The sequence below is a fragment of the Desmodus rotundus genome, chromosome 6 (assembly GCF_022682495.2).
Source record: "Desmodus rotundus isolate HL8 chromosome 6, HLdesRot8A.1, whole genome shotgun sequence".
Lineage (NCBI taxonomy): Eukaryota > Metazoa > Chordata > Mammalia > Chiroptera > Phyllostomidae > Desmodus > Desmodus rotundus.
Genome location: NC_071392.1, coordinates 104,172,925 through 104,390,890, shown reverse-complemented (window position 1 = coordinate 104,390,890; position 217,966 = coordinate 104,172,925). Strand labels below are relative to the sequence as shown.

The window sequence follows — 217,966 nt, the reverse complement described above, 5'->3', positions numbered from 1 at the left end:
TAGATATATTTTATGTGTCCATTCACAATTTGCTTTTATCTTTTTTTTCTAAAATTTTATTTATTTAGAGAGAGGGGAAGGGAGGGAGAAAGACAGGGAGAGAAACATCAATGTGTGGTTGCCTCTCATGCACCCCCCCCCCCCCCCGGGACCTGGCCTGCAACCCAGGCATGTGCCCCGACTGGGAATCGAACCAGGACCCCTTGGTTCACAGGCCCTCACTCAATCCACGGAGCTACACCAACCAGGGCGTGCTTTTATCTTTTTAACGGTACTGGGTTTTCAAGATTTAACTGTGTTAAAACACAGAACTAGCTTTACTGGCTCTCGACGTGTGGCCTCTGGACCAGTAAACAACATCAGTAACACCCTAGAACTTGTTAGAAATGCAAAATTTCAGGCCCATCCAAGACCCACTGAATCAGAAACTCTAGGGGCAGGACCCAGCATTTTCTTTTTTCTTTCTTACCAAGTCCTTCTGGTGATTCCGATGTGCCATAAAGTTTGAGAACCACTGCTCTAATTTATTAATTTTATTTGCTGTATAATATTTTATTATATAAATGAGCCACAATTTATGTGTCTGAACTAGGGAATAGTTAGATTTTTTTTTTTTTAAACAGAGTGTGCTGTATCGAACACATTGGTACATATCTCCTTGGGTATGGGAGTAGAATTGCTGACTTTGTAGTATATACATTTTGAACTGAAGGAGATTTAGTCAGATTGTTCTTCAAAGATATATTAACGTATACTCTGCCAACAATGTTTAAGTACCATTTCTACATACCCTTGCCAGCTTCGGATATTTCCAGACTATTCATTTATGTATTTTTGCTGATGACTATGCATGCAATGTCTTTGTTGTTTTAGTTTTACTTTTCCTGAATTAGTGATGTTGAACATCCTTTCCCCATGCTATTCAGGTTTTTTCCTTTCTGCAGTGCCTGTTGATATTTCTGTACCATTTTCCCATTGGGCTTGTTTATGTTTTTCTTATTGATCCATAGAAATTGTTTACATATTTGGGATACTGGACCCTCGAGTTAGGTCTTCTCTCTGTGGTTTGTCGTTTTGCTTTGTTAATGGTGTCTTGTCTTTCAAAAATGTAAAATTGTAATGTAGTCACGTTTCACTCTTTCCCTTTATGGTTTGTAGTGTTCTGTGTCTTGTTTACGAATTCCTTCCCTTTCCTAATGTCATATATTTTCCTTGGTAAATACTATTACTACATCCATTTTATAGGTGAGTCCGTTAAGGTACAGAGAGCTCACATGACTTGCCCAAGGTCACAGAGCACTGGGGGTGAGTGACTTGGGCTCTTGACCCTTGGGTTGCATTGCACTCCACAGTTTGGGAATTTCTTGCTCTTCTCTTTTTGCTAATTGTTTCGTGAGAACACATCTCAGCCTTTTTTTGGAGGGGCAAAGGATGTCCAGAGCTCGGATGGGTCACAGGTTACGTGCAATTCTTGTTTACTACATACCAAAGCACTCTGGATTCTTAAAACTTTCTTCAAATTTTTCAAATAATTTCAGACTTAAAGAAATTGCAAAAAATAGGACAAAGGATTCTGGAATGTTCTTCATCCATTTCCCCCTAACGTTGAGCAGTTTACCTTCTTTGCTTTATAACTCTCTCTGTGTCTCTTTCTTTTTCTGAATTATCATCTACAGGCCTTATTTGAGTTTTACCAAATGTTTTACTAATGTTCCTTAGAGCAAAAGAAACACTTTTTTTTTTTCTGGTCCAGGATCTAGTGTAGGGTTACACGTTGCCTTTAGTTTTCAAATCTCTCTGGTCTCCTTTAACCTGCAATAGTTTTTCAATCTTCTTTGTTTTTGTGACCTTGACATTTCTGAAGAGTATAGGCCTTTTATTTTATTCTATTCTATTTTTAGGCCATGTATTTGGAGATCATCCCTTATTGGGCTTTTCTGATGTCTCTTCACTGCTAGATTCAAGTTACACATTTTTGACAGGAACACATAGGAGTGATGCTGTGTCCTTCTCAGCCAGTAATTTTCGTTTGACTAGAATCCTGTACAATATGATATGCATAAATGCATCTTCCAGGCAAAGGGATTGATATCTCTTATTTCCAATTCCCAAAGGTTCACATGATCTAATAAAGGCCAAGAAATTCTTCATTTATCTACGCTGGTCTTGGTGGTGGTCCTTGGCCAATAGGACTGTCTGAGAGAGGAGAGCAGAGAGGCATTGAGAGTGTGGGATAGGTCTATTTGTGTGGAGACCGAGAAAGAGTTAGAGATAGAGATAGAGGGAGGGGGGAGGGGGAGGGAGAGAAGAGAGGTTAGAAGACGTTACTCCACCAGCGGTTTTGAAGATGGAGGATGGGGGCATAAACCAAGGAAGGCTGGAGGCCTCTAGATGCTGGAAAAGACAAGAAGACAGAATTTCCCCTAGAGCCTCCAGAATGAACACGGCCTTGCTGATCCATTTTTGACTTTCCTTCCTCTGAAAAACTTAATAAAAACTTATATATTCCTTTTCTAATGTTACCATGGTTTGTTCCCCCTCTTCAATAACTAAATATTTAATCCAGTTAAAGTCTATTTTGACGTATGACATCACAGGTAGGTGTAATAGATTCCCTCTCTCTCCAGGCTATCTCGACAACAAGTAATACCCCCCAAACACTTTTGTATCTCTTCTTTGTATGTAACATTCTTTCTCATAGAAAGATTCATTTCAGGGCTCTTCATTGTTTTCATAATAACTTTCTTTTTTTGGCAAGTCACACTGTTTCAATTATTTTTATTTTAGATGGAACATATTTAGTCATATTATTTCCAGAACCATGTAAAAGATCCTTGTGGAAACACTGGAAGATAATTATTTTGAGGTAGGTAAGTGAATCTTGTTTGTGCCACGCAGATGACCAGGACGATCTGAATGATGCCCCCTTTCAGTCGGAATTCTCAAAGGATACATCTCCTGACTTGCCTGTGTATGTTGGGGTATAGAAATAGAGTGTAAATGTAATAATCATGAAAATGGCAAAGAATCACGTCAAACAGTAGGACGACAGGTAGCTGAATCCACGTTTCCCGGAGATTCTAATGCACTGAGTCCAGGGTAGAACTTAAGAATTTGTATGTGTTTTTTTAAAAAGCTCTTCCAGGTTTACAAGCCCCTGGACTAGGTAGTTGAAACCACAGAGATGACATACCTAAAAGCCATTTACCCTGCTTTGGGATCCCTCATAAATAACCTAAACTGAGAACGTTAAATCTGTTTTATGAGGGTTATACCGAGAAACTGGCTGAGTCCTCAGAGACAGAATCTGAAAGATGAGTGTTCCAGATTCAAAAGTTAGGTGACGCAAAATGACCATGTTATTCTTGCTCACAGTTTCTGGGAATCAGTAATTCGGGAAGGGCTTGGTTGGACAGCTCTGGCTCAGGGATAGTCAGACAGTGGCTGCAGCTGGAACAGCAGGGGCCGGAGCAGCTGGAGGCCAGTTGGACATCTCTTTTTCTTCGCAAAGGCGCAGGGCCTCCCCATGGTCTCCCTGCATGGGCGAGTTTGGGCTTTCTCACAGCATGGCAGCCTCAGAGCAGCCGTGCGCTTGCATGGAGCTCTGGGCTCTGAGACTGTGGCTCACAAAGTCGGAACTGTGTTATTGCCTTTCATGGCATAGCCTCGGAAATCACAAACCCTGATAAGGCCAGCCAGATTCAAGGGGAGGGAATACAGGTCCCACCTTTTGAGGAAAGGAATAGCATAGTCCCATTGTAAGAAGAGTGGGTGGATGAAAGATACAGCTGTGGCCATCTTCGAGAAAATCCGCCTGCCACAGAGTTATCCCTCACCCCCACACGTAGTCCACCAGATCCTTTCCCCCAGGTCGTTCTCGAATCCATGCCCTTCTCTGCCCCACCTACTTCAAGCAATCCTCCAAACTAGGCTACTGCCTTCTACTTTTTCTTCCCTCTGATTCTTTCTTTTTACAGCTAGAGCGGTATTTGTATGTAACAAATCTGATTGTCACTCCCGCTGTACTTAAGATAACGATAAAGCTGCCTTCCAGACCCTGAAATATCTCGATGCTTTCTGCTGTCCAGCTTTATTTTATGCCACCGTCCCCCTTGCTTCCCGACCTGCGACCCCATTGGTAATCTTTCGGGCCCTACATCTGCCACAGTCTTGCCACTTCAGGGCCTTGTACCTCCCATTTCCTCTGCTTAAAATACTCTTCCAGCTACCTTTCCTCATCTCCACATTTCCTCTTCCCTTCTCTGCCAACTCGTTAATTAAATCCTAACCACCCTGACGATGTTAGTTAAAAATCTCACTCTGGCCCTGGCTGGTGTGGCTCAGTGGTTGAGTGCTGGCCTGAGAAGCAAAAGGTTGCTGTTTCAATTCCCAGTGAGGGCACATGCCTGGGTTGCAGGCCAGGGGGCGAGTGAGACAAAACCACACATTGATGTTTCTCTCCCTCTCTTTCTCCCTCCCTTCCCCTCTCTAAAAAATAAATAAAATCTTTAAAAAAATATCTTTGGAGAACCAAGATGGTGGCGTAGGTAGACACACTGCGCCTCCTCGCACAACCAGAACTGACAGAAAATCCAACGGCAAGAAAGTCCAACACCAAGTAGATAAAAAAGAAACACACATCCAGACCGGTAGGAGGGGCGGAGACGGGCACCGGCGGAGAGGACTCTCGTTGCTGTAGTGGGACTGAGACTGGCAGAGGGTGGGACCAACAGAGCAGGCAGTCTGACCACTAGCAGACCCTGCGGCCCCACATTCCCGCAGATAAACCGAGAGGGCCGGACTCAGAGTGGCGGAGAACAGGGCAGGCAAAGTGGCGGGTAGCACCCCGCGGCCCCGCCTTCGCACACAGATAAACCGGGACGAACGGCGGGGAGCGAAGCAGACCGCATAACCCAGGGCTCCAGCGCGGGGAAATAAAGCCTCAAACCTCTGATTGAAAACGCCCGTGGGGGGTGGGGCGGCAGCAGGAAAGACTCCCAGCCTCACGGGAGAGGTCGTTGGAGAGACCCACAGGGGCCTAGAGTGTGCACAGGCCCGCCCACTCGGGAACCAGTACCAGAGGGGCCCAGTTTGATTGTGGGTAGTGGAGGGAGTGGCTAAAATCTGGTGGAGAGTGGAGCGGGCGCCATTGCTCCCTCTGGGCCCCTCCCCCACGTACAGCATCACAGCGCAGCGACCAGCGTTACCCCGCCCCGGGAACACCTAAGGCTCCACCCCTTTAAGTAACAGATGCGCCAAGGCAAAAAAAAAAAAAAAAAAAAAAAAAAAAAAGGCCCAAATGACAGAACACTTCAAAGCTCCAGAAAAAATACAACTAAGCGAGGAAGAGATAGCCAACCTATCGGATGCACAGTTCAAAACACTGGTTATTAAGATGCTCACAGAATTGGTTGAATTTGTTTGAAAACTAGATGAAAAAATGAAGGCTATGCCAAGAGAAACACAAAGGAAAATGTACAGGGAACCAATAGTGATGCGAAGGAAACTGGGACTCAAATCAACGGTGTGGACCAGAAGGAAGAAAGAAATATCCAACCAGAAAAGAATGAAGAAACAAGAACTCAGAAAAATGAGGAGAGGCTTAGGAACCTCCAGGACATCTTTAAATGTTCCAGCATCTGAATTATAGGGGTGCCAGAAGGAGAAGAGGAAGAACAAAAAATTGAAAACTTATTTGAACGAATAATGAAGGAGAACTTCCCCAGTCTGGCAAAGGAAATAGACTTCCAGGAAGTCCAGGAAGCTCAGAGAGTCCCAAAGAAGCTGGACCCAAGGAGGAACACACCAAGGCACATCATAATTACATTACCCAAGATTAAAGAGAAGGAGAGAATCTTAGAAGCAGCAAGAGAAAAGGAGACAGTTACCTACAAAGGGGTTCCCATAAGACTGTCTGCTGATTTCTCAAAAGAGACCTTACAGGCAAGAAGGGACTGGCAAGAAGTATTCCAAGTCATGAAAGGCAAGGGCCTACATCCAAGATTACTGTATCCAGCAAAGCTATCATTTAGAACGAAAGGGCAGATAAAGTGCTTCTCAGATAAGGTCAAGTTAAAGGAGTTCATCATCACCAAGCCATTATTATATGAAATGTTAAAGGGACTTATCTAAGAAAAAGAAGATAAAAAATATGAACAGTAAAAATGACAGCAAACTCACAGTTATTAACAACCACACCTAAAACCAAAACAAAAGAAAACTAAGCAAACAACTAGAACAGAAACAGAACCACAGAAATGGAGATCACATGGAGGGTTATCAATAGGGGATTGGGAGGGGGAGAGAGGGGGGAAAGGTACAGAGAATAAATAGCATGAATGATAGGTGGAAAATAGACAGGGGGAGGGTAAGAATAGTGTAGGAAATGTAGAAGCCAAAGAACTTAAAAGTATGACCCATGGACATGAGCTATAGGAGGGGAATGTGGGAGGGAGGGGGTGGGCAGGATGGAGTTGAGTGAAGGGGCGGAAATGGGACAACTGTAATAGCATAATCAATAAATAGATATAAAAAAATCTTACTCTGCCTGCACACTCAGAGTAGAGAAATGGTATAGTATGGTAGCTGGGAGCATAGACTACGGAATCAGACTAAGGTCCAAATCTTGGCTCTACCATTTACTAGACTGCGTTGGCCTTGGGCACATTACCTAACCGTTCTATGCCTCATTTGCCCCTGTTGTAAAGCAGGAATAGTAATAGGACCTGTCTTAAAGGACTATTGTGAATGGTGCTGGGTTAACATATGCAAAACACCTAGAGCAGTGCCTGTCACGCACTCCCCTGTGGCACTCTTGTAGACCCGCAGGCTTCTGTTTTGAAATTCCTTTTCCAATCAGAGGCCACGTAATGGATTGTAAGGAGAATTTTCAGGTTACCTCTTAATCTGTGACAGCTGAGGATAAAGGGATGCTAACTCTGTTATGCACCTGGGGTTCATGAACTTGGATGGGAAAAATCTACTTCCTTATTTCCATCTACTTCTCATTGAAATTAAGCCTTTCTCTTAATTATGAACATAGGCAGCCGACAGTAGTATTAGCAGAGCCTGCTACATTGTCTCCTATGGAAAGCATGAGATATTTCGAATGACATTACAGCCACTGCAGATGTCTTGAGTTATTGTCTGTATTCATCGTTACTTTGGAATTAGGGAAATTTTAGACTTGCCACTAGATCTTATTATTTAATCCATTAATAAGGAAGCACATACACTGCTATCTCACACATTTGTCTTTTTAATATTTTGAGGACTATATTTCAATATAATTGGTTTTCTTTGTAACTCTATTTATCCTATTTTATGCATTTGCAAGCATTTTTCTGAGCTGGATTCATAGGCTGCTCCAGGTGCTCAGAGGATTTCACAATATTAAAAAACAAGAATTCTGCTCTAAGGAAAGTAGCCAAAAACTGGAATGAGAAGATCTCCTGAGGGTGTACTAACAGGTGAATGCGTTCTCTGAGTCAGCCATGATCCGAGGACTTTGTATATATTTTTATTTAATCCTCCCGACATCCTATGAGGTAGGTATTAATACTATACCCATTTTATAGATGAGAAAAGTGAGGCCCAGAGAGATGGGCAAATTACCCCTGGTCACAGAGCAGTATTCTGGTGGTGGCATCCGTGCTTTCTATTGGCTTCAATATCTTGCTTCCCATATGAATCCTTGTAGTCCTTCCACTAACCTGCAAAGAAAATATTGGTATCCCATTTCCCCATTTCACAGATGAGGAAGCAGACTCAAAGAGGATGTTATTTTGTTTTTCACAGTTAAGCAACATAGTCATGATTCAAACCCATATCTGTCAGGCTCCGAAGCCTGTGTGTCCCTATGGTGCCCTGCGGAGTTAATTAAAGTTACCATGGAGATGTAGCTTGGGAGAGCCGATGGTTGATCAGATGTATGACTCAGGCGGACCTTTCCATGCCATCCATCAGGATTAGACGGTTTGGAAAGAAATGACTACTTTTACAGCTTTACTGTGGAGTTACAGAGCAGAGTGGGGAGCATCTTCATGGATGTGAAATACACACCGGCATTTGGAAAAACTCCATTAGCCACTCTTGTCTAGACAGAGAGTTAAAAGTAGGAAGCAGGATATAAAAGAATAGAGAGGTAGGAAGTGCTGAATGGGGCTCATGCTGAAACAGAAAGAACCGTTATTTTGAAACCATTAATGATGAACTTGGTAAGGATCAAAGTAGTCTTATGACCTGTAATTCTGATGAAATGAAAATGAGGTAATGGTATGTTTTGTAACTACTGAGGATCTGGGAAGCTGGAAATTATCTCAGCACGAATACTATAAAGGAGCAAGGAACAATGGAAGCCATCTAGAAAAGAGTCTTTATTCAGCTCTATCTACAGCAGATATTCGTCTTGTCTTTCAACACGGGGGTCACGAAGGAGTTTGTTTCACCTTGCTGGGGGTATGAAAATACAGTGGTTGTCACCTTCCCTGACGCTTCCTTCCATAGAATGAGCTACTACAAAGGAGAAATGGGAGTGCTGTGAAGAGAGGACTGAACAGCTGGGGCTGGGGGAGGCAACAGGCAGAAGGAGAGAATAGGGGGAGAAGACAAGAACTGAGAGATTCTTCCCACCATTGTTCAACTCCTTTCTCTAGATCCGAGCTGTCTAATATGGTAGCCACTAGCCATAAATGATTATTTACATGTATTATGAGTAAATAAAATAAAAAATCTACTTCCTCCATTGCACTGACCGCATTTCAAGCGTGTAATGGGCACATAGAGTTAGTGGCTACCATGCTGGGCTGTCTTCCTCACAGAAAGCTCTATTGGACAGCGCTGACAGTCGCCCGACCCCACCTCTCCGAGTCCAGGAGTATTCAAAGCCCAGGACAAGTGGAACCCTATGGCTGTAATATCCGTGGCCCATGGGACGGCAGAAGAGTCGAGTCTCCGAAGTGGGACGTGAGTCCCAGGTTCCCGTATGACCTTACGTGAGCAACTTGTGCTCTCCAGGACCCGGTTTTCTAATATTAATGATTAATATCAATTTTACTGGATATTATAGAACACCGCACAATTAATTTAATCCCTATAATAACCATGTGAGCTCTTAGGCCTATGTTACCTTTGCTTCTGTGTGTTTTTTTTAAAGGAATACATTGTAGTTATGGCTAGAGCTTTACTCCCTGTTTCTTCCCCTCCCTTCTCACAGGTGATCGCTCTCCTGCAATCGTACGTATTATTTGCACACATTCTTTTGCTTTTATTACAAATGCCTGCATCCCCATACAGTATGTTTAATTAATTTTTGTCTCTTTTAAATTGTATAGGAATATTACATTGCAGTTAAATTAAAATGCCTGTGGACTTATTTCTTTTGCAGTCTGTTGCTTCCTCTCATAAACCACTCCAGGTTGGGTTTTTTTTAATAGATGTTATTTAGATATAATTCATATTCCATACGGTTCATCCATTTAAAGCACACAATGCAGTATTTTGCTATATTACGTTATTAATATTTTATTTTAAAAAACATTTTATTTATTTATTTTTAGATAGAGGGGAAGGGAGAGAGAAAGAGAGGGAGAGAAACATCAATGTGTGGTGACCTCTTGCACACCCCCTCCTGGGGACCTGGTCCACAACCCAGGCATGTGCCCTGACCGGGAATCCAACCAGCGACCCTTTGGTTCCCAGGCCGGCACTCAATCCACTAAGCCACACCAGCCAGGGCTTAATAATTTTTTTAACTTGTGAAATTTGCTATTATAACCATTAAAAACAAAAGGAATGTATGTGCTCAAGGTCACACAGGAGCAGAACCCAGCGTTAGACCCAGACCCCTGACTGCAGAGCCCCTACTTCTACCCACCAAGCTACACTGCCTCCTGCTCCTGGTTCATTACCCGTAAATCAGTGTGTCTTAGCTGGAGTCTCCCAGAAACAGAAACTGAGACAGGATTTGAGTGTAACTAGTTTATTTTGGAGGTGATCCCAGGAAGCACTAAAAGGGGAGTGGGGAAGTGAAACAGGGAGGGGAAGGAACCCACTACAGGGTAGATTAATGAGCAGGTTACGCTGCAGACAACCAGGGCTTCCTCTTGACTGAGGAGACAGTGTAGAACACACACCTCTGCCCACCCAGTCCATCCAGGGCTGTCCAACCTGCGGCCAGCAGGCCACTTGCGGCCCAGGATGGCTATGAATGCAGCCCAACACAAAATTGTAAATTTACTTAAAAACTCTTTTCGTTCATCAGTTTTAGTTAGTGTTTGTGTATTTAATGTGTGGCCCAAGACAACTCTTCTTTTTCCAGTGTGGCCCAGAGATGCTGGAAGGTTGGACACCCCTGAAAGGGATGAGGGAACTGGGTTTTCCACAACTCCTTGTCTGTCGTTGGTAGCGGGGTGCTACATTAACTCTGGCACTTCTGTCCTGCCCCCCTCAAGAGCTAAGCATGCTCTTGTGGCCATAAAAGCCCCACTCTTCTCCCCCAGGAGAAGGTCACAGGTACTTGAAGCAGAGACAGGAACGGTGAATTATGAAAGGCATGAGAGTGGAGTCCCGACAAGGAGCTACACAGGAGATTGGACTAAGTTCTCTTCTAACAAACTAATGGCTGGTGGCACTTAGCACTAGGCCTTTTTATGTCATAAAATCTGAAACCATAATTATTAACAATCTGCCAGAAAATGTGGACAGGAGAGCCTGGAGATACAATTAGGCATTTGGATGGATTTTCAACATGGATGACAAAGGGTTAATGTCATTATCATACAAAGAGCTCTTCATTAAGGCCAGGACTTTGTCTAATCAATGGTATATTACCAACATGCAACACATAGTAAGTACTCAACACATGTTTGTTGAATAAATACATGAATAAGTGAAATTGATAAGAAAAAGACAATTCAGTAGAAAAGTGGGCAAATTTAGCTCATGAAAGAGGAAGTCTAAACGGCTAATAAACATTTGACAGGATATTCAATTTAGAGAGGGGGAGGTGGGGGGGAGAGAGAGAGAGAGAGAAACATTGATTGATGTGCCCTGGCCGGGAATCCAACCAGCATACTTTCAGTTTGCAGGACGACGCCCAACGCACTGAGCCACACTGGTCAGGGCAGGATCCATTTCTAAGGGCCTCAAGCTTTGGTTCCGCACCATGTGGGCTTCTCTAAAGACTGACTGAGTGTCCACATAACATGGTAGCTGGCTTCTCCAGAGGGCTTGATGAGGGGCAGGGTGGTGGGTGGAGAGAGTGAGAGAAAAGGAGGGAGAAAGAAGAGGGTGGGTGGGAGGGGGAGAGAGAGAACATGCAACAGAGCTCATCAGACAGGAGCCTCAGCAGTTTACAACCTAATCTTGAACGTGACACACTATCATTTCACTGGGTTTCTATCGGTCACACAGACCAACCCTGGTACAATGATGGGGGGACTACACAGGGCTGCCAAGGCCAGGAGGCAGACTCACTGGGGACCCTCTTGGAGGCTGGCTAGCACAGAGGTGGTTTGTAAGACTTGTTCTGCAGCAGGGTCTTGTCTGTGTCCCAAATCCTGTGGTTCCTGGTTGAACTTGAGTTCTTCAGCCTTCCTTTCAATTGTACGAGCCGCCTAGTCCTTTCCAACAATGTCCTCTTCTATGTACTTAAATTTACTATGTCTTTTCTTGCTTGCAATGACAACCCTGACTAGAACAGAAGCTATGCGAGAGGACAGCCATGGGGAAGGTGAGTTGGTGGAGGAACTCATGTTAGATAAGGTGATCCAGGAGGGCCTCTCTGAGGAGGTGTCATTGGCCAGGAGACCTGAATGGGGAAGTAGAGTCAGTGGATGAAGAGTGGGAGGAAGGACATTTCAGGCAGAGGGAGCAGCACAGACAAAGTCTCTGAGGTGGAAACCAAGAGGTCTGGATGGCAAGGGTGTAGCAAGCAAGTAGGTGAGTGGAGGGAGAAGTCAGTAGAAGCCAGAGATCATGCAGGATCTTGAGGCCATGGTGAAAGATTTGGATTACTCTCTCCCAACCAAAGGCCTCTCTTATTCTAGACATCAGAGCCCAAGAAGGCTGAGGACCAGGCCTAAGGTCTCCTTCTCTGCGAATCAGGATCAACCAAATCACGATTAGTTCAGGAGCAAGATAAAGACCAATACTTTGTTAACTCACCCTTCTGTTTTTTTTCTTTTTACCCATCAGTTTTGCTGCCTCTTGAGCTTCCTTACTTTCTGGTTGGGTTATTTCCTGAGGTTTTTAGTTCTCTCTGATAAAACCCAACCCAACTCTGATGAGCTGAAGGGAAAGATTTTTGTCCATAGTTGGTCTGGGAATGCCAGCTAGAAAGCCTGGTCATCTGGTGGAGATTGACAGCTACGCAGGACAGTGTGGAATGAGTGGGTGGATCCTGATGGGTCACTTCAGTCGCGTATGGTCCCACCTTCACTCAACAAACAGTTGTTCAACATTCAGCATGTTTCTGGGCTCTTTGTGGGCACCAGACTACGAAGATCCTTCTTTCCAGAGATTGTTAGATATGAGGAATGGCCCAGTTCAAAGGTTATTGAGTGGGAGCTCCTATAACTTAGGAGTTGGCACTGTGTCCCATGGCCAAAGCCAACAGGCACTATGTACGTATCGTCCATTGCAAATGGGAGCCAGATACTTTCCCACCAAGGTTTGCTAAAGGGGCAGAACTGGCCAAAAAGGGGGCAATTCCTTAGCCAAAACATCACTTTGTTTTTCCTTGCCCATTTAATAATCTCGGGGAAGGAGGAATTCTCTGGCTTTATTGAGGATTATGTGTTATGGTGGAAGACAACACTCCCCAGTTTAAGTGTGAGTCTCTCATGGAGATTGAAGGGTGACTGCAAGAAAGGATGCTGGGATGCTGTTCCCCAGTGGGGGGGCCTACTTGGTAGTGGACTTGCTGATGTCCCCCTATGCCTACCTGAGCAAGGGATAAGAGAGGTGGAGAGAGGGGTCACTGTGGAGCAGCTGGCCAGTATGCATGAGTTTCTCTGGGTCCAGTGGACCCTGCTGTAGTTAGCCAGGCTTTTTGGTATCATACCAAGCAGTCTGACTGCTGAGCAAGAGGGTCTCTCGGTGGCAGGAGCCTAGGTGATGGGGCAAGGAAGGAGCGCTCCAGCCTGAGCTGGGTGTCCCCTGTCAGACACCTGTGTGGTGGGGAAGCCCCCAGGAAACTTATTCGCACGCTCCTTGACAAACCATATATGGGCACTTGCCGCTCTGGGTTGGTTGGGGGAGCAGGGCTGACCAAGAGGGAGAGGGCTCTTGCAGAGGGCTATTCCCACTCCATCCTCTCAATATCAATAAGGGGGCATGTTCCTTCCCCCCTTTTATCCAAGCAAGCAGAGGGACCTGGCTCAAGCCAACCCTTGGAGGAGTAAGGGAGTAGATAAAATGAGATTTAAATGGAGTTTGAGAATAAAGCTTTCAAGGATGGGGGTTTAACAACAGAAAGTGATCCAAAAGTAATGCAATCTGCCCAAGATGTCATTAAGGGGTGGAAGAGGGAGATTCAACACAGCAGGGCTGGAGGCCGAGATTAGGGGGAGGAAGCGCCATTATCATGCCCCACCGAGCTGAGTCGCCTCAGTACACTGGTTTCGCGAGTAAACAGAATAATTGAAACATCATGTGGTAGGGCTGGAGTCTTGCGTAGGTAAGCAGCCGCAGGGTTCTGAGAGAGCATGGGGAGGAAAGCGCACATCCCAGGATGGCTGTTGGAGAGGACTTTCCAAAGAAGGGGCACCTGAGCTGAACCCTGAAGGGTGAGAAGGAGTTTGTCCAATAAAAGGAGAGTGGAGAAGAGCTTTCCGGGCAGAGGTGACAGCACCATCTGGAGCGGCAAGATGAAGGCAGGAAGGACAGTTAGACATGCAGGCCAGGAGTCCATGACCTTGGGTCCTGTGAACTTAAGGGGTGAGGGCTCTGGGGAGTTGTTCAAACCTGAGAGCAATACAGTGGGGTTTGCATATTACAACCATTTGCTTGCCAGGTTCTGGCAGTGCTATGGACTTGACCTTCACGCATACTTCTTACCCATTCACCTGGCCCTATGACCCCCAATGCCCCTATGAAGGCCATGTTCTCTGTGATTCCAAAATCCTGGGCCCCCGCTCTTTTACTGCCCTTTGCCCTACTCCCATCACTGAATCCTCCATAGTTCTCCTCTTTGATGGGACTATGCGATATTGCCACCCTCCCCACAAATCATCTTCTCTCTTTCCTCCTCCAACAGACGCTTCCTAGCCCAAGAAGATTCTCTGGGCCGGTTCCTGCCAGCACACATTTCCTCGAGATATGTGTGTACTAAAATATCTTCCCTTTATCCTATCTGGTCTTCACCGCATGGGGCAACCCGAAGGCTACTATTTATTCTTTTACACATTAATTTAAGCTGCTTTAATTGCTGCTCTGATATGTTTTATATAACATAATTAATGTTTTAATTCTGTGTACTTGCTTCCCAAGGCAGTTTTATGAAGGGCCCAATTTTGAAATCAAGCAAATAAAGAATAAGTATCGGCTGAAGTTATTACTCTGACGCCCCCGCCTCGCATCTCCCTAAAGGAATGAAAACTGTGCTTGTTTTTCTGAAGTGGCTTAAAAAGGGAAACACTATTTTAATGTTCTCTTCATCCTGGGCCAGTTTGGGTGGCTTTTGTGAAGTCCTCTGGACGCTGATTTCAAGTGCTCCTCGACTGTTGGCATCTGACTACCAGCTTGAGGTCTGTGTGGCAATGACCAATCCTTTGCAGCTTCTGTCTTCACTTCCTTCCTCAAGGATGCAGCGATTAGAATGATCAGTTACTGAGCCCACCCCCTCCCTCATTGACTCAGCAACTGTATACTGGTATTCTATTACCCATAGAATTGTGCCTAGGACCAGGACAGATCCAGTCCTGTCTTCAAGGAGCTCACAGTCAAAAGTGGCGGGGCAGATACAGTTATAGCCCAGCACGCTAATGCTGTGGGAACACAGGGAAGGGGTAAGGTGGGGTGGAGTGTGTGTTTGCGTCTTGGAGAGTGAAGAGGAGACTTAAGAGGAGGTAAAAATTTAAATTGGCTCCAGAAAGGAGAAGGGAAGGAAGAATACGGCAAGACACAGTCAGAAAAAACAGTAAGACAAAACAATTGTGTGTTTGGAAAATTGAGAGGTGAGCGTGGATGAAGCCAATATGTGTGGGAGGACATGCAGGGAGCGAGTGGGGAGACAGGCTGGGGCTGAGTGAAGAAGGGTTGGCTCCCTCTTCAAGGATGAGTGGGAGCTATCCCGAAGGCATAGGGGAGCCCAAAGAGGTTTTGATGGTTTTTAAGCAGTGGGGTGTCCCGATCAGATTTATAAAGGTAACTGCAGTATGAATGAATGAGAGAGAGAGAGAGAGAGAGAGAGAGAGAGAGAGAATGTTAGAAGTTGCCTGGCATATAGTAGAGGCACAATAACGCTTACTGAATAAGTGAGATTGTTGGGACAGCCCAAGTGAACGATGATGAGCCTCTGAATTGGGGTAGTGGCAGAGGTGATGAAAAAGAGGGGATGGATTTCAGAGGTGGCCCTTTGCATCAGAAGCCAGGAGGGTGGGATGAGCAGCACCCTCTTCTTCCACCCTCCCAGCTCTGCATACCTTGGCCTTTTGGCCTAGCCCAGAAATTCAGTGCTTGGAGGGTAATCAACCCAACCATGGCATAGCTCAAATTCTTCAAGTTTCATTGGGGGAAAATTGCACTCAAGGGATTCCCGCCCATCGGAGGCAGAGCCTAGACAGGACCCCAGGAGCCCAGGTGCTGATTGTGTGCTGCAGAGCAGAGAGTGTTAACACTGGTTCAAGAAAGGCTTGGAGGACCAGGACCTGGGAAAGGCAGGTACGAGTGTGTGTGTGTTCCTGCAGTTCTCAAGAGGGCCCGAGTCTCCTACGATTCTCAACGGGTCCTACCATCTAAACACTTCGAGCAAAAGGCTGTGTGCTCTAAGTGCTTAGTGACGGATGGAAACTGGTATGGAAGAGGATCTGGGGGCGGGGGCATGGCGCATGGATGCAGGGGTGCATGGATGGATGGACGGATGGATGGATGGATGGATGGATGGATGGAAGCGAGGCTGGGACGCTGTGCCCTCAGGAGGGAATTTCCTTTGAAAGAGAAACTCTAAGTTGGGAAATTGCCCTCTTCCCCACAGCCCAGCTGTGGCCTTCCCGCTTTCTGGGATGCGGGGAACTTTCTCAGGCCTCTCCCATTTTCGACGAAGACGCTTTCGGTTCTGCTGGGATTCCCGCAGGCGGAGGGGGAGAACCGTGGGCATCCCTGTGGTGTCTTCCCAGCATCCGTGGGGATCTTTCTTCCTTGCCTCCGCCACCCACCCCCTTCCCCGGGAAGCCGGCTGGCTCCTTCCTCTCTTCAGACTGGCCTTTGTAGTCGCAGAGGCTAAGGAGAAAAAGCTCTTCCTGGGAAACTCACCCCTCTTTTGCCAGCGCGTCCTTAAACTCCGAGGAGAATTAAGACTCCAGGGAACGTCCCGGGGGAATCCCTGGCAGCTGGTGGCCCGGAACTCCGCCCTCCCCAGCGAGGCTGGCCGCGATTGGCCACCGAAGACCACACCCCCTTCATGGGCGTGGCCAGGGGCTGGTGCCTGGGAGTTACAAGTGACCCGTCCCGGCGCAGCTTCCCTCCTCCTGCTTCTTACCTCGCCATGGTTCTTCTCCCTCGGCAGTGTCTCCTCGTGGGCTTCTTGTTGACCGCCGTGAGTTGAGTTTCTGCTCCGACCCGACGGGGGAATTTGGGATTTGAGAGAGGGGACTGGAAAGGGAAGCACTGTACTTCGGGGAAGGGACCTTTCTAGCTTGATTTTGCTGGGGACAGAAGCGGTGGGTAGAAGCTGGCTGAATGAGGTGGGCTACCTCTCTCTCTTCCCAGGTTGGGGTTCCAGGTAGCCCACAGAAGGTGGGAAGTGGGGACACTGTGGGAAAAGTGCCTAGACAGCGGGGATGGGGTTGGGGTTGGGGAGCCTCGAGGCTTCATCTGGCCAAAAGGCTGGCGTCTGGGTTTGCCTCCGAGGCTGGCCTAGGAGAAGTGGGAAGGGAGGCGGGACAAGGGAAGCAGCGGGTCTGGCTTATTTCCTGTCCCTTACTCCTGTGGACAGATGCCAGCCTCTGAGAGTGGTTATCTCCTTGCCAGCAGAGGCTGCCTTCTTCCAGGGCATCTTGTGGGAACAAGGGGTGATGCAAACTAGGAGGACTACTCAAGGCTGTCTGTCTCTGCATTCTGAATTTAAGACAACCTGGGGAACCTCTGGGGAAGATGAACAGTTCATGGGGCCCAAGAAAGGGTTTCTCCCAGCATCATCAGGGCTCGGATATGCCCAGTCAAGCATATCTCCGGGATTTTCAGAAGCCCACACTCGTCTCACTTTTTGTTTAAAAGTATTTTTGTAGTTCCTCATTCTGGAGGCTGGGAATCCCCCCAAGTACCTTACCCTCTCATTCCAAACCCTCTGGTGACCCCCTGCTTTCAAGGGCTGTAGTTTCTGGTATGAAGTCTGAGCCAGAATCACCCATGGAGTAGGTAGCAAGGGAAGAGACTCCGTGGGGAAGCTACTTTTGTCCCAGAACTTTCGGTTTCACTCTAAGCAATGACTCTTAGGGAGACAGGAGGCAGGAGAGGGGTGGAGCTGGAAAGAGGAGCATTCTGTAAGAGGGGGTGGAGGAAGAACTAGGGACAGAGGGTGAAGGGTGGTCTGGGCTTCTTAGGAGCATGCTCACATTTTTGGCTCCAGGTAGGGCTGGGCTGTGGCAACAAGAGCAGAAGCTCTTTATTGAGGGCTTCCTGTTTTTCAGGCTCTGAGGAAATGCTTTCCATGGATTCTCCATCTGATTTCCTTTAACTCCCCATTATACAGATGAGCAAACTGAGGCCCAGAGAGAGAATATGTCTTGCCAAAATTCTCATAGCTAGGTGGAACCTGGATATAAATGTACAGCTGCCTAGTTCCTGAGCCTGCCTCTCAGCTGGGGAGAGTCTCCAAGCCTTGGTCTTCGACTCCTTTGTGTCAGAAGGACCAGCACTATGGCGTGGGAACTGGGGAGTGACAAACCTTCAGAGGAGGAGCTACATTTCTCGTGTGTTTGAAAATGGCCGAAAGGGCTTTCACTGCCCTGGGAGTGTGGCAGGATGGTCCCCAGGGCGGCAGGGATGACAGTCACAGGATGAATGCTGTGATGTGATGAAGGGGCAGCAGCCTTTTCCACTTCCTTCCCTATTTGGGGTCAGATCATTTCTGTAAGTCACGGCTGAATGAGGGCCCCCAATGAGCTAGTTAACCAGGGCGCAGGGCATCCAAGCAGACACTCGCATATGTATCAACATTAAAACTGCTATTTAATGTTCTAGACACCGTGCCAGGCTACAGACGCCCATTCTTTCTCACCTTCCCCACCTGATCTGCGGGGCAGGTATTATTGCTCCTGTTTGAGAGACGTGGAAACTGAAACTAAGAGAAACAACATAACTAGTAAGAGTTACAAAGTCAAGGTTGGAGCCTTACGCTGTTTGTCTCTCAAATCTGTGCTCCTTTCACTGGCTGTTCCCCAAATGTGGGACGATTGTGGGGAGCTCACACATACAGAACTAACCAACAGAGATTCACTTTACAGTTCTGTTTAAAATCCTTCTTTTCAAGGTTTTTTTCAAGGAAGAAGTCTCTGGAGCTAGGATGTGAATTTATTTTATACCTCTCAGGTGCTGACTACTTCTTTTACAGCACAAATTAAGAGCAGGCCCAGGATGGAGGGCTATCGTCAGGCAAAGCAACCAGTTGGGGTTTCCTAATACTGTTTTATTTCTGTTGAATTTATTTTTAGGGTTACCTTTTATTTATGGGAAGTGAGACTGGTTCTCCTCTTATGGCAGTGATACAAGTGTTACATTTACACGGAAAGGAAATGTATTTAATTTAATGAGAAGGAATGAGTAGCATGGGTGGTACCTGGATGTAGTACAAATGCGGGTGAGACCCAAGTTGATGGAGAGAGGGAGAGTGCTGAGACCTGAATTCTCACTTGGCTCCTCTCACGGTGAAACCCCGGTCAAGTGACTCAGCCTCCCCCGTCCGGGAGTCTCCCCATTTGTAAAGTGAAAGAGTTGGATTTTAGCTTCCTAGCTTCACCGTTTCCTGGCATCTCATGAGGGAGGGTCGGAGGGAGAAAACATGATGAGGCTTGGAGAGGGGAAGGCGTGGGGGGGCAGAAGAATAGAAGGAAGAGGCCAGGTGCTATAAATACAGCCCCAACCAGGACTAGGACCAGCTGAAGTCAGCCAGCCTCAGGACTCGGGGGTGAGGGGCGGGTACTGGGGTCCTCGTGTGCTTTTGAATCTTTGTGAAGAGGAAGGACTCAGGAATCCAGCCACAAGGAAGATCTGTTTAGTTCAGAGACTATTGTGGGGTTCCAGTACAGTCGCTTTCTAAAATACCAGAATGATTCTCTGGGTGCTTTTCCAATCATATCAGCTGGCAGCTTTGTTAAAAATAAACACACCAAGTAATAGGCAGGCTGCATTTTTTTCTGCCTTAGACTTCCACTTCCATTCTAACCCCTGTCCTGGCTGATTTTCACCTTCCTGCCAAGGAGGCTGCAGCAGAGATTTCAAGATCCCTTCAAATTGCCCTTCAAATTCTGTTTTTAGGTCCACCCAGAACCACTCAATGTATGCAGAGAAAACCAATACCTAGTAAACACTCAGTGCTGTACTTTGTGTCTGCCAGGTGAGATGCCGACCCTCTGACCCCACCGCGGAGCCCCTCTGCTTTGCTGGCCGATGCACGCCCACGTGTCATCTGTAAACTCTTGTCCTAAATGACCCCTGGGGATTTCCCACCCATGCCCTGCTGTCAGAATGTTCTGGGTTCCCTCTCTGCCTACCCAGGACTAGGGTTCTTATATCTGCCGCACCCCCCCAACCCCCACTTGACTATGAAGCCTGGAAGGGTCTGAGACTGCCATCTTTGAATCCTCTGCCCTAAAGCCCCGCTGATCAGTTTTTGGGACTTGTCTGACTCACTGGGTCGGTTGGAGCTGCCTCATTTCCTGATGCTTTTTCCAGGAGAGAAACTGGTCCAGGACTGCACGGACACCACCCCCACACTATGCCACCCTTGCGGGAGAGGCGAGTTCCTGGACACCCCGAACAACGAGAAATACTGCCACCCGCATAAATACTGTGACCCCAGTGCGTGGGCTGCTGGGGAAGGGGGGCTTGGGAGCCGCCAGGCTGATATTCCAGCACATTCTTGACAGTGCAGCCATTCTGCTGTGTGTGTGTGTGTGCGCGCGCACGCGCGTGTGTGTTTAATAGCCAGGGCCTGTTCTGATTGGTTAGAGTCTAGGTTGTGTTGGTCGTTAAGTAAGTTGATAGTGATCCCTGCTTGGAAGAGGGCCTAAGAAAAAAGTAGAGCAGGAAGGGTGAGGAGTGGGGCCCTGAGAGGGGCCAGCAGGGGGTTCCCATCCTTCCTGCCCATCTCCGCACAGACCTAGGACTCCAGGTGCGGATGGAGGGCACTACGAAAACAGACACGATTTGCGTGTGTAATGAAGGCCAACACTGTGTCAATGACCACTGCGACAGCTGTGCCCCGCACAGCTCCTGCCCGCCCGGCGATGGGGTCAAGCAGATGGGTAAGTGGCCTGTCTGAGAATCAGCTTTAGAGGCCGGAGAGAGGGGCCGAGGGCCGAAGGCAAGGGGCTGGGCCATGGGCACCCTTGAGAAGTAGTTCCCTCCAGCCCCAGAGGCGGAGGGAATGCAGACTCCAGCCTACATAGTTCAGTATGTCCCCTAGAGTGAGCAGGAAACGAACCTTTCTCGTTCTGCCTCCTGCCATGGTATCTGCCTCGGGAGGGCCAGGGGAGAACCCTTCCTAGGGGCTGGAGCAGCCGGGGGAGGCTGCACACTGCGGGAAGAAGGCTTACAGCAGGAAGATCTTCCTGGCCCGTCTGTCCGTGGGTTCTCTGGAGAGCCAGACCGGTGGTCCTCAGTGATGATTAATGCTTCCTTCTCCCTCCCAGCTACAGAAGTTTCTGATACCGTCTGCGAACCCTGCCCAGTGGGTTTCTTCTCCAGTGTGTCATCTGCTTCTGAGAAATGTCATCCTTGGACGAGGTATGAGAACTCATCCCTTGTGTCGCCTGCCCCCAGAGGGCGATGGGGTCTGCTTCCATTGTACGCGGCCGCCCACCCTCCAGCCCCAGCTCCCCATGTCCACACACACTCATGCACTTGTAAAACATCTGCCTTCATGGACAACCGACCACATGGGCACTTCTCAGCATTTTCTTGTCTGCTCTCTCTTGGTGGTAATAGATACTGCCGATCTCTCTGTCTTTCCTGAAACTCTCTTGTCTTGGGCACATTGTGACACCTCTCCTACTTTCCTTCTGCCCTCCCGTGCTCCTCCCTTCTCCTCCATGACTGTTTTTCCTAGGTCTTTGTTCTGCTCTACTGTTCCATCACTTTGCTGCCTCCCCTGGACCATCTCATCCACATCCATGGCTTCAAGCTACCACCCCTCTCAGGTGATTCTCAACCAACATCCCTTGTTTAGATTTGTCTTCTGGGTCCAAGACTGTCATATCCAACTGCCAAGGGGACGACACTTCCATGCAGGTGACCCGCAGACACCAAATGGGCTCACCTTCCTGCTCCTCTCGCCCTCCATGAAAGCCACCACCGTGCCTTCGGGCACTTGTCCTCTGGTCCCCCACTTCGCCTCCAACCCCAAATCAGTCACCAGATCCTGTCCGCCTTGCCTTCCACATGTCTGGGGACTCCTCCTTCCCACCATCTCAGGGTTGCCACTTTAGCTTGGGCCTCAGCAGCTCGGTCTGGGTGATGCCTCAGCCTCCTCGCTGATGTCCCCGCCTTTACATTTTCCCTGTCATCCGGGTCTCCATTACCTGCCAAAGTGAGTTTTCTGCAGTTCATTTTGGATCACAGCACTCGTTGCTTAACAGCCTTCACGGCTCTCCGGGCCTGTGGGGCAAAACCCACACTCTTTTGCATGGCTCCGACCTTTCAGCTTCATTTCCTGACCTCTTCCCACGCCCTGCTACTCAGCAATCCCCTCAGCGCACCAGCAGTCTCCTTCATCACACTCTTTGCCTGGGATGCCCTTTAACGCACGCCCCATTGACTGTTTACATTTAATTTTAAAGAATGGGTAAGACAGGCACACAAGACAGAAGGCATACAAGGACCTAGAGTAATCAGTCTCCTCTTCACCCCTGTCCCTCAGCCACCCATTGCCCCCTGGAGGCAGCCACACGGTTCCTTGCACACTCTCCCAGAGATACACAGACACACACACGTGTGTGTGCAAACACACATATTGTCATAGCATGTCACATATACTTTGTTGTTTACCTCAAACTCCTTCAGTTTAGAGACTTGGCTTTTTTCCTCCTTCTGTTGAGGCACCCCTATGCCTAGAACAGTGCCCAGAACATAGTAGGTGCTCAATAAATTGTTACTGGGAAATGCTGACTGATGCCTGGTGTCAGGTTGGGGCAGCAGGATCAGAACCTCACTGCAGCCCAGCAGGGGGATGGCCCTGTGCAGGTGTGTGGCCCTCATCCCTCTGAGCCCCATCTGGAAAACGGAATGGCCTTTGTCTCATGAGGCTTGACGAGAAGGCGGGTGGACGTGGTTTGTAAGCTTGTAAGCACTCTTCTCGTGTAGGACTCTGCTCATGTAGGTGTTGTCTTTGAAGCTTCTCTCTCCTTCCCCCATTTAAGATGTTTTTCTCTGCGGTGTCCTTCTCTGACCGTTCCTCACCAGTCCCCCGGAACCACGTTGGACTGGGTCTTCTTCTCGTGTCTGGACTCTTGCAAAGGCCTCTGGCCAGCCGCTGTCTTATAGTTTCTCCTTCTCTGAGGTCTTTGGCCAACAGAGTCCTCGCTCTCGTTGGACATCTGATTGGGTACAGATGCGACTCACCAGCCGAATCCAGTCAAAAGCTTCATGGCTGATTATCAGTGATCTGCTTCTAAAAACCCAACTTTCCACGGTTCCCTGATGCCACCTGGCATGTCACCCCCCTGGTCTCTGTGTCACCCTGTCCTGCTTCGCAGGCATGTGCCCCTGCTCTGAAGTTTACATTCTTCGGGGCCCACTCAGACCTAACTTCCCCAGGGAGGTCTTTCTGGATGTCCCTCACGCCAGAGGTTCTCCACTGAGCAATTTTGTCCCCCAGGGGACATATGACAATATCTGGAGACCGCACTGGGAACAGGGGTGCCACTGATATCTAGTGGGTGGAGGCCAGGGATGCTGCTAAGCATCCTACAGTGCACAGGACGGCCCCTATAACAGAGAGTTATGTGGCCCAAAGCGTCAGTGGCGCCGAGGTTGAGAAGCCCTGCCTTAAACCGAATGGATCATTCCTCCATTCCAGCTATCGTGCATTTCATCTCTTCTCGGAACAACTCCCAGTTCACCTGAGCCTATATCGCAACGCTTGGCACTCATTAGAGACTCTCCTATTATCACCCCTTCAAGATGTGTAATAAGCTTTTCTCTGCACTCACGAGTTGCATAAGCACCAAGTTGGCATCATAACGAGCATGGGAGGGTGCATATGATACGTGCTCAGTGAACCGGGACTTGGTGGTGGTTGATGGCCTCTCCCGCTGGAGTTGGAAATCTTGTGGTTGTGGAGACTTAATGTCTCGCTCTCTCTCTGTATGTGCACATAGCTGTGAGGTCAAAGGCCTGGTGGAGCGGCGAGCAGGGACTAACAAGACCGATGTCTTCTGCGGTGAGTCCTGGGGAATGAGTCCTGGCAACAGGCTGGGAAGGTAGGGAACTAAAGGGGGAGACTGAGGCACACAGACACAATGGGTGGGAGATGAAGCGAGAGAAGGAGGCAGTTTGGAGTTGTGGCATCTCAGCTCTGTCACTTAGAGGCGTAGCCTGGGCAAATCATCTCCTCTCTGCAGCCTTAGCTTCTTCATCTGTAAAATGGGATGATCACAGCACCTCCCTTAGTAGGTTGGTGTAAGCGCGCAGCATGGGCTCTTGCAAGTGGTCCATCAAAGATTGTCCGTCCCCCTCCCCTTCAAGTACGAGCACAGTATGACATGGTGTCCTTTTAGGGCCTCAGTTTTGATTTCACAGTGAGGAGGTTGCCCTCCAGCACAGGTCGCAGACTCGAATAACTACAGGGCCTATGCAGGTCATGTTAATGAGCAAAAAAATGTCAGAGGTAAGAAAAACACACTCTCTTTGCCTTTTTTTAAACATTCATTTCCCTTTTGGTGTGGCTGGGGCTGAAGCGAGGTGAGCTAGGCCCTTGCCTTGGGTGCATATTTAAAGGGGTGCCAGAAAAAAGCAGAATCAAGACAACATCTTGATGCAACATTTTCAAAAGAATCCAAGTCAATGCAAAAATAACCCATCACGAACAAAACACAACATTGTAACTGAAGACATGACCCAGCCCTGCCCTCGCACCGCCCCGCCTAACCCGCTTCAGCCTAACCCTGGCCCTGGGTCCGAGAAAACTTTATTTAAAAACCAGACAGCCAGCCTGCAGGCCATAATTGGATGATTTCCTTTCTCAAAACATGACATTCAAATATATGACTTATCTAGATTACTGAGATTTTTGGTGTCCCCTTAAGTTTTGTCCTGGGTGTGTGCCTTACCCCAGCCCCTGCCCTGTCTCTCGGTCTTTCTTTTGTCTTCCCCTTTGGAACGGAGACTCGGGCACAAGACATACTTTCATTCCCCTCCCTTCTCCTACAACAAAGGTGACAGTGCAGACAGTGCAGATGATGCTGGACCTCGGGACTGGGAAGAGGGTAGGGAGGCCTGGGGAGTGTGGTGAGTGGTGGAGACGGCCGGTACCTCTCAGTTCCGGCCTGTGAAGGGCAGGGCTGCTGGCCCACTGGGGCTATACCCTCCACATTTCTCAGACAAACCAGACATCTACATTTTCAATATGCAATCTCCCCAGATTAAAATGTTTAAAGATTTTTTTTAAATGTGCTGGTTGCACTAAAGACACCTGCTGGCCACATTTTACCAGGGTCCCCCGTTTGAAACTTCTGATGTCGATGAGCTCAGACATGGAAGGATTTTAGAGGCTGGTTAAGGTTCAGTGTCTTTGGGCAGGGGGGAGCGAGCCATCGCTGAAGTCTCGACTTCTTCAGATTCGCAGGATCGAATGAGAGCCCTGGTGGCGGTCCCTGTCGTCATGGCGGTCCTGTTAACTGCCCTGTTGGTGTATGCCTGCATCAGTGAGTCCCCAGGTGGGAGGCGGTGAGGGAGGAGGCAGGGAGGAGAAGGTAAAGTAGACCTGGCTACCTGTTTCCTGATCTGGTCTCACTGACTCCCCATCCCTTTACTTTCTCTCTCTAGAAAAGGTGGCTGAGCAGGCAAACTATAAGGTAGGTCACCCCTGGAAACCACCTGAGTTTTGGCCAACTGGATACAAGATAGACTCATTTCCTATATGGCAGTAAAATTGATTCGGGGCCTGCCCTGTGGTCAGTGTGGCAGCCACAGAACTGGCCCTGCTCCCACCCCCAGCCCTGTGCTCCAGGGCTCCTCCCACTAACTCCCTCAGTGCCCACCTTTGGCATCCTCAGAGCTCACCCCTCCACAGAGCTGTCCAGGTGCCACTGTGAACGTTAGTGGTGTCATTTGCTGTTCTTTCCCAGCATTCAATATGTGGGGTGCCACTTTGGGGTCTTGGCGCAGGAGCCATGGGCTGGACTGGAGGGGCAGCTCCTTGAACCCACTGGAAGCTTCTGAACACCCTCAGTGTGGCCAGCAGGGGGCAGGAGGCACCCATGGAATCCGCCCTGAGCTGGGAAAGAGGAAGGGGCTTGGGAAAGATCCCCTTGGAGGGAAGGGCTCCTCGGAGGTGTTGCTGGGGGTAACCTCACCCTGTGACTCACCAGGCCTTCCATCCTAAGGGCAAAAGGCAAGATCCTGTGGAGATAGATATGGATGATTTTCCTGGCCCCCTCCCCAATCACCCGGTGCAGGAGACCTTACACGGGTGCCAGCCGGTCACGCAGGAGGATGGCAAAGAGAGCCGCATCTCGGTGCAGGAAAGACTGTGAGGCTGTGTGCGCGCAGGAGTGTGGCAGCCTGGACAAACGTGCACGTGGCCGGGGAGCCTGGCGCTGCAGCTGCTACGATGTGAGGGCGCAAGGCTGGCGCGAGGCACAGCCCCCCACCGCCTGCACCGCTGTGGCTCAGAAACGTTCACCTCGGGGGAGGACCCTCCCACTTCGGCCTGGAGCCTATTCCATCTCCCAGCTTGCTTTTAAAGATGGAGCCAAAACTTTTGGGGGGAGGGGGGCAGCCAAATAGTGATATCCTCAAACCCTCCAAGCCAGCAGTTTGGTGCCCCTGGTGGTTTCTCCGAGCCCAAGGGACATCTACATGCACATCATTTACAGTGCTGTTTGTGACAGCGAACAAATGGAAGCCACTTAGCTGTCCGTCAACAGGGGACTGGTTAAATAAAACTAATATATTTATGCGACAGGATCTCAAAAACACTGTCATGGGGAAGAAAAAAGCAAGCCGCAGAATGATGGGCACAAAAACATTTTTTTAAAGCACATGCCCACAAATAATATATCACCTATGGGTACGTGTAGAAACATAATATACACATGTAAGTATAACCAGGTTTCTGCAAGGATACACGGAAAATGCACAGCTGGAAGAGCCGTCACGTCTGGGCCTGGGAGAAGGCTCTGGGGGAGGGCTGGCAAAAGTTGACTTTCCCATAAGGCTTCATGTCATTCCCCCCAAAAGGAGAGTGAATTCACATAACTGCTTATGTAATTAAAAAGTCATCCAACATGTACAAAGAAGAGCGGGGGTGGACATGCCGGGTGACATGAGCTGCTTGCTTTGCTGTCGGCTCACAGAAGTAGGGCGCTTTTAGAGGGTAAATAACAGTGCCCCCTGGCTGTCACCCTCTGTGTGTGTTCACACGTGGTGCCGTGTTTGCAAAGGGTTCTCTTCATTTCATTCATGTTCATGAAAACAGCCTCGGGGGCAGGCAGGGTCCGCACCCCTCCCTCTTTAACGGAGGTGGCAACAGGCCCAGAGAGGTGCAGTGACCTGCCTATGGTCACATAGCAGTTCTTCGTCACAGTGCCACTCAGAGCTCCCCGCTCCTGGTCCTGTGCTGCTTCTCCCAGACCTCCTGATCTCTGGACCCCAAATCTGTAGCTCCTTCCCGAGGAGATCTTGGGCCTCCTACCTCCTCCTGACCTCCCAACTGCTACAGGAGCTGCTGCTTCTCGGTCAGATGGCACCCCCTTCCCCCCAGCAGTATCTTAGGATAAAAATAACCATCCTGTTCTCTTTTCTTGCTGTGCCAACTGAGGGGGCGCCTAGCCAGGAGGAGCAGCAGATGGAGTAGGAGCAGAGGGGAAGGGAGGGGAGGAGAGGGGAGGAAGGCTTTAGGACAAGGGGAGAAGGAAGAGTCATGGGAAGACCTGGCATGAAGATTAAGATTCCTCGTGTGGGTGAAGCCAGGCTGGTTTAACCCAGGGATCTCAACCCCTCCCCCGACTCTCCACAAGAAGCTGCTTTGGATTTCCCCAATGTGTCCTATTGCCCGGGAGTGGGGAGGGCCAGAGGGCTTGTCCCGGATGGAGGCTGTGAGGACAGTTGGGAGTCAAGAGAGGTGCACCTGGCTTGGCAGGCTTCCCAGAAGAGCTTTGAGAACCATTTGGATGCACCAGGTGGAGATATTTAGTTTAGAAAGCGGAGCAAAGTGGTGGTGAGGTGGGGTGGGGAGGGGCACTGGAGGACCTCACCCTCATCCCCTACCAAGAGTCCAAATGCTGGGGTTACTCACCTCTGTGTGTGGCAGTATGGTGGAAAGGGACAAAAGACCCACCCCTCTGCTACCTATCATCTGTGGGTCACTTTTCATCTTTTACCGGCTCCATTTCCTCATCTGGTGAATGGAGACAGTGCCCGTGGCAGCTGCTGTGGGGGCCTCCTTGGTCTTCTCCTGGGTCAGAGGCTCTCAGTCTTGAGCATGGATCAGAACCACCAGAAAAACATTGCTGGGCCCCCCGGCCAGTGTTTCTGACTGCATGGGTCTGGGACAGTGCTGAAGAATTTCCATTTCTCACTAGTTTCCCAGGTGACGCTGCTGCTGGTGCAGGGACCACACTTTGAGAACTATCACCCTTGACAATTAGATTTCTAGATAAACAGTTGGTTTCCTATTGCAAGCACTTTCCTCCGGCCTCTCCCTGGTCTTGAAGATATGCTTGGTTCAGGTGTGGGGCAGATAAGCTATACCTGGGGGAGTTAATAACCCGAACATTCACCCTACTGGGACTGGAAGTTGGAGGGTGAGTGGCCCAGCCTCCTTGCCCGTGAGAGTGACGTATCTGAAGACCAGCCTGTACTGTCTCCTTGGTTCCCTAGAGGGATCAAGCCCAGGCTGCCCCTCTGCATTGGCTCCCTCCTCTTCCCTGTCTCTCTCCCCTGCACACCCCAGGGGTGCTTTTGAAGTTCAACTCCCAAATAAACTGCCTGCATTCCTTCCTTGTCACAGAGTCTGCTCCTGGGAGAAGTTCCCCTAAGAGCCAGCAGAGCTCAGGAATAAGAGTATGCTTTTGGCCCTGGCTGGTGTGGCTCAATGGATTGAGTGCCTGCCTGCAAACCAAAGGGTCACTGGTTCGATTCCCAGTCAGGGTACATGCCTCGGTTGTAGGCTAGGTCCCCAGTAGAGGACACGCAAGAAGCAACCACACATTGATGTTTCTCTCTCTCTCTCTTTCTCCCACCCTTCCCCACTGTCTAAAAATAAATAAATAAAGTCTTAAAAAAAAAAGTACGCTTTTGTATGGTAGTCCCCTTTATCCACATTTTTGCTTTCTGTGGTTTCAGTTACCTGCAGTTACCAGCTGTCTGGAAATTTTAAGCAGAAAATTACAGAAATAAACAATTCATAAGTTTTAAATTGCATGCTGTTCTGGGTATCACGATGAAATCTTGTGCTGTCTGCTTTATGCCGCCTGGGACGCAACTCATCCCTTTGTCCAGCGTATTCAGCTGTGGGTCACCTAACAGCTGTCTCCGTTATCAGATCGGCTGTCAGAGAAAGACAGACCACACTCACATAACCTGGATTACAGTGGACTGCAATAGTTGTTCTATTTTATTACTAGTGTTGTTAATCTTCTACTGTGCCTACTTTATAAATGAAACTTCATCATAGCTATGCATATGCCTAATATAAGAAAAAAACATAGTATAAATTTGGTTGGGTACTACCTATAGTTCCAGGCTTTCTCTGGGGGTCTTGGAAGGTATCCCCAGTAGATAAGGTGGTCTGCTGTGTGTCTTCGGGCCCCAGATGAAGGGAAGGGGTTGTTCTTCATGACAGCAGCAGCAGCCGGTTCCGTGTTCTAAGTGGAGCTCAGCCAGGAGCTTGCAGCCTTGGGAAATTGCTCTCTGGCACTGGGCTTTTTTAGCCCCAGCTGTGAGATGAAGGGCAGGGCCTAGGAGTTCTAAGGGTCTTGCCCACTCTACAAGCAAGTGAAGAGGACCAACCCACGAGCAGGGCTCCAATCTTTTGGCGCCCCTGGGCCACACTGGAGGAAGAAGGGTTGTCTTGGGCCACATATTAAGTACACAAACACTAATGAAAACTGATGAACACACAAAAAAAGCTTTCAAGTAAACTCATGATTTTGTGTTGGGCCGCATTCACAGACATCCTGGGCTGCAGGCGGCTGGACACCCCTGAGAGTCCTCCTTGCCTGTGAGCGCAGGGATGGGTGTGAGGCACATATCGTCCAGAGGGTGGCGCCAAGGTAACGTCCGAAGACCCTGGTGGCCGGATTTTAGCGACTCTCGCACTACATCCTGCCCTTACTTTGGAGATGAGGCCTTTCCTCTCACCGCCCACGGTGGGAGCCTCCTGCAACCTCTATTCTGCAACTGCATCCGGTCTGTGGGTCAGGTCTCCACTCTCAACCGCTCCCTCCATTTAACGGCATCGACCGTGTAGCTGCTGTGGCCTCACCCTGAGCTAGGGTTGTGTACAGCAACACGAGAAGAGATCGAGGGCTCACTTTGTGCTGGGCGAGGTGCTCAGGACTGTCTTTGCATTGTCTTAGTCCCTGGGACAACCTGGCACCAGGCACAGCCTCTTACATCGCCTGTTTCACGGACGGGGCACAGAGGCGAAATGACCAGCTATGAGTAAGGCCTGAGGAATGAGAGCTGGGATTTGCACCTAACTGGGTGGACCTCAGTGCCTGTGGTTTTTACCCATTTAGGGAGAATAGAAACAAGTACATGGTAACAGGCCTGTAAAGGACAGTGTGGCTGCCCAGGACAGAGGGGAAGCCCAGAGCCTGAGCAGCTGCCCTTTAAGGCAGGGGTGCCCTAAAACTCACACACACTCACAGGCTGGGGAGTGAGGCAGGCCGGCTCAGGACAAGTCAGGACAGCAGGGACAATGTGCGGCCAAATGGAGGGGCTCTGCCCACCTCTGGGGGGTAGCACCTGCCAGTTCTTTCCAATAGTTGCCCTGCAGGAATGAGCACGACATATTGCTGGGAATCCAGATTGCTGTGAAATTGCCCAATATTTAAATGCCACCAATCACAAAAATTAAAAAACTCGGCGAGAGCCCAAGAAAGCATGTCACAGAGGCTTGGAATGAAAAGAGATTGGGAATGTCATCGTGCCCAACCCTGTTGTTTTATGTATGGGGAAACTGAGGACCTGGGAGGGTTCAGAGCCCAGACAGGTAACAGGGTTTGGGAGGTAGTCTCCTTGGTCTGCACCCCTCCAGGAGGCTGGAGAGAGCCCATGGGGGCTACCTGTGCCAGCCTGGTTAGCAGGGGCTAAGGCACTGGAGTTCTGGGCACGAGGGAATTGCCTTGGGAAAAGGCTCAGCTGGGTGTAGCTTCGTTCTCTGACACCCCCTCCCATCCCAGAGCTCCCCAGGCACGCAGGCACATACCCTCCCCTTAAGCCTTCAGGGGCCTGCAGCCGATTCCTTGGGCAGCAGAAGTTATTAAAGACTCTTCCCAGAAGGGTTTCTCTCCCCTGGAGTGATTCTGGCACAGAAAATTACAAACCCACCTGCGGGGTGGGGAGATACAGTTTTAATTTGTAAAAAAAAAAAAAACCCAAAAAACGAAAGAAACCCATCCTGAGGTACTGGAGTCTGGGGGAAGGAGGAAGCTCATGAGGGGGCCTCCCCTTGGACAGGCAGCACTGCTACTGGGGGGCTGGCTCTGGGAGGGGCTCCACAGGGTGAGCAAGCAGCTTTTGCCCAGACAGATGGGGCCAATGGGTAGGGGATTCGGCGGGGGGTGCATCACTCTTTTACTTTGCTCCCCTCTCCCTGTGCACTGGCACATGCAGCTGGGCCTCCGTGCCCAGCTCGTTCCCTGCCCCCTCCTCCCTCCAGGACTGCTCCCCTGCAGTCTGTGTCCCCCCCTCTACCCCCACCCACCCTGCTTTCTGCTCTGCTCCTGGACCAGCTACCTCTTTCTCTTCTCCCAGCAATTCGTCTCACCTTTGCTCTCTTTCAACCAAGTGTCATAGTTTTGGCTAATCCTGAAAGTCAGACCAGGCATTGCCCGCCCCACCCGAGCAATCAGCAGGAAAACGTGACAACCCCTACGCCTCTCACCACCCTCGCTAACCACCAGTTACATACAGGCCCTTCCAGACTTGGTGTCTGTGCCATAAATACTCTTTGAATTTGGGCTATTAGTGCATACACTGTTTTGTAAGCAGCCTTCTTGGCTTAGCAGTCTATGGCAGACGTCTCCCCATGCCAATAAATATAGATCGACAACATGCTTTTTAATTGCTGCATAGGAATCCGTCGTACGGCTGGAGCCCGATTCACGTCAGGGCTCCATATTGATGGACTTTTAGGTGGCTTCTCTTCTCTCCTTTCCTCCTAAGTCCCTTCCCGCTTCCTTCCCTCTCCTCTGATGCTTCTGTTTCCCTCCACACCTCCTCTTGCATCTCCCACTTCCTCTCCACCCCTTTCAACCTCCCCTCCTCTCCAGCCTTCACGCTGCGTCCCACCGTCAGTTTTCCCTCTCCTGCCCCAACCCTCTCCCTCCAAGCCCTCGCCCCCCGTGGAGGGGTGGGGGCTGTTTGTGTCGAACCCCCCCCCCCCCGCCCCCGTGTCAGACGTGTGCCATTTCATTAGTGCGCCTGTCCCCCCAAGTGAGGCAGCCAGAGGCCTAATTGAATGTAACTAATTATTCACGCCCTTAAATGGGCCTGGGAGGGACAAAATTACTCACTCTGAACTGGGAGACAGGGAGCTGGCCGCCTGGCAAACAAATCCTGGGGCCTGTGGAGCCAGCCGTCCTTGGAATACTAATTAGGCAGGAGCGAGGACGGCTGGATAAAATCAGGAACAGAGTTGCCAATCGGTCCCCCTCTGATCTTGGAAACCTGGGCTGGGAGGAGAAATGAATCCTTGTGTGAATCTAATTGGAGGCCCGATCCCACCCTGGGACCCCAGGGAAGTGGGCATGTGGGAGGTGGGGGGGGCAGGGGGCCGGGGAAATGAAATGCTGGGCCTGTGGCAGAAGGAAGGCAGGGGGCTAATGTTTAATATGGAGAGAAGCAGCGGGGCACAGCGACCCTGGAGGGAATGTGTCAGGTTGGGGGTGGATGGCAAGAAACCTCAGTCCCACTAGAGTCCAGGGGGCTCAGCAGGCTTCCAGGAAGGACCCCTCTGCCCTGGAGCACTAGCAGGAGCAGACCCTGTGCTAGAGACCCATGCCCCCTGTCCTCACTAAGATGAGGAAAACCGGGCTCAGGGAGGGGAAGTGATTCATCCAAGACCAGGCTGCCAGGCTGCGGCCCAGGCCCATCTAGGTATAAAGTTTGAATTCCTTTCCCCTAGAATGCCGCAGGTCCCACCCCTGACCAGGTGAAGGAGCTGTCTGTCGGTGGGGGTGTGATGGCAGCGGCCCAGGCATCAGCATTTTTTTAGAGCTTCCCTGGTGAGTCCAGCATAGAAGCAGGACTGGAAAATACTGGTTTAGACCTTAGTTCCCTATTTGAGTCTCCGTTCCTACTTCACGTCGTTTGTGACATCCTTTTCTCCACTCGCTCCTGTCCTCTCGTCCACGCCACCCCCGATGACCTCCAAGCTCCAGCCTTACCTGCGACCCAAATCAGGATAGAGAGGCAGGAAGGAGTGTGTGTGCGCATGCGCGCGCATGTGTCTGGGCCTAGCCATCGTGACGGTGCCTTCCATTCATGGGCCAGGTGTTCCTCACGCGTTAGCTCATTTGACCCTCACAACAACCCTTTGAGGGAATATGAGTTATTCCTGCAGCCGAACAAGGTCAGGAGCGGAAAGGCCGATCAAGTGGCCCAAGGCAACACAGGACAGTTTCTGGTTCCCCTGGATTCCGCGTCCTCTGCTCCTACCTCCGACGCTGCTTTGATTCTGCTATTGCACTTGTGATCTCCTCTCCAGCAGGTGTTAGTGTGGGCGTGCTACTATGCTGCATGTGTCTGTGCACGCTTGTTAGATGTGTGTGCACGTGTGCGCTCTCCCTCGTGCTGGAGCTGGCCGTGGCCAAGCCTCTGTCTCCTGCCCAGCACAGCACACCTGATGGCCAGTGAAGGGAGGGAGGAAAGGACACCCACCCCTGCTTCTTGTCCCTTCTTCCCTCAGCCAGCTCCAGTGCCCACCTCAGGGTGGGGGGAAGACGAGTCACCCTGCCAGCCATGCAACAAATAGCCTTCTTTGTGACAAAGGTGGAGAAGGAGCCCTAGGAGTTCGAAGGTTGGGAAGTTCCCCCTTTCCCATGCTTTCCTGCTGTCCCTCTCCTGTCCCCAGTGGAGGCGGCAGGGAGAGGGAATGGTGGTCACAGTCACCCCCCTCCAAGAGCAGGGACTTCATGGGAGCTTCATAGAGGGGCAGCAAATTTACGAGCCCAACCCAGAATCTCCAATCACCTCGCCAGCCAATCCATCTTTCTGGCGCTAGGGATGAAATGAAATTATGGTGAAATAAACCTGTACAGATGATGGAGGTACTTATGGGTTGGGGCTGCAAGGGTGTGAGTGGCAGAGGAAGCTGGGACTCAGGGGAAGGGCCATTGCCACTGACTTTCCTCCCTTCGAGGTCTCTGGTTGGGGGGCTGTGTTCCATCTCCGCCTCTGCCTCTTCCTTGAAGCCACTTATCTAGAGAGCTGGATGCAGGACCCTCCAACCTGTGGTTGGGTCCTGAGTCACCCATGCTTCCAGACTCTCAGAGTCAGAGAGAGAGGGACAGGGCAAAGGGAGAAGGGCAGCTGGACCAGGGGGAGCTAAGAATGGGGTTGGGTCTAGGGTTGGGGGTCAGCAGAGTCAGGGTCAGGATACCCGCCCATCTTTAGTTACTCTCCAGTAATCATGGCCAGGAACCAATCAGAAGGGCCCTCAGAGGGGCAGGGTCCCTGGAGGTACTCTGCTGGGCCAGGTGTAGATTATTTAATTCTTGGAACAGAGGAGACAATCAGTGAAGGGACCAGTGCATTGGGGCTACTTGGAGAACTTGGGGGAAAATACCACGTTATCAACATGTTGGGAAGTAGTTTGGCATTTTAACATCATCTAGGGTAGGAATGGTGTGTTTCAGCTGAACCACAATCCTGGAGCAGGGCAAGGGGTTGGGGCAGCAGGTCTTAAAAGCCCTGGCGTCCTTCTTCATTCCTTTTGGCCAGCAGTGTCTGGGTCCCCTCCCCCAAAACATTGCCTGACTAATGGCCTTTCAGCTGGTGAGTCAGGGCATAGGCCAAGTGCTGAGGGGCCCACAGGAGCTCACGGAGCACAGAGTGGCACAGTCTTCCTGCCTCCCCCTCACCACCTCAGCCAGCTTTCAGGGGACCCCCGTCCGCCCTGAGCACTGAGCTGGAAGTAGATGCAGCCAGCCGGTTGCGATGCAATTACTCAGCCTCCTGAGCAAGGCCAGCCCCAGCCACAGGGAAGCAGAGCTGGAGCTCTCCCAGGGTCACTGGGCAGGATGAGCCTCTCCGGCTCGCTCTGGTCTTGTCCTGGGCTCTCCCTTGGCCTCCTCTTCCCACGAAGGGGCACAGTGACTTTGGGGGAATGATAAGGGCCACACAGCCAGACCATCAGGTTGGGGGGTGCTGGTGTGTGAGGTCAGCCCCAGGCTCACCCAGCGGGGTTGGGTGGGAGCCAGATGCAGATTCACTCTGGAAAGGAGATTTGCCTTGTTATCTGTGTTCTCTCAGGCCAAGGTCTTGGGCATTAACCAACCCATCCAAGGAGTTAAGCAGTGGGGAGGGCCTGGAAGCAGGGGGCGGGGGCGGGGGAGCTGAAACAGTCTGGAATGGATAAGCACCTGCTGGAACATGCTTTTGTGTATGTGTGTGCGCACGTGTGTGTCCCTGGGTGGATTGTATTTGTGCCTTTTTGCCCCCAAAAGCACGTGTGCATTTCCCTGGTTAATGTGGATATCCTTTAGAAGAATGTGTACGTGCTTCGCGTCCTGCTTCGATGTTGATATTTCTCTTTAGAGTGAGTGTGCTCACACTCACACACTCCCGATGGTTTTGTTTGACACACCTCAGTCACACCCCAGTCCCCTCAGATGCCTGGGGCAGAGCCAGGTGGGCAGGGCACACAGGGGCAGTCGGGGCAAGCTGGGCCCTGGAGGTGGCATCGGCCTGGCAGGGAACAAAGGGGCAATCAGTTGAGAGACCACAAGTGCACTGGCTGATTGAGGAAGAGAAATTAGCAAGGAGCCTCCTGGGGCCCTGCAGGGGGTGGGGGGCAGTGGGGGGCCCCAGGCATCCTGATTAGGAAGCAGGTGCAGCTGGGCTCACCTGAGCTGCAGGGGGGCTGGCAGGGGAGGGGCGGAGGGTGAAGCCCAGGGATAGGTGGGGGAACTAACTGCAGCAGTGTCCTGGGCTGAGGACCTGCAGTGATGACCTTGAAGGGAGGAGCTAGGGGTCCCAGGGAAGAAGGGGCAGCCTGTACTGGGCAGAGAGCACCACCTCCCGAGCAGCAGAGCTCACGGTGGGCCTGGAGACACACTAAGCACCCACCTCCCTCTCCTCACAGCGTGGAGACCATTCTACCAGCACCCGTCTTTTAACCCGTGTGCCATGGTGCCCCTGCCCAGCCCTCCGCCGCGTTGCCAGCCGGGAGCAGTTACGGGGAGATAGGTTGCAGGGACAGAAAAAGAGGGATTTATGAATCAACCGGACCAGCAAAGCAGACTGACCCGGGAAGTGGTGAAGTGCCCACCACTAGAGGTGTGCAAGGAATGCTCCCTGACGAAGGGCTTTCTTGCAGGATGGAAGGTTGGGTTCCGTTTTCTCCATCACTGTAATACGAACTTGAGTCGGAGCCCCTGGGCTGAAATCCTAGCTATACCATTTATTCACCGTGTGATGTTGGGCAACTTGCTAGCCCTCTCTGTGCTTCAGTTTTCTCATCTGTAAAATGGAAGGGGGTGAGAATTGAACGGGTGATACATGTGAAGTGCTTAGAACATTGCCGGGCACATAGCAAGCACTCAGTGAGTTCTAACACTGTGTTTGTTAGATGGGGCAGAGAGAAAATAGATGCAGGTGTGTGGGGGGTCCGAGAGACCACGAAGAAGTAGAACTCAGGAGGAAGAGAGAGCAGATGGAAATGCAGGGGCCGGCTCTGAGGCTTGAAGGGTTGAGCAGCGGCCCAGTCTCCTAAGCTTCGGTGCAGACCTCACATCTGTCACCGGGGTGGGGACTCCCCCCTCCCCTGCTGTTCCTGTCTAATCTCTCCTCCACCAGCCCATTTTACACCCCCCCAGTTTGACCAGGTCACCCCCTCTGTCCTTAGCCTTTGATGACTCGCCTTTGTCCATGGCAGTGGCTCTCCAAGTGTGCCAGGAGAACCCAGAGGGTCCAGGATATCCCCAGGTGGTATGTGGTCTGGCACCCCTTGGGGTCTTCCCAGTTCTTTCAATGCCACGGAAGACATCTCGGTTTGGTGGTGGTCTGTCTTTCACAGCTCTGGCCAAAGGGAGATCAGGCTCCGACTCAGCCGTCAGCACACCACTGCATGTGGTTAGAACGCAGTAACACGGATGTGTTTTAACACCGGGTCTCTCCAACCTCTTCCCTCTTCTCAAACACCATCTCCTCTCAGCTCAACGCCACGCTTTCTTGTTTGCGTCCTTGTCACTGGCTGCTTCTCCCCAGGCTCCTGTTTGGGTTTTGCTCTGCATTTGGCCCTCTGCACAGCAGGTGGGCCACCAGGTTCTGCAGGCAGAGGGGGGGCGGGGGGGGGGCGGCGGGGGGGTGTCAGGGGGAGCTCCTTGTCTGGGACTCCATCCAGTCCCGTGGCCTTCAACACCACCAGTGATTGCCAAATGCATCCCTCTGGACTCAGAGAAATTTCCAGCTGCCTTCTTGACATTTCCGCTTGGATGTCCAACAGTGCTCCCTACTTAAAAGTCCAAAATGGAGCTTGAGTTACCCCACACCTCCACCTCCACTCTTGTCTGCCATTTCAGAAGATGGTTAAACATCTAGGAATTACCCCTGATTCCTCTCTCCTCCTTGACTGACCCATCCAAAGCCTCAGCCATGCCCGTCAAACGTTACCTGCAAAATGTATTCTGAAATAGTCACTTCTCTCCACTGCTTCCTGCCCTGGCCCAAGCCAGCACCGCCCCTCACCTGCGTGTTGCAGACACCACAGCACTGGCCTCCCTGCTTCCCCTTTGCACCCTCACAATCCACTCCACAGCAGCGGGAGGGGCTTTTAAAAACATTAATCAGATAGGTCACTGCACTGCTTAAGCATCTCAGAGCGCAGTACCTTGTGCTTATCCAAGCCCTTTGCTCTGGCTTACAAGGTTCCGGGCGCCTGGTTCTTTTTTTGTCTGTTTCCGTACTTCACCCCATATGACTATTCCCCTTGACTATTCTGTTCCAGTCACACGCGGCTCAGTTCCACCTCAGTCTCTCTGTTCAGAATCCTCTCCCCCTTGATCTTTGCATGTCCGGTCTTTCTCTTTCTTTAGCTGTTCACTTGGGTGTCACCTCCTGAGGGAAATCTTGCCTGACCATTCAATAGTAAAGTCACCCCCAGACATGACCGCACCTGCCTCTTCTATTAGCTTTACAGTATTCGTGGACTTAATAAATTATATTTATTTTTATAACCACCTATGATTTATGACAGTTTTTTTCCATTTTAGATGGTGATATAAAGTTTCCTTTTAAGAATAAAGCAAAAATCTGATTAGAGACTTGTATCCAGAATATGTAAAGAACTCTTATAACTCAACAATGAAAAGACAACACAATTAAAGAATGGGTAAAGGATTGGAATACACATTTCTCTGAAGAAGATATACAAAGAGCACATGAAAAGATGCTCAGCATCGTTAGTCATTAGGGAAATGCAAATGAAAACCACATTGAAATACCATTTCACACCCATTTGCAGTAGAATGGCTAAAACGAAAAAGGCAGACAATAACAAGTGTTGACAAGGGTGTGGAGAAATCGGAATGCTCATACATTGCTGGTGGGATTGTAAAACAGTGCAGACACTTTGGAAATAGTTTGACAATTCCTCAAAAAGTTAAACACGGGGATACCAAGCAATCCCACTCCTAGGTATATATCAAGAGAGGAATATACATCCACACAAAAACTTGTACATGAGTGTTGATGGCAACATTATTCAAAATAGCCAAAAAGTAGAAACTTAATGTCCATTAATTGATGAATAGATGAACAAAGTGGGGTATAGCTATACAATGGAATATTACTCAGCAATGAAAAGGAATGGAGTACCAATATACCCTACAACATGGCTGAATCTTAAGACCAGTAGGCTAACTGAAAAAAAAAATACAGTCACAAAAGGCCATGTATTGTGCGATTCCACTCATATGAAATGTCCAGAATTGAGGAATCCAGAGAAACAGAAAACAGTGATTGCCAGGGGCTGGGCGGGGCACAGGGAGGTGATAAGTGACTGGTAATGGGTGCAGGATTTCTTTAGGGGTGACGAAAATGTGCTAAAATTAGGTATTGGTGCTGGTTGCACAACTCTGAAGATGTTAAAAACCACTGACCTGTACACTTTAAAAGGGTGGATTTTACGCTATGTGAATTATATCTCAATAAAGCTATTATTTAAAAATAAAGTAAAAAAAGCAATAACCTAAGGAAAAAAGCTAAAGTGGTGCAGAGAAACATGAATCTCTGGAAAAATCATGGAAGAAGAATCTGAATGGTTGAAGTTGGCTTATAGGCTTATAGGGACAAAGTCTAGCCATCCTGGTTTAACATTCAAGGCTTAACTCTGGCTTTGTGCCTGCTCTTTTCCTTAATTCGGCCACACTGGGCTCTGCTACCCTATCTCTGGCCTATTCTGGCTTATTCGGCCACCGTATCTCTGAAACACTTAGGAATCTTTCAGGTTCCCTTGTCTTGGCAAAACTGGGACCCAGAATGGGATGCCCTCTCTCCTCTTCTGTACCCAGTTTAATTCAGTCTGGCCACTACTGGTGGGATGGATAGGTGGTGAGGCACGTGCCAGGCACTGTGCCTGATGCTGGTAGTGTGGTGCAGAGGAGCAAGACAGACCTGGCCTGGGCCCTGGCCTGGCTCCCAGACAGGCTGAGGGAGACACGTGAGTACCTGGCAACTGCCAAGCTAGAAGAAGATTCTGGAATGCAGGGAGAGCTGGGACTGTAAGAATGCAGCAGAAAAATGTAACACAGCTGGCGAGACCCAGAGGGGACATAAGGGGACATTTCAGCTGAGGAGTTCACCAGGCAAAGACTAAGGGGAAGAGTATGGCAGGCAGAGGGGACGGTGTGGGAGAAAGCCTCAGGCCAGTGCCCAAAAGGTAGAGGAATCATGCAAAGGTGGATGTGGCTGGAACGTAGCCTGGAAGTGGGGAGTGGGGAGAGATGATCTAGGAGAGCAACGCCGGGCTTGATGATATGGCCCTTGCAGGCCATGCCAAAGGACTCTGGATTTTCCCAGAGCTCTGTTAGGCCTCATACTATCCACAATGTCATGGTTATTTTTCTTCAAATTGCTGATTACCCCTGTCATTATACATCCATCTGTTTACAGTCTCTCCCCTACTAGAAAGGACACAGACCCTGTGCTGTTCACTGCTGTGTCCCCAACAACCCAAACAGTGCCCAGCTCACTAGACGCTCAATAAATACTTATGGAGTGCGTGAATTTACGTGCCTGTCTCCTTGGCTTAACTGAGTCATTTAAAGCCAGGTCTCATTAGTCATTGTGTTGTCAGGGCCTAGCAGAGAGCTTGGCATACACATGCTGTTTAATAAATATTTAAAGAATAAGTGAATGGATAAATGAGTATCTCCCCCAATGGACTATACATTTCTGAAGGGCAGGGACTGCCTGATGCATGCCCCCAGGACCCAGCACATCACCCAGCTGACAGCAGACAGTCAGTAAAGGTTTTCTGAACTAAACAAGAGTCTTCTCCAGACAGGGGCTCGTGGCAGGTCTGCAGTGGAAGCTACAACAAGCACCTCTTCCACGATACTGGCTCCTAGGAAGGCAAGATACCCTGCTGGCAAAGGGTCTCAGGACCTGGAGTACCCTCAGGACCAGCCTGCTGCAATGGCCAGCAAGACAGGAGCACCAAGAAAGGCTTTCTGGGCGTCAGAGACCCTGTTCCTGCTTATCAGTCCCCTAGCCCCATCCTCCTCTGGCGACTAGCAGCAGCTCCACCAATGAGGTGTAGGCGCAGCTGGGGGTAGTGGTGGGGTAGGACAGATGGTGGGAGACAAGGAAACCCCCATGTTCTCCTCCATCTGTTACATTTAATTGACTTCCCGCAGAAAGAAAAAAAATAAACCAGTTGCATGGATGAAATTGCTAATTAAAAGGCCCTCTGATTAGATAGACAAATATTTACCAATTATGCCTGACCCTGTCTGTCCCTCTTATGTCTGCAAACTCCCCCATCAGCACTGTGGCTGCATGACACCCAGCTGGTGGCTCTTCCACCAATCACTGTCCTGGGGCTCAGACTGGCTATGAGCGAAAAGGGTAGGAGACAGGCAAATACTGGCAAATAGTCATTCAACAAACAGTCGCAATGCTGTTCATGCTCGGTGCTGGGCCCCAGGGAGTTGGAGCAGGATTCCCATGGAGAGTTCTTCAGGTTGTGTGCTGAAGGAAGGCACATCCCTGGAAGAGTGGCACTCCACTTGCTAACCTGGGACCCCCAGAGCCAGGGGAAGCAGATTTTTCTTTGCACAACGGGCCATTAGCTTGCCAAGCCATATTTATGGGACCATACGCACCCACAACAGGCTAACGACAGCTCTACAGAGATGAATGCAATTCAGTTCCTCATCCAAAGGCTCTTCGCATAGTGGGGGGAGAAAAATGTGCCTGCAAGGAGCAAACAGTCATTTAGCAAACATTTATTGAGCACCTAATGTTTGCCACGCTCTGTGCTGGGGGAGGGAGAGCAATGAGTCATACACATTTCCTGCTCTCCAGGAGCGTGGACTGCCTGGAAGAGATGAATACACACTGGGTCCGCTCCTCCTGTTTTCCTTTCCTTCCTTCGTCCCAGATGATCTTTAGGAATGCCGAGGAGTAAGAGCTCTGGACGCACGGTGCTTGCATTCGCCTCCTGACTGCACCCTGTCCTGGCTGCGTGACCTTGGGCAAGTTATGTCCCCTCTCTATAGACTGGAGATGATCATGGCAACAGCATCTCAGGGTTATTACAATGATTCCATGCGTCAATGCATGTAACTCGTGTCTGACTCATAGTGAGTGCTCAGGAAAGGTTAGCTATTGTTATTTTTTTAGGACATATTATATGCCTGGCCCCGTCCTTTGGGAATACAGAGATGTGCCAGTCCAGTTTCCTCTCCGTCTAGTGCTCACAGTATGGAAAACACACAGAGATCCACGAACACACGTAGGCTCACACGCACTCGGGCTGTGCTGAAAGACAGTGGCAGTGGTGGGTGTGGTTCTGGAATGAATGAATCTTAGCTTAGGAGTCGGATTAGTTGGGGTCCTCTTCAGCTCAGGCTGGAGAAATGAAACAATTGCCTGGTAAGGTAGTGAGCTCTCTGTGATTAGAGGTATGCCAAAGTGTGAGGTTGGTATGGATGGGATCCCAGCAGTGGGAGGAAGGCAGGGCAAGTCCCTCAGGCAGGCATTGGTTTGGGGTGTGACACCCCCCTCCTGGGACAGTGGACCTGTGTCCCAGAATCTCCTGGGCAGACCTGTGTAAACCTGGCCTCAGTCAATGTCCTGGAAGCCCATTCCTCTGGCAAAGGGACAACCAGGCTTCCTGCAGCATCTGTCCATTCCTGGGGACAAGGCACTGAATGGCAGGACCACAGGCAGAGGCAGAAAAGTGGCAGCCTCCAGCCTTGCTAGGAGGCCCAGGTTGCAGGGGGAGATAGTTGGGATGGCTCAGTCCTGGAAGGTTGACTTGGGCACCTACTCTTCTTGTGTAACTACTAACCACTTACTCTCCCTCTCAGTCCCCCCACCTGTAAAGTGGGAAGAGAATGGACCAGACGATAGCAGCGCCCAGCCCTTGTTTCCTGTTTCCAAGTTGTGGACAACATGTATTTGCGTGCTCAGCACACGCCAAGCACCAGGCTATACTGGTGCACGTAGCAAATCACTGAACTCTTGCAGTCACCCAGGAGGCAGGCACTACTATTGTCATGCCTGCTTCACAGATGAGGAAACTGAGACTCTTGGAAGTGAAATAAGTTGTTCAAGTTCACCCAGCATGGAAACAACAGCACAAGGTCTCAAATCCAGACCCTGAAACCGAGGATGCCAGTAACTGCCCCGCTGTGGGTCAGTCCCGCCAGGCTCTCTTGGACAGCCCAAAGCCTGTGTGCATCCCTAAGACTGCTCCCCATCAGCCCCCGCTCCCCATCAGCCCCCACTCCCCATCCCCCTCCTGGGCTCATACTATGAAGGCCCCACGCAGAGACTTCTCCTCTAGAGGGATATATATTATCTAAATTTGATAAGACAATTTAATTTCACTTCGTGTCTGTTACTGGTGATAAAACTAGGAGACTTTTATGACCCAGCATCCTCGGCAAGACTGTCAGGAACTTATTATACAAGGTCTAACTGGATTTCTCTCTGCAGATGGCTGGAAGCCACGGGCTGGAACGCAATTCAGCAACACATTTGGGGGAGTAAATGCAAAACGCTTGTTCCGGAGGCTTAGATAAGGCAGCAGGCTTCCCCAAGAATCGGATCTGCTTTTCCTGGGCCCTGAAGGGTGATTCGGAAGGATTTGCTCTGCTAGGGGAGGAGGCAAAGCTGGAATCGAGCTCCCACATCCCTTGATCCCCTCCACCTCGGGGAAGGCCTGTGGAGGTGCCTGAGACTTGGGGTTCAGAGAAACAGCTCCTGGAGACTCAGCAATTCAGGGCAGAGGTGGGGGTGAGGAAGGGGGCTGATGGGTGGCAAAGAGTGAGACCAAAGATATGAGGATTGTGTGCATGAAAAGAGGGGTGAGGAATGTACAAAAGGGTGGGGGACTGGGTGGGTCTTTGCCAGCTGCCTAGGGATCGCCCTGCCAAGACTTATTCCTCACCGCTCTGGGATGCTGGGCTCCTTCTGAAACACACCTCCAGGGCTGGTGCAGACCCTCACACACAGGCCTAAACAGACCCAGTGCCCACATACTTGGACTCATGGATACCTTGGGATTTGCTGTTAGCACACCCAAAATTCAGAGCTTACCTCAAATTCTGATATCTCCCAGGCTTGGGCTTACAGACAGACATGGGGTTCAGCTCAGTCTTGATCATACCAAGTGTGAATCTGCAGACTCCCAAACCTAGAGCTTCACAACCAGAGTCAGCCGCAATGTCAGAGGTCACCGTCTAGTCCCGACAGCCCCCAAACCTGGGCTTCCACACAAATTTGGCACAGCCCCAGATTCAGACATCTCCCCAAACTAGACTCTAACCCCTAGCTTTGCGACCCTCAGCCTTGAGCTACCACCCAGGATCTGAGGGGCCACCCTCTGATTCGGGCATCCCACCGAACAAGCTCGTGCAAGCCTTGGAGGTCCCTGGGGGCTTGGCTCTCCCAGCGCCCAGCCTGGTGTAGGGATGCTGCTTTACTGGCAATGGCCTGGGAGGTTTCGGCTGGCCCTTTCTACCAGGCCAGGGAGGCAGCCAGGTGATTTCCATCTGCCGCTGGCCCTTCTGATGCCTCATTTATCTCCCTTTCAGTGGACTCAGGACCCCATCAAGTGACGTCTTGTCTCACCTTTGCAGCCCCCCTGCCTCTTCTTCCTTCCAGGACACTCGTCCTGCCCGGGGCCTTTACTTCGCACATGACCGTGGTCTCATCGAACCTCCACCACAATCTCTCGAGCTCAATTTTTATTATACCCATGCTGCAACGGGGAGGTGGAAGCACAGAGAGGTGAAGTCACTCTTCCAAAGGCACACAGCCCCGAAGGCTGGGAGCTTCGTCTCTGCCAGGATCCTGCCCCAGGACCTGGAGTAGAGTTTGGGAGTGTCCTCAGGCTTTGGGTCTGGGCAGGGGCCTGCCGCCTCCGTGGGAGACTAGTGGTGGGGGTGGGGAGGGCTGTTGTCACAGCGCCTGTGCTTATATGGTTTCCACACTGGCAAAACAGTATTTCTAGTTGGCAGGAGAATGGGGGGTGGGGTGTCATGGGAGTAGAGGGCACTGGGGTGAGATCAAGGGCACCTGTTACCAGGGCCAGTCACTGTTGCGGGGAGGGGCAGGAGCTGGCCTTTGCCAGGAGACAGTGATGGATGGGCTGGGTCCCAGCTGCGGGATGTCAAAGGGCAAACTGAGACCCACTTCCTGTGTGTGGGTCAGGAATCACTGCCACCCTGGACAAACCAGGAGGGCAGACTACCCCACCTTGAGTCAAGGCCCGGAAATGCATTGGGCCTCTGGAACACTAATGACCTCAAGCACACTGGGGGGATGCAGCAGGAGGGCTAGAGTCCATATGTGTCCCCATCCTCAGCTCCGCAGGTTCCTATGGGGCCAGGGTCTGGGGTTAAACGGGAGCCTGGCTGCAGCTGGGAGCCCATGACGATTGGTATGGGCCCTGCCACTTCCCAGCTGTGTGACCCCAGGCAAATCACGTCAGCTCTCTGAGCCTCAGTTACATGTGACCAGGAGCCGTGATGCGGACCTTCGGGACGGTGAGAGTGGAAGCTACCCAGGACGAACTCTTCAGGAAATGGAGCTTTATACTACAAAGGGGTTACCGTGTACATACTCGGAAAAGCGCCTCCCAGGGGGTTAGAGATCCCTCAGCTGAGAGTAATTTATTTCATTTTTTTAAAAAAAGAAACAAGTCATATAATCCTCAAAGGACTTTTCCCTCTTGGCTTAAAAAAAAAAATCTAATATCTTCATTTCCATTTCCCCTTTAAGGCTAATTTGTGGAAAATTAAAAAGGGGAACTCACAGAGGCTGGCATTTAATTGGATCTCCCTAGGATTCCCTGATTAGCATCCTCTATTAAATCTTTAGCGCTCTGGGCTCCGTTTAGCCACGTTCCTGCTCTGGGCAGAGCCTGGGATTGTCAGGGCCGCCGCCGAGGGCCCAGGGGACTCCCCATACAGAGAAGGGGGCTTCAGGCTGGTGCCTCAGCTGCCCCGGAGACTTTGGGGTCAGAGTAGCCCAGGTTGGGATTTCAGTTCTGCTCCATGGGTGGGTCATCTGTGCACAGCACCCTGCTGGCTGCACCCAGTCCTCATCTGGTGATGGGGTTCACCTGAATGACGTCACTGGGTCCCTACAGACCACCAATCATATACATGGTGCTTTCTTCTTCAGACCAGCTCCAAGATGTGGTCTGAAGCACCAAGCTTCACAGAGTGGGAAGAAGGCCCCAAGGGCAGAGCTTTCTCCTGCATCCATCAACCACCCAGCCAGCCTCTGGTTAAAAAGACAGTTCACTGCTCTTGGGGTAATAATGACGACAGTGACATTTTCTTGAGTGCTTACTTGCTGTAAGATGTGTTACCTGTAGAATCTTTTTTTGCCCTCTTGACAGCCCAGGGAGGAAGGGACTGATATTATCTTCCCATTTTGTGGATGAAGAAACCAAGGCCGGGCAAGGTGAAGTTGCCACACAGCTCTTTTAAATGGCAGAGCCAGAATTAGAATTGAGGAGGTCTGGACCTCATGTCCCCTCAACTCGGTCCCAGTTTCCCAGTTTTGGATTAAAGTGTGTTCCTTCCAGCCCTGGCTTCCCTCTGGGGCTCAGATCCTGGCCCCCTGGCAACCAGCCTCCTCCAGTGGAGGAGGGGGAGAATTGTGCCCCCCCATCCTGTAGCCCCAGCCCTGAGAGGGGGCTCCCTTCTCCGCTCTGTGGTGAGGGGCTGCAATCAGTGCTCATTGGCCCGGGCTAATTATTCAGCTCTGGGGAGGTGAGCTCGGCTGGGCTAGGCAGGTTCAGGCCAGCTTGCTCAGTGGGATACCGGCACAACACGCTTCCTTTTCCTTTCTGGGTCTGGGTTTCCCTGGCTACACAGAGGCGTGGGTGAAGGCATTGGGTCTGTAACTCTGAGATGCAAGGGAAAGAGCCTGGCGGTGGATCTCAAAGAAAGCCAGGATGGTTGCAGAGCCCCTGACCAGAGGGGCGGGCTCAGCCCAGCTGTCTAGCTGAACACCTGGCCCTGCTCCAAGCCGCTAGGGACAACTCTCATGTTTCCGTCCACTAAGTGGGGATAGGGTCCAGGTACTGACGTCCCCTTAAAATGATGGCTTCGAGGATTCAGTATGGTACTTGGCGTAGCAGCTTCTGACATATTGTACATGCTCAGTAAGTGGCCTCAGTGGTTAGGGAGTGGTTTGCTTGTATTATCTCTTAATTCTCAGAACATCTCGGTGAGGGAGGCACTGTGACAGATGAGGGAACTGAGGCTCGGAGATGAGGAGGAGCCCCTGGCTTTGTGGAGCTGGCATGCATTCATTCTTGGCATTTCCTGACTCACTGTGTTCTGACCCCACTGCTGAGACAGACAGACAGACAGCTCTCATCCTTGGGGCTCGTGTTCCGGCAATAGGAATTCCCACCCCTCTGGCTCTTTCTGGGAGGGGCCCCTCCCTACCCACTTCTAGTAGCAAGGAGGAAATAAGAAGTCTCCCAAATAATGGATATCCTTGGGGTTTGGGTGCCTAATGATCCCCCTTCTCCTCATAAACATCGCATGTAAATTTCTTTCATAATTACACCGAAAGCTATTTAACTATCTAATTTAATTTCTCTGCGAAAATAAATAGCTAACGGGGCCCTAGGTACTGGCATAAACACTTCAGGCAGAACTGTCGGAATCGCCGCTTGCATAGGCCTGACTGGCCGCAATATACACTTAGTAAGTGTACATTTATGGAATGTGTAGGCATCCCCCCCTCGGAAGAGGCAAGGATTCTGCTGACTCAGCGGGGGGAGCGGCAAGCGTCGGGGGCCACAGTGGCAGTGGTATGAGGAGGAGGGGGGAGCCCAGGGAAAATATGCTGGGTGGTTAATTATCCTTCTTTGTACATCCATAACTTTTTATTAAACAAATATGTAAATGCTGCCTAACCCACTGCCTTCGCCTGGGTCTACCTTGGGGACATTAATCTTTGGCCAGGCCCGTTGGGAGGACACCTGTTGGCAAGAGGGGCCAGGGCTGGGCCGGCCTCTCCTCTCTTACCCCCTCATTTTCTGCGGCTCCCTAGTCCCCAGGGCCTTGCATCAAGCCTCTGATTTGCTTACCCGAGGGCAGCGGGCTGTGTCTTCTTCATGCCCAGTGACTGATTGCTCTTCCCCTCTGCCAGGGCCTAGCATCAGGCACCGCCCTGTCTTGTTCTGGCTTCTGTGTCCTCCTTCAGCCTCATTTCCTGTCCTTCTCCCTCTCAGCTACTATGCCTCTGCTGTCCTGACCTCCAACCAAACCTGCTCCACCTCAGGACCTTTGCACTAGATGTTTCTCGGCTTGGAATGTTCCCTTGGCCAGCTCTTGTCATTCAGGTTTAAGGTCGATGTGGCTACTGTGGTCACTTCTGCTTTTATGCTACCCTGCTTAATTATATTTTTTCATAGCACCAATCACTTTGATAGTTTCCTTTTACATTTATTAGTTTTATAAGTTTATTTTCCCCCAACTAGAATGTGACTTCCAAGAGAGAACGGCCTTGTGCTGTTTATCACTCTGTCTCCAGTCCCTAGAACAGCACATGTAGTTGGCCTTTGCTGGATGTACATGACCTGAATGAATTTAAAAAAAAAAAAAAAAAAAGGAAGGGCCTCCTCACTCCTCCCCTGGCCCCCAGCCACCCGCTTCTATTTTCCACACCCTTCAGGAGAGCCTTTTAAAAACACAAATCTTACTGGGGACAACCTTCCCTGGCTCCGTAGTTCTTGGGAATAATATGCAAGTTCCTTTACCTGCCCTTTTAAGACATGACCTCTGTTTACCTCTCCATTTCCTGCTCCATCCACCCAGCTCTCTTCCTCCCAGACACATATTGGCCTTCACACAAAGCACTAGTCTTCCACATGAGCCTTGGCACAGATTGTTCCAGCTACCGAGTTCTCTTCCACACCCCTCGTTGCTTGGCCCACTCCACCTTGTCACTTCCTGGAGGAGGTGATGCTTCCTCCAGGAAGGCTTCCTGCTTACTCTGCTGATCCTCCCTGTGTTGATGCACCTTTCACCTCCCTCTTTTACTTTTCTGCTTTCTCTTTGGATGGAGAGCTTCAGAAGGGCAGGGATGGTATTTAATGTCTCACCATTCAGGCTACAATCGTGGAGCTGGGATATTAACCAGATTCCAGATTCAGAACATGGATTCTGGAGCCAGGCTTTCTGGCTTAATACTCCACTGTCTACTAGCTGAGCTAGATTCCCACTATGATGGTCGCTGTGCAGTGATGGTGTCTGGTATTCCTGCCTTTGTGTAGCGCTTTCCTCTTGAGTATGGGCTGGACCTAGTGGCTTGCTTCTCACATTGGGTTGGCCAAAAGGTTTGTTTAGTTTTTTCCATAAAATAAAAGACACATTTTTCATTTTTACCAAAATTTCATTGATCTGGATAGTTTGAGTATGTCGGCTATCTCCCGTGTGGTATAACGTTGATTGTTCTCAATGAACACCACCATTTGATTGCTATCAACTTCACTGGTCTACCTGACTATGGAGCCTCAGCCAGCGAGAAATCTCCAGCACGAAACTTTGCAAACCACTTTTGACATGTTCCATCAGTCACAGCACCTTCTCTATATACTGCACAAGTATTTTCTGTGTTTCAGTTGCATTTTACCGTTCTTGAAATAATAAAGCATAATATGCAGATCATGTGGCTTATTTTCTCCATCTTCATTAGTGAAATGGCTGTACCAATTTTGATAAGTTATCAGCAATTGATAAGAAATTCACCAATTTTGATAAGTTTCTTTTTTAGTTTTCTAAATGCACACCCATATGACAGCTATCACAATACTATCTAACAAAATTGTTTCGAATGACGTTAAAGACAACTAAGTGTTACTAGAGCCGTCTTACAGGGAAAAAACTGAACTTTTTGGCCAACCCAATAAATACAATATGGCAGGAGCGACAGGATGCCATTTCTGAGAGCAGTTATGCCAAGACAGAGGCTGCCATCACGGGCACCCCCTCTTGCTTGCTGTCTCAGAGGGAAGCTGGCTGCCAGGCTGTGGCCTGCCCTGTGAGGGGTCCACATGGAAGGAACTGTGACTTCCAGCCCCGAGCAGGGGGGACCTGGGACACCCAGCTAAGCTGCGCCTGGCTTCCTGGCTTAAGGAAACGGGAGCTAATAAGACTTTATTGTTTTAAGCAGCTAAACTTGGGACTAATTTGTTACACAGCGGTAGAAAACCAAACACTGACTGGGTGATCATGGGCAAGCGATTTGCCCTTTCTCTGCCTCAGTTTCTATATCTGAAAAGGGGATAATTATTACATCTATCTTGCCCTGGCCAGTGTGGCTCAGTTGGTTGAAGTGTCGTCCCGTAAACTAAAAAGTTGTAGGTTTGATTCCTGGTCAGGGCATGTGCCTTGGTTGTGGGTTCAGTCCCTGGCTGGGGCTCTTAGGAGAGGCAACTGATCGATGTTTCTTTCCCTCTCTCTCCCACCCTTCCCCTCTCTCTAAAACCAATAAGCGGGTCCTCAGGTGAGGATGAAAAAAAATAATCACACCTGTCTTGTAGGGCTGTTTGGGGGATAAATGAGTTAGTGTGTAGAAAAGTGCCTGGCGTACGGCAAGTGCTGTGTAACTGTATCATCATATTCTCAGCACAGTGGGGATGCTTACCAAGTGTCGAAGCTCAGTGAACATGGTAAGAATAATAGTTACTATTTACTGCTCTCTGGGTATGAAGTTCAGCTTCTCAAGATGGCGCTCAAGGCCTTAGGATCCCTCCAAATCCTGCCAGCCTCAGGGCTGTGGTGAAGCCCCCCTACGATCAGCCCTCCCCCCATCTCGTCTCATTCTCCTAACATACCTGTGAGGTAGGGACTGTTTTTTCACAAATGTGAAGACCTGGGTTCAGAGAGGTTAAGTAACTTGCCCAAGAGCACACAGCCAGAACTAGATTAAACTGGGGTTTGAATCCAGGAGTGTCCGGCTCCTGGTTTAGCTTATTTGGAGTCCTCAGTGCCTCCATGGACCCGGCATGAAGTAGGAAGTGGGTACGTGGTCCCCGAACAACTGCCTGCCTGCCCGGATGAATGTGGCCTCTGCCCTCACTCCCACTTTTCAGGTGGAAAGCAACAACAACAACGACAACAAAACTCACCCCTGCCAAGGGACTTTGGAGAGCAATGCCTAACCCGGCGGACTGACTCACATGTGGGAGCCGGGGCATCAGCCCAGCCACCCTGCTCCCTGGCTTGCTTTAGTAGAGGAGGAGGAGGCAGCAGGAGCCAGCAGGGAGAGCTGCCCATTAGCCCTAATTAGCAGCCAGTCTGGAAAAGAGCTTGGGCTGAAATTAAGATGCTGTCAGTGGGTCCCAGCTGGGTCGTAGCAGAATGGCAGCTGCAACATTTCCAGAGCCTGAATTTGAAACACACATCTGGGAACCCCTCTCTGCCTGACTCCACCTGGAACCGGTGGTCCCTGGGAGGCAAACAGACCATCTCGCAGCCAGGCAATGATCACGGAGACCCCCGCATACATCAGGGCTCTCGCAAAGTCCCTGCACCTTGGCGAATTCATGGGCCCTTCCTCCCTCCCTCAGTCCTGGGAGATGACCCTCTACATCCATTTTGCAGAGAAAGAAGCAGGCTCCTTGGGAGCCAAGGACGCACAGTTAGGAAGCGGCAGAGTCCAGCGGGGCACTCTTGAGCCAGTGGCCTGGGTTCAAGCCTGGAGGGTTTGAGAAGTCCAGAAAGATCCTGATTAAGACTCGGGTTAGGGGAGACACCAGGAGGACAGGGGACAGTGCCTGGGCTCCAAGTCACCATCTCCACCCTTTCCTCCCACCCCCTGGGATAAACAGGTCCCAGTGCCCCACCTTCGGGGGAAGAGACAAATCATGCAAAATAGTAGAGGTGGGCTGGGTTTGCAGGGAAGAGCAGAAAATCAAGAGTCAGGGAGGATCCAACCTGCCTCCAAATCTCCACTTCCTATTTTAAAGCACTAAAAATAAATCAAGATTTAAAGCCAAACTTAAAAAAAAATCACAAAAACCCTAAAGCTGCCTTCCAAGAAATCAATGGCTGTGATTTGTGCAGCAGCTGTGCTGTGGGGGAAGCCCCGGCAGATGTCCGGCTGGGCTGCGTGGCGGGAGGTGGGCCCGGAGGTGCCTGGGACCAGGGGCGCCTGGCCCTGAGTTGTCAGTGTTGTTCTTTATAGTAGTAAGTACTGTGCTGAGGGCTTATTCTGTAATAAGTATTGAGTGATTTGCAGAGATCGACTCTGTAATCCTGGCGATTAACTTCACAGGGATGGGCATAGATCAGTCCTTGTTTTTTTTTTTAAGATTTTGTTTATTTATTTTAGAGAGGGGAAGGGAGGGAGAAAGAGAGGGAGAGAAACATCGATTGTGGTGTGATTAAGAGAGGTGTGATTGCCTCTCACGTGCCCCCTACCTTGGACCTGGCCCATGACCCAGGCATGTGCCCTGACTGGGAATCGAACCGGCGACCCTTTGGTTTGGAGGCCGGCGTTCAATCCACTGAGACACACCAGCCAGGGCTGGTGCCAGTGAGTCTTAATAAATATCTCTCTTATACTTAGTAATCTTCCTTTGAAAATGGTACAAGACTCAGGCTGAAACCTTCAGCAGGCAAGGTTATTAGAACATGTATTAATACATTTTTTCTTTTCTTTTTAAAAAGATTTTATTTATTTATTTTTAGAGAGAGGGAAAGGGAGGGAGAAAGAGAAACATTGATGTGCGAGAGATGGATCAATCTCCCTAACCGGGGATCTGGCCCCTGACCTGGCCTGAAGCCCAGGCATGTGCCCTGACTGGGAATCGAACCAGTGACCTTTTGGTTTGCATGAGATGCTCGATTCACTGAGCCACACCAGTTAGGGCTGCATTTTCTTTTTCCTGAGTGTGTTTCTACTCATGTCAACATCTATGTCCTGTGTTACTGTTTTTCCACTTAACGTGCTGGCATAAGTTTTGCTTTCAAAATAAAACTAAGTATAAAGATGGGATTATTAGAAGAAAACATTCAGTAAATAATAGTCCAGGTGGTACTTGGGCACAGCAGAAGTCACGAATATGGTATTTAAATGGCTGACACTGGGAAAACATGGGTTGATTCAATAATATTTCTAGCTCCAAAGTCCCAAGGTTGTGTGATTGAAGAGCAGAATCATTTCAAAACGAGGGTAGGGCTGCCATGCGTGGTGGTGCGGGCTGGCCACGGCACACGGTCGTCTGGCTCTCACTTGGATGAAAGCATCAGGTTTTTTGAGTCCTCACCTGAGGACAGTTTTTCATTACTTTTAGAGAGAGAGGCAGGGAGAGAGAGAAACATCGGTGAGAGACAGAAGCATTGATAGGTTGCTTCCTGTCTGCGCCCAGGTCAGGGATCAAACCCGCAATCCCGCTCTGTGTCCTGACGGAGAATGGAACCCGCAACCTTTCTGTTACGGGATGACGCTCCAACCAACTGAGACACACTGGCCAGGGCGAAGGCCTCACTCTTTCTAATTCATATGAAGTTGTGCTATGGGCTGGCAGGCTCCCCAGACAGGTCCCAGAGCCTTTTTCTTCTGACTTGAGATATAAATTGCATGGGGCTGGGACATCTTGGAGACAGCCAGGTGACTGGCAGAGGTCAGAGGTTAGACACTGTCGAGAGGGAGGTTACTCCAGTTGCCGTGTCATCATTCCCGCCTGCAGTGAAGCTCTTCCCATCCCAAGCTGCTGCGTGGCAATGCTGACCTTGGTGGCTTTGGGTGACCTGGGTTTGGAGGTGGCCAACTGCCATCCATGGGAGCCAGGCCCTGGAGTCAGATCGGCCTGGGTTTGGGTGCTGACTCTGCCTCATCCTCGCAAAGTGACATCAGCCAACTTCCCTCACCTCTCTGAGCCTCTGTTTTCCCGACCTTAAAATGGGGCTCTTCCAGGATTGGACCTGGCTCCCAGGGTTGTGCTGAGCGCGAAGACTAGGTGGTTCTGGGGAGTGAGTAGCACACAGCTGGTGTGGAATAAATGGCAGGTGGACTGAGTACTGCCTGTGTCCTGGGAGGCCCTCTGGGAGGTGGGGGTGGTGGTCCGCTCTGCCGGAGGTCACGGCAGGGTCTACAGAAAGCCGACTCCCACAGCCCATGCCCTCTTACCTTGGCCTACCTCCCAGCCCACCCTGCTGCTGGGCTGAGTTGATGGCAGCTGGCTCCCCAAACGGCAGGCAGCTACTGACAGTTTTATGGGCAGATCACAGGGAATGAGCTTTCCCTCCAGGACCTGGGGACATTCTAGAAAATTGTATTTGGGTTGGAGAGTGGGAGGGGGAAAGCAGGGCCAGGAGGAGACAGGCTCTTGCTGACTCTGCCCACCTCCAGCCCCGGCCCCGTCTCCACTTCCCAGGAGAAAATCAGGTGGAGCCATTAGACCCACGGGGGGCCCAGAGCTGCAGGGGTGGAGCAGCAGACAGGCTCCTCTTCTTTCTCGGGATGATTACATTGTGCTGGACTCTGGTCTTTGCGGCTGATTGCCTGGAATTACAAATGGCACAAACTGTGCTTCCAAAGTCATCCTTTCTTCCTTCCATATATTCATCATGCATGTATGCATCCACCCACCCATCCATCCATCCACCCATCCATCCATCCACCCATCCATCCATCCACCCATCCATCCATCCACCCATCCATCCATCCATCCACCTATCCATCCATCCATCCATCCATCCATCCATCCATCCATCCATCCATCCACCAATCCACCCACTTTCTCATCTGCCCAACAGATAGTTATGGGTGCTCTCCTCGGCCAGGCACTGGGGAAGGACCTGGCAATAGGGTGGTGGGCTGGCATATCCTTCTCATGAACGTTGGCCCAATTATTCATCTAGGCACAAGATGTTTCCTGAGCTCCTTTGAGGTACCAGGCCCCAAGGCTAGTGGGGATACCGTGATGACTGAGAAGGACACAGTCCTTGGGCTCAAGGGGCATCAATAGGGTGCCAGCCGGGGTTGCTGGGGGAGGACCTTGAGGGTATCCTGAGAATACGGGTGACGGACCTGCAAGGGCACTGGTGATGAGAGCGGACTGTAGCCCCCAACTTGTCACTGATGAGCACGGCTGCTGTCCTCAGGGTGCTGGTACTAAGCATCGACGTGCTCCCAGGGACTCGGTAATGGGCGGTGTTGGTGCTCCCAGGGAGTGCAGGGTGGGCATGGGCACCGAGCAGTGGTGTTGCTCTCGATGACATCAGTGACGGGCACTGGGAGGGGCCATTCTTCGCTTTTGCGGAAGATCTCACTTCACCCTCCCCACTCAGCCTCCCTCTTCCCGATCAATTCAAGCTCTTGCAGGTAGGCAGATCTCAGGACACCCCTGCAGCCCAGAACATGATGTGATGGTGGCTGTCCCACCCATGCCCCCCAACAGGGCTGGCTCCCCAGATGGAGGCCAGTTGATCTCCTTGTCCAGGATTCTCTCTGTGGCTAGAATGTCATTTTCCACCAAAAACCCCGTTCTTTTCTTTTTTTTCTTTTTCTTTACAATTACTGAGAACTGAGAGAGAGAGAGAGAGAGAGAGAGAGAGAGAGAGTTGATTGCCACCCTGAGAAACTCAGGAAGCATTTAGAGTAGAATAACCAAGTCAGAATAACCTAACTTTCTTTTGCCTTTTGGGAAGTTGGACTCCGAGGTATTCAAGGAGATTAATTAGCTCATCAGAGAACCACACAGTCTTCCTACCTCTCCTATCATTTTTTGGATGAGCTGGGACCATGTCATACCCATACTGCCTTCAAAATATCTGTTTCCCTGTTTTTTCCACCCTACTGCCTAGTTCAGATAAGCAGGGGCCTCTGAGGGGCCCCTCTCTGGAGAATGGGTGGGCACATCTCTGCTGCCATTAGTTTGCCTGGTTGGCTGTGTTGCTGAGATCCCAGTCTGGGCACAGCCTCAGAGAGGGCCCAGTCACCCCGAGCAAGTCTCCCCCATCCAAGCCCTGGCTCTCTGCAGCTGTCATATAGGAAGGGTCCAACCACTCCATTCGTTAAAAGGCAGGGGCTCCCAGAGGCTTTTCTGCAAGGCTTGCACGTTGATTCTGCAGATGTCATCTTACCCATCCACTCTGAGCAACCAGGTGCAGCTCAGGCCTCCTCCTCCCTTCCAGGAAGCCATCCCAGACTGTGCCATCATTCTGGGAACATTGGTTCTGCTCAGAGAGGCAGAGAGAAGGGGAGGGAAGAAGAGAGAAAGGACGCCAGAAAGAGAAAGGGGAGGGGTAAGGGAAAGAAGAAAAAGGCAAAGCCAGTGGGAGGCCTGGGGAGGGTTCAGCATCTACCTGACTCCACGACACACCTTATAAGTTTACCACGCACTGGTGGGAAAAGGGCAGGTTCTAGAGCCAGACAGACTTGCGTTCAAATCTCAGCTCCAGCCTGCCCTGGCTGTGTGACCTTGGGCAAGTCACTTCACCTCTCTGAGCTTCATGTCCCTCATCTTTCAAATGGACATGATAACCATTCCTACCTCATAAAGTTGTTACCATTGCAAATGAGGTCACATATGCAACATGCTTAAGACAGGGCCTGGTGCTTGGTAGGTGATCAGGTAGCAGGTAGCTATTGCCTGGGCCCGGACTTGATGAGCGGACTCCCAGCGGGTCCTCTGTGAAGACTTGCTGTGAGGTCTGGAACTTTGTGCCTTGGAAACTTCCATTCCTCCTCCCCGTCTCCTGCCCCCAGGTAGAAGCCATGCGGCAGCCAGTGCCCCCGGGTCTCTGGGAGGAGAAGCCGGAGAGCTCAGCTCTGGCGGGACTGGGCTGGGAAACAGCTCCTTTTCAGAACATTGCAGGCCCTCACCGCCTTCTCTCTGCCATTTCTCTCCTCTTCCAGGAAAAAGTTTGAAGTTGAATGGGTCCCGAGGTGGAATATTTTCCAAATGTCAGTGCAATCTGTGGTACATTACAGCTAAATGCGATCATCTCGGTGCCAGGCTCTGAATGTCAACGCACCGGCCGTGATAGAGCTACAAGCAGGAGGTTGGCAGGTGGGGCCTCGGCACCCCCTCTCCTGGGAAATCACCCTAGCTGGGGAGGGAACGGGGCCATCTCTGGGTCCAGTGGGCGGGGTCCATGGACCTCTGTGGGGGCACACGGTGGGCCAGCGAGGGGTCCTGTGTGTTCCATGTGCATGCACGCAAGGGTACACCTGCTGTCACGTTTTTGTGCCTGTAACCTCTTCAGTGTCACGGTGTGCAGATGTGCACGGCTCAGACACCCTGGAAGGGCACCCACTGAGCACAGGATGAGACCTGGGTGGCAGTGCATGTGTCCTCCATCTCCATGTGTCACCGCACGCCTGTGTGTTCACACACTTGGGTAGAACTCGTGGAATGATGTGCCTACATTCGTAGTAACTGACTGTGAGACCATGCCTTGTACACTGTGTTCCTGTGCCTGTGTGAGTGGTTGTGTGTGTGTGCAATTGTGTGGGTTCTGTGTATATGTGATTGTGTGTGCGTGTGCAGCCTCAGGACTTGAGCACGTGTGTATGTGTGTGTCTGTGGGTCTAGGTTTGTACATCCCATCTCAACTACAAAAGTGGAAGAGGACACCAGAGTGGGAAGGGGGGCTCTGCCTCGCTGCCCTCCTGGTGGGGAGGTTTTGATGGCTGCCTGTTCCGTGGAGCCTGTGATTGGCTGGGCGTGATGGGGATTAAATTGCCTCTAATTACCAGGGAGGGAATGGTGAGCTGTGAGGCCAGGGGGATGGTGTGTGCCTGCCAGGATCTGCCAACCACAACAGGATTGAAAAGCCCTGGGTCTGCAGATGGCCCCTGGGCGTCTATCCGCATGTGTGTGCGCACGTGAGTGCTTGTGTCCCTGAGTTCTGTGTCTTTGCGTGGAGGGATATGGGCCTATGGCAATGCACAGGAGCAGACCTGTCCTTGTGTAACGGCGGGATTACAGATGTGTCTCTGTGTGCCCACTGACGTGGGTGTCCTTGTGCCTGTGTGGGCCTGCCAGCATGTGTCTGTACGTCTGGGCAATGTGTGTGAGTTGTGGTCTGTGTCCGTGCGTGTCTCCATGGCTGTGAGCATGTGTATGTATGTGTCTGTATGTGTCTTTGTGCACGTGCCTTCATGTATATGGCTGGGTCGCTCGGTTTTTCTCTGAATAGAGAGTGTGTGTGCATGATTGTGTGTGTGATTGTGTGTGTGTGTGTGTGTGTGTGAGGTTAATGGTGAGGGTCTGAGTGAATCAATGGGCATGGAGGAAAAGGAAGGGAGGAAACTATGCCCATCCTCACCCCATCCCAGCTGGGGACCAGGGTCCCAAGGCCTTCTCCCTCACACTGTATAAGCTCCCACCCAAGGGCGGGAGGACTTATACCACCCCTGTAAGGGAGCCTGGCGAGGGGTCTGTGGTGACAGCTGGTGCCAGGATGGAAATAGGGGATGTTACGGGCCGAACTGTGTCTTCCTAAACTTTATGCTGAAGTCCTAACCCGCAAGACTTCAGAACGAGACCTTATTTGGAGATAGGGTTGTCGCGGAAGCCAGCAGTTAGGACAAGGGCCTACTGGAGTTGGGTGGGCCCCTAATCTACTGTGACTGGTGTCCTAGACTGGGGAAGTTTGGACAGAGAGACCGACACACAGAGGGAAGACAGCATCTAAAGACACAGGGAGTAGGCGGCCATCGACAAGGGAAAAGAGAGGCCTGGAATGGGTCCTTCCCTCGAAGCCCTGGGAAGGAGCCAGCCCCGCGGATGCCTGACTTTCAGGAGTCTACCCTCCCGGACTCTGAGATAATAAATGTCCGTTGCTCAAACCACCCCACTCCTGGGGCTTTGTTGCGGCAGCCCAAACACACTGGTGCAAGGAGTGTGGAGTGTCAGAGCGCTTCCAGCTCCTCCTGCTCCCAGAAGGCCCATTTCACAGATGCCTGAGCCGTGACCAGCGGGCCGCCACATCTTCGCTGCGCTGGGGGGCAGCCGCTCCGGCCCCTCTCCTGTCTCTGAATCGTAACTTCCTCCAAACTCTCCTGGCAAGCCTGGGCTTTATCACCTTTTCAAGAATAAGCACATTTTCTCCTGTTTTTTTCCTCTCCCCATCTGACTGTGTTCTGCATACAGCAGGTGCTCACTAAAGGTCTCTGTGAGGGACCCCAGGCTTGCAGCCTCTTTCTGGGCTTGGAGTGGGGAAGAGGACTCACCCCCACCCCTCCTTCACCACTGCCAAGTCCCCGCCTCACGACCTGACAGCTGTCGCTTATTTTGTTCTTACTCTGTGCAGGCTCTGAGCGAAAGCTAGTCTGGGTCGCTTTGCCCTGCAAACAACCCCATTGAGGTGGGTACTATTTTTAGCCTCATTTTTCAGGGAAACTGAATCAAAGGGAGGAGAAATAAGTGGTCTACGATCACACCTCAAAACTCTTGAAAGTTAGATCAGGAAGAAACTTCAAGGATCAGTGAGGTCGACCCCCCCACCTGCCCCCATTGTACAGCTGCAGAAACGGAGGTCCCAGGGTCTCTTTCCCTCCACCTGCTCCTGAAGCTTCCTCAGCGTCTATCCTTGACTCTCTGATCCCATCACTCTACCCTCTTCTCGGGCCTCCCTTGTCCTTATGACTTTAGCTACCCTGTAGATGAGGGTGACCTGCAGACTTTTCGACCTCCAGTCCCTAATTTTCACGTCTTGGGCACGTGGCTGGCAGGCCTCTCCAACTCACTGTGGCCCAAATCAAACTGATTTCCCATGATCCCAGATTTGAGGTATCTCCTAGATTCCCTGGCTCATTACCAGCTTCACCGTCCTTGTCACTCAAGTCTGAAAGCCTTTGACATTCTCTACCTGCCATCCCCATATCCAGTCACTTGCTGACTCTTGCTAGGGCTTCCCCTTAAATATTTCTCAAATCCACTGTTGCTGGCCCGGGTTAAGCCTAACATCCCTCTCTCTCTGAGATTCCTGTGACAGTTTCTTGTATCGGTTTAGAATTAAGCATGGCTGCTTGGGATAGAAAACCAAAATAACAGTAATTTTAACTGTTGGAAGTTTATTTAACTCCCCTATAAACCAAGTGTGAATGTGGGCAGTTCAGGGCTGATAAGGTGGCTCCCTGAGATTGAAAGGAACCAAGTCTCTTTCTAGTTCACTGTTTGACCACCCATATGGGTACAGCCTTTTTCCTCATGGTCCAAGGTGGCTGCTTGAGCTCCAGTCATCTCAGCTGTGTTCAACCAGCTGAAAGGAGAAAGGAGCAGGAAAAGAGGCAAAAGACATGGGTCAATGGTCTTTTAAGGAAGTGTCCAAGAGGCTGCCACCTGACAATTCTGCTTCAATTGTATTGGATGGGACTCCATTCAGGTAGTACACAGTTGTGGTAGAGGTTGGGAGTGCGGTCTTTGTAATAGATGGCCATGTGCCCTGCTAAAATTTGGGGGTTCTCTGATTACAAAAGAGGGTGAGAATACGAATTACTTATCTCTTTGCTGGTGTCTCTCCCTCCTCTCACGCTCTAATCTACCCTGGGCACAACCGCTAGCATGATCTTTCTGAAATGCAAATCCATACACAAAGTTGCCAGATGTGACAAATAAAAATACAGGATTCCCAGTTAAATGTGCATTTCAGATAAATAATGACTATGTGTTTCCGTATAAGTATGTCTGAGCAATATTTAGGAGATACTAATGCTAAAAAAATCATTTGTTATTTATCTGAAGTTCAAATTTAACTGGGCACGCTGTATTTTGTCTGTCAGCCCTACTCACATACCTTCCATAGTTCCTCATTTCCGTGGGAAAAGGTCCAAGTGCCTTGGAAGGGCTTACTGGGCCCTTGACAACCTGTCTCCCAACTGACCCATCCAGGCCCGTGTTTCCCGGACAGGCCCTGCACTGCTACTGTGTCTCTGAGCCTTCAAGCCTTTGCTTAAGTTGTTCCAGCAGCCTGGAGTGCCCTCGTCCATCTGAAAATCCCCACGTATCCAGGAGGGCCCGTGGCTTCTGTATTCCTGTGACATGGTGTGGGCGAGAGATCATCTGATGAATGATATGACAAGTCCAAGGCTGCACAGCAAACAAGAGGCAAGGTTGGAGTGGCCACCTGGATTCCTGACTCCCTCCCCAGTGCTCCCTATACCTGCGCAAGCTCACGTGCCCAGTGCTGGGATTTATCTCCCTGGGCTTCCCTCTCCACAGCCCGCATCTGAGCGCGGCGCACCCAGCACACAGAGGGTTAAGCCAGTCTTGGAGGGGGGAGCTGGAGCCCATGGAGTCCTTCCTAACAATAAAGCTAATGAATCTTCCTTGCCATTTTCTCTTGCACAATAACATTTAATCATCATTTGCACAGCAAATGAGAAGTTTGCAGCAGATGCAATTCTGCGCGAGTGGCGATTTCTGCGTGTGGGCACCATTCCTGCTGTCCCCAGCACACCTGACAATCTGGGGCCAGGGCAGGCTGCACCCTGGGGACCGTGTGTGCACCCCTGTGCTGGAGCTCTGACTGTGCACACGTGTGGGAGATGAGCTTCGGGGACATGTGTCTGTTGGAGTACACACTTGTGTGTGGAGTAAGGCATGTGTGACACAGCTGTGGGCAAAGCATGGGGGGCCCGCCCGAAGGTGCGTGTGGACGGAGGTGGTTAGGTGGGGAAGTGGACGCACACACACAGACGGGACATACGTCACTCATGTGTGTGCCAGATCTGAGTGCTTGCTGGAGATGCTTGTTTAGATCCTTCTAAGTCATCATGTCTATTAGGTACAGGCGGACCTCGCACGTGCTCACATGTCAAACACATCTGTGGCATCACGGACCTGAAATCAGGGTTTGTAACTGACTCTTCCTGAGGCTACACATGCTTTCCTGTGCACGCACGAGTGTGAGTGTATATCAGGAATGTGTGCATGGAGCTGTGAGTTCATGTCCACAAGCATACCTGAGTGGACACACACACATGTACTGTGTGCCTCTTTGGGAGTGTCTGGAACACACATGTTCATAAGTGTGTGCCTGGATGGAAAATGTGTTGGCTCGTGGAAACGTATCAGTGGACCACATGCACATGCATGTAAGAGAGCACAGCTGTGGAAGGCATGTGTATGCTTTGTGCACGAGTGCACATGCGAGAGCCTGCCTCTGGTACAGGCGTGGTGTGCAGGCATGTGGGCACATGTGCAGGCCTGCAGGGATATGCCTGGGTGCACGGCTGCCAGCATGCCTGTGTCTGCGCTGTGCATGAAATGGGAACGTGTCTGAGGGAACACATGTGCACGCACTGGAGCGTGGCCCCTCTTGCCTCCCAGCGAGGGCTGACAGGGTTACATTTTCCAAAGGCTCAGCGGCCAGTGCCAGAGCCGGCCCGAGAGTGCTGGCTGGCAGGAGGTGAGTGGTACTGCTGATTCCTGACCTGGGGGTGGGCCGCAGTGACGGCTGGCTGATGGATACAGGCGCTTGGCCGCCTCCTGTGACCGCAGCGGCTCTCTCAGCTGCATGCAGCAGGAAGTAGGGGTTAGCTCTTGACCTGTGTGCTCCACACTGGCTGCCCACCTCCCTGCTGCATGCTCACAGCCACGTACAGGCACATGCACGTGGGGACACAGCAGACACGCAGACCGGGGCTCGGACATCGGCCTGGGCCCCACCTCCACCTTGCTCCTCAGCTCTGCCACCTGTCTGAAGAGCCTCCCCGTCTCGCCAACTGCTTCTCTCTCCTCCCCACACTCGCACAGAAACTCCACCCAGGGGCCGAGTCGTCCTGGTCCCGTGCAGACTTGTGAGGGCTGTCCTGGCCCTTACAAACGTGATGCCTGTGAGCGAGTCCTCCTCATCTGTGAGCACTGCGTCCCTCACTGACAAAATACGGCTAGTGGTCTGCCTGCTTAAATCAAACAAGGCAGCTTCTGTAAAGCGCTAACCACCATAAACACCAAGCCCGCTCTCCACGGTGTTACCTGCACAGTGACAGCTACGCGCCCTGCTTCCAGTGGTGCCCGGCACACAGCAAGCCCCGTGCCAGTGTGCTGCCCCCACCATCACCTTCATTACCTTCACGTCATTGTCATCAGCATTGCTGGTTCTGAACTTTTGGCCAATTTTACATTAATTCTTGCTCATGACCCTGAGGACTCTTTTATCCCGTGATGATTGATGGTGGTGATGGAAGTTTTTTTCTTGTCATCTTCCCAGACGCCTTGTAAGGAGGGCAGACATGGTTCAGCGGGAGGATCTGTGTGCTCAGAGCTCCTTGGTAGAGTTCAGTGAGTCCAGTTAGAGCCAGGAGCGGGGGTGGCCGTGCTCTCTGCAGAGCACTGGGGGAGGATTTGGCGCTTGTGTGGGAATTTGATGGGAACCAACCAGACAGATGGCCAAAGGCTCTGTCCTCCACAAGACTCTCCTCTGGGACCCCGAACCATCAGAAAAGTAGACAGAACTCACAAAATGCTTGGCTTCAGTGGACAAGTCGTGGAACCCAGCGAAGGGGCTAGTCTCACTGGATTTCACTGCCGGGTTGGTGAGGGCGCGGCAGAGACGGCCCATGCAGGAGCTGGAAGCGAAGGGGCCAGAGGCAGCGATATCTTTCCCTCCGTGCCCTACCCTGGAGTTAGCAGAAGACACGGAGAGCCTTGAGGACTCCCTCAAGCTGTGGGATGTGGCAGTGAGTGGAGGAACAAGCTCTCACAGGACACAGACACAGTGACACCAAACATGCCCAGGCCACGTGTTCAGTGCTTACCGTGGGCCAGACACTGTGTGCGCTGCTGACGGTGTAGGTTTCAGGGGCGGAGAGCCCTGGTTAAATCTTGGCATCTCCCCTTATTAGCTATTCGATCTTGGGCAAGGTACTTAATCTCTTTGTGCCCCAGTTTCTGTACCTTTAAAATGAGGGTCCCCTCATTGGATCGGTGAAGGATTAAACGAGTTTCTCATGTGAAGTGCTTAGAGTAATGCTTGGCACATGGGAAATGCCCAGGAAATGTCAGCGGTTATTACTGCGTTTTATCCTCGCCACAACCCTGCGGAGGTGTTCTGAACGTGTGCATTTCCTGGATAAGGAAACAAAGACAGAGAGAGGGTCCAAAGCCACTTGTCTAAAGCCCACAGCTAGTAAATGGTAGAGCCAGAGGCTCAGATGATGAATCTGGATGAATAATGTTCTCTATTTCTGGCAAGATCTTTGATCCAGTGTGGCCTTGAGAAGGTCATTGCCCATGTGTGGGATTTGGACAAGGTGTTCAAGTACTCTGTGTCTCCATGTTTATATGTCCTTCTGGACATGTAACTTGCCTTTTTGGCAGGGTCAGAAGCTGTCAAGGAACGTGTGGAAGGAACAGACTTGGAATCAGGGGTCCTCTGTTGTCCCAGCTTTGTCCCATGGGTGCCAGTCGCTTTACTCCTGTAGGTCTTGATTTCACACCTACAATGGCCATAACCAATCTACATTGTGGCTGGGATTCTGTATGTGAGGGCTGGGCACACACAGGTGGGAGAGGGGTCCCGTATCGCCCCACCGGTCCCCGAGTCACCATACCCATTTGTAGAGTGAGTTACGGGAACCACAAGTTAAGGGTCTTATGTGGGATGGGGTCCTAGTATCCCCTGACTTGGGCCTACCACACAAACCTCGTACCCCTACCATTAGCCCTCTGAGGACTTTAGGAGACATATTCAACTTGAACGAAGCACCGATTTTTTCTTGGCATGGCCTTCTGTCCCCCACCCCACTCCAACCGGCCTTCCCTGACTCCCATCCCACCATTCCCCCACCCAGCGATCCAGCCCCTGGAACTGCACACCGTTCCTGAAGCCAACACGTGCCTCTTGCCTGTCAGCCACCCTCAGCCTATGTGGACACTCTTCTCTCTGCTTGGCATGCTTTTGCTTGCTTGGCCATCTCATACATCTCATACTCATTCTTCGAGATCCAGTTGGAGTCACCTCCTCTGGGAAGCACTCCAGGAATTATTTACTCTTTCTTCAGTGCTTCTAGGACCTTGTTCTGTTAATTCTGCTACAACTCTTACCAGATGCACTATTATTGGCTACTTCTGCCCCCTGCCTCCTCACCCCGCCCAGTTGGGCTTTGAGTTACTGGAAGGCGGGAATGACTTCTGATCTGTGTAACTCAGGTGGGTCACTACTCTCTGAGCCTCAGTTTCCTCACCTGGGAGAATTTAATTTAGATGAAATAATACAGGCAAGGTACTGAGGACATAACGACCATCTCTGGATCTGTCACAGTGGACCTGGGCAAATGTGGAGGGAATGAATGAATGTTGCCTGGAAGGATAAAAAATAAGGCTAATAAGTACTTATTGATCACTTTCAATGTGTCAAGAGGGCACTGAGATTAGAGCTTAACATTCATTATCTCCTTTAAGCCTCTCACAATCTCTTAGGGGAGAACTGTCCTCGGCCTCGTCCTACAGATGAGGAAACTGGGGCTTCAGTAGTTGAGGACCTTGACGAAGGATGCCCAGCCAGCAGGAGCTAGAACTCACTGCAGATCAACGTGGAAAGAATGAATCATTCGGGCGTGGGGAGGGGAGACAAATAATCTATAGTTTATAATACAATGGTTTTAGGGTTAGAGGCTTAGAGATGATTTAGCCCCCGGGGATCTTAACTTGGGGTCCCTGAGTGGGGAGGCTGGTGGGTTCCAGGACCATACAGATAAGGTCCCCACTGCGCTCAGTGGCTTCCCATCTCTCCATTTGCTGCCAGCCCTCCCACCTCATCCAAGTCCTGGAGTGTCTAACTTGTCTCTCTTGGTGCTCCTGCCATGTGTCCTACCCCAATGTTGCCTGAGACTCCGGAAGGCTCCGCGGTCCCTGGGAATGTCCCTAGTCCCCTGTCAGGCCAGGAGCAGCACCGGCAGTTGAGACCATTTCTTCCTCCCTTGGAGACGTTGGGAAAAAGGGCGAGGGCAATGGGGTCAAGGCAGAGAGCTCAGATTTTGGAGGTAGACATGCAAGCCTTCTAATGACGACAAAGAAAGTAATAGTATCAAAGGCTAACATTTATTGAACACCTACTATGTGCCAGGCACTGTCTTAACCTCTTGACCTGTGAACCCTTTTTATCCTCACAACTCTTCCAGGTAGGTTCTGTTCTTAGCCTCATTTGACAGCTGAGGACACTGAGGTCCAGAGAAGTGAGGTCACTGACTGGGTGTCCTTGGACAGGTCTCAGCAACCTCTCTGGGTGGCTTTCTCCATCTGTTCCCTGCAGGGCCCCATCCCATGGTTTCTGTGATTACTAAGATTGTCTCTCTACAGTATCCCAGCACACAGTAGGTGCTTAGTAAATGAACAGCCCTTCTTTCCTCTTAACTTTGCTGGGGGAACTCTGGGGTGGTACCTCACAGCGTCCTTCCCCCAGGGTTTTCCCCTTCTCCTCGCAGCAAGGACACCCAATTTCCCTTTCTAACCCCAGATCCACGCAGTGCCTGGTCTCACCGCTGTTTTAATGACATTGGTCATCATTCCTGCACCTCTGGGCCAAAAGCTGCAACCCCCCCCCTTGGGGGGGGCGCTTTGGGGAGTCTTCCCCCAACAAGTCCCCCTCCCTTCTGGCTGCCCTGGGAGGGTAGGAGGGTTGGGGAAGAGGGTGAGCAGGGGAGATACTTTGTCCTCGGGCCCAGTAGGGTCCTGGAAGGGGTGAGTGGCTGTGCCCGCAGGCAGGGCGTGGGGCTAGGAGGCCTGTGCCTCGTCGTCTGCGCGGTGGCCGGCATAGAGCGCGGCCAGTGGCCGGAAGCGTGGGCCCCAGCTGTTGAGATAGGCAAAATCCTGCTCGGAGCCCGAGGAGCCGCTGTGCAGGGAGCTGAGTGAGGCAGCTGGCGAGTCCGAGCCCTCGAAGGCGTAGGTCTGGAAGGCGTCGTAGGGCGGCACTGACAGGTCCCCGTCTGCCAACGCCACCTTGCGGCTGATGAAGTCCCTGAACACCGAGAAGTCCGGCTCGGGGCTCGGTGGTCCCTGGGGGAGCGAGTGGCGCTCGGAGGGCAGGCGGGACGGCGGGGGGCTGCCCACACCCCCACCTGGGCCTCCGCCACCCCCTTCGCCACCCTTGAGCTCGCCAAAGTCGTAGAGACTCCGCAGCGCCGACATGTCGTAGGCCTCGGTGTCCTGCTCCCCGCCACCTTCGTCGTTGTATTTGATGACATTGTCCCGCATGTCCTCGTCCTCATCGGAGCTCAGGTGGCTCTTGTGGTGGCGCCTGAGGGTGAGGATCAGCAGCACCAGCACTGCGTGGGAGGGAGAATGGGGAGATTGAGGGCCAAGCATACCCTGTCCCCCCACTCCATGCCCAGTGGAGCCAGCCCAGTCTAAGATGGCTATCTGGAGAGGTAGTGAGCTCTCCATCTTGGAAGGTGTGCAAATTAGGGCCAGATCATCACCGTCAGTGGGGGCACAGAGGGCAGGGTTCAGAGATTTCATGGGTGTTGGGGCCTGAACCCAACCTCTGAGGTCTTCATCCTTAACTTGATAAAGAGATACACCCCTGAGGTCGGTAGGTATTGGGAGCTTGAAGGGAGCAGCTGAGGGCTGGAGGAGTGAGGTATGACCCTGATGTTCTTGTCACCCTCGCCCTCCTCTGTCCACTCCAGCAGCCTTGAGCACCCTCTTAGTCCTTGGAGTCTCAGGTAAAGACGTCTCCTGCAGGAACCCTTCAGGAGAGTTCCAGGCCGGGTTTAGCGCCATCACCTCCAGGCTCCCTTGGTGAGGGGCTCCTCTCTCTACCACCCTGGTTCTCAAACCCCCATCCCTGGACCAGCTGCATCAAGCATCTCCTGGGCACTTGTTAGAAATGTGAATTCTCAGGTCCCATCCTATAGGTTTGAGAGCCACTGCTCCATCATACCTCAGGCCCTGCCGTGTTAACATTTGGTCCCCTCCACCCCAAAATACACACTCTCCACTACCCTCAAGGACCTGGGGAATGGTCCCCAGCTTGGCGCCTGGCGTGCAGTAAGCATGGGAAGCATGCTTGTTGAGTAAATGACTGAATGAAGAGTTGGATGGAAGCCTGCAGGGGCGAAAGGATGAGTGAATGAATGAATCATCCCTTCTTGGCGTTCTTCACTTGACTTCCAGCACTCCGCATTCTCTGCCTCCTCCCACCTCTCTGATCACTCGGTAATCTAGGTAGGCTTCTTCTCTCCTCTCCAACTCCTTAACATCAGATGTCCCAGGTCTCGGCCCTTGGACCTTCATCCACAATCCCTCGCCTGGCGCTCTCTTTCACTCCTGTAGTTCTGAGCTCCATATAGAGGAGGACAGCTCCCCTATAGCAACCTCCAGCCTGGACTTCTCCCCTGAAATCTGGACTGCACATCCACTTTCCTACTCAACAAGTCCTCTGGGTTGACCAAGAGGGTCTCATGTTCATCACGTCCAAATTGGATCTACTAATCTTTCCCCCTTACCACCCCCAATCTGCCCCATCTCAGTTACCGTAACCCCAACTTTCCAAGTACTCAGGGCTTTCAATCTCTTTCGTTTACTGATGAGTCCAGGGCCTAGAACAGTTTAGCAAAAAGGGGGAACTCACTGGATGGATAAATAGGGAACTGATGAATGAAGCGGAGAAATAAGTGGATAGGTGGGTGGAGGCATGGACAGATGTGCTGGGTACTATGCCAGGCCCTGGATTCTTCTGGCTGGTCCAAACAGCTCCAGCAGGGCCGGTGGCCAAAGCCAGCTGCTTAATGGCCATGGGGTAGGATTCTGGCTCACGGCCTAACAAGGCGTCTCATGACAAGGAAGGGGTGGGGACCAAGGTTAGGTCCAGAGGGAGGGGAGGTGTCAGGAGAGAAGTGGGGAAGATGGATGAATGGCTTTGGGAGCTGGAGGCGGGGAGCTGCGGAGGGGATGCCCGTGAGAGCAGATGGTAGGGAGCACAGGCGGTAGGCGACAGATGTGCCAGGCCTGATCAGCGATTCCGCCCGTCACCTTTAGAGCACTGATGTGCACTTTTTTCGTTTGTGGGCAATTAGGCAGAAATTTGTTTGCACTGCCTTGGAAAATGAAACTGCTGTAAAGTGCACCCTCTGGAAAAAGGGTTTCTGAGCTGCGGGCTGGGGGGAGGGGAGAAGGGGGGCGCCCAGGGCCTCTGCAGGGACCTGAGGAGGTACACCTTGGCCACAAGCAGGTCCCCAGGGGGTTGGGAAGTGGTAGGTAACAAGGAGTGGGGGGGCAGCTGACATCTCCCAGGGAACTGAGTGAAGCTGGTATGGCGACATGGCCCTCCCTCGAGTTCCTCCAGTTCTGGCTGTTCTGTGAAGTCTAGCGGTCCAGACTGAGATGAAGCCTGTGTGCTACCAGGGTGAGAGGTGGCATTACGGCCACTTGAATTCCGTTTTGCTCCTGGAACTTGACCTCTTCCTTGGGAACACGTTGGGCATTTAATTGGCTGCTGGTGGACCCCAAATTCTTAAGATTTTGCCCCAGCTGCTCCAAGGTTCTGCTCCCAGTGTGGACTCACAGCAGGCGAGGTAAAGGAGCAGGGAACACAGGGTGTGAGGACCTGATTTCAGGCCCTCATGCAAGCCACGTCCCCTCTGTCTGAAGAATGGGGACGACACACCTGGCTGAGGTTGTGAGGTTTACAAGAGCCCTTTACTACAAGTCCAAGGTGGGAATGAGCTAGGACAATAGGCATGGGAGAATTTTTAAAAATATGCTTGGTCTTAAAAAGTTAGGGAGAGTCTGGGCTCTGTGGGGCTGGGGCAGCATGACTTCATCTCAGGTGGCGGTTGGCGCTGTCTGGAGCTGGTGGGGGCGCTGCTCTGTACCTAGGAGACTTTGCATGGGAGCTGCGGGTTAGGGCTGGGAGATCATTCAGGCCAGCCCTTCCTTGTACAGAGAGGGACGCTGAGGCCCCATGGGGACTACTAGGGAAGGAAAGCCAGGGCCCCCGGATGGGGACAAATCAAGTAGGGCATGGCTCTCGGCAGACTCACCGACCAGAATGAGGACACAGACCAAGAGGGCGATGAGGGCGCCGGGGCTGAGGGAGGCGGCCATGACGAAGGCCGTGGTGTTGCAGGACTGGATGGCGCCGGAGCTGTCGCAGCCGCAGATACGGATGGTGAGGGTGCCCGTGCTGCTCAGCGTGGGCGGCCCGCTGTCCACCACCAGGATGGGCAGGAAGAACACGTCCTGCTCCTGCCGGTTGAAGCCCAGGTGCTGTGTGTGCACCGCGGCTGTGTTGTCTGCTCCAGAAAAAGGGAGGGGCATGTGATTTGGGATCCAGGGCCCCCTTCTTCTGTTCCAGCCACCTCCTGCTTCCATCTTGGGATTTGCCTCCCTGTGCCCCAAGCTATGACCTCCCAGCTGACCTACGGGGCTATTCCCCAATCTCCCAAAGTTCCCTTACCAGCTGTCTCCAACTTCTGCTACCAGCTGCCTGATTCCAGCCACACAGCCCACAGTTCTGTCCTTAGCTTTCCCAGGATACTCCCTGCTGTCTCAAGATTCTATTTTCTTATTCAAGCTATTCCGAGGTTCCATCCCCAGCTGGCCAGGATCCTGTCCCTGGCTATGTCCTTTTTTTTTTTTTTTTTTCCATTTGTCTCAACAGCCTCTTTGTATTCCAGATTCCACCCCAGCTGCCCAGTGCATCTGATCCTGGGGGCCGGTGGCCCTTGGGTCACAGCTTGCTGAGCCCTGACAAGTCCTGGGTCACCAAGACTGGGGATGCTGGCCGGCACCTGCCTTTGGCCAAAGAAGCTTTTTGTAAGGAGTCTAAAAGACTAAGCCTGGAGAGCTGGGGCATGGCCTCTGGGGCCTGACGAGGGGACCCCATCATGCCAAGGTTTCCTCACCCACCTCTTTCCTTTTTTAAAATATACGCGGCCAGGGAGGACGGTGAACTAACACCCATATGCATTGTGCTGCTGTAGCCTGTGGTTTGGAATGTCAGGCAGGACTTGGGGTTGGGTGTCTGGTCTTAGAACAAGGGCTTATGTGGCAAGTGGTGCCCACTTGCCCTGGCCTTGCTGACTCCTCTACACCTCTCTTGTATGGGTCGGGCCACCCCTGAGCCTTGATCATTTTGATGGCTGCCAACATGGTAGTAAAGGACTCAGAGCCCAGCCGGCCCCTGTCCCTACCTTTCACAGCCAACTGCACAAGAGGGGGCCCTGCCTTCCTGAGTCCTCCTCCCTGCCCTCAAGGTCTTACAGCTGGTCTCGCTGACCTCTGAGTTGGGCAGCTGGGGGCCCTTTCCCAGCTTTGTGGCACTAGTTAACCCAGGTTCTTCTATGCAGCCCCCCATTCAGGGCCCCAGTCTTGGCCTTCCCCAAAAAGGGCACACTGCAGGAAAAGGAGCCCTTGGAGGGCTGTCGGTGACCTTGAGCACATCTAGGAAGTGGATCAGAGGCCCAGCTAAAACAAGATCAGTCATGGGTGGAAGTCACGTGATAAACGCATGCGGGTTTGTAATGTCATTCTATCCACTTTGACACCCATTTGCAAATTTCCATAAAAATGTTAAAAATAATGCCAAGTTGACAATTTACTAGTTTGGGAAACTCAGCTTCTCTGGACATCAGTTTCCTAATCTGTAACCGAGGAAAATAGAATCACGTAGGTGTGAGGATTAAATGGTAAAATTCATGCATACCCCTCAGAATAGTTCCCGGCACGTAAAAATTCACAGTAAGTGCTGGCTGTTCTTTTTGCACGCCCCAGCCCGGTGTCCTGGCGCCGCACCACACGCCCGCTCTCTGGCTAGGCTGCTCTGTCCTTTACTTGCAGAGTCCCTGCTATCGGGAACACCTTCTCCACTTCCTTGCCTGGGCAAATTCCTCATCCGTCACACTCCAGCTAAATGTCACCTCCTTTCTGCGGCCTCCTTTCTCCGCTTCCCTGGGAAGGGAGGATTTATGGCTCCCCTCTCCCTGCTCTGTGCCGGTGCCACGCACACTTCTGTTACAGCTCTTGGCACATTGCGTTACGTTAGCGTGAGCCCGTCTCTTCCCTGGCACAGAGCCAGACCTGAAGAATGATGCTTGAGTGAACCACAACTTTTGGGGCAAGTTGTGTGGTCCTTGGTTAAGCTCCTTGAGCTCTGGCTTGAACTCTAGCCCTCCTGTCAAAGGCTGAGTCAACTCCAGCTGTGAAAACATCTGCCTTCCCCTGGGGAAGAGGAGGCTCAAGAGTACGACGGGGAAAAGGAGGAATGGTGTGGGACTCCTTTTCATGTACCGCATGCTTCCTATGCATCAAGGACTGTGTGGACACCTTAAATACATACTCATGTCTCATCCTTACAACCAAGAGTTGTGACGTTATCCCCACTTTATATATGTGGAAGTTGGTGACTTATGTGAATTTATTCAGTGAATTGTTGACATAGCTACCTTTTCCATCCACCCCAAATCATCCATTCATCTATCCATCCATCCACCCCTCATCCATCCATCCATCCATCCATCCACCCCTCATCCATCCATCCATCCATCCACCCATCATCTATCTTTCATCTGTCCATCATATAAATCTTTATTGAGTAACTACTATATGGGGGACCCCAAAACCCCAGAATTTATTTATAAAAAATTATGTATTTATTCTTACGTTGTTTAAACTTCAGTCACCTCCAAAGTGCTCTCCATTTGAGGTAATACATCTACAGGGAGTTTTTCCACTGCTCAAAACAGTTTTGAACTCATTGGTTTTGATGCCTTTTAGTGCTTCTGCCATTTTTGTTTCACCTCTTCCACATGGGCAAAAACATTTCCCTTTGAGGACTTCTTTTGTCCAAAGAAACAAAAAAATGTTGCTTGGGGTGAGGTTGGGTGAATAGGGAGGGTGGTACATGGAGGTCATGCTGTTTTTGGTTAAAAACTGCTGAACACTCAGCGTGGCGTGGGCAGGTGCGCTGGTAAATCGCCCACTAAGAAATGGGCACATGTGTTGAGTCTTCAAAAAAAAAATTCACTGAAGCCGAATGCAGCCTCTCACAACAATGCCAGCTGGTGCACTGATACAGATGAGTTCTTAGAACACTTACCTAGTGGGGGAATCCTGTAGTACAAGGGGGCCTGCCCTCCAGAGGATAATTCTGGTTTTTTTGGGGTCCCCCCTTGTAAGTGCTAGGCACTGTGCTAGTCGCTGGGGCAAAAACAATGGAGAGCTAAACCAATAATGCTGGATCTGAGTTTATATTCTAATATGAGAGATGAGCATTAACAAATAGACCCCAAATTCAGCCTATAATTGCAAGCCATGGTGGGGGCTGAAGAGGAAAAGTATAGGAAGAGCACCTAACAGAGGACCCTACCCAGTCTGGAAGGTCAGGGGATCTTCTTGGAAGATCTTGGAAGCAGCGATATTATTGCTGAGCCCTGAACGAAGAGTTAAAGGAGAGGAAAGAGCCCACACACAGGCTCTGAGGTTGGAGAAAACATCATACACTCAAGGAGCCGAAAGCACTTCTTTGTGGCTGGAGGGATGCAGGTGATGGCCAAAGTGAGTCAAGATGAGGCTGAAGGGGGAGGCGGGGGCCCATCGTGGCAAGTATGAGAGGGCATGGTAAGGACTTTGAGTATTTACTTAAAAGCAGTGGGAGGCCTCGGATTGGTGGGTTGTAAGCAAAGAAGTGACCTAGTGACATGGCATTCATTCACTCGACAGCAGATACTAATTGAGCACCCTCAACGTGTCAGGACTATTCTAGCCCCTGAGGATGCAGTGATGAATAAGACAGACACGGTGCCTGCCCTTGCTGTGTGTGTGTTCTAGACGAGGGGGCTTCTCATGCACAATACCGAGTGGATGCAGAAGCCCGGTTAGGGAGCTATTGTGTGTTTTAGGTAGAAGAGGTACAGAGAATTAGATTTGAAAAATGAGTGGCTGGCTCAGGTTCAGCTTCAAATCTCCAAGCAAGCACAGAGGAGAGGAATATTTGTTCCCAGGGTTCTGTCTTTGGCCAGACAGCCATATGTTTTGAGAGCTTCGGTCCCTGCCACTCCTTCACCCTGTAAGAGGGAATTCCTGGGCACCATCCCTGAACCTGCCCCCCCCTGAGCTGCCCTCCCAGGCAGTGGTGGGTGTCAGCAGGGGACTCTGCTGGCCACACCGGACCCTCCTGCCACCTTCTGGGTGGGACCCGCGCCCAGTGCTGCACGCTTCCATCTGGCCTGACGCATGTCAGTGTCGATCCCTGGCTGCAAAAGCGGTATTTATAAATTACGTTTCCAAACTGGCTACAGATTTGTGTAAAGAAACAGATGGGTTGGGCTAGCCGTTTGCCTCCCGAGACATTTGCATGGTGAGGAGGAGGGGCTTGGCACACTGTGGGAAGGGGCTTGGGGGCAGGGGGAGGAGACCTTTGGTGGCTGCGCTGACCTCAGCACGCTGCTGCCACCCTTGCTCCCAGGGCTTGTACCCGGTGGTCCCACCAGATGGAAGCTCTGGTGGCCTCTGGGCGAAGAGAGGCATCTGGGGCAGAAGCTCAGGCCCCTTGGGTGGAAAAGCCTCATGCATTTGGAAAGGTCAAGCCAGGGATATTTGTGTCTCTGGAGGCCAGCTCCGGATACCCGGGAATAATGAGAAGGCCAGGCTACCCCGGTTGTTAAAATATTGAAATACTTCCAAAAAGACTTCAAGAGCTACAACCCTGAGCACCCCCAAGCCCTTCCCTGATGCCTCAGCCTTTCTCCCAGGCACCCCTAACTTTAGTGACATAGCCAGGCCACTAAGAGGTGAAAGCCTGGCTGGGTGGGGGCTCTGGGGCCCTGCTCTGGGTTATTTAAGATCAGTGTCCTCTCTGAAGTGCACTGGGTGCTAAACGTGTTTGATACGACTTCTGGACCTATCGATGAATCTGGCTCCAGAGGCCACTGAGGTCTCTCTCCCTTTGGTGGGAAGGGGTGTAAAGGTCTTGGGGTGGTCCCAGACCTATTCAAGGTCAGGACATCTCCTCCTGGTCCTGTCACTCCCTCCCTCCAACCATGTAGGTGGCGTGTTCCCACCTCGGGGACGTTGCACTCGCTCTTTCGTCCCCTCGCATCATTCTTTGTCCAGCCATCTGCGTGGCTCGCTCCCTCATTTCCTTCAGATCCCTACCCACTACTGATCCCTTCAGCTGGCCTCCTTGGGCCATTGTATCTAAATCAGCTTCTACTCTTACCCAGCTTTCTTGTCCCGTTTGTTTAATACATTTTATTGAACACCTACTATGTGCCAGGCATTGCTGGAGGCACCTAGGGTCTAGCACTGAATAAAACAAAGCCCAGACCCTGTGGCTGCCACGTTATTCCTCCCATCCCCATAGCCCCTCACCATCCCCAACATATTATTCATCGGATTCCTTTCCCCTCACTAGCATGTAAACCCCAGAGGGCAGGGATTTTTTCTTGCTTGCTGCGGCATTTTCAGGGCCTAGAACAGTGCCTGGCACAACTGCTGAAGGAAGGAAATAACATGTTCTAGGCACTAACAATACACCCCGGTAGCCCCCGTCTCCCTGGGGCCACCTAGGGATGCAGGTGGCAGGCGTTTTCAGCCCCATTTTACAGATGGTGAACCCTGAGGCTTGGAGCCATGTTAACCTTGCCAGAGTCGTGTAGACAGCCACCCACTGAGCCTGGAGAGGGACCCAGGTCCCTCACTCTCTGTCCATTGACCACCCCGTGCCCCCGGGCCATTCCTCAAAGGTTCAAACTTCAAGTTCTTGGGGAGCTTGCTGGGGCACATCTCACAATGGGATCAGCTCAGGCTGGGTGGGACCACTTCCTTTCAAGGTAGGAGGTGCCCTGGACCTGAAACAGGCATGGGTGTAAATCCCAGCCTCACCACTGACTTCCTAAAGGCCGCTGGGTGGGTCCTTTATCCTGTTATTTCATCACCTGGAAAATTGGGGGCAGGGTAGAAAACCACACCCCAGGGTGGCCCTGAGGATGCAAAGAGCAACTGAGATAAAGCAACTTTTCAACTGAAGGGTGGAGAGTATGCAAATGGCTTATTTCAACCTTCATTTAGACCAGGGGCTCTTTCTGCCCTGGCACCTGGCCCACCTACTCCTCAGGGACTGCCTCTCTGTATCCTTCCATCTACTATTCTCTACCCAGTGAGATGTCCCACAATGCACCCTGCTCTTGTTCTTCAGGGTTCTTCAAGCTGGGTACCTGCTCCAGCTTGGCCTGGACTTTGTGAGCGATTTTGGACCCAACACTAGCTCTCTGGGTGTCTCAGTCTCTCCAGCAATAATGTGGGAAGAGGAAGGCAGTTAAGCTAGGCTCCCCACTCCATGCACCCTAGGATTTGGGGGCTCAGAGGTAACTCACCTTGAATGTCGAGCAGAGAGAAATGAGGGTTGCTGGGAGCTTCAGGCACCAGGCGGAAATAGAAGCGGTGCCCGCCCTGGGGCTCGTCTCTGTCCACCACACTGATGGTCTGGATGAGCTAAAGGGTGAGGAGGGGGCAGGGGGCTGATATGAGGCCTGAGAGATGTCCCTGGCCAGTCTTGGCAGCACCCCACGGTCCCCAGCCCCTGGGTGATACCTGGCCTGGCTTGGCGTCTTCACACACAGCTGCCTCATAGGGTGTGGCCAGCTCTGGGGGATTGTCGTTCACATCCAGGATTCGGATCCTTAGGGATGCCCGGGACAGCTGGGCCTGATTGTCTGTAACAAGAGCACAGGAGGGGACTGAGAGGCATCAGATGTGAGACCTAGACAACCGCCCACCTGCTGCGGGACGAGAGCAGGCAGTGCGGCCACACTGAGACACGTGCGGGTTGATCAAGCTGGGTACCGGGACCAGGAGTGAGGGCAGCTGGCACAAGTGGGTTATTGTCACCACCGCGGTCACTCCCCCTATTGCTATCACCATCACCCCTGTTAGATGATCACCATAGCCATCACCATCACCGTCACTGTCACCATCACCATCCCCGCCATCAGCACGGGCACCACTGGCATCGTCAGCACAACCTTCACCACAATCACCAGTACACCCATCGCCATCACCAACACCATCACTGTCTCCACCATTCCTACCGCCATTCTCACCACTCCACCAGGAAATCGTCACCGCCCCATCCCCATCAGCATTACTGTTGCTGCTCTGCCGGCATAACTCTCAGCACCGCCAACACCGCCCTCCTCACTAGGACCACCCACGACGCCATCACCGCACTTGTTACCATCGCTATTCGATCGTCACCATCACAGTCATGGCCGCCACCACCGCCTTCATCATCGTTACCATCCGCACAGACTCCAAGGCCAGCAAGATCACACCCGCACCCCCACCCCCTGCCAACAGCACCGTCCTTGCCACAGCCGGCTCCATCCCATCACCAAGGAGTGCCAAGAATTCTCCTGGAGCAGTCACGCCCATCATTTCAGGCATCCCTGGAGGGCTGGGTACAATTAATCCCCGCATCGCGGAAGAGAAATGAAAACACGGAAAAGGTTAAAGACTGGGTCAGCTGGCAACTGAACTCTCAAATTTCAAGACTGATCCTGAGAGGGCATGGCACGGCCCTGGGGGAGGGTCCAGGCCACTCCTCCAACTGAGATGTGTTTGGGGTCAAGGCCTCTGCTGTTCAATATTGCTCCTTGGGTCCTCAGTATTGTGGGACATGGCACAGCAAAGGTTCGAATTCACTTGTTGCACAAATGAATGAAGCCAGGAAGGATATAGATGGAATTCCAGGCAGGGCTCTGTCCCTGACCCCGTATTTGATCTTGGGGAAGGCCTTTGCCTCTCTGACTTGAGCTTCCACAACCAGCAAATGAACAGAGCATGGCAATTAAGATCTGGAACTCAGCAGCCAAGTGGCTCTGGTCCCAACCCCCTCACTCACAGCTGTGTGATCCATGCCAAGTCCCTTGTCTTCTCCGTGCCTCCATTTTCTCACCAGCAAAGGCAGTGGCGGGCAGTAGTAATGGACTGGTTAAGACGACAGACTGAGATGCTATCTGGAAAGCCCTTGAAACTGTGTATACAACACACAGCCAGTGCTACATAAGGATTTGTTGAATAAACAAACACCCTCCAAGGGGCTGTTCAGCAGTGACATCAAGTGACAAGGATGTTGCGACACTTCACCCCAGCCTCTCCTCTCTGAGCAACTCCCAGAACACTGGCCCTTTCTAGCTGTGCCCCCAGACCTCTGGGTGATCATGGGTGCCCGGTCCTCAGCTGTCTTAGCCATGAGTGCATTACTGACGTGCTCTCCAAGGACATCCTCTGGGAGAGGAAACCGCCTCCTTCCCAGCAGTGGTTCACTGGCTGCACCTCTGGCCTGGCTGGCAGGGAGCTATTTTGGGGGTGACCTGGGAGCTTCCAGGCAGCCGGGAGCCCTGTGAGGTTTGCGGGGGTGGGGGAGAGTGGGACTGGCTGCCTCCTCCTCTGAACACAAGGCATCAGCTGCTTGTGTATTGATGGACAGGAATGGAGACTGGGAGGCAGGTGCAGCCACCCCCTGGGGCGTCCAGGAAAGAAGTAGGGGGAGTGGGGGGGAGTCTTCAATTAGCTCAGACCCAACCCCTCTCTGGAGCTCCCCTCAGCCAGGGGCACCTTATCTTCTCAGCTCACCCAGATCTGCCGCCTCAGCGATTAGAGGGGGCCTTCCCAGGGGCAAGAGATGGGAGTCGTGGCTGGGAATGCCCGCCGAGCCATTATTTTTAAGAGCGTGGGGCTGGAGAACTTCAACAGACAGACAGTGGGTGCTTTCTGGTGGTGGGGAGGGCGAGGCCCGCTGCCAGAGACAGGCACCTCTCTCCTTGCTGAGGCAGAGGGAGGGTGGGGGGCGGCCAGGGCCCCGAATGCCCTGCCTGGGCAACCCCTCCTGCAGCGGGGGCAGTGCAGGGACTAGAGGGAGAGGCAGACTGCTGCGGGCTCGCAGAACGGAGACCGCAGGGCAAGTTCCTCCCTCAGTGGTCAGCCACCCTGCTGGAGGGCTGGGACCGCAGCTGGAGAGATCCCCATTCTTGGCACCATTTCTTTGAAAAACCTAATTTCAGCTTTACTGGGATATGACTGTCATAGAACACGGTCTAAGTTTAAGGTGTACACGGTGTGTGATGATTTGATCCATGTATATATTGTGAAATGTTTACGCAATAAGGTTAGTTAACACACCCTTCATCCCACTCAGTTATCACTTTGTTGTTGCCCTGCTTTCTCCTTGGAAATGTCTCAGGTCACCTGCTTGGAAAGCCCTGAACCCTTGGAGTGAGTGAGGGTCTCAGATCTAAGAGGCAGGGAAGCTGAGGAAGCCCAAAGGGGTGAGCCTCTCCATCACCACAGTCCCCACCTGAGAAGCTTATCCCAGGAATCCCTGAACTGGGGGCTGGCCTGGAACCCCCAGAGCTTTTGGGCCAGCCCAAGTCAGGATGCAGCGGCCTTGACATCACAGCGTTCCCCAGCCTGGCTACATATTACAGTCCCATGGGAAGCCTTGGAAACTCACAGATGCCCAAGGCTTGGTCACTGTTTTTTTTTTTTTTTTTCTCACAGCTCCAGGAATCTAATCTGCGGCAAGGGTTGCCAACCACTGCCCTGGGGTGACTGGCAGGTGGGGGAAGTCTAGCCTGATGTCTCACCTCTGACCAACTTCCGCCACACCCGTCCTGATCAAGGTTAGCATCATTTGTAAGACCTGATCATCATAATTCACACTTTTACCACCTTAAAAGTTTCTGGTATAAAACAAGGAATCCATCCATTAAGTAATCTTCACCTCTGTGTAGGACTTCCCAATTTGTAACAAACTTTCTGATCTGTGACCTCATTTCATCCGTGAAACAACCCGTTAAGGAGGTCTTGTTAAACCCATCATGCAGATGAGAAAACTGAGGCCCCGAGAGGCGCAGGACTTTGGCCAAAGCGTCAGGCAAGTCAACGGCAGAGCTGGGCTGTGTTCTAGGTTTCCTGACTCCAAGTCTAGTGCCTGGTCTAGCTGCCTGCGTATTTGTCCATCCAGCAGCCGCTACTGTGGACCCAGGCCCACACGGACCTCGCTCAATGCCGGGCAGCAGGTGCCTTCTCCAGGGCCCAGATCCCCTGTGGTTCCAACCCCCACCCCCATCGGCATCTCAGTTCAGCTGACTGACATGCAAATTAGTTTAATTATTTCTTCTTCTAAAATAAATTATATTTTGCAGTAGCTGCAATATGTTGTGTCAGGCAAAATTACATTCAATATTTTTAAACTAATTGATGCAGCCTTGAGGAAGGCTGATTGACAGCTCAGAGCTGAGCAGGCCTGTAGCCTTAGCGATTCCTAAATTAAAATTAAACATGCTTCGGCCCGGTGCTTCTTCCCTGTGCTGGCTCACCATTAATCTGGGAGGTGGCAGGTGATGCCCTGGGAGACTGGGGGGCTGAGGGGCTGAGCAGTTCAGTGGGTGCCCCAGGAGGAGACCAGAATTGGGGCAGAGAATGGCTGTGCAGTGTGGGTGGGTCTCTTCCACTTTGGGCCCCAGAGTCCCTTATGTATAACAGACGGAGGATTGCACTGAGCAGTTTGGAGCCAAGACTTCTGGTTTCTGCTGACAATTATGGATGGAGCGCCTTCTTTGCACCAAGGACACAACAGTGAACGAGACCAACACGGTCTCTCAGTCTAGTGGCAGACAGATGTCACTGCAGACTATGAAAAAGGTGAGAGATAAAAATTCAGGGGCTGTGAGAGTATGCAGCAGGGGGTCCTGCCCTGACGGGGTGCAGGGAAGTCTTCTCTGGAGTAAGTGACCTTTAGGCTGGGATCCAACTAGGAAGTAAAGGAAGGAATGCAAAACCCTTGGTGAAACCAATCAGGTGAAGGGGATGGGAGGGAGGGTGCCCCAGGGGGTGGAAACAGCATGTGCAAAGGCCCAGTGGTGGGAGAAGGTGATAGGTAATGGCTCTGGATGCTTTCCAAGAAAGATCCCAAACCCCTGGCAGTTACTCACCTAATATCTGAACCAAACTGAGCTTGAAGGGCTGGGGGCATCTGGGGAGGGAAGAAGAGATGGGACCTGGCCTAGTGACTCTGCTGGCGTACTCCTAGGAAAGTGCTCCTTCCCAGAAGAACCCAAGCAAACACTGACCGAGCACCTGCCACGGCCCAGGGCCTGTGCTGCCTCACTGCATCCTGCCAACAACTGTGCCAGTAGAGACTGGCATTTCTGCTGTTTTCCCGATGAGAAGCCCGGCTCAAAGAGGGAAAGAACTTGCCCAGGGTCTCATGAGGAACAATCCACGGAGCCAGGATTCAAACCTGGGCCTGGCTCCAAAGGGGGAGTTTACCACCTTTAGCTGTAAGAGCCCCACATGCCTTCCAGGACCCACACACATGTCCCTACCTCCTCCTGGAAGCTTTCTTTGACTGCCTCTGTCCTGGGCAGAGTATTAGTCCAGTCTTACATGCCCACAAGGCCCCATGGGAATCTTCCGGTCACCACCTCCCTGGCCTTGCCCTTCAGCCCTCTCTCCCTGTAGCTCTGCTCCCAGTTTGCCCCTTTTCCTCCTTCAGCTCATTGCCCAGATGTCTTCTCAGAGAGAACTGCCCTGATGACCTTATTTAAATGTGCCCCTTGCCCCCCCACCAGGCACTCTTCCCTGCTTTACTTGCTAATCATCCACCTCCCCCGCCAGAAGGTCAGCAGAATTTTTGCCTATTGTTTTTACTGCTGTATCCCCAGGACCCATGGGCCTGGCACACAGTAGGGGTTTAGTAAAGACGGAATGAATGGATTTCCTAGTCCCTGGCTACACTGGGATGCTGGGAGGTGGCAGGGAGAGACCAAGACCTTCTTGGATGGACTAACTCTGAGGGGGCTGTACCCCCTTCAGGGTCCCCTCCATTGAGGATGCAGTCTGGCTGTGTGACCCTGTTCCTGCCTCTCTCTCTGGACACAGGTTTGCTCATCAGTGAAACAAATGGAGTTGGACTTGGAAGTTCTCCTTGGCTGTCAGAGAAAGAGAGAAGCCAAGAAAGAAAGAGAGACGTGGGGCTGCAAGGGTGGGGGTGAAGAAGAGAGTTGACAAGTGGGGAGAGGGAGGGAGGGGGCGGCTCCAAGGTACCTCCTTCCAGCTCACTTACTGGGGTGGGGGCAGGAGCGTGCCCCCTCTTCTCCATTATCTCCCCACCCCTCCTCCTCCCAAAGGAGTTAAATTGCCTGGGACACCAGGCTCTGGTTAGAGCTGGCCAGCTGGGCAGGAAGATTTATCATCCCAATCACCAGCCAGCCAAGACAAGCCAGCAGGACACTGAGGGGGCTGGGCGAGCAGGTGGGGGTGCTCCAGAGGAGGGGGTGTCAGGGCTGTCACAAGCGGACTCCTTGTACTCCCTGCCCTGTCCCCACTCACGTCCAGTGGAAGCAAGAAGTTCGGGTGCCCTCCTCTGTCTCTTGGGGACTTTGATTATGTTTGGTTTCCCCAAGGAGATCAGAAGCTTTGACCTTGTTGCGGGGGCAGTTTTGTCCTCCAAAGGGTGGGGGAGGATTTCTTAGTGAAGTGGGGGCCCTGGAATCCGGGATGTGGGGACAGGTTTTCCACCCTGGGGCTGAGCTGTTCCTGATGTTCTGGCGCTCCCAGGGAGACTCCATGGATATCACAAAACCTCTGTTCCTGTTGCCATCTGCTAGGCAGGTGATGTGGCAGTGGACCCCAGAAGTTACCCATGCAAGAGGAGATCAGGGCTGATTTACACACCTCTGGTGACGGGGAGTTCACTGCCTCCCAGGGTGGCCCCTTCCATGCAGGCCTGTGACAAACCTGTCTCCCACACTCAGCCTCCCTGGGCTTCTCACCTGCCATGTGGCCCCACCCAGGCACACCCAGCACACATCTAAGCCTGGGTCTCGCTGGCAGCCTCCCACCTGTTCTCTGGCTCCACGCCCGGCCCCTCCTGTCTGCCCGCCCCCATGGACCAGAGTGAACGTTGAGGACTGCACATCTGACTACATCACTCTTCTGCTCAAAGACCTGCACTGGTTCCCTGTCGTCTCCAGGACATGGCCAGCTCCTCACAGGACAGCCAGCGAGCTTCTGCATGCTCCCCTCGCCTTGCCTGCTCCAGCCATACTCCAGCCCCAGCCTCTGGTCATGGCCAGTGTGTCTATTCGCAGAATGGGCAGTGGACGGCCCAGGCCTCCAGGCCTTTGCACACAAGGACCTTTCTACTGGGAGTCCCCAAACCCCCTTTCTGCTCAGAAAGTCTTCTTCAGCTCCGGAGACCCAGCTCAGATGTCCCCTGCTCTGGGAAACCTTTCCTGCCTCTTCCCCTCTGGCTGTTCCTTCCGGGGGCCCGCTGTCCCCCTTCCACTCACTGTTGGCATGTCTTCCCCCTGTCCGCCTGTGGGTTCCCAAGTCCAGTGGCCCTGTTACCACCAGATCTCAGTGCCTAGCCCAGGCCAGGTGGGGCAAAGGGGTCCTCAGAAAACACTGGTTGAGAGTAGACATGGGTGGGGGGTTGTCCCTGGAGGAAAAAGTACTTTGTACCCCTCAAACCCACTGCAAGCCCTCACTCCATCCCTGGTCCTTCCTCCAGCCCCCTCAGACCCCTCTCTGCTGTTCTCCTAAGGAACAGTGGGCTGGGAGTCAGAAAGCCACCTCATTGGTGGATTCAGGCAAGTTGCTTCCCTCCCCTGGGCTCAGTCTCCCCAGCTATGAAACGGGGTGGGGGTGGGGAGGCTGGAGTGCATCATCTCCAATGTCCCCTCTCCCTTCAGACTCTTTCTCTCGCCATGCATAGTCCCTACCGTGTGTCAGGAACAGTGCTGGCACCTTACGTGCGTGATTTCTAATGCACATGACACGGGATGTTTTATACAAGGCGCTCGGCATGATGGAAAGCATTTAACGTGATGTCTGGCATATGGGAAGCTTCAAATAAATAGAAACTGCCACCAACAATACTTATTATCCTTACCGTCATCCAGGGCGGCACCATTCTAGAGGTGAGAAAATGCAGGCAACGTGAGGGGACTGACCTGCCCAGACTCACAGAGCTGGAAGCAAGCAGCTAGAACCACAGCCTCTCCACCATGTGCCCTTGTCCTATCTGGTGGGCAAGCCCATTAAGCCATTCATTCAGTAAATACGTACACATGCCTACTGTGTGCCTGGCCCGCTGTGAATGCCCTCGTGGAAGGTATAGTTTCCTGGGGAAGAGAGATTAACTAAATATCCCCACAAATACATATAGAAGTTATAAAATACACTCTGTGGAATGAAGGAAAAATCAGAGTGTGGGAAGAGGTAGCTTGGCCTGGGGTGACTCAGGTGGGGAAGCTTCTGGCTAATCTGGTTCAGGGTTGGCTGTTTGGGGCATGGATACCACCCCTCCAGACCAGCCTTCGGACCCTAGAGGAGGGAGCGGATGCAGCCCCTCACACCCCCAACCCCAGCGCCGTCCGCCCACCCCCAGTCTCCCTGAAAACTGTCCCTTACAACTAACTGCCCTTTCCACGGAAGGCTTCAGACACAAATTGTACTTTCAATTCAATATCGGTCATTAATATTTCATGATTACAAAACGTTAAAGATAATGTCAGGGAAGGAGCGTCTGGACGGGCAGGACGGAGAGGGGAGCCGGCATACTAAGTGGTGTGGGAGCCGTGAGGTAATCCGCTGTGACAGGCGGCGCTCCCGCCGGGGTGCAGCACTCTCCGCAGCCTCGCCGCTGTGTATAAATATCTCCCCTCCGATTCTCATCACCGTGTGCTTGTTATACCCGGAGCAAGAGTGGCCAGGGCTGTGGGGACCCTCTGCGCATCCCCTGCTCTGTAGAGTCAAAGGGACACTTCGGCCCGAAGGAGGTGCAGGAGGGCAGATCCACTGGCATTGCACTTGGGGCTCAGGCTGACTGCGGGGAGTGGGGAGGTCTGGGGTGGAGCCCTGGCCCTGCATGAACTTGCTCTGTGACCCCGGGGCCATCGCTGCTCCCCCTCAAATCTGTTTCCTCATCTGTAACACAGATAGGAGCAATGATTTTGTCCTTGTCTCATGGAGTGCGTGGGGAGCTGGGGTGCGTGGGTTCTTTGCAACACACCTGGCTCCGTGCCCAGCTCCGAGGAATTATGAGTGGAGGGGGGCATCAGGTGACAGCGGGGCTCTGGAGTCAGACAGGCTGGGGCTGGACACTTGGACAACCAACTTTGCCTCTCTGAGTCTGTTTCCTCATCCACACATTGGGAACAACAGCAGAACTGGCACGTCTTAGCTGGGGAGAGTCAATGAGCACATCACTGCAAAGCGCCTGGCGTGGAGTCGGTGCTGAAGTCAAGTGCAGAGTCAAGATCAATAGACACCAGGAGCTGAGCACGTACTAAGTTCTAGGCTAAGTTCTTCCCATGCATGTTCCTATGACATGCAGAATCCTCCTGCCAGCTCTGTGAAGTGGGGGCCATTGATTTTCTCATTGATTAACATCCCAGTGAGGGTTGGGTGGGCGGGGGCTGTGGAGGCAGCTCCAAGGTGGGGAGTGTCTCTAGCCCAGTGACCAGCCTTCCTCTTCCCCATGGCCACTTGTTGGGGACTGGTGGGTGGGACAGGGGTGGGGCTCGGAGCAGCGAGGACCAGGAAAAGGACGCCCACAATAGCGATGCCACGGCGGGAACCCGGCAGACCTGGCCCAAATCCCAGCTCTGCCAGTGCACAGCCTCGGGCAAGTCCCCTAACTCTCTGAGCCTTGACTTTTCCCAACAGTAAAATGGGTGCTGATCTGCTACTGATTATGGTTTAATAAAAGTACGTGCTAGAAAGCAACTAGCCCAGAATACGTATTAGGTAAGCACGGTATGGTGTTTATGGGGGAGAGGCCCCCTTTCTTTATCCTGCGTAATGGCTGCACTGCAGACTTTGTACGCCGCTCTAGCTGCTTTCTGAAACAGACCCACTGGGCAGAAGCACAATGCTTCACCCAAGAGAGGATGTGCTCGCGGTGGCCGTTGGGCCCTGTGCCACAGGCTGCTGCAGGGGATGTATCTGTGGGGAGGGAGAGGAGGTACCTCTCCCTGCCTGCCCAGGGAGCAGGTTCAGGGAGGCAAGGAGGGAGAGAGCTCTTCCCTCCAGTCCAGCCGCCACTTCCTCTCCAGCCACCTTTGTTATCTCCCTTTCATGCGGTGGCAGAGTGGATTCAAAGGCTTGGGAGCAGCAGGCTCTGAGGTTTGAGGCAGCTTTGTATTTTCTTTTAAACTGAAGTTGAAAGAGACAAGGAACTTCAGCCTAGGGACTTCCTCGGCCCCAACCCCAGCTTGGGCTGGTGGGGCCTGCAAAGTGGGAGGGCAAGGTGGGGCGGGGGGCGAGGAGAAGGAAGGCTGGCAGGATGGCTCCCGGGGGCAGGAGAGGCGGGGGCCTAGGTGGGCAGAAGGGAGTTTGAAAATCGCCCACCTGAGGCTCAGAGACTATTCCTACTGGCTGCTCTGCGAGCTCCGGGAGCTTGAGGGCCACCAGGGCGTGGGAGCTTGGAGAGCAGGTCCCGCCGCCCTGCCATGGGGCTCCGGGAGTCCCTGTGCTCTCAGCTTCTCCCTCCACGGCCTTCCTTATCTGCACCGCGTGGCTCAGGCCTCCCCCTCTTTCTTTCCCAGTTCACATTTCTCCCCAGCTGCACCAAAATGTGTCTGTGACACACATGTGTGCACACACATGCACACATACACTCGTCACTCTTCCAGAAACTCAGGCCAAGCACTTGGAGTCCTCCTGGACCCCTCTGCGTCTCTCCCACGTCATCCCAACAGCGGGTCCTGTCTTCGCCCTGCCTCTCAAAGCCGGCCACTTCTTGTCTGCCATGGCTGCTGCGCTGGGCCAGGCCACGTCCCGTCCGCGCGGCACCATCGCATTCGGCTTCTGGCTGAGCCCCTGCTCGGAGTATCCTGTCAGGCATCCTCCCTCCTCCACTCGACCCCCAACGCCCACCTCATTTGGAGGAAAGGCCAAAGACCCTACATGACTGACCGCGCTGCCCCTCTGTACACACTGGCCTCCTGCTGCTCCTCCAACAGGCCTGGCAAACTGCTGCCTCGGAGCCTTTGCACTGGCTGTTCCCTCGGCCCGGAACACTCTTCCCTCAAATACAGGTGTGACTCCCTCAGTTTACTGAGGTGTCTGTTGGAATGTCTCCTTCTCAGAGAGGCCTTCTCCTAAGAGAAACACCCTCTTCCTCTCCACCCTCTTCCCCTGCTTTCTTCCTTCCCCTGACGTGAAGCACACCCATTCTCCCCGTTTGTTGATGGGCTAGCTTTCCCCCAGGAAGACAGAAGTTTTTCTGTCCTGCTCAGGGCTATATCCCCAGCCTCTAAAACAGGGCTTAGCAATGGAAGCAGGAATAAGTAAACCAAAGTGTTTAATAACTTAAAACAACATCAACAACAAAATAAAACAGGGTATGGTATACAATGCGTGCTCAATAAAAGCTGAGGAAAGAAAATCAGCCTCAAGACTGGCCCTGCTCCTTTGGTCTGGGGTCCTTCCCAGACCTCTCTATTCCCGCCCACTGGCTTTAGCCTCCCGCCCACCCTACCATCTTTGCCCTGCCCCTCAGGCACCCCCCCACCCCCCGCCCCCGCTTACCTGCCTCCATGGCCAGCACTGTGATGTTGTGCCAGCCGGCAGTCTCTCGGTCCAGTCCCTTGCCCGTCACGATGGCACCCGTGTCAGCATCGATATCAAAGATCTGGTCCAAATCTGAGTCTTGGTCAATCGCGTACCTGATGGAGGCAGGGTGGGGCTGATTGAAGGTGCCCTAGCACCAGCTGGAACCCGTGCCCATGTCTCCCAACCCCATCCCACCCTACCCCCACAGAGGGACCACTCGCCTGGGAGACACGGGGAGCAGAGACCCTGTGCAACAGAGGAGGAGTGGAAAGGGGCCTGGGTTTGCCTCTCAGCTGCACCGGCAGCCTTACCCTTTCTGGGATATGGGGCTAATAATTTGCACCCCGCTGGCATTGCGAGGGCAGAGTCACTGACACACAGCACTCTCTGGATGGTCGATTCCTATCTCTCCATAAGGGGTGACCCCTGGCATTGGGCTGGGAAGGGGGTGGGCTGTTATCGGGCAGAGGGAACAGAAGATGCAAAGGCAGCCGGTGAGAATTATTCTGGAAATGGAAAATGGTGCAAAAAATGGTTAGAACTGGGATGTGGGGGAGTTAGGCACCAGAGCAAGCAGGGCGCAGGATTCAGGGTTTTGATGTGTGGGCGTGGGGGTGTTGGGGGGGTGGTGAAGGGGTATGGGGGGAGAGGAATTTTGAGCAGGAGAAAAGGGCTGGGCTGCCTGGGCATGGAGGTCCCAGACCAGGGACACCGGCCGAGTGATGCTATTTCTAGGGGGTCTGGGGGAACGGCCGCCAGTCCCCCACAACCCCGCCTCCCAGCCTGCACAGCACGCAGGAACTAATCTTTGGCTTTTCAGCTGCCCTGTGAAAAAGCCCTTTGTTCCGCCTTCTTCCCTGGCCTTTGTGCGGTGGCTTCAGGCCTGAAAGGCCCGTGTCCAACACATGTCTCTGACGGCGGCCCAGAGAGGCCCCACCGGCACTGGCCACGGCTTCCTGCGCTGATAATGTGGGCGGGGGTGCCGCTAGGCTGCGTGGCCCACAAAGGCCTCGAATGCCAAGCAAGGGCTCTTTGTGCAGTAGCACAAAGCAGCTGGGTGGGTGGGGGGGCTCCGTCCAAGGCACCGGCCCCTCCCCCAGGCAGGAGCAAAGCTGCCCTTTTCCCATCCCCCAGAGTGGGAAACTGAGGCTCAGGGAGGAGAGGACACCAGAAACACCCCTGCTGGGGACCCAAAGCCCTCACATGACCCTTCAGTGGGGCCTTGGCTGCATTACTAAACTTCCATGGACCTCAGTTTCTCCATCTGTTGAATGGGGATAATGACATCCTGGGGGACTGCACAGGTCTGAGAGTAGTCCATGGCTATTTCTTCTACCCGTGTGACCTTGGACCAGTTACTGGACCGCCTTGGCCTCTGTGTGCTCATCTGGAAGAGGGGACGGCTCATACTTACCTCCCACTGGTGTGGGTCGGAGGAGGTGATGCGTGGATCTGGACAAAGGTAACAGCCCTTATTCCTTCTATATTTACTGTGACAGCGGAGGTGAAGGCTTGCGGCTAACTGCCAAGGGCTGTGCACATGGCCGCAGCGGGCAACATGGCCAGTCTCTGAGTCCCCAGTCCTGTCCCTCAGCGGCTAAGCCCACATCCTTCTTCCCCCGGACCAGCCTGGGCGACACTGTGTGGGAAGGTTCCGACCACGGTGATAATTCCTGCCACTAGTAAGCACTTAACAGTGTGGAGCTGGCTGTTCCCCCAGCCATCCCTCCTCTCATCCCTTTCTGCCCAACCATTCATCGAGCGCCTTCTCTGTGCTGCTGGGCCCTTGGGAGGAAGGGGCAAGCAAGACTGATGAGGTCCTGGCCCAGTGCCCCGTGAGGCTGGTATGATCTCCCCATTTTGCAGAAGAAGACACTGAGGCTCAGACAGGAAGCCTGCCAAGCTGAGGACGGCCAGGTGTGGCTATGCCGGCTGTGTCCTGCTCAAAGGTGCCATGCTGAAGGGGGAAGTCCAGCCAGAGTCCTGCTTGCCCAGTCACGTGTCCTCACCAAGGAGTATCTTCTTAAAGGGTGCATTTACTAGCCCAGGGCCTAGTGATGACCCAGTCCAAGGTTGCACAGGGACTGTCACAGAACTGGAACTTGTGCCTAAATTTGGAGACTCTACCCAGCCTTCTTTCTAGCTTGTTGACCCATCCAAAGTCGCAGTGCATGGAACCTCAGGAGGTCCCCTGGGCCCCCAGCCTGGCCTTGTCAGATGTTTGAGTCCTACAAAGGCAGACCCGGACTCTGAGTGTCTGCTCAGCTGGAAGGAACCGTGGAGACCTCCTCCTGATTTTCAGGCAGGAGAGAGAATCCAGGAGAGGCCCAGGGGTGCGGCCCGGTTGGGGCTCCTGATGGTGGGGTCAGGGCCAGCCTCGAGGCCTGGCTGGGAGGATGCTGAGTGCCTCCTTCTCGCTTGCTTCTCCCCTCGCTGTTCAGGCTCTTTTCTCCCTCCTCCTAGTCCTCCTCCGCCCAGCTTCTCTCTTTTGTTCCCTCCCAGAGGGGAAGGGATGGGGGCTGGAATCTAAGTGGAGGCAGCTGTTCCCAAGGCCAAGGGGGAGGGGCTGCCATCAACCAGCTAAAGACTTGAGGCTGCAGGTCAGTGTGGCTGGCTGAGCCCAGGTGGTGGTGTTCCAGCTCAGGGAGCCAACAAGGAGGGGGCCGCGGAGATGGGCCTGGCGTGTGGCAACGAGTGTGGCCTGGCAAATACGGAGGCGGGGTGGGGGGGGGGGAGCTGTGTGCTTCACGTGTAGATGCATGAGTTGTGTGTCCGTCTGGGCTGCATTGTGGGTGGAAGGAGTGTGTGTGAGATACTGCGGTGCAGTTGGGAGAACAAAGGCTTAAGAGGCAGCCGCTCAGCCCTGAGTCTGGCTCCAGGTCCAGGGTGACCCCGGTAAGTTACTTCCATCTTTTGAGTCTAATTTTCAGCAAAATGAAGATGATAATCCTACATTGCCAGTTGTTGGGAGGATTAAATGCCCAGCTAGGGGATAAGGTACCTCTCCGAGTTCCAGGAAAATCACTTCCCGAGTGAGAACCATTGTTACTCTAATTGTCATCCAGAAACGTCTGGCAAAGGGTACACAGAAGCCCCTCCAACCAGCGGGTGGTCGGCATGCCTGGGGGTGGCAGGCGCCACACATGCCTGGGGGGGGAGTATTGCCAAGTGGCCTGAGAAGGATAGGAGGCCCATGGGGGCTGGGAGTTTCTAGTCAAACCTCAGCCGTTCAGCCAGGCCCAGAGGGCAGGAAGGGAGCCAGGGCAGGTGTGGGTGGAAGAGCGCAGGGAGAGAATGTGGTGTGTGTGCGCACGTGTGCAAGGGAGGCTGGGAGTAGTGGTCAGAAGAGCGAACCTGGTGCCCATGTGCCTGGGTCTGAAACCTAGCTGTGTGACCGTGGGCAGGTCACTTAACCTCTCTTTTCTTCAGTTTCCTCCTCTTAAAAATGGAGATGACGATGACGATGATGATGATGGTGATGGTGATGGTGATGATGATGATACCAGCTTCACAGGGTGGCTGTGGGATTACCAAGTGACTACCAATAAAACATGTAACAGCGCCAGGCACCTGCCGCATGACGTACAAACTAGCTCTTATTTTTACTTGCCAAGCAAGACCGTGCCAGGCTGGTATCAGGCCTTTATGTACTTAGGCACTTCAACTCCTTCCAGGTCCTGTCAATGCCCCTGTTTTACAGATGAGGAAACTGAGGCTCAGAGAAGCCGGGTGCCTAGCTTGGGGCAAAAGGGCTGCTTAGAGGCAGAGCCAAGTTCCCAGGCCACGTCTGTCCAGAGCCCCAGGTCTAAGAGCGCCCTCCTGAGGGCCAGTCAGGTACCCTACCAGCTTCTACACGGCACACAGCAAACACTGCTGGAGCCCAGGTTAGGGCGGGGGATGTGGGAGGACACTGCTTCCTGGCTTGGGTGTGCACGCAGGCAGGGATGCCACAGACAAACGGGCATAGACAGTGCACCCAGCATAACAATCATGGAAGTCTGCAGGCTCCTGTGCAGACAGCCCTCCCGGTGCTCCTGCATGCGGGCTCACGGATGTATACATGCAGCAGGCGGAGCCATGCAGACCCCGCCTGAACTACTAGTGGGGGGGCTCTTCAGATATGAAAGGGCTGCCCCCCAAATCAAATGACTCCTCTCTGCTCACTCCACCCTGTCTGTGATGCCTTCCCTTTTACCCCCAACCCCTTAAAGCACACACTCAAAGCCCAGACTTGATGCCTACAAATCTGTATGTGGTTATACTGGTTCAGAACGAAGGGGAGAAATGGTGTCCAGACAACCAAGAAAAACGGTAATGTCCAAACACCATCCTCCCTCCAGCCCTGGCAGCAGCACCGAGCACAGCACCTGGTGCACAGTAGACATTTAATACCCACTTTTTTTGAATGAATGAATGAGGCAGGTACTATCATAATGTCTATTTTAGAGATGGGAAAACTGAGGCTTGGGATGGGTACAGTGGTTTTCCCACAATTCTGCAACTGGGCTGAGACTGAAACCCAGGTCTTCTCTGATTCCCAAGCCCACGGATGTTCTGCTGCACCCACTGCGGAGTGCTGGGAGCCCGTTTGGTCTTCTCTTCCTCTGGGCCAGCGTGGGCTTCCCTGTTTTCAATGTTCAAAGGAGACTCAACGTGGCTCGGCTGCCTGTTCCAGAGATGGGGCCACCAGACCCTCACTATCAGTTCAACCCTTTTGGCTCCGCGGGGCCACCTGGGGGAAGCCCATGTTCACTTCCCTCCTTGGCCCAAGAGTGCTCGCCCCTCCTTGGAGCTCCTCAGTCCTCAAGCCCCTGCCTCAGCCCAAGCCCATTCAGACTTAGGCCTGTCACCAGATTCGCTCACAGGGCAGTCCCGTCTTCCCGTTGGCCCGTGTCTGACTCATCTCTGTGCTTCATGCATAGGGGAGGGCACAGCCCAAATTGCGACACTGCGCTAACCACAAAGAGTGACAAGCAGGGGCGGAGGGCAGGGGGCCGGACTCAAGAAGCGGACCACGAGGGGCCACAGCCGGTTCCTTTTCCTTTCAAAAGTACGAGTGACATTGGGTGAGTTACTTCTCCTCTCTGACCCTCCGTGTCTTCGTCTGTAAAGTGAGTGAAACAGCCTCTGAGGCGCAAACGCAACACTGCGGCATCTTCCACTCTCCTCAGTGCAGCGACTCAGAAAAATCACCCTGTACATCTGCATCTATTTCCCTGGCGCCTACAGGGCCGGGAAAAACGTCCCAGGATACCGCTTTCTGGCTTCAGTTCCAGGAACACACCAAGCTTGTTCCTGTCTCGGGACCCTTGCCCTTCCCCACAGTTTTGCATGGTTGGCTCGCTCTCTATCACTATGATCTCAGCTCATCTGTCAACTCCCTGACCACTTGACCCAAAGTAGCCCCCTGTGGCCTCAATCATCCTTAGGCTACTACCCTGTTTGTTTTCATTATAGCTCTTATGACCAGTGATCCCGCTTAACAACTCATTGACTGTCTCCCCTCAGGAGAAGGCCAAGTCCACGTGGGCAAGGACAAGGTCTAGTCACCACCGTTCCTGCAGTTCCTGAATCAGTGCAGGACATGACTAACTTTGCAGGCATTGGCTGAGTCCCTGACCTTTAGAACCACGGAGCTGGGATAGAAGCCAGGCCCCTGAGCGGCCCAGGTGGCCGGTGAGGACCGCTCTCTGTGTCCCCCAGCCTCTGACTGGCGCCCCTTTCCACGTCTGTCTCTAGAGACTGGGCATTCCTCTCCAGCTCTGCCCTTGGCTGAGTCATCTCAGCGGTGTCCCCGGGCCTGGCTCAGGGCCTGGTGAGGAGGAGGAGGATCTGGGTAAATGTTTGTGGTGTTAAATTGGACCGTCTTGAGCTCCTCACCCCCTCCACATCTGAGGAGCCCCAGGGAAGGGCCAGCAAAGAGAGATGAAAGAAGGTTTCAAAGTTGGCCCTTTCAGTGCAGATGAAAGCAGGAGGGAGGGGCGGGGGAGGCGGGGGAGGCCGAGGGGGTACAGAGAGAGATACTGGAGAGGAGGCAAGCAGGTGGATGGAGTGCTGACCCAGGAGGCAGGGAGTGGGCTCCTGCTCCTGCCTCTTAACTCAAGGTGAGAGCCCAGGAAGCCGCCTCCCCTCTCAGGGGGCCTCGGGTTCCTGGCACACAGTGGGGATATTGCCTACTCCATCCCACCCCCAGAGGTCTGGGGCCCAGCCAGAGGCTGAGGCATAGGTGGAAAGGCAGTACCAACAGCCTGCGGTGGGGGTGGGAAGGGCAGTGTGGGAAGTGAGAAGGGTTCAGCCAGCCCAGGGATGGAGCTGGAGCTCCCCAACCTGCCCTGGAGGCCCATCAGACTCCCCCTTTGCTGCTCCCTCCTCCTGCACTGTCGCCATCCCAGTCTGCTCTTTCCTAGGCACATCTACCACTCCTCTGCACAAGCTCTTTGGCCAGAAATGCTCTTCTCCTCCTATTTACACCGGACCACACCCAGGCACTCGGCTCAGTTCAATTCCTGCCTCCTCTAGGGCGGCTCTCCTGCCTCCTGAGGGCATCCCCTCAGTCTGGGAGCCCCTGGGTGGTGGAGCAGGGTGGTCTCTTCGTGCCCTCACCTAGGGCTGCCATGTAAGGTTGCACAGGCTGTGCACTGCGCAGCTCCACGAGAGCTGGTCACGCGGATGATGATGATGATGATGGAATGTCACCCCTCTGGAATTGTGTAATGCGGAGATCCTCAAACTCACTTCCCTTCCCACTCTCCCCAGTGCTCAGGGAGAAAGCAGCGGTCTCCAGAGACTCCTTCCCATCCGCCCAATAGTAGCTGTTCCCCCCACCCTTGCCCTCCTCCTCTGGACCAGTTTCTCCTACAATCCTTCTCCCTTTCTATTCCATCTGACCTAACTGAAGCCACAGTCAGGGGCAGTCTCCCCAGCCCCTGCAGCCCCCAAACCCTTCCAGACACCAACGGTGCTGCAGTGTCCCCTCCCCTCTGCCCTCCTTATCCGTCCCTGCTCTGCCTCTCTCTACCTGTGTCTGTTTCTACATGGCCAGGTAGGTCCCTCTGTCTCTCAGTTACTCTCATCCTCTTTCTTCCAGCTTCCACTCTCTTAGATCTCTTCCTCTCAGTGCTGGCCTCTCCACATCTCCGCCAGTGCCTCTGTCTCTGTCTCTTTGCTCAGCCTTTCTGTTTTCACATTTCACGCGCTCACCACGTGTCTAGCAAGCATCCCCTGAGGGTCAGGCACTGGGCAAGACCCTGAGGACACAGTGGTGGACACACAGACATAAATCCTTACCCACATGGGGCTTATCTTTTCGTGGCAGAGGCACACAAAGTAATTAGAAAACAGGTAGTGAGATGGTGAGCAAGGCTAGTGAGGACCAAGGAAAATGAGGAATGGGGATGTGAAGGTTGGCGCTGGGGGTTGGGGGGGTTGCAATTTTAAAAAGGGTGGCCAGGAGAGACCTCACTCTGGAGCAAACACCTGGAGGAAGTGAGAGAACTAGCCATGGCCGTATTCAGGGGAGGAGAACCTTCCGAGCAGAGATCAGCGGTTGCAAAGGCTCTGAGGCAGTGGTGAGCTGGGGTGAGCTGGGTGTATTTGCTGAGCAGTGAGGAGGCCCCTGTGGCTGAGCAGAGTGAAGCAGAGCAAGGAGGGTGGAGGGGTGGGGTGGGGGGGTCTGTGAGGTTTGCAGGGAGGCCACATCACACAAGGCCTGGGGGTCATTCTGAGGGCTTGCTCTTTTATTCTGAGCCTGAGAGGTGACTTCGGAGGGCTTTGGGCAGAGGAGGGCCATGCTCTGATGTACACTGGGGCATTTTCAATCCGGCTTCTATGCGCATTCTAGGTTATAGGGGCGGGCGAGGGCAGAAGCAGAGGGCCCAGGGGGCCGCTGTGATAACCCAGGCGAGAGAAAGCAGCGGCCTGGCCCAGGGGGAGCAGCGGAGGGGGTGAGGGGCAGTCAGATTCTGGGTCTATTTTTAACGTGGAGATGACAATTTGCTGACGGCTTGGAGGGAGGTGTGAAAGGCTGGGTTCGCCAACATTTTTGATGGAATAACTGGAAGAATGTGGTGGGGTTTTTTTGGTTTTGCTTTTGTTTGTTTTGTGGAACGACTAGGAGCTCGGTTCTGAATATGATTTTGAGGTGTCTAGCAGCCATCCAGGGGCACTGCTGAGAGGGACAGGTGGGGCAAGACAGGGGAATCGGGGAGTCATGCACGCATGACAGATGGGCTGAGAGCAGTGGACAGAGAGGAGGACCTAGCCTGAGCCCGGTTCACTCTGCGGTGTCTGTCATGTTAGGTTCTCTCTCCTTGTCCTGAGTCCCTTGTCCTCTGTGACTGGTGTCACATATGCTTCCTCTGTCTCAGAACTTCAGCTGTGTCCCTCTCTCTCTCCCCTCTCTCCAACACCAACTTCTCCTCCTTCCCTCCCTGCCCGGCCCCCTCCCCCTCTCCACCGTCTGTGCTCGGGCAGTGGCGGGAGAACAGGCAGCAGGCGTCGGCCCCGGGCGGGGGTCTCACCGGACGGGCCGGTTGGCGGCGTCGGGGTCCCGCGCAGTCACCACGCCGACCAGGGAGCCCACCTGCGCGTCCTCCTGCACCTCCAGGAGGCCGGAGGGTGGCTGGAACTCGGGGGGCTCATCCACGTCGGTCACTGCCACGCGCACGATCGCCTGGTCGCGGAACGTGCCCAGGTCAGCGAAGCGGGGGTCCACGAACTTGTTCAGGGCCTCCAGGACCACGGTGTGTACGGGCTGGGACTCGAAGTCCAGGCGCTGAGGGAGGAAGCCAAGGGCGGGTGAGTGAGCAGGGGTCTGCAGGGACGCAGACAGATCCCGACGCTGGGAGGTGGACCCAGAGAGGGCGGGGCTGGCCCAAGGTCATGTGTAGACTCAGACCAACCCTCTCTGGTTCCAGGTGGAGAAGGTGAGACCCTGCCAGACCGCCTTGCCTAGGGCCAGCCACCTGGCTACTCAGGGCTAAAGGGTACCGACATCTTGACTTGTGCTACTTAGCACAGTATGTTGAGGTATTTCATTAACTTATTAATTTTCAAAGCACTTACTATGTGCTGGCGCTTTAAATATGTTAACTTAGCTAATTTTACAACACCCCCACCTAAGAGGCTTGTATTAGCTCACTTGATACAAGAGGAAATTGAGGTCCAGAAGTCTGTAACTTGCCCAAGGCCACATAGCAGGTGGTCCCTGGCAGAGGCTGGATTCAAACCCACCCGGTGGGGCTCCCAAGACTTCCTGGCCCCTCCCCCACAAGAGGACAGGTGCTGCTGCTGACCACTGGTGTGTTGGTGGGCAATCCTTTTACCCTCTCTGGGCCTCAGCTGGAAGGAGGAAATCTGATATTAGCGGCAGCAGCTAATGCGAGTTGAGCCTGATAAGCAGGGCTGCCTTAGAGCTTTCCTGGGGATCTGGTTAAATCCATGCTGAGCCTTGCTTCCCATCAGGGAGAGCTAATGGGTGACCCTCTGACACATGAGCTCCCGGGCCCTGCGTTGGCTCTGGCCTTCCAAAGACAATGTCTTAGAGCAGCGATTTTCAACTGGCGCGCCGCAAGAATTTTTTAAAACACGTAATACCTGACTGTTGAGTCAGGGGCACTGACCTCTTTTCCCTTCGATTGTCAAATGAAAAAAAAAAAATGACAACAGCCAACACAACAAGAGGAGTCCGGTGCGAATGAATCAAAATTATACCTATATTTTTGTCAGCTCGGCAAAAATAGAACGTATTTTTTGATGTGCTGCGGAACGTTCATAATTAGTTTCCGTGCGCCACAAGATGGGAAGGCTGAGAATCGCTGCCTTACAGCAAAGAGAAATCGCCGTGGTGGGGTGCAAGCACCCCAGTTGCGGGGTCAGGGAGCTCTCTGAGTACCAGGGTGACCTTTCCTGTGCAGGGACTCTGCCTTCTTCTCAGAACCTCCCACCCCCACCTTTTCCAGCGGCAAAAACTGTGCCCCCTCCCCTCCAGGCCTGTGGCTGGAGAAATCAGGATGCAGGGAGGCAGGCCTCGGTCTGGCCTGGGAGTCAGTGATGGGCTCTGGAGCCAGGTCATCTATCAGACAGGGCTCTGCTCCCTGAGCCAGGGTGGCCTCCACAGAGACACCTCAGGTGCCAGTGCTGGAGCCCGTCGGGGGGCCCGGGGTAGGGGGAAGAGGAGGAGGAGGAGGAGGAGGAGAGGGGACTCCATCCCCAGAAGTCCCAAGGCTGGGGATGGAGCCTGATTCTACTGCTCTGTGATGCTGTGCCTCTCTGGGCCTCCAGTTCCCCATCTGTGAAATGGACTCAACTTACAGTGAGGACACTCACGGTACAGGGCGATCAGAAGACTGAAAACTACCTAATGCCTGAAAGGGTGGATTCTGGAGCCTGACTGCCTCGGTCCACAGCCCTACTCTGTTCTGCAGGAGGCATGACCCGGATGCAAATTATTGAACTACTCAGGGCCTATGAAACGGACAGCGATAGCACCTCAGGGAGTTGTCGTAGGGATGGAATGAGTTCATACATGGAAAGCAACTGAAGGGCGCCTGGCCCATTGTAAACACTTTATTATAAGTATCAGTTATCATACTATTGTCCTCTGGGAAGTAGTTGAAGAAACTGGCAGTTTTCTCTATCCTCACACCCTCAAGGCCAGGCAGGTAAGAGTGGGTCCTAATGCACTTATTGAGTGAATGAAGGGTCACCATGGGCAGACATTTCTGTGGGTCCCCAGGGCAGAGCCCGGGCTCATAGGAACAGAATTAGCAAGACAGGTTCTGGTTAAAGGGGAGGAGGAAGAGCTGGACAATGGCAGGGAGTGAGCCTCCTGTCCCTGGATGTGTACAAAGGTCTACAACCCTCTGAGGGCCAGCGCAGGGGACTTAGACCTCCCATGGGACAGCAGGGTTGGCATGGACAGTCTCAAAGGCCACACAGCCCCGAGTCATCCAAGCTCTGACCAAGTGCTGGAAAGTGGATTTTGCCTCTTTATTTGAACTCCATCTTCATCTAGGAATCACTGAGTTTGCACTTTTGGCTTCTGGTTTCTGGACAAGCCAGTGGGTGAAGGCTGTTAGACTTGGGAAAGAGAGAGCTTGGAGTCATGAGACCTGAGTTCAAATCCCGACTCTACCCCTTATAGGCGTGACCTTGGGCAAGCCCCTTTACCTCTCCGAGCCTGTTTTCTCATGATGTCTCCGTTAGAGGGAAGGGTGAGGATTAAGGGAGCGATGCAGGTAGAGGTCCTGGTATGGACTTGAAGCAGTAGCACATTGTAGTGATTAAAAGCACTGATTCAAATCTGGATTGAATCCTGGCTCTCACACCTAGCCGTACCACCTTGCACATGTCACTTAACCTCACTGTGCCTCATTTTCTCCTTTGTAAAATGGGAGGGAAAACACCAGCGTTTTCCAGGTTGGTCCTGGGTCTCTGGAAAGACCTAATCCCTGGAGTGGAGTAGAGTGGAGTGGAGTGGGGTGGGAGTAGGTGGCTGTCCAAGGCTCCCTGACTCCACCCCTTCCCCCACCCCTCCTGGGGCAGTGGTACCTTCTGCAACAGGATGATGGCCTCCTGAGTGTCGCTGTCCGTGGTAACCTTGAACACATGGCCGCCGGTGCCGCTCTCCTCCTTGAGGAGGTAAGTCATGTCCGTGTTCTCGCCCACATCCGAGTCCTCGGCCTTCACACGTCCCACGGCTGTGCCAATGGGGGCTGACTCCTGAATGCTGAACTGGTACATCTCTGTAGGGGATATGGCTGTGAGCAGGGATGGGGCCAGCCCATGCCCCAGCTTCCACCAGCTCTAGGGGAGAGGAGAGGGGGGGGCCAGAGGGGCTGGAGGGAAGTTAGTGTCTGCAAGGGGCTCCCAGCTTAGCCAGGAAGGTGCTGGGAGAGGCATAACCTCTGCAGAAACTGAGAGACGGTGCAAAGAGGAGGGTTGTAGATCTGTCCCTGGGCTTTTTTGCTGATTAATTTGGGAACGTGCCTGCAATTCTTTGGGCCATGGCTTCCCCATCTGCCCAGTGAGGGCAAGAGAAGAGAACTGTGGTCAAGGCTAAGGTTCTGGAGTCAGTCCTGGCTGTGTAATCCTGAGCCTTGAATCCCTCATCTGTAGAATGGGAATAATAATAGTGTCTTCCTAACCGCATTGTTATCCTAATTAACTTAGGTGACAGCTCCTGGAAAATGCCGAGTACAGTGCCTGGCACAGGGCAGCTTCTCAATAAAACGGAACAAACTGTGTTAAAATGGTGGGGCTTTATGTTGATTTTTCTGTTGACACTGATTCCTTCATTCCTACTTATTTATTGAGCAGCTATAATGATGTCCTAGAAGCAGTTTCAGGCCCTGGTTACAGGAACAAGCAAAACAGACTAAAGTCCCGGTTCTCACAGTGTTTTCCTCTTAATGGAAAAAGAGAGGCACTAGACAAGCACAGCAGGAAGACCCATGGTATGTCAGATGCTGATGGGTACTTTGGAGAAAAATGAAGCAGGAGGTAGGGATGGGGTTGCTGAGGAAGGTGTGTGTGATCTAGGAAGGCCTCTAATGAACAAAATAAACTAACGAGCAAAACAGAACCAGAGACATGGAAACAGGGAACAGACAGACAGCTGCCAGAGGAAAGGGGGGAGGGGGAATGGTGGGAATAAGGGGAAGGGACTCATCAAAGAACATGTATGAATGATCCACGGACACGGACAATGGGGTGGGGATTGACTGTGGGAGCCGGGGGTGGGCTGGGTGGAGGAGGGCAAAGGGGGAAAAATTGGGACACCTGTAATGGAATAAACATGAATTTTAAAAAAGAAAAAAAAAAGAAAAAAAGAAAAAAAGAAAGCCCTCTCCAAGAGGATGACATTTTTGCAAAAACCAGTCAAGTAGATATTTGGGAAAGAGCATTCCAGACAGAGGAAACAGCAGGTGCAAAGGCCCTGAGGCGGGTGTGCTGCTGGCGTGTTTGCACACTGGCAAGATGACCATTGTGGCTACAGGGGCGAAGCAGATGGAAAACCAGAAGGAATGAGGTCAGATGGAACGAAATGGCACCCTGCCCCCCTCCCAGAGCTGAGGTTGAGGAGGTGATTTGCAGATGAAGCAGGGGTTGTGGAGGTGGGGCTTATCCCTTGGAGTCCCCACACAGGCCTGGCTACCCCTTGTGTGGGCTGTGTGCCTCCGATTCTTTCTCACTCAGTAGCTGGGGGCAGGGTTCTCTCTCTGAAACACAAGCTGATCACGCCCTCTCCCTGCTGTAGCCCCTTGCCTAGCTCCCCACTGCCCTGGGATGGAGTCGTCTAAGCCCCTTGGCCGGCCCTACAAGGAGCTTGCTGCCCCGCTTCTGCTGGCAGCTGCAGCCTCATCCCTCCCCAGTCCCCGACTGCCCCACCCCAACTCTGCCTTCAGCCGGGCTGAAGTCCCTGCGACTCCTTAAACGTGACTTGCTCGGTCTCACCTGCAGGCATTCCCCCTCTGTGTTCTCCTCGCTCCCTTTGCCTCCTCATTCCCACTCCCCTTTTAGCCTCACAGGACGTGTCCTGCTCCAGGAAACCTTCCCAGACCTCCAGACTCCGCTCCTGTGTGCCCAGGGCCCCCAGCTCACCCTAGGGTGAGGGTTACTGCAGTTCCCTGATGCGGTTTACTCTCTATTTCCATCCATCCATTCTCACGTTATCCCTCCCTCTCTCTCCCTCTCCCTCTCCTGGAAGGCAGGGACCCCATCTCTTATTCATCAGGCATCCTCACTGCCTGGCGGAACACCAGACTGTCACAGAAGCGAAACTTGTGAGGGACCAGTGGGTGAGTGAATGAAAAGCAATATACACTCACCTGATTAACACAAATGAAAGAACCTGACAATACCAAGTGCTAGGAGGATGTGGTACACCGGACACGTGCATGTCTTTATGGGGCAGACAGTCTGGCTTTATTTAGTAAAGCTGAAGATATTTCAGGAGCCAGCTGTTCTGCTCCACTGTATACACACTGAGAAATGTACCCAAAGAGGCACTAGGAGATGTGTGACAGAGTGCCAAGCAGTATCCTCCATAACGGCCTCAGATGGGTAGCATCCCGAACACCCATCAACAGCAGAATAGGGAAACCGTGGACTACTATACAGCGATGAAAATGAATGAATCACAGCTACAAGCAGCCGCGTAGGGTTTCACAAACATAATATTGAGAGGCAAAAAAGCAAGACAAATACTTCACATGGTATGAATCCGCTTATATAAGGGTAAAAACAGATGAAATGAAACCCTGATGTTAGGTGATGCGCACACAGGTGCAGGGACCCTGAGGAAAAGCAAGGAGGTGAAGACTGCAGGAGCAGAGTCCGGTCAATCCCGGAGGAGGAGCGGGGGAGAAGTTATGGCCAGGAGAGGGCGTGTGGGCCGCTTCTGGGGTCCTGATGGGTGGCTAAAGGACTGTTTGCTTTACACTGATATTTTACACCTGTCTGTTTGTGTGCTATATTTGACAATAAAGAAATGTTAAAAATAAATAAAAAATGAATAAACAAGAGTTTTCCTGGGGCCCTGGCGTCTTTTCTCTTGTCTGCCCACCCCTCCCAGCTCAGAGCTGACACAGAGCCTGGTGCAACTGGGCAGAAGACTGGGTGCTCCCTCCCCTTTACCTGATGCTTTGAAGCTTCTACATAGTGGGCGGGGCTGGGGTGGAGGAGTGGTCGGAGGGCTGGCTTCTGTGCCAGGCTCCCTGGTGCCGTGGAGCTGGCTCTGCCCACCCAGCTCCTTGTCTGCACTGAGGCGCTAGGCTGCAGTGACGCTTAGCTCTCAGCTAAGGGATTGGATTCCCTTATCTCGAGGGGGTCAGTCCCCTGTGGCGGGGCCTAATGTGAGAGCAGCAGACCTTGAGTAATGACTCGCCTGATAGGAATCAGCCTGGCTCCCCACAGCATTTAGTCTCTGCCAGCCTTGGCGGCTGCCCTCCCCCACCGCCCCCCCTAAACAGCTCTCAGCCTGAGCCTGGGACAGAGGGGCTGGCGGGGCCCATAGGGAGGTGGGGGACTGGGCCTGGTGACCCCCATCCACTGCTGTGCCAGGAGAGGCAGAGAGTAGAAAGACCTCATATTCAGAAGCACAGAATCCTGCCCTCCAGGCTCAGAGGTGGAGGGAACGACCTGCCACTCCAGACCTCAGCTTTGCCAGGCACAGTGATGGCCGGGGTAAGGCTGCAGCCTCTTTCTGGACATAGCCCTATGTCCGCACCCTGTCCCTTTGCAAGCTTGAGTCAGTGGCAGATCCCTGGGGTGTGTCCAAGGGCCGTGAGGGGCTGGGTGGGTGGACAGATGGTGACTCACCATCAGCAGGAAGCAAGGTGACAGGTGGGAAGGTAGCCATGTTACTTGGATGTATGGAAAATCAGGACCTTCCCTGCCAGACTCATGATTGGAAGGGATCTGGGGTAAGTGGCTGGCTTGGGTGGGTAGACAGACAGATGGGTGTCCCTCTTTCAGTGGGGTCAGTGGGTGGCTTGGATGGGCTCACGGACAGACACGTAGGCATTGCCTCCTTCTGGGAAGGCCTTACGCACTCTGTGGGAAACGGGGCGGGTTGTCATTGACGTCGGTGACCACGATGGTGACAGTAGTGGAGCCCGAGAGGCCACCCAGCTGGCCCGCCATGTCTGTGGCCTGGATCACCACCTCGTAGCGCTCCTGGCTCTCTCGGTCAAGGTCAGGCACAGCTGTCCGGATCACACCTGTGAGTGAGGGAGGGTGAAGCCCAGGATGCCCACATCAGCTGCCTACGGACATGAGACCCCTCCATGGGCAGAGGCTGGCTCATTCAAGTTCAGGAGGGGAGTGTAAACGACAGAGCCAGGGCATCAGTACCGGTACAGGGCGCTCAGCAGCCACAGCACGTACATACTCAACACCTGTGCTTATACAGATATGCTCATAGACTCACACAGGTAACACACACTCAGCACTCTGCACACTCACGCACAGTAACCTATCATACACACACACAACCAGGCTCATACACACTTTCAAATATACACATGATATATACAGACACACTAACACACCCCTACTTTTAAACACACACTTTCAAAAACACACTCTCACATGTACAAGCATACACACACATCTGCACACTCACACACAACACAAAAGCAACAGAATGGACTATTTGGTTTACTAAAAAGAGGTGCAGGGACTGGAACCTGCCCCTGGGTGACCCATCCCACTTTTGAGGCCTCAGTTTCCCCAGGTGAGGGCAAACCCTGATACTCCCTGTGGGAGCCTGGCCCGTGTCTGCCTGATCATCTCTCTGTTGGTGGCGCTCAGCCCTGAGCCAGGCTTGGAGCAGCTGCTTGGTGAGTGTTTAACAAAGTGAACCGGACTCAGCCCCACACTCAGGTACACTCGCTGTGGAGTCACACTGACCTGGACACACACGCTAGGTATATCTCATACACTTCCGTGCTGCATACATAAGCACACATATGTGCTCACGTACACTCATGCACACTAACACACCCCCCTCCAGGATTACATCATCCCCCGGCCTGCAGAGCCCCAGCCCCTGGCCCCCAGCCTGGCCACAGATTCTCTGTCCAGGCACTAGCTAATGGCGGAACAGACAATCCTTCAAGCTGTTAATGGATGCGGGGGGTGGAGGGGCTGCAGGAATGGGGTTACTGCAAGATGAATTCTGCTGAGGGGAAGGCTGCATTCTTGTCTCTCTGCCAGGGGGAGACGAAGGTGGAGCGGGGAGTTGATGAGGCATTCAGAGCCTCCCCCCATGACTCACTCCAACCTGCCGAGCACCAGGTGGTGACAGGTGGTACCCAGGGCCTGAGCACCAGGTGGAGTCATGCACCAGCAGCCCCATGATGCGCCCCATAAAACCCAATCTCTGAGTCCTGATGTCCCCAAGCAGCCTCCAGACTCCAATAACAGCAACGGGATGGGAGAAGAGGCTGCAGTGTGTGTGTGTTTGCGTGTGTAGCTGGGGGAGCCGGGGGGTGGCCACCTAGGGGGTGGCCGTGCTTTTGTGGGACCACATGGGGAAATGGCCTGTATACTCTTCCTAGCAAGGGTCACCAAGATTTTTTGGTAGGCCCTCTGCTGACCCCTCCACTGCCAGAAAGGGTCTCCCCAAGGAGAGGGGGGTCTTGGAAGCAGATGAGCTTGGGATCAATCCCAGACCTGCCATTTCGGGGCCATGTGACCTGAGTATACCCCTTGACGTCTCTGAAACTCGGTTTCCTCATCTGTAAAACGGGACGACCGCAATCCTTCCCCGAGGAGCAGGATTTCTCCGCCTCTGTGCTCTGGGCGTTTTGGCAGGATGATTCTGCCCACTAGACGTCAGTGGCAGCACCCCACCCCCCAGTTCCAAAAATGTCTTCAGACATTGTCAAATGGCCTGGTGGCAAAATCAGCGGAGAATCACCGGTGCTGAGTTTCATCTTATGAGAACTGTGTGTGTTAACCACCGTCACCGACACCGATGTGCCTGCGCTCTGTATCCGGCACTGTACTAGGCACCTACATGAAACGTCTCGTCCAATCCTCTCACCCCCCTGTGACGAAGGTGCTGTGATTGTCCACACTCTTTGGATGGGGACACAGAGGCACAGAGTGGCTCAGCACTCGCCCAAAGTCTCACATGTAGGAAGCGCCCAGCCAGGATCCAAGCAGGCACCGCGGAGCCCAAGTCACACCGTGCTGCTGGCACGTCGTAAAGAAGGAGGGTCCCTGCCTAGCCTGCCTGTGTCCCCTGCCCCGTCCACCACATGGCACAAGGGCGGAGCCTGGGCCCCTGACAGAGGGATGCCATTTATGTGGTCCTGTCTCAGCCCCTGAAATATTCTCCTTGCTCTTCGCGGTCCTAATCAGGCAAACCATGGTTTCAATCATGCAGCAGGTCCTGCTTGACCTACCCCCCACTTCCTGTGCCTCGACACTGTGAGTGTGAGGGGTGCCCTTCTTGGGGGGCAGGACCCATGGTCTGTTAGCTGCTGAATCTTTGCAGCTGGTCTGTTAGCAGTTGTGGCACTGGACAGTGGGGACTGTACTGGGAAGGTGGGCCTGGCATGTCCCCTGCCTCAGTGCAGGGTTGGGGGGTGTGGAAGGAGGAAAAGAGCAGAAAGGACAAAAGAGGAGAAGATAAAAGATGAAGGTAAGAGAGGGAAGGAGAGAGAGAAGAAAGGGGAAACAGGGGAAGAGACAGGCGGAAACCTAGTGAGGGGAGGGAAAGAGACAAGAGGAAACAGACACGCACGCAGGTGGAGACAGAGGTGGGGAAAGGGGTGGTAAGGGACACGGAGGCAGGGAGACCTGGAGAGACAGAGGGAGAGAGAAGGGATGAGGGGAGCAGTGAGGCTGGAGAGAAATCTCCGCCCAGGAGGAGACAGAAAGAGAGGCAGATCAGAGGAGACTCGGAGACACCTGGAGAGAGACAAACAGAAAGAGTGAAACAGGCGTTCTCACTGACAACGGAGGCAGAGGGACAGGCAGGGGAGAAAAAAGCTGGGGGCAGGGAGGAAAGGAGAGGGCAGACGGACAGACTGACAGGGGAGCGGCTGCCAGCTATAGACAGGGGGCCCTGAGTGAACCAGGTGGAAAGGCAGAGTGGCGCTAATTCGCGGAGCGCTTGCCGTGTGCTAAGCTTTGTGCATGTCATTTTACATAGGGGACCTCACAGAATGTAGAGCGGTTGACGGTGGGGTCCGGGGCCTCCATGCAACCCCAGCTCTGAGTGGTGCTTGCAGCAGGTGCTGCTGACATCCCCGCCTGCGGGTGAGGAGCCTGCTCAATAGCCAGGCCTCCAGCTGGCCCACCACTCCCAGCTCCAGAGGGACTGGGGACACCGCACTCTTCTCTTTTGGAAACTGGTGCTAAAGCCTTGAGTGTATGATCAGATGCCATCTCTGGGTGACTGGGAGGTGGGTCCCCAGAGGCCATGGTGCATCTGGGCCCTGCCTCAGGGTTACACTCAGTGGTAGGTTGCTATGGTAACAGCTCCCAAGGGACCACAGCTCCCGGAATCCGCACCATGGGTCATCTCCTCCCACATTGACTCTGGCTGGGGCCATACTACTTGCTTTGGCCAATGGGACCTCAGCAAGTGTGACAAAAGCGAGGCTTGCTAAGCCCTTGTGTGCCGGGGACCTGTCCTCTTAGAACCCTGAGACCATCACACTGTGAAGAAGCCCAGAATGAAAGGCTATGGAGGGAGAGGGCCAGCCATGCCAGCTGTCCTAGCTGACTTGCCAGCTGACTGCCACCATGTGCTGACCCCAGAAAACACACAGAATTATGACAAATAGGAAATTGTTGCTGTGTGAAGCCACTACATTTTGGGGTTGTTAGATAGCAGCAGATAGCTCACAGAGAAGTTGAGTTCCTGGGCCTGTCCCTCTCCGGGGCACGCTTGTGCAGCTGCACTTAGCAGGCATGTCAGCCGGCTGGGAGGCCCGAAGCGGCCTGATGTGCATGTCTGGCAGTTGACCCTGGCTGTCACGGGGCCTTCTCTCACCCCCGCAGCAGGCTGAGCTGGCTTCCTTACATGGCGGTCTCCGGGCCGTATTCCAGGAGAGAGTGTGAAAGCTTCAAGGTCTCATCTGAGAATTTCTAGAGCATCACTTCTGCTACATTCTATTGGCCAACAAAGCAGCCACAAGGCTGGCCTGGATTTAAGGGGTGGGAGGAATGGCAAAGCCATTTTACTCTGAGGCCAGTTTGGGGATGGGAGGAGTTGACGGCATATTTTTCTACCTAGTCCCCACTCCGCCTCCTGATGCCGGGAGAAGCGTCCTGTAGGCTGGTGCACTTCTAGCGGCCTGGGGTAGAACTCCTGAATCAGCCTATGAAATTGTCCTTGAAACCTTCTGGCTCTGCAAATTCATCCACTCACTTATTAGTCCCTTATTGAGGGCCTACTAGGTGCAGGGGCTACGGAATCAAATCTGAGGCAGTGCAAAAAGGAAGGACTTTGGAGTTGGACAGCTATCATTCAAGACTTCTTTCCACCTCTTACATGCTATCTGACCTTGGGGCAAGTTCTGGAGTCCCCCTGAGCCTTAGTTTCCTATTCTGTCAAATGGGGATACCCAGCTGGTAGGGCTGTCGGGAGGTGAAATGAGACAAAGCTTCCAGGAGCAGGTCTCACATTTTGGCGATGGCTCGCTGACTCCCCCTCCTCAAGTCCTGGGTTGGGTGCCCATAAATAAGTGCCATGAGGCAGAGATTCATATTGGCCTTGTCCATCATCTTATCTATAGGACCTGGCACATAGTAGGTGTTCAATAAGCATTTTTGACCACCTGACTTACCCCCACAACCTGTCTGTCCCTCCTCCCACTTAGAAGATGCTCAACAAAGGTCAGTGTTGTTCTCTCCTGGGGAAATGGGCATCTCTGGGCCAGGCGAGAAATTTCAGCGGATGTCTCAAAGTCTCTGCATGAGCCTTTATTCTTGCCGGGGTGGCAGTGAGTGGGGCTGGTAATCAGAGCCTGGCCTTGGTGGTCCCCTGAAGCTTTCCCCTCACCCATCACCCTCCATTCCAGCTGTTGTCCTCATCACCTCTGCTGTCCCCTCCGAGTGCTGCAGAAGAGGCCCTGGAGCCCAAGTGATGCTTCATTAGCCCAGAAATGCCATCCCTGTCCCCCTGTGGGGGGCTTGATGGCAGGCCTGGCCTTTAAAACATGCGTTAATTCCTCCTCTGGCACTGGGCCTCGTGGCGTCCCACCCCTCCCGTCCCTCACACCTTCCTCTCAGGCCCTGTCCGGCTCTGTTCCCTGCTATCTGCACAGCGAGAACAGACTGTACCTCACAGTAGCTGCTAAATATAGCCCCACATCAGTGGAATATTCCTGGCTGGGGAAATGGAGCTGGGGCTGGGAAAGGCACCTGGTGGCTCCTGCAGTGGGGCTAAGGGCACAGGGAGGGAAGTGTGGTCCTTCCTAGGAAATGTCCACAAAGGCCCTTTTAGGCTAAGAGAGTGGAGGGACCCTAGAAGAAGGACCCCACTGACACATTCGCCTGCCTTGCCTGGTGCCCACTCTCTGGCTTCTTGGGAACTAACTCTTTCTGCTCTTCCAGGCTCCTTGGCTCCCCACTTGCCCCTCCCTCCAGACCCTCTGCGGTGGGGGATGCTCTTCCTTGGAAGCCAGCTGTCCTCCTCACTCTCTTGGAGCCTGATTCTTTATCTGCCCACCCCTGCCACCTCCCAGACTCGGTCCTGGGCCCTCCCTTATTACTGTTTTGTCTCTTCCTCTCCTTCCCACCGAAAGCTGATCAACTGTAAGGGCCCCACCTCCTCGGGCTCCATCATCATTGTCATCATCTCCTTCACCCCTTTGGCTTCCCTTCATGCACCAAGCATTGCGCTGAACACTTCACACACTCACAGTTTCCTCGGCCTGAAAGCTCTCTCCTAGATGCTGAGTGGCTCCCACCCTCACTTCCTTTAGGTCTCAGTCCGAAGGTCAGCTCCCCAGAAAGGCCTGTCCTGATTTCTTCCTCTAAGTCTCTCCCCTTATCCTGCTTTATGTTTCTGCCTAGCACGCATTGCTACTTGACATTCAGGTGTACGTGTATATGCTTGTTTTCTGTATTCTTGGCTCCATGAGGGTAGGGTCTTGGATCTGCCCACTGTCATATTCCTAGAGCCTAGAACAGAGCTGGGCACATAGTGGGCGCTCAACAAAGAATTGCTGAATGAATGAATGAACTCTCCCATTGCATCCTCACAACAATCACGTGAGATGGGTATTATTATTCCTCTCACGCGCCTGGCGAAACCAAAGATTACAGAGCCCTAACCATTCTCGGAGCTTTAAGCCCATATTTCAGACGGCCTGCTAGATGTTCTAGGTGTTTCTCCACATTCCTCCTTCTGTTTCTGCAGATGGTGCCCCTTCCCATCCCAGGCCCCAAAGTTAGGGACCCCTGGATTCCTCCCTCAATTTGGTCCCTTGTATTCATCTAGGCCCCCAAGGTTTGCCCTTCTCAGGATCTCGCTCTCAGCCCTCTGACTCCCTCCTCAGCACTCCAACGAAACCTCATACCCAGTCCTACATTATCTCTGCTGCCCCTCCCAACTAGATGAAGCAGCTTCAAGAGTCTGGGTGGATGCCAAGAAGGGGTGCAGGCTTTGAGTTTTGTCCCTCGGGACTCTCTACTGGGCACCCCAGTTGCCTGGGCCTCCCTGAATTCAACCCCTGCCTCTGGGCCATGCGGTACAGCAGCAGCCTGAGGGATCTTGTTAAAATGAAAACCTGAGCATGTCACTTCCCTGCTTCAAAGTCATCAATGAACCCAACGTGCTGGCGGGGAGGAGGGGCACCCAGCCCCCTGGTGTGTGGCTCTTAGGAGAGCAAGCTGGCACATGCTGGCATTATCTACCTAGATCCCAAGTAAGTGCACGTGGTCTTTGATCCAGCCTTTCCACTTCCTGAAAATAAGCCTGCAGAAAATGCTCCCACAGACACACCAAATGATATATGTATGAGGTTATTCACTGTAGCATTGTTCGTTGTAGCAAAAGATTGGAAAGAGCATAAGTGTCCATCAACAGGGGACTGGTGAAACAAATTTTTGTGTAGCCACCACAGCTGTTGAATAAAAGAATGGGAAAGCTCTGTATGTACTGATATGAAATAATCTTCAAGATGTATGGGTAAGCAAAAAAGGCAAGCAGTGTGTATGGTGTGTTATAGCTACCATTTGTGTGAAAAAAACCCAAAACAAATCCATATACTTCTTTTCTTGTACATGCATAGAATGGCTCTGGAAAGATACACGAGAAAATTACACTGGTTGCCTTGGAGACCAGACTGGGTGAGTGAGTGGGGGCGGGGGGCTGGGAAGGGGTAGAGAATTTCCACTAAACACCTGTTTGGACTTTTTGAATTTTGAACCTTGAAATACATTTTCTGTTTAAATAATAAGTTAGTTTTCAAATGAGTGACTCTAAGATCTGGTAAGCTATACACACCGAGTAGCTGTCTTTGGGGCTGCAATTACTGGGGGGTGGAGGTAAGGAGCATCTTCTTTCTTTCTTTTTCTTTTGAATGTTTCTTTAATGTTTGAATGTTCTCTAAAATGTATTCGTTTGGCAATGAGGAAAAAGTAAAAATATTGTATGTAAGAACATACGATCATAACTGTGCTCATAGACTGGACTTCTGGGCCCCTCTCCAAACAAAACAAAAGAAACACACAAACAAAAAACCAAAATGTAACTCCACCCAATACCCCTCCATCCTCCACTGCCCTGAGAATAAAATCCAAGCTCCCAGACCTCGCTTATGCCGGGTGCATCAGGCCCTCGCCAGCCTCTCCACGTCACTTCTCAACACACCCGCCTCTCCCGTCCTGAGTTGCTTACAATTCTCCTCATGCCTCAGGATGTTCTCGTCTTCCAAGTTTTGCCTGCACCATGCCCTCTGCCTGGAATGCCCTTCTCTGCATCTCCATCTGACCAAGACCTTCTTATCCTTTGGAGAAGCTGCTACCGCCTCCCAAAACCTTGCGTCTTAAATCTTAATTGCTACGCGCATAAGCCTGCCCCCCTGCCCTCACCCGACTTGAGCCCCATTACAGCAGTTGTCCCCTCCTCTCCCGGGGACTGTGAGAGCGCCAACCCTGGAGCTGGCAGCTGCCCCCAGCTGTGCGACCCCCAGCCAGCCACTTCGCGTCTCTGAACCTCGGGCGCCTCCTTCCGTCCTCCCTGCCACTCTGGTCAGGCCCCTCCAAGACTAGCCAGGTTCTAACCTCAGAGTGAAGGGGGACCCCGTGGGTGGGGGTGCCGCACCATCGTTCGGTGACGTTGGGGGAGGGCAAATAAGCAAAGAACCTTTCTTCCCTCATAGTCCATGTTCCTGTCTTTGCGTCAGAATTTGAACGGAGCCCTCACTGAGGCTGAAAAGGTGCCCTTCACCAGCCGACCTCCCCCAAATTACACTTATGACTCGCCCGCCTCCATTTAGGTCCAAGGACAGGGGGCTGCTTCGTGCACACCTCCCAAGTCCTTTCAGAGCACCCTTAGTGGCCGCCTCCTGCCTTTGTTTTTCTGCCAGTCTTGCAGGGGACACCACCACATTCTTTTGTACTCCCCTCTTCTGTCTGGCTCGACCCTTGGGTCTCCCGGAGCGAGCAAAATGCTTCCGTGTGCTGTCCTACCCTCAGCACCACGTGGAAGGCTGAGAGCAGACCTCTGGTTGCTGTCCTCGATCCACAGCCCACCCCCTCCGGCCCCGCCCTGCAGCCCCGCCCCCGCTACCCCGCCCCCCTTGTGGCCCCGCCCCTCACCGGTCTTGGGGTCCACTGTGAAGTGGTTCTCTCCATCCAGCACACTGTAAACCAGTCGAGCGCTGCTGCCATACGTGGGATCATCCGCATCTGAGGCCATCACCTGCATCACCGATGTGCCTGGGCCCAGGGGACCAAGCAACACAGGGGTCACCTGAGGCCGCTGAGCTCATCCTTCCCACCTCTCCCTACCCCTGAGGAAGCTGGCAGAGGAGGCCCAGGCTGGAGGTCACGGAAGCCAGTCCTTTCACAGTCCCCATCCCCACACTGACTCCCACCCAATCTGCTTCCTGACCAGGGGCCTTCCTATTGACTGGCGCAAGAACGAACCTGAAATCAGGTCTGGATTCAGGTCTCCCTTCCGCGGCTCCCTGCCCAGGCAATGGAAGGCGGCCTCTCTGAATCTCAGTTTCCTCTTCCGCAAAATGGGGAAGACTCTAGTCCCTGGTTCATGAGGGAATGCATTCTGAACTCCCAGTGCAGAACGGGCTCAGGGCAGTCTCTCAGTGAGTGGTGGTCACGGTCATGTTCACCAGTTAAGATCATGACAGTCAGCGTTAGAGATGAGACTGGAAACCAGGTACCTGATTCCCAAAGCAGGGGTCCTCCACCCACCCCAGCCCCTCTGGCTTTCTCAAGGGAATTCTGCCTCCTTCCTCCGCACACCCCTCACCCCCTCACTTCTTTCATCCCTACCCCACCCCCATCCTGCCACAGGACGGGGGAGTGGGGGATGAGGGGGCAGCCCAAAAGGATGACCAAGTTCATTGGGGCTCAGAGGCCAGTGTCTCTTGGGCCCTGGGGAATGGGAATGGCAGTGCCCAACTTCCCCTTTGGGAAGTAGCTGGCTGTGGGCCTGGTGCCCTCCTCGCCCCTCCGCACCCCCTGCCCAGATGGGCCCTGCCCCCAGGCACACACACTTCTCCTCATGCTCTGCACGTAGGCTGCTGGGGAGAGTATAAATTGGATAAAAGTCCATCAAAGAGCGGCAATTAAGTTATTGATTTTTGACGCTGCCTCATTAAACTGGGAGCTTCTCTCAGCCTGTCCCAGAGATGGCTCTAATTTGACATCATGTTCAATTTGACAAAAGCGGGGCTTGGGACGTGAGGCTGGACAGGATGGGGGTGAGGGTGAGAGTGGGGGAGGGGCTGAAGGGGGGCAGGGAAGCCATGTGGTCTATGTGAATCTCTTCAGAAAGTAGGGGCCTAGGCGAAAGGTCCAAGAGAGAGCCTTGGGGGCTCAGGATATGACCCAAGGGGGTAAGGACTCAGACCTCACTTCAAGGAGATGCTCTCTCCTGAGTGCCCTGCTGCTGAGAGGGTGGGGCCAGGCATGCTGAGGTTCAGAGTGGGCCCTCCTGGGGCTGCTGGGGCGCTCCAGGTCATCAGGGCAGCGTGCAGGGAGGGGAGACCAGCTCACTGCCTGGCTAATGAGTGAGGCTTTGGAAATGCTACTGCAGCAATTCTGCTAAGCCGGTCTGCCGCCCGCCTCTCCCGCCTCCAGCCTGGGGCCCTCGATCATTCCAGACAGACACATGTATTTATTTTTCACTCTTTTGCATTTCTCATTTCCCTCTGGTGTCCTCCCTCCCATCATGAGCCTCTTAAACCTGCCCTGCAATGCGCCTCTCTCTTTGGTGGCTCCAGCTCCATGTCAACCAGAGTTTCCAGGAGAAGGGGAGGAAGAGGTTTGGGCAAGCACCCTCCTCTTGATGCTTGGTGCTCAGCGGTCTCCTGTTTAGGGCCAAGGGAATGATCCCAGGTGTCTCCACCCCATTATACGGAGAGAGGAGAAAGGAATAAACTATTGAATGCTCTTTACATGCCTGGCTTCACCAGGCACTTCTATTCATCATCTCCAATCCTCACAGTATCCCTTAGAGGCAGAATGGGTCCCTTATAATTAGAGGAGGGAATAGGCAAAAGAAGAAGTGGCTTGACTGAGGGCACAGACTGAGGAAGTGGTGGGATTTGAACTCAGGACTCTCTGAGGCCAAAGTCCTTTTGGGTGCAAGAGTCAGCACAGGTGCAGCGATTCTGGAGATGGTGGCCTGATGTACTGAATCACAATCAGTATGACTCTGCCACTTCTTTCCAGTCTGACCTTGGGCATACCACAAACCCCTCTGTCCCTCGATTTTCTCACTTGTGAAATTAGGGTGATAGCACTGCCAAACTCTTGGGCTCGGTTTGAGAATTCAAACAGATTTCCATTTGCAGCACCAAGGACAGTGGCTAACCTTTGCTACGGACTCAGTAAAGGCAGGTTGTTGTCAAATCAGGAGGTGCTGCCTGCCAGTATACAATGGCACAATCATGCCCCTCTCACAGACACGCTGAATTGGAAGAAGAAAGATACATAAAGCATGAGGCTCATGGTGGGTGCTCAATAAACAGTGGCTGTTGTAACTGTTATGAGAGAGGGTCTCCCTGTCACTCCCCTCTGTCTGATTCCGCCCCCCCCAACTCTGGGTAATGCACAATACCAGACTGAGTGACTCCCCAGGGATATGGCTTCTCTCTCTCTCTCTCCTCCTCCCTCCCTCCCTCTCCTTCTCCCTCCCTCCATCCCTCCCTCCTTCCCAGGGACTCCCTAGGGGATGATGGAGTCATTCCCCAATCTGGGATTCTTTATTGCAGCCATTACAGTTAATGCCAACATGAGGGGATGGTGAAGGGTCAGTGATTCACAACTGGTTCCCCAGGACCCACACCCCTTCCACCTTCTTCACAAGTCAGCAGCTCCCCAGAATTGACAGACAGAATGGTGCCGGGCTTGTGGCTGCTGGGGGACCACCTTGAGGTCATCCCTCCTAGGTCCAGCAGTTTGCATTTAACAATGCACTGTCACGTCCATTCCTTCCCTCAGCCCTCATGTCACCTCTGCGATGTGATGCAATGGTGTGCTGGTACCTGTTTAGCCATCAGCTCCAGGGGCTGGAGCAGCGGGGAGGAATACCCTGCTTTGTAGTGTTTGCTGAATTCCATGGTGTAAGATCTCCCACCATGGCCAATTTAAGCTACCAATGTGATATCAAGAGGCGCACCAAGCTCCTGAAAATCAATCCTTGGCTCTTGCGAGCTGCTACAAGATGATTCCAGTACAATCCTGCATTATTCCCATTTTACAGATGAGTAAACTGCTATGCATAGTGAAAAGTGAAAATGTGAATTAATGATGAATAATAATGAAACCCATCATTACATACCATTATTCAATGATAATGATAGATGGTGTTTATTCAATGATGACTTCGTGCTGGATATTGATAAGCCCTTTATCTTATGGAATTTATACAATAAAGCCTTGAAGTAAGCTCTATTAAGATTTCCACTTTACATATGAGGAAGTGGAGGATGAGCTAAGTAATGAAACACTTTGAGCCTTAGTTTCCTCCTTTGTGGAGTGAGGGCAATAGTATACGAAACTCTCAGGACTCTCACAAGAAAAATGGAATTCTATGTTCAGAACCAAGGACAGAGCCTAGCTAAACTCTTGGCAAGGAAATCAGAAGGGTAAGATTCAAACCCAAGTGGATCTGATGTCAAAACCCACATGTAAAAGGTGGGTCGATAGGAGTAGAAGTACACCGAAAGCAAGAGAACATTCAGAGAAAGGAGAGGGAGGGAAGGAGAGGAATGGCAAGGAGCTGTATTGGGCATTCTCCCTCCCCAGCAGCTTGTTCAAGCCCAGACTTCCAGAAGTAGAGATGAGCTGTTCGCTGCCCATGGTGCTGCGAGCCAGCCCTTCTGCTACCTGAGGTTACGAGCCAAAGTCCAGGTTGGCATGGTTGCCCACGTGATTCTTGGATGAGCAGGATCTCAGAGCCCAGGGCTCCTTGTGGACTGTTAGATATGGAAAGGCTGGTCCTGGGAGAGCACAGAAGCTGGTGCTTCTCAGCCTGGCTGCACATTAGAATCTCTGAGGAGCAATAAAATAAAACTGATGCTGAGCCCCAGCCCAGATCAATTCAATAGGGCTCTCTTGGGGTGGAGCAGAGGCAGGGGTATATTTAAAAGCTCCCACAGTGATTCTAAAGTGCATCCCAGGCTAAGAACTGATGCCCTAGACACAACCCCTGATTGAACTGGTGAGGAAACTGAGTCACAGAGAGGCTGAATGACTTTCCCAAGGTTACATCATTAGTACGTGGCAGGAAAAGATTCAAACCCAGGTCTGCGTAAGCAGCACTGTCTCTGTGCTGAGGCTGACACCCAGGAAGAAGCAGAAAGGATGATGCAGAGTCCCTCCCAGGCAAAACAGGCAGGAGAAGTTGGACATCCTGAGAGGAGATGACCCTCACACCTCCATGGACACTGTGGGCTTTGGCGTCACAGAGACTTGGGTTCAAATCACACCTTCACTCTGCGCCTTGGCCAAGCCTTTCCTCCTGTTTGACCTATTTCCTTGTCTGAAATTTAGGGGGGCCCATTCTGCCCCTCAGAGATGCTATGAGGATTCGAGTTGATGGATTCAAGAAGCCAGACATGTAGTCGGCACTCCATCAGAGTTATTCCTTTCTCCTCTCTCTGTATGGTCAGAAGGACTCTGTGCCCATGTCCCTGGCCTTGGATAGGAGATCCCTGGGCAACAATATCACAAGGAAGGGGCTCGCCCACCCCTCATCTCTGGTTTATCTGGGTGGTTCTGACATGGCTCGTCATGGAGCCAGAATTGGAATCCACGTCTTGGCTCCCAGGCCAGAATTCTTTCTTTTCTTGTCCCTTAATGCTTGCTATGTGTGGGGTTCAACTGAGACCCAAACTTGAGCTCCAGGACCCTCAGAAGAAGCCCCAGCTGGCTTAGGGAGGAGGTGGTGCATTGGGGATTAAAGATATAAATTCTCATTCCAGCCTTGTCCTTGGCTATGGCAAGAACTGTCTGACCTGACTGGGCCTCAGTTCCCCTTCTGTGAAATGGAGATAAGGCTTTATCTCTCCTGCCTCACTGGGCGAGGGAGAAGCCTTAATGAGATGAAAGAGATGAAACACTTTGGAAAAGAACAGAGCCCTCAAACGAGGTGACCAAGTGTCATTATTATGAAGATGTTTGTAATTATGATTATCCTGCCTCTTCCCTGCCTCCCTGCGCTGCCCTGCTGGGCCTGGGAAACCCTCGGCTCACATTTAGCTTCTCAAACATTTATAAAAAATGAGTCCCACCCCCTGCTGCTGCCAGAACTGCTCGGAATGCTTTCTATTAAAAATTAAAAACCACTTGTCGAGTCCCTGGGAATGCTCAGATTACACAGGAAACAAGCCCCTTCTCCAGCTCCCCCCTCACCGCCCCCACCAACTCCCTCTTTGATCATCACTTATAATGCGCTTGCTGGGCTGGCCTCCACCCCACTTCCGCTGCCCAGCCACGGCAGCCTAATGTAGATGAATGATGCACCGGAGATGCAGGCAAGTGGCTGCACTGGAGGGGGAGGTCGCAGGGTGGAGCGGGAGGAGGCAGGCGCAGCGGCAAGTGACAGAGAAAGAGGCACAGAGAAACGGGCCAAGAAAGTGGGCCAGAGACAGACAGACCAGGGACAGAGACTCAGAGAGATGCCCGGAGAGACAGCAGGAAGGCAGAGATACCCAGACACAAAGGGAGAAGTTAGGACAGAGACAGAGAGGAGGGGTGGAGAGGCAGGGCTACGTGGAGACAGAAGAAAAGTGGGGCAGGGACAATGTGACAGAGAGAGGTAGAAACACAGAGACGAAGTTGGAAAGTGGGGTTGTATAGAAACAGAGACAGACGGAGACACATAAAAAGCAGGAGGCGAGTGGGAGGGAGTGGGAGGGGACAAGGAGAGGAAAGGCGATTTTGGCTTGATGGGGTCAGGGCCCTGCTATGTCACAAACACTTCTCCTAACTCTCCAGGGAACTCCAGAACACCGTCCCCTCACTCTTCCTCTGCTCGTGGGTCCCAGCCATGGACTTGGCCATACAGACAGCTGTTGAGTGTGTGTGTGTGTGTGTGTGTGTGTGTGTGTGTGTGTGTGTATCCAATCCATCCCCTGCCATCCCAAATGGAGACCCATACACTCTTCCATTCTCTCCACATTTAAACAGGGTACTCTGGCTGTGGCTGGTGTGGTTCAGTGGATTGAGCACCAGCCTACAAACCAAAGGGTCACTGGTTCGATTCCCAGTCAGGGCACATGTCTGGGTTGTGGGCCAGGTCCCCAGTAGGGGACGTTTGAGAGGCAACCACACATTGATGTTTCTCTCCCTTTCTTTCTCCCTCCCTTCCCCTCTCTAAAAATAAATAAAAAATTTTTTAAAAAGGCACAAACAGGGTGCTCTGGTAAGTTGTCTGGCCACCTTGTTTGTTTGGGCAGTGATATTCTAAGTGTCTGCAAGAGTGTCCCTCTGCCAGTTGCAGAAAGCAAAAATATTTTTTGCTTATAATTCAGTCCCATTTAGCCACCGGATACCTACAGAGCACCCTCTATGTGCTAGACCCTTGACAGCAGGCTGGTGGCTTTGTCACCTTTGTACCCCCTGCCACAGTGGGCACAGGGCCTGGCAGAGAGAGTGTGCTCACGTGTGTTGAATGATTTGTTGATGGGAAGACAAAGAAAGACACAGATGTACTCCTTTCTGTTCAGACCACCTGGGCCGTGGGGTACTCCTAGAGGCCAGGGCCTCTGCTCCTCTCTGCCACCACTTCCCACCAGAAACCTCCCGTCCCGTCCCCCCATCCCCGCCCAGGGTGGTGAGAGCCAGTGCCGTTGCTAGGCAAGGGGATATTGCACATATAGATCTTCCTGGACTTTAATTAAAAACATCTTTAGAAGTTGTCTCTGCAGAGGCCAGCGATTGATTCCTGGCTTGGGCCCGAGGGCTGCTGAGCTACACTCTCTCTGACTGCAGGTGGGACAATCAGAGGCTCCCGGCCTGCTGCTGCCCTGCCCAAATGGGACCCTTGGGGACACACCACCTCCTGCCTTCCTCCTTTCCTCTCGGCCCCTGGTGGCGCAGCACTGGATTTAGTAATCAGCATGCTATCCCAATTGTATTTCTCCTCCCCTCTAAACCTCAGTTTCCTCAGCTGTAAAATGGGGGTGTCAACATTTAACCCAAGAGAGTTCCCGAGATGATGAAATGAGATTAGGGATGCGAAAGTGCTTTGCAAGCTGTAAAGTCTTTTGCCAGCTAAGGAAATGGTGGTGACTATTTGCCATGCATGCTGAGGCAAGTAGCCCAGGGCCTGGTTTCAATTTCTGGGTCTGGTTCTGGTTCTGACTCTGTCTCGCTCTGGAACCTCAGGCAAGTCACTTTCTCTCTCTCTGAATTTACTTCCTCCTTGGTAAAATGAGGACAGTAATATCCACCTTGCTTATTTTCCAGGATGGTTAGAATAAAGGGAAATAGCTCCATGAAAGCAGGGTTGGCTGATGGCTATTATTCAGTGAATATCCCAATGCAAACTCTACTATAAAACAGCCTTTTCCCATCTATTCAAGACGCTGCTAACGGAACACGTGGGAAAGTGGCTGTGGCAGAGTCTCTGCCCATTCCAGGCTGGTGAGCCACAGCTCCACGGTCCAGCAATGCCAATCCTACGGCATCTAAGCGATCACGTGCTCCTGCCTTCGCTCGAGCAGACATCACTAATCAGTCCTGGCTTTCTTCTCTGTTGAGCCTCAGTGAAACCTCAGACTCCTTAATACAGCCCCAAAGTCACTACCAATTAGAGCTGACACCAGAAATAAAACTGATCTGCCACCTCTTGCAGGTCAGGAGTCGCATCTTGCTAACCGGTGCCCCCCCACGTGGTAGGCACGGCTCTGTGTTTATCGAATTGAAAGCAACTGCTTTTTTTTTAATCCCCTTGGGGCTATATATCAAGTAGGTGCTAATAAATATTTGCTAAGTTGGGTGACTCATCTTTGCAACCCCTACAGGGCCAAGTACACGGGAGGCCTTGTATATAATGGGTGCTAATAAACATTTGTGGATTTAATTCAATTACTTATCTTTATATCCCCTGCAGTGCCCAGAATAAAGTAGTGCCTAATAGATGTGTGTTGGATTGAACTTCTCATTTCTGGATCCTCCACGGTGCCAAGTATATTGTCTTATACACAATGGGCATTAATAAGCCAGTGGAGTTGAACTGGGCACAGGAGCCCTATGAGATCCTCTCGCTGTACGCTGGTTAGGCTTGACACCCCAGGGAAGGGGTCTGGCTCCCCTACATCAAGAGGTTACCTAGTCCTACTCTTCTCTAGCAAAACTTACTCCCTTGTTGATTTCATCCTGCCTCAAGCCCTCAGTTTTCTCTGTCGGTGGATGACTTCCAAAACTGTATCTCTAGCCCCGATCTCACTCCTGACCTTCAGACTCAGAGATCCGACTGTCCTCCTGACAATTCCACTCAGATTCCTAGTAGACATCTCAATCTCAACCTGTCCAATCATGCATTCTGAATTTTGCACGGCAAACGCGCTCTTCCTGGAGCATTCCCAATCTCAGCAAAGCAGCTGCATCCGCCCAGTTGCTCAGGCCAAACGCTTCAGCATCACCCTCGTCTCAGCTCTCATGCCCACGTCCAATCCCTCACAAACGCTATTGGCTCCACCTTCAACATATACCCCTAACCCCACATCTTACACCCCCTACACTGACCCAAGCCACTGTCACCTCTTGTCCGTCCGCACGATTGCAGTTGCCCTCTCTCGAATCTCCCTACTTCCAACCCTGCCCCCTACAGTCTGTTTTCAACATGGTGGCCAACAGCCATCCTTTAAAAATACAAGTTGCATCATGTCACTCCTCTACTCCCAGTCTCACTCAGAGAACAACCGAAAACGTTTCGGTGGCTACAAAGTCCTAAGTGCTCCTGTCTCTGGTACCTCCTGCGATCTCCTTGGACACTCTCCCCCTCACTAATTCCTCTCCTCATCCACACTGACTTTCTTGCTGTTCCTCAAACATGACGAACACACTATGCCTCAGGACCTTTGCACCTGCTGTTCCCTCTGCCTGGAACATTTCCTCCAGCATGGTGGTTCTCCAAGACCGGTGGCATCAGCATCACCTTGGAATTTGTTAAAAATGCAAACATTTCTAGTAGCCTAGACCCACTGAATCAGAAACCCTGGGGGAGGGGGGTGCAGTGGGAGGAGGCAGCCATCTCTGTTTTAACAAGCCCTTCAGGTAATGTGGAGACACGATAAAGTATGAAAACCACTGTGCCACAGAGTTCCTTGGCTCATTCCCTTGGTTCTTTCAGATCTTTGTTCAAATGTCATCTTATAAAAAGAAAAGACCCCCCTGCCCCAACCGGTGTGGCTCAGGTCGATTCCCAGGCAGGGCACAAGCCTGGGTTGCATGTTCGGTCCCTAGCTGCGGCACAAACGGCTGGGGTGTGTACGAGAGGCAAGAGAGGTAACGGATCAGTGTTTCTCTCCCTCTCTTTCCCTTTTTCTCTCCCTCCCCCTCTGTCTCAAAATAAATAAATAATCTTAAAAAAAATAGCACTCTCCCAGCATAGGATGGGGAAAAACTGGGTTTGTAGCTGTGAGTACGTGAAATACAGAGTTCATTTTTGTATTATTATTTATTAATCATTATATTATTTTTCATACGAACAATTATAAATCCACTTTTACCCCACCCTGTGTAATTCCCAATCCCCTATTCTTCACAGTGCTTACGCCCCTGGGTGTATAATATATTGGTTTGTTTATTCCTTTCCTGTCTCTCAACCTGCTATGTCCATAGGCTCCCTAATGATCCCCAAACCTGGAACAGTCCGTGGCACCCAGTAAGCACTCAATAAATATCTGTTGCATGCCTTGACTGGTGTGTGGTTCAGTGGGTTGGGCGTCGTCCCACAAACCCGAAGGTCACCGGTTTGATTCCCGGTCAGGGCACATGGGTCGTGGGCCCTGTCCCCAGTTTGATATTTCTCTCACTCTCTTTCTCCCTCCCTTCCCCTCTCTCTAAAAATACGTAAATAAATCTTTAAGAAATATCTGTTGCATGAATGAAACCCCCTCAATGCTCAGAAGGGAACTTGGGGCCCAGAAAGAAGCAGGGACTTGGCCAAGGTCATGAGGGGCCAGGCCTCCTGACAGGCAGCTGCAGGACGAGCTGGGCAGCCTGGGCCCCTCCTTGGACGCATGGGGAGCTGGAGGCCCCTGGCACACTTCTGTTCCCTTTTAAGCCGTGAGTGGTTTAATTTGCGCGTGCTGCTGCCTTTCATGTCCCAAGCTGCGTCCCTGCTCCCTCTGATCTCCAAAGCTGCCCAGAACCAGGTGCTGCTTGTCGGCCCCGCCTCCCTCAGCCTGGATCAGGAGGCTCAGTAATTGTGACTGATGTTCAAAGCCGCCTGGAGTCTCCACAAGCACCCCGGTGTCGAATTTGCTTCCCCTTCAAAAAGTTGCTCAAATGAAATAAACTAATTTAATTTCTGCTTCCTCCCTCCTTCTCCTGGGTTGCCTGGCTTGTCTAAGCTGAGTCCGCCTGCCTGACTTCTTCCCGAGTGGAATGTCGGAGTGAGTGGGCTGGGAGAGGGAGGTGAGGCAGGGGTGAGACTTCACAGGCCGCTTCCCATGAAGCCGGGGGGGGGGGGGGGGGGGGGGGGGGGGCGGGGGGGGGCTGGCCCTGCCTCCTACTTTCTGGGTGACCTTGGACACATCACTCCCCTCTGAGCCTCAGTGTCCCCCATTTGCAAAATTGATTTCTAAGTACTCCTTGGACTCTGACAGTCCAGGCGGTCTTTGCTACTGACAACTTCCAAGTTCTTGTCTCTGGCCCAGACCTCTCCACTGAGCCTGTATTTTGAACAGCCTTTTCCAGATCTCCACTTGGCTGGCTCATCAGCACTTCCAACTTCGTGCGTCTGAAACCAAACCCCTGATTTCCCTCCATCCTTGAAATCTGCCCCGCCCATCTCAGCAAACGGAAATCCCATCGCTTTAATTGTCCAGGTCAAAATCTTGGTAGTCATCCTTGAATTTCCTTCCTCTCACGCTCCACATCCAATCCATTAGCAAATGCTTTCAGCTCTACTTTCAAAATCTATCCGTAAGTCGACCTCTTTTCCGTGCCCTCACTAGTCCCACCCTGTTCCAGCCACTATGATTTCCTGCCTCAGTAATTGCAATATTCTCCTTGATGCGCAATCTGTCTCTGCCGTCACCCCCTCCTCACTCACCACCTAATCATCACAGAACAGTCAGGGGATCCTGTTAAAACTAAGTCAGATCATGTCACACTTCTGGACAAGCCCATCTGCTGACTTCCCAGCTTGCTCAGCATAAAAGGCAAAGCCCTGACTGTGGTCTGCCTGACTGCAAGGTCTGGCTGCCTCTCCGCTCCCCTCAGGGACTTGGCATGTACTGTTCCCTCTGCCTGGATGCTCTTCCCCCAGGACCCTTGTCCTCACAGCCTTCGGGTCTCCGCTTCAATGTCATCTCCTCCAAGGAGCCTTCCCCAGGGAAAGATCTGTTTGTTTACTTGCTTCCTGAGAGCAGGGAGGCTTGTCTGCCTTTTCATTGCGGTGTCCCCGGTGCCTAGCATACAGTAAGTCTGCATACACATTTCTTTTTCTTTTAAATATATTTTTAATATCTTAAAAGATTTTTTTGTTTATTTATTTTTAGACAGAGGGGAAGGAAAGGACAAAGAGAGGGAGAGAAATATCAATGTGTGGGTGCCTCTCGAGTGCCCCCTGGCCCACAACCCAGACATGTGCCCTGACTGGGAATCAAACAAGCGACCCTTTGGTTCACAGGCCGGTGCAATCCACTGAGCCACACCAGCCAGGACTGCAAATGTATTTCTTAAGTGAATGAATGAATACACTCAAATAGACACATGGCATGTCACATGGGCACACAGGCTGTAAGGTGCCATGACCAGCCATGGATGTGCCCACCAGCCACACACACAGACCTGTGTGTGTGCGCAATACAGTGGCACCCACACTCATACCCTCATAGCATCCTGTTCTCCCACCATCCCTGGGTGCTCACGATTTTCTCGGGTCCACTTCCTCCTCTTCAGTCCCTGGCTGCCTGCTCATTACCCACCAATCTGCTGGTTCAGCTGAATCTGGGGAAACTGGGGCTGCCTGCGCTTTCCCCCAAGCACCCAAATGCCCCTGGCATCTGTCACACAGCCGTAGAGCTGGAATGCCCAGGGAGAAGCGGCGCTGAGCCCTGGCCACAGCACATCAGTGATGGCTCGTGCTCCCTGTCCAGCCTGGCTTGTAGGTGCTTAGGTTAACACAGTGGGGAAGGAGACGGCAGCTACTGGCTTTAATAGGAGCCCCAGCCCAAGTGGGGCCAGATGGTCAGCCAGCTGTATGAGGGCCCCATGGAGGAAGAGGGCAGATTCACGCAGCCTTTAGCTTCGGTGTTCCCTGCTGGGCAAACATGACTTTCTGAGTGTGGCCACATCAGAGGTGTTCTGCAGATGGGACTTTTGACGTGCGTGCTCGTTTTCCGCGTGCACCCAGTGCCCCTGAGTGTGTGCAGCCTGCCTGGGCACACGCACCTGAGTCTGTGTTGGGGGACTCAGCCGTCTCTGTGAACCTGGGTCCCCAGGCGGCTGCACCTGGGTGCGCTGGGGCTTCCTGAGGGCAGCGAACGGAGCTGTCTGAATGGAGTTGCACCTGGCTGTGCCCAGGCCTGTCTACAGCCACCCTGGTGGGGCCCGGCCCCAGGATGGTGATATCTCGTGTGGCTGTTTCTTGTGTTTGTGTGGGTGACTGTGCATTCACCCCATCTGTGTAAGGGGCTGTTTCCTGGGAGGGGTTGTACATGGCTAGGTTGGGTGTAAGGCTGTGTCTGGTTTTAGGCTTGGGTCTGTGTCCCACTCTGGTTGTCTTTTTGTAGGTGTACCCATGTCCAGCTGTGCCTGATCTGTGTGGGGATTGTGGCCACAGTGCAGTTGAACTCTGGTGAAGGGCTGCGCAAAGGTGGACAGCTGAGCCAGCCTGTGCGGCTGGGCTTGTGTGTGTGACTGCGTGTGGGTGTAAGACCATGTCCGAGTGTATCCCTGTGTCCACGTGTAGACCCATGTTCCTGGGGGGACTGTGCCCATGTGTGTGCCTGAGGTCACATGCATGCCTCTGTCCACGTGTGCAGCTGTGACTGTGTCTAGGACTAAGCCTGAGCCTGTGTAAGCGCCTGGGCTCACACCTGTACCTCTGCCCTGGGGCAGCAGTTCCTGTCTGCCCCGCCCTGCCCCAGAGTATCAGCCACGCCCCCACAGCAGACCGCCCTCAGAGTCTGGCAGCTCCCCTTCCCCTTGCCCTGGCCCACCCCATCCCCCCAGGACCCCGCAGCCCACCTGTGGGCGAGAGCTCAGCCACACTGCCAATGTAGGGGCCGTGCAGAAAGCGGGGCTCGCTGTCGTTGATGTCCTGCACCTTGATGATGAACTCCGACTCGGGCTCCAGAAGGCGGTTGGTGGCACGGTCCCGAGCCTGGGCCCGGAGCGTGTAGAAGGTTTTCTGCTCGCGGTCCAGTCTCTCCATGGCGTGGATGTCGCCGGTCAGCTCATCGATCAGGAAGATGGTGCCCGCGCCCTCGCCCGAGATGGTGTACTTGATGGCCCCGTCGCCCTCGTCTGAGTCCGAATGGATCTGGAGAGAGGCAGGGAGGAAGACGGGGTGGAGGGTGGGAGGAAGCTCCTCTCAGCTCCCCCACCTCAAGTCCCACTAGGTGCCTGTTCCTAAGCGTGACTCTTCTTCCACATACCCACCCTTCCATAAAAACACAGAGGCCTGGGGCATGTGCCACACCCTGGTCTGGGCCTCACTGTTGGCCCTGAGAGTTCCACCAGTGGCTCTCCCTGCTCCAGCCCTACCCCTGTGATCTACCTTTCCCTCTGCAGCCGGAACTCTCAGCCTCAGAGGCAGATCTGAACACGTCTCCCCCTGCTTGCGACTCCTTTATGGCTCCCCACTGCCTTTACAAAGAAGTCCAGAGCAACCTCCACGCCAACTAGCTCCTGCTGCAGGTATCCTGTCCCGACTTCTCTGCCTACTGAAGCTCTACTTGTCCCACAGGCTCCACTCAAATGTCACCTCTTCCCCAAAGCTCTTCTGGATCTCTGTTCCCCAGTCCCCTCTGAGATCTCTGCAGCACGTCAAGCCATCATTATCATGTGCGGCTTGTAGGATGGCTGTAGCCGGTGCTTCTCCCACCTCCTGTGCATGCCAATCACCTGAGGATCTTGTTACAATGCAGATTCTGACTCAGTAGGTCTGGAAACGGGGCCTTGGCATGCATTTCTAACAAGGTTCCAAGCCTTGGTCCAGTATCCCTAGGCTCTGATCCCCCAGAGGTCAGGGCTGTACCTTACTCATCTCAATATCTGGACAGCCAGACTCACGGCTTAGCACAGGATGGGAACAGGGCATGGAGGGAGAGAGGAGAAAAGGGAATGCAAATTGAAGGAGCCCTTACTACGTGCCAGGCAACGTGCTAAGCAATTTGCCAGTTTATCTAGTTCAGGCTTCTTTATTTAAAAGAAAGTACTAGAGTAGGCTTTGCCTCTGATTTTATAGATTTATTTTCCGTGTCCTCCTGAGGATTAGAGAAGTGGGATGATGTGCCCCGTGGAGGAACTGGCCTGGTCTGCAGCCTGGACTGCTCGCCCCATCCTCCCGCCTCCCCAGAGGAGCCCAGGGTGGGGAAGAGGCACCACAGACTGGCCTGGGCAGCAGCGTTACCCCCGTGTGTTCGCCGCAGCTTTCTGGGCCTCAGTCACCTCCTCTGGAACATGTGGGTCATACATAACAGCACCCCTCTCCTAGAGGTGCTGGGGGATAATTGAGTTGAAATCACACAAGGCCTTCAGCACCTGCCTGGCAGCATGTGACACAGTATGTAACAGCCAGCGTGGCAGGGGCACTGTCCATGGAGTGGAGCCACAGCAGGGTCCTTCAGGGCCTGGCAGGAACCTCGCAGTTGCTAGATCACAGAGAGGTCCGAGGGGCTGAGGGAGTTGGGCAAGGGTGCAGAGAGAGACTATTTACCGCAGACTTCTTCACTATCTCATCAACCAGTGCAACCACGCCAGTGTGCACGAGCTGAAAATCAGCCCTGCCTGAGACGTAATAAGTGTCCAACAAATGGCAGCTACCGTGCTGTTACATTCTTGCTAAATGTTGGCAGTATATACCTGGGATTGAATTGAGGCACTCGTGGGCTCCAGGCCCCAGGCTGTTGTCACTGCCCAGAGATCTCTTGGGCAAGGAACCAGCCAAAGGACTGTTCTTCCAAACAGAGACACCTAAGCCCTTACCCTCCGATGCTCGAATCTCCGAGGCAGCTCTGAGTGGAGGAAAATGCATCCCATGAAGCTGGTGACCCTGGGTTGGGTCCCTACTCCTCTCTAAGCTCCCAGAGAGATGGGGTGTGGGTGAGAGAATCCCCTAGTCCTCTTTCCATCCAGGATGCCGTGTCCCCCAGCCCACTCAGCAGGGTAACAGGTGCCAATAAAGTTGTCACAAACGGGGACGAAAGCCCACCCCCTGCCATGCAGGAGGAGCTGGGGAATAAATTCTGCTGGTGGAACTTTGTGTCTGAAAGGTGGATTATAGAAGTGCCATTTGGAAGATTGAATGGCCCATAAACATTTTCATATTTCATTAGCCGATTAATGGGCATCTCTCTCTTTTTGGCGAGTCTGCTGATTCTCAGCAGAAATTGCGGGGAGTAAATGGAGGCGTCTGGTGGAACCTTTCTGGGTCCCCATCCTATTATAGATTGCCCCAATTAATGCCTGTCCTGGGCTCCACCAAGAAGCCTTCTTCCTGTCCAGTTACTGTTAATAGATTTCTCATAAGTGGCTGGATTGTAAAAACCTCATAACTCAGTTTAATGCCCCCAATAAAATTATCTCAGAATGGCGGCCCTGAATCATTGGCAGAGCGGGGAGATGAGACCTGTCTCTCCTGTTTGCTGTTTATGCTTTTCTGCCACATCTGCCCAGGGGACGTGGTGATAGGAGAGGGTGGACCTGTTCCCACCTAGAGTGCCTCTGCCCGCTTTTTCAATCAGACCTGCCATCTGCTTACTTCATCGGCACACACAGCAGTGTGCGGAACACAGGCATAGCTCGGAGACATGGCGGGGTCGGTTCCAGACACCGCGATAAAGTATCGCAATAAAGCAAGTCATAATCTTTTTTGATGGTGGAGGGTCTTGCCTTCGATTTGTAAAAAAGACACAACATCGGCGGAGCGCAATAGAGCCAAGCACAATAAAACAAGGAGTGCGTGTAGTTACCATTTGCGGGGATGCTTAACAGCTATGACATTAGTCTTCATCACTGCCACATGGAACACGATTGTTCTTCCCTTCCTCAGATGGGAAAACAGAGGCCCAGGGAGGGGAAGCCATTTGCTTGGTCACACAGCTACATAGGTGAAGCCAGCTCCTGACGCCATGACTCACAAGAGTTGTGACCGCGGGCTTGTTCATTAGACCTCTCTGGGCTCATTCCCCCACCTGAGGAGTCAGATCAAGCCCTCCCTGGTGCAGGTGTGGTGCGGATTACATGAGGAGGACATGTAACGTCCTAAACACCCTGTAAGTGGGTGTTTCCTTCTCTCTCCTCCTCCTGGGCCTCCCTCCTGTCCCTGCAGCCCTGGACACTTTAACACAGACCCGGGACAGGGATCACTTACGAGTGAGGAGTGGGGAGGAGGGACTGGAACCCAGAGGGGAAGTCATCAATGCTTTTCTATGAAGAAGGACACAGAGGTCACGTGGGGCCCAATGGCTACCCACTGGGGATGGTAGGGTCAGACAGGGCTGGTCGGCCTGGGCAGGAGCCAGGAGCTGAGGATTCGGGCTGGGCTGGGGCCCCGGCTCCGGAGTGGAGAGGGAGTGCGTGTGGCCCTATCTTAGGAGCATATTTCTCGAGACTTTCAGCTATGAGTGGAGGCTGGAGGATGGTGCTCACGTTCACCGATCACCTGGCACAGGGGTGTCCAACCTGCAGCCCGCGGGCCGCACGCGTCCCAGGACGGCTGTGAATGTGGCTCAACACAAAATCGTAAATTTACTTAAAACCTTATGAGATTTATTTTGAGGTTATGCGTCACAATATATTTAATGTGTGACCCAAGACAACTCCTCTTCTTCCCGTGTGGCCATGAGATGCTGATGGTTGGACACCCCGGCCTATCACACATGTGTTGCAGGCCTCCACAGTAATCTGACTTAATTTTACCCACCCACGCATCCCCATTTTCCAGGTGAAGAGATGAGGTGGGCCCTCACCTGTTTGAGTCCTATGCACGGGTGGCCCCTCTGCAGCCTCTGGGGACCGGGTTAGTCCACTTACAATGTTTCTGGGTCAGAGGGACCGAGGAGGAAGGGCTGGACTGCGGGGCAGTCACGGGGCTGCACAGCTTGGGGAGAGGCCTGGACACCAGTCGGCGGCGGCCTCTTCAATCTGAGCCTCTGTTCCATCATTTGGAAAAAGGCTTCGAATCACAAATCAGGAAAGGTGATGGGCTTTGGCTTCAGGAATGGCTCGGCGCCAGCTTCAGCTCTGTCGCTGACCTGTGGCACAGCCCGAGGTAAGAGGCGACCCTTCTCTGAGCCCCACTTTTCCTCGCTGTAGATCGGGCTAACATTTTCCCGTTCACTTTAAAGATTCATCAGATCATATGTGGAAGCTCTCAGCACATAGCTGGTGCCCAGTGCAGGTTCACCTCCTCTCCCACCCTTTCCCACCAAGTCTCAGGAGAGTTTGGGGGCCACTCCAACCCTGACCCGTTGGAGACAGAGGGGCCATCGTTCAATATCTGCATGGAGTCTTTTAAACTCAGAATGTTTCCCCCTTCAGGAAGCCCTCTTGGATGCCCTCCCATCTGGCTGAAAGACCTTCACCCTACTCAGTCGCCCTGCCCCACGCACAACCCCCTGTAACACCTCATGGCTGCACGTCTGTCTCCCCACCTGTCCTGGGCCTCAGGGGCCTGGGCGAACTTCGATTACTCTTTTGTCTGAATCCCCCAGTGCGGCATCCACTGGTGCCCTGACAACGCCTCCAGAGAAAAGACGGAGGAGTGGGGAAGTTGAATGCGTGTGTGTGAGTGGGCATGCACGTGAGCACGCGATCGTGAGCTCCTTGAGGACCAGGCACGTGGCTTTGTTTCCGTGTCCCCAGCATCCAGCATGGGGCACGGCACCACACACACTGAACAAATGGATAGTGAAACACGCAGCCGTCATTAGAATTCTCCAACATGTGGGGTTTCTGGAAGATCCCATCACTCTTTTAAATCCCAGGGATGCATGCGCTCGGACCAGAGGGAAGTCACTGGGCACCCTCCCAGGCTCTTCGCCACCTCGTTGATATCTCAGAGTGATCTGGGAATCAGAGATTACCCTCTCCCTGTTGTACAGGTTGGCGAACTGAAGCTCAGAGAGGGCCCATATCCTGCCTAAAGTCACACAGCGAACAAGAGGCGGCCCCAAGGCCTGCCTGACTCCACATCCTGGGTTCTCCCACTGCATCACGGGCAGGCAGCCCCGGAGGAGATGGCCCTTCCCCAACTGCAGCCCTAGACCATAAACTACATGCAAAACACGAGAATGAGGGCCTCTCCCCCAGCGGGGGGTGGGGGTGCGGAAAACAGGTTTATGAGGCCGTTAATTACTTCCTCCTAATTAAATCAAAATTAAATGGGAACAGAGGTACGTTTTCCTTATTAAAGACAATTAAACGGACAGTGTGGCAACGCAAATAAAACGAGTCCAGGATTTAAACGGAAAGCAAATCAAATAAAAAGCCTCTCCCAGAATAAGGGGTCTGTTCATGCCTGCGCTACTCGTAAACCAGGAGTTCATCAATTTTCCTTAAATATTAGCAACTTAATTAAATCTGCTCTCCTCCCCACTTTAATCCTGCTGTATATCTAAAATAGATCTCACCGCCCACAGGAGCTGGTCATGAGTGCTGACCCCATATAATTCTAGCTTAAAAAAAAAAAAGAATTAAAAATCCTACAAAATCCACAACCAGCTGACAGAAGCCTCAGGGGAAATTACAGTTCAGAAAAGGGGATTAGTCAAGGTACCCAGATTGTATGGAAATGTGGGGAGGCTGCTTTAAGGGTGGGCCTTGTGAGAAGGTGAGGGGAAGAGGTGGGCCAGGCTGCGGAGGGGACAGGACAGCGGAGGGAGCTGCTGGCGTGGGGCCTGGGCGACAACCTCTGGGCCCCGCGGTTCCTGTGGGTGCTGACAGGAAGGAGCCTGGCGGTGAGTGATGGAGGCGGCGGTTGTAAAATAGGTTACCGTAGGGGCCGAGGGTTCACTGGAGATGCTGCGGTTGCTAAGCTACCTTTGGAATTCGACAAGGACGGATGCCTCCTCCCAGGGGCTCCCTGGGGCAGGGGACCCAGAAGCAGTGAATTAACCAAAACTGTGGAGAAGTCCTTTCTTCCTCAAGAGCAAGAGAGCATAGTATGAGTGTGTGTGTGTGTGTGTGTGCGCACACACACAACCAGCCACACAAAAATGGGATTCGACTAGAAAGGGGACAAGTGGTTTCCAAAACCCCAAGCTCATATTCCTAGAGTGAGGGGTGGGCTAGGGGCCACCTCCCCTGACACACGCACTTCGTGGTGAAAAACTAGGACATCAGCTTGCCAAGAGGCTTTCGGGGTCTAGAGCAGGGCTTGGTGTGTCTGTGTAGATGGTATTCTCACGATGGTGGAAGTACCAGGTGAGACCCATAACTTAAAACTACTACTGAGCACATGCCAGGCGCTCTTCTAGGTTCCTGACATATGCTGACGCATTGGCTCCTCGTCACAACCCTTGGAGGAGGTGCTAGGAACAGCCTCCCTCAACAGATAAGGAAACTGAGGCCTGGAGACCTCTCACCCAGCGTCACAGGTAACCAGCAGCAGAGCTGGGATGTGGCCCTGGCCATCTGGCTGCAGCTGGCCCCCCTGAGCCATGCACTATACCACCTTTCCTAAGGAAGTGTGCTTTGGACAAAGGTTTGCAAAGAGATGGAAACTTGTCTTTCCTCCCTGCGAGGAGTGCTTGTCTGGACGTGGCCTTGAAGGCGAGGGAGGAAGGGCACTGGGTGCAGACTGTGAAGTGGGAGGCTGACTCGGTCGGGACAGCAGTGGGGATGCTGGGAGAGGTCGCTGTGAGAAGGAAGACCCCCAGGCTGGGCGCCATGCTTGCGTTGTAGCAGACGCTCGTCCAGGATAAACTGCACTGGGCCGGGAGCTGGTGTCAGGAGGTCTGGGCAAGGCGTTGACTCTGTCACCGTGTTGCTGGGGCCTTGGCATGATGTTCTCTGCTGCTAGCCTCGGTTTCCCCATCTCACAAGGAAGGGCTTTATGAGGGCCCTGCCATCGCTGACAGACTTCGGTTCTTGGAGATGGGGCGGGGTCGGCTGGCACTGCTGCGATGATAATGGCCCGACAGATGCGGACAACGGTGGTGTCTTTTCAGCACGTGGGTAGCTGGGAGGCCTTCTCGGAGCCCCGGCTGCAGGGCAGACCACAGGGCTGGGCTGCCTGAGACCACCACAGCCATTTAGGCAGAGGTGTCGGAGTCCTTCCCTGTCTTTCAGTCAGGAGTTTTCCAAAGTCCTTCTCCCGGGGCCTGGAAGTTTCTGAAAGGTTTGGGGAATCAGGCTGGGCCTGGCCTTCAACACACACAGGTACAAATCCTGGCCAAGCCACTTGGCCCCTCTATGACTTTGCCCTCTCTGAACTTCAATTTCCTTGTCTACAAAAGGGAACAATGATTTCTGTTTTGCACTTTAAGAGTTAAGATCTTCAATAGTAATAACGAGAAAACAACAATAAACAAGCAACGAGGCCACAGGCAGAACGCTTTATGTGCTCAGTTTTCTTCTTTAATCCTTTCACCAGCCCCAGGGAGCGATCTCTCTTAGCCCTGCTTTTACAGATGAAGAGACTGAGGTCCAGAGCGCGTAAGGTAGTATGGCTAATGGGTTAGCAGAGCCAGGCCTCCAAGTCAGGTGTGTCCAGCCCCAAAGAATTCTTCACTGCCTCACCATTAGCTGTCGTCTAGCTGGGGGGTTACTGGTTCCTCCTTCCCATCCCCTCACCCCATTCTACTGGACCCACCGTCTCACTGCCCTGGCTAGGAGTCAGCGGTCTCAGGTTCTGCCACTGGTTTGCTTGAGCAAGGACATGAACCTACCTCACTGAGCTCAGTCTGTGAAACCTCACTCAGCTCAGTTGCAGGGACCAACTTCAGCCACATGTATGGAGGGGAAGGAAGCCAAGGACCGGGGATGACTATGTCCAGACGAGAGATAAGATCTGGGTTTCCTGCCAGGAAAATCACCAGGCTAACATCAAGGCTTTCCTTCCGTCCTTGTCCAGGGTCCTGGTCCCTGAGCCCTGAGCTCAGCAGCTTGGCCAAGTGTCCCAGTTCTCAGACCCAAATCTCAGCACAGAGGAAACTCCAGAGCTGGTCTCTCCCCAGTTCTGCTGACCAAAACTTCCTGGAAAGCTGATTGGCCTTAGCAGAAGCCAGAGAACTCTCCCTGGGTACCACCTTGCTTCTCATGCCCTACAAACACCCTCTACCTCAACACCTCAACTATTGACAGGTCTTCAGATAAGTCCGGCTCCTTCAGAACTCTAAGTCTTTGCATAGATTACTCCCTCTTTCCCATTAGGCTGATGAACTCCTACTCATACATCAAAACCCAGCTCAGGTGTTTTCTCCTTCATGAAGCCAGTCAACAGATACCATTTATTAGATGTGTACTCAGTGCTAGGTGATGACCTGTGAAGTTTTTTTGTGCACTAGGGTGTCTTTGCCACTCTGGGGAGCCCCCAGATGGCAGAGGCTGGATCTTAATTGCTTCTCCAGCATCACATCCATGAGAGGCTCAGGGAATGAATGGATGAACAAAAGATCTCAGCTCCTCATACTCCAGAGGGCACAGATCTTCAGCCACATTAACCATCAGAGTTTATAGCTTTCATTCATTCATTCATTCATTCATTCATTCATTCATTTAATGAACAGTTTGTGAGCAATGCCTGCATTAGTCACTGGGGATTTATGGTGAGCAAAACAAACACAGTCTAAGAGGAAAGACGCACATTAAATGCACAGTCAAATAAACGCATGCATAATTAAGTGTTATGGAGGAAAGATAGGGCTCTCCTAGCCTGATGTGGTAGGGCTAGCTTCTCTGACAAGCAGCAATGGAGCAGAGACCTGAGTGTGAGTATCCAGTAACCAGTAGGAGCAGGATGGAGCAGCTGGGGCAGCGGGGGGACCTAGGCAAAGGGGCTGTGGCAGGAGTGTGTGGGGTGTGGGGGGCAGTCAGCGGGCCGCAGGGCCCTGTGAAAACTCGAGGGTGGGGCTGGATCTTTGGAGGCGATGGGATGGAATTCGGGTTTGTCCCCAAGTGCATGGGAAGCTATTGAGGAATTTTAAACGGGGTGCAGAGGGTATGTGTAGGACAGGCTCAGACCTGCAAGTTTGTTTCTACATTCTAGATCCCTCTAGCTACAAGGTGGACTGGGCTTACCTACTAGCACTCTCTGTTCCAAAACGCACAGGGAGAAGGACTAGAGAAGGGTGTGGGGCTGGGAACGAAAGCCAAGTGCACGCCCTTGGTGTCTGCGGCAGTGGGGACCCGGCACTGGCATTTACAGGGTAAGGGAACTGGGGTCCCTTGCATCTACCAGTGAGTGTGTCCAGGATCCTGGGCACGAGAGAGCGGGTGCGGGGTCCCTCTTTACCTTGCCCACGTACAGGGGCTCGGTGCCCGTGTACTCCTCCACCACGAAGAACTGATTCCACACCCAGCCACGCTTCACGCGGCCCGAGCTCAGCGCGCCGTCCTGCAGAGCTCCAGGCACCGCCAGCGCTGGCGTGCCCGCCGCCCACAGGCGTCCCAGCGGCAGGGGCGGCGCTGGCAGAAGCAGCAGCAACAGCAGCAGTGCGGGCGACAGCGCGGCTCCCGCCAGCCCCCGACCGGCAGGCCGTGGCCTCATGCTTGGCCTGTGCGGGGGCTCAGGCGCATAGACGGGAGCCACCAGGAAGTTGCCGCTCGGGGTGGCACCACGGGGCGGCGCCACGTCACATGGTGGCCTCAGCGCAGCCACCGGGGCCCGCTTCAGAGGGAGCACCCGGACAGGCCCGCGCCCCTGAACACCGCCCAGCCGCAGGGGCGCCCGGCTGGAGGGGGAGGGGGCGCGGCCGCACCCCGGGCATGGACGGCCCTGGGGTCCCCGCCCGCGCCCCCCGCGAGCCTGCGCGGCCGGGTCACCAGGCAGTGCCTCCACAGCTCCCGAGTCCGGTGTGTGCCATGGTCCCTCCGCAGGGGGGCGCTGGTTGGGGCCCGCAGATCCTTGGGTCCTTAGAGGTCTTGGGGCGGTTCGAAGCAGGAGCCTGCAAGAGAAACAAGAGAACATCATAGCAGGCTCCTTGTGACGGCGGGGCAGGTTGAGCCTCTATTTTGATGGTTGTTACTAATTAAACACCTACTGTGTGCCTGGTGCTGTGCAGGGTGGGACAAACAACACTGTCGTGACCCATAATGATCCCTGCCTTATTGGGACCACAGTGAAATCGTCCTGCCTCCTCCCCTACAAAGCCCCCTCTCCCCCCGCCCTCGCCCTGAATCCTTCCTTTCAACTCCCATCACACACCTCTCCTCTCCCGCCCTCCCCCAGCCCCCTCCCCCAACTCCTTCTCCGGGGTCCTCCACCAGCCCCGCGCCCACAGGAGCAGGGGACCTCGGAGCAGCTTCCCCTGCCCCTGGTCGCCATCTGTCCAGCCCAGCCCATCGCCTAGAAGGCGCTCACCCCAGCGAAGGAGCAGGCCCTTCTAGAAGGGCTCCTCAAGAGCTCCCAGTGCAGAGCCCAGCACCCTGGCTACCACTCGTGTGGGCCCACAGCAGCACGGAGAGCCATTCTGTCCAAAACAGTAGCCTGGGGAAGGCACCTGGATCTCACGCTAGTCCCTCCACAACCCCTCTCCGGGGCAGGCACCTGAGTTCCAGAGGGCCTTGCTTGGAGGTGCCCCGTGTGACTTGGGGCAGGGTCACCACACCTTGGACCTTGCCTTTGGCGTCTCCACATTTCCCCAGAAAACCTGCCTTTCCCAGGGTCTGAGACACCCCTCCTCCCCCTTCCTGGACCAGCACGCAGTTCCCAGATCAATTCATCTCTCTCCTTCCCCCTCCACAAGATCCTGCTTTCGGCAAGAAAGGATCTGAGGGACTAACTCCTACTCAAGCAATAATGATGAATAATGGCTTAATGTGGGTGTTTACAGGGGACAGTGATGCTGTGTTCACGGAGGAATTTCAGGCATTGGGAACAGTGAATAGAGGTGAGGGGCTCAATCCCCGCTCCTCCCCCCAAGCCAGCTCAGCTCATTTCAACTACTTAGTTCCTTTGATTTACCACACTGTGCCTGGTTTGGGCAGGATGCCTGAACAGAGATACAGAAGCTCGGTCTAGCAGGATGGGAGACAAGACCCCCAGTAACAGATACCAGGTGGCAAGTGATAAGGGCTATCAAAAGGAGGTGCAACCTGAGACCTACGGGGCTTGGGGAAGGGAGTGGGCCCAGGTATCTGGAAGGGGTAGGTGGGTGGGAGGGAATCAGGACTACTTCTTGGAGGAGAGGGCATCTAAGCAGGTGGGAAGGCAGGGATGGGCATTCCAGCAGAGGTGTGTGCAGGCAGGCTGGGGGTGGTCTGGCCAGTTTGGGGAGTTAGGTTGGGAATATGAGGTGTGTGGCTGGCTGGGCAGAAGAGGTGGGAGGGACTGACCTGGCCCCAGCCACGTCCTCCTGTGGACACAGGAAGTGGCTGGAAGTTTGGGGGCATAAGAATCCTCCTCTGACAGGATGCCACAGTGGGCAATTCTCTTGCCTTTATTCTAACTCACCAACTCACAGTGAGTCACAAGTGAAAGTCGATGTCATACCCATTTTGCTTGACCACTCAGTGCTCTTTCCCAGTAGTGCTCCAGAATTTCTTTATGGGAGGGGTTTGGGGGTAGAGAGTCATCTGTTGCAAGGGGAGGGGTGAAACCTGCATTTCAGGACACCGGCAATGAGAAAACACCATGCGTCCACAGGGAAGAGTGACGAGTCAGGTCCTAAGCACCCTGCTCCCTCCTTCCTTCCAGGCCCCTAAACTCATGGAGGTCCGGACCACCCGTGACCCTGCCGTGAGCTTCCCCAGGTCCCCTGTCTCAGTGCCCTCACCCGCTCTGTGGGGCCTGGGCATGATGGCAGAGCCAAGGGGTGTCGGCAGGCCCTCCCCCACCTTGGTGGCCCTGGTCGCAATCCCAGAGCTGTGCTGCTGCCTCTGGGGACCCAGTTTAGATTCTCCACATTATGGCCTGAGCTGGTCGTAATGAGGCTGGAGTTATGGGTGAGGAGGAGGCACTGCTCCGGAGCCTTCATTTCCTGGAGCTTATGACTTCCCTGCGTGCAGTGGGAACTGTTCCCCTGACTCTGTCAGGCAGTTCCAGGGCTCTTCTCAGCCCTGCAGGGATGCGGAGGGGAGGGGCTGGAGGGAGGGGCTGCACAGCGGGTGGGAGCAAGAGGACACCCCCCCATTGTTTGCAGGTACCCACTGTCACACTCACTAAGAGTCAATCATTCATTCATCAAACATTATCGTCTTCTAGAAGTGGGGAGAGAGAAATGAATTTCATTCATTCATTCAACGTTCTTTAAAAATAATTTCTCTGTGTATGACAGCAAGATGCAATAAGCTTTATATCAGGAAAGAGATGCATTTATTCGTATACTTTCTTCAGATATTTACCAGCATCTCCCTGATGCTAGCCCCTGTGCTGGGCACTGGGGACAAAGCAAAATAAAGTTCTGGCCCTTGTGGAGCTGAGCTTCTGGTGATAAAGAAATGAAAACTACAATATAATTGCAGGGAGTAATAAGTGTTAAGAAGCAACATAAAGCAGGGAAAAGGGAGGAAGAGGATGATGAAAGGCCTGTGGTGGGTGTGACATTACAGATAGGGTATCAGGGAAGGCCTCTCAGAGGAGGTGACATTTGGCAGATCTGGAAGGAAGAGAAGGAGCTGGACAGTAAATGGTTCCACCCATAGAGGGAACAGCATGGGCAAAGGCCCAGAGGTGGGAATAAGCTGAGAAACAGCAAGGAGGCCACTGTGGCTGGTACAGAGCAAGGGGGTGGTTGCAGACAAGGCAGGGGACAGGGGTCTGGGCCAGATCAGGTGGGACAGGAGGAGGAAAAGCAGTTTCCGTTTTACTCTGAGCATTTACAGAAGCCCTTGGAGGAATTTTATGCAATAAAAACCCTAGGAGACTGAAATGGTGCACGGCTGTAAGGGGCTTTCACGATGTGAGTCCTTAACTTACGAGGCCCAAGTGCAGAGGCTTGAAGAGTAGGGACAGCATCACAGAGGAGGGGGCACTTGAAGATGAAGCACAGGAAGGATTTGGACATGTGGAATTTGGGGTGCTGGGGAGGAGAGGGAGCTCTCTGTGGAAGGGCTGCCTGGGGCAAAGGCTTGAAGTCAAATCCCACTTTAGAAAAGGGCAAAGTCTGCCCTGTGTGGCTCAGTGGATTGAGTGCTGGACTGCAAACCAAAGGGTCGTCGGTTTGATTCCCAGTCAGGACACATGTCCGGGCTGCAGGCCAGGTCCCAGTGGGGGGCATGCGAGAGGCAACCACACATTGGTGTCTCATTGATATCTCTTTCCATCTCTTTCTCCCTCCCCCTGTCTAAAAATAAAATAATTTTTAAAAAAGAGGGGGTGTTAAAGTCCAAGTGTCCAGCTTACTTGGTGATGGAGCAAAACCTAGAGCCCAGGGCTCAGGTTCCCCATGGTGCAGGGAACCTTTGGGGCATGGGAAAAGATGCCTTCCTGGGAGAATGCGGCCTGGTGCCGGGGATGCCGGGGGACATGTGTGGCAGGATTTGGGTGGCTGCCTCTCAGCCTCCGCCCACCCCCTTGGCCAGGCGCCTGTGTACTGGGCATGTCTCGCCCTAACAGCCCCCAAATCTCTTTCCCACTCGGGCTTTCATACCTCAGCCCACCAGGTCCTCCCTCGGGCGTGTTGGCCAGGTTTCCTGGCCGCTGGCCAATGCTTCACCGCTCTGTACAGCTCTGCCGCAGACATGCTGGCCTCCTCTCTCCCTCCCCTTCCTTTCCTGCTCCAGCTGCTTTTCCTGAGTGGGTGTCAATGACAGGACCCTATCCGGGCATTCAGAGTCATTCAGGAGAGGCAGCTGTGGAGCCCTGGGGCTGCTTTAGGCTCTGCCAGGAGATCTGGGAGAGTTGGGGGTGTGCTGGGGTCATTCTCTGGGCCGCAGGGCTCAACCTACCACACAGGTGTTTAATCCCAAATGGGATTAAAAACCGAGCCCCAGCTAAAACCAATAAACATCGGTTTTACCCTGCCCACTCTGTAGCCTCACCTCCTATAGTACATGTGCCCTCGGGTCCACCTACACGCATGTGGTTCCTATGTGTGAGCTAGCGTGTGCCTGCAATCACAGATGTCAGTGCGTGTGTGTGCACGCATCTGGTGCATATTCACTCACTCCACAGATATTTGTGAGGTTCCACTCTGTGCTGTTCTCGGCACAGTGAAAAGAAATGGGTAGAGTCCTTGACCTCACAAATCCAGATGGGGACACGGACAATAACCAAATAGATAAGTAACATGTCAGTAGATGCTGAGTGCTGGGAGAAAAACAGAGCGTGGTAGGGGGCATAGGGAAGCTAGGGCTGGGTGGGGGCTGGGGGGTTGTTTCAATAATCCAGGCAAGAAGTAATGGTGGCTTGGACCAAGTGGGATCAGTGGAAGTGCTGAGAGGCGAGGCTGAATGGAATGTGTCAGAAATGACCATGCCTGCGCCCGAGCAGCAGGAATTTTATCCAGCTGAAGACAATTGTGGGCAGAGCACATCGGAGAAGATCGGGGACCTGCTGGGTCGTGTTACAGTGAGGTTTTGGACACGTTACATTCAAACGCCCGTTAGGCATCCTCTGGAGAAGTTGAGCGGACAGTCGGGAGCTCGAGGGGGAGGCCTGGCTGCAGAGGTACCCTTGGATCATGTTTAGAGCTGCGACTGGACGAGCTCCCCAAGGAGTGAGCGTAGATGGAGAGAAAGTGCAGCACCGCAACTTATAGAGATGGGGGAGGTGAGGAGGAAACAGGGAAGGAGACCTAAAAAGGAGAGGAGGGGAGGGGGGAGGGGAGAGGGCACACCCTGGAAGCCAGCAGCAGACAGCGCTGTAAGGACGGCGCCATCAGCTGTGCTGAGTGCTCTGTTAGGTGGGTGCCTGGGCGTCCAGCTTTGCCCGTGACAGTTCCACTCTGCATCTGTTGTCCTCGCAGAACTATTAATAGTGTCCCACCCGCTTTTATTCCCAGTTTGGATGATAGATTATATGGTCACCCCCGAGACATAAAGTCAGATGCGGACTTTGAGCTGACCGTTGGATTTAGCCACACGGAGGACGTCAGTGGCCGTGAGGGGAGCTGCTTCGCTGGTTTTTGTGCGGGTTTGACTGCAAGGGGATCAAGAGAGGCTGGGAGGAGAGTGGGTGGAGCCCTATGTGGGGGTGGATGAGAGCCCCTCTAGGAATTTCTGAAGGTTGGTTTTGTCTGCCTCCCTGGCCTCCGCCTCTACCCATCAGGGAGGGCTCAGGACAGAGGTTCAGGGCAGCATCCGTGTCCCAGGCATGCCACCAGGGCCGCTTCAGCTGCATTTGATGAATGAGCAAGACCCCTACCTCTGAGCCCCTTCCTCCACCCTCCTTATGGCTCCTGCCTTGGGGCTTGGCCAAACTCACCCATAGGTGCATAGACTGTGACAGAGCGCCATTGTCCACCAAGGACCACTGGGCCCTGAGCCCCCAAGCAGAACGGGTGCCGTTATGTCCACCCAGGCTCCAGTGACTGACTCAGCTGAGTCTCTGTGTTGCTGCCTGAAGCTATGAGCTTCTCTAGTGAATCTGGGAGGAAAGGATCGGCACCCGTCTGCACCCTGACGTGTGTTCTCCTGCTTTGCAGCCCCCTCACAGCCCCGCAGGAGAATCCATCCAGCATCAGGCTTCAGGAAGTCCTTAATGACCTGCCGTGCTCTGGGTCCCGCAGAGGCTCTGTCGCTCTGGCAGGTACATGGAGTGGGCAGGGACACTGTGGGAAATGGCTAACAACTCAGCATGGACACCAGCCTCCGTGGCTGCAGAAGCAGGTTTGAGAGGTCCCCTGCCAAGCCAGGCATTACCCTTTGGGTGCTGAGACATGGGAGGACAAGGGGTCCCTGTGGCAGGGGCTAGGGAGACCAGGGCCGGGTGGACTTTGGGGTGTTGGGGCAGCAGCTACATAGCAGCTATTGATGACGCGGTGCCACAGGCATGAAGGCCAGGCCGCGAGCTGGCCCCGTCCAACAGCTGGGGAAGCAGGCCCCGGATGCTGGGTCCCTGCTCTCAGGTGCTCATGGCCTGGGGTTCAGACCTTCATTCATGCCTTTACTCTTCCTGCAGGCGTCCACTCTGGGCCAGACACGGGGTGGCCAAGACGTAAAGACATGATCCCTCCCTCTAGGAGCTCACCATCTCGAGATGGGGCAGCTTTCACTTAGGATTTACGGCACACCTGCTGTGTGCCATTTACTCATTTATCTATTCAATTAACACTTATTGAGCTCCTACTGTGTGCCAAGCCCTGTGCTGGGCCCTTGGCAGGGTCGATGTTCTAATAAGCCAAGGTCCCTGCTCTGTTCTGAACAGGCTTGTGGCCAAGTCACCAGATTCTAATGAGAGAAATCTCCGCAGTCACTCATTTATCCAGTGAACCAACATCCAGTGAAGACGTGCTGTGTGCCAGGCCTTGTGAATTAGACGCGCACGCCCACAGATGAATGGAAGAAGCCAATATGTAAAAACAAACTAACTAACATAAAGCATGAACACATGGAAAATATAGGAAAACCATGCACAGACATAAAGGCTCAGAAGAGCTCACATCTAGCTGGGCAACCTTGGGGGGCTGCCTGGAAGAGGAGCATAGGCGGTGATCCTTGAAAGGTGAGGAGAATTTGGACATAGGGAGATGAGGCAGGGAATCACGTGAAGAAAGCAGAACACGAGCAGAGGAAGCCGCAGAGCACGCACAGCAGACACTGGAGAGCATGCAGCCTGACTGTGTTTCATAGTGTAAACAAGAGTGATGGGAAATATAAAACAGAGCAAACAGCCAATTCATTCCCCAGTCCTTCTTTCTAGTTTCAGTTCATCCCCCCTCAGCTTGGTCCTGTGCCCAGCCCCTCCCTTGTGAAGAGGTTAGTCTAAATCAATAGGAGCCATCCCCCCCTCCACCCTGCCCCAGTGATTGTTTAGAAAGTATCATGTGACACAGTTCTGGCCAATGAAATATAGAAGAACTATCTCCTTTAGTTGGGGAGCTTCTGGGTAAGTTTTTTACTTTTTAAAATGAGATGCCTTGAGAAGAAACTTTGTTTTTCGCATGTGTGAAGAGGTGATGGCTGGAGCTACAGCAGCCATTTGGGGACAATGAGGGGAGCCACTCCAAGAGGCCAAAGGAACCCACTAAGAAAAGATGGAACAATCTGTGTTCTTGATAATGCTGTTGAACAGCTGAAATTACCTGCTTTGGGCCTGGAGGATTCAAGTCCAGCCCTCACTCCCCACAGACTCTTATTCTCTTTCCTCTGAATGCCCTCAGCCCTAGCTGGGTCTCCCCCAGGGTCTGGTGTTGTCTGGGAAGGCAGGCTTCTGGGGGACCAGGGCCATGCCTATTTCTTCTTGCACCTCTCCCTGCTCTTCCCACAAACGCCAGGCAGAGGCCAGCACAGAGCTGGGGCCTGCGAGGGACTCGGGACCATCTGGCCTCAGGCAGATCTGGGGAGCTGCTTGGGCAACATGGCTTTCCTTCTCCTGAGAAGCTGCCAGCCTTGCCGCTATGCTGTGGCCCTGTCTATGCTCTGGGCATCACCGCCCCTGCCCACACTGCGTCCTTCCAGAGTCCGGGCTGAATGGCCAGCATGTCCTTCCTTGATTTCTCAGCACCCTGGTGCCACTGCTGCCAAGGCTGTGTGACTGCCAACTCAGTGACTCTGGGCCCTCCTTTGTCATCTGGCTGTCTCCCTGGGGACAAAGGAAGGGCTTCTTATCCTCTCCATCCCACATTTGTTTCCCAGCCTCTCTCCCTGCCAAGACCAAGAAGGGTGGCTGGGCACAGGGACCACGGGGGAGGACGAAGCAGGAGGGACTTTATGGTGAGCCCGGGGCTTCTCATCCCTGCCTCCTGCAAAGTGCCTGATAATCTCCCTAGCCCATGTTTCTGGGGCAGAATGTAACATCCAGGGGACCTAAGACCATGGGATCGGGTCCAAAGTCAGACCAGGGTTTGAGTCCAAGTTCATTGTTTGACTATATGCATGATCTTGGTAACTGGCTCCATTTCTCTGAGTCTCAGTTTTCTCACGTGAAAAATGGGGAGAATAGTGCTTCCCTCCGAGGGCCAATGTGAGAACTAAAGGCGATGATGCATGCGAAGCGATCTTCAGTGTTTGGCAATTAATGTAAGCTGTGGCAGTGATAATGACTATTGTTATTATTACTATCTCTGGTCACAAATACTCCTGGATACGATGTACAAAGTATTTGACTAGGTAAAAGGGGTTCACAGTTATTTGTCTCCTCAGTCATTGATTTATTCACGCATGCATTTATTTGACAACTGCCAGGAGACATGCCTCGCCCCAGGCAGAATGAAAACTTGCACAGGGCTTGCCCCATGGTTGTGTCCTGCCCTGGAGTGAAGCTGGTACCTGGGGGGAGGGCGAGGCAGAAAGGGGCAGTTCAGTCTCTTGTTCATTTGTTTACTCTGTCACTCCCTCCACCCTGCACGCTGGCTCGGCATGCACATGCCATGTCTCCATGCCCACCTGGCTCCCAGCTCTGCCAGTGGGAGTGGTGCCTGGCAGTCTGGCTCCCATCTGCCCCGTCTGGGTCCCAGGGGCACTGTGCCTGCTGGATCCTGAGCCCAGAGCTCTCTGCGCTTGGCTGCTGCCCCCTTCTCCCCGGGAGGTAATTATTTCTACAAGTCCAGTGCTCTCCATCCAGGCCAGAGTGGACCCCAGTGTAATAAGGCAGGAGCTGTTGAGGTGTGGTGGGATGCTGGGCAGGGGCACCTGTCTCTGCCCACCTCTTACTGCCCCACCCTTAGGTGGAAGGCACAAGAGAGCAGGCCAGTGACGGCCTCAGCGTGCCTCGACATGCACGGGCATGTGTGTGCCTGAGCACGTGTGTGCATGTGCATCACTAATGATGTGTTTAGGCGCGGCACACGTGTGCGCTGTATCCCAGTACCTGGAACAACCCCCTGCATGTAGTAGCTGCTCAGTAAGTACAGAGTGAGAACCTGCCTGGGGGCCTGCTCTATCTGGGCTTACGGGGTTTACATCTCTGAGTGTGACTGTGGGTGGGGTCAGGATACATATACCAAAGCTCTGGGTTTGGCAGCTGGACCACTAGCCAGAGGGGCAGAGGTGGGAGGTCAGGGGAGAGGGGATGAGCAGAGTGGGGACCATACACACCTGATATACACGGTTACCCCATCTGCAAAGGCTGGTCCAAGGCTCCCAGTCTCGCCCCCATCTATGCTGAGGATGCTGCCAGGCGCACCTTCACGAAGCTGGCTCATTCTGGAATGTTTTCCCGTTAAAATCTTCCCCAGTTCCCTTTCCCCTTTAAGATAAAGCCCAGGCTGGGGCTGGCATTCATCAGCCGCCATTCGGAGCAGCATGGGGTGTCTCCTGCCGTTTTAGACTCCGCACAGAGGCGTTTGAGGCGGGCACTGTTATTTGCCCTCATTTTGTACGTGAGGAAATGAGGCACAAAGAGTTCATGTGACTTGCCCAAGGTCACACAACTAGTATGTTGTGGAGCCAGGATTTGAACTCTGGGCTGTGGGTTCCAAAGCCTGTACTTTTAGCCACTGCCCACAGGGCTGCTCAAGGCCTTGCAAGGTGTGGACCTGCCCACTGTACGTTACTGCCACTGCATCTTGTCATGGACCCCCCCCCCCCCCCCCCCCGCCACTGTTTACTGCGTTTGTGCCTCTGGGCCTTTGCTCTTGCGATCCCTCTGCCAGGAGTGCCCTTCCCTCATGTCGCCTCACCTCCAACTCCCACCCTCCTCTCCTCTGTGTAGTCTCTCAGCCCCCTCCCCTGACCCCAGTGAGCTCACCCATCTGACCCAGGGCTGGGGACCTCACTCTCCCTTAGCTTGGCCTCAGCACCCTGCTGCGGGCTGTGAGCACTGCCACATTGCTCTCTGCTCCTCGGCTTATACATCCGTGCCACCCTCAGGGCAGGCACCACGGAATGTGTGAGTGACAGACAAAGGGATGGATGGAGGAGCGAACAGAGGACAGGTGATGGAGTTGCCTAGCTCCTGCCCCACCACCTTCCCCTGGAACCCCTTTCTGTGCTCCTGCTTGTTCCATTTATTGATTCATCAAATATTGATCGAGCCCCTACTGGATGCCGGCACTGTGCTGGAGGCTGCAGATGTAGGAGTGGGCACATCAAAGCCCCTGCCCCTAAGGCCTTCCATTCTGTGTGCGTGTGTGTGTAAGAGGGGAATACATTCATTAATCCAATAACATCACAAGTAAGCGTACCATTACCAACAGGGTCGAACCCCACAAAGAGAAAGCACAGGGGGCCCAGAGGTAGCAGGAGGCACAACCTCGCTAAGCACGGACGGCTGTGGTCGGCGAGGGGCGAGCTCCTGAGAACAGGGTTTCTGAGCTGAAAGCAAATGGACGAGAAACACACCGGAGCACCGGTAGCAGAGTGTGCAAGGCCACACTCCAGGGACCGCAGGTTCAGGGGCCAGAGCACGGAGTGTGAGGGGGAGCGGCTGCTTACAAAGGGGCTTAAAGAGTTTAGATTTTGGCTCGAGAGCAATGGGAAGGCACCGAAGGGTTTTTAGCAAAGGAGATGTGATCAGATTTGCATTTTTAAGATCACTGAGTTGGCCACTTAAAGAACAAACGGCAGCGTGCAGGACTGGAAGCAGGGGGCCCGTGTGGAGGGGGTAGCAGTGTCTGGTGGAGAGAGAGTGGTGGCGGCTCAGACCAGGGGGGCCGTCATGGGGTGGAGAAAAGGTGACAGATATGATATATTTAGGAAGCAAACTGGACAGGACTTGGTGACGAACCAGACGCAGGGGATATGAGGGGGCGCCATCAAGAACGGCTCCCCGGTTTGGGTTTGGGTTTTGGTTTTAGCTGACGTGTGTTGATCGCCTACTAAGAGCCAGGCGCTGTCCCAGCACTTTGTGGGCGTTACCTTGTTTATTCCTTCTGGCTGTAACCCTATCACGTTAGTTATCGTCAGCCCCTTCGCAACTTCATTCCACTCGGGTAAGAGTGCTGAGGCAATGGGGCACCGTGGGGTTTGTCCCAAGCTTTGCTCCTCTGGGGAACAGCCTTGGCAGATCAAAGGCACAGAGGACAAGGAAAGAGAGGCAGGTTGCATACACTGAGCCGACTCTGAGTCAGTGAGAATAATGATAACATTTGTAGTGCTTATTACCGTGTGCCAGGCATGGTGCCAGACAATTAGCTAATAATAAGAGGTAACACTTAGTCCCATGTAGGGCACCTTATATCAAAGATCTGATTGACTCCTCACCATAGTTCTTTTTCAAAAGTCTGTTACAGAAGAAGGGGCACTGGCTCAGAGAGGTTGTGGGACTTGCCCAAGGTCACACAGCTAGTTAGCAGTGGATCTGAAATCCAAACAGGCTGTGGCAGGAGGAGGGAAATGAGGACAAGCAAAAGGATGCTTAGTGGCTGCTGGGAAGGAAGGAAAGGCCTGTACTTGACTGTGAGCATGAGCCATGTCCCTCCTTGAAACACCTCTTGACACTGCTTGCTCCAGGACGGAGTCCCTACTCAAAGCCTGGATACCCGTGCAAGTTATGAACGCGCACGTTCACAAGTGCACACTCACACGCACGCAATGCACATCCCCTGGCTGCCACTGCTCACCTGCCCGGGGTGGCCTGCCTGGAACCCTCCACCCCAGGGCCCCCCACCCCCGCCCCCGCCTGTACCTGTCTCCCTGCCCTGCCCCCGCCCTGCCCGCCTGCCAGCGCCGCAGGCGGAGCCCGCTGTACATCATGTTGACAGTAGAAATTACATCCGGAGCCGCTGTTTCACACCGCACCCTGTCAGAACTCACCGCAGCCCAGTGATCAGGACAAATTGAATACCATCCTGGCCGTGTCAATATTTATTCCATTTTACAAACGTGGCGGAATGGGGGGCAGGGCCTGTGGTGTTGCCAACCAAGCAGAGCCCCGGGAGACCCTTCTTCCTCTCCCCTGCTCCTCCCTGCCCCCTCCTCCTCTTTCTCCACTTTTTTGTAATCAGTTAAAATTGTGAAATTGAACATTCATAATGAAAAGTGCATATATCATTAATGCAGAGTTTAACAAAAAATTTTAGACTGAACCCCATGGATGCACCCTTTGACCAAAACCCTGAAAATCACCCCCCCTTCAGAAGTGCCCCACTATGCCCCACCTTGACCATGACCCACCACTTCCCTCCACCCTGGCTTTGATGACAACCTGTGCCCTGCCTTTCTTTCTAGTTTACCACCGAATTAGGCATTCCTAATGTCTTAGCTTAGTTTTGCTTGTTTTAGAGCTGATGTAGCTGGACTCATACTGCACACACTCTGTTGCATCATGGTGCATTATGGTTTCGAGATTTGGGTTCACGCGCACTCCTTTTCACTGCTGTATAGTACTCCACTGCATGAATATACCTCAATGCATATACCCATTGTATCCATTCTACTTCTTCCTCTTCTTTCCCCTTTTCTCCTGTTTTTCTTTCTAGTCAGTGTCTTCCTTCCCTTCCTTCTTCTTCTCCCCTGTTCTGCCTCCTTAGCTGTCTGCCTCCCATTGTTCTGTCTGCTACATCTGCTCACATATCACACACACACACACTCAATTCCAGCTCCTCCATCCTATCAGGGTCTTGGATGTCCTCTCTGAGTCTCCTCCTCCCCAACCCCAGCTCCTGAGATACATAGTTCTGGCCAGAGGGATGATCCCCCAGACCTGAGTCTATTGAAGCTGATATGTGCAGAGGACACCTGGGCACAGAGATTGGGGGTCATCAGCAGAGTCCTTTGCCCCTGTGTATCCAGATGTTACCCTGGCAACCTTGGGGAGGAGGCCTCACCTCTCACCCTTACCCAGACGATAAAACACTCCCTTCTGGGCGGGGGTGAGAACTGAGTTGGCCCCAAGGGGCCCTGCAGCTCTCTGTAGGATGCATGAATGAGTGAGGAGGGGGCCCACCCTCAGCTCTTCTCACTCAGAGTCTCATGGAGCACCCACCCTCGGCCTAGCATCAGGTCTCTCCTGGGCCACAGCAGAGAACTCCAACAGGCTGGTGGGGGTCCTTTTATACTGGGGGCCCTGCAAGGCATCATTAGAGAGCCCGCTTGGATACCCCAGGAGCACGTGTGACACATTCATTTGTCTCCCTTCATCCCTTCTCTGTCTTGGAGCTGCATTGATGATGCCCATATTCAGGGTAGTTAATTTTTATTGCAACCTGAGCAGATGACATTAAGGAATCTGTCCCTTTGCGGTACAAGAGAAAGCTCTGTAGGCTAGAAGGCAAGGAGACGAGGCTGAAGTTTGGCTTTGATCCAGCCATGCTGGGTGACCTTGGGCAAGACCCCTTCCTCTCTGGGTTTCTGTACAATGGGAGGTCAAACTGTGGTTCCTGGGGATTGTCAGGGGACGAGGGTCACGCTGGCAGCATAACAAGGGGTACTTACAAAAGACACATGTCCCCAGGTCCCCAGAGCATCTGATTCAGTAGCAGTGATAATACCAACAGGCAACATTTATAGGGTGCTTCCACGTGTCAGGACTTACGCACTTGATGAGCTTAAAATAAGAGGCTGTGTTTAGTAACCACGGCACTCAACACTTCACACGAGGTACCTTGTTTCCTCCGTGTCACAGCCTGTTTTCTTATTCTAATTTTACAGATGATGAAACGTGGGCCCAGAGAGGCAAAGGAACTTGTCCAAGGTTACAGCCAGGAAGTGGGAACGCAGGACTTGAACTAGAAAAGTCTGGCTCCGCAGCCTGTCCCACGTCTGGACGAGCTCCCTAGCAGACTCTCAGGCTGGCTGGGGAGCGCCGCCACCAGGCGCTCAGGAGGTTGTGCATCGGGCACTGACTGCGAGCAGTCGTGTTCACAGGGATTCCTCAGGATGTATGTGAAGCGCTCCTGTCCACACACAGCCAGTGAGAGGTCTCCCATCAGCAACCCTCACACCGTCCTTCTGAGATGGGCTTGGTCCCTCCAGTCACCGATGAAAACCAGAAGCACCGAGAAGATGTGGCTCGCTCACGACCACGTGGCTGGGATCCAACCCCAAAGCTGTGGGCTTTCACACCAGCACACTGCCTCCATTACCCTACTCTGCCCTGCCTGCACCTTGTAATAAATGCTGCATCACCTCCCTCCGCAACTCTCTGCGCCTGTCTTCCCATCTGTGAAATGGAGGAGTTGGACCGGAGGGTCGGTGTCTGGCATCCCAGCTTCTGCCTCTCACACCATGGGCTCTTGGATGAGTTTCATCCTGCTCTGGGCCTCAGTGTCCCCACCTGGAGAGAGGCTCTGTGACCCTATCCCCACATAGGTGCTACTTTAAAATACACAGATAAAATAACATAGATACACAGAGGCAGCTTTAAAACAAGCCACCTGGTGGTGGAAGGCCTTAGGTCTGGCTCCCTGGAAACAGGCTCCAGGGCAGAGATTTGCCTGCGGGAGGTTTATTGGGAAGAGTTCTGGGGAACACCATGCAAGGGGCGAGGGAGGCAGGGCCGAGCGAGGGAGAGGTTGAGCTGCAATGCTGCGACGGGCACTCGGTGCCTGAGATGCGCCGAGTCGAGGCAAAGGGCCCGGCCTTTGAGTCCTGCAGCTACCAGACCCAACCAAGCTGTCCACCCAGCCAGGGGGCATGACCTGGAGTGAAGCAGCCCCCTTTGGCTTAGGGCAGCCCCCGAGAAGGGGCTTGGCGGAGGGCTGTCAGCGGCCACTGTCACAGCCGTCTTGGGTGGTATGTTCCACTACATAAAAACCTGCTGAAAAACCAGGGCCTGACCTCAGCTCCGGAGATGACAGCAGACAAGACAAGGCCTGAGCCCCGGGCTTAGCCAGCCAGGCCCTGGCCTTGCTCTGAGCCCTGTGCCCCCATCTGCCACCTGCCGTGATCACAGCGGGATCAGCGCCCCGGATCTCGCTTAAAGCCGGGCTGCCACCGCCAGCCTCGCAGCTCATCTCCCACAGTTCCCAGAGGTCCAAAGATGATGCCACTAAAAATTCCGCTTTCATGTTGTCAACCTCGCAGTAAATTACAGGCCCGGGAAGGCGTGGGCCTCCTCCTTAAACAAGATTCAATTCCACTTAGCTGCCCCACTTCCCACCCCACACACGGGTTCTCCCCCTCCTGCCACCCCAGGCTCAGGATTTATGGACTCTCTTTGCAGGCAGCTGGTAACCATGGCAAGCTCCTTAGGGAGGCTTCCGGCTGGAGCCTTGTCAGCCCCAGACTCCAGTGCAGCCCTTTCCTCCCAGGATGGGATTGAGGAGAGGCCGAGACAGCGGAAGGGGTTTCCGGAGGCCAAGGCAGAGAGGCGCTAGTAACCGCAGCAACAGCAGGCACATAGATGCTGTCACACCTATTCCTCGCACTCATCGTGATGCAGGCACTGTCATCAGCTCCATTGTATAGATGGCCAAACTGGGGCCAAGGTCATCCACCAAGGTCACACATGGAGGGAGCAGCTGCCTTCAGGGCTGGAGCACTTAAGTCTCACTTAAGCTACTGCGTCTTCCTCCGACTGAGGCGTTTAAAGGGTTTTAGAGTCTCTCAGAGGGTTTTGGGCTCCTGAAGGCCTTGGCCTACCCATCTGATGTCTGAATTCTCTCTTAGAACTCAGACTCCACTCGCACTCCTTCAGTGATGGGGAGATCACTCCCTCTCCAGAGGGCCCATTATCTCTCTAATGGCTGGACTCAAGTCTAAATAATTGATTAAGCCCTGTCATCCCTTAGAAGCATTGTTTTGGCATTTAAGGTCCTCAATGATCCGGCAGCTAACTCCCTTCTGCAGACTGACCTTTCGTGGCTCCCCTGCACTGCAGGCGGCTTGGGGGTCTCCTCCCTGCTCTGTGCCCAGCTCAGAGGGTCTTTTCTTATGTCATTCCCCACCCTCTTTCCACTACTCATCCCCGTTCATTCCTATCCCAGAATATCAGAGCTGGAAATCTACTACTTCCTCATTTCCTGATGGAGACAGACAGGCTCAGAGAGGGAATGAATTTTCCTGGTGCACAGGGGGAGCCGATAATGGGCCCAAAGCTTCTGCCAATTAAATTAATAAACAGTAATGAAACAGCTAACGCCTATTGAGTGCTCGATACCACCATTCTGAGCATTTCACATGTGTAATCCGCTTAATTTGCAAGCAACCCCAAGGAGGCAGGTCTTATTTCTATGAACATCTGTGGAGGAAGTGAGGCACGGAGAGGTCAGGTGACCTGCCCGATGTCACACAGGCAGTCTGGTGTCAAAGCCGGGCTCCCGATTCCGGGCTCCCCGCCGCTCCCTGCCGCCTCGCTCCATTCCACACGGCTTGTTTAGTCATGCAGACAGAAGACACCCAAGACAAGTTAACCTACCAGGGACAAGTGAGAGTGGCTGCTTTGCCAGGGAAACTGCCTGTCACTTTTGTTCTTGGGCCTGGGGCCTGGGGCCTGAAGCCAGCACTCGCCCTGCCTTTAGCCTGCCCATCAGGAGTTGTCTCTCCCCATTCCTCGGCAGCGTCCGATCCACATCCCCAGGGAGCTCTGGCTTTTTCACATCTTCCTACTGGATTGCAACCCTGGACCTCTGGAGGTAGGGCTAGGATCCAATGCACCTCTATATCCCAGAGCCTAACCCAGGGACCAGCACGTAGTAGGTGCTCAACAGAAGCTTGATTTTATCTAAGGGAGTCAAGTTGGGCTTCCTGCAGCAGGTGACATTTGAACTGCTCCTTGAAGAAGTAGGCACTCACCACATAGAGCACGGGGAAAGGGAAGGCCAGGCGGAGGGAGCTGCCTGAGCAGTTTTGGAGGAAGGAGTATTCAGAGTGCAGGGGGAATGAGGTGGGATGGGGTAAGGGGGATGGGGAAGAGGTAAAAAGGAAGGTGTGGCTGGGTCGAGCGCCTTGGTTAGGGGCTAGGTCTTAACTTGGAAGCGGGGACACACATTGTAACCTACTTTGGTCTGGAACAGATGGCAGAATGGAGGGAGCGAATTTTCTCAGGGGTCTTACATCCCTAGGTCAGAACAGCTGGGGCTGCAGGCTGCAAACCTGTTCGGCCAGTGTCCCCCCCAGACTAGGAGCAGGTCCCTGTCTGGGGTGGCAGATAGGCAGCACTGCTGGCGGGCCTTTATTCTCTGTCCTGACAAAGCGATGGAGCTGGCAGATGGGGCCCCTTCTTCCCTAAGCTCCTGTCTCAGGCTGGACCAGAAGGCAAGCATCTTGTTCAGACCTTAATCCACTGCTTTCTGAATTTAAAACTACAGCTTCTAGTCTTGGATCCCACCCCGCCCCACCCCCACCAGCCCTTTTATCCAGGGACACTGCAGATATCAAGAAAAACAGGGTTCACATACAGGACTGTACTGTAGAGGTTGCACAGGGAGTAGGGGGCCCTAACCGTGTCCATCTTTAGGAGTAGGCAGGAGTTGGCACAGGCGAGGGGTAGACTTGGGAGTGGGACCTGGACTGGACTTCCGATTCTCCTGTTACCAGCTGTGTGACCCTGGGCAAGTCGCTTCACCTCTCTGAGCCTCAGTGTCCTAGTCCACAAAATGGGGGAAATAAATCTTCCCAGGTTTGTTGCGAGGCTTGGTAGAGGATGAACATAAAAGCAGTCCTCCAGAAAGAGTCAAGTGCTGTAATCAGGTGAGGCTTGGTTATTATTATCCACAAGCAAGAGTGGACCAGAGTCCTGAGAATAAAGGATAATAGCAGCTGCTGTTTGTAGAGCTTTTACCATCTGTGATTATCACCCTGGGCTGAGCCCATTATAAGCATCCGTCCATCAAATGCCCGCCCCAACCCCAAAACGCGTACTATTATTATCTCCATTTTATAGATGAGAAAACACATCTGTGTCTGTCCTCTGTCCTTGCCCTTTACAACAGAAGAAATGTCCCTCCTCTTGTCTGAGGACAGGTCCCTGGTCAGGGCTCAGAAGCCCTGGCATCTGAGAAAACTTAGACCATCGATGGTTCCTTCTCCTGCATTAACTCCACTTCTCGCTAAGGAGCTCCTGGTCGGCACCTTCACACGTGCCCGAGCAGATTCCATCCTTACAAACACAACAAAGCAGGAAAGCAGCACACACTTCCTGACACCGCTCAGCCCCTTCCCTTAGCAGCAGAACTTCTCTGAAGACTGGCTGGACTCTGCAGGTCCTTTACTCGCCCCCACTCTCTTCTCAACCCACTGCCATCTCCCTTTCATCCCTGGCACTGCAAGAGGATGGCTCACGGGGGTCCCTGGCGACCGCCCTCCTGCTACACAGGGGTCCCTGCTGACCGCCCTCCTGCTACACCAGTGGATGGTCTTCACTCTTCTTTTTACTGGACCTCTCATCAGCATTTGAAACCCAAAACTAGACAACTGAGCCTTTCCTTCCTCTCTAATAGGGCCTTTCGTAGTGCTAGCTCATCCTCCTCTATCCCCCCTACAAGCTCCTCACTCTTCCTGGGCAATCTCAGCCAGGCCCAGGGCTCCGATTACTGTCAGTACTGTGGTAACTCCCACACGTGGTCTCGCCCTCCCTGTTGAAGTCCAGGTGTTGCCCTGTCCACGCCTCCACTTGCATGCCTCTGGGAAACCTCAAGCCCAACATATCCAAAGCCAAACATATGCTCTTCTTCCTCAAACCTTGCATTTCTCCAGGGTGCCCCATCTCAGGGAATGGCAGCCATATCCGTCAGGTGATTCAACCAGAGGGCTGGAAGTCATGCTCAACAGCTCTCAACCCTGTACTCCCCACAGGGTTATTTAAGAATTGAAGTCTGGTTCACTTAAATTCTTAAATAACTCTCTACACTGACCACTCTGCACCCTGTCCATCGCCATCATAATTCAAACCAGGCATTTGGGATGACTCTTAGATTTTTGGCTTCACATTGGACGGTGTGACACTATGATGGAGTGAGTTAGGGGAGGAGGGGCTGGGGGAGGAAACGAGAGTATCTTTTCAGGTAAGTTATGTTTAAGACATTCACGAGATGTGAAAGTGGAGACGTGTAGCAGGGTGCAGTTGGATGGTGTAGTCTGGGATTGCGAGGAGAGGGGATATAAATCTGAGGTTCATTAGCGTGTAGGTGATGCTTAATGCTGAGGAAATGAATGAGATCACTTGGGGAGAGATAGAGGGCAGGCCCAGAAGTGATCCTTGGGGCGCTCCGACGTCAGAGATGAAATAGAGGAGAAGGAAGCAGAGAGACTGAGGGGAAACTGCCAGTGAGGTTGGAGGCCGTCCAAGACTGTGGTGTCATGGAAACCAAAAGCAGAAGTAGAGGTCAGCGTGTTGTAAGCTGCTAAGAGGCAAAGTAAACTAAGGACAGAGAAGTGACTCTGCTGGTCAGTGCAGAGGTTCTCAGTGGCCTGGATAAGAGTTTTGATGTCTGTCTTCCCTGCTGGGCTGTAAGCCCCATGAGGCTAGGGATGTCGTTTGTCTGCTTACAATGTACCTCTAGTGCTTGGCTCATTAGCATTGTTTTCTGGCATGTCTGGTTATCTTTGCCTGTGTGTTGGCCATTGTTCTTGGATTTTTTTTTTTTTCTTTTTAGGAAGACTTTTTAGGAAGCATTTCAAGCCCAGGATTAAAGTATTTTCTTCTAACAAGGATTTGCATTTGGCTGTGGGGCTGCTGTTCTGAGCTTACTTTGAACAAAATTCATGATTGAAGGTGAAAAAAGAAATGCAAAGCCTGAGGTTCCCTGGCACACCCAAGTGGTGCAGCTGAAGGTCCCAATCCATGATTCAAAGCTGGGTTACCTTCAGCGCGCCCTTACCCCAAGGGTGAAGCTCTCTGGAGTCCCAGCTTATTTCATTGAGGGTCTCCACCTGATGGCACACCTTTTTTAGGCCAGGGACTTTGATTTCAATTCCCTTTATGCTGTGAGATCATCAAAAAACAAATTCAAAATTTCCGAGGTCAGCAAACGCCCTCAGGACAAAAGCCAATTCTATGTTCTCTAACTTCTCTGGGTTTCTGTTTTCCCTTCAGTTTTGACCTAATAATCCCTGGTAATTCCTTACAAAGAGCTTACTTGTCAGCTCTTTGATGCTTAAATAAGATGCTTTCTCTGTTTCATCCAGCAGTCTTAGCTCTTTTCAGCTGAAGGTTTGGTCCAAAAAACCTAGCCTCCTATTTCTGAACAGAGAAATCGCTAATCCCTAGGGCTTAGCAAATGCATGGCACATTATAATGGCTCAATAAATATTTGTTGATTGAATGAATGAAGTGAACCCAGGTCTCCAACATTCCTCCTCTTTCTAATGCCTTGGACATCCTATTCCCAGGTCAAGATACTAACGGAGCACTGTGGTCAAATCTCAGTGAACTGTGCAAAGAGGCGGGGCTGTGAGCTCAGAGGACAGAAAGATCCCTGTGAGATGGGGAGGGACAGCGGCAGGGGACCGCACAGAGGACCAGGGTGAGCACAAAGATGGATTTGCATCTCAGCAGAAGGGCCGCTGGATTGGGAAAAGAGGGCTCACAGGAATTCGCATTGTAAGTATGAGTCCAAAGTGAAGGCTAGAATGTATGAGGAATCCTGGAGCTAAGAGTGGGCAGAGAATCAAGCACTAGCCAGGGAAAAGTTTATGAAGGCCAAGGGAGGCCCCTGGGCCCTCTGTGAATGCGGAAGCGGAACCCAGGCGAGGGCAGTTCCCTGCAGCCACCAAGGAGGGGGGAGGAGAAACTGCTTTTGTTGAAACGCACAGATGGTAATTGCTGAGAAGAGTATTTCCCCTGGTTTAAAAGGCTTTCTCCTCTGCATTTTCCTGGGTCCCGGTTTCAAAGGAATTTTAATTGCAAAGAAAATTTTGTCATCTCCCTGGGGGAAGAGGGCTCAGTAGCTTCGAATAGTCATGCTTGATACTGATTCTTCTCCAAACTGGGGATTGTCACGCTTTGGCTGCGTGGAAGCTGTTTGGGGATTGGGCTCTGTGGAGGGTGGGGTGGGGGTGAAACAGGCCTCAGGAGCCTTTCTGGAGCTGGGCAGGCTGGGCTTGCAGGCGGGGGTTCCTCGGCCTGGGTTCTCCATGTGGGTCTTTCATGCCAGCCTGGCGACAGTCCTAACTCTTTTCTCCCCGAGCCCAGTGGGGTTATTTAATTAATTATGCCCATGAAACAGCTGGTCTCTCAGTTTCCATTCTTGCTCCACTGTAGCCGGCTCTCCACGTGGCAGCCTGTTTGGAAAACACTTTGGTAGTTTCTTTAAAAGTTAAACATAAATTTACCCTATGATCCAGCAATTCCACTCCTAGGTATCTATCCAAGAGAAAGGAAAACATATGTCCACAGAACGGAATACTATTAAGCAATAAAAAGGAACACCCTGCTGATATATGTGATAATCTGAACACATCTCAAAAACCATTACGCTCCATGAAAGAAGCCAGATGGAAATAAAACACGTATTATATGACTTGGTTTATGTAAAATGTCCAGAAAAGGCAGATCTATATAGACAGAAAACAGATTAGTGGTTGGCTGGGGCTGGCGGCGGGAATGGGGACGGACTGCAGATGGGCATGAGGGATCTTTCCGGGGTAAAATAAACACAAAAACTGGAGGGCGGCGGTGGCTGCACCACTCCGTAATTTACTAAAAATCATCGAACTGTATGCTTACAACGAGCGAATTTTACAGTATGTACATTACACCTCCGTGGGGCGGGCGGGGGGGGGGGGCTCCCATTTCTCTGAGAATAAAAGCCAGAGTTTCTACAAGGCCCTGCACGATCTGTGCCCCCGGCCTCTTTGACCTCCCTCCCTCCCCACCCCTACTCACCCCCAATGACCTTCTGAGTCTCCCTTGAACACAGCAGACGAGCTCCCGCCTGACAGTCTTTGCGGTGGCTGTTCCCCTCTGCCTGGGATGTTCTTCCCCTAGACAGCCGCAGGACTCCCTCCCTGCCCATTTGAATGTCTTTGTTCAAACACCATCTTTTCAGTGGAAAGTAACCCAAGCACTGCGTCTAAAATTGCGGCCCCTCTCCAAGGCTCTGCCAGTTCCCTTTCCTCATCTCCGGATTTTCTACCGCGTTTATCACTTTCTAACATATGATTTTCTTATTTATGATGCTCATTGTTGGTCTCTCTCTCTCTCTTCACTAGCATATACGCTTCACTGGGATAGGCATTCATGTTGCTTTGATTCACTGATGTACCTGGCACAGAAAGGTGCTCGACAAATATTTGTTGAGTGGATGACTTAATAAATGATTTAACAAAGGTTTTCTGAATGTCCTCCCCTGTGCCAGGAGCTGAGCATCCAGCAGTACACTGGGGGCACAGATCTCTCACCCCCTGGATGGCTTGCATTTTAGTGGGAGAGGGACCATAGGCAAGGGTGAATTTTAAACCAGTGTGAGAGAGAACACCCCCAGCTCCATCACCAAGAAACCACACACGCAATAAACGTTACAAAAAACTGTTATGGGAGCAGGATGCGGGGGGTGGTCCTGAGGAAAGCGACCTGATGGATAAGTAGGAACTGGCCAGGTGGGGAGTAGGGAAAGAGAGTTTCTGGCCCAGGAACAGCATGTGTGAAGGCCCAGAGGTCAGAGAGAAAGTGTCCTACTTGGAGACATGTAAGATATTGGCTCCAGTTGAAACATGAACCATAAGGGGACCAAAGAGAGATGGGGTTGGTGAGGCAGCTGGTGGCAGGCTGCACAGAACCTTGGGCCCATCAGAAATAGTATTGGCCAGTTCAGCAGGGCACCAGCCAATCAGAGAAGACACTGGTCATAAGCAGCTGGTACATTCCGCTGGGTCTCTGCTGTGCCCTAAGCCATAGGAGTGACCCTGAGGTTGACGTGCTGGGATCACTCAACAGGGGAACGGCAGTGTGGACGTAGGATCACTCCAGATATCAAGAGCAGAAGAGATTGGAGGGGCTGGCAGTAACTAGGGAAGGCTGGGCAGGAGGTGTTAGGCCGGTTGGGCTGAGAGAATGGACCGTCGCAGGCGATGGACTGGATGTAGGTGGTTGGAGAAGGGAGGGGCCATGGATAGTAACAGCAGCCACTGCCAGCATCTACTGAGCAGACACTGTGTGCCAGGAAAGGCTCTGACCACCTGGCAGGTACTTTCACTTTAATGCGACAGGGGCACACCAAGGACCTGAACCACAGGGAGGCTCCGTGACCTAATCCTGGACTCACACCCAGACTGCAGACGACATAAGGCTTTCAGGGGCGGCCCTCTCTCAGCTTGCTGGCTGGGTGAGTGGCAGAGCCTTTTGGGGAGGCTGGACCATGGGAAGTAAGAGAAGGAGACTTCCCTCTTAATACTTGTGACGGAAGATGCTGGACCACAAATGTGTGAGGCTCTGGGGGCCCCCCAAGTGGAGATCCGACTGGACATCCAGAGAAGAAAGGGAAGTGGGCAAGAAGTGAGCTGGGCATTATGCCCATGAAGACGCCACTCTGGCTCGAGATGAGAATGGGGAATGCAGGAAGTGTGTCATAGGGTCCCTTCAGGGTAAATACAAGGAACGAAAAGGCACGTGTCCTGGAGTAGGGACCACTCATTTTTCTAGAGGCAGTCAGAGACACTGGGAACAGGGTCTGCCTCTGGAGCGCAGCTGGCAGGGTGGGGATCCTGGGAGTGTCTGAGCGCACAGCACCCGCGGAACACGTGCCACATCTGTTTCTTAAAAAAATGTCAGTGGAGGAGTAATTGGTTGGTGAGACCAAAATGAACATTTGTGTTCATTTTTGTCTCGATGCTATTTTGTGTGTTTTTTTAACTTAATAATGCATTTTTTAAACAAATTAAGGGGCAGGGAATGGAGAAGGGGTGATTAGAGAGGCAGGAAGGGAAGCAGGAGAGAGTGGGGGTCACAGAGGTCAGAGAAGGGGGACTTTGGAGGATGGTATGGCCCCGGGGTTTCCCATGGTGTAAGAGACCAAGCGGGGTGACCTGAGGGTGCAGGGGTCAGAGAGGAGGAACAGAGCATGCTGGTGCAGTGCAGCACCGGGGGCCCATCGGGGGGTGGAGGGTGGACTGAGAGAGGTGTAATGGGGAGAGGGGACGACACCAGATTGGAGTGGACTGAGGAGTGAGCGGGAGGGAGTGAAATGGGGATAACTTGATAAGGTGGGCTGAGAAGGGAAGGAGGGGAAGGAGGGAGGGGTACAGCCCGAGAGAAATGGTGGGGGGTGGTGAGAGAGGGACTTTTTAAAGGAGTTGAGTGTGATCAGCGCTGATGGGAAGGAGCCAGCACAGTGGGAGAAGCTGACAAGCCAAAAGAGGGCTGAGGGCAGAAACAGAGGGTAGGGGTCTGGGGCCCAGGCAGAGAGGGGACCAGGGTGGCTCTCCTGCTCTAACAGGTGGCGAGGACAAGGGGATGAGTGAAACTAGGAGCAGAAGCCAGGCCTCAGCTCCCTGAAAACACCCCTGCCTGCTCTTCCCTGTTTGGTTGTGACCTTCTGGGACAGTTCCTGGCTTTGCTTCTCCTGTTGGCCACTAGCCCTGGACCGGGCTTCCAGGTTGCTTTGCTCGGTTGCTCAGGACACTGGACAGGGTCAAGGCCACCTCCTGACCCTGCTCATCCTCCAGCCAACTGTGTGGCCTCCAGTGAAGCGGCTCCACAGTGGGCCTCAGTTTCTCCTCATAGGTGGTCAAGCTCAGGATCCCGAGACCCCATGGTTCAATGTCCTTGCCAGTCCCTGCCTTTGCTGCCTCGTCCCCTGATGTCCGCAGTAAGGAAAACTCAAGAGGTACAGGTGCTCCTCCCAGCTGACAGGATGAGTGTCCTGTCCTGGAGGTGGCCCGGACACCTTTCATATTCCCAGAAGACATGTGTCACTTGGAATTTTATGGGTTCTAGGATCTGGGTCCAGAATGGCCCAGTTAGTTGCTCCCCCATGCATGGAGGAAGACCCCCCACCGTTGGAGTAGAGGGTGTGCTGGGCTGAGAAAACCAGGCCCAGACTCCGTCCAAGCCTGCTGTGTGACTCTCAGTGAATCCTACATGTCTCTGGGCCTTAGCTCTCTCATCTGAAAACGGGACCCCGTCAGGGCTCCCACATGGTTTTACTGCAAGGGTTAAATGAGATAATGCACGTGATACTCCCAGGACGCACCCAAAGCTCCGCACATGATAACTACTATCGTTACTAATAAGCCCCGCCCTGGTCTATTACATGAACCCCATGACCCGGAAACCTCTGCAGGAGAAACATCGGCCTGTGATCCAGGAGACGTGTACACAGACGCCCACCGCAACGCTGCTGGGAATGGGGGAGAGGGAGTGGACGCACAGCAGCGCAGTGTGTCCGTACGATGGAATACAGCCACTTAAATGGAAAGAACCGGAGCTATATATATCAACACGATAGTTTTCAAAAACATTGTTGGAGAGAAAAAAGCAAGTTGCAGAGTGATGATACATCTAGTATGAAACCATTTACATGAAAAGAAAACAATGCTGCTTGTTTTCGGTGGGCACATGCAATGCATACCCAAGTGTAAGAATGGCACGCAACACGCACACCAAAGCTCATCACCAGTGACTTCTGAGGGAGTGGGGAAGAGACCGGATCGGAGATGGTGGTAAAGGGGGCTGAAGCTTCACTGCAAAATGTCCCATTAATTTCTTAAAAGAAACCAGCTTTAAAAAACAAAAATTCCTGCCTTGCCTATTTCACTGGTTGGGAGGACTGAATTACATGGGCACAGAGAATGTATAATTCATTTTCTAGTTGACAGAGCATTTTTTACCCACGTGACCTTACTCCATCCTCTCAATGAGACTTTGAGGGATGGATTCTAATTTCTCTTCTATTGAGGAGGAAACCAGGGTGCAGAGGGGTGAGGCAATTTCCCAGGTCACACGTGTGGCGTGTGGGCACAGGTCTGGTTGAGCAGCCCAGACCTCTCTCTCTCCACTGCCGCAGGCTCTTTAAACTCTGTCGCCATTGGCATAGAGATGGCAGAGGCTCCCGCTCCGGAGGAGCTCCCACCTCCCGGCAGACATCCCATGACCCCACTTGAGCTGCCCTCTCTCTCACGACTCTCACCCACTCATTTCTGGGATGTACTGTGTTGCTAAGGATAAACCTTGGATACCAGCTGGTGACCTTGAGCAAGTCACTTCCTTGTTCTGCAAAATAATACCTAGTTTTCAGGTTGCTGTGGGCAAAGCGCACGCAGTAAGCATTCCGTGACTGTCGGTTCCTGCCCCTTCCTCCTCCCACAGCTTTTTGACTCTAAGCCGGGCCAGACTCACCCCAGAACCCTGTGCCAGGCATGGTACCCAGCATAAAGTAGGTGCCAGAAAAGTTTGTGACTTGGCGTAAGTGATCAGTAGGGTTACGTCATCAATAACAACAGGAAAAGTCACCGCAATCTAACGGTGGGGTGGGGGGGAGGCAGACCCCACACACAAGCCAGGGAGCTCCTGATCCCAACTGATTTCTGGGGTAAGTTCCCTGGGCTATCTTGAACTTGACCTTGAGGGCAGTGAGGAGCCATTGGAGGTTTAATCAAAAGAGTGATATAGTTGGATAGGCCTTAGAACATGCTGCATGAAAGGGCGGCAGGGACACCGGTGACAAGGCAGTGGTGAATAGTGCAGGCGCCAGATGGGGCCCGAGGTCCCTTCTTATCTAGTGAGACACCTGAACCTGGAGGAAGCCGGGGAAGAGTGGGGTGGCTGGACTGCCTTGTGAGAGGTGCGAGGATTTTACAGAAGATTGACATCAAACCCATGAGGCATGTGGGCCATAAACCAACCAACCAACCAACCAGCCAACAAAAAGAAATCGCATCTTGCCGTCACTGTCCCAGGCTTTCTCGGGCATCCAGCATCCCTGCCCCTTTGTGTGCAGGGAGCATCGACACAGGTCCCCAGTTCATTCCCAGCTTCGCCTGAATCACTTGGCAGAAACAAGTTTTCCTGCCAACCCACAGACCGACCCAGGTGAGCCCTCCGACAAGCACAGACCGTCACCGTGACAGCGGGTTGCCAGCAAGGGGAAGGGCCCGCTCTTCCTTTTCTTGTCTGTCACAGACACATCTGTCGACCTACACCTGCCACTGAAGATGATATCCTACATGCCCCCCAACTTCAGATTCCAGGGAGAAGCAGGAAGGGCAGGCGGGGATATGGACAGCGTGAGAGAGGGGGATTTTCATCACAAAAATCACAGCTGCCATTTTTTGAATACTTATGCCTTGCTGGGCACGTGCGTTCACTCCTATATTGATCTCTGACGCGGGCGCTGCTTTTCTGGATGCCTTTTACAGACGAGGGAATGCAGACCAAGGGAACTGGAGTAGCCTGTCCGAATTCACCCAGCTGCTAAGTGGCAGAGCTGGGGTTTAGGACTTGTCTAGCTCCGAGGTCCACTGTGACAACCTAGTCTCCTCACCGGACTTGACAAATGCCAATAATTTCCTTTTTTGTCCCCCAAGACACTGACACATGATTTTAATGACACTTCACCACTTATTCATTCACAAAATAATTATTGAGTGCATACTCTGTGCTTGGCAAGGGGAAAGGAGGATGGGAGGGGAAGGGGACGTGCAGAGGTCAGGAGGCAGAGGTGTGTGTGCCCAGGAGACCCTGGACTTGGCAGGTGAGACCCAGAGTAGATTCGCCTGGTGGGTGGGGAGCAGTTCTGGGGAGTGAGGGGTCTATAAACAGTGGGCGGAGGTGGGGGCGGGGCAGGAGTGCACAGAGAGAGCCAAGAAAGAGTCTTGCTTCCTTATTTATTATCTCTGGGCTCTCGAATGCAAGACTACCAGGCAGAAGTGACAAAATAAAAAGGGAAAGGAAAAAATGCCAGCTACCGCCAGAATAAAATCAGGGCAAATAGAATAAAACCTGACAGCCAAGTATAAATAAATATTCGTAAAAGAGTTAAAGGACAGATTAAAATAAAAACACCAAATGCAATTCTTACCCCTTGACAAATGCAGTGCGAATTGGGTTCTTTTAATCAAATGTTTGGCAGGTGTATGAATTATTTATAATTCAATACTGGGTGGTTAAATGGAAAATGGAAGATGTTCCCTCCGTCTTTTCGGAGCTTATCTGCTTCCCCCAACGAGGTCCCCCCGCCCCCAGAAAGGGTGGGTGATGGCCCCTCCCCCACACGGGTTCCGGTCCTGGACTCTCGAGCCAGTAATCCTCGCCTTGCTCTGGGCGTTACCGTTTGTTGACTGGCCCCCTTGTCACAAACCTTCACGTCTCCCAAGGCCTCCTTCAGGAGGGAGGCCCCTCCGTGCTGAGGACAGGAGTGGGCACAGCTGGCCAGGTGCAGGGGAGCTGGGCGTCCAGATCCCTGGGTCCTTGGACCTGGCTTCTGCAGACTCAGCATGCTCTGTGCAAGTCACTGCCCCTCCCTGGGCCCTCCTCCCTCACAGGAGCTTCAATGTCGCCATCCTCTCTTTGCCACCTCCCTTCTGATCACGTCCCCACCTGTGGGCCTCACCACACCCCTCTGTGGCAAGAAGCACGATACCTGTCCCCAGTTCACAGAGGTGAAAACTGAGGCCCAGAGAGATGCCAGGATGCATCCCTGGTCATACCACGGGTGTGCGCTTGAATTGGGGTTGGAGTCCCAACTCTGCGTTCATCATTCATCGGGAGTGCCATTCTGGGGGCACTCCCTCGTGGACAGAAGCACGCCACCTACCTCTGCTGTGTTTGCGCACTAGCGGCAACAGCCACCCTCGGGGCTGAAGTCTGCACAGTGCCCGGCCTCCACGACAGCGGGGCCTCGCTGTTACACAGTAACAAGAACTTACTAGAAGAGATCACTCTCAATTTACCGGCCAGAAACTGAGGCCCAAAGAGACAAAGGGACTTCCCCGAGGTCATTCTGTGAGTGGGTGCAGGGACTCCAGGTCCCTGGGTGCTTGTCAGGGTGTGTTGTTGGTCCTTGCCACCCCAGGAACCCACCCCCCCTGACTCTGAACCGATCCCTCCCCATGGGCATTCTGCTCTGGTCTCCCGCCCCATCTGTCATGTGTGTGTGTGTGTGTGTATGTGTATGTGACACACGCCCTGTGAGTGGAATTTGGAGTGGGGAACCCACCACACGCAGCCCAGTAGCAGCCAACTTCCCTGAGCCGCAGATGAATGAGTCCTCTCAGCTAAAAAACGGCTGTCGGAAAGGTGGGAGAATGAAGGTAATTAGTCCCCTTAATGCCGATTTCAGACTAATCTTTCACACTTAAGGAAATTGTTCCAATGATTTTCTTATTTTCAGGGGAGCTCGTTAAGTAAGAATTAGAAAAATAGATAGGGTAGGAGATAAAGAAAATAGATTTTGTAATGACAAGCTGCCTAAATACACCAAGAGGGGGCTGGGCTGAGCCGGGATGGAAAGACAGACCCAGGTCCTCCTGCGATGGGTGACAGTTGGGTGTTTCAGGGTCCCTGGGCAGGAGAAGACCCCTGGAGGCAAGGGTCGAGGGCACTTCGCCTCAGCTCGGGCCTCTGCAGAGCCGTTTCTCAATGCACGCTGGGTGCAGCTGATGTATTGGGCTGGCCAAAACGTCTGTTTAGTTTTCCGTAAAATAAAAGACACATTTTTCATTTTCACCAATAACTTTATTGATTTGGGTATTTTGAGTATGTCGGCTATCTCCTGTGTGGTAGAATGTTGGTTGTTCTCAATTAATGTCTCGATTTGATCGCTATCAGCTTCAACTGGTCTCCCCGACTGTGGAGCATTGTCCAGTGAGAGATCTCCGGCACAAAACTTCACAAACTATTTTTGACACATTCGATCAGCCACGCACAAATGTATTTCTCCATACACTGAACAAATCTTTTTTTTTTTTGCGTTTCAGTTGTTTTTACCTTTCTTGAAATAATAAAGCATAATACACTGAAAATGTTGTGTATTTTCTTCGACCTTCCGTGTTAAAATGGCTCCACAAAAATTCACCCATTTTGATAAGTTTTTTGAAATTATGCACACAGGTATGACAGCGGTCCCAATACAGTGTAACAAAATTGTTTCAAATGAAGTTCAAGACAGCTAGGCACTATGAGAGCCGTCGTACGGAAAACTCCAAACGGGCGTTTTGGCCAACCCAGTATTTGTGTCCTGTGATCTCTATCAGCCTCTGCGCTCCTGAGTCCTGGCTGGGGGAGGCCGCTCATCAGACAGCTTTCCTCAACCTCTGGAAAGAGCGAAGTCTTTTCTGAGGTCCAGAGCCCACTGCAGGGAGTTCAGACCTCAGCACCTTCTCAATACTCTGGGGAAGTTAAGGGACATGTGCTGATTGTAAGTTGCTGTGCTGGGTACTTTACCGCCATTTCACCCCCGAGCCCCAGGGGGCAGATGTGATTGTGGCCATTTTTGTAGGAGGAGGCTCAGAGGCAGGGCTGCCCCAGGCTCAGCCAGCCCCACTGGCTGTTTTCAGGTGTCCTCTCTTCTGACCAGCCAGGGCCTGTGCTGTTCCTGTTGTGAACAGTTTTGAACAGCGCCCTTGGTCATGTGACTTGGCCAAGGCCACAGGCTGTTAAGTTCCAATCTGCAGTGGGAGCCCACGGTGTCCCACACCAGAGCACACTCCATTTCTGCCCCTCAGGCCGCCTCTGTGCCATGAGTCCCCGTGGGAAGGAGGGGTAGAGGGAATGACTTGGAGCCAGAAGAAACTGTGTCCCCTGCGGAAAACAGGTGGCTTCTCCAGGTGGCACGTGGGAGGGAGGGCCTCTTGGAGAAGGTAGGCTGTCCTGGTGTCTACCTTCTGGAACAGGCATGGGCCATTTTTCTCCTCACTTCTGCCTACCCATCTTTGCTTTGGTGGCGCCTGCTCCAGACCTGCCTCTTGCTTTCTCTTTTCTTTCCAACTTATCCGGAGTGTCCCTGAAGGCCAGCCCTGGCCACTCCTGGCCTTCAGCCCAAATAGCCTCAGATCTCTCTCCCTCATCTCTGAACCCAGAAGAGACCCAGCAGTCCCTGCTTTTAGCTGCAGCGCATTCTGGGAAGCTTAACCTTGCATGTCCAGTGACCTTCTGTGTGCGGATGAGGTCAGCATCATCAGCAGAAGCTGCCAGGTGATTGGCTCTGACAAGGAGACGAATTGCTCACCAAGGGGGGGGAATGTGACTTTGTGAGAATGTCCATGTGACATTTCTCCTTGGGTCACGGGCCAGGTCACACTTTCAGGTTCCATCTGCCCCACTACCTCCAACCACGACGGAAATCTCTGCTCTGCACAATCTCGGCACTGTTTGGATGGACCTCCTGGAGCCGTGGTTCTCAGCCAGGGCGATTTTGCTCCCCCCACAGCATGCCTGGCAACGTCTGACATTTTTCGCTTGTGACAGCTAGGGACACGCTATTGGTCCCTAGTGGGTGGAGGCCAGGGATGCTACTGAATATCCTATAGTACACAGGACGTCCCCTGCCCCCAAGCAGAGACTTGTCCAACCCGAGACGTCAGTGGTGCCACAGCTGAGAAACCCTCGCAAGAAGCGTCTGACCCCGTCTCCCCATTTAACCTACCTAAGAGTGGAGGAAGGGCTCTGGCTGTGCCTGCCCTTGGGATGAAACAGTGGAAAGGGCGTCCGGCCTCCAATCAAAGTGTGGGTCCGGCACTCTTTGTTTTTCATTCAATGAACAGATATTGGGCTCCAGTTACGTGCCAGGTACTGTGTGAAGCCCTGGGTATTCAGTAGTGGTCAAAATAGATACAACCTCTGCGCACGTGGAATTCACAGGGCGATGGAGTTTGAGCTCAGCCACCTTAGACTTGTCTTTTCTCTCCCAACCTCAGTTTTCTCATCTCTAAGATCAGCCCAGTGCTGCATCTCTCCCTGCATTGCCATGAGGCCTTCAAAAATGTAAACACCAAATACAACTGCAGAGCCCTGGTGGGTGTGGCTCAGTGGACGGAGCACCGACCTATGAACCAGAGGGTCACTGGTTCGATTCTCGGTCAGGGCCAGGTGTCCAGTTGGAGGCATGTGAGTGTGAGAGGCACCTGATCGACGTTTCTCTCACACATTGGTGTTTCTCACCCTCTCTTTCTCCTTCCCTTCGCCCCTCTCTGAAAACAAGTAAATCTTTAAAGAAATAAATACAACTGCAGATCCTCAATAACATTTGAGTGGATCGGAGGCTTCTTTTTGGAGAGGGCTGGGCAGGTGGTGGGAACGAGAAAGGAGGAAATGAAGACATTAGTGTGCACTTACTGAATGCTTCTCAGGGACCCTCATCAACCCTGCAGTGCAGATAAATGTACTCTTCACTCAAAGTGCAGGTGGGGAAACTGAGGCCCAGAGGGGAAAGAGACATGCCTAAGCCGGTCCAGTGGAGCTGCTGGGGTTTGGACCCAGCTCCCCTGGCTCTTGCTGCCTTCTCCTTTTTGCCATCTCTAGGGCTTTTTAAAGGAGGTGAGGTCTGAGCCTGACCAGGCCTGGCCTTCAAGCCTTATTCCCCAGCATCCCCTGGGGTCTTGGTCTCACCCCATTAGCGCTATTTTAAAAAGTGCGGACCGACCTGGGCACATTATTGCCCACATAAATCAGCCAGCTCTGAGTACAGAACACCTTTAAACAAACAGCTGATGGGAGTGAAGTTCCAGGATCATTATTAATAGCTTTTCATTTCGGTGGCCGCTGTGCTGTGACATGCCTTCCCAGCAGAAGCCCGGCGAAGCCAGCCTCGGATCGGCTGATCCCCCGAGTCCACCAGTCAGAATGAATGACTGTACCTTTGTGTTAATTGTGGAGCCCAAGCCACATGCGGAATGCTAATAGGGCCAAGTGGGAGGGGGCAGGTGCCAGTCTTGCCTGGCTACGGGACAGGGAAGGACCCCACCTCTGGCCTTCCTCCACAACAGCCAGCTGGGGGATCTTCCTAACACACTTCTCCGAGATCCACCCTCCTCTGCTCAAGAAAGCCCCACGCCTGTGGCCCAGGGCCAAGTCTTGGCTCATCTGGCTACCATTCAGGGCCCGTTATGTCTCATCCTCCCACTCCAGTCTCCTTGCTTGCATCCCCACACCACCAAACCTATTCATTCATTCATTCATTCATTCATTCATTCTTTACTGAGCCCTCTGAAAAATGCAGGGGGTGAAGCTGTGAACGAGACAGGCATGGTCCCTAGTCCCATGGGACTTAACATCAAGGAGGCAGGACAGATGTGTGTGGGCTTTGAGCTGGGCTGCCCAGGCCCCCATTCGGGTCAGGCTCTTCATCTGTGTGACCTAGTGTGCAGGGTCTAACCACTTCTGGACTTAGTTTCCTCCTCTGTGGAATGGGAATAATAATAGTATCTGTCTCATAGGGTTGTGTGAGGAATCAGGTGGCTAGAAACATATAAAAACACATAATAGACTTACTATCACTTACTATTAGGCACAGAATACTCAATAACCATTAGCTATTATCATCACCACCTCATGACTTCATTTAAAACGTACAATAATGACCACAAAATAAAGGTCCAGGGAGCAAGGGGAGTATTAAACGGGAGGCTGGCCCAATCTGGGGCTCTGGGAGGAAGTCTGATGTTCTCAGACTGGAGGGATGAGCGGGGGTAAACTGAAGCGGAGAAGCGTGTCTGTGGTGGGGGAGGGGGAGTGTCAGGTGGAAGGAACAGCATGGGCCAAGGCCCTGAGGCTAGATGGCCCCGGACCTGAGAAACCTGGAAAGTAGCAGAAGGCTGGTGGTCAGAAGCTACAGGGCTGGGGGCTGAGATGAGACTGGAGGAGCAGGCAGCGGGCCACAGCACACGGGGCCCTGTGGGCCTTGTGAAAGTTCGAATTTCGTCCTGAGAGTAGCGAGAAGCTGTTGCAAGCTTCTGAAGCAGAGAAGTGGTATGAACCTCATTTTACTTTTAAACTCGCCCGGGCTGCTGTGTGTGTGAAGCACACGCATCCCCCTCATGGCTCCAGGGCCCTCACAGGGGGCTGAGAAAGAAACAGGGGACGGGAGAGGGGGCTGTTGCCCAGGTGAGTGACCGCTGTGGCCTAGACCAGGGTGGGGACAGGGGAGTGGACAGAAGAGGGCTGTTCCTAGAGGTATACAGGAGGCAGAATCCTCAGGGCACAGTGTGAGTGCTGCGGGCAGGTGAGACAGAGGGAGCTGTTGGGGAGGACACCCACAAAGGTCGTCCCGTTAGTGATGTGGGGAACACAGCGGGAGTAGCAGGTGTGGAGGGTCGGGGACCGTGAGCTCAGTTTGCATGCCCTGGTGGTCATAGTCCTCTGAGCCTTTGCATGTGCCGTTCCTTCTCCCTGGAATGCCCTTCCTGATCCTGTATGATGGGGGACTATTTTTTATTAATCGCTCAAAGCCAGGCTCCAATGTCAACTGCAGTATGTGAAGCCTGCCTCGGCTATCCCAGATTTGGCCTCTCTCCCTTCTCTGTGTCAACTTCTCTGTACTAACCCATGACTTATTACAAAGTATGACAAAGACCTCCAACAAACACACAAACAGAAAAGACACAGGGTGCGAGGGGAGCATCCCATGCCCCTCCCAGCACCCCAAACCTCACTGATCTCGCAGCGCCTTCAGTTTCCTTTGCTGTTTCCACCTCATCTCCTTCTACCTCATCTCCTTCCATATGTCAGAGGGCCCCAGAGCTTAGTCCTTAGGTCACTACTCTTTTCTGTCTCCACTCACTCCCTAGGTGACCACAAGCAATCCCATCCATTTGCTGGTGACGCCCAGGATGCAGGTCCAACTCAGCTCTCACCCTGCAACCCCAACTCCTGTATCTACGGCTGGATCAGCACCTGCACTTGGATGTCTGAAATACACTTCAAACTCATCATGTCCAAAACTGAACTCCTGACTTCTGCATCCGTCCCCTCATGCACAAATAATAATACAATAAATTTAGGACTGCTCCTCTCCCAGCTTTCCCCATCTCAGTAACTGGCGTTTCAGTGATCCCAGCTGCTCCCGCCAAAAGCCCTGGAGTCATCCTTGACTCCTTGCTATCTCACACCCGCATCAGATCGTGAGCAAATCCCACCAGCTCCGACTCAAAATAGACCTAGAATCCGACCATTCTCGCCACCTTCATTGTTAACAGCCTGGTCTGAGCCAGCATCATCTCTCACCTGGGGCTTGCAGCAGCCTCCTCACTGGTCTCCCTGCTTCTGCCTTTGCCCCTTGCAGAACGTTCTCACTTATGGTGTTAAAACATAAATCAGATCATAACACGCTTCCTCACAAAATTCTTCCAGCTCTTCTTGTCTTACTCAGAGTAAAATGGCTCACAAGACCCAGCGTGATCTGGCCTCTCGTTACCTCTCTGACCTCTTCCTACCCTTCCTCCCGCCCCTCTCTTTCCAGCCACACTGAGCTGCTGGCTGTTCTCTAAATATAACAGGCATGGTCCCACCGCAGGGCCTTTGCATTTGCTCGCCCTCTTGCCCCTGGTGTCTGCCTGGCTCCCCCTCTCCCTTCCTTCGGAGGTCGGCTCAAGTGGCTGAGCCCAGGGGGGCCCTCCTTGACAACCTGAGCTAAAACAGCTCCTCCATCTGCCAGGTCCTTCCTACCCATCAGCCCTCCCCCCAAAGAACTCATCACTGTCTGGTACGTCATACGCGTACTTACTTATCATCGCCTCCTTACCCTTTGGTGGAAGCTCTGTGTGCTGGAGCTTGTCTTTTGTGTTCGGCACTGTCCCATCAGCAGTTGGAACAGCGCTCGGCATAGAACAGGTGCTCAGTGGCCATTTCTCAGTGACTCTGAAATCATTGTTTTTAAGCATCTGTCTACTAGTCTATTTCTCTGTCTCCCCTTCCTACAGTCTACTAGGCTGTAGGCAGCAACTGGGTCTGATTCTCTATTGCTTTTCTGGTGCCCAAAACAGAACCCGCACAGAGTGGGTGCCCATTCAATGTTTGAATAAACAAATGAAAAAATGATGGGATTTCCAGATGGGTTGCCTGCGGTGGTATGAGGGAGGAGTGATGAGACAGGCCCAGTGGCCTCCAGGAGGCCCCTCCTGCACCGCCCCCCCCCCGCCCCTGGGGGACCTGGAGCTACCTTGGAAGGGAAGAGGCAGAAAACCCGAACCAAGGAATCTCCAGAGACCAGAAGGGACAGGGATGGAGATTAGGAGCTGGTGCTGGGAGGATCTGGAAGTGTAGGTTTCCTTTGGGGCTAATCCATGGATTTAGAATTCTGTTTGAGGTTAAGGAATCTGAAGCTTTGAAACAAGTCTAGGGGTTGGGGTCAGGACTTGAAGTAAGGCTTGGGGAAGAGAACGACATTTGGGATTGAAGGGTAATTTTCAGGGTTTCGGGTTAGGGCTGAGAGTTTGGGAGTTAGGTCCGAGGCTTGCGGCCAACTGGTTTGGAGAATGGGTCAGAGGGCTGGAATTCTGGTAAGAAAATGGAGTGAAGTGGAGGGTGGCATCAGGGGGCCCAACCTGAGGGTATCTGTTAGGTTTTAGAAACTCCTCTTCCAGGACACCATGCGGCAGAACCTCACCTTGTATCGCAAAGTTCTAGAACAGTGCTTCTCCACCAGGAGCAATTTTGCCCCCAGGGGTCACTTGGCAATGTCTGGACACATTTTGGGGTGGTGCAACTGGAGGAGGGGGGCACTTGGGATAGAAGCCAGAGGCTGGTAAACATCCTGCAATGCACAGAAGGACCCTCCTCGGCAAAGAATCACGCGGGCCCAAATGTCAACGGTGCTGAGGCTGAGCAACCCCGAGCTAAAGAATTTACCTGCTCTCCGAGGGGTGGGCTAAGGGCTAATCCAGGTGGGCCAGGGTTCAGGATATGAGTGTTTGCGGCTGAGAGCTGGGGTGAGGGGCCTGAGTTACAGAGTGAGGTGTTCTCTCCAGCTCGGGCAAACTCAGTGGGAGAGGGGAAGGGGAGGGTGGAGTTGGAATGCATGAGGGTTGGGAGGAGGGAGAGGCAGAGGGCTATAGAGAGAGGGCATTGGAGAGGCCAGGGTCTGAAGCACCCTCTGTAGCTGTGCAAGTGCCCTGTTCAAGACAAAATCATCCTTATCCTCATCATCATCCTCACAATAACAACGGCAGTGGTAGTAGTAGCTAACATTTGCATAGCACTTACGCGGGGCCACTCCAGTTAACTCCTTTTACACCTTCCCACCCAGCCTAGGTGGTCGGTACTATGTGTAATACACACGAGAACTTGAGGCACATTGAGGTTAAGTGCGTTGTCTAAGATTCCGTAAGTCTGAGTTGCGAAGCTGGCTCTGGAGTTCGCGCTTAAAGGCTCAGAACTTGCGTTTGCAGCAGGGGGGCTCCCAGTGGAGGTCCCCCGGATTTCCCGTGCTGCTGTCCCATTCTCCAGCTGCATATGTGACACCACACCACCTCCCCTCAAGGTCTCCTGAGATGGGTGTTATTATTATTGCCCTGTTCCAGGGATGAAGTGACCGAGGCCCCAAGAGGTGCAGTACCTCTCAACACAGCCAGGTCTGCCTGCCATCAAGGCCACTCTGCTTCTCTAGGTCAAGTTTCGGGGGGCTGCCCGGCTGCACAGCCTTCATTTGATGTTCACAAACAAGGCGCAGGCTGCCAGGCTTCTCATCCTCAGCACTGCTGACACTTGGGACTGGGTAACGCTATGTGGGCGGCTGTCCTGTACGGTGCAGAATGTTCAGCAGCATCCCTGGCCTCTCCCCACTCAATGCCGGGAGCATACCTGTCCCCCAGTTGTGACAACCCAAACTGTGTCAGGACACTGTCAAATGTCCCCTGGGGGTCCAAATCATACCACGCCCCCCAAACCACTGAGAACAACTGCCCCAGATGGTAGGCAAGGAAGATCCTCCTACGATTCCGACGATCGTGGAAACAAAGGCCGGAGAGCGGTGTGTCCTGCCCAAGGTCGCTCGGAGAAGGAGGGACAGGACTGCGAGCGGGACCCAGGGCCACTCCAGCCAAGAGGCAGATCCTGCTGCCGAGCTTCCCTGCTGGAGCTGTGCCCCTCCGGTGCCAGCATCGAGTGCCAACAGAGTGACAGGAAGCTGGCCCAGGCTGCCTGTCCCACCTCACGTACAGGTCCCACTGGGGCAGCCTGTCCTTGTCTGAGCCCTCTGCTCTCCGGGTCACCCTGGTCCCAGCTTTGGTGCCACGAAGACAGTTTAGGCTTTGATATCAGGCCGACCAGGTTTCCAATTCCGCTCTGTGACATCCTCCCCCTGGGGCCCCAGGCACAGCACTGACCCTCTCTGACTCTCGGCTTCCCGTCTGAAAATGGGCAGTTTGGATGGGAAAGAAATCTCTCTGATTAAAACAAAAAATTTCTGATTTTATGACAAAGTTAGCTCTGTTTGGTTTCAGTCCCGTGTCTGCCACAAGCCACGGCGGCATTTTGAGCAGGTTACTGCCCTTCTCCAGAACCTGGGCTCCTCAAAGGCAGCCACGAGGACCCTCACTGTTCTCTAACCATGAACCCGTCCCTGTCTTTGCTTACACTCCCCCTCTCAAGTGCTATTCTCCCCCATTATCCACCTAGAGGACTCCTAGTCGTCCTTCAGGACTGAGCCCAAGCCATTTGTTCCCGGAGGCCTTATTTCTGTGGGCAGACATGATCACTCCCTCTCTGTGCTCCCTTGGTACCTCCAGCCCTCCAGCCCTCTGGAACACTGCTGGCCACTGGGGGTGTCCGTGTGTGTGTGTGTGTGTGTGAATGAGTGTGTGTTCCCCTCTAGCCTGAAAGAGTCCTTGAAGATAGAGACCAGGTCTTCCTCATCCTCACATCCTCACGGCCCATGGAGTGCCTAGCAGCGAGCAGGTGCTCAATAAATGTTGAATAAATAAGAAGGAATGATGGGTCGGGGAGAGTTACGTGATTGCCCAGACCTGTAGACACGTAGTGGTTCCAACACTCTAGAGTCCAGGGAAGGAAGCCAACTGCTCGCTATCACCGAGTCTCACACTGAAAGGACTACTCCCACTCCCAGTCCCCACGAGGGCCTGCTGCCCCAGCCACCCACACAGTCGGCGCACCCATGGAGCACTTTGGACAGCCACCAGACACTTCGGAAAGACCGCTTTTATCCTCCCAGGAGCCGCCACTCCAGGGAGTTGTCTGAGCAGACCTGCATTTCCACACACACACACACACACACACACACACACACGGAGACATATGCTTGTAGGCGAGGCCTTGCTGCTTCTGTTTTCAAGTCCTTCTCAGGAGAAGGACCGAGCGGGGGTCTGCACCATTCACAATTATGCTTCTGAAGGTGCAGCCTCCGCCCCCAGCTAGGGGAGGATGGGACCAGTACTCTGGGATTCCCTCCCTCTCTAATCCCCTCCAGGAACCCTTCTTCCTCTTCCTGTAAGCCACACGCCCCCAAATTGCCCTCACCCCCCCTTCTAGGACGTTCTCCCGAAGAAACCAGGTCTCAGTTTCTGGCTGGAGAAAAGGGGGCGCGAGGAGAGAAAAAAGTGGTCTCCGCTGTTTGAGATCCACCCATTCAACAGGTATTTTCAGAGCAGTTGTAAAAACACATGTATTAGGCTTAAATTCTCAGGGCCTCGGTTTATTCGTCTGTAAAATGGGGGTGGGGTGGGTAAGAATTCACACCAGATCAAATTCTTAAAAGGAGGCAGCTCTGTGGTTTTTATTGACCCTTTAAGATGACGCATCAACTCCAACTTTGGCAGAAAAAGAACTGCATGTCCTAGTTCAGCTGCTTCCTCCCTGTGTGACCCCGGCTGAGTCCCTTCCTTCTCTGCGCCTCTGGTGGCAAAAAGAGGGGGTTTCTAAGTTCTAGTTCAGTTGGGGGGGGGGAGGCCTGAGTTTCTAGGATTCTATAATTAAGATACCTCCTCTTCCCCCTCCAACCCAAGGAAGGGGCTAGGGCTGAGCTCAGAGAGGAGATGGGGAGGGTCCAGAGCTTCCTGCAATGGGTATTCAGAGAGGGGGATGTGTCCTAGCCTGGACGTGAGAGACGAGTTAACAGCTCAATTGTTGTTTCAATTACACGGATTATTTGAAAACAATGTTATGAGTTTCATCACTGACAACTCCAGGAAATGGCTGCTATGGCAACCGGGGAAAAGAATGGGCCTGACCAGCCAATCAGAAGTTCCAGTGGTGCCCCCAGTTTGTATAAAGTCTCTCTTCTCCATGGGGGCCCCTCCCCATCCTCTGCTTGGGGAGGAGCCTTGGGAAGAGAAGGGAAAGAGAAGGGCTGGTGGAAGGACCACTCAGCCAAAAGGAAGAGGACAAATGAGGAAACCAGGGCCCAAAGACAAGAGGGACTCCAGGAATTGGCTGTTTCTCCCAAACTCCTCAATGGCAAGGACCATGGCTGATCCACTGTACCCTCCTGGCACCTTGCACACACCTGACACAGAGCAGACACTCAAGAACAGGGCGAGTTCCAGATTCCAGCGCAGGTTGAGGAAGGCGTTCCAAGACACCTCCTCTGCTCTGTGACAGAGTGCTGTGGTCCCCTTTCATCAAGGGGACACAGCAAGCTGCCTCACCTTTCACTGACAGGGAGAGAACCATCAATGCCGGGAGCCTCCACCAGGCGCAGGAAGGGCAGCCGGGACCTGCAGGGCTTGGAGGAGCCCTTGAGAACCCTGGAACCCTGTCCCTGCTGCTCTCTGCAGAGGCCGCCTCTGTTCGCGGTGTCCCCGGGCCCCTCCCTTTCCAAACGAGGCACCCTAGTAGCCTCCTAAAAAAACATTTTTTTTTCTTTGACAACATCCCATGCTCTCCTTATTCAGAATGGGGCCAATTTGACGGGCAGCTGGCTGCACCCTAGCTCTCTAAAAAACCCAGATCTGAAAGCCCCTTCTCTCTCTTGCTCGAGCTCCCCTGCTGTCTACTCCTGCGTCCCCGAATCCCTCATGGATTTTATTTGTCAAATCCTTTTATGGGGTTTACTAGTTGCCAGCCACTGTTGTAAAGCATTTCCCAAATATTGGTCCATGTAATCATCACCCCAACCCTGTGAGGCAGGTGCTGTGATGATCATCCCCATTATACAGATGGGAGAACTGAGGTAGTTAAGCAACGGGTGTGAGGTCAGGTGAGTAGGGAGCTGGGACCCAGGCAGTCTGGCTGGACCCAGGCAGTCTGGCTGGAGAATCCGAGCTCCTGGCTACTGCCCTAACCCCTCCTAACAGAAGAAGGTCTGGCCTGATGGCCGGCAAACTCATATAAACCCAGCTTTTATTGCTGCATCTACTGACATCAGGAACCTCTCAAGCACTGGCCCTGATGCTCATGTGCCCTCTTTTTGAGTTGTCTTAGTAGGGGAATGTGGACAGACAGGTGTAGAGCAGGCAGGAGGGGACATTGCTGACAAGTGACATTCATAGACCCTCCCAGCCCAACATTCCGATCTGTCTGTGAACCGGGACAGACACCTTGTTGCCCTTGTACCTCCGAGCAGGACACTGTGTCCCTGTGACCTCATTCACTCCCAGCAACTACTCAGCAATGGCGGTCTGGCCCTTCCATCATCCCAGATGAGGGAGCTGGGCTCCGTAAGTCGAAGGGACTGCCCAAGGCCACCTAGCCAAGATGTATTGGACACGGGCTGGAGCCCAGATCTGTCTGTCTCTGTCTGCCATTAGTAGGTGAGACTGGTAACAATAGCTCCTGAAAGGCTGAAAGGGGGCTCTCAGGCTGAATGGATGGAGGAGCTCAGGCCAGGTGAGCCCAAGTTCATAGGTCGGAAAGGGACTGGGAGCAATGGCTTAGCTGCAGCAGGTGTGTGTCGGGGCTCAGCGGGTGACCATGGCAAATGATGGGGCCTCGAATGCCAAGCAGATGGTTTGGAGTGGATGGGTGAGGCCGTGGGGAGCCATTGCTGGCTTAGGAGCCTTTTTCCCTCCCTCCCGAGACGGCCTCCCTCTCCTGCAGCGGAGCAATTTCCCAAAGCATTTTCTCTAATTTGTGATTGTTTTCCTAACCCAGAAGCAGCGAGTCTCCAGCTCTTCCCAACCCACCAGCGGGGCTGAGCTGCCAAATCTGCTGGTCCCCACCCCCAAGTCCAGCCCTGTGAGTCTGCCCATCCCCAAAGCCTCCCAGGTAGAGAGCAGGCCTTAGGTAGAGACCCCACAATGGCTTTAGAGCTGGAGCCACTACCTGCTGGCTGATGGCCTCTGAGGGACATCGAGGGGTGGCCCTTGGGGTGGGGGTGGAATGAGGGCTCTGAGCAGCACTCCAGGTAGGGGGAGAGCTCCGTGAGGGGGAAGGGCTCAGCAAGGAGAAGAGGGAGCAGAGAGCACACAGCGTTCTGTTATGGACGGGACTCTGGAAGGACAGTGCGCTCTGAGGGGTCCCCAGGCGGGGCGGCTGCTCAGGAGGACAACGTGGGGCTTTGGAGGTGTAGGGGTTCTGCAGGGGCTAGGGCCCTTGTAAAGGGGAGTGAGAGCTCTCTGGGGAGTCTGGGGAATGGAGGCTCCCTGCTGTGGGAGGAAAGGACCACCACAAACAAGGGACGAGCCCCGAGAAGAGGTGCGGCTCTATGACAGAGTGGACACCACGGCCAGGGGCTTGGGCAGGGGCCTGAGGCTTGTGATGAGGAAGGGGGTCTGGAGGGCCGCAGAGGAGAGAACATGGGCTCAGAGGGAGACCAAGGCGAAATGGAGAGGGCAGAAGCTCTGCAGGGGTCCGGGCTCCGAGAGAAATGCTGGCTTGTGCAGGTGTAGGGGCTGAGTGAGGAGAAAGGAACGGCCCTCCTTCTAGGGGTTGTTTTGAGAATTAAGCGCAGCTCTTTCTTCCCAACCCATCAGCTGTGTGCCCTATTTAGGCCTGGCACAGTCTAGCCACAGGTTTGTCTCTTTGGCTGACACGGTCCTTTTTCCACGCGAGGTCCCCTCACCTTGGTCGTCTGCTCCTCCACTCACCCACACCCACAGTTCTTCAAGGCTGAGCCCCGAGTCCTCCACTAACTGCTCCACAAATGCCCCAGCCTGCGCCCACTCCCTCTAAGCCACCCCTATAGATTTTGTGTCCCGCTACAGCCGAACACATGATCGTGTGGGTACTTCAGACACCAGAGATGATCAGTAAGGCAGGCGGTTCTCCTTCCACGCTAATCTCAATCCCTCCAGCTGCAAGTGCAGCCAATGTCCTCTGTTGCATCCTGGGAAGAGAATGAGGCGGATCTGCAGGCCACCTTCCATAGGGCTTCCATCATAGCCTTAGAGACGGAAAGTCTCCTCTCGAATGCTCTCTTCTAGGTGGAATAATTCTGGTCCCTTCCATTGGCTTTTTGAATGACTTTGTTTATTGTCAGGCATCTCCAAATGATTGCAGCAGGATTTCACCAGAACCAGGCACATTGCAGGCTCGCAAGAAACGTATCTTGGATGGATATTAAGTTGGCGGATTGGTGCATGAAGGAGAGTGGATAGATGCGCAGCAAGAGGACAAAAAAGAAAGGCGGAAGTACATGGTGGTAGATGACAGGTGGGTGGATGGAGGGATGGAGGTGGGGAGGGAGGCGGACTGTGGCAGCTGTATGTTTGTATGGAGGTGGGTGATGAGGAGGAGGATGGATTGGACGATGGACGAATAGGTGGTTAGATGGATAGATGGATAATGGATGGGCAAATGTATGTAGATGGAGGGATGGAGGGATGGAGGGATGGAGGGATGGATGGCTTAGACAGGATGTTGCATGGATGAATAATCTCAACTAGCATCTCAACTCTTCCCCATATCTCCCAAGTTTAGAGTCCCCTAACTTGGTTAGTGACACCCGAGTTGTCCCAGCCAGCCAGGCTTGAGACCTGGGCATAGTTCCTTTTTCCCTCATCCTCTTTTCCCACGACCAGTAAGCTCGGAGTCCTCTTGGTCCTATTTCCTTGGTGCCTTTTCCCTCTGGCCCCTCATTCAAGCTCCAACCCCACTTATCTCCTGGAAGGTTTCAGCTGCTCTTCTCCCTGCTTCCTTTCTCTTTCCTTCCAGTCAATCCTAAAACAATACCAGCAGCATGATCTTCCTAAAGCTCTGCTCCAGTCAGCAACCTTCAATAGCTCCCTATTGCCTTCACTCCTCAACCTGGAGTTTCATACTTCTGGATCCAGCTGACCTTCCCCTTTCTGGGCCTCTCTCATTCCCTCCCTTTATGTCCCCTGTGCTGGGTCAAACCAGGCAACTGGCTGTCACCCCAGACATTCACCAAGCTTCCTTGCTTTTGCTCATGCTGTCCCTACCCCCTGGAATGCCTTCTCTGTCGCCTCCAGCCACAACGATGCCATCTTAGACATCAACACACAACTCAAATGCCACCTCCTCAGTGAAACTTGCCCTAATCCCCTCAACCAGATATAATCAAGCAAGCCACTTCATCAAGACGCACTTATTGAGCACCTACTATGTGCTCAACTGGCTAGAGGGCCCTGATGGTGGGAGAGGGAGGAGACAGGATGAGAAAGACACAATCTTAGCCTTCAAAGGGACAGCTTGCTACGCAGGTGCGAGTGAGCATGCACGTGCATGCACACACGTGTGGAATTCAAAGGAAAAATAAGGGCAACATAGTATAATCTCGGTAGCTAACACGAGTGTTACTATGGGCCAGGTACTGTTCTAAGTGCTTTTCTTCTATTAATTCACTTCGCCCTTTTAATAAACCTATGAGATGGGTGCAGAGGAGGGAACTGAGGCATGGGGTTTAGCAACTCACCTAAGGTCCCTCCCCAAGTAAGGGCAGAGCCAGGATGGGCACCGGGTCATTTTGCTCCTGGGCCTGTGCTCTCAACAGTACACAGCAGTGAGATATAAATAGAATCGTGGGAGGGAGGTGGACAGAGGAATTCATGACAAGCCTCCTCCGAGGGCCAGTCCCCCTCCCCTGCCCCTGCTGTAATCTCCTAACCCCGTCCCCTCCCCTGCCACCAGGTGAGAGGCTCATGTGAAAAAAGTGGAAATGAAAAGACACCAAACTAGGAGCAAAGGACTCCATCTGTGGCTGAGACACTGTAGGGTCCTAGACTCCTTCCCTTCGTCCCCTGGGCCTCAGCTCCTCATCTATTTATCTATCTGTATAAATATAGCTATTGATAGTTGGGCCCATCCACCCCCAAAGGCCCTTTCAACTCTAAAATGCATAATCCTCAACGCAGCTGCTTGGATGATAGAAGACAGAAGCTCAGAGCCTCTTGGCCTCGGGGCCTGGCTGTACCTCCTAAGAGATCCCTGTTGCCTGTGAATTTGCAATTTCAGCCTCTGGTTCCTGTGGGCCCCACTGTGAGGCCCAGTCCTATGTCTGTCTGGTTACCCGAGTCTGTCGGGCTCATCACTGCCCATCATCTTGTCTGCCCACTGACCTGGATCCGTCTGCTTCAATTACCCATCCATCAGTCTGCCCGGGCCCCTCCACCTTGTGTCCCCGCCTGTCTGGTGTCCGTCACTCTGCCCGTGACACACACAGAGTTCCCATCCCCGGTCCCCTACTTTGCAAGCACCACAGTGACACCAGAGAGACAGAGTGGGGCCTGCCCCTGTTTCAATGACAGAGAAATCCAGTCTTAACATCAGAACCTGCTTTCCAGGAGCCAAAACGAGTCTCTGCATCCAGCATCCTCTCCTTTCTCCAGGGCCCCCCAGTCTCCTCCTCACTGGGCCCAAGGGCTTCTACCTGAGGAATCCAGTCAGGGTCACATGCCTCCTGCCAAAAAATGTCCAAGTGGTCCCCGAGGAAATCATCGGACAAGAGCGTGGAGATGTGTATACAAGGGTGTTCATTGCAGAATTGTTTGTGATCGCAGCGGGCTGGAAACGTCCCAAATGTCCAACAGTGGGGGCTGGTTAAATAAATTATGGTCCAGCCACACAATGGAGAACCATGCCGCTCTTAAAAAATGATGATGTAGATGTGTATTTGTTGAAATGGCAAGGCATTCACAATATATTATTGAGTAAAAAAGCATGTTACAAAGGCATATGTATATAAAGCAAGATGCCATTTCTAGTTTTTAAAAACCTGTCTGTGTCAAGAAGGACATGTACCGAAATGGTAGCCAAGTGTGGGGGGCGGATTAGGGCTAATGAAAAATGCTCCCATATAGAAGAAGACACATACATGTATATGCATGCTTATAAATTTACACACACATGCACACATGGAGTCACTCTGGACAGAACGTGTCCTACGAGCCCAGTTCCACGCGGAGCCCTTTGTCTCTATGGCCTCATCCGCCCTTTCCCACAATCCTACAAGGTACATTCATCAAAACCATTCCACAGGTGAGAGAACAGAGGCTCGCTGGCCTGGTGAGCAGCAGAGGCAGGACTTCAACTTGGCCTCTCCCCGACTCCTGAGCCCACGCTCTTCATCAGTAGGTTGTCACATTCCTCATTTTGTGTATCTGTAACTTGCCTATTGTAAAATATAACATATTTACTTGGGTGATAAAGAAGTGACAGAAGTTACCAAGACAAGGAAAAAAGGAGGCAGGTGAACCGTACATGGCAACACATCCTCAGCCTCCGGGGTGTCTGGCAGCTTTTCAGCAGGTTTTCCCCATCAGCCCAGCCCTCTCCCCATCGGCCCATCCTGGCTATTAGGCTGGTCTAGCCTGCTGGGGAGGCGCCGGGCACCCCCGGGAGGGCTGAGCATTAAGTATCACAGGCTTCAGTGCCACGTGGCCCAAGACCTGCTCCTCCAGCGCACAGGTAACGCAGTGAGCGCTTGCCTTGTGCCACAGGCTGGTGCTAGTCACTGGGGAGGCCAAAATGAAGAAAATGAAACAACGAACCCAGGGCCTGCCTTCAGGGTCTTCTCAGCCGGGGCTGGGTTTCTCAGCCTGCACACTACCAGCATCTGGGCTGCAGGATTCCTCGTTTGGCGGCTCTCCTGCACCTTGTAAGCTTAACAGCAGCCCTGGCTCTACCCGCTCGATGCCAGTAGCAGTCTCCTTCCCAGCTGTGACAACCAAAAATGTCTCTAGACATTGCCAGATGTCACCTACAGGGCAAAATTGCCCCTGGTTGAGAATTGTGGATCTAGTGGATAAGACAAGCAGGCAGGGAAAAAAAAAAAAAAAAAACCAACACCCAAAAACCTAAACTAATTACTACGAGGCTGAATGGAGATGTGAATGACATGTGCCCAAACAGGGCAGGGAAGCTTCCCGGGATGCACCTGTCCTTGAAATTCACTGGTCCCTCAAGGTTCTTTTCATTCTATAGACTTACCCTGGGTGATCTCATCCATCCTGTAGCTTCAAAGATCTCCTTCTCTCCTAGGACTTGGGGTGGGCGCAGCCACCGCTGCCCAACTGTCCAAAGGGCATCTCACACGCGCCCCGTCTGCAGCTGGTCCCCACCTCTCTTTGAAAGCCCTGCTCCTCACACAACCCACACAGCCTCCCCAGTCAGAAACAGAGACCTCCCCCAGCCCCCCCACCCACAGAATCTCCCCACTCTCCCACTCTATTCCAATCCTTACAAGTCCTCCTCTTGGCCACCCGCAGAGCTGAACCCCGGCTTCCCCACCAACCCATTCTCCACCCAGCAGCAGAATAAAGCTCTAAGAGCAAGTTGCACTATGCCCCTCCCCTGCCAAAACCCCTCCGCTGGTTCCTGCTGCTCTCAGAACCAAGTCCAAGCTCCTCCCAGTAGTAGCCTTCAAGACCCCTAGAACCGGCATCCGCCCACCTCACTGGCCTGGTTTCCTGTAACTCCCACAGCCACACCCCAGGCTCCATGTGCCCCACTTGGAATTGCTCCAATATCCCCCCTCACCTTCGGGCCTTGGTACCCCACACCCCTTGGCCTGGAGCCCCCTTTCGCTGCTCTCAACCTCCTACCCCCGCTTCCTTTGCTAGATAGCTGCTACTCAAACTGCAGGTTTCTGCTTAACATCACTCCTTCCCAGGAGCCTCTGCTGTCTGCCCCGCCACTGACTTATCATACCTTATCAATTGTTCAATCGTCTCCTTCCCGGGACCACCAGCCTCCTGTCAGCTGAGATCCTGTCTGCTCATTGAGCACAATGCTTAGCACAGAGTAAACCCTTAATATGTATGTGTAAAGCTACATTTTAAACTGGGTAACAAATGGAAGGGTGATCACAGACAGAGGCATGGGTGCCAGGAATAGGTACTCTTCGGGGTGTGCAGGTAGAAGGCAGGTGTGGCTGAATGCGAGACTGTGGGATTGGAGGCACAGTGGGAGATAAAGGAGGATGCAGACGGATTACAAGGACCTTGAATGTCACGGTGCGGAGTCTGGACTTAATTCAGTAGGCGATGGGGAGCCACGGAAGGGTTTTAATCAAGCAAGTGACATGATCCCACCTGCGTTAGAGAAAGATCACTCTGGCTGCAGCAGGGATTGCGGAGGGGAGGGGATCAGAGGCCGGGACGCTGGGGAGGAGGCTGCTGCTAGGCTTTAGGCGAAGCCAGTGAGGTCTGAGCCAGAGCAGGGAATCGCCGGACCGACGGGAGGGGACAAAAGGCAGAGGCTAGGCTGAAGCAAACCTGTGGGAATCTGGAACATGTTCCCGCTGCCCATCTGCATGCAGGCCCTGGGCATTCCCTTGAAGGAGCCTGAGGTCAGAGACAGGTCCTGGTGGCCCTGACTCAACGTCACCCTCCTGCGGGCTAAAGTCATGTGCAAACCCAGACAGGAGCAGTGCCTTCAGCCCCATGGGATGCAAGGGACACAAACGGAGGGATAACGACCATGACCGTACCACTTCAGTCATGCAGTGTCCACTGTACCAGGCACTGTGCTACACAAACACCGCACACACTCATGCACACCCAACCTGCACAGCAACCAGTGAAGCACGTATTACCTTCCCCCTCCGTTTCACAGAGGAGAAAGTAGTGCAGAAGCTTGCCTAGAGTCACACAGCCTTCAAATCACAAGCCCAGGCCGGTCTGACCCCAGCACCCATGCTCCTGGTCAGCTATTGGTCTTAGACACACAGAGAGGAGGGAGCTGGTGGCGAGTGGGTGGCTGAGGAGCAAGCAGGAAGTTCTCAGCCTAATAACCCCAGTGGCATCCCAGGAGGAGACCTGCTGATGGGGGCCCAGCGGAAATGGCGGGGAGGACGCGTCTTCCTCCTGGTCCCCGCACCCCCTGTGCTCAGACCCAGCCTCACCTAGGCAGACAGGGGTGCCCCACTGTACGAGAACTGGGCAAAGGAGTGAGCGTGCAGATCCTTCACCTTTGTGGGAATTAAAGGAAGATCCTCCCCTGGGAACATGTAGCCCCACGGGCCCTTAGCTGGTGAGTCTACGAAGCCTTTTTTGGCAAATTAGAAACACGTGCCCCTTCCTCCCAGAGGACGTAGTCTGCCTTTAGGGCACCTGATTCATTGAGTGGAGCTGAAGGTAGGTTTCAGCCCCTCCCCTCCTCCTGCACCGAGTGCTCCCTCGCACAGTCAGCCACCTGCCCTACTGTGCGCACCAGCCCTGCCTCCAGCCCCTCTGCCGGTACTACTGTTCCCCAGAAGGCACTCCGCCTCATCCTCAATGAGAAACAATGTCCCCTCTGGCAGACACTCAGAGCTCAGGCCACTGCATGCACACACTTGTTTCTTGTTAGTCCCTGCTTCTGCCGCGGCAGAGGAGATGAAGCCCCATTGTGCCCGTTGTTCTGAGGAAAAAGTTGAGGTCAGCGCCTTTCCTGATGATGGGGGGGAATTTAGGCTTTCTCTAGAGAGGCCTGTGTATCAAAATGCAAAGTTCCGGGAAGCAGAGGCCTCTAGTCAAGAGCTCCATCTTAAGGACACTCTGAGGAATTCAGGGGGCTGGAGAAGGGTATGCCCACCCTGGATGGGGATGCTGGGACAAGAGACTTCTCTCCCTGAGCCTGGCCTGAGGCCTGGGTCTCCTCTCAGCCTGCAGGGGTAGATTCCCCTGCTAGTCCCCCCTGAATTAGCTCTGGGGCAGATGGGAAAGCCCCCAGCTCTCCGACCCCGGCCCAAGCCTCCTCCTTAGGGTCTCCTCTCCCCCAGAAGCCACTGACTCCATGCTCAGCTCCCACTCCCTCCCAGACTGAGCTGTGTCGGCTGCTGCCTGAGTTATATAAACAGGAATCACTCTCTCTCTCTCGGAATACCTGAGGCTGCATTTCCGAATGGAGCTTCCTGATGGAAGAAAAAAGCGGGGGGAAAGGAACAGAGAGAGGAGATTTAATTGGCTGACTCCTGTAGCCCATGTGGTAAATAGCTGGCTGCTCCAAACTTTGCTAAGTCTGGAGGTGACCGGTCCTCCTGGGTCCCCTGCCCAGCATCAGCCCAGCCCAGGTATCTGCTCAGATGCTCATGGTCAGAATAGCGGAGGGGGTCCTAATCTCCAGGAGCCAGCTGAGAGAGCCACTCAGGAGGGGCAGCTGCCCCTTGGCTGAGAGAGATGTGGCTGGCTTTGTAAACCACCTGCCCCAGAGATGCTGGCAGGGGTAGTCCCCGAAGGGCACGCAGACACCCCCAGGAAGCAGTGTTTAAATGTCGACAGGGGCCTTCCCTTCCGGAGGAATGGAAGAGGAGCAGCCTGGACACTGGGAAAGGCAGAGAAACGGGGGTGGGGTGGAGTGGAGAAGTAGCTGGGGCAGAGAGGTAGGTAGGGGAGAGGCGAATGCGGCAGAGACAGACTGAAGCAGGCAGGATGGAAGATGGGTAAGGGAGGAAATAGTCCTAGGTGGGCAAAGACCAAACGGCGTCATTTTGGGTATAGGGGCAAAATTCCAAAAAGGGCTGTAGTCAGGGGTAGTTAAGGGTGACAGAGTGGGGGACAGACATATACAGGGGAAGCTAATGAGGGATAGAAGGTGTGCTGGTTAGGGAGGCAGTGGTGGTGCTGAGATAGGGTAGTGGCGCCGACTCGTGTGGAAAGAAGATTGAAATCCAGAAACCAGCCGCCGCCCCAGCTGAAGGGGCCTAGAGAGAGCTGGCAACAGCCCAAGCCGTCCAAGGAGCAGCTGGCTGTGCTGGGGGCACCTTGGCCAACCCCAGGGACCCGGAGACATCTGGAGCCAGACCCACGGAAAACAGAGTTGACTTGTAGAAACCCTGGTCATGCCCCAATAGTGGGCGAGGGTTCCCAGAAGCGCGAGGGTCAGAAGCCTTCGGCCGGCTTTAAGCGGAGGCTCCTCTACCCGCCACCAGGGGGTGCCCCTGCAGCTCGGGGAGATATCCAGGGACTCCGGGTGAGCTCCTCCCGCCTGCAACCCCGCCTAGTGGTCTCCAGCCGAGCCCTGGTGGGGGCGGCCTGACAGAGCCAGAGCGGAGGGAGAGGGGAGGTCAGGTCCGCAGGCGCCGGTGAGACAGGTCCCGACTGCGCCCACCGCGCGCCGCCCAGCGTTCGGCGCATCCACACAATCCGTGCCTACCCCATTCAGTGCCCCAGCCCCGGCTGGTTCCAAGTGGCGCTCCCTTTGGACGTGAAGCCGTCGGGCCCTGTCCTCCTGTGGAGGAGCAGTGTTCCCGGAGCCAGGTCCTGGGGAAGAGGGCAGGGCGGCCCCTCGCTCACTGCCCGTCAACCAGCCGGCTCGACGGCCCGGGGACAGCGGGTCGAGCTAGTGGGGCCGGCGAGGTCCTCGTAGGCCAGCTCCCCTCTTCCCCCCAAGGTGGCCGCAGCCGTGCGTGTCGCCGGGCTGGAGTCGGCCTCTGGGTGCCCCCGGACGCCGCACAACCTCACACACACACACACACACACACCCGCAAGCACACGCTCACGCCGTGCGGTATTTCCCGACCCGGACCCCGCCTCTGGGAGGGACCCGGTAGCCGAGCCCCAGTAGCACGGGGTGAGGGGCGCCGGGAACGCCAGGGTCCCGGCCCCCGTGTCGAAGCTGTGCGCCCCCTTCCTAGCCCCTTTCTGCGCGCAAGCTTGGCCCCCGATGCTGTTAGACACTGTAACCTCTCGGCCCGCAGGGGTCCCGGAGGCTCCCGGGCACACGGCAGGCGGGGTTGGGGGGCTGGTGGGGGCCGCGGGCTCCGGGCCGAGAGGCGGCTGGGCTCCGCGCCGGGGAAAGTTTGGACGTGGGAAACTCCCTCCCCGCCCGCCCAGCCGAGAGGAGGGGGCACGCGGGGGCCGGGCGCGGGCACCTCGGCTCCCCTTGCGGCCAGAGGCTCGCCCCCCGCGCTGCCTGCCGGGCCGCTCCTGCGGGCCAGGGGGCTCCCTCCGGCTGGGCAGCCTCCCCTCGGCAGCGATCCGGCTGCCCCTCCCGCGGCACCCCGCGCTCTTACCTCGGGGAGCGGCCCGGGGCTCCCCCCAGTCCTGCCGCCTCGGGGCGCTGCGTGGAGCGGGAGACCCGGCGCCGGCGGGCGGGCGAGTCCGGAGCCCGGCGGCCGCCCGGAGGAGCCGGAGGGAGAGCGGGCGCGAGAGGGGGAGCCGCGGCGGCGAGTGCGCGCGTGTGTGTGAGCGAGAGAGCGCGAGAGAGAGCGAGGGAGTGAGCGAGCGGGAGCGAGGGAGGGTGCGTATCTGACTAGGGGGGAAGTGTGCAAGGGACGGATCCCTTCCTTCCTCCCGCAGCCTCTGGTGGAGACTCGGAGAATGCAGCGCCCGCCAGGCAGAAGCACCGCGCAGAGACGAGCCGCAGGCGGCCCCCGGCCGGGACCCCACAGCAGGGCAGCCCCGGCCCCCTGCTCTCCGGGTCTTGCCCCTCCCCCTCCGGGAGGGGCTAGTCTCTCCATCCCACTAGCCGCCCAGTCCCAGGAAACCCTCGGGGGGCGGTGCCCCTCCTTCCTGCAACCCCAGACCCGCGCAAAGTGAGCGCCCCCAGGAGGGGGAACCATCTCCCTCCCGCTTGGCAGCTTCCCAGGAGACCCTAGTTTGAGACACGACCCTTTTCCAACACTTGACTTTACTGGATCTAAGGTCCCTCATTTCCCCCCACTACTAGGGGAGCCCGGCTTCGGAGGAGGGGAGCGCGGGAGAGGGTGGGGACAGGTTTCTCCAGCGGCTGCCTCTGGCCAGCTGCCCGGAAAGGCCCCTGCACAGACCCACCGGCTGCAGAAGCAATCACTGCGTTGATGGTAGCCGAGGCCGGGCAGATCTCCAGAGAGCTCCGAAATCAGGTGTCCCCCAGAAAGAACCACGTTGGCTTTTCATTTGAGGGGGAGCCAGTCATGCTGGACACCCCTGCAACCAACAGAGTCAGCAGGCAAAACAAACCCACCCTAAACTTAGTGCTACCTTGGCCCACAGAGCCTCCCAATAAGGTTCCCCCTCTCACCCCACTGCCCAGAAACTCCTTGCAGCTGATTTTCCACGCTCTTTAAAATCCAGCTAGCCCGATGCCTGAGGTTGTCTCTGCCGGGGCCCAGCTTCTTTCTCTTGGCTGTACGGCTCTCTCTTCAGTCCTGTCTCTTCAGGATGAGGCCCAATTGAGAAGACCCCTGACCCCAAGTTCTCAGTGTGAAATTTTTGGCGGTGGACTAGGACCACTGCCTTCCACAGACTCACCCCTTTGTCTTGGGTGGAAGGTCCCCTTAGGAGCTGTGATAGGTGGCTGAAGTCTGACAGGAGACAGGATTGCCATTTACCTCTGTTCTGTTATGCGGTGACTGACCAGCCACATGGTGATGCATGATCAGCTGCTGAAGTTCACAGCAAAGAGAGGCAGGCCCCTGGACTCCTGGGATTCCTCAGGGACCCAGTCTCTACCTCACCACTGTCCTGCTCCCTAATTTCCCTCTCATTCCCACTCCCCCGTCCTTCTCTCTTTCTCCCTGGCGATTACAGTCTCCTCTCCTGCTGGCAGCCCCTCTGGCCCTCCCACTAAACTCCATCACTCTTTTATTTATTCTGAGATTTATTCTCCCTGTGCCAGGCTGTTCCCTCCCCTAAGTCCTTCTCTCAGTTTATTCCCCTTCACTGATCTCTCCCAGCCCTGCATTTGTATCATCCTCCTCCTCCCCGTCTCTCTCCTCCCCTCTCCTCTCTATTCTTAGCCTCCACTCTTTCATGCTTTCAGAGAGCAGAGGCCAGCCCTTCCAGAGGCATCTCCTCACTTTCTGTTCTCTCCCTCCCCTCCGACTCACTTTTGCCATTTGCTCCAGCTTCCCCTCCTCCCCACCCTCTTCTCCCAGGCCTGGAAGTGTGCTGTTCATCTTAGGTGTCAGACCTGCCTAGCCGTGTACCGGTGGTTCTGGCCCCGGACGCTGTTGCCCTCACATCTGTGTACACAGTAGGCGTTCAATAAATGTTTGTTGAATGAACTACTCACACCTCTTTCTTTCGATCTCTCTTCTCCCCACAACTCTCTTATAGATCTCCTGCTTTTCCTCTCTCAACATCTTCTCTGACTCACTTCCTTCCTTACCTCTAATTCTCCCTTCCTCTGACACACCCCTCTGAGCATCCACTCTGTGCCAGGCACTATGCGAGGCTCTGCCACCCACAGTTATTAAAGGCTTGCTGTGTGCCATGATTTTGCATTTGTGTCCTCGTGACAATTGGATACCGGTATGAGCCCCCTTTTACAAATGAGAAAAGTGAGGCAGAGGGTGTTGACATAGCAAGACCACACAGCTGTCAAGTGGTGAGATCAGGCTAGCACATGGCGCTTGGGCCTGGCCCGGCAGTCCGGTCTGGGCGATGGGAACTGGGGACTTCTGTTACAGTGTGATGGGTGGGGGGGTAGTGTGACAGATGAGGCACTGGGCAGAACTGGGCTGAGGGCAGCGTTGCCCCCACACAGCCGGTGTGACACGAGGCAAGCCACTTCCCTCAGGGTGGATGTGCAGATAAAATGCTATAATAACCCTAACTAGCATTTAGCAAGCACATGCCCTGGGGCAAGGCCTGTGTTCAGTGTTTATCGTGGATTATATCATTTGATCCTTATAGCAGCCAACTTATACATTTATACTCGGAGAAACAGAGGTGCAGAAAAACTACAGACTTGCCCAAGGTCACGCGAGGAGTCGGCGGCAGAGCTGGGATTCAAACTGAGGCAGGCTGGGGCCAGAGCCTGCTCACCACGCGGGTGTCCAGTACTGCCCCTGGGCAAGTGCCGTGCCTCGAGCATGGTGGGCGCCTGGTTAGAGGTCTGAACCTGTGCACAGTTGTTTTATCACTCAGTAAGTGTGCAAATGAGGGAGATGCTACTCTTCCAGGGGTGCGGATGGGATGAGGAAGGATGGGGGGGGTATGGCTAGAATGATTCTGGGGAAGGGGTGTGTGACAGTCTCTTTTGCTTCCAACAGAAGGAGTCCAGCTCCATCCTGATGCACAGAGTGTGTTCCTTCCTGGGAGTGGTCACCGGGGTCCACGGGTGTGTCTCTTCTTCCAGCCAGGGTCTTCCCGCCTTGGCACTGTGGACATCTTCGGTCAGGCAGCTCGCTGCTGGGGCGGGGGGCTGTCCTGTACATTGCACGGTGGCATCCCCAGTCTCTACCCACTGGATGCCAGCAGCACACACACCCCCAGTTGTGACAGCCAAAAATGTGTCCAAACATTGCTAAATGTCCCCTGAGAGGCGAAATCACCCCGGTGGAGAGTCACTGCTCTAGCGGACCGCCTTCATGGCAGCATCTGCTCCAGCGCCCATGGAGAGTTGGAACAGGTATTAGTGAAGGGCATGGGCAGGTGGCTGCTCTCGGCCCCAGGCTCGGCCATCTGCCCTGCTCTTCTCCCCTTTTCTACACTTGCTCACGCTCTCGGTCCTCACCTGAGCCCTCTCTCTGCCCTTCTATCTCCTTGGTCATCTCTTTATACCTGTCTGGTGCCTTCTCACCCACAGTCCATGTGTCTCGACTCCCTCCACCTCTGTCTCTGTCTCCTTCGCTCCATCAGTGTTTCTGGGGCTCTCTGGCCCTTTCTCTGAGTGTCTGTCTCCCTATTTTTCTCCTCTTATGTCCCTCTATTCTTCTCTCTGGCTGTTCTCTCTGTGTGTCTGCATCTATTTCCTTCGCCATTTGTCTACCTTCCCCCATTCTCTCTGTCTCCCTCTCTGCGTCTTCCTATTTCTGTTTGCTCCCCTCCCTCTGTCTCCCCTGAGCTTGTCCTCCTATGGCTCTCTCTGTCCCCATCATCCCTCTCCCTCTCCCTCTCCTCCTGCTCCTCTCCCTCTCTCTTCCCTTTCTACCTTCTTCTCCCCTCCCTCCCTCCCTCCCCTCCTCTTTCCTTCCTTCCTCCCTCTCTTCCTTCCTTCCCTCCCTCCCCCCCTTCCTCCCTCCCTTCCTTCCTTCCTTCCTTCCTTCCTTCCTTCCTTCCTTCCTTCTTTCCTTCCCTTCCTCCCTCCCTCTCTTCCTTCCTTCCCTCCCTCTCCCTCTATTCCTCTCCCTCTGTTTTTTCCCTCCCCCCTCTCCGCCTTCCAGCCCCTCCTCCCGCTTTGTCTGTGGGAGCTGGAAGTTAAAAGCTTTTCGGAACTTGCTCTCCAGTCGCTGTTCCCGGCTCTTTCATCTCGCCAGCACATTTGTAAAACTGCGCAGACTGAAGGGCCATGACATGAACAACCAAAGAAATGTCAGTGCGGGGGACTGGGCCGCCAGCCCGCGGGGGGGCCATACAGGGCAGCCAGGGCGCACCCCAGCCCCTCCCAGGAAGGGACCAGTGACGGAGAGGAGGATGGAGAGCCCCCCCACGAGGGGCTGCCAGTGCTCTGCCCCTCCGAGAACCGAGACGCGTTGCTTCCTACGCTGCTGCGGCAGCCCAAGTGCAGGGGCAGCGCAGACCCCCTGGGAGAGGGGGCGCTGCCCAGCCCAGAGAGATCCCACCTGCCACCAGAAGAGGGGGCAGAGGGAGGGGAGCAGCCAGCCTGTGGGGCACCACACACGCGCCCAGAGCCCTCTGCTCGCTGAAACACATCGCGCTGGTCCTGGAGCCAGACACTCTGGGTTCAGATCCCATCACCCAGGTACCAGCCGTGTCATCCTGGGCAAGTGACTTCACCTCTCCACGCCTCAGTTTCCTCAAAGGTAAAACGGGGATGATGATAAGGGGCCCTGCGTCAAAGGGCTGGGTGAGGACTGAGTGAGCAAATCCATGTAGGACACTTAAGAGTGTCTGCTGTAATTATTAACTCCATCAAGTGGGATTACCGACCCTATGTTCCAGGTGGGGGGGGAGGGCCAGATTTAAAGGGGGGAAATGACTAGCCAGAGGGTGCGACCAGAGGACTCAGAAAAAGTCAGGGACAGAACAGGCATTAGAGCCCGGGTCCCTCTCCACTCTCCCCCTTTCGAGTCAAGGAAGTGAGCACAGGGATGGAACACAGTTCAGGGGGTGTAAGGCCTCAGTCTGCTTTGTTCAGGGCTGTCTCATGTGTATAGAGCACATAGTAGATGCTCAGTAAACACTTGTTGAGTGAATGAGTGAAGGAACGAAGGAAGGGAGGAATGAAAATGGCCGAAAATGTGCCAAAGCTACAAAATTGAAGGCTGCTTAGTTTGCAGAGGTGAAGTGGGCTGAGGCAGAAGAAAGAGCCCAGCCCTTAGGGAACTTTTGTGTCGAGGAGAGCAGGTTTGGGAGGGCCATCTGGAACCCAAGCTGTGGCAGCACCATGGACAGCAGACACGGCGGAATCAGCTGGGCAGTTTCACCCCTGGATCTCTCTGCTGCTGGGACAGCCAGCCCTCCAGCTCTGCCTGCATCCCACCTCACTGATCCCAATCCAGGAACCCCAGTCTAGGACTAGGCCCCGACCTTCTGCCTCTCACACACACTCCTCCCCTCTTCTCTCCAGAGCCAGGTCCAAAGCCAGGGCAGCCCATTGGGAAAGGCGTGCCTTCCCCTTCTTCCTGTCCCTTCCCTTCAGCCCCAGACAACCGCTGGAGCCCTGAGGCCTCGAGTTGCAGGTGCAGCATGGAGATGGAAATGGGGCTCCCCTGGAGCATTCCAGAAAGGCCCTAAAGACCCAGTGAGAGTGGAACAGGTCCTGAGCACGTGGAGCATCCCTCCTGAACCCCCTTCCCTGGGGTGGAAGGTGGGAGACAGCCCCGCCACACACAACCCGCCCCCCACCCCAATACTTCAAATGCTCTGCTCCCCCTGCATTATTCATCTGCCTCTTCCCAGAGCTGCTGCAGAGCTCCCAGCCCAGGTGCTGAGGAGGAAAAAAGCAGGAGGGCCCATTAAATTTAAACACCACTGAGGACTGTCAGATGTGAGGTTCTATTCCTGGCCTGGAGAGGAGCAGCCAGCAGGAGGGGGAGGGGATCAGCAAGAGACCCCCCTTGGGATGAGTGACTTGCTGAGTGCCTTCAGGGAAAGGCCCTGATGCTGGCAAGCCGGGGCCTTAACTCGCTGCAGGCGCTCACCCACCAGGAAGTGGACCTCACTCACCTGGTTCTGATAAGACAGGAGGACCGAGCTAAAAATAGCTTCTCTGCAGCTGCCCGAAAGCCCACAATTATGGCTTCAGCCCAAGGAGCAGGGCCTCGCCTCTCTGGCTTCATGTCTCGTTGCTTCCTTCCTGTACCCTACATCCTAGTAGTGACAAATGCTCTTCACTTTCTTATCATATGCTGCACCTTTATAATGTCATTCCTGGCCCTTGGATATCTCTTTCTTCCTCTCCCTGGCTGGAAAACTCCTATTTATCCTTCAAAACCCAGCTGAAGGATCACCCCACCAGATGGCATTAAGCTCTCCCACCTCTGCGTGCCACGGGGCCTGCACATATGTTCCTGTGGCTTCCCTCTTCCTGCCTCATGTGGGTGGCAGGGTCCTTGATTGTCAGCACTGATGGTGCCATCAAGGATCATGACCTTTTAAGAAGCAGCAGAGAGGGGTGGGGGAGCTGGGTGAAAAAGGTGAAGGGATTAAAAAGTAGAGACTGGTAGTTACAAAATAGTCACGGAGATATAAAGTATAGCAGAGGGAATATAGGCCACAGTGTTGTAGTAACTGTGCATGTCGACAGGTGGGTACTGGAATATCGGGGGGATTGCTTTAAAAGTATGTGATTGTCTAACCGCTATGCTGTCCAGTGAAACTTAGCCGAAATAAGACTGAATGTAAACTATAATTGAAAGATAAGATTTTGTTTTACAAAGAAGAAGTAGCAGAGAGGTTATCCTGAGAAGTCTGAGACCTCCTCCCAGTCCCGGCTCTGGCTTTGACTCTGTGTGTTTTGGGGAGCTCGCTCTCGGCCTTGGCTTTCTATGCTGTAAAACAAAGGAGGAGTGGCGGGGGATAATTCTTGGTGACTGAGGACCCTTCCCATTATTAGAGTCCAGGAATTCTCTGCTCCGTACATACTTTTTCAAACCAGTTCTTGCTCTTCCCCTGTATGGATGCTGTCTGGCCAACTCCCTTATTGATACCCAGAGCCGTGGTCTGCTGGAGCTGGCTCGAACTGGCTCATCAAAGCCAATTATTGGAATTTGCAGGAATTTTGCAAGCCAGTTTTTCAAGCCCTTGAAATTGGCCCTGCCGCGAGTATTTACACCATGAAAATTGGTGAACACTACAAAGCAGGACTTCCCCCTCTCCCTCGTGGAGAGCCAGTTTATGTCTGTCTGAATGTCTCCATCCCCACCTCCGGGCTGTTGCTCCTGAACCCTATTTGAGAGGCCCTGGTCCATCCCTTGCTATCCGTCACCTCCCACCTAGGCCTCAGGCCCCAACTCACACGTGACCCACTGAAAGCCAACGCTTCTGGCTTCACATTGCTGTCTCCTCGCCGTCCCCTCACTCCTCGGTGAGTGCTCGTTTTCAGTGACAGCACAGTCTGGGAGAAACGCACTTCGGAGCAGACGCGTGGGAGCACCAATCCTGTATTGAGTCCCCAAGGCTTTCTTGTCATCCGTGGGGCCTCTGCCCAGGCTCCTTCTTACGGGGGCTTCCATTCCAGTTGGGGAAGAGGGGCAGAAAAATATGGCACTACACGGTGAGACAGATGAAGAAAGACAGAAGGAGGTAGCTCTTTAGGGATGAAAGCCTTCCAGGCAGCATGAACGGCAAGTGCAAAAGCCAGGGGCAAGGGCCTCCAGGTGTGTTTGAGGAAGAGCCGGGAGGTGTGTCTAGAGCCCAGGGAGCTAGAGGCCAATGATGGATGGAGGGAAAGTAACGAACGCAGGTTCTGTCTGCCTCCCTCCCTGTTCAGAAGAGGGTCCCTAAGTGTACTATAGAAGGTTCCAAGGAAGCTGGGGGACTCCCCTTCCTCCTGCCCTCCTCCCTCCTTCCTTCCCTGGGCCTCTTCTGAGCCAGTGGGCGCCCCGGTTCACTGCCTGTGCCCCCAGCTTTGGGATGGGTCATTTACCTTCCGGCGCCTGGAGTTTGCGGAGCCGGGCACTTCCTCCCCACTCAGCCCTGCTCCCCTGAGGGGCAGAGACAGGTGTGAGGAATTAGCTGTGGGGACTAAAGCCGTGACAGGAACCGGCACAAAAGAAGAGGACAGAGTGTAATGTTTATTACGTTTGAAGCAAAGCAAACATGCGGCCTATTTATGTATCTATAGAGAATTAATTGGCGAGCAGCAGCAAGAAGCAGATTATAAATTAGAATCATTTTCGCCAACTGAAACCCATTCATCTTGCTTCAGAATGGGCCTGTCACCTCCTCCTGACTAATTCCTTCTACATTCATTGCTTTTTCCCACTGGCCCCCCACCGCTCTCACCTTGAGGCCTGAACCCCACCAGGTTGCACCTCCCTTAGGGCAAGGTCATGTTCAAGCTCCGTGCTTTTTGGGGGTGCCCCCTCTCTGCCCACCCCAGACTCCTGGAGCCTCCTCCCCACCCCCTGCCCACCTTGGGTCTCAGTCCCTGGCCTTACATTGCTGCCCCTTCTCTCCCGGGGTCCAGAGCCTCCCTTGGCTTCTCTCTTGCTCTGGCTGGTCCTGAGAGTCTTGCAGGAGGGGCACCCTGGCAGAGGCCCAGGCTGGCCATGTGGGAGGGGGCAGCGGAGGCTGCCATCCAGGGGAAACTGGAGCACTGGCCACTGCTGCTGCTTTTGATTTTGCGCTCAGAGCAGGCAGCCTCCAGGGAATTAGAGGGAAGCCAGGCCTGCCAGGGACCCAGTGGTGTGGCGGGCCTGGCTCTGCCTTCTCTCACCTGGAGCTCATGGAGATGAAAGGCTAGCCAGGTGCCAGCAGCTGCCAGGCCTGAGAGCGGTGCCACGCCTGCCCTGGGCTGTGGCCCAATTCATTCTGCTCTGCCTCCCACCCGAGCTGCTGGTCTTTGAGCTGAAGGCTGTGGCAGGAAGGTCAAGGCCATTTGGGGGAAGAGAAAATAGCCAGAATGTGAGTCCCCTGGGGCGGGACAAGGTAACTAAACATTAGGGACCCAGTAATGAAAAGTATAAGCCCTGCAGGGTGGAGGGGAATAAAGGGGGGGAAATGGGACAACTGTATTAGCATAATCAATAGAATATATTTTTTAAAAAAAGAAAAGTATAAGCCCTGAAGTGAGCCCAACCTAGGTCTGAATTCAAGTGGCCTCTGCCAGCTAGAGGTGGCACATCGCTGTAGCTCCTGGAGCCTGTTTCCTTGACTATGAAGAGGACACAGGGATAGCAGTACCGATGGTCATGATGGTATTCTGCCCGACTTGTCAAATGTTGCAATCCTTTCATAGAGCTCAGTAAATAGCTGAGGACCAGTGCTTTTTCCTGTGACCACCCCAGTCCCACCTAAAGACACCTCCCATCCCTACAACCCAAAACTGAAGGTCCACTGCTCCAGGGGCCCCGAGGACCCGCGCCAGCACCCTGTTCTGACGGACCCACACGTCCTGTGCTGGGTGTTAGGTACTTTGCCTTTCCGCCCTGATTGCAGCCCACAGGCATCGTGAAGGTGAAGTATGAAGCTGGGAATGTAGTGCCTGATGACCACTAGGTGCCCAGTAGATGTAGGTGTTAGTACCGCTGTTATTCCTTTGGACCAGGGCTTTAAGCCTGGAATCCTGGCATCCTAGGCCACCACTCTCCCCTCTGCTTCTCCACCTTAAAAAAAAAGCACCACCAATAATTTCCAGCCTCCAACAGGAATCCCCGCCCCATGTCAATGGCTAGCCTTGGAGAATCAGCGGACTGAGCCCCGCGGCCTGTCTGAGCGATGTCTGGGGACTATGGAACCTTGGCCTTTGGGAATGTTGAGCCCTGGGAGCCTCTAGAGGGCTAGACCCCAGGTTGGCTGACTGCTATGTCCCTCTCCTCCCCAGGTGGACTGCAGCTATTGAGACAGAGGGACAGACTCGGGCCCAGTGACCGGCAGGGCCCGGTAGCCCATGTGATGGCCAGGTATTCAGAAGGGCCCTTGTCAAAGGCCTATCGAAAAAAATCTTTGACATGTGAAAGAAAAAAAAAGATTAGTTCCAAAATATAAAAAGAAACAGCAAAATCAAAATTATTGAGTGATTAAACATCTATACAACATAGCATCGTGCCAACTAGTCCACTGCGATCCAGCTCACTGTTCCCACACCTGTGAAAGGCGGGGCAGGGGGCATTTTACGGCGTGTTTTGTGGTGTGGCCTGGGGGCCCCTCAAAGCAGGAGCGTGCTGGGACCTATCTCTACCTTCAGACTCTCTTGGGTCCCAGCTCTCCTCCCCACTCACTGTGTGAACTTGGGCAAATTACTGTCACTTCCAGACCCTCAGTTTCTTCATGTATCAAATGGGGAGAACCACGGCCTACCTCTCAGGATTATGGGAGCCTGTTTCCGGAAGGGACGGCAAGTCCTAACGTGCCCATCTCCTGCTGTGGGAGTCCAGTGAGGGCAGGAGGCTCGCCAGAGACTGGCTGGACAGACTGGCCTTCTACCTCTGGGGACCTTCTCCGGCTCTCTCCCTTACACAGGGCTGTGGACAAGGATGATATTCAAAATATGTCACAGTCTGGAAGGGACTTTGGGAGGTGGAGCAGGACCCTAGAGCCCTTGCTGGGTCAGGTGTAACCCATTACTTGCTGGATCCTGGGAAAAGCCAGGGATTCTGGGAGGACCTGGGGTCAAGGAGTTGAGGTGAGCCCTCGGGGGACTCCAACCACAGAGAAGCAGCTATTTACCCACCAGAGTGGAAGGGTGTCACCATTTTAACACCTGGGACAGCCCCATTGGCACCTGCTATCTCTATGGAGCCTGTCACGGCCCTTGAGAGTGATGCGGGACTTAGACACCATGACTTACAGGCTGACCTGTGACCCAGGGATCCTGCCACCGGGTGTAAATTCCAGGAAAGTTCTCAGCACATCCGCAAGGGGCAAGTCTAGGGGTGCTCATCTCAGCTCTGTCTGTGGTCAGACGGGATGGAGGCGACTGGGGTGTCCTCCCAGGGGAGATGCAGGTCTGGGCAGCTGTTGGTGCAACAGACGTGGACTCAGCCAGGGACATGGATGGGTCTTTAAAAGGTGAAAGGAAAGGGTTAGGAGACTGATGGGGACCTGTAGCGTAGTACTATTTATGTGAATTCAAAGCAAATTCAGCCCTGGCCAAGTAGCTCAGTTGGTTAGAGCATTGTCTGGATGCACCAAGGTTGTGGGTTCAATCCCTGGTCAGTTCACAAACAAGAATCAACCAATAAAAGCATGAATGGGTGTTGCAAAGGGGCGATGATTCTCTTTCTGTCCCCTTCATCTCTCTCTCTCTCAAATCACTCATTAAGTCTTGTTTTTTTAAAATGTATTCAGACGGTGGTTATATGAATCTATATCTGTGTTGAAATTTAGAGCTGGAGACCTCACTCCCACCCAAAAAAGTCACTGTTACTGTATGTTCAATAAAACAGAACAAGACAAAGACAACCTTTAGAGGGTTCACAGTCTAGAAGGGGAGGTACGTTTTTTAAAAATGCATTGACACAAAATCATTCTCATTTGCAAAAACACATATAAACAAAAGGATTTCTTGTCACCTTGCTCCTCCAGGAGCTCCCAAGCTAGTTCAGCAGACTAAAAAAAAAAAGAAAGAAAAAGAAAAATCCCTAATTCTAATATCATCAGAGCTGCGCAAACATACAAGGCACTCTGGGACCACCAAGGAGGGAACAATTCATTCTGCCCGGGGGGATCCCGGAAAGCTGCCCCTGAAGACAGATGGTGAGTGATTTGAGTCTTCAACGCTGTGTAAGAGACGTTCAAGGCATAATACAATCGCCCATCAGAGAGCCGGCAATGCTTTACCCAGGGAATGGAGCTGGAATGGTGGGATTTGAGGGGTTTTTCCAGCTTGGGCATTTCTTGCCTTATCATCAGCTCCAGCTGGGCCCCCTCCAGTCCAAGCTGGGGTTGCATCTGGAGGCTGCCAGGTCCTCCCATCCTCCCTCCTGTGCCTGGGAGAAAAGCACCCCTCCTCCAGTCTGCCTGGACCCTGCTGGGTCCCACCTCCCAGACTCCTTTCTCTTCCAGTCCGTCATCAGTTCTGCCCACTTTTGCCTCCAAATCACTGAATTTGCCTCCTCTGCAACCCCAGCAGCAGGCACAAGGCCAGAGTGCAATCCCTGGCTGGCCCTTCTCTGGCCTCTCCATTTCCTGGGTCCCTCCCCGCACAGCCCCCCTCACCCTGCAGCCAGAAGGAGCTGCTTAAAGGCAGGTCTTCTCTGCCGCTCTCCTTGCACGGCTCCTCACGGTCAGCATGACATCCAGGTCTTCCCGGCTTGGTCTCTCATGGTTCCCCGCGCTCCTCCTCACCCTCAGACATTGCCAGACCACTTGAATTCTGCCCTTTCTTACCTCTGTGCTTTGCTCATGATGCTCTGTCCTTTGGGGATTCCTTTCTGCCTCCTACTTCCCCTAGCTAACTCCTATGCACCCTTCAAGGCTCTCCCCAAGCCCACCACCTCCTAGAAGTCCTCACTGATTACCCAAGACCACATGACATGCTTTCTGTTTTCCAAAACCCTATTCCAGCATGGCTCACACTGAATTAGAACTGTTTTTACTTCTCGGCTAGAGATTTTGTGATTAAACCATGTGGGCTTTGAGGAGAAAAAAAAATTTTCTTTATGCTTCTTTTTCTTTGGGGTAAAATTGACATAAATTGAAATGCACAAGTCTTACAAGGCCTATTGGATGAGTTTTGACGAATGTATACACCTGTGTAACCCAAATGGCTTTCAAAATATAGAGGAAAAAATCAGCAAATTTCCAGCTCTTGTTTTTTTGTAAATACAATTTTATTGTCACACAGCCAAACTCATTCATTTACGAGGGCAGAAATGAGTATTTGAGGCGGAGTTCTCAAAGCCTGAGTCAATATTTGCTCCTCTGCCCCTTACGGAAAAAGTTTACTGACACTCCCCCCCTTCCCCCCATAGAACATTACCTTCACCCTGGGGTGGGGGGAACGTGTGCTTTGGATCCAGGTTTTCTGAGTTCACAGCCTGGTTCTGTCTTAAGGTGACCATGGATAAATTACTCGATCTGTCTGTGCCTCATGTTTCTCATCTGTAAAATGGGGATAAAAATAATACCTACCGAAAAATAAAAACATAATCCCCACACCAAAAAAAGCACCCACGTCAGGGGGTTTACTGGAACCAATAAATGTACCTAAGTTCTCAGCACAGCGCCTGGCACACAGTAAATGCTCAATACCTGTTGGCTGTTCCTATCCGTCTCCCACACCAAGCTACGAGTTCCTGGAGGTCAGGGCAGAATCTGATGTGTCTTTGAGGGGGAGCTCAGCACCTCCCCAGGGTATGCATGGTGAGTGGTCATCTGATGGGGACCCAGTTCCTGGTGCACGAAGAGATTCCACATCAGTGCCCACCATCAGCCACCTCTGAGACCTGGGCTTCGGCATTGACTCTGGATCAGAGTTGTCCCATGCAGTGCCTGGGTTAGGGGAAAAGGGGCCACCACTAGCCAGAGCTCTTTCCCTGCCTCCTGGCCTGGTCCTGGCACCTCTGAATGATGTAGCAGATGGGACAGGGGACAGGGTCCTCCATGGTAGGAGCTGTCTCTGGCCAGACCACCCTCGGTCCCTCAGGCAGAACTTGCTTTGTGCCACACCCCTTGCCTGGCTCCCGCCGGACCCCACCCCAGCATAGCTAGAGCTCTTCCACAGCCATCCCAACTGAGCTCTCTCCTGCTTGGGTGGTCCTTGGCCATAATAACAAAGGAGGTTTTCTTTTGGCAGTGTTACTAATTAGCAGTGAAAGACGATTAGTGTCATTAACAGACTCAAAACATTTGCATTAGGAACTCCTTGCTGGCTGCTGGGGTGCCCCGGACAGAGGTAGGGGTGGGAGCCTCGGAGAGAGCAGGCTTGAGAGGGAGCTGCCGAGAGAGGCTGCGAGACAGAGGAGGGAGGGAGGGCGTTGGCAGGAAAAACTGAAATTTAAAGTGGATGAATTATTTACCGCAGGAAACAATCCCGGACTCACTTACTCTCACTCGGAACATCCCAGACTGTAATCCGTGGCATTTTTCACATCTCCCTAGTGTGCTGAGTGATTTTCTTTATGACTGGATACCAGAGGCCAGGCTAATCTTGTAAGAGATTGGCTTAGTATTGATCATGCGTATCTTCCTGGGCTCCGGGTTCCCACCCAGCCTCGGTGCTGCTGTCCCCTGCTTGGTCCACACCCCAAGGCTGGTGGGAGCCGGGCTCAGGCCCAGGTGGGATCTGACTAGGTGGTTGTCTCCCTGGTGAGCATCTGGAGTCACCAGGGTGAGCCCCTTGCCCACGGATGCCCTGGATCGTTGCTGCCATTTTCGGTCTCGCCCCAGGGTGGCCCTTCTATTTTGCCAAAGGCTTTAGATGCATTGCGTCATTACCTTCCCTAATGAACCCTCAGGTGGATATTATGAAGCCCATTTTTCAGGTAATAATAACAGCCAGGCTTTATTGATCTACCCCATGACCTATTTCCTGTGCCAATACTTTTCATTTACTGTCTGACCCTTTGCTCACAACGCCCCATTTCCCGAAACACTCAGAGAGGTTACGTGCTTGCCTGGAGTCACACAGGAAGTGGCAGAATCTACCCAAACCCTGAACACCTTGCTGCTGGCACCTGGCACACCAACTCTGGTTTGGAGCGACAGAAGAGGAGTCGTTAAGATACAGGATATAACGCACGTGATGAAATAGAGCAGGTGTTCATTGCACTTAGGTGCCCCTCCCGAGCACTTGCTGAAGAGGGCATTGCCTAACCTGAAGGGCTGAGCAGCCAACAGGACAGGCAGGAGTGGAGAGAGCCTGCTTGCTCACTCAGGAACAGGGGCTGACTTCAGAGCAGAGATGGGGGGGCAGCTGACGCTGGTGGGGAGGACACAGACTCTCCTGCTGAGAGGTGCTGTGGGCTCGAGGGGAGGGACCTGCGTGGAATCAAGAGGAGGAGGGCGAGACAGGGAGAAGAGGACTGGGGGGCAGAGGGCCCCTGAAACCACAGAATCTGAGCTCTGCAGCTGTTCTGGCCCCTTTGCTTCCCTTTCAGGGAGAAAGGGAGGAAGGCGGCGAGCCGTGGGTAGTCCTGACTGGGCTGGGGGCCTCTGTGTGAGTCCCTTTTCTGCTCCGGGCCTCTCACTTTCCATCTGTAAAGTGGGCTCTTTGTCCTAAGTCACTTAAGTGGGCTCCTTAATTGGGTTCCAGTAAATTAGGTCAGCAGCTGCCCTTCCAAACAGAGGTGGGGGCAGGGAAGAGGGCAGGTGCCGAACGGTCCCCTGCCGCTGCACCACCGCCCTCCACCCTCCTTGATGTAACAGATACCACACAGTCGGGGCAGGACCAGGACCCCAGCCCTTCGAAGCCATGGGCCTCCTTGGTCTGCTGCATCCAAGCCTCAGAGGCAATTTGGCTCTAAGGCCACTGTGCTTGGGACTGAGGGACCACAGGCACAGGGATGGGAGAGGGGGCAGGAAGTGGGTCCCATCATGGGGCCATGCTCTGGCATTTGGCCACCTTCTTCTGTAATTGTAACTGTAAATAAGGCATCTGGGAGGGTTTCCAGCACTTTAAGGGGTTTGTTAACAAGCAGTAATGTGCGACCCACACTATGAATGGATCTTTTAATAATGAATAAGCATTTATTTAACAAGTAATAACAGTTTTACCACCCGCAGGAGCCTCTGAAGTCCAAAGCTCTGGCATCGACTCTTTAGCCTGGCGTCACCTGCTTACATCTTTTGTCTGTTTTTTAAAAAAACAAATGTTTCTCTTTCTCTTATTGATTGGTGAAAGCTCTTTGTATATTAAGGCTATTGACCCTTTACCTGCTATATGCCAATATTTTCTCATAATTCTGCACCTTCCTCCCCTTAAGGTTATATAAACATTTAAACATTTTATGTAGTAAAACATATTCCTTTTTTCTTCTTCTTCTTTTTTTTTTTTACACTTGGTTTACACTTGGAGGCTTCTGAGTTTTGAGAATTGCGTATGAGTCTGATGGATTCTCCAGCTGTCTTGGAGATTTGCAGGGTAAGACCAAAGCACAGGCTGGGGCGGCAGGGGGTGGGGGAGTCATACTCAGCAGAATTCAAAGACAAGAGCCCTGGCCCTGGAGCATGAACTTCAGCAAGTCCCTATTTCTTGAGGGCCTCCGTTGCCTCATGTATAAACTGAGGGTGTTGAAGTAGACAATCTGTCAGCTGCCACACCATACAAATCTCCCACGATTCTAGGAAGAGGACAGTGTAGGGAAGATGCTGCTGTGCCTTCTGGGAGGGGTCCTGGCCACACCGTCTGTCACTCATCCACCCCCCACCCCCAGATCTGCAGCCCCTTTGAGAGCAGGAACTGTATCTTTTCTTTTTATTGTGGTGTCCTTAGCACCTTGCAGAAGCCTGTCCCATAGTCAGCCTCCACCTGACCGAGCTGCTGTCACGCCACCAGCTGGAGGGGGAAGAGTGGAGGGAGCAAGACTACGTATGTGCTTCCTGAGTCTGGACACTGAGCCCTCGTGTGCTGGCTGTGCGACCTTGGACAAGTCACCTCCCTCTCTGAGGACCTGTTTTCTCATCTGTACAACAGGGACCAGACCTCCCAGAGATGTCTTCCAGCTTGAAGGAAAAACTGACCAGGAGCAAGAAACATACCTACGAGTATGGCAAACCATTGCTGACGAGAGGGCATTGCATCCTGAGCTGCTAAAACATGGGCAGTGTCTAGTTTAGGTTCCTGCAGAAAGAGACTCAAAGAAAAGCATTCAAGGAGGGGCAAGTAGTTCATTTGGGAGGTGCTCCTAGGAAGCGGCTGGGTGGCGAAGTGATGGGGGGACGGGAGGCAGCCAATGAGGGGTGCATGATCGAGTCTGTCAGCACTGTGGGCAACTGGAGCTTAACTCCACCAGGGAGTTCTGGGAGCTGGTATAGAACTCACACCTCAGGGGATCCGCCCCAACTCCAAGGAGTCAGTAGTTAAGAGTTGCTCCCTGGACATGATTTTGTGGCCCTTTGAGTATGTCATCTGGGCAGGAGAGTAGCTCTGGAAACTGGTGCAAGCCTCAGGTAGCGAGGTGCAGGTGTGCGCTGAAATGCTGGGAGCCAGGGGCAGGGGTGCGGTTGCCGCACCTCTTCTGGAATGGCAGGTGATGGCGAAGGGAAGGCGAAGGGAAGGACTGGGTGGCAGAAGGGGGTTAACAGGGCCTGCCTGGTTCTTCATTGCTCTCCACTCTGGTCACCGCCTAAAATTGATAGCTGGTCCCAAAGGGCACAAGTGTCACCTCTCTATAAGATGAAATCTATGTCTCGGGCGGATGGAGACGACAAGAAGCTTTATCAAGGCCCTGGCAGAATTAACATTTGGACAGGGGACACAGCAAGAGCAGCCTCCAGAGGGGGTCTCTTTGCATTTTTTCAGGCTGGTTCCTGCCAGCAGCTGGGCTAAAAAGGGCTGCCAGAATCAGCCATCCAGCTGGCCTCCTAGGGGAGGGACACCCTGATGGACAGATGGGGACGCAGGGGGCAAAAGGAGACTAGAAGGAGAACCACCACCCTGGCCTGGCAGCCAGGCTGCTGGGAGACCCAGGGCCAAGTCCTGGACCTGCCGCTAACTTGTTGCAACCCTGGGCCTCAGTTTCCCCACCTGAAAGAGGAGGGTGTTGCACTTGGTCCTCTCGGCGCTGACAGTCTCCGAGCCCCTGGAGCAAGGCAAGCCCTTTCCCATGTGCTGCGCAACAGCCTCGGGAGGCTGGTGTACATTCGTCCAGGGAGACGATGACTGAGCACCTACTGTGTGTCAGGCACTGAGATAAGTGCTTTGTTTATAGTGCCTGTAATACTCCACACAAGCACCCCACTAAGCAGGTACTACTAGTATCTCCAGTGTGCCTTTGATCTCAAGGAAATCAAGGGTATTACCCAGTGAGTTTGGAGCTGAGCAGAGATTTAAACCCAGGTCCCCTGGTTTCCAGCCCAGAATTCCTTCCACTGTAACCACATTCTGGGGCCCAGGTTCCAGGGCCTCCATTGCTGGAGCTTTCAGTCCTGACTTCCCTCTCGCACAGGAGAGCATGCTGTGAAGAGCTCAGGTTTCTGGAATCAGACAAACCTGAGTTCGAAACCCAGCTCAACCACGTCCTCACCACGAGGCCTTACACAAAGCAGTGGGTAGGAGCCTCAATTTCTTTGTAAAACGGGCCTGGCTCTGGGGCTGCTAGAGCTCAGGTTCTGGTGAAGGCCAACCCTCTCTCCTCTCTGCACCTGTAGAAGCGTGGGGTCTGCGTCTGGGGATGAATTTGTGCTCAGGAGGTGAGGGCCTCCCTCCAGAGTAGCACCAACAGTGTGAGGAGCCCCTAGGGTTGTGGCCTGACCTCAGGCAAGCGGAGAGGTGGGGCTGATGGGGGAAAGGCAGGCATTGGGCACATGGACTCCTGCCCCGCCCCAGATGCTCGCACCAAATGCATCATCCGAAGACCCAGCCTGCCACCCTGGACCCTGGGGTGGGAGGGAGCAGAAGGGAGCCTTCATAGGAGTAACGTAATCCTAAAACTTAAAACACGTGGAGCCTGGATCGAGGTGCCCCCATTTGGGCCCAGAGAGCTCCCTGTACCCCACCCTGGATCTATTTGGATGTAACTAGGATTTTAAAATTGGAACTCCAGGCACTTTGAAGATGTATCCTGGGTACTACCTAGACCTCGGGCAGGTTACTGAATTCCTCTGTGCCTCAGTCCACTCATCTGCAGATTGGGACATAAGAGTCGCCGCACTGGCCGCGGCCGGGATGAAAGGAGAGCAGCACGTACCACACTTCCAACAGTGCGTGATGCCCGGGAAGTGCCGGGTGTTGTCGTTGCTGCTGTTATTATTATTAATTATTACTATCATTATCGTTATTATGTCAGGTGGGGGAGGGAATATGGGGGTCCAGAGAGGGGCTGAAGGCCACGTGGCAGTCAGGACGGTGACCGTGGGTCTGGGCTCCAAGACCACAGCCACCCACGCGGAGCCCAGCCCCAGCCCAGGTCCCCAGCATCCCCTCCCCACGTCAGGGCTGCCCCGGCCCATCCTCCCCTTCTTGCCCCTGCCTACCTTGCCCAGGAGTGAGAGGAGGCCCAAGTCCAATTAGCCTGGGAGCCAATGTGGAGCAGTGCCCTTAATGTAGCTGGAGGAGCTGCAGAGATAAATGGGACATTAGAATTCTGCTGGGGTCTTCCTGCCCGGCTTGCTGGCCTGCCCTGAGCCGGGGCCGCAGCAATTCTCCTGGGGACAGGCATGGCTGTCTGAGCCATAATGCAGAGGCTGCCCCTTGAGAGGTGCTGGCGAGGGTTCTGGTCCACACCCAGCGTCTCCCACTACCTACCTTCCCACCAGACCACCCGCCCTCCCCACGCTTTATCCATTCCCTCAATCTCCCCCCCCCCGCCACACACACAGAATTCACCTCTTTCCTCCTGATTCCCCCTCCCCTTCAAGTATCTGGGAGCGGGGGAGTTGGGGAGGGCATCAGGCCAGGGGCTGACCCTCAGTTCCTGGTGCCCCCTCCACTTCTCCTTCCCCTAACCAAACTCAGAACCCTTCCCTCCTTGCCTTGTCTGAGCCCTGGGAGGAGCAGGGTCTGGGCCAGATCTGACTCTGGGCTGGGGGCTCAGGCACTTGTGGGGCTGGGACTAGGCCTGGTGGGACCTCTCTAGCCATCCTCAAGGGAGAGGAGTCTCCAACAGGGGCTCCTTCTGAGGGTTGCAGAGTGGATACGGAAGTGGGGCATCCGCAGCTCCTCCTCTAGCAGAAGTCCAAGGTCGCCACCACTGTCTCGCTGTGGTTTCCCACAGCCCCCTGCCCTCCTCAGGACTGACTGTACAGCAGGGAAGAGGTTGACATCCAGTAGGGACCTAAGATGGGGGCCTGGACACCTACCTAAGGCCCAGCCCCCTGGGAAGTAAGTGGGCCCCCCAGCACCAACCCAGCTCTGCCCCTGCCTCCCCAACTTCCTCCGGGGACACATTTGCTGCTGGGAAAGTTAATCCATTACAGTTTAAAGGCTCCGTTTCTTGCTGGCAGTAAATTACCTGCTTTGCATTTTGCAGCAACAACTTAACGGTATTAATTTATTGTGCTCTGTCTTTAACAAACATCATTATCATATTGCCAGCCAGGATTATGCAAATGGGAGGGACAAGGGAGAAGGAGGCCAATTCTTGTCCCAAAAGTCACCTTGATTTATTAACTTCGGGGCCTTGTGATTGGCCCAGTCTGGGAGGCACAGGCAAGCAGGGTGGCCAGGAGAACCTGGAAAGTCTGGGAAGAGTCTTGAAGCCTTCCCCCGGGGGTCCCGGGGAAGGTCCCTCTGTGGGGGAAGGACGGGCTGGGCTTAGAGGAACTTCCTCGCTATGTGATTTTGGACAACACCATTTCCTCCCTGGACCTCGGTTTCCCCACTTGGAAAATGGGGGTTGCACTAAGAGGTCTCTGGAGCTGATAATACGTGAACTTGAGATTCACCAAAACGTTCTGAATGACTCAAAAGAAGGTGTGTGTGTGTGTGTGTGCACGCGTGTGCGCGAGTGTGTGTGTTGGAGATGTGGGCTGAGTGCGGAAAGGTCTGGGGCCATGATGTGGTCCTGAGCCAAGGTCCTCCCCTTGGGTCCCCGGGCTCCTGTGACTGACCGCGCACCCCCGGGGACTGCACTAGAGTAGGTGATGGGCAGATACAAGGAGGGGAGATGGCTGAGTGGGGGCTGAGGAGAGAGGGGTGTAATGGTAGGGGCTGCGGCTTGGTTAGGGTCCAGGTACCAGTTCATGAGAGAGTCCTAGACTTTCAGGCTGTAGACGGAGATGCTGGCTGGGGAAGGGGGAGCCAGGACCAGCTCCGGCTGGTGGGCAGCAGCGCTTAGCTTCTGATTTTCATCAGAAGGGGCTGGGCTGGGCTGCACCCAGGGGCCACAGCCTCAGTCTCCTGCTACTCCTGCAGCCCCTCCTGAGTTTCCTGGGCAACGAACTCCATGCCTGCGTGGGGAGCTGGAGGCAGGTGGGGCCTGGCCTTCCCTCTCTCACCTCGCCCCTACGCTGCCTTGGGCTGGCCTCTGCAAGAGCTGCCTGATTACACAGCCGGCTGCCCCCAGCCACCCGAGGCCCATTCCCCACCACCTGCAGCCCAGCTTTGCCAGGAACTCACTGGGGCTGCTTCCAAGCACCCGTGGGCTCCAGCCCAGGTTTCTGCCCCGGCCATCAGGGCCCTGCCCCAGGCCCTGCAGAGGCGCCGAGGAGGAGGGGGCTGGAGAAGGGCCAGCAGGGAAAAGGCACCAACCTGGCCAGCTGGGTGCAGGAGCAGGTGGAGGAAGGGGCATGGAGGGGCCATCCCCCTCTATACTGAAGCCTCATTTCCCCCAGATGTCTCCCACCTGCCTTGTTTCTCCCTCCGACTCCTGGTCTCCTAAGAGTGTGGGGTCTCAGCCTGCTCCACTCTCTGCCTTGCATGTCTCCTACATCTCAGTCTCTTGGTCTGTCCCAGCAGGTCTTTCAGAGAGGGGCTGAGGGCTGGGGAGGGAACCAGGAGCCGAGGGAAATGGGTAGCAGAGGGCAGGCAGGAGGGCAGGAGACAATTCAATTTCCAGAGTTGGTCTTGGCAGTGCAGGTGATAAGAAAGCCATTTCTGTGACGGGCTTCTAATCCACACCCTCCTGCCTTTGCATTCTGAGGCTCCCTCCTCCCTCTGCCCACTTCTTTCCACCTGCCCCACCTCCCCTCAGGGGCCCAGAGTTCCACGGGGTGGGCGGGGTGGGGAGGGCTGGACCTGGGACCGCCCTGCTGTGGGAGCTCAGCAGAACAGAACAGCCGGTGGTGGCAGGGCTGTGGGGGCAGCCAGTGGGGAGTTGCTTTAGTGGGCGAGCTAATCTCATTTGGTTGCTGCAGCCTGCACAATCGGGCTGCATGCTAAGTGGCCCGAGGCAGCAGCCGGACTCAGGACAGACCAGAGAGAGGGGACGGGGACCGTGCGTACCCTGAGAGCCCAGACAGCGGCCCTGACTGGGCAGTGACAGGGGGCAGTCAGGGGGACTGTGCATCCTGTGGGGTCAGAGGTGACTCCCAGGGGCAGGCTGCCAGGGGATGGGGGCAATAGTGTTTTCCAGCTCCTTTGTCCACTCCCTCCTCCTGTGGGGTCCCCAGGGCAGGGCTGGTGGAGATCTGTGCATGCACACCATGGGGCAGGGGGCATCTAAAGAGCTAGCTGCATCCTGCTCTTTGGAGGCGATTGGAGGGGCCCATGGAGCTGACCAGAGGGTACCGGGGCAGTGCTGGAACAGAGGAGGAGAAGGGACACTGGGGCCAGGTGGGAGGGAAGCACTGAGCCTCAGGGCTCTGCTCGGTCAGCTACTGCTCTGGGCCTCCAGTGCCTTGTTTGGAGGGAGGCCCAGGGAGGTCTGCAAAGGGCCCTGGCTGTTAAAAGATGACCAAGGCTACGACTCTTGGGAGGTGGCTGAAATCATCTTTAGCTCAGAGGGGGAGGATGGAAGTGCCTGGGATGTGGGGCCTGGGTAGGCGCCAGGCCGCATCTCCACTCCGTCAGCCAGCTGCCATTCCTCAGGGCTGCCAGCTCCATCCACAACCTGGGAGCCTCCTGGGATCACACAGGTAGCTCGTGCCTTTGGGCAAAGACCTGTGGCTCCTACACGGGGTTGGGGGGCGGGCCGCCTACGTCACAGTGAGAGATGGTAACTGGGGAGTAGGGGGCCATTCATGGAAAGCTCCGTGACTCAGTTTCCCCACGTGCACCCGACAGGCTGCTGATGAAATGAGGCGGTGCATGGCCAGTGTCAGGCCCAGCGGCCAGTGTCAAGGAAGCCCTGTCACCGTTTTCCGCGTTATGGCCAGCACAGGGCTGGGCGCCCGGAAGGCGCCCGAAAACTCAAAGCACCGCAATCCCCATCGCTGTGGTCTGATGGACCTGTGGAAGACAGCTCTGCCCTCCCCTCCTCTGTGGCTGTGGGCCATATCTTTACCTCCCTGACCCTCAGATTTGCCACCTGGAAATGGGAACGAGAATATTCACCTTATAGAAACGTTTTGAGGAGCTAAATAGGAGAAGAAACACACACATGAGTAAGACAGAAAACAGAGACCGTGTCCCGTATGCAATAGGTGCTCGAGAAGCCCCCCATCTAACCAACTCTCAGGGCAGACACCAGGTTCAGAGGGGGCTCCAGGGAAGCTCCAGGGCTGGAACAGAGGGCCCCCGACACCTGCCAGGGGCCCAAGGGAGACAAAATCTCTGGCCCTCAGTTTTGTTACCTGTTCAAGGACAGGGTTGGATAGGTCTGTGGCTCACAGCTTGGCTCCAGGCTCTCAGGGGCCCCTGTTGGGGTCACTGACAAGCCCCTGGGGCCCCAGGATCATCCTTCCTGATCACCCAGGCCCCTCCCTCCTGCTCACTGCGGGCTACAAGAGACACGATCTGAAAGTGTCTTAGCTGCTGCGAAGCCTCAGAGGCGTGAGAGCCCCCGAAGTGTTTATGTTCAAGGGTCCTGGCAGCGGAGACCATGTGGGACGGGGATCCCTCCTCACACCCCTGCCCACATGGACCCTCCTCAGCCCTGCCTGGGTCAGGGTTGGCGGGTCTGCCGGGCAGGGGTTGAGTGCACAGGAGAAGCGACCCCACCCATCCCCTGCCAGCTGGAGCCGGAGCCTTGGATGCCAGCTCCATTGGCAGTTAAAGTCCCCCTGGTTGTCTAATTTAATCACAGCTGTGTGCACCGTGACTCTATAAATAATTTTTAGTGCGACATAACCATTATTTCACTAATTGCTTCATGCACACCCCTAGCCTGTGAGATGAATTAAAGTTTGCTGAGTCAGCACCTCCGGCCAAGGCCGCTTGGGGGCTTGGGAAGTGCAGCCCAACCCGTTCCCAGACCAGCTCAACCCAGGACGCCAAGGGGAGGTGCCTCTCGGGTGACAGGGATGGGGATGGAAGGAGTGAGGAGGAAGGAGGAGAAATGGGCTAATAAGGGTTGCCGCATACAGTTGTACGGGTGGCATCTGCACAAGGATTCTTGGCGAAGGGGGCATCGGGGGCCGCAGCCAGCCCATGCCATGCTTTATCAGTGCGTGTGCCCCGACACGGGATGTGCTGGCCCAGCAGAAGGTGGCACCTTGCTGTGGTCTGCACAAAGACCCCGTGTGGACTAGTCAGAGCGGGAGCAAAGGGAGCCTCTCACTGTAACCATAGTGCGGAGACCTGGGTTCTAGACTGGAAGCTGAGTGACCAAGGGCAAGTCACTTTCCCTCCTCTGGGTTATAATTTTTTTTTTAATCCTCACCTAAGAACATGTTTTTTAAAAATTGATTTTAGAGCCAGAAGGGAGTGAGAGAGAGAAACATCAGCGTGAGAGAGAAACATTGATCGGTTGCCTCCTGTGTGCTCCCCGACTGGCAATCAAAGCTGCAACCTAGGTACATGCCGTGCCTGGGGATCGAACCTGCAACCTAGGTACATGCCGTGCCTGGGGATTGAACCTGCAACCTAGGTACATGCCGCGACTGGGGATCGAACCTGCAACCTTTTGGTGTAGGGATGGAGCTCCAACTGGGCTGGGTTATGATGTTGTGACAGTTTATCAAGTCAAATCTAAATGTAGACCTGATAAATCTAAATATAAATTTAGATGTTTATCCCATCTAAAGCTGGGCTTTGAACCCAAGGCTCTGGCTCTAGGCACTGTATCCGTTCCACTGCCCCAGCCTATTCTGAAATTAGTAGATGTGGCTTGAAACACAGGTTCATGTGGGCACACACGTTTGGGAAGCATCATGTGAAACAGGTGTCTTTCCTGCCCGACTCTCCAGAGAGCCTATAGCTCGTGTCAAAAGCAGCGTGGCTCTCAGAGAAGGCGGGAGATGGGGTAGCATTTCCTGAATGCTTGTGGCCACAGAATTCTTTATTAGAGGATTTTTGTTCATGCTGGGATAGGGCCTGTCTCTGGGTTTATTAATGATTTTGCCCCAAGGGCAGAGAGTTCTTCTGTTCCTGACCTGCTCGCTGCCAGTGGTGGGACAGGGAGCGGTGACTCTGGACTCGGGGCGCCTCCTGATCTGTGATCCCCGAGCACACACGGGCCTTCCTGTGACCGGGGCTGAGTGGAAAGAAGCTTCTGGGTCCCGGGTCCGCCAGCCTCCCGGTTCCTCGAGAGCAGCGTCAGGTCTGCCCGGTTCTTGCCGTGGCCCTGGGGCTCGGCTCGGGGAATGCCTGATGTGTGAATGCACATGCGCGTGGCTGAGCTGAAAGGAGCCCACAGCTGACATACCTGGCTTCCTGTCCCGCCCGAAATCTTACCGCTGAGTGACCTCTGAGCGGATGCTTCTGTGAGTCCATCGCCACCTGAGACCTCGTGTGTCCAGTTGTCAAATGCGGACCAAGATCTCAGTCCCGTCCATCCCGAAGGGCTGAAGGGAGGCTCCAATTTCACGATGGATGTGAAGGAGGGCTTTCTGGAGTATGAACCGCTGGGCAAAGTGGGGGCGTTCTTACTACTCTTGTTGTCTCCTTGGCTCGCTGCGCAGGGCTGGGACCTTGACGATGTCTCCACGGGGACTGGTGACCAAGCACGCACTCGGGTCAGGCCCTCTGCCCGGGCCCTTTCACACACCATTCTTGCCTGGTAAGCCTCACAACGCCATGAGAAGAGGCCCTCTCCGTTTTCTGAGCTAGAAAGCTGAGGTTCGGAGTAGCCATGTGGCTTACCCAAGGTCACGCAGCTAGACTTGAACCCAGAACTGTCTCACCCCAGAGCTCGTTGTTTTTCTCTCCACTCTGCTCTGATTGGCTTCTGTGCTACCACCTCACCCGCCTGTCTCCAGAGTGATAGAGTGGACTATTATTAGTGCCAGCTAGCAGTAGAGGGACTATTGGCCCCAGTCATTTGCTATATGTTAACAGTGACAAGGGCAACCGTTTGTTGAGTGTCTACCATGCACCTGACATTGAGCTGGCTGCTTTAGATTCATTATGCTCCCCCCTGAACCTTCACGCGTCCTCACTCACGGACGCAGAGACAGCAATGGAGCAGTTACGCGACCTGCTCAAGAGCATGCAATTAAAGAACAAGTGGCAGATCCGGAATTTCACCTGAGTCGGTCTCATTCCAAGAGTTGACTCTTTCGTCGGATTCTCAGGATGCTGTAAAACCCATGGACCCTAAATAGCCAGCCCCAGACTGGGAGGGATGACCTGTCTCCTCCTGGGCTTCAGGGTCTGACACACCAGGTCCCTCCACAACAGCTGTCATGGACATGTCCCCAAGGCGAGTTGTGAGTGTTTGGGACTCCCCTTCCCTTCCCACCCCCGAGCCTGCCTCCTTGGCCCTGCGGGCCCTGTCCTTGCTGCCTGGCCCACCACAATTGCCTGGGAAACATAGCGCTTTGACCCGGCTTCTCCGAGGTCCCTAACATCCAGGGAGGCTGGGAGGAGGAGACGGGCCAGCGGGGAGCACAGCAGCTGCAGACATTCAGGACTGACTCGATTTATGCCTGACCCTCGGAAAGCTGCCTCCGGGGGACAGGCTCAGTCTGCCCACCTCCCTGTCACCCTGTCAGCCTGGCTGCCATGGGGACAGTGACCTCCCCGGGGCCCATCTCCCTCCCAGAGTCACAGCCACGCTCCCGAGTGCGGCATTCCAGACCCTTCACATCTAGCTCTGGCCTCTCGTTCTCTCCAGCCTTATCTCGTGCTTGTTTATTTATTTTCAAATACTATATCGATCACTTCTGTGCCTGGCAGTGTTCTAGGTCCTGACGAGACAGCAGAGAACAGAACAAATCTCTGCTCTCCTGAGAGGATCTGACAGTAAGCAGGTTAACAAATAAATGTATACTGTCAGGCAAAGAAAGGGACTTAAAAAAAAACCCCAAACTCCAGACTCCCCCAAGGGATCTATACACAGAATTCAGGGAGCTGGTGGAGTTAGAGTTGGGGTGGGGGGTGGGGTTGGGGGGGAGGAATTACGTGTTTATTTCATTAACCCCTGACTGAAATATAGCATTCCTCTCCAATGACAAATGTCGGCCACACACCCTGATCGCATTAGCCGTGCCTGTGACTGTCTCCAGCAGAAATCAGATATTTCCTATCACGTTAGAGTGGTTGCGGATATTTCAAAACACCATTGACACTCATCGTTGCTTCACAATTGTGGTCGCTAACAGAGCTGCCTCGACACCTTGTTATTTAGTGCGTTAATGAAGATGCACCGGAGCACTGTCTCCTAACATTTGTTTTGCAAATATTTTGAAAACTGTATTTCAATATAATTGATTTCCTTTGGAATTCTACATATATTCTTCTACACCCATCTGGGAAGGTGTCTCTAGGCGTCACCACTGGCCCGGGAGTCTGGGGCGCTGGCGGGGGGGGGGGGGGTGCGTTAAATGCTGGACAACAGAATGGTGGCGAGACAGGGTTAGGGAGAGTGGTCAAGGGGCCTCTCTGGGGAAGTGATATTTGAGCAGTAACTTGGAGGAGGCAGAGGAGCAGCCTCGTGAAGGTTTGAGTAAAGTTCGTTCTGGGCAGAGGGCACAGCGAGTGTAAGGGCTCTGGAGTGGGAAGGAGCTGGAAGCCAGCATGGCTGGAGCAAAGTGGCAGGTGGGGACAGGACAGAGGAAGCAGGGTTTCCATCAAGTCAGGACTTGGGGTCTCATTCTGAGTGATACAGATGCTACTGCAGGGCATTGAGCAGGGAGCCAGGCTTCCCGATTTATCGGTCGGGGGTCCCTGTAAAAGCCGGGCAGAGGACAGGGCCAGAGCAGTGGGTCAGAAGGGAGCAGGGAGACCAGGTGCGCGGCTGCTGCTATGACCCAGGTGAGGACGATGGTAACTCGGACCAGGGCAGGACAGGGAGAAGTGGCTGCATTCTGGATTTGCTTAGGTGATGGAGCCAAAGGATTGAACGCGAATGCAGAATGCACCCTGAGCTTACACACCTCTGCGTCTTAGCGTGAGCTCTTCCCTGCATGCACCTTGCTGCTGTGTCTGTGGATCCTCAGCCCAGAACTCTCCTCTGATTCCCCACTCAGGTGGCAGAGCCTGCTAGGTGCCTACTCTTTATCCAGTTCCTCTTTTCTCCTTACTATTAGATCCCCAATATTATCAGGGGGAGTAATGTCCCCACCTCAAAAGCCACATATCCCAGTCCCCGTGCATCTAGAGGTTTCCAGGGAGATACAATGAAAAGTCACTGGGAGGGGCTTCCAGGAACAGGCTTTCTATAGGAGGCTGGCTCATCCTTCTTCCCCTCTTCTTCCTCTTTCTTCTTCCCTGGAACACGGACATGATGGGTGAGGCTCCTTCCCCAACAGCATTTTTGAGACCATGAAGGAAAGGTCAAGGACATCACAGTGACCTCAACCCTGATATCCTTGAGGAAGGCACTCTACTGGAACTTCTCATCGTGACAAAAATGAAACTTTTATGGATTTAAGACTTTGTAGTTGGGGCTCTATTAGCAGCAGAGTAAATAAAACTCCCCTGACACAGCTACCATCCAGCTGCTTATTGGAGTCTGCACCCGAGTACACAGGCCCTCGAGATTCGACATGCCTAATGCTGGGTCTGCCACCTTTCTCTGAAGGAATTTCTTATTGGGGAACAGGGACATCTGGGGGGAAAAGAACTAACAGTACAACAGCTTCACCTGTCTACCTACCCACCCACCCATCCACTCATCCACCCACCCATCCATCATCCATCAAACCACCCTCTCATCTATTCATCCACCATCCGTCCATCTAAGCAACCATTCATCTATCCTTCCATCCATCCAACAATCTACCCATCTATCCATCCATCTACCCATCCATCCATCCATCCTTCCATCCACCCATCCATGCATGCATGCATGCATCTACCCATCCACCCACTCATCCATCCACCCACCCATCCGCCCACCCATCCACCCATTCATCCATCCATCCATCCTTCCATCCACCCATCCATGCATGCATGCATGCATCTACCCATCCACCCACCCATCCGCCCACCCATCCACCCATTCATCCATCCATCCATCCTTCCATCCACCCATCCATCCACTCATCCATTCATCCACCCATCCACCCACTCATCCGTCCATCCATCCAACATGTTTGTGTGTCCATCTGTCTGACAAAGTTTTATAAAGTATCTACTACTATGTGCTGGACCCTGTGCCAGACGCAGGAGCTAGAGATGTGAACAATGTATTTCATTTGATGCCCATTTGCTTCCGTCTCAGCAGAACAACTCTGCAAGGATACCCTGGAAGCTGGAACCCGTGACCACCCCCACAGGGGGAGACTGGGCTCCAGACATCACACGTATTTATTCCTTTTAAACACTTTCAATTTTGTCTCACGTGTATGTATCCACGAGACATTTTTTAATTAAAAATATATGTACATTTCGTCTGGAGTTTCAAAATTTTTCTTGCTCCTGAAAGGATCTGAGGCAGCTGACAGAACGCACAGAGGCGAATAGATGCAGCCTGCTGACAGGGAGTTGGCGGCCTCACGGGGCAAAGGGATGAGTAAGCAATTCCAAGGCAGTGCCACATGAGGGGCAGAGGGACACAGGATGCCCCTTGGCGAGGTCCTGAACGATTCTGGCACCTGCACTCTGCCACGTCCCCTAAACAATGCCCATGGCCACCGTCACCTCATTCCTGGCTGGGCTGAAAAACCAAGACACCCGCCTCTGGACTGGATGGCCAAGACTTCTCCCATCCCCCGGGGTTCAGGCACCTGTGAGCTGACCCCCAAGTCACTAGGCCACACTTATGTCCACATGCCCAAGTCGGGGATGGCTGGGAAAGCAGCCCAAGCCTCAGGGAGCACTACCGCCCACAGCGGGGTGTCAGCGATGTGTTTATTCTGCGGGAGCCCTGCTGGGCCTGGGGGTGAATGTGCAGGGCACAGGGAGGAACTTGTCTCTGGCGCCCTGGTGCCCAGCACAGCTGAGATGACTCCTACAGCCTCGGGCTGGGCATTGGGGCTGAGGGCTGAGGGGAAGCAGGGCCGGGAATGCGCAGCAGGCCAGGGGAGAGAGCAGCCCAGCCGGGCTGCTTGGACAATGCAGCCCTTTTCAAAACAGCCCTTTGAAATCGAGCAAGAATAACTTTAAACAATAAGATGCTTCTCTCTCCCCCTTGGCTGTTGCCCAGGCAACACCAGAGTGCTTTACAACTGTTTAGTTTTTTAAGAAACCAAATCTCCCTTCCTTTGGTCAGCTACTGCCAAGAAGATGAAGAGACAGCCAAGGCGCCCCTCGGGGCCCATTGTGTGGGAACCCAGGTCAGCCGCCCGCGGCAGTGACATTTAAATCTGACGCTACATATTATATATGAACCTGGAATCGCGCTCCTCAGCGACTTGCGCTCCCTCACAGGGGGAGACCTCAATCTTCCGCCCTGGACTCCTCGCCCCCAAGTGCGTGGCTCTAGCAGTTGGGGCGGGGTGGGGGTGGGGGTGTCACAGCAGAGAGGCTGACCTCCACCTGCAAAGCAGCTGGTGACCAGTGCGGGTGTCCCCAACCCACCGTGCCACCTGCCCCAGGAAAGACCTCCTCCAGGGGTTATTGCGTCCACCATCCCCCAGAGGTGCCCCGAAAATCCCTGCCTTGGAGGGGCCTTGACCAGGAACACCTGCAGCGCGCCCGGGTCACATGTCCCTGCTTGCCAGGCAGTGACGCCCATTATCTCCGTGGGGCTCCAACAGCCCAGCGAGGGAGGCTTTTATGCGTAATCCCCAGGTTACGTACAAAGAAACCCAGGTGCAGGTTCTGAAACACCGCACTGGAGGGCAGGCACTTTCAGACAGAAACTGTAC

At 53.3% G+C, this 217,966-nt stretch overlaps 2 protein-coding genes across 7 annotated transcripts; one reads left to right on the top strand and one right to left on the bottom strand.

The window, feature by feature from the left end:
• The first annotated feature begins 16,616 nt into the window (after window positions 1-16,616).
• On the top strand, window positions 16,617-26,560 carry CD40 (CD40 molecule). Of its 6 annotated transcripts, none has more exons than XM_024559731.4 (9): window positions 16,617-16,756; window positions 19,696-19,774; window positions 20,113-20,238; window positions 20,538-20,684; window positions 21,072-21,165; window positions 23,757-23,818; window positions 25,215-25,301; window positions 25,423-25,451; window positions 25,968-26,560. In XM_024559731.4, the coding sequence occupies exons 1-9, from the start codon at window positions 16,622-16,624 to the stop codon at window positions 26,130-26,132; spliced, it is 924 nt and encodes a 307-aa protein (XP_024415499.3). In that variant the 5' UTR covers window positions 16,617-16,621; the 3' UTR covers window positions 26,133-26,560. The 6 variants fall into 6 exon arrangements, with proteins under 6 accessions (XP_024415499.3, XP_045050917.2, XP_045050915.2 ...); XM_045194982.3 differs by having other exon boundaries at window positions 25,215-25,313; window positions 26,055-26,560; XM_045194980.3 differs by having other exon boundaries at window positions 25,215-25,313; window positions 25,983-26,560.
• Window positions 26,561-65,758: 39,198 nt separating this feature from the next.
• Window positions 65,759-187,356, bottom strand: CDH22 (cadherin 22). The gene is made up of 12 exons (XM_053926612.1): window positions 187,093-187,356; window positions 134,310-134,961; window positions 124,877-125,171; window positions 111,575-111,694; window positions 102,838-103,005; window positions 98,834-99,027; window positions 95,803-96,056; window positions 87,260-87,396; window positions 76,250-76,371; window positions 76,033-76,150; window positions 69,700-69,951; window positions 65,759-66,981 (listed from the first exon to the last, which is right to left on the bottom strand). Exons 2-12 carry the CDS (start codon window positions 134,562-134,564, stop codon window positions 66,431-66,433), a joined length of 2,466 nt encoding a protein of 821 aa, XP_053782587.1. The 5' UTR covers window positions 134,565-134,961; window positions 187,093-187,356; the 3' UTR covers window positions 65,759-66,430.
• Window positions 187,357-217,966: the final 30,610 nt, after the last annotated feature.

Excerpts from the sequence above, each read along its gene's own strand:
- CD40 (XM_045194979.3), top strand. The coding sequence starts at position 16,622 with ATGGGCGTGGCCAGGGGCTGGTGCCTGGGAGTTACAAGTGACCCGTCC. Across the intron at positions 23,819-25,214 it reads CAAGACCGATGTCTTCTGCG|ATTCGCAGGATCGAATGAGA; the intron begins GTGAGTCCTGGG and ends CGACTTCTTCAG. Across the intron at positions 25,452-25,967 it reads CTGAGCAGGCAAACTATAAG|GCCTTCCATCCTAAGGGCAA; the intron begins GTAGGTCACCCC and ends GTGACTCACCAG.
- CDH22 (XM_053926612.1), bottom strand. The coding sequence starts at position 134,564 with ATGAGGCCACGGCCTGCCGGTCGGGGGCTGGCGGGAGCCGCGCTGTCG. Across the intron at positions 125,172-134,309 it reads AGCCCCTGTACGTGGGCAAG|ATCCATTCGGACTCAGACGA; the intron begins GTAAAGAGGGAC and ends GCCTCTCTCCAG. Across the intron at positions 87,397-95,802 it reads GCCGCCAACCGGCCCGTCCG|GTACGCGATTGACCAAGACT; the intron begins GTGAGACCCCCG and ends TGCCTCCATCAG.